Consider the following 288358-nt stretch of genomic DNA (forward strand, 5'->3'; position numbering starts at 1 on the left):
GACGAGGTTCATGAATATCCCCAACATAAGGTAATTTGCAAACATTGCAAAAATCCTGGAGTGACATGCTGATTGCAATCTCTGGCGATGGCTAGACTAATGCTGATGACAACAAACCTTCACCTGCAACGGCACCAAAAGAAATCTGCTAGCACCCCCCCGGTAATGAAACTAGAAGAATGTTGTTGATGGCCCACCAGCGCGTGGGTTCACAGCAGTTTTCGAGGGTAGAGTATTCGATCCAATTTGTTGGTTTACCAGACAGGAGGTGAGAGAATACTCTCGAGTATTAGCAGCTAAATTTGTCAGGCTCAACCACACCTGAAAGATTAGTATCTCCAAGCAAAGTAGTAATAGCAAAGTAGCGAGTAACGGCAGTGTAACGAGCAATAGCAGCGGCAAGGAACAGCAGTAGTGACAGCAGTAGCAAGTAGCAACAGTAGCAAGCGACAATAGTAGCAACAGTAGCAGCAGAGCAAGACAAGTAACAACAGTAGCAACAGTAGTAGCAGCAGCAGCAGAGCAAGACAAGTAACAGCAGTAGCAACAGTAGTAGCAGCAGTAGGAAAAACTCGTAGGCAATGGGTCGGTGATTTGTTTCGATGATATTCATCATGCAACAACTATAACACGGAGAGATATGTGGCTAGCTCCTGTTCGTCAATGTGATGTACGCATGCATTCCGTGTGTCGTCATACGTGCTTAGGGAAAAGAACTTGCATGACATCAATTGTCCATCCCTCCCGTGGCAGCGGGGTCCAAAAGGAAACTACGGGATATTAAGGTTCTCCTTTTAATAAAGAACCGGAACAACGCATTAGCAGTTGGTGAACACATGAACTCCTCAAACTATGGTCATCACCGGGAGTGGTTCCGGTTATTGTCACTCCGGGGTTGCCGGATCATAACACATAGTAGGTAACTACAACTTGCAAGATCAGATCTAAAACACAAATATATTCGTGACAACATAATAATTTCAGATCTGAAATCATGGCACTCGGGCCCTAGTGACAAGCATTAAGCATGGCAAAGTAGTAGCAACATCAATCTCAGAATATAGTGGATACTAGGGATCAATCCCCATCAAAACTAACTCGATTACATGATAGATCTCACCCTACTCATCACCGCCCAGCGAGCCTATGAATAGATTACTCACGAACGACGAAGAGCTTCATGGAATTAGAGAGGGAAGAAGGTTGATGATGACGATGGCGAAGATTTCCCCTCTCCGGAGCCCAAGACGGACTCCAGATCTGCCCTCCAGATGAAGAACGGGTGGTGGCGGCGCCTCCGTATCGAAAACGCGACGAAAACTTCTCTTTTTATTTTTTTGGGACGAAAGGGATCTTATAGACCTGAGATTGGGGGCGGCAGAGCCATGTGGGCCCCACAAGCCTGCCCACTGCCGCCAGGGGGTGGTGGCGGAGCCAGGGCTTGTGGCCCACTGGCCCACCCCCTGAGGTGGAACTTGGCGCAGATATTTTTCTTATTTTCCAAAACTGCTCCCCCTAAATTTTCAGGACGTTTGGAGAACTTTGATTTCTGCACAAAAATAACACCAAGGCAATTCTGCTGAAAACAGCGTCAGTCCTGGTTAGTTCCATTTAAATCATGCAAATTAGAGTCCAAAACAAGGGCAAAAGAGTTTGGAAAAGTAGATACGATTGAGACGTATCAACTCCCCCAAGCTTAAAACCTTGCTTGTCCTCAAGCAACTCAGATGACAAGCTCAGAGAGAAAGAAAAACTTTGACAAACTCTGTTTGATCTTGTTATTGCAACTATGTCTAACTCATAACCAGAATTTCAGCAAGATCACAAGTTAACTTCATAAGCAAATGACACAAAGGTCTCACGATAAAGTAATATCAATGGCATAATCAGCTAACGAGCAAATATTAATGAGTTTCAAATACCAACACTTCAATCAAAACAAGCATGAAGCAATATGAATATGTGGTATCTTGCTAGCTCTTTCCGAGACCGCAAAACATAAATGCAGAGCACTTTCAAAGATCAAGGGCTCACTAAACATTGTAATTCATAGCAACGAAGATCCGGTCATAGTCATACTCAATATCAATCAAAAGCAAAGCATAAAAATGACAGAGATGCTCTCTAATTGGTGCTTATATAAGAGGAGGATGACTCAACAGGAAAATAAATAGACAGACCCTTCGCAGAGGGAAGCATTGATTTGTAGAGGTGCCAGAGCTCAAGCTTTGAAAACAGAGATAATAATGTTGGGTGGCATGCTTTCATTGTCAACGCAATGACCAAGAGTTCTCAATATCTTCTATGCTACTCATGCTATAGGCGGCTCCCAAACAGAAAAGTAAAGTTTTAACTCCCCCACCACCAATCAATCACACTCCACGGCTAGCCGAATCCTCGGGTACCGTCCATACTAACATCAATCCGGGGGGAGTCTTGTTTTACAGTTATGCTTTCGATTTAAGCGTGGAACTGGGCATTCCAATTACCGGCCCGTTTCTCGTGAATGACTGTGAATAAACACATGTCGAGGATAACACTCCTAGCATGGAAGATACCAATAGCCCTCTGTCACCACATGAGCGGTTCGGACATGCAAAACAGATTATTTCTTGAAGATTTAGAGAATGGCACATGCAAATTTACTTGGAACGACAGGTAGATACCGCAAATAGGTAGGTATGGTGAATTCTCATGGAAAAACTTTTGGGTTTGTGGAAGTGGATGCACAAGCAGTATTCCGCTTAGTACAAGTGAAGGCTAGCAAAAGACTGGGAAGCGACCAACCAGAGAGCGACAACAGTCATTAAGATGCAATGAGTTTGACTAACATTGAATGCAAGCATGAACAGGATATAAATCACCATGAACACGAGTATCACAGAGGCTATGTTGATTTTGTTTCAACTACATGCATGAACATGCGCCAAGTCAAGCCACTTGAAATATTCAAAGGAGAATACCATCCTATCATACTACATCATAGTCATCTCAAAATCTATGTTGGCAGTCAAGACAAACCATTATAAGCTCTCAGCTAAATAAGCATGGCATCAGAAACTATGATCTCTAAGTTGTCATTGCAAACATGGTTCTCTCACAACAAAGCTAAATCTGGATCGACAAGCTAGTCATATTTACAAAAACAAAATAGATAGAGTTCATACCATCTTTTCAGTCTTAGTCACTTCATCATATATCATCATTGTTGCCTTTCATTTGCACGATCGAACGATGTGAACAATAATAAGCGCATTGGACTGAGCTGAATCTGCATGCAAACACAAAGGAGAAGGCAGAGTAATATGGCTCTTTGAAAGCTAAATAGGTAAGCATGTAAGAACCAATAAACATTGTAACCAATATATTCTACCTTGACACAAAGAAAAAGAAAACTATTTACACGGGAAAGCTCCCAACAAGCAAAATAAGAAAGAAAAATCTTTTCGGGTTTTATCAAAAGGACACAAAACAAGAAAACAAGAAAACGAAAATAAACTAGCATGGATAATACAGTGGCAAAGTGTAAACATCGGCTAACAAAGTGAAAGCATAACCATGAATGTAAATTCGGTGAGAACACGTAGTCCCCCAAGCTTAGGCTTTTGGCCTAGCTTGGTTTATTCCCAAGGTGGGAAATAACCAGCTCCGAGATACTCTGGAGCACACTATGGATGCCACTGCTGTGTGAGCTCCTTTGGCTGCCACTGATAAATTGGCGTCTGGTACTCGACTGGCGGCTCGGGCACGGGCGCGTGTGGTTGGGCCAAGCCCCAATATGCGTAGATGTCCGCGGGCATAATAGTGTACCTGCCTACATGAAGATCAAACAAAGAAGGAGCAGGCAAAGTAATAGTCTCTCGAGTACCCTCACTAAACACCAGGTTATAAATCCAGATATCTCTCAGGGAGAAGCATCTCTCCTTCCTCTCCCAGTCTAATCGGTATCTCAAAGTGTCTGGCAAGACGGGTAGCATAGATACCTCCGTAGAGAACACCTTTAGAATGGTTCATGTTCAACCGTTGGGCTACTATAGCGCCCAAGATATAAGTCTTATTGTTATAAAGGCCTCCGCGCAAAACCGCAAAGTCTGGAGAACTAAGTGATCTAGCCTCCCCACGGCCAATCAAACATTTTCCCACAAATAGTGAGAAGTACCGATGCACAGGAAAATGTATGCTAGCAATTCTAGCGCGAGACACTCCTCTCTCCTCTCCAACAGCAATAGAACCAATGAAATCCTCCAAGTCCCGTGGACGAGGGTCATGGATATCCCCAACATAAGGTAATTTGCATACATTGCAAAAATCCTGCAGCGTCATGCACCGGGGGACATCGTATATCATGAACTCAACCATGGGAGGATTCTTCCTCGGATAAAAGTTGAAGCTTTGAACGAAAATATTTGTAAGGAGGAGATATTGTGGGCACTTATCTTCAATGGACGCAGTAAGACCTGCGTTCTCCACCAAGTAATAAAAGTCTTCATAAAGTCCGGCGGCGCGCAAAAATTCATCACTTGGCCACTCGCACGCTCGAACTTCTGTGACTCGAGGGACTACGTACTTGGGGTGATTCTTCTCATCCTCCTTGGGGTTACGGCTTGAAGAGCCTCTCAAGAACCTCCTCATCTTTTCCTTTTTCTAGCTCTGAAAAATTCTGAAATTTTTAGAGACTTCGAAAGAAAAGTGAATGAAGATTAACCCAACTTGTAGCAACTACTCCTACTAGTGCCTAGAGACCGTATCACACGCTAAAACTACTTGGGACCAGCTAAAATCAACCTTTGAAGCTCAAGAACAGGGTCACCAAGGTAGCAAGAATACGCGAAGGATAAAGCACTAGAGCAAAAACTAATTGGACCAATGAAGGAGTCACTTACCAAGGAGTAATTTCCCCAAAATGGTTCGGAGAATGGTGCTTTGAGCAAGGCGATCGAAAATCACAGCCAAATGAGCAAGAACACGGGTTTGAGCTGCGAAACAATTTTTTCTGGAGGTGGAAGAAGAGGCTGATAGCTCGAATGAGTGGAGGGGGTGCCTGTGGGACCCACAAGCTTGCACCCCGCCACCAGTTGGTAGGTGGCGGTGGCAGGGCTTGTGGCCCACTGGTCTGGCCCCCAGGCCAGCTCTCAGGCCAATAAATTTTCAAAAATTCCAGAAAAAATCATACTAAATTTTCAGGACCATCGGAGAACTTTTATTTTCAAGGTATTTTTCTCCGGGACGCTAAAACAGAAAACAGGAAAAACTAAACTAATTCTATCATTTTTCTTCTAAGCAACAGAAAAGGAAAACTCAAAGCAGAGGTATGTGACTCTTTGATTCATTCGTTTCATGGTCATCGAAAGAAATCCGTCAATGGGATTGATCAAGTCCTTATGACAAAACCTTCTCGAATTGCAAGAGAGAACGGAGAATTTTCGAATAGCCACTAAGTCACCTCAATGGGGATATGTATCTCCCCAACAAGCAAATCATACTTCATCTTGATAAGAGGAATAGGGCATTCAAAGCTCCCAATGAGAATCGATGAAGTCTTTTCGATAGCATTGATGCAATGTACTGGATATCGTTTCTTTGGAAAGTGCACTGTGTCCTCATTACCGTTGACATGGAAAGTGACATTGCCTTTGTTGCAATCTATAACAGCCCCTGCAGTGTTTAAAAAGGGTCTTCCGAGGATGATAGCCATGGCATCGTCCTCGGGAATATCCAAGATAACAAAGTATGTTAAGATAGTGGTATTAGCAACCACAAGAGGCACATCCTCGCAAATGCCGATAGGGAAAGCAGTTGATTTGTCGGCCATTTGCAGAGAAATTTCAGTGGGTGTCAACTTATCCAATTCAAGTCTACGATAAAGAGAAAGCGGCATAACTCTAACACCGGCTCCAAGGTCACATAAGGCAGTTCTTACATAGTTTCCTTTAATGGAGCAAGGTATAGTGGGCACTCCGGAATCACCAAGTTTCTTAGGAGTTCCACCTTTAAAAGTGTAGTTGGCAAGCATGGTCGAGATCTCAAGATCTGGTATCTTCCGTTTATTAGTCACGATATCTTTCATGTACTTGGCATACGGAGACATCTTGAGCATATCAATTAACCGCATCTGCAGAAAGACGAGTCTTATCATCTCAACGAAGCTCTCAAAATCCTCATCATCCTTTTTCTTGGATGGCTTAGGAGGAAAGGGCATAGGTCTCTGAACCCATGGCTCTCTTTCTTTACAATGCTTCCTAGAAGTGAAGTCATTCTTATCGTATCTCTTAGGTTGTGGATTATCAGGATTAACCGTAGGTTCAATCTCCACATCCGCGTCATGGCTAGGTTGAGCATTATTATGGACATCATTGTCCATATTGTCACCAGGTTCATGTTCATCACCTGATTGTGTTTCTGCATCAGACGCAGAAATATCATTAGGTTCTTCAGGTGTGACAGTATTTGGTGAACTGGCATGCAGGTTTCTATCATCCTTCTTCTTCTCCTTAGGATGACTAGGTGTATCAGCATTGATCCCTTGAGAATCTTGATCAATTCTCTTAGGATGACCTTCAGGATACAAAGGTTCCTGAGTCATATTGCCTCCTCTAGTATTGACTCTGACATAGTTGTCATTTAATTCATTGAGCAGGTCATTCTGAGCTTTAAGTACTTGTTCTACCTGAGTAGTAATCATAGAGGCATGTTTACTCAGAAGCTTCAGATCATTGACATTTCTGTCTACACAAGCACTTAAATGGCTAAGCATACGAGTACTTTGTTCCAAATGTCTGCTAACATAATCATTGAAACTCTGTTGTTTGGCAACAAAGTTTTCAAATTCATCAAAGCATAGGCTAGCAGGTTTATCAAAAGGAATATCACTCTCATCAAACCTACGCAGATAATTCACTTCTACTACCTGTATCGGGTTATCGAGACCATGGATCTCTTCGATAGGTGGTAGATTTTTCACATCTTCAGATCTAATGCCTTTCTCTTGCATAGATTTCTTTGCTTCTTGCATATCTTCGGGACTGAGGAATAGAATACCTCTTTTCTTTGGAGTTGTCTTAGGAGGTGGTTCGGGAATAGTCCAAGCATTATCGTTGATCAAGAGGTTATTCAGTAGGGTCTGAGCTTGTTCTACAGTTCGTTCCCTAAAAACACAACCGGCACAACTATCTAGGTGGTCTCTAGAGGCATAGGTAAGTCCGTTATAGAGGATATCAAGTATCTCGTTCTTCTTAAGAGGGTGATCAGGCAAATCATTCTGTAGCTAGACGAGCCTCCCCCAAGCTTGTGGAAGACTCTCTTCTTGGAGTTGAGCAAAGTTGTATATTTCCTGCATTGCTTCTTATGGGCAGGGAAATATTTCTCACAGAAGTAATAGACCATCTCTTGGGGACTACGCACACATCCAGGAGCAAGAGAGGTGAACCAGGCTTTAGCGTCATCCTTTAGAGAGAAAGGAAATAGCTTAAGGATATAGTAGTGGCGGATCTTCTCCTCATTAGTGGAAAGGTTGGCTATTTCGGATAGTTTGGCAAGATGGGCTATGACCGTCTCAGACTCATAACCGTGAAAAGGATCAGATTCGACTAGAGAGATTATCTCAGGGTCGACAGAGAATTCATAATCCTTATCGGTGACAAAGATAGGCGAAGTGGCAAACTTTGGGTCATTTTTCATCCTAGCTTCCCGAGATTTTTCCTTCCACTTAAGAAGTAATTTCTCAGCGTCATAGGCATCCTTACACGCAAGAAAATCCTCAGCTATCTCTCCCTCCATAATGTAACCCTCAGGTATATCAGGCAATTCATATCTAGGAGAGCTAGATCTAGCAGGAGCAAAAAGCAGGTTCTATCTTAATAGTATCGACAGTTTCAGAAGCATCACGAGCATTGGCAGTAACTCTAGCAATATGAGCATCAAGGAACACTCCTAGTGGAACATTAGGCAAAGGAGTATCTCTAGCAGTATCAAGCATAACATCATCAGGCAAAATAGCATCTCTAGCATCATCAGGCAAAGCAGTATTAGGCATAGCATCTCTAGCAGTATCAAGCATAGCATCTCTAGCAGTATCAGGCATAGTATCAAGCATAGTATCATCAGGCATAGTATCAAGCATAGCATCTCTAGCAGTAGTATCACAAGCATCATCAAGCACAGGCGAAATATCAAGATTTCTAGCAGGAGGTGATGTTGCAAACTTACTCATAAATGAAGGTGAATCAAGTGCAGAGCTAGATGGAAATTCCTTACCTCCCCTCGTAGTTGAGGGCAATACTTTGGTCTTCAGATCCTTCAGATTCTTCATAGTGATCAGCAGATATAAATCCCAAGTCACTCAGACAATATAGCAATACCTCCCCGACAACGGCGCCAGAAAAATGCTGATTGCAATCTCTGGCGATGGCTAGACGAATGCTGATGACAAAAAACCTTCACCTGCAACGGCACCAAAAGAATGCTGCTAGCACTCCCCAGTAACGAAACTAGAAGAATGTTGTTGATGGCCCACCAGCGCGTGGGTTCGCAGCAGTTTTCAAGGGTAGAGTATTCGACCCAATTTGTTGGTTTACTAGACAGGAGGTGAGAGAATACTCTCGAGTATTAGCAGCTGAATTTGTCAGGTTCAACCACACCTAAAAGATTAGTATCTGCAAGCAAAGTAGTAACAGCAAAGTAGCGAGTAACGGCAGTGTAACGAGCAGTAGCAGCGGCAAGGAACAGCAGTAGTGACAGCAGTAGCAAGTAGCAACAGTAGCAAGCGATAATAGTAGCAACAGCAGCAGCAGAGCAAGACAAGTAACAGCAGTAGCAACAGTAGTAGCAGTAGCAGCAGAGCAAGACAAGTAACAGCAGTAGCAACAGTAGTAGCAGGAGTAGGACAAACTCTTAGGCAATGGGTCGGTGATTTGTTTGGATGATATTCATCATGCAACAGCTATAACACAGAGAGATATGTGGCTAGCTCCCGTTCGTCAATGTGATGTAGGCATGCATTCCGTGTGTCGTCATACGTGCTTAGGGAAAAGAACTTGCATGACATCTATTGTCCATCCCTCCCGTGGCAGCGGGGTCCAAAAGGAAACTACGAGATATTAAGGTTCTCCTTTTAATAAAGAACCGGACCAACACATTAGCACTTGGTGAACACATGAACTCCTCAAACTATGGTCATCATCGGAGTGGTTCCGGTTATTGTCACTCCGGGGTTGCCGGATCATAACACATAGTAGGTAGCTACAACTTGCAAGATCGGATCTAAAACACACATATATTGGTGACAACATAATAATTTCAGATCTGAAATCATGGCACTCGGGACCTAGTGACAAGCATTAAGCATGGCAAAGTAGTAGCAACATCAATCTCAGAACATAGTGGATACTAGGGATCAATCCCCATCAAAACTAACTCGATTACATGATAGATCTCATCCTACTCATCACCGCCCAGCGAGCCTACGAATAGATTACTCACGAATGACGAAGAGCTTCATGGAATTGGAGAGGGAAGAAGGTTGATGATGACGATGGCGACGATTTCCCCTCTCCGGAGCCCAAGACGGACTCCAGATCTGCCCTCCAGATGAATAACAGGTGGTAGTGGCGCCTCCGTATCGAAAACGCGACGAAAACTTCTCTTTTTATTTTTTCTCGGACGAAAGGGATCTTATAGACCTGAGATTGGGGGCGGGAGAGCCGTGTGGGCCCTACAAGCCTGCCCACCGCCACTAGGGGGTGGTGGCGGAGCCAGGGCTTGTGGCCCATTGGCCCACCCCCTGAGGTGGAACTTGGCGCATATATTTTTCTTATTTTCCAAAATTGCTCCCCGTAAATTTTCAAGACGTTTGGAGAACCTTGATTTCTGCACAAAAATAACACCAAGGCAATTCTGCTGAAAACAGCGTCAGACCAGGTTAGTTCCATTAAAATCATGCAAATTAGAGTCCAAAACAAGGGCAAAAGAGTTTGGAAAAGTAGATACGTTGGAGACGTATCACATGCGCTGGGGGATATCATAAAGTTTAAACTCAACCATAGGAGGATTCTTCCTCGGATAGAAGTTAAAGCTTTGTACGAACATATTAGTGAGGAGGAGGTATTGCGGACACTTATCTTCAACGAAGGCGGTAAGGCCTGCATTCTCCACCAAGTGATAAAAGTCCTCATAAATTCCAGCGGCGCATAAGAACACGTCGCTTGGCCACTCGCACGCTCGAACTTCCGTGACTCGAGGAACTAGATACTTGGGCTTCTTCTCACTCCCACCATCCTTGGGGTCACGGCTTGACGAGCCTCTTAAGAACCTCCTCATCTTTTCCCCTTTCTTATCTCTCGAAATTTCTGAAATTTTTAGTGATTCTAAGGAGAAGTGAATAAGGCTCAACAAAACTCGTAGCAACTACTCCCACAAGTGCCTAGAGGCCATATTACGCATCAAAACTACTTGGGACCAGCTAGAATTAGCATGCAAAGCTCAAGAACATGGTCACCAAGGCAACAAAAATACGCGAAGTATAAGGCACTAGAGCAAAACCTAATTGGACGAATGGAGGAGTCACTTACCAAGGATTAATTTCCCCAAAACAGTTCGGAGAACGGTGATTTGAGCAAAGAGATCGAAAATCCCAGCAAGAGGAGCAAGAACACTGGTTTGAGCTGCGAAACGATTTTTATGGAGGTAGGAGAAGCGGATGAGAGCAAGAATGAGTGGAGGGGTGCCTGTGGGCCCCACAAGCCTGGGTGGCGCGGCCAGGGGGTGCTCGCGCCCCTAGGGCTTGTGGCCCTCTCGTGTGGGCCACAGACAAGCTCTTTGTCTCAGAAGTTTTCAAAAAATACAGAAAAAAATCATACTTGATTTTCACAGCGTTCGGAGAACTTTTATTTTCGGGGTACTTTTCTACCAGACGCTAAAATAGAAAACAGGGAAAACTAAACTAAACCTATCATTTTTCTTCTAAGAAACCGAAGGTGAAAGCTTGGAACAGAGGTTTGTGACTCCTTGATTCATCCATCTCATGGTTATCGAAAGACATCCGTCAGTGAGGTTGATCAAGTCTCTTTGACAAACCTTTTCGAATCGCAAAAGAGAACGGAGAATTTTTGAATAGTCACTAGGTCACATCAATGGGGATGTGTATCTCCCCAACAAGCAAATCATACTTCATCTTGACACGAGGAATAGGGCATTCAAAGCTCCCAATAAGAATCGATGAAGTTTTTTCGATAGCACTGATGCAATGTACTCGATATTGTTTCTTCGGAAAGTGCACCTTATGCTCATTACCGTTGACATGGAAAGTGACGTTGCCTTTGTTGCCATCTATAACAGCCCCTGAAGTGTTTAAAAAGGGTCTTCCGAGGATGACAGCCATGGCATCGTCCTTAGGAATATCCAAGATAACAAAGTGTGTTAAGATAGTGATGTTAGCAACCACAACAGGCACATCCTCGCAAATGCCGATAGGGAAAGCAATTGATTTGTCGGCCATTTGCAGAGAGATTTTAGTGGGTGTCAACTTATCCAGTTCAAGTCTACGATAAAGATAGAGAGGCATAACACTAACACCGGCTCCAAGATCGCATAAAGCAGTTCTAACGTAGTTGCCTTTAATGGAGCAAGGTATAGTGGGCACACCGGGATCACCTAGTTTCTTAGGAGTTCCACCCTTGAAGGTATAATTAGCGAGCATGGTGGAAATCTCAACCTCAGGTATCCTCCTCTTATTAGTCACAATATCTTTCATGTACTTAGCATACAGAGACATTTTGAGCATATCTGTCAAACGCATTTGCAGAAAGACAAGTCTGATCATTTCAACGAAGCGCTCAAAATCCTCATCATCCTTTTTCTTGGATGGTTTGGGAGGAAAGGACATAGGTTTCTGAACCCATGGTTCCCTTTCTTTACCATGCTTCCTAGCAGTGAAGTCATTCTTATCGTATCTCTTAGTCTTAGGTTGTGGGTTATCAAGATCAACAGGTTCAATCTCCACATCCTTTTCAGTGCTAGGTTGAGCATCTTCATGAACATCACTATTGATATTATCATTAGGCTCATGTTCATCACCAGATTGTGTTTCAGCATTAGAGACACAGGCGTCGTTTGGACTCTCAGGGGTAGCATCATCAGGGTTGCTAGCGTGCAGGTTCCTATCATCTTTCTTCTTCTTTCTAGGATGACTAGGTGCATCAGTGCTAACTCCTTGAGATTCTTGTTCAATTCTCTTCGGATGACCCTGAGGATACAGAGGTTCCTGGGTCATTCTACCGCCTCTAGTGACGACTCTAACGGAATTGTCATTCAACTCATTGACCAAGTCATTTTGAGCTTTAAGTACTTGTTCTACCTGAGTAGTAACCATAGAGGCATTCTTACTTAGAAGCTTAAGATCATTGACGTTTCTCTCCACACAAGCACTTAAATGACTAAGCATACGAGCATTTTGTTCCAATTGTCTGCTAACATAATCATTGAAACTCTGTTGTTTGGCAATGAAGTTATCAAATTCATCAAAGCATAAGCTAGCAGGTTAATCAAAAGGAATATCACTCTCATCAAACCTACGTAGAGAATTTACTTCTACTACCTGTATCGGGTTATCGAGACCACATACCTCTTCGATAGGTGGTAGATTTTTGACATCTTCAGATTTAATGCCTTTCTCTCGCATAGATTTCTTGGTTTCTTGCATATCTTCAGGACTGAGGAATAGAATACCTCTTTTCTTCGGAGTTGGCTTAGGAGGTAGTTCGGGAATAGTCCAAGCATTCTCATTGCACAAGATGTTATTCAGTAGAATCTCAGCTTGTTCTACAATTCTTTCCCGAAAAACACAACCAGCACAACTATCTAGGTGGTCTTTGGAAGCATCGGTAAGTCCATTATAGAAGATATCAAGTATTTCATTCTTCTCAAGAGGGTGATCAGCCAAAGCATTCAGTAGCTGGATGAGCCTCCCCCAAGCTTGTGGGAGACTCTCTTCCTCAGCTTGAGCAAAGTTGTATATTTCCTGCAAGGCAGCTTGCTTCTTATGGGCAGGGAAATATTTTTCACAGAAGTAGTAGACCATATCCTCGGGGCTACGCACACAACTAGGAGCAAGAGAAGTGAACCACGTCTTAGCATCATACTTTAGCGAGAAAGGAAACAGCTTGAGCATATAGTAGTGGCAGATCTTTTCCTCACTAGTGAATAGGCTGGCTATATCGTGCAGTTTGTTAAGATGGGCTACAACCGTTTCAGACTCATAACCGTAAAAAGGACCAGATTCGACCAGAGTAATTAACTCAGGGTCGACATAGAATTCATAATCCTTATCGGTCACAAAGATAGGCGAAGTGGCAAACTTCGGGTCGTATTTCATCCTAGCATTCAGAGATTTTTCTTTCCACTTGCGCAGAAGTTTCTCAACATCATAGCTATCCTTACACGCAAGAAAATCCTCAGCTATCTCTCCCTCCATAACATAGCGCGTATCGGGCATAACAGGCAATTCAGGCATAGTAGCAGGTTCTACTTCAATAGTATCAGCAGTTTCAGAAGTATCATCACATCTAGCAGCAACTCTAGCAATATGTGCATCAAGGGCACCTAGTGGCAAAGTAGTATCAGGCATAGCATCATCAGGCATAGTATCAAGCATAGCATCATCAGGCATAGTATCAAGCATAGCATCATCACGCATAGTATCAAGCATAGCATCATCAGGCATAGTATCAAGCATAGCATCATCAGACATAGTATCAAGCATAGCATCATCATAAGCATCATGGGCAGCAGAAGTAGCATCATCAAGCACAGGCGACATATTAAGATTTCTAGCAGGAGGCGATGTCTCAAACTTACTCAGAACTGAAGGTGAATCAAGTGCAGAGCTAGATGGCACTTCCTTACCTCTCCTCGTAGTGGAAGGTAGGATTTTAGTTCTTGGATCTTCTGGATTCCTCATAGTGATCAGCAGAAGTAAATCCCAAGTGACTCAGAGAATATAGTTGTGCTTCCCCGGCAACGGCGCCAAAAAAAGCCTTGATAACCCACAAGCGTATGGGATCGCAGCAGTTTTTGAGGGTAGAGTATTCAACCCAAATTTGTTGGTTCACACAAGGGAAGGAAAGAATATTCTCAAGTATTAGCAGCTGAGTTTGTTAGATTCAACCACACCTGAAAGATTAGTGTCTGCAAGCAGAGTATCAGTAGCAAAGTAGTATGATAGCAACGGTGCCAGAAAAAGATTTGTTGACAGCTGACTATTCCTAACTGTTGTATCAATGGCGCCAGTAGATAGCACGTTGACGGGGGACTATTCTTCCCTGGCAATGGCTCCAGAAAAGTCTTGCAACAAGTAGCAGCAAAGTAACAGCAGTAGTGACAGCAGTAGCAGGTAACAGCAGTAGTGACAGCAGTAGTAGAGTAACAGCAGTAGCAATAGTAGCAGCAAAGTGGCCCAATCCCTTTTGTAGCAAGGGACAAGCCTAGACAAAGTAACGTTGCAAGGACCAGTAGTAAAAGACTCGTAGGCAGTGGATCGGTGATAGGTGAGTATGACGGATGTGATTCATCATGTAACAGCAATAACACGGAGAATTAAGTAACTAGCTCCCGTTCATCAATCTAATGTAGGCATGTATTCCGTATGTAGTCATACGTGCTTAGGGAAAAGAACTTGCATGACATCTATTGTCCATCCCTCCCGTGGCAGCGGGGTCCTAATGGAAACTACGGGATATTAAGGTTCTCCTTCTAATAAAGAACTGGACCAACGTATTAACACGCGGTGAATACATGAACTCCTCATACTATGGTCATCTCCGGGAGTGGTTCCGGCTATTGTCACTCCGGGGTTGCCGGGTCATAACACATAGTAGGTGACTACAACTTGCAAGATAGGATCTAAAACACACATATATTGGCGACAACATAATAGGTTCAGATCTGAAATCATGGCACTCGGGCCCTAGTGACAAGCATTAAGCCTAGCCAAGTAGTAGCAACATCAATCTAGAACATAGTGGATACTAGGGATCAATCCCCGTAAAAAACTAATTCGATTACATGATAGATCTCATCCAACTCATCACCGTCCAGCTAGCCTACGATGAGATTACTCACGAACGATGAAGAGCATCATGGAATTGTCGATGGAGAAAGGTTGATGATGACGATGGCGACGATTTCCCCTCTCCGGAGCCCGAAACGGACTCCAGATCTGCCCTCCAAATGAAGAAGGCGGCGCCTCCGTATCGCAAAACGCGATGAAACCTTCTCTCTAATTTTTTTTCCGGGCGAGACGGAAGATATAGAGCTGAGTTTGGGGGCGGTGGAGCCACGTGGGCCCCACAAGCCCTCACGGCGCAACCAGGGGGGTGGCCGCGGCCTGTGGGCTTGTGGTATTTTTCTTTTATTCCAGAAAAAATGTCCGTAAATTTTCAGGACATTTCAAGAACTTTTATTTCTGCACAAAAACAACACCATGGCAATTCTGCTGAAAACAGCGTTAGTCCGGGTTAGTTCCATTCAAATCATGCAAATTAGAGTCCAAAACAAGGGCAAAAGAGTTCGAAAAAGTAGATACGACGGAGACATATCATTTGTCGAGATCCCATGAATTGTGGATTTATGATCAGATTATCTATGAATCTTATTTGAGTTTCTTCTGATCTCTCTTATGCATGATTTCATATCCTTGTAATTATCTTCGAGTTGTGGGTTTTGTTTTGCCAACTAGATCTATGATTCTTGCAATGGGAGAAGTGCTTGGTTTTGGGTTCATACCGTGCGGTGACCTCACCCAGTGACAGAAGGGGTAGCGAGGCACGCATCGTGTTGTTGCCATCAAGGGTACAAAGATGGGGTTTTCATCATTGGTTTGAGATTATCCCTCTACATCATGTCTTATTGCTTAAGGTGTTACTCTGTTCGTCATGAACTCAATACACTTGATGCATGCTGGATAGCGGTCGATGTGTGGAGTAATAGTAGTAGATACAAAAAGTATCGGTCTACTTGTCTCGGATGTGATGCCTATATGTATGATCATTGCCTTAGATATCGTCATGACTTTGCACGGTTATATCAATTGTTCGACAGTAATTTGTTCACCCACCGTGATATTTGCAATTTTGAGAGAAGCCTCTAGTGAGCACTATGGCCCCGGGGTCTACTCCACACCATATTTTCAGCCTTACTCTTTCTCTATGTTGCACTTTGCGCCTTGAGATCTCACTTTGCAAACAATCTTGAAGGGATTGACAACCCCTTTATATTGTTGGGTGCAAGCTCTTTTGTGTTTGTGCAGGTACTCTGGACTTGACAAGATTCTCCTACTGGATTTATACCTTGGTTCTCAAACTAAGGGAAATACTTACTGCTCATGTGCTGCATCACCCTTTCCTCTTCAAGGGAAAAACCAACGCAAGCAAGTCTCCGTGAACGTGTCAAATTCTGGCGCTATTGTTTGAGAAGTAGCAAAAGGATTTCTGGCGCCGTTGCCGAGGAGGATGAAGTCAAGAACTCATCCAAGTAAGTGTCACAAACTCATCTCTTGCATTTACTTTGTTTGCCATTTGCCTCTCGTTTTCCTCTCCCGCACTTCACCAATTTGCCTTTTTTCATTTTCCTTTTTCGTTCGCCTTTTCGTTCGCCCTTTTTCTCGCTTGCTCTTTGTTCGCTTGTGTGCTTGCTTTCTTGTCGAAGTCACCATGACTGAAAACACCAAACTTTGTGACTTCTCGAATACTAATAATAATTATTTTCTTATTACTCCGACTGCTCCCGCCACTAGTGCGGAGTCATACGAAATCAATGTCGCTTTGCTGAATATTGTTATGAAAGAGCAATTCTCCGGCCTTCCTAGTGAAGATGTCGTATTCCATCTTAATGCCTTCATAGAGCTTTGCGATATGCAAAAGAAGAAAGATGTGGATAATGATGTGATTAAATTGAAGCTTTTTTCCTTTCTCGTTGCGAGATCGAGCAAAAACTTGGTTTTCGTCTTTGCCCAAAAATAATATCGATTCTTGGGTTAAGTGCAAAGATGCTTATATATCCAAGTATTTTCCGCCGACTAAGATTATCTCTCTCCGTAATGATATCATGAATTTTAAGCAACTTGATCATGAACACGTTGCACAATCTTGGGAGAGAATGAAATTGATGATTAGAAATTGTCCCGCTCATGGCTTGAGTCTTTGGATGATTATTCAAATCTTCTATGCTGGTCTGAATTTCGCTTCTAGAAATATCTTGGACTCCGCCTCCGGTGGAACGTTCATGGAAATCACGTTAGGAGAAGCCATGAAACTCCTAGACAATATCATGACGAACTACTCTCAGTGGCACACTGAAAGGTCACCTACTAGTAAGAAAGTACACGCTATAGAAGAAATTAACTCGTTGAGTGCTAAGATGGATGAGTTAATGAATTTGGTTGCTAGTAGAAGTGCTCCTTTAGATCCTAATGATATGCCCTTGTCTTCTTTGATTGAGAGTAGCAACGCTAGCTTGGACGTTAACTTTGTTGGTAGGAATAATTTTGGCAACAACAATGCTTTTAGAAGAAACTATGTTCCTAGGCCTTTTCCTAGTAACTCCTCTAATAACTTTGGCAACTCCTACAACAATACTCATGGAAATTACAATAGGTTACCCTCTGATCTAGAGAGTAATATCAAAGAGTTTATCAACTCGCAATTTTTTTCAATGCGTCGATAGAGGAAAAACTACTCAAAATTTATGATTTGGCTAAGAGCGTTGATAGAATGTCTAGTGATATTGATGCTTTGAAAGTTAGATGTGCTCCTCCCAAGATCAATATGGATGAAACTTTGAAAGCTATGTGTGTTTCCATGATTGAGAGCAAAGAAAGAACCGCCCAAATTTGTGTTAGACATGAATGGCTTAAAAGGGCATGTTCTCGTGATAAGAATCATGGAGATCTTAAAGTGCTTGGTGTGATTCGCATTGAATCTTTGTTTTCTTGTGTCAAACGCCCCAATGATTCGAAGTCCATCTACAAGGACTTTACCGATCATATCGTCGAAGCTATGATAAAATCTCTTGAAGAAAAACTTGAATTGGAAGTCTCTATCCCTAGAAAGCTTCATGATGAGTGGGAACCTACTATCAAAATCAAAATCAAAAACTATGAATGCAATGCTTTGTGTGATTTAAGTGCTAGTGTTTCCGCGATTCCAAAGTCTTTATGTGATGTTCTGGGTTTTAATGAGATTGAAGAGTGTTCTCTTAATTAGCATCTTGCGGATTCTACTATCAAGAAACCCATGGGAAGGATCGATGATGTTCTTCTGGTTGCAAATAGGAACTATGTACCTGTGGATTTCATTGTGCTTGACATTGATTGCAATCCTGCATGCCCTATTATTCTTGGTAGACCTTTCCTAAGGGCTATCGGTGCCATCATCGATATGAAGGAAGGGAAGATTAGATTTCAATTTCCTTTAAAGAAGGGCATGGAGCACTTTCCTAGAAAGAAAATAAGATTGCCTTATGAATCCATGATGAGGGCCACTTATGGTTTGAGCACCAAAGACGACGATGCATGATTCTATCTCCTTATGCCTAGCTAAGGGCGTTAAACAATAGCGCTTGTTGGGAGGCAACCCAATGAATTTATTTCTTTTTCTTTCTGTTTTGTTGCATCCACACTATCATAATTCTGTTATGATTGTGTATTTTGTGTTTCTTTTTGTGTTTGAGCCAAGCAAAACCTTTATGATTAGTCTTGGTAATGCTTGTTTGATCCTGCTGGAAAAAGACAGAAACTTTTCGCTCACGAGATGATTTTTCGTTTTTATTCAGAAAGAGATTTTGAGTTGATTCTTTTTGCTGCTGGTTGATATGCCTTTTTCCCAAGCAGTCGTAATTTTTAAATTGTTTGAGGTACGAGAAGTATACGAAGTATACAGATTGCTACAGACTGGTCTATTTTTGACAGATTCTGTTTTGATGAAACTATGGTTAGTATCGGGGGGTACTAGCCATGGAAAAGTGAGAATACAGTAGCCCAACACCAATATAAATAGAAATCAAGATTGCTACAGTACCTAAAGAGGTGGTAGTTTGTTTTCTTGTGCTAATGATATCACGAGTTTCTGTTTAAGTTTTGTGTTGTGAAGTTTTCAAGTTTTGGGTGATGTTCTCATGGACAAAGAGATAAGGAGTGGAAAGAGCTCAAGCTTGGGGATGCCCAAGGCATCCCAATCCAAACTCAAGGACACCAAAAAGCCTAAGCTTGGGGATGCCCCGGGAAGTCATCCCCTCTTTCGTCTTCAATCCATCGGTAACGTTACTTGGAGCTATATTTTTATTCACCACATGATATGTGTTTTGCTTGGAGCGTCTTGTATCTCAGGAGTATTTTCTTTTTTGATGTGTGATACGTCTCCAACGTATCTATAATTTTTTATGGTTTCATACTATTATCTTGTCAAACTTTGGATATTTTGCATGTCTTCTATATATTTTTTGGGACTAAATTATTAACTCAGTGACAAGTGCCAGTTCCTATTTTTTCCATGTTTTTAACCCCTTTCAGAGGAGATTTTGAAACGGAGTCCAAACGGAAGAAAATCCCCGAAAAGATTTTTTCTGGAACGGAAGAAGATCGGGAAGCTTGGGAGCCAAGGCAGGGGAGCCCCAGGGTCCCCACAAGCCCCCACCCCGCAGCCAGGGGGTAGGCCGCGCTACCCAGGCTTTTGGGCCCCCTGAGCGTCCCCTGACCTCGGAGTTGCGCCTATAAATTCCCTAAAAATCCCCAAAAAATTAGGAGATCATCGAAAGTACTTTTCCGCCGCCGCAAGCTTCTCTCTCCGCAAGATCCCATCTGGGGCACGTTCTGGTGCCCTGCCGGAGGTGGGATTCGGACACGGAGGGCTTCTTCATCAACACCATGACCTCTCCGATGATGCGTGAGTACTTCACCATAGACCTACGGGTCCATAGCTAGTAACTAGATGGCTTCTTCTCTCTCTTGGATCTTCAATACAAAGTTCTTCATGATCTTCATGGAGATCTATCCGATGTAATCTTCTTTTGCGGTGTGTTTGTCGAGATCTGATGAATTGTGGATTTATGATTAGATTATCTATGAATCTTATTTGAGTTTCTTCTCATCTATCTTATGCATGATTTCATATCCTTGTAATTCTCTTCGAGTTGTGGGTTTTGTCTGGCCAACTAGATCTATGATTCTTGCAATGGGAGAAGTGCTTGGTTTTGGGTTCATACCATGCGGTGACCTCACCCAGTGACAGAAGGGGTAGCGAGGCACGCATCATGTTGTTGCCATCAAGGGTAAAAATATGGGGTTTTCATCATTGGTTTGAGATTATCCCTCTACATCATGTCATCTTGCTTAAGGCGTTACTCTGTTCGTCATGAACTCAATACACTAGATGCATGCTGAATAGCGGTCGATGTGTGGAGTAATAGTAGTAGATGCAGAAAGTATCGGTCTACTTGTCTCGGACGTGATGCCTATATGTATGATCATTGCCTTAGATATCGTCATGACTTTCCGCGGTTCTATCAAATGCTCGACAGTAATTTGTTCACCCACCGTGATATTTGCTATTATGAGAGAAGCCTCTAGTGAACACTATGGCCCCCAGGGTCTACTCCACACCATATTTTCAGCCTTACACGTTTTACTTCGTTGCACTTTCCGCCTTCACATCTCACTTTGCATACAATCTTGAAGAGATTAAAAACCCCTTTGAAGCGTTGGGTGCAAGTTTGTTTGTGTTTGCGCAGGTACTCTGGACTTGACGAGGCCCTCCTTATGGATCGATACCTTGGTTCTCAAACTGAGGGAAATACTTACTGCTCCTGTGCTGCATCAGCCTTTCCTCTTCATGGAAAAAACCGACACAAACCAGAGAAGTAACAAGAAGAATTCCAAAGCGCGAGGGAAGGACTTTTGTTGCCGCAGCAGAAGAATTTCTGGTGCCGTTGCCGGGGAGGAAGATCAAGTAAAGAACCCATCCAAGTAAGTGTCGCAAACTCATCTCTTGCATTTACTTTTTTGCCTCTCGTTTTCCTCTCCCCCACTTCTGAAAAACAAAAAAAAATTACAAAAAAATCTTTGCCTTTTTTCGTTTGCCTTTTTCGTTCGCCCCTTTCTGTCGCTTGCTTTCTGTTGGCTTGTGTGCCATGTGCCTTCAATATGCTTGCATCTTCGCTTGCTGAAAATCTAGTGATATGGATCCTCATCCACTCGCTAATCTCTTTAAGAGATCCAATTATGTTGATCCAATTGCTAGTGAGTTGAGTGCACTTGACTATCTTTATGGAGTTTTGCTTGAGATGCATGAATCTGAGAATCATGAGGAAGAAATTTATGAAGTCATTCACAAGGGCTCCTTGGATGAAAAGGATGATTTCAATGGTTTCACTATAAATTCTATTAGTGACAATCATGCTAAGAATATGCAAAACCCTAAGCTTGGGGATGCTAGTTTTGCTATGTCCACTACTTGTTGCAATGATCATGAGTGGGGCGATGATTTTTCTTATGATATTGAAAATTTATTTAAGCCTCATAATGAATATGATATTTGCAATATTATTGAAAGTGGGTTTGGAGAAGTCATGACTTTAGTTGATGATAATCCTACTATTTTTGAAGAGCGTCAACTTTGCATGCATGTGGATCATGAAAAGAATATCCTATGTGATAGTTACATTGTTGAATTTGAATATGATCCCACATGTAATTATTATGAGAGAGGAAAATATGGTGGTAGAAACTTTCATATCACTAAATCACCTCTCGTTATGATGAGATTGCTATTGTCTCTTTCTTCTTCCTTGCATATGGTAACTGTTGGTTGTCTTGACAATCTGTTTTCCTATAAAATGACTATGCCTAGGAAGTATGTTAGACTTGATGTGATTTTCACATGCTTTATGATGCTCTCGTTGTGCTTCAATTCTTGTCTTTTGTGTGAGCATCATTGAATTATCAATGCCTAGCTAAGGGTGTTAAACAATATCGCTTGTTGGGAGGCAACCCAATGAATTTATCTTTTTCTTTCTGTTTTGTTGCGTCGAGACTATCATAATTCTGTTGTGATTGTGTTTTTGTGTTTCTTTTTGTGTTTGAGCCAAGCAAAAACCTTTATGACTAGTCTTGATAGTTGTTTGATCCTGCTGGAAAAAGACAGAAACTTTTCGCTCACGAGATGATTTTTCATTTTTATTCAGAAAGAGCTTTCGAGTTGATTATTTTTGCTTCTAGTTGATATGCCTTTTGCCGAGGCATTCGTAACTTTTCAGATTTTTTGAGGTACCAGAAGTATACGAAGTATACAGATTGCTAAAAACTGGTATGTTTTTGACAAATTCTGTTTTTGTTGTGTTGGTTGCTTGTTTTGATGAAACTATGGTTAGTATCGGGGGGTACTAGCCATGGAAAAGTGAGAATACAGTAGCCCAACACCAATATAGAAAGAATTCAAGTTTTCTACAGTACCAAAAGAAGTGGTAGTTTGCTTTCTTGTGCTAATGTTATCACGAGTTTCTGTTTAAGTTTTGTGTTATGAAGTTTTCAAGTTTTGGGTGATGTTCTCATGGACAAAGAGATAAGGACTGGAAAGATCTCAAGCTTGGGGATGCCCAAGGCATCCCAAATCAAATTCAAGGACACCAAAAAGCCTAAGCTTGGGGATGCCCCGGGAAGGCATCCCCTCTTTCGTCTTCAATCCATCGGTAACATTACTTGGAGCTATATTTTTATTCACCACATGATATGTGTTTTGCTTGGAGCGTCTTGTATATTAGGAGTCTTTTCTTTTTGTTGTGACACAATCATCCTTGCTGCACAGCTTTTTGAGAGAGAGAGAGAGAGAGATGCACTCATCGTGATTTTGCTAGAATGCTCATAGTGCTTCACTTATATCTTTTGAGCTAGATATTTTTGCTCTATGTGCCTCACGTATATCTTTTAGAGCACGACGGTGCGTGATTTGGTAGTTGGATTATGCTACGAAAGTAGTCCCAAAAGTGATAGATACCCAAAGAGGATGAAAAAACCTCCATATTCATGTGCATTGAAAAGAAAGAGAAGTTTTGATTCCTCTCAAATAGTTTTGAGACATGGATTTGGTAATATTAAGAGTTATGTTAGTAGGGTGTTGTGAATCTAGAAATACTTGTGTTGAAGTTAGTGATTCCCGTAGCATGCACGTATGGTGAACCTCTATGTTAGGAAGTCGGAGCATAATTTATCTATTGATTGTCATCCTATGTGTTGAGGTCGGGATCGCGCGATGGTTTACACCTGCCAACCCTTCCCCTTGGAGTATGCGTTTAGAACTTTGTTTCGGTTACTAATAAAAAAAATTGCAACAAGTATGTGAGTTCTTCATGACTAATGTGAGACCATGGTATACATGCACTTTCACCTTCCACCATTGCTAGCCTCTCTAGTGCCGCGCAATTCTCGCCGGTACACAAACCCACCAAATTCCTTCCTCAAAACAGCCACCATATCTACCTACTATGGCATTTTCATAGCTATTCCGAGGTATATTGCCATGCAACTCCCACCGTTTCGTCTCATGACTTGTGCCGTCACTCTCATATTGCCATTGCATGATCGTAAGATAGCTAGCGAGATGTTTCAACATCATACGCCATGCTAGATCGTTGCACATCCCGGTACACTGCCGGAGGCATTTCCTATGGAGTCGTCATCATTGTGATCTTTGATCTGTGAGTAAATAAAAGTGTGATGATCATCATTATTAGAGCATTGTACCATGTGAGGAAAAAAAAAGAGGCCAAAGAGCCCAAAAAAAAGAGGCCTAAGAGCCCAAATGAAAAAAGAGAGAAAAAGAGAGAAGGGACAATGCTACTATGTTTTTCCACACTTGTGCTTCATGATAGTACCATGTTCTTCATAATTGAAAGCTTCTTGCTTTGTCACTACCATATTCTAGTGCGAATCTTCATTATATAACTTGGCTTGTATATTCCGACGATGGGCTTCCTCAAAGTTTCCCTAGGTCTTCGTGAGCAAGCAAGTTGGATGCACACCCACTAGTTCTCCTTTTGAGCTTTCACATACTTATAGCTCTAGTGCATCTCTTGTATGGCAATCTCTACTCCTTCACGTTGATATATATTAATGGGCATCTCCATAGCCTATTGATACGCCGAGTCAATGTGACTATCTCCTCCCTTTTTGTCTCACAACCACCAGCACACTCTATTCCACCTATAGTGCTATATCCATAGCTCGCGCTCATGTATTGCGTGATAGTTATAAAAAAATTGAGAAAGTAAGAGTGAGAAAACAATTACTTGGCCAATACCGGGGTTGTGCATAATTTACATTACATGTGTGAGGATGATGGAGCATAGCCAGACTATATGATTTTGTAGGGATAACTTTCTTTGGCCTTGTTATTTTGAAAGTTCATGATTACTTTGCTAGTTTGCTTGAAGTATTACTGTTTTCATGTCAGTTGCAAACTATTGTTTTGAATCTTACAGATCCGAACATTCATGTCATGTGAAAGAAGTTGCAAAGGACAACTATGCTAGGTAGCATTCCACATCAAAAATTCATTCTTTATCACTTCCCTACTCGAGAACGAGCAGGAGTTAAGCTTGGGGATGCTTGATACGTCTCCAACGTATCTATAATTTTTGATGGTTTCATGCTATTATCTTGTCAAACTTTGGATGTTTTGCATGTCTTTTATATATTTTTAGGGACTAACTTACTAAACCAGTGCCAAGTGCCAGTTCCTATTTTTCCATGTTTTTGACCCCTTTCAAAGGAGATTTTGAAACGGAGTTCAAACGGAAGAAAATCCCCAAAAACATTTTTTCTGGAACGGAAGAAGATCGGGAAGATTGGGAGCCAAGGCAGGGGAGCCCCAGGGGCCCCACAAGCCCCCACCCCGCGGCCAGGGGGTAGACCGCGCCACCCAGGCTTATGGGCCCCCTGAGCGTCCCCTGACCTAGGGGTTGCGCCTATAAATTCCCTAAAAATCCCAAAAAAATCAGGAGATCATCGAAAGTATTTTTCCGCTGCCACAAGCTTCTGTCTCCGCAAGATCCCATCTGGGGCACGTTCTGGTGCCCTGCCGGAGGGGGGATTCGGACACGGAGGGCTTCTTCATCAACACCACGACCTCTCGGATGATCCGTGAGTAGTTCACCATAGACCTACGGGTCTATAGCTAGTAACTAGATGGCTTCTTCTCTCTCTTGGATCTTCAATACAAAGTTCTTCATGATCTTCATGGAGATCTATCCGATGTAATCTCCTTTTGCGGTGTGTTTGTCGAGATCTGATGAATTGTGGATTTATGATCAGATTATCTATGAATCTTATTTGAGTTTCTTCCGATCTCTCTTATGCGTGATTTCATATCCTTGTAATTCTCTTCGAGTTGTGGGTTTTGTCTGGCCAACTAGATCTATGGTTCTTGCAATGGGAGAAGTGCTTGGTTTTGGGTTCATACCGTACGGTGACCTCACCCAGTGACAGAAGGGGTAGCGAGGCACGCACCATGTTGCTGCCATCAAGGGTAAAAGGATGGGGTTTTCATCATTGGTTTGAGATTATCCCTCTACATCATGTCATCTTGCTTAAGGCGTTACTCAGTTCGTCATGAACTTAATACACTAGATGCATGCTGGATAGCGGTCGATGTGTGGAGTAATAGTAGTAGATGCAGAAAGTATCGGTCTACTTGTCTCGGGCGTGATGCCTATATGTGTGATCATTGCCTTAGATATCGTCATGACTTTGCGCGGTTCTATCAATTTCTCGACAGTAATTTGTTCACCCACCGTGATATTTGCTATTATGAGAGAAGCCTCTAGTGAACACTATGGCCCCCAGGGTCTACTCCACACCATATTTTCAGCCTTACACTTTTTACTTCGTTGCACTTTCCGCCTTCAGATCTCACTTTGCAAACAATCTTGAAGGGATTGACAACCCCTTTGAAGCGTTGGGTGCAAGCTTGTTTGTGTTTGCGCACGTACTCTGGACTTGACGAGGCCCTCCTTCTAGATCGATACCTTGGTTCTCAAACTGTGGGAAATACTTACTGCTCCTGTGCTGCATCACCCTTTCCTCTTCAAGGGAAAAACCGACACAAACCAGAGAAGTAACAAGAAGAACTCCTAAGCGCCAGGGAAGGACTTTTGTTGCTGCAGCATTGTGTCACAATCATCCTTGTTGCACACCTTTACAGAGAGACATGCACTCATCGTGATTTTGCTAGAATGATCATTGTGCTTCACTTATATCTTTTGAGCTAGATAATTTTGCTCTATGTGCTTCACTTAGATCTTTTAGAGGACGGCGGTGCGAGACTTGGTAGTTGGCTTATGCTTTGAAAGTAGTCCCAAAGGTGATAGGTACCCAAAGAGGATACAAAAACCTCCATCTTCATGTACATTGAGTAGAAAGAGAAGTTTTGATTCCTCTCAATTAGTTTTGAGACGTGGATTTGGTAATACTAAGAGTTATGTTAGTAGGGTGTTGTGAATCTAGAAATACTTGTGTTGAAGTTAGTGATTCCCGTAGCATGCATGTATGGTTAACCGCTATGTTAGGAAGTCGGAGCATAATTGATCTATTGATTGTCATCCTTTGTGTTGAGGTCGGGATCGCGCGATGGTTAACACCTACCAACCCTTTCCCTCGGAGTATGCGTTTTGCACTTTGTTTTGATTACTAATAAAAACTTTCGCAACAAGTATGTGAGTTCTTCAAGACTAATGTGAGTCCATGGTATAGATGCACTTGCACCTTCCACCATTGCTGGCCTCTCTAGTGTCGCGCAATTCTCGCCGGTGCACAAACCCACCAAATGCCTTCCTCAAAACAGCCACCATATCTACCTACTATGGCATTTTCATACCATTCCGAGATATATTGCCATGCAACTCCCACCGTTCCATCTCATGACTTGTGTCGTCACTGTCATATTGCCATTGCATGATCGTAAGATAGCTACCGAGATGTTTCAACGCCATATACCAAGTTGGATCTTTGCACATCCCGGTACACTGCCGGAGGCATTTCCTATAGAGTCATTTCTAAGCTTTGAGCTGTGAGTAAATAAAAGTGTGATTATCATCATTATTAGAGCATTGTCCCATGTGAGGAAAAAAAAGAGGCCAAAGAGCCCAAATAAAAAAAAGAAAAAAAGAGAAAAAAAAGAGGCCTAAGAGCCCAAATAAAAAAAGAGAGAAAAAGATAGAAGGGACAATGCTACTATCTTTTTCCACACTTGTGCTTCATAATAGCACCATGTTCTTCATGATTGAGAGCCTCTCGTTTCGTCACCATCATATGCTACTACCTCCGTCCCGGTGTATAAGTCATTCGCGTAGTTCTAGGTCGACAATTTAACTATCTAAATATGTATAATATGTGACAAAAAATATATATTTAGAAACTACATCAGTATAGAAATCTAGTGATGTATTTTTCATGACATATAACACATATTTAATTCCTTAAATCGATGACCTAGAACTACGCGAATGACTTATACACCGGGACGGAGGGAGTAGTGGGAATCTTCATTATATAACTTGGCTTGTATATTCCAATGATGGGCTTCCTCAAAATTGCCCTCGGTCTTCGTGAGGAAGCAAGTTGGATGGACACCCACTAGTTCTCCTTTTGAGCTTTCACATATTTATAGCTCTAGTGCATCCTTTGTATGGCAATCCCTACTCGTTCACATTGATATCTATTAATGGGCATCTCCATAGCCTTTTGATATGCCGAGTCAATGTGACCATCTCCTCCTTTTTGTCTCACAACCACCACCACACTCTATTCCACCTATAGTGCTATATCCATGGCTCACGCTCATGTATTGCGTCATAGTTATAAAAAGTTTGAGAAAGTAAGAGTGCGAAAACAATTACTTGGCCAATACCGGGGTTGTGCATGATTTACATTAGTTGTGTGAGGATGATGGAGAATAGCCAGACTATATGATTTTGTAGGGATAACTTTCTTTGGCCTTGTTATTTTGAAAGTTCAGGATTACCTTGCTAGTTTGCTTGAAGTATTATTGTTTTCATGTCAATAGCAAACTATTGTTTTGAATCTTACGGATCTGAACATTCATGTCACATGAAAGAAGTTGCAAAGGACAACTATGCTAGGTAGCATTCCACATCAAAAATTCATTCTTTATCACTTCCCTACTCGAGGACGAGCAGGAGTTAAGCTTGGGGACGCTTGATACGTCTCCAACGTATCTATAATTTTTTATGGTTTCATGCTATTATCTTGTCAAACTTTGGATGTTTTGTATGCCTTTTATATCTTTTTTGAGACTAACCTATTAACTCAGTGCCAAGTGCCAGTTCCTGTTTTTTCCATGTTTTTGACCCCTTTAGCAGGAAGATTTTAAAACGAGTCCAAATGGAACGAAACTGCCAAAAAGATTTTTTTTGAAACAGAAAAAGATTGGGAAGCATGAGAATCAGGGCGGGGGGCCAGCAGGGACCCCACAAGCCCCCTAGCCGCGGCCACGGGGCCCGCGCCTCCCAGGCTTGTGGGCTCCCTGGGCCACCTCTACCCTAGGTCTTTCACCTATAGATTCCCTAAAATCCCAGAAATAATCAGGAGATCATCGAAAGTACTTTTCCGCCGCCGCAATCTTCTGTCTTCGCAAGATCCCATCTGGGGCACGTTCTGGTGCCTTGCCGGAGGGGGGATTCAGATACGGAGGGCTTCTTCATCAACACCATGACCTCTTCGATGATGCGTGAGTAGTTCACCATAGACCTACGGGTCCATAGCTAGTAGCTAGATGCCTTCTTCTCTCTCTTGGATCTTCAATACAAAGTTCTCCATGATCTCCATGGAGATCTATCCGATGTAATCTTCTTTTGCGATGTGTTTGTCGAGATCTGATGAATTCTGGATTTATGATCAGATTATCTATGAATCTTATTTGAGTTTCTTCTGATCTCTCTTATGCATGATTTCATATCCTTGTAATTATCTTCGAGTTGTGGGTTTTGTTTTGCCAACTAGATCTATGATTCTTGCAATGGGAGAAGTGCTTGGTTTTGGGTTCATACCGTGCGGTGACCTCACCCAGTGACAGAAGGGGTAGCGAGGCACGCATCGTGTTGTTGCCATCAAGGGTACAAAGATGGGGTTTTCATCATTGGTTTGAGATTATCCCTCTACATCATGTCTTATTGCTTAAGGTGTTACTGTGTTCGCCATGAACTCAATACACTTGATGCATGCTGGATAGCGGTCGATGTGTGGAGTAATAGTAGTAGATACAAAAAGTATCGGTCTACTTGTCTCGGATGTGATGCCTATATGTATGATCATTGCCTTAGATATCGTCATGACTTTGCACGGTTATATCAATTGCTCGACAGTAATTTGTTCACCCACCGTGATATTTGCAATTTTGAGAGAAGCCTCTAGTGAGCACTATGGCCCCGGGGTCTACTCCACACCATATTTTAAGCCTTACTCTTTTTCTTCGTTGCACTTTCCGCCTTCAGATCTCACTTTGCAAACAATCTTGAAGGGATTGACAACCCCTTTATAGCGTTGGGTGCAAGATCTTTTGTGTTTGTGCAGGTACTCTGGACTTGACGAGATTTTCCTACTGGATTGATACCTTGGTTCTCAAAGTGAGGAAAATACTTACCGCTCCTGTGTTGCATCACCCTTTCCTCTTCAAGGGAAAAACCAACGAAAGCAAGTCTCCGTCAACATGTCAAATTCTGGCGCTGTTGTTTGAGAAGTAGTAATAACTTTCTTTGGCCTTGCTATTTCGAAAGTTCACGATTACTTTGCTAGTTTGCTTGAAGTATTATTGTTTTCATGTCAATACCAAACTATTGTTTTGAATCTTACGGATTTGAACATTCATGTCACATAAAGAAGTTACAAAGGACAACTATGCTAAGTAGCATTCCACATCAAAAATTCAGTCTTTATCACTTCCCTTCTCGAGGACGAGCAGGAGTTAAGCTTGGGGATGCTTGATACGTCTCCAACGTATCTGTAATTTTTTATGGTTCCATGCTATTCTGTTGTCAAAATTTGGATGTTTTGTATGCCTTTTATATCTTTTTGGGACTAACTTATTAACTCAGTGCCAAGTGCCAGTTCCTGTTTTTTCCGTGTTTTTTACCCTTTTCAGAGGAGGATTTTAAATGGTGTCCAAACGAAATAAAACTTCCGAAAAGATTTTTTCCTGAACAGAAGATACGCGCCAGACTTGAGAACCAAGGCAGGGGCCAGCAGGGGACCCCACAAGCCCCCTAGGCGCGGCCAGGGGGGCCCGTGCCTAGCAGGCTTGTGGTCCCCCTATGGCATGTCTGCCCTACCTCTTCCGCCTATAAATCCAGAAAAATTCCAAAACTGCGCGAGAGATCAACGAAAATACTTTTTCGACGCCGCAAGCTTCTGTCTCCACAAGATCCCATCTGGGGCACATTCTGGTGCCCTGCCGAGGGGGGATTCGGATACGAAGGGCTTCTTCATCAACACCATCACCTCTCCGATGATGCGTGAGTAGTTCACCATAAACCTTCGGGTCCATAGCTAGTAGCTAGATGACTTCTTCTCTCTCTTGGATCTTCAATACAAAGTTCTCCATGATCTTCATGGAGATCTATCCAATGTAATCTTATTTTGCGGTGTGTTTGTCGAGATCCGATGAATTGTGGATTTATGATCAGATTATCTATGAATCTTATTTGAGTTTCTTATGATCTCTCTGATGCATGATTCTTGCAATGGGAGAAGTGCTTGGTTTTGGGTTCATACCGTGTGGTGACCTCACCCAGTGACAGAAGGGGTAGCGAGGCACGCATCATGTTGTTGCCATCAAGGGTAAAAAGATGAGTTTTTCATCATTGGTTTGAGTTTATCCCTCTACATCATGTCATCTTGCTTAAGGCATTACTCTGTTCGTCATGAACTCAATACACTAGATGCATGCTAGATAGCGGTCGATGCGTGGAGTAATAGTAGTAGATGCAGAAAGTGTCGGTCTACTTGTCTCGGACGCGATGCCTATATGTATGATCATTGCCTTAGATATCGTCATGACTTTGCACGGTTCTATAAATTGCTCGATAGTAATTTGTTCACCCACCGTAATATTTGCTATTTTGAGAGAAGCCTCTAGTGAACACTATGGCCCCGGGGTCTACTTGACACCATATTTTCAGCCTTACTCTTTTACTTCGTTGCACTTTCCGCCTTCAAAACTCACTTTACAATCAATCTTGAAGGGATTGACAACCCCTTTATAGCGTTGGGTGCAAGCTCTTTTGTGTTTGCGCAGGTACTGTGGACTTGACGTGATTCTCCTACTGGATTGATACCTTGGTTCTCAAACTGAGGGAAATACTTATTGCTCCTGTGCTGCATCACCCTTTCCTCTTCAAGGGAAAACCCAACGCAAGCTCAAGAAGCAGCAATATGCCAAGATGAATCCAGTTCCTTCTTGATTCTCCCAGTCTCGACCTCGACATCAACACATAATTCTGGACAGGGAAAAGCAAATAATAAAAAAACCAGAGGTGAGCAAGATATCAAAGCAATGCAAGAATCATTCAGGTCGTTGGCTTACCTTTGAGCTTCTCACTCGTCTTATTGCCGAACTCCTCGATATACTGCTCCAACTTGAGCTTCTTGGAAGAGACATGCTTTAATTTGGATTCCCACTTGGCATAATGCTTCTTCATCTTGACACGCTCCTCCGTGGACTTCTTCACAGCAGCCTCTAGAGTTTTCTTCTCCTCCTATAGCTTCTCGAGTGACTTCAACTTTTCCGCGGCCACCTTGGTCTTCAAACTGGCCTTCTTCCAAGCCGATGCCAGCTCTGTGTCCTTCTTCTCAAGGGCCTCCTTCATGGTGTCTAAAGAAATAGAAGTCGGGAACCTCTTAGCAAGTTGAAGGTTTTCACTATGAACATCTGATAAAATGATCTTAGTCAGACACACAGAAAAAAAGAACTATGGCAGTCGTACAGAATGCGCTTACCTTTGAGTGAGTGTTTCTCCTACTTCAGACGCACATTCTGAACATTCTCATCCTCCAGAATGATGCGTAGGTCCTGAACCTCCTTTTCCATGGCATTGTAACATTCTCAGCCTCCAGACCGAGCTCGCAGACACTCTGCCAATAGGAAGCAGAGACGTGGTAACTTTATCAAACAAACTTCAAAGAAAGAAACTCCAAGACTCCTGTCAACTGAAACAGTCGATGGCAGTCTCAGGGACTACACCCACTTGGTGCGCTCAGCGCATCCTCACTGGAAGGGTAGGTGGTCGGATGCTTCCACAAGCTAAGCAACAAGTTCTATACCCCGACTATCACCGCATCCTCTTCGACAAGTACCACTCCGTCTACTTCCACAAGCTAAGCAAAATGTTCTATGCCCCGACGGTCTGTGTCGATGAAAGAACAATTGCTCCCTAAGTTGGTTTTGGTAATTAATAACAACATATGTATCATTGAACTAATAATTCTATCCAAGTATATTTCAGAAATTTCAAAGATGCGTTAGCTAGCTAAAGGATCGTGAGGAGAAGCCCCTTGATGCAAGGAAAGGAATAGCATTGGACAAGCTTCAAGCAAGAGGACTCTACATTTTATATTTGTGAGAAATCACTTTTGAGTCCATAGGAAAGCCAATACTATTAAAAGGGGGTGAGGTATTTATGATGAATTGGTTTCTCAAGTGCTTAGAGATAGCCACCAAAACTATTCAGTCATTCTCCCACAAATATCTCTGTCCAAAGCCTTCACTTCAAAATTAGTGCCACCAAGAATTCTACTTCGGCCCTACCAATTTTCCCAGTGACAAATCCTTTGCCAAACCCTAATCTCTTAGTAGAACCAACATTCATACCGATGCCACCGAAAGATAGTGACCAACTTTCTGATATCTCTATTTCAAGAATTGAAATTTTCGAGGTTGAAATTGGTGTCGCTGAGAATTGGAAACTGTCCTAGGTCATCGTATCGGTACCACTGAGATTTATATATCGGTCTCACAGAGAATTCAAAAGTTGCCACATTTAGTGCAACTCGATACCATCGAGATTCATTTCGGTGTCACCGAGTTGGGAAATAATGTTGTAACGATTGGATTTTGGGAGATACCTATATATACCCCTCCACCACCTCTCACTCATAGAGGAAGCACTCAAACACACACACACACAAACACACTTGCTAGATTCATTTTTCTGGGAGAGAGCCACCTACTCATGTGTTGACATCAAGAGATTCCAATCTATCCATTTGAAACTTGATCTCTAGCCTCCCCAAGTTGCTTTCCACCAAATCAACCTGTCCTACCGATGCCAAATCTGTGAGAGAGTGATTGAGTATTGAGGGGACTATCTTTTGAAGCACAAGAGCATGGAGTTCACCGTTCTACTGCATCTATTACCTTTTATAGGGTGGTGCCTCCTAGATTGGTTAGGTGTCGCTTGGGAGCCTCCTACTTCGTGTTGTGGAGTTGAACCAAGAAGTTTGTACGGGCAATGAGATCGCCTACTTCGTGAAGATCTACCCTGAGTGAGGCTAATCATGTGTGGACGTAAGCCATGGTGGAATAGACATGGCCGCTTCTTCGTGGACCACTTGTCGGTGGAGCCCTCCGTGGACTTTCGCAATCGTTACCCTCTGTGGGTTCAAGTCTCCACTAACGTGGACCTATGATAGCACCACCTATCGGAACCACGACAAAAATCGCGTGTCAACCTTTATGTTTGATCTTCTTTCCCTATCCTCTACATTACATTTGCATGTCTTTAGTTTCCGCTGCGATACTCCTAGATATGGATGTGTAGGGTGAACTTGACTAGTCAGAATTGCTAAAACTGGCCCACAACTAAAATTGGGAAAAGACTAAGTTTTTAATTGGGCAAGTAGTCTAATCACCCCCTAGACATACTTTGGATCCTATAATGGTATCGTAGCTTTGGTCTCCATTGCATTGGTTTCACAAACTAGGAGAGCATGATGTCTAATGAGGGAAATTACCATTGTATAGGTCCATATTTTGATGATACAAACTTTGCTAGTTGGAAGCAAGCATAAGATGGAAATGCATATTCTTGGTCATAACCCTGTCGTTTGGGCTGTTGTTCGTGTTGGTGTGCAAGGTGATTTCTTCGGCGATGGAAGGGAACCGGATCACGATGTGACATCGGTAGAATTGAAGATGTTGCAATAGAATGGTCAAGCTTGCGACAATTTTTTCAACTGCGTGTGTCCCGAAGAATTCAACAAAATCAGCCGCCTTGAGAATGCAAAGGAAATTTGGGATACTTTCGTTGATATGCACGAAGGTACAAAATATGTCACGGAATCTAAGTTGGATGTGCTACAAAGTCATCTTGAGAAGTTCAAGATGAAGGACGGTGAAGGAGTCGCTGAGTGTACTCTAGGATAGCTCTCATCACAAACGGGATTGTCGTCATAGGAAGCGAAGAGATGACCGAAAAATTCATCATCAAGAAGATACTTAGCACCTTGGATGGAAGATACGACACCCTATGCACATTGATCCAAATGATGCCAAACAACAAGGATCTCAAGCCAACAGAAGTCATTGGAAGGATTACCGCTCATGAAATGTCACTCAAGGACAAAGATGAGCTACACAACAAGTCAAGCGCCGCTTACAAAGCTTCAAGTGATACTCCTGCTACTTCAAATGACAACCTTGTTACTAATGAAGAGATAAGCCTCATGGTCTAGAAATTCAACAAGTTCTACAAGAGTAGAGGCAAAGATATAAGCTATAACTCAAGACATGAAGAGAAGCGTTTATCTAGTCATGACAGAAACTGCTACAATTGTGGAAAACCCGGACACTATTGCAATGAGTGCTCGGCTCCCCACAAACGAAGAGAAGAGTCACCTAGAAGACGAAGCTCAAGAGAAGAGTAACCTCATAGAGAGAGAAGGAGTAGAGAAGATCATTATGAATGAAGACACTCCCGGAGAAAAAAGGAATCAGAGAAGAAGGACAAGTACACCAAGGGCCACTCAAGAAGAAGACATCAAGCTCATGTTAGTGAATAGGCATCCGACTCCGAGTCTCACAACCAATCCGAGAGAAGCGACCACTCCAAGTCCGACTATAGTCAGGATAAGGTGTTGCCGGTCTTGTACTCGTTTCCTCCAACTCCTACATCATATTTGATTCACCAAATGAAGCGTTTGGAAACTGCTTCATGGAAAAAGTCCCCAAGATATCACAACATGAGTACCTTGACTTTGATAGTGATGAGGATGACTTGTTAGGAGAAGATGACTTGCTCTTTGGTAAAAGTAATGACAATGATAAAATGAACTTGATAATAATCATGCTAGTCAAGATAAGTCGAATGATGATGATAAGAAAGAGATTGAACGACTAACTAAAGAATTAAACACTCTGAATTAGCTCATGAAAATACGCTACAAGATCATAGAGAGCTTGCAAGAACTCATGAGAAGCTACGCTTAGAGAAGCTAAATTTAGAGCAAAAGCATGAGTTTCTAAAAGCAATCAATGATGATCTTCAAAAGAACAGTTCTTCTTATCTACCCAAATGATTACTCTTGTCTACTTTTGTTCCATAAGTTAAATACACGAACACTAGTAACAAAGGCAAGAAAGTCTCTTCATCTAGTAACAATAATTATAAAGTTAAATCAAATGAGTTTGTTGCTAGTATCTTTCATGATTCCACTAATGGTTCTCTTAGGCAAGTTACACTTGAGCAAGAAAAAAAATTATTGAAAGGAATTATAGAGAGAGGTGTCTTAAAGAGTCTTGCCTAAAGTAAGCAATTCGAGGAAATTGTATGCAAGCAAGGAGGACATCAGAAGAAGCAAGGTGTTGGCTACTTCAATGCCAACGGAGTTGAATGGGAAGAAGGTGAATATCCCATCCCGAAGTTTGTTCCCTAAAAGGAGAAGTATGATCCTACTATCCCCAAGGGAACAAGCTCTCAAGATGACCTTCTACCACAAGACCACAAGGGCAAGGGCAAGCTTCAAGAGGAGATTGACTCATTCGAGGAAGAACCCCAAGCCAAGGTCAAGTGGATTCCCAAGGACACTACTAGCTACACTTCATCTAGTGCTACCACAACTCCAAGGATCCCCCTCAAGATGATGTGGGTCCCCAAGAAGAAGAACTAGAGAATTTCTTGATGGGTGACACCGCCAATGAAACTCACTCTTATTCATTTTGGCAAGAACTATTTGCAATCAACTGTAACCTTATGCATTAGTTCAAGGAGTCACACATTCCCTCAAAGGTAAGCAAGGGACAAAGTAATTAATGTATCTTTGGACATTATCTCACATGCACTTCAATCCATGTCCATAGATATCCTTGTGCATGTTCCTTGTGCTTTGGGACTAAACCATGTAGGTGAGAAGAGTAAGATACAACAAGGATTGCTCCCAACTCAAGATGATATTCTTCAACAATGAGCATCTACCACTACTACACCTACATGAAGTCTTCTACGACAAAACCCAATGTTAGTTTATCCCTCTTAGGGGGATGTCACATCAAGGGGGATCTTTACTCTAAGACTTGAGTATAAGCATCTCTTAAGATGTGAACACACTGAAATCTTTATGTAAAAGTGGTAACCCCACTTGTGCTTAAGCGATGAGTATGACCTATGATCAAGTATTCTTACTTGGCTCCTATGTCAATATACTCATATATAGATGACCTCGTCATCGCCCAAAGTGCTTGGTAGATACTAGAGTGTTTGTGCATATTTCACCATGTTTATTTGACATCTTATTGCGTGAGCATGTTGGTATGCATATTCTTGCTCATTCGAGGATATCCAATTGTTTTTATTTTGCTTTCAATTTTATTTGGCCAACTCGATATACAAGAATGCTTAAGTACCTCTCTCTTGCTATCTATACTTACTTGTCTGAAATTATATTCATGCTACATCACAAAATTTGAGCAAGCAGTTTAGGGACACTCCATGTGAGGAGCACTCGGAGATCCATCTCGACAAGGGCTGACTTCCAAAACATCCCAAAGTGCATCTCGGTGTGACCAACCTCAAAGACTCAGTCCCATCGAAGCCTAGGGTTGATCTGGTTTTTCAATCTCGGTACCACTGATAGAACTTTTTCGGCCTCACCGAGTTTCATTGTCACCTGACAGTTATGGAACTCGCTGGCACCGAAAAATCCAACTCGGTGTCACTGACAGCCAGGGGGTATATATTCCTCGTGGACTCGACGTTTGAAATTACTACTTCAAACTCGCCTCCCCGCACCTCCTCGTTGTCGTGCCCTCGTCCCCAGGACATCGCCGTTATCTCCCGTGCGCCCTCGCCGCTGGAGTCCTCACCGTCCATGGGAATCATCGCCGCCGTCATTACCGTAGCAAGATCTTCACCAAGTTAGGGTAAGATCTCGGCCCTCTTTGCACTCCACAACTCCAAATCTTGCGCAATTAGGAACTGCCATCATCAATCCATGAATGAAATTCTCCTATGCAGAAGAAACTTCGAATAGATTTTAGAACGAAGAAGGTTTTAGGGTTAACAGTCTGCAAAACCGAATCTCGGTGTTAGGGCTACTGAGATCAGTCTCAGTGAAACCGAGTTACACTTTTTGGTGGAACCAAAAAGTGTTCCAATTTTCTGTTAAGGAGATTGCCACTCAAGGTGGCTCCGAAATTTTTGTCTCGGTGCAACCGATATCCCTTTTTGCAGAAAGTTAAACTTAAGATTTTCCGAGTTCAAACTTGCAAAAACTTTTGAATTTTTGTGATGCTCATCCACTCCAGCTCTTCTAATTATTTTCACAGGGTCAGCTTGTTTGCTTGGTTCTTTGTCAACATGTCTGGTTCAGAGGACAGTCAGAATGACATTAGAGAGCCCACTGCTGAGAAGGATTCATGCACTAGTCCATAGAGGACAACTTCTGACCCAGGTACTCCTAGTTCCCATGATTTTCCAAAGACGGCTACCCGGTCTAGGAAGAAGCTTAATTATGATGAGGTGGATGCAGATTTTATCCCAGAGGAGAGCACCCCTAGAAGCAAAAGTAGAGAGTTGGTGTCAAAAATATTGGGAGTAAAGAGTATGCCAAACCAGATTCAGTGAGAGTTCCAGAGGCTGCTCAGAGAAGGATGAAGCTTACACTTGAGAACCCATCTTCCAGGCAAGCTAAGAAGCCAGGGCAGAAAAGAGCCAGGAAGAGAGTGATGCACGTTATTGGAAGCCAGACATCCATGTATGAAGATCCAGCAGAAGCTGCTGAGGAAGAGGAAGAAGAGGTTGATCCTAATGCACCTCCACCTAAGAAGAAGAAGCTCATGGTAGATGCTATGCCTAGCAGGTCTACACCTCAACATTCAGTACCCAAGCCCAAGAAGCCAGTAGCTCCCAACAGGACTTCTAACGATATACCTATAGCAGAGAAGAACAAAGGCTCTACATCCAAAGAGGCTGGTGCAGAGGAGGAAGATTATGCATATGCGACGAGGAAACTGAGAGCTCACTTGCCACTGCATAATGATTCCCATCCTGTTGTTGAGGATATGAAGAAGAGGAGGGATCAAGGTGTGAGAAAGTGGAGGTTTGTTGATCCATATGCAGTCACGAGAATAACTGTTGTCGATCCTCGTTTCCACACTAAGGAGCAACAAGACTTTTATGAGACAGTGTTGTTGGACAAGAGTCCTACAGTCAGTGACATGAGATATGTTGACTCGGATTACATCAAGGCACATGAGGACTACTTCCCTCATGTGAGAGAGAACTTTAGGCTGATTGACATTGAAGCTTTTGTTGGCACAGAGATGACAGCTTGGAATGATGAGATGATTATGCAATTCTATTCAACCGCTCATTTCTATCTAGATGGAAGGATAGTGTGGATGACATAAGGTCACCGGTATGAGTCTACCGTAGATGAGTGGGCCACTATCATTGGTGTCCCTAAGACCCAAGACGGAGATTTGGATGTGTACTCAGAACCCAAGTTGAATTCATAACACTATGGCAAAGATGTAAAATCCAGTGCCCCATCAGTATATGAAGACACACAAATTTGACTCTGTCTATTTTCTGCAAGCAGGGATACCAACTACGAACACCATTATGAGATATACCCTGATGCCTAAATCAGGAGATGACAAGATGATCAGAGGGTATTCCATTAACATGTTGCACCATTTGGATACCCACACCACAATCAGAGTGATGAATCTCGTAGTAGAGACTGTCAGGAGAACTTCTGCAGATCAGAAGAGATCTTGTGGGTATGCACCATACATTCATATACTTTCAATGCCAAGATTGGCAAGCATGCATATCAACTTGATCAGCCACACCCGCCGCTTTAGCCAAAGTTCCAGGTCAACGAAGTTGTGATGGACCCCAGACATCCCAGCTCAGCTACAGTGCATCAGCATGCAGAGGTAGAGACAGCCAGGGATGTTCCAGCTCCACAGCTCCGGACTAGAGAGGAGCAGATGTTGTTTCTTGTCAGCACCATCCAAGGGATGGAGAAGAGTATTTCAGAGATCTTGTTGAACCAGAAGAGCCTTGAGAGGATCGTGGAGGCTAAATTCCATGACCTGGATGTCAAAGCGATAGAGTTGGCTACAACTATTGAGCAGCTCCAGCATGAGGTTGATGGAGTCAATATATCCCATTCCAGCAGTGACGATGAATAGTCGCCTCTTCCTACGACTACTCGGTTCATGAACCACTCTAGGTCTGCAGTTGTACCAGTGACGGAAGCAAGACCAACTTCATCAGCTTAAGCATCAAAGCCTTCAGCTCCAACTCCTGCACCTCCAGTGTCTATGCCTCCACCACTAGGGACATCCGCAGAAGCCTTCGTCGATGCTCTCTTGTCTACTCCATCGACCGCTACCGGAGGAAATCGAGCCCACAGCGACGCTTAGTTCGAGACTTTTGAACTTTTTGGTAACTTGTTGCCAAAGGGGAGGAGTGTAAAGATCATTTAGGGCTTCCAGAGAGAGATAGCTTTGCTTTTATTTTCTCTCGGTTGTTTTTTTCAAAACTTTTAGTCTTTTGGATGACTTAAACTTTCGTGTTTGATCATACACTTTGATTGTTAATGCTACTATGTTATACCTTTGAGCTATCTACATGATGATCATTCACTTATCTATTTGGTGTTATGTGCATTACTATTAATTCATATCATTTATGCGCACCACTAAGATGTATGTGACATGGAAGAGTGACCATGATCCTAATCGATTGTGCATTTGCATTCAGATGCAAATTTAAAAAATGCAAAAATTTAGGGGGAGCTCTTGCTTTTCACATACTTCTCAAACCGATGATGCTAATCATTGCTTATATATTTTGTCGAAGCTTTGATCTATATGTTGTCATCAATTACCAAAAAGGGGGAGATTGAAAGCACAATTGCTCCCTAAGGTGGTTTTGGTAGTTAATAACAACACATGTATCATTGAACTAATGATTCTATCCAAGTATATTTCAGAAAAGTTCAAAGATGCATTGGCTAAAGGATTGTGAGGAGAAGCCCGTTAATGCAAGGAAAGGAATAGCATTGCCAAGCTTCAAGAAAGAGGACTCCACATTTTATATTTGTGAGAAATCACTTTTGAGTCCATAGGAAAGTCAATACTATTAAAAGGGGGTGAGGTATTTATGATGAATTAGTTGCTCAAGTGCTTAGAGATAGCCACCAAAACTATTTATTTGGTTGTTCAATAACTCAAAAAATTTGTCTAGACAGATCAGTACCAAATCCAATTCTACATATGGGGTGTTTCCAGAAATGAGCCATGTTGCTTCCAGCCTCATTTAAAATGCCTAGATCATGTATTCTTTTATGCTCCACCTCTTGCCACGTAAACACCATTTAAACTTTTTGGATAAGTAAATAAGAGTGAACTAAATAATCCTAATGTGGAGTTTCGTCAATATGCAACCCGTTCATATTGATATTCACTTAATGTGTAGCATTGTTTGTTGTGCTTGCCATCTCGTGCATATTTAAACTTGGTCTTGCATCATACTTGGTTGCGCGTCATACCTGGTTGTGTGTTTATTGGTTGTTATTTTTCCTTGGGTAGCATCGAGTGTCGAGTACGAGTATGAGGATCCCATTGAGAACGTTCCTGAAGAGCAAGAGTTTTACACCTCAGAAGAAGTGCCACGCAAGATGATCGCTGACCTTGATATCGTTTCTAATTTTGTTATGCTTAACTGTCTCGTTTCCATCGTTAATTATCGCTGCCTACCACCTCAATATCAAGCCTCTCAAAATGCCATGAAAAGCCTCTAACCCTTCCACATCCTAGCAAACATTGATTGGCTAGGTTAGCGTTTGCTCAACCTTGTTATAGAGTTGCTACTTGCAGGTGCAGGTTGATCCATGTGTTGACATGGATATTTGGAATATCATCTTATTATTGCTATTTAATTTAATGCACCTATATACTTGATAAAATGCGGAAGGCTTGGCCTTTTGCTCAGTGTTTCTTTCTGCTTTTGTCGCCCTAGTTTCGGTTACCGTTGTTATGTTCCATGTTGACCGCTCCTAACACGCTTGGGGTGTAATGGGTACGCCCTTGACAAATCATTTTGGGTTTAAAACTCGTCTAGCAAGACCCAGCTTTGGTACTCCATTTGCTAAACAACTTAATAATAAAAATGCATAGGGAATAGCTACCCCATGGATAATTAATCAACCCTCGGGCTAATACTCCTCACGAGTGTTGGTCCAAACTAGAGCATCATACAGGTCCAACCCGATGCAAATTAGGAGATGTCTATTAGGCCACCGTATCCTTCGCTTATCCGATGTGTCCTGAGAGCGAGATACGCGACTCTTGTCGGGGTCGTCGCCACGTTGGGCGGTCTTGATGGATTTGTTTTACCCTTCTTGATATATCTTTTGCATCAGGATTTCGAGGATACTTTGGGCTATCTCAAGGTTGATGGTTTCCATCAGGAATATGGGGAGATCACGGGTTTTCCATGGTTGAGGTTTCCTACGCAGCTTGTGGTAGTTTGTGATGGACTAGTTGGTGCAACCTTGTAGGGTTAATATCTTTCAGAAAGTCGTGCCCACGGTTATATGGCAACTTGAAAATTTGTTTAACATCCACTTATAGAAAACTTGAAGTAAACTTAACTGAAATATGCCAACTGTGTGTGAATGATACTGTCTCTGCTAGTGAGTTTCTACTCTGACTGAGGACAAGGTGGGGTTATGACTAACGTAAGTAGGTGTTGAGGATCACTTCTTAATCATTACTAGATCACATATGTTCATACGTAGACCACTCAATTTTAATTATGTTCTCGTAAGCTAGCCACCATATAATGCTTAGTGCTGCTGCAACCTCACCACTTGACATTACCTCACCCATTAACTTAGTTAGTCCCGATATCTTGGTCACGAGATTGCTGAGTCCTTGTGGCTCATAGATTACTACAACACCACAGGTCCAGGTACCGCAGATCCAGAGGCTTACGATGCTTCGCAACTCCAGTGGGAGTTTGATGAGGAGACCAGGCGCATGTATGTGACGTACCCTGACGAGTAGAGGGCCTTGGTCGTCTCCTAGGATAGCGAGACAGACTCATTGCATTTTTATCATTTGATTTCGTCCGTAGCCAGACCCTGTCTTGTGGATGTTGAATAAATGTTGTGTGATTTGTAATTTAGCATGTGGCAAGTGTAAGCTAATCCATATACATATCTCTTCATAAGTGTATCTGCAATGATTTCTTTACTTGCGAAACGTCGAGATGAGTCTATATCCATATTAAGGCTTCGTCTCCAAATGCAGATAGTGTCGCATCTTGCACGTTACACTACTATTACCAGTAACTCATGTAGTTAAAGGTTGCCATTAGTAGAAATCGTCGTCATAATGACATTAACTCACCCTTGTAATGATGCTCAACGGCCCCAGGCGTACCCTATATAAGCCGCCCTCGAGCTCCAGGAAAAGAGTTCAACACCCTGTTGTATTCACACCCCTAGAGAAAACACTAGCCTCCGGGCATGAGACATAGGGTATTTCCTCCTTCGAGAGGGACTCGAACTCGTAGAATCCGAGTGTTACATTACACCTCTGCCACAGCTAGGCTCCGCCCCTCATTCGTACCCCTAGTACTATTGCCAGGATCGTTCCCTCGACAAATGGAAGTCCCTCAACCATCAACGGTACACCATCCAAGAGGTCGTGTCCAAGTTTGCGGGCACTTGAAGCAGCTCATCGCACGATGGCCTAGCAGTGCACAAATCACCGAGGAAGTAAGTTGATCACTAGCCGGGTATGCTTTAGTTTTGTTGTTCACTAGACAAATATGCATTGTCGACATTGTTTCACTTTGTAGACTACTCGTGCTTGTGTGGTGTACAAGAAGTTGGAGAAGAATTCCTTCACCATCATGCATTGTTGGGTCAAGTCGAATGGGCAACCGAAGTGGAACCTTTTTATTGCCAAGACCGCCCTTTAAGCCAATGAGGAAGACACACGTGACCTTACCGACCCAACCGAACAACCACCAAAGAAGGTTAGAAAAAATTGCGGGAGAAGAAGTGGGAGGAGGAGAGGGCGAAGCGAGACATGCGACGACCAAGATGACGGAGAAGTTCGAGGACATCTTGACGAAGAAGGAGGAGGCATGCGTTAGGCGCTCGGAGATCAAGGAGGAGGAGAAGGCACACAGAATCAAGCTGTTGATAGACGAGACGGATAAGAAGCTTGCGCTCAAAGAGAGGAGGACCATGATCGGAGAGAGAAAGGTCGCGCTCGAGAAAAAGAGGATGAAGATCGCCGCCAATGTGGAGGACGCCAAGTTGTTGATCTTGAATGACGACTCGTTGAATGTCGCGCAAGAGTCATCGTGCAATCCTACCGGTACCAGATGTTGCAGCGGCAAAAAAAAGAGTGGGCGGCGACCACACACTTTGAGGATGCGGTGGAGGCGGACGCAGAGGCGGACGAGGAGGTTGCCTGCTAGGTTTTGATCACACCTCCTTGATCACGGAGCAGCTGACTGGGATTTTGGTCCAACGTGGCAGAAATGCACGGACCGTCGGACTATTGTTTTTTTGGAGTCGGGCAAGGAAAAACTGAGCCTATTTACCTCATTTTGCTCTGATCGGGCATGCGACGGCGCACGACGTGTTATGTGAATTGGATCGAAGTATATTTAAATTTAAATTTGCTGACGGATATATATACATGTTAGCTTTGGATGTCGTCCTCCTACGTCCCGTGTCCGCGGATTGATCCCTGTGTGAAATGCGGAAGGAAATTTGCGATGACTTATGAAAAGTTAGCGGTACAACGCATGCAGCTCCCACGGCAAGGCTTACTGTTGCTAATTAACTCCGGCCCATACCAATCGTGGCAAGTGGGCAGCAACGCCGGCGACCCTACTGAGAAAAATCCGAGGTGCTGTTTACCAGTTTACGCGGCAACTCGTCCCGTGGAGGTCGGTCAGTCGGTCAGGTCAGGTCACCCATCACGCTGCGCACTGCCATTCCTCAGCCCGGGTCCCCAAAGCCCCGTCCGCCGGTTCCTCGTCCCCGCGATGCACCGTCTTTTCGCCCTGCGCCAACTGCTGTGGCGCGACGAGAGCGACACCGCACACGCCGCACCGGCCTACCACCCAGGCAGGATAAGCCCGGCCACGCGGTGAGGCCAACTCCACCGTGTGACCCCAAAACGTCCGTGTGTGTCCGTTTAAGATAAAACAAACAAAATAGACGATCCATCGCACGGAAGCATATCCATCTTTTGCCATGTCCGTGTCTGTTTGTACCCTATTTTCAGATCAAAGTTGGTCTGTGTTTGGGGCCAAAGCGGACAGAAAACGTCCGCCTTCGCGTCCTCTTCGTCCGCTTGTTTCCGCATCTGGTCCACTTGTCACCCTCTCTCTCCCCATTTTCCCTCCCGTGACAGACACATCTACAGTAGACAGCAGCGGGAGCGGCAGCGGCAGGACACGGGCGCCGAGGCGGCCGCGGTGCTCAAGCTCGCCGTCGGCCTCGCGCGCCGACGCGGGCGGGGGAATGGCGCGGGCGGTGCGCGGCGCGGGGCGGTGCGGGCAGGGGAACGGCGCGGGCCGTTCGCGACGCGGGCAGGGGAACGGCGCGGGCGGTGCGCGGCCCGGCGGCCAGGGGCACCGGTGCGGCGCGGCCTGCTGGATCTGACAAAATAGGATAAAAATGAAGTAGCAGCCTTGGATGGAAGACCTTTGTCCAGCCTCTGTCGGACGTGATAAAAATGAAGTAGCAGCGTTGGATGGAAGACCTTTGTCCAGCCTCTGTCCGACGTCCGCTGTCCGTTTTCTATCCTAAAACGGATAAAATTCGAACGAAACCGGACATCCGTTTAGGACGGCGGTGGAGTTGGCCTGACGCCGCGAGGCGCGAGGGAGGGGGCGTGGTTCCTTCCGCTTCCACGCACGCTCGCTCGCTCGCTCCGCAGGCGGCTCCGCGGCACCTCTCGCCATGGCAAGCAATATTGGGATGGCACTGCCATTCGGGCCGGGCGCCGGGCCCTCGCCTTATCGCGTCCCGGATTCCTCCGGGACCCGCCCGAAAGGACGGACCTCACCGTGCAGGCACAAAATCGCTGGCCACCCCCACCCAGATCACCACGGAATCTCCACCTGCGCCCCCTGCTTCTCCAGCGCTATGTCGAGAAAAGAAATACACAAGCCTTTTCGCGCGAACGATCGATTCGGGACGTCTACTACTCCTATACATGATTTAGGTTTTGGCGTTAGTTCTTGCGTAAGCACCAAAGGAAGGCTGCTGGTTGCTACGACGACTTTGATTAATTAATTATTAGTTGGCGGAACAAAAACATGAATTCAGAAGAATATGCGAGGCGATGACGCCGACGCCGACGACTACTAATTACCATTGTTAACGCTTGATTGATGCCCACCCAGCCAATGCAAGCGAGTTAGATATAGATAGATATTAGCACCGGTTGGGTTGGGGTTGTGGTTGGACTTGAGCAAGCAACAGCGCACCTACCATATCAAAAGCTAAGCATCACGCCGATCATCACGTTTGCTCCAGTGGCCCCCCCACACCCACACCCACACCCACACCCACTCTCACACACACACATGCCCACGGCTAAGCTAAGCATCCCAAATAATAAAACAGCTCGTGCAAGAACAAGGATGCTTATCTTCTTCTTCTTAATCGAAGAGTAGGCAGCTCGTGCAACTTGCTCTTACAAAGTGATAAAAAGATTTAAACACCGATTATACTAGCAGGTGGATAAACCCAATAAAGTAGGTGCAGTGGAGCAGTGCGACACGCCGCTGCCTGTGACTGTCTTGTCACGCCTGAAGACATGACAAGATGAACACGTACTGAGTACCGAGTCACCACCGGGCCCAGTTCGGTACGCGTACGCATGTCCTTCTTTTCCCTCTAGGCTCAGCAGCCTCAGCTCAGCTCAGCTCCTAGACGGCAAAGCCAGGTCAACTTCGTTATCTGCGATACATGATACTACTATACGCGGTGATAAGATGGGCCATGCACGACGTGGACAACCAACTGCCACGAGTTATACTCAGCCATAGGAGTAGAGCAAGCTCTATCCTTCTCCAGGGCTTATCCAAACGCCATCCTTTTCTTTTGGCGGTGGGATCACGTAACCAGACGTGATTATCCTTACGCATAGTACACGGATGATGACATGGATAATGAGTTCAGCGCTAGTGTTTAGCACATGAACAGCGCAAAGAAAAATGTTTACCACTGCAGCAGGGCCTGGTGCTACGGATGCACAGGTGGGAAGGACAAGAAGAGCAAGGAGACAAGCTCGTGCACAGTCTCGAACTCTCGGTGCTTCCCCCATGTCACCGCCAAGCAGGCCCACCCGCCAGTCCATTCATAATCCATCGCTAGTGCTAGTGCATCGCAGTGAAAAGACAAACTTTTCTTCTCAACGAAAAGAAAAGATGGAGATGAAAACTGAGTACTCGTACGCCTCGAGAAATATTTCGAGTGCTCATACGTGCTACAGGACAGACTCCTGCCATTTTCTTCCCAGTCTTTTGAGGCCGGTAAAATCGATGCGGTAAAAATACAGAAAAGAAATACTACGGGGTAGACTTTGCGTGTCCCTCTCTACCCCGCGTACCACCAACGTACTCTACGTGCAGGTCAAGGTGCAGTAGTTTCTTCCCTCTCTCTTTTTAGTGTATTTTCTACTGCTAGAACCGGGCGAGCGCGCGGCGGAGCACCTGGGCGAGGAGGCTGGGGGCGCTGAGGTGGGGGAGGTGGCCCTCCGTCGGCAGGGGCTCGATGGTGGTGCGGCCGCCGAGGTGGGCCTTGAGGTACGCGGCGACGGAGGCCGGCACGGAGACGTCGCGGGTGGTCTGCACGACGACGCACGGCGCCTGCACCATGCCCAGCACGCCGCGGAGGTCGGTCTTGAACACGCTCTGGCAGACGTGGAGCGAGATGTCCGGCCGCATGTTGAACAGCGTCCGGCTGAACTCCTGCACCGCCGCCGGCACGTCCGCGCCCACCGCCAGCGGCGCGTACCCCGTCGCCCACGCCGCGTAGTTGGCCGACATCGCGTCGAACACCTGCTGGATCTGCTCCAGCTCGAACCCGCCGTGGTAGTCGCTGTCGTTCAAGAACCTGCTCGATCGATCGATCGATGGATGGATTGCTCCGGTCAGTTGGTTTGCCGGCGAGGCGCCGCGTGCAAGGGAAGGAAGGACTGATAATAATTGACCTATCGATAAGCGGTGCGAATTACTCTACCACCGTACCGTACCCACCTAGGCGAGGCGCCGATGAGGACGAGCTTGGCGAAGAGGTCGGGGCGGCGGATGGAGGCGAGGATGCCGATCATGGCGGAGACGGAGTGGCCGACGAAGGCGCAGCGCGGGATGCGGAGCGCGTCGAGGATGGAGAGCAGGTCGTCCACGTAGGCGTCCAGGTTGTTGTAGCGGCGGAAGTCGAAGTGGTCCGGGTTGACGCTGCCGGCGCAGACGAGGTCGTAGAGCACCACGCGGTGGTCGCGGGTCAGGTACGGCAGCACGCGGCTCCACGCGGACTGGTCCGTGCCGAAGCCGTGCGACAGCACCACCACGCGCTCGCCGGTGCCCACCACCCGCACGTTCAGGATCTGCAGCAGCTTCGCCCCGCTCGGCGCGCCCCCGACCATCGTCTCGCCGGAGCCGGACGCCGGGGCCGGGCTGCTGCCGCCGCTACTGCTGCTGCTGCTGGGGCTGAGGGGGTGCGTGGACCGGAGCATGAGACGACTGACTTGGGAGGGATACGGGGCTGGGTCGCAGAGGCCGCGCCGCTCTTTATATACTACTGGGTACTGGCTGGGTAGCTAGCTGGCTAGCAAGCAGCGGAGGCCATGGCGCTCTTGGCTACCTCTCTCTGAGATCTCTCTCCCCTCCTCTGCTTTATTCCCCTCGCTTGCTCTGCCCCCTCTTGGTTTTCTGGTGTGGTGTGGTGTGGTGTGGGCGAGGAGAGAGTTTTGTTTTGTTTCCGTTTTGGAGGTGTGATGATGTGCCCAATTATCCAGGCCACACCGGATAAAAAGGAGCGGCACCTATAATTCTAGCCGCTAGGTTTTGTTTTTTTATTGATTTGGGTTTTTCCGTGCGTGACAAAACCAGTCATTGTTACAGATTTACTTTGACCCACTCTGTGGTGCTAAACATCACTGTCTTCTTTATTAGCTGTATATATAGAGAAATTCAGTCTGCAGGTGGGACTGTAGATGGATGCGCCACCTCAAACCCATTTCATCCATCACTTTTTGTTGGTAAGTAATGGACATCCCACTAAAAATTTAATGGGATAAGTAAGATTAAGTAGGATCTCATTTAAAAATCTCATACAAGCATGCAACAAAAAAAATTCACACAAGCTCGAGCCTCTAGAATCTCATCCCCGTATGCTACATGCAACAAAGGAATTAACACAACTTTTCTTCACTAAATATATGTAACCACACCATAGCACCATTTGCTTTGAAAATGAACATTCCAACGGCCAGAAAATTTTGATGAATTTTTGCTCTGAACATGGGTGACATACTGACATGAGACATTTCTTTCTTCCTGTTTTGAATCCTTTAGTCACATGAATGGTAGCGCTATTCCAAAGGAAGATCAAAGTATGATAAAACCTGCAACACAAAACCAAATCAAACTTCTAAAAACAAAAAAAAATCAACAACCAGAACTAAAAAGATCATAACTGCAAAATACATTAATAGGCGAATCATTTTTGTAGAATTTAAAGCATTGCCAGTTCATGAAAGAGCTTCTGGCTAAAGTTCAAACTTCAAAAGTTAATCTAGTACGTGACAATTTAAGGCAACATGGAAAAATGTTGCTTCACAAGAATTACCTAGGTGGTTCCAGCATCATGTTGATCACCACCATGGTACCCGACTGTTGGTTCCGCCTTTTGGCGATCTAAAATATTAGAGGCATTCAAAATGGAACATTCAAATGAGACATTATTAAATAAAGCATGGAAAACTAATTAAAAACATATTACCAACTGATCAAAGCCAATCCTCATGGCACATCAGCGTCTCAATGGTAGTCGGGCTCAAACTACTTCTATGGTCACTTATGATCCTTCTAGCATTGTTGAATGTAGCCTCTGCATGCACTGTAGATGCGGACATTGCCAATATGTCTCGCGCTATAGCCCCAAGCACTGGATACTTTGGGGGGTGGATTTTCCACCACTTAAAGATATCAAACTTCTGTCGGCGAGGAAACAAGTCTTCTTCAAGATATTGTTCTAGCTCATTTGAGTTGTGGGATCTTTTCAATCTCGAATGGTTATCCGAATCATCAAGGTCGTCCTCCTCATCCTCCTCTACAAGCTCATCACCTTCATTAGAAGTGTTTTCAAATTCAGATGCATATTCAGCAAATAGGATCTTCATCGCATTCTTTACCATGGTAAGATATTTATCGGCGCCATCATCAAAAGCTGCAGTCAATCGGAACTCAACATATTCATATTTGTACCTCGATCAAATATCACCGGAAAACAACTTGTTAAGAATGACTCCTCAAAGTATTTGATCCATTTCTTCTCCATCTCTTTCACCATGGCAACAATGGTAGGATTTTTACTTAAGACTTCTTTCCATTACCTGCTTCACATTCTAGACCTCATAGAAGTAGAGGTGAGAGGTGGGATATGTCCTACCCGAGATTTTCTTTGTGGATGTTAGAAAGAGCCCAAAAGATGACAAATAGCTTCGGCCATCACACACTCACTAGATGAAAGAGCGAACTCATAATCTTTGTCAGCATCTTTCAAGGCTTCAAACGCTGCTCTGAACGGCAATGTTGATTCAAGCATCACGTACGTTGAATTCCATCTTGTAGGCGCATCTTGAGAAGGATGGTTCTTACAAGCAAGTCCCACCTCTGCAATCATCTCATCAAATTTCTCCATTCTACCTTGCGAACTCTTGACATACTGCATCGATTCTCTTATTCTATCAACAACCGACGCCATTGCATCTAGCCCATCTTGCACCACAAGATTCAGTATATGTGCAACACATCTAACATGTAATAATTTTCCACTATGATGGAGAAGATACCTATCTACCAAATTCTTTATCAAGTGGTCAACCATTGAGGTATTAACTGGTGCATTTTCCAGGGTAAAGCTAAAGATTTTCTCTTCAATGTTCCAATGTCTCAAGCTCTTTTGAACCATGTCAAACTTGTTATGGAAATTGTGTGGGGTTTCCAAGAGGGAAAATCTGATTATTATGTTTTACAGAGTCCACTGAGTCATCAATATAGTGGGCAGTTATGCAAAATAACCCACTTTCTGATTTGACGTCCACATGTCACCCGTTAATGATACTCGGGAACTTAGATTGCTAAAGAATGCTTGGATTTATTTTTTTGTGTCTATTATATGAAGCAATGCAATCCTCTTTAATTGTTTTCCTGGATTCCACGTTGAACCATGGATTCAGCGTCTTAGCAAGGAACCTAAAGCCAAGGTACTCAAGAAAAGTAAAAGGTAATTCATGTAGTACAATCAACTTTACGAGTGCTCTACGTGCACGCCCTTGGTCAAACTTCCAATCAAGATTCAGTTGCACTATCAGTTCGAATCTTGGCAGCCATAGCATCCATTTTAGTTTTCTCCCGACATACCCCCAAATGTTTAAGGATATGACTTGTCCCTGTATTTTTCAAGGTAGGAAAGAGTTGGTTGCAATGAGTGCAACGACCTTGTGAGAGCATTCCATCAACATATATCGGTTCTACCTCGTTCCAAATTTTGGATTTTATTTTTCGTGGTCAGCGTGAACCAAAGTTTGCTATATTTGGCGACACAGCTAGTAGTGAAGGCCATGAAGGGGAGCTCGCTAGTGACTTAGCCTTTTCCCCTTCTTGCTAAGAATGATACTACCACATTGCTAAGGACTGGAGATCTTACCACCTTTTTGGATAGTGATGGCTGCTTATTCTTCTCAACGGCTAAAGATCGACGTGATGGCTGCTTATTTTCTTGCTCTTTTGTGGTTCCATATGGAGCTCACGAGCACCCATGCCGTCCTCAAGATCCGGGCCACTAGCCTTTTCAATTTTTATAGCACGCAAGCGCTCAGTAGTACCTTTGTGCTCCTCAAGATCTGAAAATTTTCAAATGTTATTAAAAGGTACATCAGAATAAGAAAGGAAGAACCTGCTTTACTACGAATTCAGTTATCAAATTATCACACTAGAACCTGTTGAACTAGTTTCGTTTAGCTCATGGAGTATCATTCTATCAACACACATACATAAATACATGTCCCTCGTTGATTAAGAAAGAAAGAACCTGTTGTACTATTGATTCAGACATTCATACTCCACATTGATAAATATTACTGCAATATTAACTTGTAATATGGTAGACTTCAAATATGTATTATTGACCATGCAAACTACAACTTTTTTTTTCACTAGAATTAGTATATCTCTAATAGAAACAGAGGGGAAAATAATAATTTCACTAGAATCAGTACATCTCTAAGCAATCACTGTGTCCTAAATTTTGGTTCTAGACTAGGTTAAGGTGAGTGGCGAGCTACATATTTGTTTATTTTGCATATTAGCTTCGTTTTTTATCAAATTTTTTGCAAACTTTGAGGATTTTATGTAATAAATCATTCATTTTTATAATATCAAATCAATAGCATTACAATCATCGTTTAATATGTTTGATTGCGAAAATTTAGATGGTCGATAAAGTTGGTCAATTCCTAAAGTTTGGAGTAAATAAAACATGGAAGGAGCATTAGTAAGGTTAGTACTTATACTTTTTTATTCTCTAATCATAATTCTGAAATAAAGGTATTTTTAGCACGGGTTATAACCTCAATTTAAGTACAGAGTTTTTTTTTCTTTAGTAGACCTAATTAATTTTGGTTTCATTACTTATCCCTAGTAACATTTCTAAAATTAGGTTTTACGCTATGACAATTGTGGAACACCCAAATTGCATTTGTAAAATTCTCAACTCTAATAAGATGAAGGTCGTACATTTTGTTTTATTTTCGAAATGACAGTTATCCTGCATTCATTAAGAAGAAAAGGTTGCTCAGTTAATCACGGAAAACCGAGCGAAAACCAAATTGTCCAATTAATTATGGGAAATCGGGTGAAAACTGTTACAATAGTTGAGCGGCACACATAAAAAATCCCACACACATCACTCCAAAGAGGGCCTCGGCGAGACAGCATGCATGTGTCATCGTCATCACTCCTCCCATAGAGGCGTCATGGCCATCCCTATACTATGAGCAAACGACTCTCACTCCATCATAGGCGATCGTCGACTCAACCCGCACTGTAGCGAACACGCGAAGCTGCATGAAGATCTATGTCAAAATCTCAACCCCCTGCCGCGAGACGATGCAACATTGACTCTGATGGAGAACTTTGTAGGACAAAACGAGGCACGGTTGGCGCCACAAGAGATCGCCGAATGGGCTACCTACAACCAGTCATCGTATACCACACGGGCCCGCCGCAACAGCTTCGAATCCATATCAACAAACAAACCGATGCAAAACCATGGACACGCCGAAGAAGAGCTGATTACCACAGCCATTGTCAGGTCTCCGACATCACTCCCACCATCATCTCTACCACTGAAGCCTGGACGCCACACTCGCCACCAACCGCCATCCACCGGTCTCGCTCGCTGACGCAAAGCTCCCAAGACGAAGCCCCCAAGAGGGAATACAATTCCAAGGCGCTGTCATCATCCGATCACAGATCAAGGTTTCCCCCAGAGAGGACTAAAATGCCAGATCTGCGTATGAGGGGTGGGAGAACAAAGCAACGATGCCTCCATGAAGGTCAACAATGGCCACAGCCCCCGCCATCGCTGGTCATGGCACAAGGCCAAGACATGGTTTTCACCCAGCTCCACACCACCTCAGCTGCACATCATCCCGCATTGGCATCGGAAAGCCCACCAAACATCACCACCATCGAAGCTTCCCATCGACAAAGAAGCACCAAGATCCGCCGCAGCCGACCGCACCTCGCGGAGACCATCGATGGCCGAAGACCACATCTACATGACACGTCGCCGGAGTGCACTTCTTCGTTGCCGTGGGCCTCCGATCGGTGCACCCGAGGGGCGTCCATGTGATGCCAGACAACGCAAAAACCCATCGGCCACTCCCCTCGCTGATGAAGCCGCCATCGAGCATCATACATGCCGCTCAAGCCCCACCATCATGGGCTCCACGAGATCCACACTACCCGGAGCCCATCTACACCCTCGTCGTGCCCTGCACGCGCTCACCGCGCCACCATGTGCGGAAATGCCTGGCTTCCCGTCGTGGCCACGACGTGTCGCCCCGTGGCCGAACAACAACTGCACCTCACTCCTTCCGTTCGCCAGACCCGCGTCGGCCTCGCCATCCCACGCGTTCGCACGTGCCTCACCATCTACGCCCACGCCGCTCATGGATCCGGCTAACTGACCAAACCCAGAAGCCCCGGCCACCACAGCCACGCCGGAGATGCACGAGGGCACCACGCGAGCAACGACCGACCCCCCATTCGCATCTCGTCGGGCGCACATGGAGACGAGTGCCAACAACATCGACGCCCCATGTCCCTTCACCCCACTGCCGAGCAGCACCCAAGCAACTCCTTGCCATGGCCACCTCCCCACGCTGCCCCGATGCCATCTCACACCAGCGCACAGAGCCCTAGGAGCATCGTCCGCCACCGAGCACGAAAAACCATCAGATCCGCTCCCGCCGTGCCGCCAAAAAGGCCCCACAGCCGCCGACACCACCCGGGCTTTGCCCGATAACGCGGTGAGGGGAAGGGAGGAGGAAGGGTGGCTCTAGGCGGTCGGATTTGGGGCACCCCTGTGCGGTCGTGGAGTCGCACGGGAGTGAGGCTTGGGGGGGGGGGGTACCACAACTCTGGTGAGGGTGGTGCATTTTTAGATGTCATGGTATCTTTTTTGTTGGTTAAGCAATATATAAATTATACTATAATCTATATGAGAGCATCCTTATGAAAGCCAAAAATAATGTACATGTTCTTGGGGTATATCGACATTGTCTTTCTCATGTATTCACCGCTGGTGAGCCATGAGCAATGCTCGATGTCTTATCTGGATCTCCGATACACAATCTAAGATAGGGTGACGTTGTTCATGCAACGAGTGAGCAATGGCCCGTGTGAGCTAAAATATGTCAGCGACTGAACTGAGCATCAGATCACCCTCCCAAAGAAAGGGACGAAGGGGGCTAGACAACCATTCAGGATCCAACTAGATAAAACTGGGAAGGTCGTACCTCACTAGCTTCACAACGAAGCCAAAGTTGGTTGTGCTTCAGAGGCCATCGTCCACTCTGCGAGACGACATCGTTCAAGACTACCTAGATGAAACGTAGGAAAGACACAAACCAAGATACGAGTGGCGAAACTATGTCCAATGTTGAGGGGGGCGCTGCCCCCCCCCCCCCGAGCTCCTGCATGTTTACTGAAGGAAAAAAATTAGAGCCTTAAATTAAGAAGATTGTTGTTATTTGGTCCCCCCAAAGGTCCATATTTTCTCTTTGCCCCCCCTTCAATTCTCAGCTAGCCCCTCCACTGCAAGATATGTCCCAAACGGAAGCTCTAGCTATCTGCCAACGCGACCAACATCCTCAGAACAAGGGCGAGACGGGAATATGTTATTCCACACCACTAATAACATCATCGTCTTGCCACCACCGACCGGATACATAAATCGAGTTTGGCCTAGAATTTGGGAAAACATATACAACCAATCCCAGCCCAAACAAACCACATACACACATAGTATATCGGAAGGCACCAACAAGCACAAGAAATCAGCGGTGCGGCACTTGGGGCATTTTTAAAGCGGACCCTTAAACTGTCCCCAACCGTTCAAAAATGTGCGGTGTGGATGTGTTTTGACATCCAATGCATGTGTATATGTGTGTGGGTCGGTCCGGACGTCCTTTTTCGCACATATTGGAAGCAAACTTTGGGTGTGGGGGTGCGGGAATCCGGACAACAGCCAAATAGGACTCTGACACCCCCGGTTCACCCAAACCCCACCCAAAACTCCTACCGGACCACGCACCTCCATTTTACCATCTTTTTCTACATATGTTTTCTCTCTCAATGTCGCCGCCACTCCACCATCCCGGCATCCCCTCCCCACCCTTCCCGGAACTCCATGACTTCGTCACCTTTATCATTGCACCTGGGCTCTACGCCGCTGGTCCACACCACTCACGAGTCCACCTCACAAGTACCATCCCCCATACGGTAGTAACCATGGCCGGCAAGTGGTCATTGAAATTTCCATGCTAAATTTTGTTGTCCATTCTTCTTTCAAACAATGGATTCGTATATGGAGTACAATAACGAGCACTATGTTGACTCGCTCGACAATTCGTCCGACGAGGAAGACTACTTCGATGAGACGATGATTATATAGGTTGTTCTAGCAGACGTGAAGCATGCTGAAGAGCATGCTCTCAATTTTAATAGATCGATCAAGGGCCATCGAGCGCTCATTCGCAATAGGACATGTGGCCATTTGACGCTGATGGACAAGTACTTTGCTCGTGATGCCCTATTCGCTGACAATTTCCGCCGGCACTTTCGGAAGCAAAAAAATGTGTTTGATCATCTCTACCATGGTGTCCGGTCATTTGACGAGTACTTCATTTTAAAGAAGGATGCCATGGGCGGGATTGGTTATCTAGTTACCGGAAGTGAACAGCCGCATTCTAGATGTTTGTATATGGCACCGTTGATTCATGGGACGAATACCTACGGATGTATGAGAGCACATGTGGGGATGCCATGGTCATATTCTCTAATACTCTGGTCTCGGTGTTTGGACCTCAGTACTTAGAGAACCAACTGTCACAGATGGCAATGTATGAAGCAAGGGGTGGCTATATTTACTCGGATCTCTTGACTGCGTGCATTAAAGATGGAAGAAGTGCCCAAAATCTCTACAAGGGCAATATGTGGCTCATGTTAAGAGCCCACCATCATTTTTGAAGCAGATGCATCACATGATCTTTGGATTTGACACCGTTTTTTAGTTTTTTTGGCCTGTTTGGGTCTCACAATGACATCAATGTGGTGTAACGATGGCTGGCTCAAGGGAAAGCTCTTCCTTGGCACTATATCGTCAATGGGAATGAATACAATATGAAGTACTATCTTGTCGACAATATCTATCCTCCATGGACTACCTTTGTCAAGACCATCTCTGATCTAGTTGGATGGAAAAAGTCTCACTTTTCCCAATGATAAGAAGCAACTAGAAAGGATGTTGAGATAGCATGTGGAATTTTGCAGGACCGTTTTACAATTGTTTATGGACTTGCTAAACAATGAGATCTGAAAACCTTATGGGAGGTGATGACATGTTGTGTGATCATGCACAACATGATCCCGAAAGATGAGGGTGAGAACGTTGTCGCACCTCTTCGATTTGAGAACATGGGTGAGCCTAGAGCGGAATTCGACCACATTTGATGAATTCGTTCAGATGCATCAACAAACCCGACAACGAGCAAGCAAAAGAAGATTCGACCAGACATCCATTGACGGTTAAAGGGGACAACTAGTACTATGTGCTAGTTAAAAATCATGTTTGAACTACTATAATTTGAATACTTTGTTGGACTCTAATTAAATTAGAACTACTGCTGCATTTGAACAGTTTTTAGCTAAACTAGAATTATACATGCGGCTATTTAGAATGTGCGGAAAGAAAAGATGAAGACGGATGTATGCGGCTAGCTATGGATAACCGACTTTCGCAGCTATATCCGCGGACTGACCCCTCTGTCCACAAACAGATGCGATGTCCTATTTAGAGGTTGGTGTTAAAGATGATCGTACACGTTCAAACAATTGGGTTGTGGACATGATATATACAGTCAAACTAGCTAAATGCAGTTTAGTTTGTGTGTGAATAGTTACCTCCCGACCAGGCGAACGACATAGTAAGTGTCTGGTCACAGAGTCATGAACTAGCCAGGTTCCCAAGTCGGCCACGAACGTTCGGATTGATTGGCATCCCTAAAACCCGAGCCCATATTTAGAGCGAGTATGGGGAGGCCCGGACGCGTCCTTGCGCGTTATTCACATCGTATTGGTTTGCGTGGCCCGCTCTGAACACACATATAATCCCATTACAAACGAATTCTAGACCGGCTCGCTCTTTACTCCCCTTCTCTCTATCTCCTCCTTTGTCCACCCCCCTTCCGATCTATGGCAAGTGACGGCATCAGCGTAGCGTCCAGTTGCGGATTTGGTGCCGACGTCCATTATGTTGGGTTTAGTCCCACATCGGTTGTGGGAGGAGACATAACATGACTTATAAGAGTGAGGGTGTCCCCTCCTAACAGACTAGTCTTTCGGGGGGAGAGGGCCCAAAGCCTGTCATAAGTCGGTGTTGTTCTCCGGTTGGGCCTGTTGACGCATGTGGATCGTAAACGCTGGTGTTAGCGGACCCGGGATTGCGTAACAAGTGGTATAAGAGCCCAGGTGCCCGGAATAAATCTCGGTGGACTCATGGGTGGTCGGTCATGGTAGGTGGGCTGGAACGCTGGTGTTAGCGGGCCCATGGATGACCGATGTGTGAGGGGGAGATTGTTGGGTTTAGTCCCACATCGGTTGTGGGAGGAGACATAACACGACTTATAAGGGTGAGGGTGCCCCCTCCTAACAGGCTAGTCTTTTGGGGGGAGAGGGCCCAAGGCCTGTCATAAGTCGATGTTGCTCTCCGGTTGGGCCTGTTGACGCATGTGGGTCGTAAACGCTGGTGTTAGCGGATCCGGGATTGCGCAACAAGTCTCCCCCTAACATCGGTTGTGGGAGGAGACATAACACAACTTATAAGGGTGAGGGTGTCCCCTCCTAACAAGGCTAGTCTTTTGGTGGGAGAGGGTCCAAGGCCTCTCATAAGTCAGTGTTATTCTCAGGTTGGGCCTAGTGGACGCATGTGGGTCGGAAACGCGGGTGTTAGCGGACCCGGGATTGCGTAACAAGTGGTATCAGAGCCCAGATGCCCGGAATAAATCTCGATGGACTCACGGATGGTCGGACATGGTAGGTGGGCTAGAACGCTGGTGTTAGCGGGCCCATGGGCGACCAATGTGTGAGGGGGAGATTGTTGGGTTTAGTCCCACATCCATTGTGAGAGTAGACATAATAGGACTTATAAGAGTGAGGGTGTCCCCTCCTAATAGGTTAGTCTTTTGGGGGGAGAGGACCCAAGGCCTGTCATAAGTCGGTGTTGCTCTCCGGTTGGGCCTGTTGACGCATGTGGGTCGGAAACGCTGGTGTTAGCGGACCCGAGATTGCGTAACAAGTGATATCAGAGCCCAGGTGCCCGAAATAGATCTCGGTAGACTCACAGGTGGTCGGTCATGGTTTGTGAGGTGGAGACGCTGGTATTACCGGACCCATGGTGACCGATGTGTGAGGGGGAGATTGTTGGGTTTAGTCCCACATCGGTTGTGGGAGAAGACATAACATGACTTATAAGGGTGAGGGTGTCCCCTCCTAACAAGCTAGTCTTTTGGGGGGAGAGGGCCCAAGGCTTGTCATAAGTCGGTGTTGCTCTCCGATTGGGCCTGTTGACGCATGTGGGTCGTAAACGCTGGTGTTAGCGGACCCGGAATTGCGTAACAAGTGGTATCAGAGCCCAGGTGTCCGGAATAAATCTCGGTGGACTCACGGGTGGTTGTTCATGGTAGGTGGGCTGGAACGCTGGTGTTAGCGGGCCCATGTGTGACCGATGTGTGAGGAGGAAATTGTTGGGTTTAGTCCCACATCGGTTGTGGGAGGAGACATAACACGACTTATAATGGTGAGGGTGTCCCCTCCTAATAGGCTAGTCTTTTGGGAGGAGAGGGCCCAAGGCCTGTCATAAGTGGTGTTGCTCTCCGGTTGGGCCTGTTGACGCATGTGGATCGTAAACGCTGATGTTAGCGGATCCGGAATTGCGTAACACATTAGGCCCCACTGCTTCATGACGTGGAACCGTATAAAGTGGAGGAGCTCGTAGTTGTTAGTTTTAGGTTGCCTATGTTGCATGAATTTAAAGACTGTTGTGGAAGCAGCAAAATATGGCGTGGCGAGAGATAGTTTGCGAGCACGGATGTTTGAAGGGTCGTGTTAGTTACTTGTGAGTCTTTTTGACGGAAAAAGAAAGTTACTCACGGTTGTAGATTCTTTTAGTGAAAAATATGTTGTCCCTTGTTGCAAACGGCCGTGCTCAAGTGAAATAATAACCTCTAGTTTGTGGTTTTGTGGTATTTGCTCTGAAGTAGAACTTACGACATATTTGTGCCTCCATTTATTTTTGTTTAAAGAGAAGCATAAAATTCGGTTCAATTTTATCTGAACCAGGAATTATTTTTGTTTAAAGAGAAGCATAAAATCCGGTTCAATTTTATCTGAACCAGGAAGATCAGTTGGTTCCTTCTACTCCAGCATCAAATCCGGTCCATTTGCTCTCTCTAGGAATCAGTGATACACAGATCAGGCGAGATAAGGGGCCATCATTCCCACCCACTCATGACACAAAGATCCGTAGTCCTCGAGATGCTTTCCCATCCCCCGATTTTAAATTTCCGCGCTTCTTCAGCTTGTACCACCGCTGGTACTTTATTTACCGCGATGCCTTCAGGCTCACGACTCGAAGCCATGTAGCGTAGTAGCATGGCACCTTGTGCGGACGCGGCATCAAAACGGCTTCCGCTGCGAATTACGGCTCGCAAGTGGCTGTCGCATCGCAACTCACAAGTCGCGAGCAGGAGATGGTGGAAAGAGCCGCGTCTTGCCAACGGAACACAGGGACGCCAGCGGCTTCTGGCCCCGCGTCGCGCGTGAGTCCCGTGGTCTCGCGCGTGCCGGATCGGTGGACGGAAGCTAAACTCGACCGGTCGCGGTTCCCTGGCCGGAAGTTCGAGGGGCCAATGGCTGGCGATCCCATCCCAGTCGGTGGATGATTCTTTCTTCAACCACCGGAGCCTTGGGGCGTGTTTGACCGCCGTTTCAGTGCAGTCTGGCTCAGCGAAGCCTCCGACGAGAAAATACACGCAAAACATTAATATCTGCATATTGTTTGATTATGCATATTTAGGCCTCTCGTATTAGGATAGCAATTTTGGCTTAGCGTTTGGTTGGCTGCATTGACTCGGCTCACGCAATTACGCGATGTTTGGTTGTGTACGCAGGATATGATTAAGAACTAACACTTATACTTGACACATACAGTTACACCGTGCCTCACGACTGTGGTGGACGGTGTCTGCGGCGCCGCGTCCAACAAGACGAACACGGCATCCCGGGCGAGCGTTACTGCTGATGTCGCAGCGAACAAGTTGTGAGCGTCGCCGCCACGAGGAAAATCCATGCGAGGATCGTTAAGGCAGATGACGAGGAGGAGAAACACAGTGTGTATCGGACCACGGCGACTACGGTGGACGGTGACTGCGGCGCCGCGTCCGACATGACGTGCACAAAGTCTCTGACAAGCGCTCCTACTAGCGCCGCGGCGAACTAGTTGTTAGCGTCTCCGTCGCAAAGAAAGTCTGTCCGAAGGAGCGCTGAGGCGGAGAACTCACGATGAGAAATGCAAAGCGTGTCAGACCATGGCGACTGGCGGTGAACGGTGGTCGTGGCGCCGCGTCCGACATGACGTGCACAAAGTCGTGCGCAAGTGTCACGCCCAAGATGCGACCCTATCCTCAATTTGGCACGAGGGCCTCGTCAGGGATAGAAGCGCATCTCGTCGTGTCGCAAGAATGGATATCGTTACAAGTACATGTACTGAAAAGAAGAGATATATAGAATTGGCTTACACTCGCCACAAACTACATCTGAGTCACATCAGTACATTACATGATCATCAAGAGTAAGAGGAGGGTCCGACTACGGACGAAAACAAACGACAAAAGAAGAACGACGTCCATCCTTGCTATCCCAGACTGCCGGCCTCGAACCCATCCTAGATCGATGAAGAAGTAGAAGAAGCAACTCCAAATGAACAATCAACACGATCGCGTCAAGTAACCTTTACATGTACCTGCAACTGGTGTTGTAGTAATCTGTGAGCCACAGGGGACTCAACAATCTCATTTCCAAAGGTATCAAGACTAGCAAAGGTTAATGGGTGAGGCATGGTTAAATGCTAAGGTTTCAGGATCGGCTAAGCATATATTTGGTGGCTAACTTACGAGTACCAGAAATAAGAGGGGGAAGATCTACGCATAACGGACGTGAACTACTGATGATCAAATGAATGATCCTGAACACCTACCTACGTCAGACATAACCCCACCGTGTCCTCGATTGGAGAAAGAACTCACGAAAGAGACAGTCACGGTTACGCACACAGTTGGCAAGTTTTAATTAAGTTAACTTCAAGTTATCTAGAACCAGTATTAAACAAAGTTTCCACGTTGCCACATAACCGCGGGCACGGCTTTCCGAAAGATTTAACCCTGCAGGGGTGCTCCAACTAGTCCATCACAAATTACCACAAGCCGCATAGAAATCCTCAATCACGAAGCTCGCGATCTCGTCGGATTCCCTAGTGGAAAACCTCAACTCTGAGATTAACCAAAGCATCACCGGAATCCCGATGCATAAGATATCTCGTCAAAGGTAAAACTAATCCAGCAAGGCCGCCCGACATGTCGACGATCCCGATAGGAGCCGCGTATCTCGTTCTCAGGACACGACGGATGGAACTAGCTACGAGTGCCAAACCTCGAGTTTCCCCGTGGTGGCCCCGCAAGCAGACCGTTTGGGACCAACACCATCAGCACTGGCCCCCCCTGTTTATGTAAAATTACTCCTCGGGTTCATGACGCCCTATGCATTTCAATATTAACAAAGTTATTATGTTGGGCAAATGTAGAACCAATGTTGGGCCTTGCCGGACCAGCTTTAATCTAAAACGAATTATCAAGGGGGTCCCCATAACAACCCCGATCGTGTTAGGAGCGCTCGTTTATGGAACATAACACTGGTAGCCGAAACTAAGGGGGCAAAGGTGGAACAAAACACCAGGCTAGAAAGGCCGAGCCTTCCACCTTTTACTAAGTATATACGTGCATTAAATTAAATAGCATTAAATATGGTGATATGACAAGGAACCCATGTTTTCACATGGAAGCATCTGCACCTGCAACTAGCAACGCTAACAACATGGTAAGCAAGCAGTAACATAGCCAATGAGTGGTTTGCTAGGTCGAACAGGTTGAAGGTTATCATGGCATTGTTGAGAGACTGATATTTAACAAGTGGTAGGTAACGAGACATAATCGATAGAAGCGGTAAACTAGCATGGCAATGATAGTAATGGTATCTGGGGAAATGGTCATCTTGCGTGAGATCCCGCTTGGAAGAAGAATGCCTCCGAAAAGCAGACGAACCGACGTAGTCGAACGGGTCCTCACAATCCGGCACGCTGCGGAACTCTATCGAGACGAAGCAAAACGGAAACACAAATCAACACACGAAATTCACCACACGATGCACAACACATATGATGCATGAGCTACTGAATACATGCAAGTCACGGCATGACAATTCACACAATCAAACACTACACATTAAGTGAAGTTCAATATGCAACGAGTTGCATATTGACGAAACTCCACGTTTATTATTTAGTTCTATCCCGATTACATACACGAAAATATTGTATGTGGTTAAACATGGCAAGAGGTGAAGCGTAAATAAACTACCTATCTAGGTATTTTAAATGAGGTCGGCAATGTCATATAGCACCTCTGAAATGACCTCATATGTTAATTTACAATTCTGTCCAGATCTGAACTAATGCATTTAATTAGTTGTTAAACAGCAAAACAAATAGGTTCTCCTGATTCTACGCGTCAAGGCAAGCATCCTACACATAAAGCACATCTCCAACGGAGCTACGGATCAAAAGTTACAAGCACCGCAAGATATGATGTCATGAATGCAAAATGTGTGCAAAGACGGCCACGAGCATTTCAAAACATACAAATAGCAAGAAAAAATGAAACTACACAAGATTCTAAACAAGTTTCATGTAGGACACGATCAAATCGGAGCTACGGTTCACAACTACGAGCAAAACAAGAAAACACTACAATCTGCCAAAATCAGCCACATAGCATTTTCTACGCCCCACAACTACGAGCTACACAACTCCGATAAACTCATGCAAGGCATGGGACAGAAGAGGGCAAGAAGCACTACTACGAACAACTAACAACAACTATCATGGCATCATGGATCACTAGGGGAAGAAGACACAAAATGGCATCCCACACACTATTTCAGACTTAGTGAAAATTTCACCTCATGAAAGTGCAGTTTCCAGCCTGAAGCAATATTGACAGCAGCAAAACCTATAGCTACAGGACTCCAAATGGCATGAAACTTAACAGCATGCCAGAGAAACACAAGGGGTACAACTAACTCCATTGGAGCAACCTCAAAAGAGCTACAGATCACAAGATGCAAGCAAGACAAGACAACAACAAAATATAACAGATTCCAGACTTAGAAATATTTCAGCTCCTCTAAAACAGCACTATTTCTAGCAACTTGAGAGCAAGAAAATCACACCTAAACATGCATTTCTATTGCAACCAAAAATCCCAGGGACTAAACAAAACATCCAAGATCAACTCTCTAGTTGACAACTCCGTCAAACAACGCACGGAATAAATCGTACGAATTAAACCAAAGGGCATCACGGCAAAATATCTCGCAAACTAACTTGCTCTAATGCTAAAACTAATTGCACAGAAAAATCCATGGGATTTTTCTACCCCGGAAACATATAAAATATGTGGGGTTTGCAACATAAAATAATACCACACATTAATGCGAGGTATTCACCTAGATACGGGAAAATAAATTACCGGCAAATCCCACACGCAAAAATACGAGTGACCGCTCGAAAAAGCATGGAAAAATGGTCCCTAAAACATGGGCATTTCTAAAAAGGCATACGGGCAATACGGTCTGGCGCGAAAAATAAATACGACGTCTATCCTATTGAAACAGCACGCAAAACTAGGCGTTTGGCACATTAAACTACGACAAATAATTATGCAGGTTGTAAATTCATAATCTACGTGGAATTCTACACATTTTACATATATTACTCGTTCCGATCCGACAGACGGATTTAAAACTACGGACGTTTTGATATATAGCTATTTTTCTGGAATTAATTGTAATTCCGAAATTAAATCCTATAATGGCTACTGGGCTGAAACTGGGGCACGAAACAACTAAAACGCGCCTGGGCGGAGATAGAGAACATGGCTCTCACCGGGGAAAAGCCTCTTGGGCCGGCGGTTAGAGCTGCTGGAGATGGGCCTCGGCCTGGTCGGAGAGAGGGGCGGCCGGCCTTGGGGGAGGCCGAGGTTGGGCCTCGGGCCACGGCTGCACGAGGTGCCGGCCCAGGCGGGACCGCAGGGAGGCTCTCCGCTCGGCCCAACGCGGCGCGGTCAACGAGGTCCCCGATCTGGATCCCCGATCCAGATCGCGAGGAGGGAGCGGCGCCACCGCGGGCGGATGGCCGGCGACGGCTCCACGGGGAGGCGGCAAGCACGGGGAAGGTGCTCGGGCGCTCGGGAATGGGGTTCCTCGGTCGGGCCTAGCCGGACCCGACCGGAACTGGGCGGCTCGCGGCGAACGGCGGCCCGAGACGGAGGAGGCGGCGAGCTCCTGGCAGCGGGCTTGTCCCGCACGCTCCCGGCGAGCCGCTGCAGGGGCCGGCGACGCCGACGGCGGCCGGAGGGAGGAGGAAGCCGACGGGGCAGCTACGGGGCTGGCCGGCGGCTGCTGGCGCAGGGAGAGCGCCATGGGGAGGCGCTACTCGGGCAGGGAGATCCATGGGGGCTCGGCTAGGGTTTGCCTCGGGCCCCGATGGGCTTTGGCGGGCCTGACCCGGGCTCGGGCGGGCCCGGCGGCTGGAGGTGGGAGACAGGGAAGAGAGAGTGGGGAAATTAGGGTTTGGGGCGCGGAAAACGAGGCAGGTTAGGGATGGCTGTCTAAATGCGATGGTGGGGTATAAATAGACAAACGGGGGGGGGGGGGCTCGGTTAACCGGAATCGCGTTCCGGATCCAATCGCGGGGTCGGATTCGGACGATTCCGAACGCGGGTATGGGTACGCGGACGTGTAGAGGGGTATGCGGAGACGAGAGGGAGAACGGGCGACGCAGCACGAATTTTAAAACACCGACAAACGTCCGACGGTAGCCCGAATACGGTGCCGCTACGGTCGACCGTTCGGGTACGAGACGGTCTCCGATCGCGACGGAATTCGACAGGCGGCCTATCTATAACTAATCACGAACGCGTGCCAAGTTTCACCTCGATCAGAGAAAGTTTTAAACGCACTTAAAAACAGGGTTTCGACGGTGCCGCGGGCGCGTGCGAGTGCGGTCGGGCTCAGAACGGTCAACGACGAGAACGGCAACTAACAACGGATGCAAGTTTTGAAAACGGGCGGCAACAGGGATGCCGATGCAATGCAGATGATGCGAATGATGACGCGACAAATAAAAATAGACACACGACGAAAACGGAAAGAGAGGGGAATCTTCTGGATCGTCGGCATCGGGCTGTCACAACTCTCCTACACTACAAGAGGATCTCGCTCCGAGATCCAAGAATGAAAGGGGGAGAGGATGAGAAAGAACAAGAGGTAAAAACTTAGTCGCTTCTTTGACAAACGAGTGAAACCAACGATCCTTGAAGGTTGCAAGAGATCAGGAATGATAAGAGAAGAAGCAAGAATTCACGGAAAAATTCGGCAGCACTTCGGTAGGAAAAAGGGACAATTTTTTTTCGAAAAAGGTAGGAGAATTAGACAATATTCACAACAAACAAGTAAATAGAACAAGGAAACACCATGATCTTGATAGAACAACATAATAGACCCAAAAGAGCAACATAACAAAGCCTCCGGAACAATAGAATAGGAACTAACTCAAGCGGAAGGAGAGAATGAAGAAAGGAATGACAACTATCATCACGATAGAATTGAAGAGCCTCCGGATAGAAGAATAGATGGAGTGGTTGGAAAACCAACAACGAAAAGAACAAGATAGTAGTGGGATTATGAAAATCATCTCAACAAATATGAGGTGACAATCAACCACTAAAAGAAACAAGGATTGATTGGGAGAAACAAGATATGAACAAATCCTACACCAAGAGGATACATCGAGAACTTGGATTAATGACAAGCACCATGATAGCAACAATCCATAGGAAAGCTTTAGGTGAAATCCAAACCAAGATAGCTCAATGAAGAAATCATGGGTTAGAAAATATCTCATGATCAAAGAATCGATGGATTTAATTATCTCATTCTTGAAAGGAAAACTCTTCGAGGCTCCTACACTAACAAGAATGCTATAATACCACCTCAAAGGATAAAGGAAGAACAATTGCACATAGAAATGCAAGAGAAAGGATACTTGAGGTTCTCCAACAAGAAACTTGAAGAACACTTGAGAATGAATTGAAACCTTGATGAACCACCAAGAAGGACCTCCGTATACGAATGAATGATGCAAAGATATCAAGGTAGAAAAGAATAAGATTATGACCTTGCCAAGATTTAGATGAAGCCTCACAAAGAGATTCTTGAGAAAACTTGGAACTCCGGAAAAGAAAAGATAAGAACGCTTGAGAAAAGAATTGATATCATGAGGCACTCCGGAAGAAGAATTGAAATCATTTGATCAAACAAGAATAAGAATTACGTTATGCTTATCCTTCATCAATTATAATTGATGACAAGTCACGGATTTAGCGTAGCACTTATTCTTGAAAGGATCTTGAAGAGGCAGAGAGATAAGCACCATTTGAAGCATAATTGCAGGAAGCACCGGTAAGAATTCCCAGTTGAATGTAAAACCAAGAATCAATGGAGAAACATGAGAATGAAGAGCTCATGAGCCACCTGAAAGAAAACTTGAAAAAGGCGCCTGAATAACCGAGACGAACGAAGAGACAACAATTGAGGATGAAAGCTGAAAGCTGAGAACGAAGAAGTCTTCTGAAATGATGGCCTTCGGAGGAACGAGAAATAAAAACAACTCAGAAATGCACCGGATAACACGAAAGGGATTACTCATGATAGAAACAATTGAGAGGAAAACACGAAGCTGAGATGATAATCTTCACCAGAATGGAGCAAGATTGAGAATGATGACGAGAAACAACCCATGAATAACTGAGACACTCCGAAATAAGAAAGAATGAAAGGTTGAGCCATATGAGAATTAATTCAAATAGGCCTTGAAGAAGGGATATGACTGATGAAATTCATACTTACGTCATAGTTGAAAAGAATTAAAGATCTCCGGAAAGAAATTAAAAGAGCCAGGAAAGATCCTGGGAAAGAACCTGTGGGTTATGGGCCCACTCAAAGAAACCACCATCGAAAGGATTGCTTAGAAGAGAGATATTGCACCGGTACAAAGAAATCTAGATGAGGTTAGCACCTCGAAATAATTAAAAGAATTGAGAACAAAAATTCTGAGATAACTCCAACGCTCCGGATAGAATAGAGAGAAACGACAACAAGAAGATAGACTGATAAAAATTTCCAACATAGGAAAGAATTACAAGGATGAAAAGGATATGATAACACGGACAACTGAATTAAATTCACCGGATAGGACACGGAAGAAAAGATAGCGGAAGCAACAATGAAATGAAAATTCTTGTATGAAAATTGAATCACTGAGAAAAAGGGCGGGAGGGCGGGGGAAAAACAAAGACAACTTGGGCTAGATGAGATGAACTCCGGAATAAAATGAGAGAATGATGTTGCAAAATTGGATAGGATTGAGTTCACTTGGAGAGAAACACACTGGTTGAAAAAGAATTGATACGATGACTCCGGTTGAAAAGAATTGATAAGACGATCTGATTGAGCAAAGAATTTGCATTCACATAAAAATATGAGAACACAGATTAGGAAAGATCTGAAATCACCACTTGACATCGAAGCAACATGAATTACCATAATCAACAAAACAAAGGGAGAGGCTTATGAAACAAGCCAGAACAAACTCATGAGAGAGATTTCGTCCGATATTTTCGTGGGCAGGATCGCACGGGCTCGATTTACAGAAGCCATCAAGTGCAAGGCAGTGCACCCGACATACGAAGCGTCCCCGAGTCTTAGCAAGCTACAAGGACTCTTTAAGACACAACGTGTACCGCTGTAAGTCGACCGTGAACAAACGAATCCACTAAATGTCGAACCCCAACCTAACATCATGCATTTGTTGGAAGATTGTCCTATAAGCAACTACTTGAATTCCCACCTATGAATTCCCGAAATATCTGGTCATCCAATTTGGTACACGGATTCAAGGAGTAACATCACACAACTCCTATACTAACCCGTCACTTGTATCACATCCGTCAACACACGACCAGAATCTCGGACCTTCATCTACAACAGACCCTCGTGATCACAACGATACAAAGTATGGCAGTACTCCCAAACAATCTGCACCAGTACTGGGGACATCGGGGTTATCTCGCCACTACTAGTATTGAAGCAATTACGAACATCCTTCATTCTGAGATACTAAGAAATCTGAATGATAACGATGTGCTCGAGAATCCCCTGGAGCTCAACTCCCCGGAAGAAGATCAAGTCAGACAGGAGGCACCAAGACAGAACTCCGTCACATCGGCATCATATAGATTCCAACAATATCCGCGTGATCCTAAAAAAATTGAGTGGGAAGAGGAGTAGAGTAAATATTACGTCAAGATTCCTCACAAGAGCATAGAAGAGGAGAAAAAGAATCCTACTCTCCGATACATAACTAGACTCAAATAGTTTTTCACTAGACTCGACTCGGCCAAGTTCGATCAATCAAGGGGGCTCCTAGGTCGGTCCTTGCTCTGATACCAACTTGTCACGCCCAAGATGCGACCCTATCCTCAATTTGGCACGAGGGCCTCGTCAGGGATATAAGCGCATCTCGTCGTGTCGCAAGAATGGATATTGTTACAAGTACATGTACTGAAAAGAAGAGATATGTAGAATTGGCTTACACTCGCCACAAGCTACATCAGAGTCACATCAGTACATTACATGATCATCAAGAGTAAGAGCAGGGTCCGACTACGGACGAAAACAAACGACAAAAGAAGAACGACGTCCATCCTTGCTATCCCAGGCTGCCGGCCTGGAACCCATCCTAGATCGATGAAGAAGTATAAGAAGAAGCAACTCCAAATGAACAATCAACGCGCTCGCGTCAAGTAACCTTTACCTGTACCTGCAACTGGTGTTGTAGTAATCTGTGAGCCACAGGGGACTCAGCAATCTCATTTCCAAAGGTATCAAGACTAGCAAAGCTTAATGTGTGAGGCATGGTTAAGTGGTGAGGTTTCAGCAGCGGCTAAGCATATATTTGGTGGCTAACTTACGAGTACCAGAAATAAGAGGGGGAAGATCTACGCATAACGGACATGAACTACTGATGATCAAATGAATGATCCTGAACACCTACCTACGTCAGACATAACCCCACCGTGTCCTCGATCAGAGAAAGAACTCACGAAAGAGACAGTCACGGTTACGCACACAGTTGGCAAGTTTTAATTAAGTTAACTTCAAGTTATCTAGAACCAGTGTTAAACAAAGTTTCCACGTTGCCACATAACCGCGGGCACGGCTTTCCGAAAGATTTAACCCTGCAGGGGTGCTCCAACTAGTCCTTCACAAATTACCACAAGCCGCATAGAAATCCTCAATCACGAAGCTCGCGATCTCGTCGGATTCCCTAGTGGAAAACCTCAACTCTGAGATTACCCAAAGCATCACCGGAATCCCGATGCACAATATATCTCGTCAAAGGTAAATCTAATCCAGCAAGGCCGCCCGACGTGTCGACGATCCCGATAGGAGTTGCGTATCTCGTTCTCAGGACACGACGGATGGAACTAGCTACAGGTGCCAAACCTCGAGTTTCCCCGTGGTGGCCCCGCAGGCAGACCGTTTGGGACCAACACCATCAGCACTGGCCCCCCTGTTTATGTAAAATTACTCCTCGGGTTCATGACGCCCTATGCATTTCAATATTAACAAAGTTATTATGTTGGGCAAATGTAGAACCAATGTTGGGCCTTGCCGGACCAGCTTTAATCTAAAACGAATTATCAAGGGGGTCCCCATAACAACCCCGATCGTGGTAGGAGCGCTCGTTTATGGAACATAACACCGGTAGCCGAAACTAAGGGGGCAAAGGTGGAACAAAACACCAGGCTAGAAAGGCCGAGCCTTCCACCTTTTACCAACTATATACGTGCATTAAATTAAATAGCATTAAATATGGTGATATGAAAAGGAACCCATTTTTTCACATGGAAGCATCTGCACCTGCAACTAGCAACGCTGACAACATGGTAAACAAGCAGTAACATAGCCAATCAGTGGTTTGCTAGGTCGAATAGGTTGAAGGTTATCATGGCATTGTTGAGAGGCTTATATATAACAAGTGGTAGGTAACGAGACATAATCGATAGAAGCGGTAAACTAGCATGGCAATGATAGTAATGGTATCTGGGGAAATGGTCATCTTGCCTGAGATCCCGCTTGGAAGAAGAATGCCTCCGGGAAGCAGACGAACCGACGTAGTCGAACGGGTCCTCACAATACGGCACGCTGCGGAACTCTATCGAGACGAAGCAAAACGGAAACACAAATCAACACATGAAATTCACCACACGATGCACAACGCATATGATGCATGAGCTACTAAATACATGCAAGTCACGGCATGACAATTCACACAATCAAACACTACACATTAAGTGAAGTTCAATATGCAACGAGTTGCATATTGACGAAACTCCACATTTATTATTTTGTTCTATCCCGATTACATACACGGCAATATTATATGTGGTTAAACATGGCAAGAGGTGAAGCGTAAATAAACTACCAATCTAGGTATTTTAAATGAGGTCGGAAATGTCATATAGCACCTCCGAAACGACCTCATATGTTAATTTACAATTCTGTCCAGATCTGAACTAATGCATTTAATTAGTTGTTAAACAGCAAAACAAATAGGTTCTCGTGATTCTACGCGTCAAGGCAAGCAACCTACACATAAAGCACATCTCCAACGGAGCTACGGATCAAAAGTTACAAGCACCGCAAGATATGATGTCATGAATGCAAAATGTGTGCAAAGACGGTCACGAGCATTTCAAAACATACAAATAGCAAGAGAAAATGAAACTACACAAGATTCTAAGCAAAGTTTCATGTAGGACATGATCAAATCGGAGCTACGGTTCAACAACTACGAGCAAAACAAGAAAACACTACAATCTGCCAAAATCAGCCACATAACATTTTCTACGCCCCACAACTACAATCTGCCAAAATCTGCCAAAACTGATTTTTCTACCCCGGAAACATATAAAATATGTGGGGTTTGCAACACAAAATAATGCCACACATTAATGCGAGGTAATCACCTAGATACGGGAAAATAAATTACCGGCAAATCCCACACGCAAAAATATGAGTGACCGCTCTAAAAAGCATGGAAAAATGGTCCCTAAAACATGAGCATTTCTAAAACGGCATACGGGCAATACTGTCTAGCGCGAAAAATAAATACGGCGTCTATCCTATTGAAACAGCACGCAAAACTAGGCGTTTGGCACATTAAACTACGACAAATAATTATGCAAGTTGTAAATTCGTAATCTACGCGGAATTCTACACATTTTACATATATTACTCGTTCCGATCCGACAGACGGATTTAAAACTACGGACGTTTTGATATATAGCTATTTTTCTGGAATTAATTGTAATTCCAAAATTAAATCCTATAATGGCTACTGGGCTGAAACTGGGGCACAAAACAACTAAAACGCGCCTGGGTGGAGATAGAGAACATGGCTCTCACCGGGGAAAAGCCTCTTGGGCCGGCGGTTAGAGCTGCTGGAGATGGGCCTCGGCCTGGTCGGAGAGAGGGGCAGCCGGCCTTGGGGGAGGCCGAGGTTGGGCCTCGGGCCTCGGCTGCACGAGGTGCCGGCCCAGGCGGGACCGCAGGGAGGCTCTGCGCTCGGCCCAACGCGGCGCGGTCAACGGGGTCCCCGATCTGGGTCCCCGATCGAGATCGTGAGGAGGGAGCGGCGCCACCGCGGGCGGATGACCGGCGACGGCTCCACGGGGAGGCGGCAAGCATGGGGAAGGTGCTCCGGCGCTCGGGAATGGGGTTCCTCGGTCGGGCCTAGCCGGACCCGACCGGAACTGGGCGGCTCGCGGCGAACGGCGGCCCGAGACGGAGGAGGCGGCGAGCTCCTGGCAGCGGGCTGGTCCCGCACGCTCCCAGCGAGCCGCTGCAGGGGCCGGCGACGCCGACGGCGGCCGGAGGGAGGAGGAAGCCGGCGGGGCAGCTACGGGGCTGGCCGCCGGCTGCTGGCGCAGGGAGAGCGCAATGGGGAGGCGCTGCTCGGGCAGGGAGATCCATGGGGGCTCGGGTAGGGTTTGCCTCGGGCCCCGATGGGCTTCGGCGGGCCTGACCCGGGCTCGGGCGGGCCCGGCGGCTAGAGGTGGGAGACAGGGGAGAGAGAGTGGGGAAATTAGGGTTTGGGGCGCGGAAAACGAGGCAGGTTAGGGATGGCTGTCTAAATGCGATGGTGGGGTATAAATAGACAAACGGGGGGGGGGGGGCTCGGTTAACCGGAATCGCGTTCCGGATCCAATCACGGGGTCGGATTCGGACGATTCCGAACGCGGGTATGGGTACGCGGCCGTGTAGAGGGGTATCCGGAGACGAGAGGGAGAACGGGCGTCGCGGCACGAATTTTAAAACATCGACAGACGTCCGACGGTAGCTCGAATACGGTCCCGCTACGGTCGATCGTTCGGGTACCAGACGGTCTCCGATCGCGACAGAATTCGACAGGCGGCCTATCTATAACTAATCGCGACCGCGTGCCAAGTTTCACCTCGATCAGAGAAAGTTTTAAACGCACTTTTAAAACAGGGTTTCGACGGTGCCGCGGGCGCGTGCGAGTGCGGTCGGGCTCAGAATGGTCAACGACGAGAACCGGCAACTAACAACGGATGCAAGTTTTGAAAACGGGCGGCAACAGGGATGCCGATGCAATGCAGATGATGCGAATGATGCGATGATGACGCGACAAATAAAAAATAGACACACGACGAAAACGGAAAGAGAGGGGAATCTTCTGGATCGTCGGCATCGGGCTGTCACAGCAAGCGACCCCCATCGGCGGCGCGGCAAACTAGTTGCCAGCCTCATTACCGTAGAGAAATTCCGCACGAAGATAATGGACACAAGAGGGGAAATACAGTTCTAGTGTCATGGTAATGTCAGTGCAGTAGAACGAGAGAGAAGAGGCCAAGATGACTGATGCCGGAAACGACTTCATTGTAGTAGGATGTGGGCAAGGAGGTTAAGAGGAATGACGTCGGCGTCGAAAGGGGCAAATAAGAGGGATCTGAGACAAAGGACAAAGAGAAGAAATACAATGTGTGCATCATGAAAGTGTCAATGCAGTAGGACGAGAGAGAGGAGGCCAAGACGGCAGCGCTGAAAACGACTCCAACGTAGTAGGATGCGGGTCATGAGGTCAAGAGGAACGACACCAGCGTCGAAAGGGACGAATAGGAGGGTTCTTGACACAAGACACATGAGAAGAAATACACTGTGTGCATCATGGCGGCGTTAGTGGAGTAGGATCACCGAAACAGAAACCTTGCAACTTGAATGTCGTGTGGAACTGTGCGGTGAAGCTGCCCGTCAAATGAAATTTCAAATGGTCGAACATGCGCGGCGAATTTGACATAATTTGTCCAAAATAGCTCCAAACATGAACGTAAAATTGAGCATTTACGATTGACAAAACTACGAACCGACAGCAAAAATGGAACCGTAACATCGACGTGCATCTTTTTTGTGTAGGGTTTATCTCGAATAGAAGCACCGTTGTCTAGATTAGAGGAAAGAAGGAAGAAAGGAGATTAGGGAGGGTCTTAGTGGAGGTAGAAGAAGAAGCGCGTACACAACTAGTATCCCTCAAGCGTCCTCTCGTACAAGGGGGCCACCCATGTGCGCTCATTGTAAATAGATGGGGTGTGGCTGTTCACAAACTACCAATTCAGACGTAGCTGTTGGGCGTGGTGATACGTCTTCAATGTATCTATAATTTTTGTTTGCTTCATGTCATTATATTATCATCCTAGGATGCTTTCTGGGCATTATTTTCTGATTTATGTTAGTTTTGAGCACTAACCTATTAACCGAGTACCAAGTGCCATTTGGTGTTTTCTACATGTTTTTGGCTTTTTAGGAATATTGTACTAAATGAAGTCCAAATACCACGAGACTTGTTGATGATTTTTTATGAACAAAATAAGGTCTGGAAAGCTTTGGAAGGAGACCGCAGGTCCCACGGGGAGGCGCCAAGCCAACAGAGCACGCCCAGGGGGATGGGCGCGCCGTAATGGCATGGGCATGCTTCTCTTGGCCTCTCGCCCTCCTCCATGTTCTATAAATTCTCATAATCCGCCAAAACCCTAAGGAGCCACCCGAAACATTATTTCCGTCGCTGCAAGTTCATGTTCCGCCATGTGCCATCTAGAGCCCTCTTCCCGTGTTCTGCTGGGGGGGGGGGGTCGATCACGGAGAGCCTCTACATCGACCTTGCTACTTCTATGATGATGTGTGAATAGTTCACCATAGATCAACACATCTGTAGGTATCTCTATCTCTATCTTCTTCCTTGCCATGATCACCGCGATTCCCGCGATGATCTATCTTATGTAATCACTATTGTACGGTGCGTGTGTTGGGATCTGATGAATTGTGGGTTTGTTTACTTTCAGATTATTCATGGATAATATTTTTAGTTTTCTCCGAATTCTTATATACATGATTGTGATAGCTTCGTAATTCTATCTGATCTATTAATTTGGTTTGACCAACTACACTGATCTATCTTCAATGGAAGAGGTACGTTGTAGTGGGTTCAATATTGCGATTCTCAATCCTAGTGACAAAAAGGGACATGCCACATATTATATTGCTGCTATTAAGGGTAAAAAAGATGGGGTTCATTCATATTAATTGGATTTATTTTGTGTACACCATGTGATCATCCTCCAAGCATTACTTTATTTTCACTTAATACTCTAGATGCATGCTGGTTAGCGGTCGATGGGTGAAGTAATAGTAGTGGATGCACACAAGAGTCAATCTACTTGTTTACACACGTGATGCCTATATGTAATGATCATTGTCATGAATAAATATTGCATAAATATGCACTTTTCTATCAATTTCCCATCAATAATTTGTTTACCCGCCGTACGTTTTCTATGAGAGAGAAGCCTCTATCAAAAACTATGGCCTCCAAGTCTATTCACAAATATATTTACAAAAACTCTAAATACATCGCTGCCTTTTATTATTTTTATTTACTTTCTATATTTAATATATTGCAACTATCTACCTATCACTACTTATCGCTTGCAACTAACGAGTTTAAGGGGATTGGCAACCCTCTTGCCCGCGTTGGATTCAAGTTTGCGCTTTTTTGTGTGTAGGCGCTGAAGACGAAAAAGTGCGTGGTCCTCCTATTGATTTGATAACCTTGTTTCTCACCAAGGAAAATACTTATCTATATTGTGCTACATCATCCCCTCCTCTTCGGGGAAAATTCCAACACAGATCACGAGTATGAGAAAGGATTTCTGGCGCTGTTGTGTGGGAGTATAACCAATTTCCTATCAAGTACCTACTCACAATTTTTCATTCACTTGTTCTACTTCTCATTTTCTGTTAGATTTTTCTTGCTATAAAAATCAAAGCTATTAAATTATCTATCTTTGCTACTTTACTTATTTGTTTGCTATACCTGCTAGTTTACTTGCTTCGCTTGTTGCTTTGCTTGCTTGGTTGCCATGTCTCAAGACAACACTAAGTTGTGTGACTTCTACAATATTAATAATAATTATTTTATTAGTACTTCTATATGACCCACCGCTAGTGTGGATTTTTATGATATTAATGCAACACTACTAAATCTCGTGATGAAAGAACACTTTTCCGGAAGTCCTAATGAGGATCTGGCTCCGCATCTCAATACTTTTGTTGAATTATGTGATATGCAAAATAAAAAGGATATGGATAATGATGTGGTCAAATTAAAATTATTTTCTTTTTCATTGCGAGATAAAGCTAAAGCTTGATTTTCATCTTTACCATGTAATAGTATTGGAACATGGGATAAATGTAAAGATGATTTTATTACCAAGTATTTTCCTCCTGCTAAGATCATCTCCCTTAGAAATCAAATTATGAATTTTAAGAAACATGATCAAGAACATGTTGCACAAGCTTGAGATATTATGAAATTAATAATTAAAAATTGTCCTGCTCATGGGTTGAACTAATGGATGATTATACAAAATTTATATGCCGGACTAAACTTTGTGTCTAGAAATCTTCTAGATTCAACTGCATGTTGTATCTTCATGGAGGTGACATTATGTCACGCCCAAGAAGCGACCCTATCCTCAATATGGCACAAAGGCCTCGTTAGGGATAGAAGCGCATCTCGTCGTGTCGCAAGAATGGATATCGTTACAAGTACATGTACTGAAAAGAAGAGACATATATATATATATATATATATATATATATATATATATATATAGAATTGGCTTACACTCGCCACAAGCTACATGAGAGTCACAGCAGTATAGTACATATTTATCAAGAGTAAGAGCAGGGACCGACTACGGACGAAAACAAACGACAAAAGAAGAACGACGTCCATCCTTGCTATCCCAGGCTGCCGGCCTGGAAGCCATCCTAGATCGACGAAGAAGAAGAAGAAGAAGCAACTCCAAATGAACAATCAACGCGCTCGCGTCAAGTAACCTTTACCTGTACATGCAACTGGTGTTGTAGTAATCCGTGAGCCACAGGGGACTCAGCAATCTCATTTCCAAAGGTATCAATACTAGCAACGCTTAATGGGTGAGGCATGGTTAAGTGGTGAGGTTTCAGCAGCGGCTAAGCATATATTTGGTGGCTAAACTTACGAGTACAAGAAAACAAAGAGGGGGAGGATCTACACATAGCGTACGTGAACTACAGTTGATCAAATGAATGATCATGAACACCTACCTACGTCAGACATAACTCCACCGTGTCCTCGATCTGAGAAGGAACTCACGAAAGTGACAGTCACGGTTACGCACACAGTTGGCAAGTTTTAATTAAGTTAACTTCAAGTTATCTAGAACCAGTGTTAAACAAAGCTTCCACGTTGCCACATAACCGCGGGCACAGCTTTCCGAAAAGATTTAACCCTGCAGGGGTGCTCCAACTAGTCCATCACAAATTACCACAAGCCGCATAAAAATCCTCAATCACGAAGCTCGTGATCTCGTCGGATTCCCTAGTGGAAAACCTCAACTCTCAGATTACCCACAGCATCACCGGAATCCCGATGCACAAGATATCTTGTCAAAGGTAAAACTAATCCAGCAAGGCCATCCGGTGTGTCGACGAACCCAATAGGAGCCGCGTATCTCGTTCTCAGGACACACCGTCTATGCAAAGTGGACGGGAACCAAACCTCGAGTTGCCCCGTGGTGGCACCGCCGACTGCTAGGTGGGTGGACCAACACTCATGAGGAGCACTGGCCCGGGAGTTGATTAAATTTCCTCGGGTTAATTACTCCCTATGGAGTTCATTAGTGATTAGGCAAATGTAGTACCAAAGTTGGGCCGTGCTAGACCAGATTTAATCTAAGACGAATTATCAAGGGGGTCCCCATAACAACTCCGATCATGTTAGGAGCGCTCGTTTATGGAACATAACACCGGTAGCCGAAAAACTAAGGGGGCAAAGGTGGAACAAAACACCAGGCTAGAAAGGCCAAGCCTTCCACCTTTTAGCAAGTATATATGTCCATTAAATTAAATAGCATTTAAATAGGGTGATAAGTCAAGGAACCCATGTTATCACATGGAAGCATCTGCACCTGCAACTAGCAACGCTAACAACATGGTTAAGCAAGCAGTAACATAGCCAATCGGTGGTTTGCTAGGTCGAACAGGTTGAAGGTAATCATGGCATTGTTGAGAGGCTGATATTTAACATGTGGTAGGCAACGCGACATAATCGATAGAAGCGATAAAACTAGCATGGCAATGATAGTAATGGTATCTGGGGAAATGGTCATCTTGCCTGAGATCCCGCTTGGAAGAAGAACAATTCAAAGAAGTCGGCGAACCAATGTAGTCGAACGGGTCCTCACATTCCGACACGCTTGCGGAACTCTATCGAGATGGAGCAAACCGGAAACATACATCAACACAGATGTTCACCACACGATGCACAACATGATGCACAACCTAATATGATGCATGATCAGTTCAATGATGCAAGGGATGGCATGGCAATTGACCTCACGCAGACACTACACATTAAATGAAGCTCGATATGCATCGGGTTGCATATCGACGAAACTCCACGTTTAATTATTAGTTCACTCCCGTTAATTTACACGGCAATATTAAATTGTTGTTAACATGGCAAGGGGTGAAGCGGGTGATTCTACCTGGCATCCTAGACGGTTAACTTGTAGAGCATAGAACGGAGCTACGGCACAAGAACATGCAACACAAGTTGTATATGTCATGAATGCGTCATGCATGCGAGTTCAAACATCACGGGCAAGAAGAGAAAGAAACAGGTGTCGCCACGACGAGCGAGAGGGAACCATGGCGGAAAAACGGAAACGAAGCCACGACAACGTTCCTATCCCGATAACTCGACGAGATATCATGCCAACGAATAGGGAGCGCGTGCGGGAACGCTAAATAAGGAATGGGGTGATCCCGGTTACCGGGTTCCCATGTGTCGAGGCACAACAAAAGAGGTACACGTGCAACGGGCAACATAAGGTGCAAACAAACAATACAACTCATCCAACACATGTATACGGTTCACGACACGTCACATCGGTATACCTTCGTCGCATGCGAATCGGAGGGGTTCGGTCGAAGCGGATGTCGTGGAGGTCGTGGAAGTAGTTGTACTCGGTCTCGTCGACGGTAGTCGTTCTCTTGTCGGTAGACGATCTTCGGCGTCAGGAGTCGAACACGGTTTCCGGGGGTCGTCGAGGACGTCGTGGTGCTCGGCGAATTAGTAGATGACTCACGGCAGGGATGGTGTACGCGGCGACGCAGGCGACAACACGAGCAAATGCGAGCGGAGGCCACGGCTACAAGCGGCAGCAACAAATAGCAAGCTACGACATCTAGCGCTAGCACCAACACTCGGCACAACAGCTAGCAACCTAGCCTAGCAGCAACAACTATATACAGCAACACGCAAGCAAGCAAATTAAGCTAGCATTAGGCACGACAAGCATGAGGCAGCAGCAAGAGAAACAACTAATTAGCAACAAGCAACACGGCGGCTAAGCGACAGCAAACAACATCAGCCACCAGCGGCAAGCGACAACACGACATCAACATTAGCTAACAGCAGGCGGCGGCAAGCAGCAAGCAACAACTACAACATTGGTGACAGCATGCAATGCAAGCAGCAGCAGGCAGCTAGCCGCGGCAAGCGAGCAGAGCAACAACAGCATGGCGGCTTTGCGGCAAGCAGCAGCAGGCAGCAGCGGCAACACAAGCTGCAAGCAGCGACAGCTGCTAACGCGAGCAGCAAGCAATAACTTCAGGCTAGCAAATACGGCAAGCAGCGGCTAAGGCACAACAAGAAACCTAGCACCAAGCAGCAAGCCGCAAGCAAGAGCAACATGCAAGAGCTACTGCACCGCAACAGCACAGGGCATCGGCAGCGACAGCTAGCGGCAACAACATCAAAGCTACAGCAACACACCAGCAACTAGCGGCATCACCAGCAAACCTTCGACAGCAACATCAAAATGCAGCATCAGGCATACACAGGAGCAGCTCGGCTACAGCGACGGTAGGAGGAGGAGGTCGGGGTCCTGGAGGCTTGGCCATTGCGAGCACGGCGCCGAGGAACAGCAGTAGGGCGCCGCCGGCAAGCAGCGAGGCGAGGCCGAGGGGCGGCGAGCTCGGGAAGCGACGGATGGCGCACGGGTATGTCGGCGAGGAGGCCAGGGTCCTGGACGCGCAGCGAGGCGGCGCGACAGCTTGCTCGGTAGGGAGGCGAGGCGTCGCGCGGGGCACGCGGGGAGGTGGCGAGGCGCACCGGCGAGGGGAGGCGCGGGCGACGGCCTAGGGTGAGGGAATCGGGGAAGATGGCGCTGCGCGAGAGGGGGAGAAGGGGATCGGGGCAGAGAGGGAGCCACGAGGAGGACGAGGGGGAGCGTCGCTAGGGCACGGGGCGAGCTGCGTGGGCCTTGCCGGCTGGGCCTGGGCAGGCTCCTCCTCTCTCCCCATTTATTTTTTTTCTTTTAATAAAAACAGAGAACAAACATAAAAGGAAAATATGTTTTAACAAAATAAAAAAAATGTCTTTTACTCCTTTAAAAATATACCCCAAACTTTTAAAATAGATTGGGCCTTTTTTAAACAAATAAAACTAAAACCCTTTTGAAGAATAAAATAAAACCTCTTTCTTACAAAAGAATAAAATCAAACCCCTTTTATTTAAAGAATAAAATAAAAGCTCTTTAAAGGAGAAAAGAAAATGAGAGGGTTTTAAAATAAAACAAAAGGAAAAATAAAATAAAAACCCAAGGGTTGCCCCCACATTTAATAAAAGGACCTTTTAAAAGAAGACACCTTTTTTTAAAGGGGTTAAAACGGAAACTTAGCAAAATCACAAAATGAAATAAGAGGAGAGAGAGGGGGAACTTCTATCGCTCTACGACTCGGAGAGCACTCGAAGCACAACACTCAAAACCCCACACGTGACAGACGATGGAAGATGCCATGCATGATGCGACGATGCAAACTAAATGACGATGCCACCAAATAAAACTAACCACACGACGGAAACGGAAATAAAGGGGAATCTTCTGGGGCGTCGGCATCGGGCTCTCACAACTCTCCTACACTACAAGAGGATCTCACCCCGAGATCCAAGAATGAAAAGGGGGGAGAGGATGAGAAAGAACAAGAGGTAAAAACTTAGTCGCTTCTTTGACAAACGAGTGAAACCAACAATCCTTGAAGGTTGCAAAGAGATGAGGACTGATATCAGAAGGAAGCAAGAATTCACGGAAAATTTCGGCAGCACTTCGGTAGGAAAATGGGACAAAAAAAATCGATAAGATGGGAGAAATAGACAATATTCACAACAAACAAGTAAATAGAGCAAGGGAACACCATGATCTTGATAGAACAACAAGATTGACCCAAAAGAGCAACAACACAATGCCTCCGGAACAATAGAATAGGAACTAGCTCATACGGAAGTAGAGAATGAAGAGAAGAATGACACCTATTATCTCGAATGAACTTGGCAAGCACCCTTGCGAGAAGAATTGACGGAGTTGTTGGAAAAACAACAACGAAAAGAACAAGATAGTAGTGGGCTTATGGACACCTTTTCAAACGAATGAAGTGACCACCAGCCACTAACAGAAACAAGGATTAATTGAGAGAAACAAGATATGAACAATTACTTACACCAAGAGGATACATTGAGAACTTGGATTAATGACAAGCACCATGATAGAAACATCCATAGGAAAAGGTTTAGGTGAAATCCAAACCAAGATAGCTCAATGAAGAAATCATGGGTTGAAATATCTCATGATCAAAGAATTGGTGCTTTAAATATCTCATTCGTGAAAGAAAAACTCTTCGAGGCTCCTACACTATGAAGAATGCTATAATACCACCTCAAAGGATAAAGGAAGAACAATTGCACATAGAAATGCAAGAGAAAGGATACTTGAGGTTCTCCAACAAGAATCTTGAAGAACACTTTGAGAAAAAATCACATCCTTGAAGAACCAACATGACGAGCCTCCGTAACAAAAGGATGAAGCAAAGATAAGAAGGTAGAAAAGAATAAGATTATGACCTTGCGAAGATTTAGATGGAGCCTCACAAGAGATACTTGATAGAACTTGGAACTCCGGAAAAGAAAGATAGGAACACTTGAGAAAAGAATTGATATCAAGAGCCACTCCGGAAGAAGAATTGAAATCCCTTGGAAGAAGGAAGAACAATAATAAGAATTATGTTATGCTTATCCTTCATCAAGTTAAATTGATGACAAGCAACAGATTTAGCATATGACTTATTCTTCTAGAAATGAATCTTGAAGAGGCAGAGACATAAGCACCACTTGAGGAAAAAATTGAAGGACACAAGTAAGAATTGAAATGAATGGGGCAACCATGAATGACTGGAGATACAAGAGAATGAACAGATCATGCGCCACCTAAGAGAAAACTAGAAAAAGGCATCGGAATAATTGAGATACGAACGAAGAGACAACAATTGAGGGTGAAAGCTGAAAGTTGAGAACGAAGAATCTTCTGAAATGATGGCCTTCGGAGGAACGAGAATGAAAACAACACAGAAATGCACCGGATCGCAAGAAAGGGAATACTCATGAATGACAACAGTTAAGATGATGGCACAAGGCTGAAATGATGAATATGCAAGAGAATGACAAGGATTTGAGAGAAACACTGCTTCGAATCTGCAACTGAGAAAGAAGACAAGGAACAACACCAAGAATAGCTGAGACACTCCGGAATAAAGAAGAATGAAAGGTTGAGCCAAATATGAGAATTAACTCAAATATAACTTGGAGAAACAATATGACTGATGAAATTCATACTTACATCATAGTTGAAAAGAAGTAAAGACCTCTGGACAAATAGAAGAGACATATACGATCCTGGGAAAAACCTGTGGGTTATGGGCCCACTCAAAGAATCCACCGTTGAAAAGATTTCTTAGAAGAGAGATATTGCACGGGTATGAAGAGAACTAGATGAGGTTAGCACCTCAAAATAATTAAAAGAATTGAAAACGAGAAACCACTGAAATATCTTTAACACTCGGATAGAAAGAGAGAGGAATTAATAAACAAGAAAGGCTGAAAGAATTTCCAACGTCGGAAAGAATTTAATGGTTGAAAAGGATATGATGACCACGGACAACTGAATTAAATTCACCGGTAAGGATGACAAGATTGAACAGAGATGAACACGAAGCTCGTGAGAATCTTCACAATGAATCACCGGGTAAGAGAGAAAAGAACAGACAACGAAAACACATAGAAAATAAAACTCTTGGATAAAAATAGAATCACTGAAGAAAAAGGGCGGGAGGGTGGGAAAAAACAAAGACGACTTGGGACACATAAGACAAACTTCGGAATAAGATGAGAGAATAATCTTGCAAAAATTGGAGAGGATTGAATCCGCTTGGAGAGAAGCACACCGGTTGGAAAAGAATTAACATGACGACTCCGGTTGACAAGAATTAACAAGAGAATTGATTGAGCAACTAATTTGCATTCACATAAAAATTATGAGAACACCTCTTGGAAATATTTGAAATCACCACTTGACATCGAAGCAACTTGAATTACCATATTAAAACAAAACAAAGGGTGAGGCTTATGAAACAAGCCATAACAAACTCATGAGAAAGATTTCGTTCGATATTTTTCGTGGACAGGAATCCACTAAATGTCGAACCCCAATCTAACATCATGCATTTTTTGGAAGATTGTCCTATAAACAACTACTTGAATTCCCACCTATGAATTCCCGAAATATCTGGTCATGCAATCTGGTACACGGATACAAGGAGTAATATCACACAACTCCTATACTAACCCGTCACCTGTATCACATCCGTCAACACACAACCAGAATCTCGGACCTTCATCTACAACAGACCCTCGTGATCACAACGATACAAAGTATGGCAGTACTCCCGAACAATCTGCACCAGTACTGGGGACATCGGGGTTATCTCGCCACTACTAGTATTGAAGCAATTACGAACATCCTTCTTCTGAGATACTAAGAAATCTGAATGATAACGATGTGCTCAAGAATGCCCTGGAGCTCAACTCCCCTGAAACTCAAAGCAGATAGGAGGCACCAAGACAGAACTCCGTCACATCGGCATCATATAGATCTCAAAAATATCCGCCTGATCCTAAAAAAAATTGAGTGAGAAGAGGAGTAGAATTAAATTATTACGTCAAGATTCCTCACCGGAGCATAGACGAGGAGAGAAAAGAATCCTACTCTCCGATATTTAACTAGACTCAAAGCAGTTTTTCACTAGACTCGACTCGGCCATGTTCGATCAATCAAGGGGGCTCCTAGGTCGAACCTGGCTCTGATACCAACTTGTCACGCCCAAGATGCGACCCTATCCTCAATATGGCACGAACGCCTCGTTAGGGATAGAAGCGCATCTCGTTGTGTCGCAAGAATGGATATCGTTACAAGTACATGTACTGAAAAGAAGAGCATATATATATATAGAATTGGCTTAAACTCGCCACAAACTACATGAGAGTCACAACAGTATAGTACATATTTATCAAGAGTAAGAGCAGGGTCCGACTACGGACGAAAACAAACGACAAAATAAGAACGACGTCCATCCTTGCTATCCCAGGCTGCCGGCCTGGAAGCCATCCTAGATCAATGAAGAAGAAGAAGAAGAAGCAACTCCAAATGAACAATCAACGCGCTCGCGTCAAGTAACCTTTACCTGTACCTGCAACTGGTGTTGTAGTAATCTGTGAGCCACAGGGGACTCAGCAATCTCATTTCCAAAGGTATCAAGACTAGCAACGCTTAATGGGTGAGGCATGGTTAAGTGGTGAGGTTGCAGCAGCGGCTAAGCATATATTTGGTGGCTAAACTTACGAGTACAAGAAAACAAAGAGGGGGAGGATCTACGCATAGCGTACGTGAACTACAGTTGATCAAATGAATGATCCTGAACACCTACCTACGTCAGACATAACTCCACCGTGTCCTCGATCGGAGAAGGAACTCACGAAAGTGACAGTCACGGTTACGCACACAGTTGGCAAGTTTTAATTAAGTTAACTTCAAGTTATCTAGAACCAGTGTTAAACAAAGCTTCCACGTTGCCACATAACCGCGGGCACAACTTTCCGAAAAGATTTAACCCTGTAGGGGTTCTCCAACTAGTCCATCACAAATTACCACAAGCCGCATAGAAATCCTCAATCACGAAGCTCGCGATCTCGTTGGATTTCCTAGTGGAAAACCTCAACTCTCAGATTACCCAAAGCATCACCGGAATCCCGATGGACAAGATATCTCGTCAAAGGTAAAACTAATCCAGCAAGGCCACCCGGTGTGTCGACGAACCCAATAGGAGCCGCGTATCTCATTCTCAGGACACACCGTCTATGCAAAGTGGATGGGAACCAAACCTCGAGTTGCCCCGTGGTGGCACCGCCGACTGCTAGGTGGGTGGACCAACACTCATGAGGAGCACTGGCCCGGGAGTTGATTAAATTTTCTCGGGTTAATTACTCCCTGTGCAGTTCATTAGTGATTAGGCAAATGTAGTACCAAAGTTGGGCCCTGCCAGACCAGCTTTAATCTCAGACGAATTATCAAGGGGGTCCCCATAACAACCCCGATCGTGTTAGGAGTGCTCGTTTATGGAACATAACACCGGTAGCCGAAAAACTAAGGGGGCAAAGGTGGAACAAAACACGAGGCTAGAAAGGCCGAGCCTTCCACCTTTTACCAAGTATATAGGTCCATTAAATTAAATAGCATTTAAATAGGGTGATAAGTCAAGGAACCCATGTTATCACATGGAAGCATCTGCACCTGCAACTAGCAACGCTAACAACATGGTTAAGCAAGCAGTAACATAGCCAATCGGTGGTTTGCTAGGTCGAACAGGTTGAAGGTAATCATGGCATTGTTGAGAGGCTGATATTTAACATGTGGTAGGCAACGCGACATAACCGATAGAAGCGATAAAACTAGCATGGCAATGATAGTAATGGTATCTGGGGAAATGGTCATCTTGCCTGAGATCCCGCTTGGAAGAAGAACAACTCGAAGAAGTCGGCGAACCAATGTAGTCGAACGGGTCCTCACATTCCGACACGCTTGCGGAACTCTATCGAGGCGGAGCAAACCGGAAACATACATCAACACAGATGTTCACCACACGATGCACAACATGATGCACAACCTAATATGATGCATGATCAGTTCAATGATGCAAGGGATGGCATGGCAATTCACCTCACGCAGACACTACACATTAAATGAAGCTTGATATGCAACGGGTTGCATATCGACGAAACTCCATGTTTAATTATTAGTTCACTCCCGTTAATTTACACGGCAATATTTAATTGTTGTTAACATGGCAAGGGGTGAAGCGGGTGATTCTACCTGGCATCCTAGACGGTTAACTCGCGGAGCATAGAATGGAGCTACGGCACAAGAACATGCAACACAAGTTGTATATGCCATGAATGCGTCATGCATGCGAGTTCAAACATCACGGGCAAGAAGAGAAAGAAACAGGTGTCGCCACGGCGAGCAAGAGGGAACCATGGCGGGAAACGGAAACGAAGCCACGGCAACGTTCCTATCCCGATAACTCGACGAGATATCATGCCAACGAATAGGGAGCGCGTGCGGGAACGCTAAATAAGGAATGGGGTGATCCCGGTTACCGGGTTCCCATGTGTCGAGGCACAACAAAAGAGGTACACGTGCAACGGGCAACATAAGGTGCAAACAAACAATACATCTCATACAACACATGTATACGGTTCACGACACGTCACATCGGTATACCTTCGACGCATTCGAATCGGAGGGGTTCGGTCGAAGCGGACGTCGTGGAGGTCGTGGAAGTAGTTGTACTCGGTCTCGTCGACGGTAGTCGTTCTCTTGTCGGTAGACGATCTTCGGCGTCGGGAGTCGAACACGGTTTCCGGGGGTCGTCGAGGACGTCGTGGTGCTCGGCGAATTAGTCGATGACTCACAGCAGGGATGGTGTACGCGGCGACGCACGCGACAACACGAGCAAATGCGAGCGGAGGCCACGGCTACAAGCGGCAGCAACAAATAGTAAGCTACGGCATCTAGCGCTAGCAGCAACACTCGGCACAACAGCTAGCCACCTAGCCTAGGAGCAGCAACTAAATACAGCAACACGCAAGCAAGCAAAGCAAGCTAGCATTAGGCATGGAAAGCATGAGGCAGCAGCAAGAGAAACAGCTAATTAGCAGCAAGCAACACGGCGGCTAAGCGACAACAAACAACATCAGCCACCAGCGGCAAGCGGCAACACGACAGCAACATCAGCTAACAGCAGGCGGGGTAAGCAAGAAGCAACAGCTACAACATCGGTGACAGCATGCAATGCAAGCAGCAGCAGGCAGCTAGCCGCGGCAAGCGAGCAGAGCAACAACAGCATAGTGGCTTCGCGACAAGCAGCAGCAGGCAGCAGCGGCAACACAAGCTGCAAGCGGCGACAGCAGCTAATGCGAGCAGCAAGCAACAGCTTCAGGCTAGCAAATACGGCAAGAAGCAGCTAAGGCACAACAAGAAACCTAGCACTAAGAAGCAAGCCACAAGCAAGAGCAACATGCAAGAGCTACTGCACCGCAACAGCACAGGGCATCGACAGCGACAGCTAGCGGCAAGAACATCAAAGCTACAACAACACACTAGCAACTAGCGGCATCACCAGCGAACCTTCGACAGCAACATCAAAATGCAGCATCAGGCATACACAGGAGCAGCTCGGCTACAACGACGGTTGGAGGAGGAGGTCGGGGTCCTGGAGGCTCGGCCATGGCCAGCACGGCGCCGGGGAACAACAGTAGGGCGCCACCGGCAAGCAGTGAGGCGAGGCCGAGGGGCGGCGAGCTCGGGGAGCGACGGACGGCGCACGGGGATGTCGGTGAGGAGGCCAGGGTCCTGGACGCGCAGCGAGGCGGCGCGACAGCTTGCTCGGTAGGGAGGCGAGGCGGCGCGCGAGGCACGCGGGGAGGCGGCGAGGCGCACCGGCGAGGGGAGGCGCGGGCGACGGCCTAGGGCGAGGGGATCGGGGAAGATGGCGCTGCGCGAGAGGGGGAGAAGGGGATCGGGGCAGAGAGGGAGCCACGAGGAGGACGAGGGGGAGCGTCGGTAGGGCACGGGGCGAGCTGTCTGGGCCTTGCCGGCTGGGCCTGGGCAGGCTCCTCCTCTCTCCCCATTTGTTTTTTTTCTTTTAATAAAAACAGAGAACAAACATAAAAGCAAAATATGTTTTAACAAAATAAAAAAATGCCTTTTACTCCTTTAAAAATATACCCCAAACTTTTAAAATAGATTGGGCCTTTTTTAAACAAATAAAAATAAAACACTTTTGAAGAATAAAATAAAACCTCTTTCTTACAAAAGAATAAAATCAAACCCCTTTTATTTAAAGAATAAAATAAAAGCTCTTTAAAGGAGAAAAGAAAATGAGAGGGTTTTAAAATAAAACAAAAGGAAAAATAAATAAAAACCCAAGGGTTGCCCCCACATTTAATAAAAGGACCTTTTAAAAGAAGACACCTTTTTTTAAAGGGGTTAAAACGGAAACTTAGCAAAATGACAAAATGAAATAAGAGGAGAGAGAGGGGGAACTTCTATCGCTCTACGACTCGGAGAGCACTCGAAGCACAACACTCAAAACCCCACACGTGACAGACGATGCAAGATGCCATGCATGATGCGACGATGCAAACTAAATGACGATGCCACCAAATCAAACTAACCACACGACGGAAACGGAAATAAAGGGGAATCTTCTGGGGCGTCGACATCGGGCTCTCACAACTCTCCTACACTACAAGAGGATCTCGCCCCGAGATCCAAGAATGAAAAGGGGGGAGAGGATGAGAAAGAACAAGAGGTAAAAACTTAGTCGCTTCTTTGACAAACGAGTGAAACCAACAATCCTTGAAGGTTGCAAAGAGATGAGGACTGATATCAGAAGGAAGCAAGAATTCACGGAAAATTTCGGCAGCACTTCGGTAGGAAAATGGGACAAAAAAATCGATAAGATGGGAGAAATAGACAATATTCACAACAAACAAGTAAATAGAGCAAGGGAACACCATGATCTTGATAGAACAACAAAATTGACCCAAAAGAGCAACAACACAATTCCTCCGGAACAATAGAATAGGAACTCGCTCATACGGAAGAAGAGAATGAAGAAAAGAATGACACGTATTATCTCGAATGAACTTGGCAAGCACCCTTGCGAGAAGAATTGACGGAGTTGTTGGAAAAACAACAACGAAAAGAACAAGATAGTAGTGGGCTTATGGACACCTTTTCAAACGAATGATGTGACCACCAGCCACTAACAGAAACAAGGATTGATTGAGAGAAACAAGATATGAACAATTACTTACACCAAGAGGATACATTGAGAACTTGGATTAATGACAAGCACCATGATAGAAACATCCATAGGAAAAGGTTTAGGTGAAATCCAAACCAAGATAGCTCAATGAAGAAATCATGGGTTGAAATATCTCATGATCAAAGAATTGGTGCTTTAAATATCTCATTCGTGAAAGAAAAACTCTTCGAGGCTCCTACACTATGAAGAATGCTATAATACCACCTCAAAGGATAAAGGAAGAACAATTGCACATAGAAATGCAAGAGAAAGGATACTTGAGGTTCTCCAACAAGAATCTTGAAGAACACTTTGAGAAAAAATCACATCCTTGAAGAACCAACATGACGAGCCTCTGTAACAAAAGGATGAAGCAAAGATAAGAAGGTAGAAAAGAATAAGATTATGACCTTGCGAAGATTTAGATGGAGCCTCACAAGAGATACTTGATAGAACTTGGAACTCCGGAAAAGAAAGATAGGAACACTTGAGAAAAGAATTGATATCAAGAGCCACTCCAGAAGAAGAATTGAAATCCCTTGGAAGAAGGAAGAACAATAATAAGAATTATGTTATGCTTATCCTTCATCAAGTTAAATTGATGACAAGCAACGGATTTAGCATATGACTTATTCTTCTAGAAATGAATCTTGAAGAGGCAGAGAGATAAGCACCACTTGAGGAAACAATTGAAGGACACACCGGTAAGAATTGAAATGTATGGGGCAACCATGAATGACTGGAGATACAAGAGAATGAAGAGATCATGAGCCACCTAAGAGAAAACTAGAACAAGGCACCAGAATAATTGAGAGACGAACGAAGAGACAACAATTGAGAATAATTGAGGGTGAAAGCTGAAAGTTGAGAACGAAGAATCTTTTGAAATGATGGCCTTCGGAGGAACGAGAATGAAAACAACACAGAAATGCACCGGATCGCAAGAAAGGGAATACTCATGAATGACAACAGTTAAGATGATGGCACAAGGCTGAAATGATGAATCTGCAAGAGAATGACAAGGATTTGAGAGAAACACTCCTTCGAATCTGTAAGCTGAGAATGAAGACGAGGAACAACACCAAGAATAGCTGAGACACTCAAGAATAAAGAAGAATGAAAGGTTGAGCCAAATATGAGAATTAACTCAAATATAACTTGGAGAAAGAATATGACTGATGAAATTCACACTTACGTCATAGTTGAAAAGAATTAAAGACCTCTGGACAAATAGAAGAGACATATACGATCCTGGGAAAAACCTGTGGGTTATGGGCCCACTCAAAGAAACCACCGTTGAAAAGATTGCTTAGAAGAGAGATATTGCACGGGTATGAAGAGAACTAGATGAGGTTAGCACCTCGAAATAATTAAAAGAATTAAAAACGAGAAACCACTGAAATATCTTTAACACTCCGGATAGAAAGAGAGGAATTAATAAACAAGAAAGGCTGAAAGAATTTCCAACATCGGAAAGAATTTAATGGTTGAAAAGGATATGATGACCACGGACAACTGAATTAAATTCACTGGTAAGGATGACAAGATTGAATAAAGATGAACACGAAGCTCCTGAGAATCTTCACAATGAATCACCGGGTAAGAGAGAAAAGAACAGACAGCGGAAGCACAAAGAAAAGAAAACTCTTGGATAAAAATTGAATCACTGAAGAAAAAGGGCGGGAGGGTGGGAAAAAACAAAGACGACTTGGGACACATGAGACAAACTTCGGAATAAGATGAGAGAATAATCTTGCAAAAATTGGAGAGGATTGAATCCACTTGGAGAGAAGCACACCGGTTGGAAAAGAATTAACATGACGACTCCGGTTGACAAGAATTAACAAGAGAATTGATTGAGCAAAGAATTTGCATTCACATAAAAATTATGAGAACACCTCTTGGAAAGATCTCAAATCACCACTTGACATCGAAGCAACTTGAATTACCATATTAAAACAAAACAAAGGGTGAGGCTTATGAAACAAGCCATAACAAACTCATGAGAAAGATTTCGTTCGATATTTTGCGTGGACAGGAATCCACTAAATGTCGAACCCCAATCTAACATCATGCATTTGTTGGAAGATTGTCCTATAAACAACTACTTGAATTCCCACCTATGAATTCCCGAAATATCTGGTCATGCAATCTGGTACACGGATACAAGGAGTAATATCACACAACTCCTATACTAACCCGTCACCTGTATCTCATCCGTCAACACACAACCAGAATCTCGGACCTTCATCTACAACAGACCCTCGTGATCACAACGATACAAAGTATGGCAGTACTCCCGAACAATCTGCACCAGTACTGGGGACATCGGGGTTATCTCGCCACTACTAGTATTGAAGCAATTACGAACATCCTTTGTTCTGAGATACTAAGAAATCTGAATGATAACGATGTGCTCAAGAATCCCCTGGAGCTCAACTCCCCTGAAACTCAAAGCAGATAGGAGGCACCAAGACAGAACTCCGTCACATCGGCATCATATAGATCTCAAAAATATCCGCGTGATCCTAAAACAAATTGAGTGAGAAGAGGAGTAGAATTAAATTATTACGTCAAGATTCCTCACCGGAGCATCGACGAGGAGAAAAAAGAATCCTACTCTCCGATATTTAACTAGACTCAAAGCAGTTTTTCACTAGACTCGACTCGGCCATGTTCGATCAATCAAGGGGGCTCCTAGGTCGAACCTGGCTCTGATACCAACTTGTCACGCCCAAGATGCGACCCTATCCTCAATATGGCACGAAGGCCTCGTCAGGGATAGAAGCGCATCTCGTCATGTTGCAAGAATTGATATCGTTACAAGTACATGTACTGAAAAGAAGAGCATATATATATAGAATTGGCTCACACTCGCCACAAACTACATCAGAGTCACAACAGTATAGTACATATTTATCAAGAGTAAGAGCAGGGTCCGACTACGGACGAAAACAAACGACAAAAGAAGAACGACGTCCATCCTTGCTATCCCAGGCTGCCGGCCTGGAAGCCATCCTAGATCGATGAAGAAGAAGAAGAAGCAACTCCAAATGAACAATCAACGCGCTCGCGTCAAGTAACCTTTACCTGTACCTGCAACTGGTGTTGTAGTAATCTGTGAGCCACATGGGACTCAGCAATCTCATTTCCAAAGGTATCAAGACTAGCAACGCTTAATGGGTGAGGCATGGTTAAGTGGTGAGGTTGCAGCAGCGGCTAAGCATATATTTGGTGGCTAAACTTACGAGTACAAGAAAACAAAGAGGGGGAGGATCTACGCATAGCGTACATGGACTACAGTTGATCAAATGAATGATCGTGAACACCTACCTACGTCAGACATAACTCCACCGTGTCCTCGATCGGAGAAGGAACTCACGAAAGTGTCAGTCACGGTTACGCACACAGTTGGCAAGTTTTAATTAAGTTAACTTCAAGTTATCTAGAACTAGTGTTAAACAAAGCTTCCACGTTGCCACATAACCGCGGGCATAGCTTTCCGAAAAGATTTAACCCTGCAGGGGTGCTCCAACTAGTCCATCACAAATTACCACAAGCCGCATAGAAATCCACAATCACGAAGCTCGCGATCTCGTCGGATTCCCTAGTGGAAAACCTCAACTCTCAGATTACCCAAAGCATCACCGGAATCCCGATGCACAAGATATCTCGTCAAAGGTAAAACTAATCCAGCAAGGCCACCCGGTGTGTCGACGAACCCAATAGGAGCCGCGTATCTCGTTCTCAGGACACACCGTGTATGCAAAGTGGACGGGAACCAAACCTCGAGTTGCCCCGTGGTGGCACCGCCGACTGCTAGGTGGGTGGACCAACACTCATGAGGAGCACTGGCCCGGGAGTTGATTAAATTTCCTCGGGTTAATTAGTCCCTATGCAGTTCATTAGTGATTAGGCAAATATTGTACCAAAGTTGGGCCCTGCCAGACCAGCGTTAATCTAAGACGAATTATCAAGGGGGTCCCCATAACAACCCCGATCGTGTTAGGAGCGCTCGTTTATGGAACATAACACCGGTAGCCGAAAAACTAAGGGGGCAAAGGTGGAACAAAACACGAGGCTAGAAAGGCCGAGCCTTCCACCTTTTACCAAGTATATAGGTCCATTAAATTAAATAGCATTTAAATAGGGTGATAAGTCAAGGAACCCATGTTATCACATGGAAGCATCTGCACCTGCAACTAGCAACGCTAACAACATGGTTAAGCAAGCAGTAACATAGCCAATCGGTGGTTTGCTAGGTCGAACAGGTTGAAGGTAATCATGGCATTGTTGAGAGGCTGATATTTAACATGTGGTAGGCAACGCGACATAATCGATAGAAGCGATAAAACTAGCATGGCAATGATAGTAATGGTATCTGGGGAAATGGTCATCTTGCGTGAGATCCCGCTTGGAAGAAGAACAACTCGAAGAAGTCGGCGAACCAATGTAGTCGAACGGGTCCTCACATTCCGACACGCTTGCGGAACACTATCGAGGCGGAGCAAACCGGAAACATACATCAACACAGATGTTCACCACACGATGCACAACATGATGCACAACCTAATATGATGCATGATCAGTTCAATGATGCAAGGGATGGCATGGCAATTCACCTCACGCAGACACTACACATTAAATGAAGCTTGATATGCAACGGGTTGCATATCGACGAAACTCCATGTTTAATTATTAGTTCACTCCCGTTAATTTACACGGCAATATTAAATTGTTGTTAACATGGCAAGGGGTGAAGCGGGTGATTCTACCTGGCATCCTAGACGGTTAACTCGCGGAGCATAGAATGGAGCTACGGCACAAGAACATGCAACACAAGTTGTATATGCCATGAATGCGTCATGCATGCGAGTTCAAACATCACGGGCAAGAAGAGAAAGAAACAGGTGTCGCCACGGCGAGCAAGAGGGAACCATGGCGGGAAAACGGAAACGAAGCCACGGCAACGTTCCTATCCCGATAACTCGACGAGATATCATGCCAACGAATAGGGAGCACGTGCGGGAACGCTAAATAAGGAATGGGGTGATCCCGGTTACCGGGTTCCCATGTGTCGAGGCACAACAAAAGAGGTACACGTGCAACGGGCAACATAAGGTGCAAACAAACAATACATCTCATACAACACATGTATACGGTTCACGACACGTCACATCGGTATACCTTCGACGCATGCGAATCGGAGGGGTTCGGTCGAAGCGGACGTCATGGAGGTCGTGGAAGTAGTTGTACTCGGTCTCGTCGACGGTAGTCGTTCTCTTGTCGGTAGACGATCTTCGGCGTCGGGAGTCGAACACGGTTTCCGGGGGTCGTCGAGGACGTCGTGGTACTCGGCGAATTAGTCGATCACTCACGGCAGGGATGGTGTACGCGGCGATGCACGCGACAACACGAGCAAATGCGAGCGGAGGCCACGGCTACAAGCGGCAGCAACAAATAGCAAGCTACGACATCTAGCGCTAGCAGCAACACTCGACACAACAGCTAGCAACCTAGCCTAGCAGTAGCAACTAAATACAGCAACACACAAGCAAGCAAAGCAAGCTAGCATTAGGCACGGAAAGCATGAGGCAGCAGCAAGAGAAACAACTAATTAGCAGCAAGCAACACGACGGCTAAGCGAGAGCAAACAACATCAGCCACCAGCGGCAAGCGGCAACACGACAGCAACATCAGCTAACAGCAGGCGGCGGCAAGCAGCAAGCAGCAGCTACAACATCGGTGATAGCATGCAATGGAAGCAGCAGCAGGCAGCTAGCCGCGGCAAGCGAGCAGAGCAACAACAGCATAGCGGCTTCGCGACAAGCAGCAGCAGGCAGCAGCGGCAACACAAGCTGCAAGCGGCGACAGTAGCTAACGCGAGCAGCAAGCAACAGCTTCAGGCTAGCAAATACGGCAAACAGCGGCTAAGGCACAGCAAGTAACCTAGCACTAAGCAGCAAGCCGCAAGCAAGAGCAACATGCAAGAGCTACTGCACCGCAACAGCACAGGGCATCGGCAGCGACAGCTAGCGGCAACAACATCAAAGCTACATCAACACAACAGCAACTAGCGGCATCACCAGCAAACCTTCGACAGCAACATCAAAATGCAGCATCAGGCATACACACGAGCAGCTCGGCTACAACGACAGTAGGAGGAGGAGGTCGGGGTCCTGGAGGCTTGGCCATGGCCAGCACGACGCCGGGGAACAGTAGTAGGGCGCCGCCGGCAAGCAGCGAGGCGAGGCCGAGGGGCGGCGAGCTCGGGGAGCGACGGACGGCGCACGGGGATGTCGGCGAGGAGGCCAGGGTCCTGGACACGTAGCGAGGCGGCGCGACAGCTTGCTCGGTAGGGAGGCGAGGCGGCGCGCGGGGCACGCGGGGAGGCGGCGAGGCGCACCGGCGAGGGGAGGCGCGGGCGACGGCCTAGGGCGAGGGGATTGGGGAAGATGGCGTTGCGCGAGAGGGGGAGAAGGGGATCGGGGCAGAGAGGGAGCCACGAGGAGGACGAGGGGGAGCGTCGCTAGGGCACGGAGCGAGCTGCCCGGGCCTTGCCGGCTGGGCCTGGGCAGGCTCCTCCTCTCTCCCCATATGTTTTTTTTCTTTTAATAAAAACAGAGAACAAACATAAAAGGAAAATATGTTTTAACAAAATAAAAAAATGCCTTTTACTCCTTTAAAAATATACCCCAAACTTTTAAAATAGATTGGGCCTTTTTTAAACAAATAAAAATAAAACCCTTTTGAAGAATAAAATAAAACCTCTTTCTTACAAAAGAATAAAATCAAACCCCTTTTATTTAAAGAATAAAATAAAAGCTCTTTAAAGGAGAAAAGAAAATGAGAGGGTTTTAAAATAAAACAAAAGGAAAAATAAAATAAAAACCCAAGGGTTGCCCCCACATTTAATAAAAGGACCTTTTAAAAGAAGACACCTTTTTTTAAAGGGGTTAAAACGGAAACTTAGCAAAATCACAAAATGAAATAAGAGGAGAGAGAGGGGGAACTTCTATCGCTCTACGACTCGGAGAGCACTCGAAGCACAACACTCAAAACCCCACACGTGACAGACGATGAAAGATGCCATGCATGATGCGACGATGCAAACTAAATGACGATGCCACCAAATAAAACTAACCACACGACGGAAACGGAAATAAAGGGGAATCTTCTCGGGCGTCGGCACCGGGCTCTCACACATTAGGAGAGGCTACCAAACTTCTGGACACCATCATAACAAACTTTTCTCAATTGCATACCGAAAGAGCTCCAAGTGGTAAGAAGGTAATTTCTGTGGAGAAAATCGCTACTTTGAGTGAGAAAATAGATGCTCTTATGAATATGGTTGCTAGTAAACATGATCATGTTGATCCCAATGATATGCCTTTTCCTACCTTGATGTGAAATTTATCTCCCGAAATAATTTCAACAATAATGCTTATAGAGGAAATTTAAATGCTAGACTATATCCGAGTAATTCCTCTAATAATTATGGTAATCCTTATGGCAATTCTTCTATAAATAATACTCCGTCCGTCCCAAAATTCTTGTCTTAGATTTGTTTAGATGTGAATGTACCGAGTCAAGTTTTAGTATTTAGATACATCCATTTCTAGACAAAGCTAAGACAAGAATTTTGGGACATTGGGGGTAGTAGGTTATATCTTATATTGAGAACACCATTAAATAATTCATTAGTTCTCAAAAGACTTTTAATATTATGGTAGAAGTAAAGTTACATAAAGTTGATGATATGACTAGGACCATGGATAGAATTGCTCTTGATGTGGAAACTCTTAAAAATATAAATTTGCCACCAAAGCATGATATCAATGATTCCATTAAATCCATCCAATATCTATTAATGAGATTAAGGAGAGGACCGCTAGGTTGATAGCTAAGCGGGAATTCTTAGAAAAGGCTCTTCCACCCGATTTTTATCGTAATCATGATGAAGATCTTAAAATGATTGGTACTTCTCCTATTGAATATTTGTTAACTAATATGAAAATAAATAATAAAGGGAGTTGATACGAGTCAACTTCACCTATAATGCATCTTGTTTGTCCGGAGAGTGATGATTCTAGTGATAAAAATGAAAAAAGTGGGTTTGGAGAGGTAGAAACTATAACTAGCGATATGCCCACTATATTGGATTACAAGGACTTTAATTTTGAGAGTTGCTATTTTACATAATTTATTTACTTGTTGCAATCCATTATTATCTCACCTAATGTCGAACAAAATAAAGCTTTCATAAACATATAGTACAAGCAATGCTTAAAGCTTATGATGAGAAACTTGAGCTAGAAGTTTCTATACCTAGGAAAATGCATGATGAATGAGAACCTACTATTAAAATTAAGCTTAAATATTATGAATGCAATGCTTTGTGTGACCTTGGTGATAGTGTTTCCACTATACCTAAATCTCTTTGTGATGTGCTTGGTCTCACCGCTATATATGAGTGTTCCCTTAACTTGGATCTTATAGATTCTACCATTAGAAACCTTTGGTAGAATAAATGATGTGCTTATTATTGCTAATATAAATTATATGCCTGTAGATTTCATTTTTGTTGATATTGAATGCAATCTGTCTTGTCCAATAATACTTGGAAGACCTTTCTAATGAACTAGCTAGAGGTGCAATTATTGATATGAAAGAAGGAAACATAAGATTCCAATTCCCATTAAAGAAAGGGATGGAACACTTCCCTATAAATAGAATTAAACACCTTATTAGTCTATCATGAGGGCCAATTATGGATTGAATGTTAGGATGATATCACTTGAAACTATGCATTATGCCTACCTAGGGGCGTAAAATGATAACGCTTGTTGGGAGGTAACCCAATAGTTATCTTATTTTTCGTGTTCTACTTTATTTTTGTATGAATCAACATGATTACTGATAGTGCAATAATTATGTTTTTATGTTTAAATTACTGTTTGTGCCAAGTAAAGCTTTGGGATGATTTGAATGATAAGTAGAATTGATAGGATGCAAAAATAGAAACTTTTATGTCGAGTGCAAAATTTATCTGATTTTACTAGAACATCCTTTTGATGTGAAGTTTTTACACAGTATTGGTATACAGATTCTTCAGTCTGTCCTAATGTTTCAAAATTTCAAAGGTAAAATAGTATGGTTTAAGTGTTGATCACTACAGACTATTCTTTTTTAGATAGATTCGTTTTTTTGCTTGCATAGTTTGCTTGTTTTGATGATGCTATGGATTATATTGGGGTGTATAAGTCATGGAAAAGTTAGAATAGAGTACCTTATGTGATAACAAAATATGAATCAATTTATAACAGTACACAATGCTTATGGTTCGCCTATCATACTAACGGATCTCACCAGTTTTATGTTGAGTTTTGTGTGCTAAAGTTTTCAAGTTTTGAGTGTTATCACGATGGATGATGGAATAAGGAGCAGAAAGAGCCTAAGCTTGGGGATGCCCAAGGCATCCCAAGTCAATTTCTAGGAAGACTCAATCGTCCCAACTTGGGGATGCCTCGAAAGGCATCCCCTCTTCCGTCTCCATCCACTGGTATGTCACTTGGAGCTAACCTTTTATTCATCACATGATATGAGTTTTGCTTGGAGCTTCGTGTATTATAGTTTGTTTTTTCACTATTAGGCCACTTTCTCACTGAGGAAAGGATGATGGAAGTAATGATTTCCCCATAGGTCGGGATGAGACTCCGGACGAAAAGAAAGAAAAAAAAGAAAGAAAAAAATAGAAAAAAGAGAAAAAGGAAAAAAGAAATAAAAAATAGAAAAGAGAAAAAAGGGAGAAAAAGAAAAAGGAAATAAAAATAAATGAGATAAAAAGAGATAAGGGACTATGCCACTACCTCTTTTTCCGCACTTGTGCTTCAAATTAGCACCATGTTTTTCATATAGAGAGTCTCATGTTTTGTCACTTTCATATGCTAGTTGGATTTTTTCCATTATAGAACTTGGCTTGTATATTTCGATGACAGATTTCCTCAAATGCACGAGGTCTGCATGAGCAAGCAAGTTGGATGCACACCCACTTAGCTTCAGTTGAGCTTTCATACACTTATAACTCTAGTGCGTCCATTGCATGTCAATCCCTACTCCTCGCATTGATATCGATTGATGGGCATGTCATACGTCCCAAACTTATCTATAATTTCTGCTTGTTCCATGATTCTTTGGGTGACATTGTTATATGTTTTGCTACACTTTTATATATTTTTACACATATTTGGACTAACCTACTAACTCAGTGCACCCAGTGCCAGTTTCTATCTGTTGATGTTTTTTTGTAGGGGCTTTTACCCAATTTTCCAAAGCCCATATATTCCTGAGAAAAAATATAAAAAATCAGCGTACCGGAAGCTTCTAGATCACCGAAGATGGGCCAAAGGGGGGGGCAGGGGCCGTCTAGGCGACCTCCTGGCGCGGCCTACCCCGTGGCCGTGCCCACATGCCGCCTGGGTGGGTCCCACGCCCTCCGGTGCCCTCCTTTCGCCTATATTTACCCCTTGACGAGGAAAACCCTATACGGGATCCAGAATCACAAATTTCTCCATCATTCCGCCGCCGCAGCGCTTCCGAGGTCGGGAGTGTCAGGAGACCTCTTCCCGGCACACTGTCAGAGGGAGGATTGACCTCCGGGAGCTTCTCTAGCGCCATGGACGCTTCCCGGACGTGCCGTGACTAGTCCTCCTTGGACCATGGGTCCATGACCAGTAGCTATGTGACGTCTTCTCTCCAATCTTGTGCTTCCATGATTAGTCCTTGTGAGCTGCCCTACATGATCAAGGCATCTATGTAATTCTCTTGCTATTGCTGTGCTCGGTTTGTTGGGATCCGATGGATTATGAGATTATATTCAGATTGTTATGAGTTATATATTTGATTATCCTTTTAGATTATGTTCCTTAGTGATTCATCCATGTTCTGCGTTGCTATTTATTGCTTTGGCCGTCTAGTAGATTGTAACTCCAAGAGGGAGCGTTATGCATGATTGTGGGTTCATGCCCCTCGATGTCTAGCTTGAGTGACAGAAACATGAGACTAGGGGATGTGATGTTCGCACCACGGAGAAAACAACGGTGCTTGTGACCACGGTTGCAAGGATTGTTTACCTTACGCATAGTTCGTTAATGCAGTTGTCCGTTGCTTTGAGTTTACACTTTGGGTGTGATACGTCTCAAACGTATCTATAATTTTGATGGTTTCACGCTGTTATCTTGTCAACTTTGGATGTTTTGTATACCTTCTATATATTTTTTGGGACTAACTTATTAATTCAGTGCCAAGTGCCAGTTCCTGTTATTTCTGTGTTTTTGACTCTTTTCAGATCTGATTTTGGAACGGAGTCCAAACGGAATAAAATCCCCAAAATATTTTTTTTCCAGAACAGAAGAAGATCGGGGGACGTGATGGCCAAGGCAGGGGGCCCACAGGGAGCCCACAAGCCCTGTTGCCGCGGCCAGGGGGGCCGCAGCAACCAGGCTTGTGGCCTCCCTAGCGCTCCCCTGCCCTAGCTCTTTGGCCTATAAATTCCCTAAAAATCCAGAAAAAATCAGGGCATCCACGAAAACACTTTTCCGCCGCCGCAAGCTTCCGTTTCCGCGAGATCTCATTTGGAGACCCTTCCCGGTGCCCTGTCGGACGGGACTTTGGAGTTGGAGGGCTTCTACATCAACATCATCGCCTCTCCAATGACTCGTGAGTAGTCCACTTCAGACCTACGGGTCCGTAGTTAGTAGCTAGATGGCTTCTTCTCTCTCTTGGATCTTCGATACAATGTTCTCCATGATCTTCATGGAGATCTATCCGATGTAATCCTCTTTGGCGGTGTGTTTGTCGAGATCTGATGAATTGTGGATTTGTGATCAGATTATCTATGAATTATATTTGAGTCTTTGCTGATTTCTTATATGCATGATTTGATATCCTTGTAAGTCTCTCCGAGTCTTGGGTTTTGTTTGGCCAACTAGATCTATGATTCTTGCAATGGGAGAAGTGCTTGGTTTTGGGTTCATACCGTGTGGTGACCTTTCCCAGAGACAGAAGGGCAGCAAGGCACGCATCGTGTTGTTGCTATCAAGGGTAACAAGATGGGCTTTTATCGTAGATATGAGATTGTCCATCTACATCATGTCATCTTGCTTAAGGCGTTGCTATGTTCTTTTGAACTTAATACACTAGATGCATGCTGGATAGCGGTCGACGTGTGGAGTAATAGTAGTAGATGCAGAAAGTATCGGTCTACTTGTTTTGGATGTGATGCCTATAGATATAATCATTGCCTTAGATAATGTCACGACTTTGCGTGGTCCTATCAATTGCTCGACAGTAATTCCTTCACCCACCGTCTACTTGCTTTAATGAGAGAAGCCACTAGTGAACACTACGGCCCCCGGGTCTATTCACAACTATCGCTTCCACTTTCACTTTTACTTTGCCTTGTTTACTCTTTGGTTTCAGTTCTCACTTTGCAAACAATCTATAAGGGATTGAGAACCCCTTCATAGCATTGGGTGCAAGTTCGTTGTGTTTGTGCAGGTACTTGTGACTTGAACGCTCCTCCTACTGGATCGATACCTTGGTTCTCAAACTGAGGGAAATACTTACCGCCGATGTGCTACATCACCCTTTGCTCTTCAAGGGAACACCAACACAAGGCTCCAAGGCCGCGGGCAAATCCTTTGCATATTTGCCAAGGAAGTCCCTAAAGGCGTAGCCGTAGCAGCAGGATTCCTGGCGCCGTTGCCACGGAAGGTCTGTTGTCACAGTAGAAGTACGATTTGTGGCGCCGTTGCCGGGGAGGAGATCTATCCAAGTAGGTGTCACAAACTCATCTCTTGCATTTACCTTTTTTGCCAGTTGCCTCTCATTTTCCTCTCCCCCACTTCACATTTGCCGTTTTCATTTGCCTTTCTCCCTTGCCGTTTTCATTTGCCTTTTTGCCTTTCTCCTTTGCCGTTTTCCTTTGCCAGTATTCTTGCTTCCTTGTCTTCTTGTTGGTTTGTTGAAGTCATCATGGCTGAAAACACCAAACTTTGCGACTTCTCGAGTGTTGGGGAACGTCGCATGGGAAACAAAAAATTTCCTACGCGCACGAAGACCTATCATGGTGATGTGCATCTACGAGAGGGGTTGTGTGATCTACGTACCCTTGTAGACCGTACAGCAGAAGCGTTAGTGAACGCGGTTTATGTAGTTGAACGTCCTCACGTCCCTCGATCCGCCCCACGAACCGTCCCGCGATCAGTCCCATGATCTAGTGCCGAACGGACGGCACCTCCGCGTTCAGCACACGTACAACTCGACGATGATCTCAGTCTTCTTGATCCAGAAAGAGAGACGGAGAGGTAGAAGAGTTCTCCGGCAGCGTGACGGTGCTCCGGAGGTTGGTGATGATCTTGTCTCAGCAGGGCTCCGCCCGAGCTCCGCAGAAACGCGATCTAGAGGAAAAACCGTGGAGGTATGCGGTCGGGCTGCCGTGGAAAAGTCGTCTCAAATCAGCCCTAAAACCTCCGTATATATAGGTGGGAGAGGGGGGGCCTTGTCTTGGGGCTCAAGGAGCCCCAAGGGGGTCGGCCGAGCCAAGGGGGGAAGGTCTCCCCCCCCAAACCGAGTCCAAGTTGGTTTGGTGGGTGGAGTCCTTCTTTCCTTTCCCACCTCCTCCTTTTTTTCTTTTCTCTTTGATTTTCTTCCTATGGCACATAGGGCCTTCTTGGGCTGTCCCACGATCCCACTAAGGGCTGGTGTGCCACCCCCAAGGCCTATGGGCTTCCCCGGGGTGGGTTGCCCCCCCGGTGAACTCCCGGAACCCATTCGTCATTCCCGGTACATTCCCGGTAACTCCGAAAACCTTCCGGTAATCAAATGAGGTCATCCTATATATCAATCTTCGTTTCCGGACCATTCCGGAAACCCTCGTGACCTCCGTGATCTCATACGGGAGTCCGAACAACATTCGGTAACCAACCATATAACTCAAATACGCATAAAACAACGTCGAACCTTAAGTGTGCAGACCCTGCGGGTTCGAGAACTATGTAGACATGACCCGAGAGGCTCCTCGGTCAATATCCAATAGCGGGACATGGATGCCCATATTGGATCCTACATATTCTACGAAGATCTTATCGTTTGAACCTCAGTGCCAAGGATTCATATAATCCCGTATGTCATTCCCTTTGTCCTTCGGTATGTTACTTGCCCGAGATTCGATCATCAGTATCCGCATACCTATTTCAATCTCGTTTACCGACAAGTCTCTTTACTCGTTCCGTAATACAAGATCCCACAACTTACACTAAGTCACATTGCTTGCAAGGCATGTGTGTGATGTTGTATTACCGAGTGGGCCCCTTGATACCTCTCCGTCACACGGAGTGACAAATCCCAGTCTTGATCCATACTAACTCAACGAACACCTTCGGAGATACCTGTAGAGCATCTTTATAGTCACCCAGTTACGTTGCGACATTTGATACACAGAAAGTACTCCTCCGTTGTTAGTGAGTTATATGATCTCATGGTCATAGGAACAAATACTTGACATGCAGAAAACAGTAGCAACAAAATGACACGATCAACATGCTACGTCTATTAGTTTGGGTCTAGTCCATCACGTGATTCTCCTAATGACGTGATCCAGTTATCAAGCAACAACACCTTTTTCATAATCAGAAGACACTGACTCTCTTTGATCAACTGGCTAGCCAACTAGAGGCTTGCTAGGGAGAGTGTTTTGTCTATGTATCCACACATGTAAATGAGTCTTCATTCAATACAATTATAGCATGGATAATAAACGATTATCTTGATACAGGAATTATAATAATAACTATATTTATTATTGCCTCTAGGGCATAATTCCAACAGTCTCCCACTTGCACTAGAGTCAATAATCTAGCCCTCACATCATCCTGTGAATTACATTGTAATAAATCTAACACCCATACAGTTCTCGTGTTGATCATGCTTTGGCCGTGGAAGAGGTTTAGTCAGCGTCTGCTACATTCAGATCCGTGTGCACTTTGCATATATTTACGTCCTCCCCTTCGACGTAGTCGCGGATGAGGTTGAAGCGTCGTTTGATGTGTCTGGACTTCTTGTGAAACCGTGGTTCCTTTGCTAAGGCAATGGCACCCGTGTTGTCACAGAACAAGGTTATTGGATTCAGTGCGCTTGGCACCACTCCAAGATCCGCCATGAACTGCTTCATCCAGACACTCTCCTTAGCCGCCTCCGAGGCAGCCATGTACTCTGCTTCACATGTAGAATCTGCTACGATGCTTTGCTTGGAACTGCACCAGCTTACCGCACCCCATTAAGAATAAATACGTATCCGGTTTGCGACTTAGAGTCGTCCGGATCTGTGTCAAAGCTTGCATCGACGTAACCTTTTACGGCGAGCTCTTCGTCACCTCCATACACGAGAAACATCTCCTTAGTCCTTTTCAGGTACTTCAGGATATTCTTGACCGCTGTCCAGTGATCCACTCCTGGATTACTCTGGAACCTACCTGCCATACTTATGGCCAGGCTAACGTCCGGTCTAGTGCACAGTATTGCATACATGATAGAACCTATGGCTGAAGCATAGGGGACGGAGCGCATATGCTCTCTATCCTCATCATTTGCTGGGCACTGAGTCTTACTCAATCTCGTACCTTGTAAAACTGGCAAGAACCCCTTCTTGGACTGTTCCATTTTGAACCTCTTCAAAACTTTATCAAGGTATGTGCTTTGTGAAAGTCCTATCAGGCGTTTTGATCTATCCCTATAGATCTTAATGCCTAGAATGTAAGCAGCTTCTCCTAGGTCCTTCATAGAGAAACTTTTATTCAAGTAATCCTTTATGCTCTCCAAAAACTCTACGTTGTTTCCAATCAACAATATGTCATCCACATATAATATTAGAAACGCCACAGAGCTCCCACTCACTTTCTTGTAAATACTTTGATCACCTCATCAAAGCGTTTGTTCCAACTCCGAGATGCTTGCACCAGTCCATAAATGGATCGCTGGAGCTTGCACACCTTGTCAGCTTTTTTAGGATCGACAAAACCTTCGGGTTGCGTCATATACAATTCTTCCTTAAGGAAACCGTTAAGGAACGCTGTTTTGACATCCATCTGCCAGATTTCATAATCAAAAAATGCAGATATTGCTAACATGATTCCGACGGACTTAAGCATCGCCACGGGTGAGAATGTCTCATCGTAGTCAACTCCTGGAACTTGTGAAAAACCCTTTGCCACAAGTCGAGCTTTATAAACGGTCACATTGCCGTCAGCGTCTGTCTTCCTCTTAAAGATCCATTTGTTCTGAATAGCCTTGCGGCCCTCAGGCAGTACCTCCAAAGTCCACACTTTGTTCTCATACATGGATCCTATCTCGGACTTCATGGCTTCTAGCCATTTGTTGGAATCTGGGCCCACCATTGCTTCTTCATAATTTGCAGGTTCATTGTTGTCCAACAACATGATTGATAAGACGGGATTACCGTACCACTCTGGAGCAGCACGTGGTCTCGTCGACCTGCGTGGTTCGAAAGAAACTTGAACCGGAGTTTCATGATCATTATCATTAACTTCCTCCTCAACCGGCGTCGCAACGACAGAGGTTTCCCCTTGCCCTGCGCGACCATCCAGAGGGATGAGAGGTTCGACAACCGCATCAAGTTCTATCTTCCTCCCACTCAATTCTTTCAAGAGAAACTCCTTCTCGAGAAAAGCTCCGTTTTTAGCAACAAACACTTTGCCCTCGGATTTGAGATAGAAGGTGTACCCAACTGTCTCTTTTGGGTAACCTATGAACACGCACTTTTCCACTTTGGGTTCCAGCTTTTCAGGCTGAAGCTTTTTGACATAAGCATCACATCCCCAAACTTTAAGAAACGACAACTTTGGTCTTTTGCCATACCACAGTTCGTATGGTGTCGTCTCAACGGATTTTGATGGTGCCCTATTTAAAGTGAATGCAACTGTTTCTAATGCATAACCCCAAAACGATAATGGTAAATCGGTAAGAGACATCATAGATCGCACCATCTCTAATAAAGTACGATTACGACGTTCGGACACACCATTACGCTGTGGTGTTCCAGGCGGTGTCAACTGTGAAGCAATTCCACATTGTCTTAAGTGAGCACCAAACTCGAAACTCAGATATTCACCCCCACGATCAGACCGTAGGAACTTGATCTTCTTGTTACGATGATTTTCAACTGCACTCTAAAATTGCTTGAACTTTTCAAATGTTTCAGACTTGTGCTTCATTAGTTAGACATAACCATATCTACTCAAATCGTCAGTGAAGGTGAGAAAATAACGATATCCGCCGCGTGCCTCTACGCTCATCGGACCACACACATCGGTATGTATGATTTCCAACAAGTCACTTGCACGATCCATTGTTCTGGAGAACGGAGTTTTAGTCATCTTGCCCATGAGGCATGGTTCGCACGTGTCAAGTGAATCAAAGTCAAGTGACTCCGAAAGTCCATCAGCATGGAGTTTCTTCATGCGCTTTACACCAATATGACCTAAGCGGCAGTGCCACAAAAATATGGCGCTATCATTGTTAACTCTAACTTTTTTGGTCTCAATGTTATGTATGTGTGTATCGCTATCAAGATTCAATATGAACAATCCGCTCACATTGGGTGCATAACCATAAAAGATGTTACTCATATAAATAGAACAACCATTATTCTCTGACTTAAAAGAGTAACCGTCTCGCAATAAACAAGACCTAGATATAATGTTCATGCTCAACGCAGGCACTAAATAACAATGATTCAAGTTCATAACTAATCCTCATGGTAACTGAAGTGAAACTATGCCGACAGCGATTGCATCAACCTTGGAACCATTTCCTACGCGCATCGTCACTTCATCTTTCGCGAGCCTTCGTCTATTCCGCAGTTCCTGTTTCGAGTTGCAAATATGAGCAACAGAACCGGTATCGAATACCCAGGCACTACTACGAGAGCAGGTTAAGTACACATCAATAACATGTATATCGAATATACCTGATTTGTCTTTGGACGCCTTCTTATCTGCCAGATACTTGGGGCAATTGCGCTTCCAGTGACCCATACCCTTGCAATAGTAACACTCTGTTTCAGGCTTAGGTCCAGCTTTGGGTTTCTTCGTCGGATTGGCAAACGGCTTGCCTCTCTTCTTTGAATTTCCATTCTTGCCTTTGCCTTTCTCTTGAAACTAGTGGTCTTATTCACCATCAACACTTGATGCTATTTACGGAGTTCAGACTCTGTGACTTTCAGCATCGCAAACAACTCGCCGGGTGACTTGTTCATCCCTTGCATGTTGTAGTTCAACACAAAGCCTTTATAGCTTGGAGGCAGTGATTGACGGATTCTGTCAGTGATAGCCTCTTGCGGGAGTTCAATCCCCAGCTCAGCTAGACGGTTTGAGTACCCAGACATTTTGAGCACATGTTCACGGAGAGACGAGTTCTCCTCCATCTTGCAAGCATAGAATTTATCGGAGGTCTCATACCTCTCGATCCGGGCGTTCTTCTGAAAGATAAACTTCAACTCCTGGAACATCTCAAATGCTCCATGAAGCTCAAAGCAACGTTGAAGTCCCGGTTCTAAGCCATACAAGACTGCACATTAAACTACTGAGTAGTCCTCCTAACGTGCTAACCAAGCGTTCTTAACATCCCGATCAGCCGTAGCGGGTGGTTCATCTCCTAGCGCAGCATTAAGGACATAATCCTTCTTCCCAGCTTGTAAGATTAGCTTAAGATTACGAGCCCAGTCTACAAAGTTGCTTCCATCATCTTTCAACTTAGCTTTCTCTAGGAACGTATTAAAATTCAGGGTGACAGTCGCGTGAGCCATGATCTACAACACAAATATATTCAAAGTGGACTTGGACTATGTTCAAGATAATTAGAGTTTAACTTAATCAAATTATTCGCTGAACTCCCACTCAAAAAGTACATCTCTCTAGTCATTTGAGTGGTTCAGGATCAACTTACACTAGCTCAAGTCCGATCATCACGTGAGTTGAGTATAGTTTCAGTGGTAAGCATCCCTATGCTAATCATATCATCTATATGATTTATGATCGACCTTTCGGTCTCATGTGTTCCGAGGCCATGTCTGCACATGCTAGGCTCGTCAAGCTTAACCCGAGTGTTCCGCGTGCGCAACTGTTTTGCACCAGTTGTATGTGAACGTTGAGTCTATCACACCCGATCATCACGTGGTGTCTCGAAACGACGAACTGTAGCAACGGTGCACAGTCGGGGAGAACACAATTTCGTCTTGAAATTTCAGTGAGAGATCACCTCATAATGCTACCGTCATTCTAAGCAAAATAAGGTGCATAAAAGGATTAACATCACATGCAATTCATAAGTGACATGATATGGCCATCATCACGTGCTCCTTGATCTCCATCACCAAAGCACCGGCACGATCTTCTTGTCACCGGCGCCGCACCATGATCTCCATCAATGTGTCGCCATCGGGGTTGTTGTGCTACTCATGCTATTACTACTAAAGCTACATCCTAGCAAAATAGTAAACGCATCTGCAAGCACAAACGTTAGTATAAAGACAAACCTATGGCTCCTGCCGGTTGCCGTACCATCGACGTGCAAGTCGATATTATCTATTACAACATGATCATCTCATACATCCAATATATCACATCACATCATTGGCCATATCACATCACAAGCATACCCTGCAAAAACAAGTTAGACGTCCTCTAATTTTGTTGTTGCATGTTTTACGTGGTGACCATGGGTATCTATAAGGATCGCATCTTACTTACGCAAACACCACAATGGAGATATATGAGTTGCTATTTAACCTCATCCAAGGACCTCCACGGTCAAATCCGATTCAACTAAAGTTGGAGAAACTGACACTTGCGAGTCATCTTTGAGCAACGGGGTTACTCGTAGCGATGAAACCAGTCTCTCGTAAGCGTACGAGTAATGTCGGTCCAAGCCGCTTCAATCCAACAATACCGCGGAATCAAGAAAAGACTAAGGAGGGCAGCAAAACGCACATCACCGCCCACAAAAACTTTTGTGTTCTACTCGAGAAGACATCTACCCATGAACCTAGCTCATGATGCCACTGTTGGGGAACGTCGCATGGGAAACAAAAACTTTCCTACGCGCACGAAGACCTATCATGGTGATGTCCATCTACGAGAGGGGATGTGTGATCTACGTACCCTTGTAGACCGTACAGCAGAAGCGTTAGTGAATGCGGTTGATGTAGTGGAACGTCCTCACGTCCCTCGATCCGCCCCGCGAACCGTCCCGCGATCAGTCCCACGATCTAGTGCCGAACAGACGGCACCTCCGCGTTCAGCACACGTACAGCTCGACGATGATCTCGGCCTTCTTGATCCAGCAAGATAGATGGAGAGGTAGAAGAGTTCTCCGGCAGCATGACGGCGCTCCGGAGGTTGGTGATGATCTTGTCTCAGCAGGGCTCTGCCCGAGCTCCGCAGAAACGCGATCTAGAGGAAAAACCGTGGAGGTATGGGGTCGGGCTGCCGTGGAAAAGTCGTCTCAAATCAGCCCTAAAACCTCCGTATATATAGGTGGGAGAGGGGGGCCTTGCCTTGGGGCTCAAGGAGCCCCAAGGGGGTCGGCCGAGCCAAGGGGGGAAGGTCTCCCCCCAAACCGAGTCCAACTTGGTTTGGTGGGTGGAGTCCTTCTTTCCTTTCCCACCTCCTCCTTTTTTTTTCTTTTCTCTTTGATTTTCTTCCTATGGCGCATAGGGCCTTCTTGGGCTGTCCCACCAGCCCACTAAGGGCTGGTGTGCCACCCCCAAGGGCTATGGGCTTCCCCTGGGCGGGTTGCCCCCCCGGTGAACTCCCGTAACCCATTCGTCATTCCCGGTACATTCCCGGTAACTCCGAAAACCTTCCGGTAATCAAATGAGGTCATCCTATATATCAATCTTCATTTCCGGACCATTCCGGAAACCCTCGTGACGTCCGTGATCTCATCCGGGACTCCGAACAACATTCGGTAACCAACCATATAACTCAAATACGCATAAAACAACGTCGAACCTTAAGTGTGCAGACCCTGCGGGTTCGAGAACTATGTAGACATGACCCGAGAGGCTCCTCGGTCAATATCCAATAGCGGGACCTGGATACCCATATTGGATCCTACATATTCTACGAAGATCTTATCGTTTGAACCTCAGTGCCAAGGATTCATATAATCCCGTATGTCATTCCCTTTGTCCTTCGGTATGTTACTTTCCCGAGATTCGATCGTCAGTATCCGCATACCTATTTCAATCTCGTTTACCGGCAAGTCTCTTTACTAGTTCCGTAATATAAGATCCCGCAACTTACACTAAGTCACATTGCTTGCAAGGCTTGTGTGTGATGTTGTATTACAGAGTGGGCCCCGAGATACCTCTCCGTCACACGGAGTGACAAATCCCAGTCTTGATCCATACTAACTCAACGAAAACCTTTGGAGACACCTGTAGAGCATCTTTATAGTCACCCAGTTATGTTGCGACGTTTGATAGACACAAAGTATTCCTCCGGTGTTAGTGAGTTATATGATCTCATGGTCATAGGAACAAATACTTGACATGCAGAAAACAGTAGCAACAAAATGACACGATCAACATGCTACGTCTATTAGTTTGGGTCTAGTCCATCACGTGATTCTCCTAATGACGTGATCCAGTTATCAAGAAACAACACCTTGTTCATAATCAGAAGATACTGACTATCTTTGATCAACTGGCTAGCCAACTAGAGGCTTTCTAGGGAGAGTGTTTTGTCTATGTATCCACACATGTAAATGAGTCTTCATTCAATACAATTATAGCATGGATAATAAATGATTATCTTGATACAGGAATTATAATAATAACTATATTTATTATTGCCTCTAGGGCATAATTCCAACATCGAGTACCAATAATAATGATTTTATTAGTACTCCGATTGCTCCCGCCAGTAGTGCGGAATCGTATGAAATCAACGCTGCCTTGCTGAATCTAGTTATGAAAGAGCAATTCTCTGGCCTTCCTAGTGAAGATGCCGCATCCCATCTCAATACCTTCATTGAACTTTGTGATATGCAAAAGAAAAGAGATTTGGATAATGACGTTATTAAGTTGAAGCGTTTTCCTTTCTCGTTGCGAGATCGCACAAAAACTTGGTTTTCCTCTTTGCCTAAAAATAGTATCGATTCTTGGGATAAGTGCAAAGAGGCTTACATATCCAAGTATTTTCCGCCGGCTAAGATTATCTCTCTACGTAACGATATCTTGAATTTCAAGCAACTTGATCATGAACACGTTGCAAAATCTTGGGAGAGGATGAAGTTAATGATTAGAAATTGTCCCGCTCATGGCTTGAGTTCGTGGATGATTATACAAATCTTTTACGCTGGTTTGAATTTCTCTTCTCGCAATATCTTGGACTCTGCCTCAGGTGGAACATTCATGGAAATCACGTTAGGAGACGCTACAAAACTCCTAGACAATATCATGACCAACCACCCTCAGTGGCACACTGAAAGGTCACCTGCTAGCAAAAAGGTACACGCTATAGAAGAAATTAACTCGCTTAGTGCTAAGATGGACGAGTTGATGAATTTTGTTGCTAGTAGAAATGCTCCTTTAGATCCTAATGACATGCCACTATCTTCCTTGATTGAGAGTAGCAATGCTAGTTTGGACGTTAAATTTGTTGGTAGGAACAATTTTGGCAACAACAATGCTTTTAGAGGAAACTATGTTCCTAGGCCTTTTCCTAGTAACTCCTCTAACAATTATGGCTATTCCTACAACAACACTTATGGAAACCATAACAAATTACCCTCTGATTTAGAGAGTAATATCAAAGAGTTCATCAACTCTCAAAAGATTTTCAATGCGTCCATAGAAGAAAAACTACTCAAAATAGACGATTTGGCTAAGAGCGTTGATAGGATGTCTTGTGATATTGATGCTTCGAAAGTTAGATGTGCTCCTCCCAAGGTCAACTTGGATGAAACTTTAAAAGCTATGCGTGTCTCCTTGAATGAGAGCAAAAAAAGAACCGCCCAAATTCGCGCTAGGCATGAATGGTTTAAAAGGGTGCGTTCTAGTGATGAAAATCACGAAGATCTTAAAGTGCTTGGTGTGACTCCTCTTGAATCTTTGTTTTCGCGTGTCAAACCTATTGATGAAGGGGCTGGATATGAATCCACTTTGGTTGAAAAACGCCCCAATGATTCGGAGTCCACCTATCTTGATGATAAAGGTGTGGAGAGTGGAGTAGAAGAAATCAAAATTTTGGGTAGTAATGAAACTCCCACTTTGGATTTCAAGGAATTCAATTATGATTGTTGCTCCTTGTTTCAATTCATTTCTTTGATGCAATCCATTTCAAACTCTCCACATGCTTATAGCCAAAGCAAAGCCTTTACCGCACATATCGTAGATGCTATGATGAAACCTCTTGAAGAGAAGCTCGAATTAGAAGTCTCTATACCTAGAAAACTTCATGATGAGTGGGAACCTACTATCAAAATCAAAATCAAAAACTATGAATGCAATGCTTTGTGTGATTTGGGTGCTAGTGTTTCCGCGATTCCAAAGTATTTATGTGATATTCTTGGTTTTCATGAGATTAAAGAGTGTTCTCTTAATTTGTATCTTGCGGATTCTATTCACAAGAAACCCATGGGAAGGATCGATGATGTTCTTATTGTTGCAAATAAGAACTATGTACCCGTGGATTTCATTGTACTTGACATAGATTGCAATCCTTCATGTCCCATTATTCTTGGTAGACCTTTCGTAAGGACTATTGGTGCTATCATCGATATGAAGGAAGGGAATATTAGATTTCAATTCCCCTAAAGATGGGCATGTAGCATTTTCCTAGAAAGAAAATAATATTGCCTTATGAATCTATGATGAGGGCTACTTATGGTTTGAGCACCAAAGATGACTATACGTGATTCCATCACCTTTAGCCTAGCTAAGGGCGTTAAACAATAGCGCTTGTTGGGAGGCAACCCAACGAATCTATCCTTTTTATTTCTGTTTTGTATTTTCCAAACTTTCATAATTCTGTTATGATTGTGTTTTTTGTGTTTCCTTTTGCGTTTGTGCCAAGCAAAACCGTTATGATTAATCTTGGGGATGATCATTTGGTCATGCTGGAAAAGACAGAAACTTTCTGCTCACGAAAAGAATTTTCATTTTTTTTATGTGAGAGATTTTGAGTTGATTCTTTTTTATGCTGATTGCTACGCAAATTCTTCAGACTGTCGTAAGTTTTGAAAAGTTTTGAAGTACAGAAGTATACGAAGTATACAGATTGCTACAGACTGGTCTGCTGTTAACAGATTCTGTTTTTGTTGAGTTGGTTGCTTATTTTGATGAAACTATGGATAGTATCAGGGGGTATTAGCCATGGAAGATTGAAAATACAGTAACCCAACATTAACATAAGTAGAATTTAAGTTTTCTACAGTACCTAGGGAAGTGGTGGTTTGCTTTCTTATACTAATGTTATCACGAGTTTTTGTTTAAGTTTCGTGTTGTGAAGTTTTCAAGTTTTGGGTGAAGTTCTTATGGACAAAGAGATAAAGAGTGGCTAGAGATCAAGCTTTGGGATACCCAAGGCACCCCAAGATATTCAAGGATGCCGTAAAAGCCTAAGCTTGGGGATGCCCCGGGAAGGCATCCCCTCTTTCGTCTTCAATCCATCGGTAACGTTACTTGGGGCTATATTTTTATTCACCACATGATATGTGTTTTGCTTGGAGCGTCTTGTATCATAGGAGTCTTTTATTTTTGTTGTGTCGCAATCTTCCTTGCTGCACACGTAGAGAGAGAGACATGCACTCACCGTGATTTTGTCGAGCTTCACTTATATCTTTTGGTTAGACAATTCAGCTCACATGTGCTTCACTTATATCTTTTGAGCTAGTTGCTTTTGCTCTGTGTGCTTCACTTATATCTTTTAGAGCACAGCGGTGCGTGGCTTGGTAGTTGATCTATGCTATGATAGTAGTCTCAAAAGGGGTAGTTATCCAAAGGGATATGAGAACTTCCACCTTCATGTGCATTGAATAGTTAGAGAAGTTTGATTCATCTCAATTAGTTTTGAGTTGTGGTTGTGGTAATATTGAAGTTATATTAGTAAGGTGTTGTGGATCTAGAAATACTTGTGTTGAAGTTAGCGATTCCCGTAGAATGCATGTATGGTGAACCGCTATGTGATGAAGTCTGAGCATGATTAGTCTATTGATTGTCATTCTTTGTATGGCGGTCGGGATCACGCGATGGTTTATACCTACCAACCCTTCCCCTAGGAGTATGCGTTGAATGCTTTGTTTTGATTACTACTAAATTTTTTGCAACAAGTATGTGAGTTCTTCATGACTAATGTTGAGTCCATGGTTTAGATGCACTTTCACCTCCCACCATCACTATCTTCTTTAGTGCCATGCAACTTTCGCCGATGCACAAAACCCACCATTAGCCTCCCTCAAAACAGCCACCATACCTACCTACTATGGCTTTTTTCAAAGCCATTCCAAGATATATTGCCATGAAACTACCACTATGATATGTGCCACCACTTCTACATTGCTATTGCATGATCATAAGATAGCTAGCATGATGTTTCCATTGATGTCTATGCCATGCTAGATCATTGTCACGGTACACTACCGAAGGCATTCCATATAGAGTCACAATTGCTCTAAGTTTTGAGTTGTAAGTGTGATGAACATCATTAATGGAGCACTGTCCCATGTGAGGAAATAAAAGAGGCCAAATATGCCCACCAAAATAAAAAATATATATAAAAAAAGAGGCCAAAGAGCCCACCAAAAAATGAGAGAAAAAGAGAGAAGGGACAATGCTACTACCTTTCCACACTTGTGCTTGTAAGCACCATGATCTTCATGATTGAGAGCCTCTCGTTTTGTCACCACCATATAGCTAGTGGGAAATTTTCATTATATAACTTGGCTTGTATATTCCAATGATATGCTTCCTCAAAATTGCCTTAGGTCTTCGTGAGCAAGCAAGTTGGATGCACACCCACTAGTTTTCTTTAAGAGCTTTCACATACTCTTAGCTCTAGGGCATCATTTGTATGGCAATCCCTACTCATTCACGTTGATATCTATTGATGAGCATCTCCATAGCTCGTTGATATGCCTAGTCAATGTGACCATCTTCTCCTTGTTTGTCTTGCAACCTCCACCACACTCCACACCACTTATAGTGCTAAAACCATGGCTCGTGCTCATGTATTGCGTGAGAGTCGAAAAAGTTTGAGAAAGTAAAGGTGTGAAAACAATTACTTGGCCAATACCGGTGTTGTGCATGATTTAAATTCGTTGTGCAAGGATGATAGAGCATAGCCGGACTATATGATTTTGTAGGGATAACTTTCTTTTGGCCTAGTTATTTTGAAAGTTCATGATTACCTTGCTAGTTTGCTTGAAGTATTATTTCCTCCACATCAATAGAAAACTATTGTTTTGAATCTAATGGATCTGAACATTCACGTTACATAAGAGGAGTTACAAAGGACATCTATGCTAGGTAGCATGAAAGCATCAAAAATTCATTCTTTATCACTTCCCTACTCGAGGACGAGCAGGAGTTAAGCTTGGGGATGCTTGATATGTCTCAAACGTATCTATAATTTTTGATGGTTTCACACTGTTATCTTGTCAACTTTGGATGTTTTGTATACCTTTTATATCTTTTTTGGGACTAACTTATTAATTTAGTGCCAAGTGCCAGTTCCTGTTTTTTCTGTGTTTTTGACTCTTTTCAGATCTGATTTTGGAACGGAGTCTAAACGGAATAAAATCCTCGAAATAATTTTTTCCAGAACAGAAGAAGATCGGGGGACGTGAGGGCCAAGGCAGGGGCCCCACAGGGAGCCCACAAGCCCTGTTGCCGCGGCTAGGGGGGCGCGACAACCAGGCTTGTGGCCTCCCTAGCGCTCCCCTACCCTAGCTCTTTGGTCTATAAATTCCCTTAAAATCCAGAAAAAATCAGGGCATCCACGAAAACACTTTTCCGCCGCCGCAAGCTTCCGTTTCCGCGAGATCTCATTTGGAGACCCTTCCTGGTGCCCTGCCGGAGGGGACTTTGGAGTTGGAGGGCTTCTACATCAACATCATCGCCTCTCCAATGACTCGTGAGTAGTCCACTTCATACCTACGGGTCCGTAGTTAGTAGCTAGATGGCTTCTTCTCTCTCTTGGATCTTCAATACAAAGTTCTCCATGATTTTCATGGAGGATGTAATCCTCTTTGGCGGTGTGTTTGTCGAGATCCGATGAATTGTGGATTTGTGATCAGATTATCTATGAATTATATTTGAGTCTTTGTTGATTTCGTATATGCATGATTTGATATCCTTGTAAGTCTCTCCGAGTCTTGGGTTTTGTTTGGCCAACTAGATCTATGATTCTTGCATGGGAGAAGTGCTTGGTTTTGGGTTCATACCGTGTGGTGACTTTTCCCAGTGACAGAAGGGGCAGCAAGGCACGCATCGTGTTGTTGCCATCAAGGGTAACAAGATGGGCTTTTATCGTAGATATGAGATTGTCCATCTACATCATGTCATCTTGCTTAAGGCGTTACTCAGTTCTTTTGAACTTAATACACTAGATGCATGCTGGATAGCGGTCGACGTGTGGAGTAATAGTAGTAGATGCAGAAAGTATCGGTCTACTTGTTTTGGACGTGATGCCTATAGATATAATCATTGCCTTAGATAATGTCACGACTTTGTGTGGTTCTATCAATTGCTCGACAGTAATTCGTTCACCTACCGTCTACTTGCTTTCATGAGAGAAGCCACTAGTGAACACTACGACCCTCGGGTATATTCACAACTATCATTTCCACTTTCACTTTTACTTTTCCTTGTTTACTCTTTGCTTTCAGTTCTCACTTTGCAATCTATAAGGGATTGACAACCCCTTCATAGTGTTGGGTGCAAGCTCGTTGTGTTTGTGGAGGTACTTGTGACTTGACGAGATCTTCCATTGGTTCCATACCTTGGTTCTCAAAACTGAGGGAAATACTTACCGCCGCTGTGCTACATCACCCTTTCCTCTTCAAGGGAACACCAAGGCAAGGCTCCAAGTCCGCGGGAAAATCCTTTGCATATTTGCCAAGGAAGTCCCTAAAGGCGTAGCCGTAGCAGCAGGATTCCTGGCGCCGTTGCCAGGGAAGGTCTGTTGTCATAGTAGCAGGGTGGCGCTCGTAACTTAATACCGACAAGATGTTCTGCAAAGATATCTCAATGTGGATGATTAGTATGTAGATGCTGATGAATAAACGGTCCACTTGTCTTGGCGAACTGCCCATTACTATTGATCGTCTAACTATCAAGTAGCATAATTAGCATTGTGGTGCGTTCATCATTCTGTCAATTGCCTAGCTGTAATTTTTTTACCCAAGCATAGTTGTTTATCATCTTTTGGGAGAGAGACATCACTAGTGAACGTCATGTGACTCCAGTTCATATCACCATCATTGTTTACACCTCCATCATTTACCGTTTTCATTTACTTTCCCGTTGCAATCACTATTATTACTTGTTGCAATCACTACAAGGCCGGAGAGATTGACAACCTCTGTGTACTCGTTGGGAGCAAAGTTATTTGTGTGTGTGCAGGTCCACGTCTACTGCTAGCCAGGACAGTGGACACCTACTTGTTGAGCCTAGGAGTCCTCGTGGTTCGATAAACCTTACAATCTTCGTGTAAGGGAAAACTTGCTACTGAATACATCTCAACCTTCCACTTGGGGTAACCAACGAGGAGGGAGAAGTATATACATCATCTCGTCATCAAGCAAAGTTTTCTAGCGCCGTTGCCCAGGACTCCAGTCTTCAAGGTAGGGGAGTTGCACGCTATCTTTTACTTTTGCTTTTTAGTCTTGTTAGTTTGCTTTTTAGTTTTTGCTTTAGAGCCTTTTACCAAAAACCACAAAAAAATTAGTTGCTTTGTTCTTGCTTGTTGCCGCTGCTATGGGTTCCACTGAGAACACCAAGTTGTGTGACTTCACTAGTCACAACAACAATGACTTTATCTTCACTCCTATTGCTGCTCCCGCCACTCGGGCTACCTCCTATGAGATTAGACCTGCTTTACCGAACCTTGTTATGAAAGACCAATTCTCCGGTGCTGGAGATGATGCTGCTTTGCACTTGAACAATTTTGTTGAGCTTTGTTATATGCAAAAATATAAAGAAGTAGATGGCGATATTGTTAAACTTAAGCTTTTTTCCTTTCTCTTTAAGAGGAGGAGCTAAAGTGTGGCTTCAATCTTTGCCTAGGAATAGCATAGATTCTTGGGATAAGTGCAAAGATGCTTTTATTGAGAAGTACTGCCCTCCTGCTAAGATTATCCAGTTAAGAAGTAACATTATGAATTTTAGGCAACTGGATAATGAACAGGTTGCCCAAGCTTTGGAACGTATGAAATCCCTTGTTAAGAATTTCCCTACACATGGTTTGACTACGTCGATGGTTATCCAAACTTTCTATGCAGGATTGAGCTTTACCTTGCAGAATCTGTTAGACTCGGCCGCGGGAGGACCTTTATGTCAACTACACTTGGTGCTGCCACAAAGCTATTGGATGAGATGATGATGAATTATTCTCAATGACACACCGAGAGAGCTCCAACAGGTAGGAAGGTAAACTCAGTTGAGGAGATCTCCTCCCTTAATGATAAAGTTGACATGATCATGAATTTACTCACTAAGCAAGCTCCTATTGATCCTCATGATGTTCCTTTAAATTCTTTGGTTGCTCAAGAAAGAGAGCAAGTTGATGTTAGTTTTATTTCTAGGAAGAACTTTTGAATTATTGAGCATGCTTAAAGATTTTATCACTTCTCAAAACTCCTTCAACAAGAATGTAGAAGAGAAACTAGAAAAATTAGATAGTCTCTCTTTGAAGGTAGACAACATAGCTCATGATGTAGAGATGCTTAAAATTAGAACTTCCCCACTAGAGGAAAGGAACACCACACCCATGAATGCTATCCAAGTCCAAATTAATGAGAACATAAGAATGCTAGCCAAACTTAAGGATAGATGGGCTATAGAAAAAGAATAGGAAGATAGGATTAAGAGCCTTCCTACACACACTACCATTGCTACTATACAAGTTGTTGAGGATCTCAAAACTTTTAGCACCCATCACACCCCTAGTCCCAATGGACCTATTAATGGTGATGCTAATACCTCAACTATAGGACAAGAAGGTCCTTCGAATTTTGAGACTACCAAAAGAATGAGCTTAGATGACATTACTACCACTTTAATTAATGGTAGTAATCTTGATTTTGACAATTGTTGTCTTTCCGAAGTTATCATTTTTTTGCAAAGAATGGCTAAAGACCCCCACACTTGTACACTTAATATTGCCTTCACCGAGCATATTACTAATACTCTTATCAAAGCTAGGGAGGAGAAGCTCAAGCTAGAGACTTATATTAAATTTTATAATATCTCTTGCTTTGCTTTATGTGATGTTGGAGCTAGTGCCTCCGTTATGCCTAAAAGAATGTATGATATGCTTGATTGGAAACCTTATGATCCATGTTCTATTGGTGTTCGTCTTGTTAATTCTTCTATAAAGAAACCTTTAGGTAGAATTGATGATGTGCTTATTGTTGTCAATGATAATTATGTGTCCGTTGATTTTCTTATTATGGACATTGAGTGTTATCCCTCAGGTCCTATTATTTTGGTACGTCCTTTTCTCCGCACCGTTGGTGCTATCATTGACATGAAAGAAGGGATCATTAGATTCCAATTTCCACTTAAAAAGGGAATGGAACACTTCCCTAGAAAGAAGATTAACTTATCTTATGAGTCCGTTACTCGGGCAAGTTATTCTTTTGGAGTTGATAATACTTGACCTTCTTGCATTATGCCTAGCTCAAAGGCATAAAAGAAAGCGCTTGTTGGGACGCAACCCAATTTGTTTTTTACTTTCTGTTTCAGTGGCCTTGATGCTTGCTACTAATGTAGCAACATCAATGTATCTTTATTTTTAAGCTTTGTGCCAAGTTATAGCCTCCGATTGCAAGAAAGTTCAAAAATTGTGACATGCTGTCCAGAAACAGACGCTATCTGCCTCACGACAAAATTCGCCACAAATCACCAAATCATCTTTTTGATCTGAATTGTTTTGACAACATGATCTATATAATTGCCTTTCTCGCATCTCTTCTCAGTTTTTTGATTTGAGTTGCAGAAGTGCCCCGAATAAATTAATTACTACCTACTGTTTTGTTTTTTAAAAATTCTGCCTTGTTTTGCGTTTTCATTGTTTTGCAAATCCCAAGCTTACTTTTTATTTGCAAAAACCTTTTGGCAATCATGATAAACAATATCTATTTATGAAAATCTTTATTTCCAATAGGTAATTGATACGTCCATTTTGCATCATGCTTTTATGTTGATATTTATCACTTTTTGGGTTGTTATTACACTTCACGGTACAATACTTATGCCTTTTCTCTCTTATTTTATAAGGTTTACATGAAGAGGGAGAATGCCGACAGCTGGAATTCTCGTCTAAAAAAGGAGCAAGTTTGAGATATCTATTCTGCGCAACTCCAAAAGCCGTGAAAAACAATGAGGAATTATTTTGGATTTTATAAAAAATACTAGACGGAAGAAGTACCAGAGGGGAGCCACGAAGAGGCCACAAGCCTGCTAGGTGCGGCCTACCCCCCTGGCCGCGCCTAGGTGGCTTGTGGGCCCCCTGTTGCCCCTATGGCTCCCATCTTTTGCTATAAGGAGGGTTTCGTTCCAGAAAAAATTGAGAGGAGGCTTTCGGGAGGAATCGCCGCCGCCACGAGGCGGAACTTGACCAGAACCAATCTAGAGCTCCGGCAGGGTCGTCCTGCCGGGGAAACTTCCCTCCCGGAGGGGGAAATCATCGCCATCGTCATCACCAACACCCCTCTCATCGGAGGGGACTCATCACCATCAACATCTTCATCAGCACCATCTCATCTCCAAACCCTAGTTCATCTCTTGTAACCAATCTTCCTCTCGCGACTCCGATTGGTACTTGTAAGGTTGCTAGTAGTGTTAATTACTCTTTGTAGTTGATCCTAGTTGGATTACTCGGTGGAAGATTATATGTTCAGATCCTCAATGCTATTCAATACCTCTCTGGTCATGAACATAATTATGCTTTGTGAGTAGTCACTTTTGTTCCTGAGGACTTGGGATAAGTCTTAGTATAATTAGTCATGTGAATTTGGTATTCGTTCGATATTTTGATGCATTGTATGTTGTCTCTCCTCTAGTGGTGTTATGTGAACGTCGACTACAAAACACTTCACCATTATTTGGGCCTAGAGGAACGCATTGGGAAGTAATACGTAGATGATGGGTTGCTAGAGTGACAGAAGCTTAAACCCTAGTTTAGGCGTTGCTTCGTAAGGGGCTGATTTGGATCCACTAGTTTAATGCTATGGTTAGACTTAGTCGTAATTCTTCTTTCATAGTTGCGGATGCTTGCGAGAGGGTTTAATCATAAGTGGGATGTTTGTCCAAGTAAGGTCAGCACCCAAGCACCGGTCCACCCACATATCAAACTATCAAAGTAGCGAACGCGAGTCATATGAACATGATGAAAACTAGCTTGACAGAAATTCCCATGTGTCCTCGGGAGCGCTTTACCTCCTATAAGAGTTTGTCCAGGCTTGTCCCTTGCTACAAAAGGTATTGGGCCATCTTGCTGCACCTTTGTTACTTGCTAATTGCTACGAATCATCTTATCACACAACTATCTGTTATCGATAATTTCAGTGCTTGCAGAGAATACCTTGCTGAAAACCACTTGTCAGTTCCTTCTGCTCCTCGTTGGGTTCGACACTCTTACTTATAGAAAGGACTACGATAGATCCCCTACACTTGTGGGTCATCAAGACTCCTTTCTGGCGCCGTTGCCGGGGAGTGAAGCGCCTTTGGTAAGTGGAATTTGGTAAGGAAACATTTATATAGTGTGCTGAAATTTATTGTCACTTGTCACTATGGAAACTAATCCTTTGAGGAGCTTGTTCGGGGTATCTTCACCTCGAATGGAAGCACAAGGAGTTGATCCTCAACCTTCCGCACCTACTGAAAATATTTGTTATGAAATTCCTTCGGGTATGCTAGAGAAATTGTTGCTAATCCTTTTACAAGAGATGGAACATCACATCCCGACTTGCATCTAATCTATGTATTTGAAGTTTGTGGTTTATTTAAGCTTGCAGGTTTGCCCGAGGATGAGGTCAAGAAGAAGGTCTTTCCCTTATCTTTGGGGGATAAAGCATTGGCATGGCATAGGCTATGTGATGATACTGGATCATGGAACTACAACCGATTGAAATTGGAATTTCATCAAAAGTTTTATCATATGCATTTGGTACATTGTGATCGGAATTATATCTATAATTTTTGGCCTGTGATAGAGAAAGTATCGCTCAAGCTTGGGGCGGCCTAAATCAATGTTTATTCATGCCCCAACCATGAGCTCTCGAGAGAAATTATTATTCAGAACTTTTATGGTCGGCTTTCTCATGATAATCGCACTATGCTTGACACTTCTTGTACCGGTTCTTTTATGAAGAGAGATATTGACTTCAAATGGAATTTATTGGAAAGAATTAAGCACAACTCTGAAGATTGGGAGTTTGATGAAGGTAAGGAGTCATGTATGAATCTTAAGTTCGCTTGCGTAAAACCCTTTGTTGAAACAAATACTTTTTGTGATTTTAGCGCTAAATATGGACTTGACTCTGAGATAGTAGCTTCTTTGTGTGAATCATTTGCTGCTCATATTGATCTCCCTAAAGATAAGTGGTTTAAATATCATCCTCCCTTAGAAGTCAATGTAGTTAAACCCAATCCAGTTGAAGAGAAAGTCATCGCTTATAATGGTCCTATTGTTCCTAGTGCTTACATTGAGAAACCACCTTTCCTTGTTAGAATAAAGGATCATTCTAAAGGTTCAACTGTGATACGTAGGGGCTACATTAGAACACCTACACCCCCTGAGCAAATTAGAGTTGAACCTAGCATTGCTATTATCAAAGATCTCCTGTCCGACAATGTTGATGGCCATGATATTCACTTATGTGAAGATGCTGCTAGAATTGCTAAACATCATGCTAGAGACAAACATAGGCCTGTTGTTGGCACGCGTGTTATTTCTGTTAAGATAGGAGATCATTGTTATCATGGTTTATGTGACGTGGAAGCTAGTGTTAGTGCAATACCTAAATCTTTATATGATGAAATTAAAGACGAGATTGCACCTGTCGAGATGAACCTATTGATGTCACTATTCAGCTTGCCAATAGAGATACTATCTGCCCTTTGGGAATTGTTAGAGATGTTGAAGTCTTGCGTGGGAAAACTAAGTATCCTGCTGATTTTCTCGTTCTTGCTACCACACAAGATAGCTTTTGTCCCATCATTTTTGGCAGACCTTTCCTCAATACTATTAATGCTCATATTGACTGTGAGAAGCATACTGTCACTGTTGGCTTTGGAGGTGTGTCACATGAGTTCAGTTTCTCCAAGTTTGGTAGACAACCTCATGAAAAAGAGTTGTTTAGTAAGGATAAAATTATTGCTCTAGCTTCTATTGCTGTGCCTCCTACTGATCCTTTAGAGCAATATTTGCTTGAGCATGAAAATGATATGCATATGGATGAAAGGAATGAGATAGATAGAGTTATCTTTTGACAACATCCTATCCTTAAGAATAATTTGCCTGTTGAACTGCTTGGAGATCCACCCCCACCAAAGGGTGATCCTGTGTTCGAGCTTAAATAGTTACCTGATACTCTTAAGTATGCTTATCTTGATGAAAAAGCGATATATCCTGTTATTATTAGTTCTAGCCTTTCAGAGCATGAAGAAAATAAATTATTGAAAACTCTGAGGAAGCAGCATGCTGCTATTGGATATACTCTTGATGATCTTAAGGGCATTAGTACCACTCTATGCCAGCACAAAATGTAAACCGATCCTGATTCCAAACCAGTTGCTGATCATCAACGGGGATTAAATCCTAAGATGAAAGAGGTAGTATGAAAAGAAATACTAAAGCTCGTGGAAGCATGTATAATCTATCCTGTTGCTCATAGTGATTGGGTAAGTCCGGTGCATTGCGTCCCCAAGAAAGGAGGTATTACCGTTGTCCCTAATGATAAAGATGAATTGATCCCATAGAGGATTATTACTGGCTATAGGATGGTGATTGATTTTAGGAAATTGAATAAGGCCACTAGGAAAGATCATTACCCTTTGCCTTTTATTGACCTAATCCTAGAAAGATTGTCTAAACACACACACTTTTGCTTTCTAGATGGTTATTCTCATTTCTCCCAAATACCTGTCGCACAATCTGATCAGGAGAAAACCACTTTTACCTGCCCTTTCGGTACCTTTGCTTATAGACATATGCCTTTTGGCTTATGTAATGCACCTGCTACCTTTCAAAGATGTATGATGGCTATATTCTCCGACTTTTGTGAAAAGATTGTTGAGGTTTTCATGGATGACTTCTCCGTTTACGGGTCTTCTTTTCATGATTGCCTCAGCAACCTTAATCGAGTTTTGCAGAGATGTAAAGGTACCAACCTTGTCTTGAATTGGGAGAAGTGCCACTTTATGGTTAATGAAGGCATCGTCTTAGGACATAAAATTTCTGAAAGAGGTATTGAAGTCGATAAGGCTAAGGTTGATGCGATCGAGAAAATGCCATGCCCTACAGATATCAAAGGTATAAGAAGTTTCCTTGGTCATGCTAGTTTCTATAGAAGGTTCATTAAGGAATTTTCTAAGATTTATAGGCCTCTTACCAATCTCTTGCAAAAGGATATTCCTTTTGTTTTTGACGATGATTGTGAGGAAGCCTTTAAATACTTAAGAAGGCCTTGATAACTGCACCTATTGTTCAACCACCTGATTGGAACTTACCTTTTGAAATTATGTGTGATGCTAGTGATTATGTTGTTGGTGCTGTTCTAGGACAAAGAGTTGATAAGAAGCTGAATGTTATTCACTATGCTAGTAAAATTCTAGATAGTGCCCAAAGAAACTTTGCTACTACTGAAAAGGAATTTTTAGCAGTCGTGTTTGCATGTCAAAAGTTCATATCTTACATTGTTGATTCCAAGGTTACTATTCACACTGATCATGCTGCTATTAAGTACCTCATGGAAAAGAAAGATACTCAACCTAGACTTATCAGATGGGTTCTCTTTCTACAAGAATTTGATTTGCATGTTGTTGATAGGAAGGGTGCTGAGAACCCCGTAGCAGATAACTTGTCTAGGTTGGAGAATGTTCTTGATGACCCACAACCTATTGATGATAGCTTTCCCGGTGAGCAACTGAATGTCATCAATGCTTCACATAGTACACCGTGGTATGCTGATTATGCAAATTATATTGTTGCCAAATATATACCAACTAGTTTCACATACCAGCAAAAGAAGAAATTCTTCTTTGATTTGAGACATTACTTTTGGGATGATCCTCACATTTATAAAGAAGGAGTAGATGGTGTTATTAGACGTTGTGTACCTGAGCATGAACAGGGACATATCCTACAGAAGTGTCACTCCGAGGCATATGGAGGACACCATGCAGGAGATAGAACTGCACACAAGGTATTGCAATCAGGTTTCTATTGGCCTACTCTCTTCAAGGATGCCCGTAAGTTTGTCTTGTCTTGTGATGAATGTCAAATAATAGGTAATATCAGTAAAGTCAGGAAATGCCTATGAATTATTCACTTGTCACTGAACCATTTGATGTTTGAGATTTTGATTATATGGGACCTTTTCCAAAGTCCAACGGGTATACTGATATCCTAGTTGCTGTTGATTACGTTACTAAGTGGGTAGAAGCTATCCCAACTAGTAGTGCTGATCACAACACCTCTATTAGGATGCTTAAAGAAGTTATTTTCCCTAGATTTGGAGTGCCCAGATATCTAATGACTGATGGTGGTTCACATTTCATTCGTGGTGCTTTATGTAAAATGCTTGCTAAGTATGATGTCAACCATAGACTTGCATCTCCCTATCATCCTGAGTCCAGTGGTCAAGTAGAGCTAAGTAATAGAGAGATTAAACTAATTCTGCAAAAGACTGTTAATAGGTCTATAAACAATTGGTCTAAGAAGCTTGATGATGCACTGTGGGCTTATAGAACTGGTTATAAGAATCCCATGGGCATGTCTCCGTACAAAATGGTTTACGGTAAAGCATGTCATTTACCTCTTGAGCTAGAGCAAAAGGCTTATTGGGCAATCAAAGAGCTCAACTTTGATTTCAAACTTACTGGTTAGAAGAGGTTAGTTGATATTAGCTCACTTGATGAATGGAGAGCTCAGGCATATGAAAATGCCAAGTTGTTTAAAGAAAATGTTAAGAGGTGGCATGATAAAAGGATACAAAAACGTGAGTTCAATGTAGGTGATTATGTCTTGCTATACAATTCTCGTTTAAGATTTTTTGCAGGCAAGCTTCTCTCTAAATGGGAAGGTCCTTACATTGTTGAGGAAGTATATCGCTCCGGTGCCATCAAGATCAACAACACGGAAGATAATTTTCCGAGAGTGGTAAATGGGCAAAGAATCAAGCATTATATCTCAGGTACTCCCATAAATGTTGAAAGCAATATTATAAATACCATAACTCCAGAGGAGTACATAAGGGATATTTATCAGCCCGTTTCGGACTCCAAAAACGAAGAGGTATGTGATTCGGTAAGTAAACCGACTCCAAAACTTTTCCTGTAGCAATTTTTCTCCGTTTTGAAAATTTTAGAAAAATAGAAAATTTTAAAGTAGTCCGGAAAGCGCACGAGGAGGCGACAAGCCTGCTAGGTGCGACCTACCCCCCTGGCCGCGCCTGGGTGGCTTGTGGGCACCTTTTGTGCCTCCCGGACTCAGTTTTCTTGCGGAGTACTCCTTTTGGTCGGAAAAAAATCATTATATATTCTCCCGAAAGGTCTGACCCTCGTATCACGCAAATATCCTCTGTTTTCGTTTCTAGCTACTGTGCAGACAGATCTAGATCGCTATGGCATCCCCAAAAGTTTCGAAGGACAAGTTCTTCGAGAAGGTCATCAATCCCTACCTCGCAGGAGTGCTGCAACACCCTCAATCTTTCGAGATGCATGAGGGGGTGCTGCACATCCGTGATGTTGAGGGGCCCAAGAAGACCGGAAGCGTGGAGGCTAGGCTGAAGCAATGGAGAAGCAAGTCTTCAAGTGCCAAGGGATGGTGGAACGCGGACTCAACGCCAACCACATGATGATCACGAAGTTCACCAACAAGCACAAGATCGATGCCAATGACATTGGGAAGCACCTCTCTAGGCTCTATGACAGAATTGATCACCTCCAAGCCTAGATCTACGACCTACAGAACCAAAACTGTGAGTATGAGTATAGATTTAAATCAATACGGTTGGCTGCAGATTTGAGGATTCCGGAGACTCGATCATCTTTCCATGATGGAACACCTATGCCTTGGAAGACGGAGAATCAACCCCAGATTGCAACAACTCCACCACCATCACCTTCGAAGGAAGACAACTAAGCACGGGTATGGGCAATCCCCTTGTCTTGTGCCAAGCTTGGGGGAGTTGCCCCGGTATCGTATCACCATCACATCTTTTGCCTTTACCTTTTTCTTAGTTCGATCCTTTTTGGTTTTATCTTTCTCTAGTAGAATAAAGTTCTTAATGTTCTAGGCTTGAGTTTTGCTCTGTGTTACCCCCAATGTATTCGAGCTCGTGAGTCATATAATAAAGAGTGTTTTAGTTAAGGGCCTTGCTTCATGCCATGATCTAAAGAAAAGAATAATAAGAGAACAAAAGCATGACAGATCATGTAATGATCTTATGGGAAGTGATGGCTTCACATATAAAAAGAATGTTGATTGAAACTTGTTGTGGGTGGACAAACGTAGACCTTGGTCATTGCTGTAATTAATAGGAAGTAATAGAGAAGGAGAGGTTCACATATAAATATATCATCTTTGACACCATCTATGATTGTGAACACTCATTAAACTATTACATGCTTAGAAGTAGATGTTGGACAAGGAAGACAAGATAATGAATTGCCTTTGCTTGGTTTCGAACAATGTTATATGACTAGAGATCCCTTAGCATGTGACGATTGCTTCCACCTCATATCAGCCAATACTTCCGCACTAAGTAGAGATACTACTTGTGCATCCATAAACCTTCAACCCAGTTTTGCCATGAGAGTCAACCATACCTACCTATGGATTGAAGAAGATCCCTCAAGTAAGTTGTCATTGGTGCAAGCAATAAAAATTGCTCCCTAAATATGTATGATCTATTAGTGTGTGGAAAATAAGCTTTGTACGAACCTGTGACGAGGAAGACATAAAAGCGACGGACTGCATAATAAAGTTCTTTATCACAGGAGGCAATATAAAGTGACGTTCCTTCACACCAAGAGGCCACACATCCAAACCTCAAAAGCGCATGACAACCTCTACTTCCCTCTGCGAAGGGCCTATCTTGTACCTTTACTTTTTGTCCTTAAAAGTGTCATGGTGATCGACACCAATTCCTTATCTCGCCTTTATCTTGGCTAACGTGATATGCTAGGGAAAGATCTATATTCATATGTAAACTTGGAAGTAAGTATTCATGAATTATTATTGTTGACATTACCCTAGAGGTAAGTAGTTGGGAGGCGAAACTATAAGCCCCTACCTTTCTCTGTGTCCAACTGAAACTTTGATCTCATGAGTACCACGTGAGTTTTAGCAATTGTAGAAGACGAAAGGATGATTGAGTATGTGGATTTTCTTTACAAGCTCTTATTTGACTCTTTCCGACGTTATGATAAATTGCAATTGCTTCAATGACTAAAGGCTATTGGTTGTTAATTCTCAATAAGGAATTACTTTAGCATAAGAGATTATATGATGATATTGATGTTCTAATTATGATCATGATGCCTGCATGTCCGTATCTTGTTTTGTCGTCACCTCTATCTCTAAACATGTGGGCATATTTATTGATCTCGGTCTCCGCTTGAGGACAAGCGAGGTCTAAGCTTGGGGGAGTTGATACGTCCATTTTGCATCATGCTTTTATGTTGATATTTATCGCTTTTTGGGCTGTTATTACACTTCATGGTACAATACTTATGCCTTTTCTCTCTTATCTTATAAGGTTTACATGAAGAGGGAGAATGCCGGCAGCTGGAATTCTGGTTGGAAAAAGGAGCAAGTTTGAGATACCTATTCTGCGCAACTCCAAAAGCCGTGAAAATCAACGAGGAATTAATTCGGATTTTATAAAAAATACTGGACGGAAGAAGTACCAGAGGGGAGCCACCAGGAGGCCACAAGCCTGCCAGTCGCGACCTACCCCCCTGGCGGCCGTCTAGGTGGCTTGTGGGCCCCCTGTTGCCCCTCTGGCTCCCATATTTTGTTATAAGGAGGGTTCCGTTCTAGAAAAAATTAAGAGGAGGCTTTCGGGAGGAATCGCCGCCACCATGAGGCAAAACTTGAGCAGAACCAATCTAGAGCTCCGGCAGGGTTGTCCTGCCGGGGAAACTTCCCTCCCGGAGGGGGAAATCGTCGCCATCGTCATCACCAACACTCCTCTCATCGGAAGGGACTCATCACCATCAACATCTTCATCAGCATCATCTCATCTCCAAACCCTAGTTCATCTCTTGTAACCAATCTCCGTCTCGCGACTCTGGTTGGTACTTGTAAGGTTGCTAGTAGTGTTAATTACTCTTTGTAGTTGATGCTAGTTGGATTACTCGGTGGAAGATTATATGTTCAGATACTCAATGCTATTCAATACCTCTCTAGTCATGAACATAATTATGCTTTGTGAGTAGTCACTTTTGTTCCCGAGGACATGGGATAAGTCTTGCTATAAGTAGTCATGTGAATTTGGTATTCGTTCGATATTTTGATGTGTTGTATGTTGTGTCTCCTCTAGTGGTTTTATGTGAACGTCGACAACATAACACTTCACCATTATTTGGGCCTAGAGGAAGGCATTCTGAAGTAATAAGTAGATGATGGTTTGCTAGAGTGGCAGAAGCTTAAACCGTAGTTTATGCGTTGCTTCGTAAGGGGCTGATTTGGATCCACTAGTTTAATGCTATGGTTAGACTTAGTATTAATTCTTATTTCGTAGTTGCGGATACTTGCGAGAGGTGTTAATCATAAGTGGGATGTTTGTCCAAGTAAGGGCAGGACCCAAGCACCGGTCCACCCACATATCAAACTATCAAAGTAGCGAACGTGAATCATATGAACATGATGAAAACTAGCTTGACAGAAATTCCCATGTGTCCTCGGGAGCGCTTTACCTCCTATAAGAGTTTGTCCAGGCTTGTACCTTGCTACAAAAGGGATTGGGCCATGTTGCTGCACCTTTGTTACTTGGTACTTGCTACGAATCATCTTATCACACAACTATCTGTTACCGATAATTTCAGTGCTTGCAGAGAATACCTTGCTGAAAATCACTTGTTAGTTCCTTCTGCTCCTCGTTGGGTTCGACACTCTTTCTTATCGAAAGGACTACGATATATACCCTACACTTGTGGGTCATCAGTAATAAATTATTTTATCAATGGTACTAACCACTCTAATCAGCTTATGATGAGTTTCGTATGAAGGGATTTTTCAAGTATGCGATGGGAGATGATGAAAGAAGATTGAGGAGTGCCAAGCGCTCAAGTTTGAGGATGCCCCCATGAATCCCAAGAAATATTCAAGGAGAATCAAGAGTCTATGCTTGGGGATGCCCCCATGCATCCCTTTCTCTATCAAGAATCATCAGTTCGTCCATCTCCATGCTATATTTTTATCACTTCATATGTTATGTGCTATGCTTGGAGCGTCCCGCTATTTATTTTTTATATTGTTTTAGTTTTTCTTGCTGTTCATAACACGTCGGAACCTAGCCTACCTTGTTTGAGAGAGAAACACACGCCATTCCACTCTAGAACACAACATAGGTTTTCATGCTTATCTTTTATGTGTGTCCTTTATCTTTACATAGCTACTGTCATGCTTAGCTCTTAGTTTTCATGCTTATCTTTTTAGGAGCTTTTATTTAGGTTGCTTTTGGAACTCTCTTGATTTATCATGCTTATCTTGTTTAGAGAGTTGGCTCGTTGCACTCAGTTGTGTGTTTTGCATGAGTAGGTAATTGACGTTGCTATTTAAGTATAGTAGTAACTTGCAATAGTTTTGAGGTATTGATTTCAGTAGTTTTTGGATTATTGGTAGCAAGAGCTTAAGCTTATTAGTGATAGGTGTCGTATTTTCGAAAATCCGTGTGTTTTTCAAAAACTAAAAATTAGTTGAGAACTCTAGCTACTAAATTGATCGCTAACCTGTGGAGGGGTTGGAATATATAGAGTACCCTCACGTTACCATGAGTCGAGGACGCGCAAGGATAACCAAACCCCCAAACACTCCTCCTCGGGGTACTTGTCTCTTTGTGAATTTCCTAACTAGATAGAGAGTTACTGATAATAAGTGTATGAGTTCTTCGGACTAATGTGAGTATTCAATTGTTGGCACTTCCACCATCCATATTTTGCTAGCCTCTTCGGTACCGTGCATTGCTCTTTCTCATCTTGAGAGTTAGTGCAAACTTCGCCGGTGCATCCAAACCCATGACATGATATGCTCTGTCATACATAAGCCTCATTATATATTTCCTCAAAACAGCCACCATACCTACCTATTAAGGCATTTCCATAGTCTTTCTGAGATACATTGCCATGCAACATCCACCATCTCATGACTTTTTCTTCATGTCATACATGCTTTTGCTTGATCCTAGAGCCGCATGATAGTTGGGCCTTGATGACCCACAAGTGTAGGGGATCAATCATAGTCCTTTAGATAAGTAAGAGTGTCGAACCCAACGAGGATCAGACGGCTCTGATAAACGGATTTCAGCAAGGTAATAACTGCAAGCACTGAAAGTAGCGGTAACAAGTGATTGTGTAGCGAGGTGAAACGTAGCGAGCAAAAAGTAACAAGTAACAAGTAGTAGCAACGGTGCAGAAAGTGGCCCAATCCCTTTTGTAGCAAGGGACAAGCCTGAACAGAGTCTTATAGGAGGAAAAACGCTCCCGAGGACACACGGGAATTTTTGTCATGCTAGTTTCATCATGTTCATATGATTCACGTTCGTTACTTTGATAGTTTGATATGTGGGTGGACCAGCGCTTGGGTATTGTCCTTACTTGGAAAAGCATCCCACTTATGATTAACCTCTGTCGCAAGCATCCGCAACCACAAAAGAAGAATTAAGACAAAGTCTAACCATAGCCTTAAACTAGTGGATCCAAATCAGCCCCTCACGAAGCAACACATAGACTGGGGTTTAAGCTTCTGTCACTCCAGCAATCCATCATCTACTTACTACTTCCCAATGCCTTCCTCTAGGCCCAAATATGGTGAAGTGTTATGTAGTCGACGTTCACATAACACCACTAGAGGAAAAACAACATACAACATATCAAAATACCGAACGAATATCAAATTCACAAGACTACTATTAACATGACTTATCCCGTGTCCTCAGGAACAAAAGTAACTACTCACAAGACATAATCATAATCATGATCAGAGGTGTAATGAATATCATCAAGGATCTGAACATAAACTCTTCCACCAAGTAATCCAACTAGCATCGACTACAAAGAGTAATCAACACTACTAGCAACCTTACAAGTACCAATCGGAGTCACGAGACGAAGATTGGTTACAAGAGATGAACTAGGGATTGGAGAGGAGATGGTGCTCATGAAGATGTTGATGAAGATGCCTCCCCTCCGACGAGAGGAGTGTTGGTGATGACGATGGCGACGATTCCCCCCTTCGGGAGGGAAGTTTCCCCAGCAGGATCGTCCTGCCGGAGCTCTAGATTGGATCTGCTCAAGTTCTGCCTCGTGGCGGCGGCGAAAGCACGAAAAAGCTCCCGATTGATTTTTTTTTCCAGACCAAGACGCTTCATATAGCAAAAGAGGGGGGCTAGTGGGCCGCCAGGCAGCCCACAAGCTTGCCCTGCGCCACCAGGGGTGGTGATGGCAGAATGGGGGCTTGTGGAGCCCTCGTGGCCCCCCTCCGGTAGTTCTTTTGCCCAATATTTTTTATATATTCCAGAAAAAATCCACTTAACTTTTCAGGGCATTTGGAGATGTGCAGAATAGTGGACTAGGATTTGCTCCTTTTCCAGTCCAGAATTCCAGCTGCCTGAATTCTCCCTCTTCAAATAATCCTTGCAAAATAAGATAGAAAAGGCATAAATATGGTACCACAAGTAATATAACAGCCCCAAAAGCAATAAATATCAACATGAAAGCCTGATGCAAAATGGACGTATCAGGCCTTGCACAAATTATTGCTATATGACTTGCTAGTATCATTGCATATCCTGCTACACTAGCAGAGGCATACATTTGTATACATCATGATAGTTTTTCATTTGTATTTATGTCGAGTAATTCTTATAAAGTGTGATGATATTATTTTTATTCATGTAAAACATAGAGTGTTTCCCTTAAGTGAGGGAAAGATCCCAAAGAGGACGAAACAAAAGATCCCAAAGAGGAAAAATGAGAGATAAAAAGAAAGAGCGAAAGAGGCCACAAAAAAATAAAAAAATAAATAAAAAGAGAGAAGGGGGCAACACTACTATTCCATTTGAAAGATCCACACTTGTACTCCATTGCTATATTTGTACTACATAGAGATTATAATTCATGCATAGCTATGTGGGGACCCTTACACTACAAAACTTGGTTTGCATATTCCAATGATGAGCCTCCTCAAATGAGCTCTAGGTCTTCATGAGAAAACAAGTTGGATGCACCCCCACTAGTTCCATTGGAGAGCTTACCTTAGCTCATATGTGCATCCATTACATGGAAATCCCTACTCCTCACATCATATCTATAATTTGGCCTTCTCTTGCCTATGACTGTCCTCATTGATGTGAGCCTGTCACACCCTTTTTGTCTTCCTTCCCCATCATTATTCTATTTGCCATCCTAAGTGCCAACATATCTTGCTTACGCTCATCCATTGCATGAGTGCTCAAAGTTGAAAGGGAGAGGATCATTTTGACTTGTGCCTGAATAGTGGTCTGGGGATGAGTCAAAATAAGATTCTGAAGGAGACCAAGTGTGAAATTTTACTAGATTGAGTTCTCAATTAAAAATATATATTTTATTCTCTAAACCCATCTCCCACTTCTTGCATGCAAACACCTTGCAAAGCATGAAGCAAAAACCTTAACGAGAAGTAACCAACAATAGTCCATAGTCATTGAAGCAATTGCGATTAATCACAACATCAGAAAGAGTCAAATAAGAGCCTATAAGGCAAACCCACATACTCAATCATCTCTTTCGCTTTCCACAATTGTTACAACTCACGTGGTACTCATGGTTTCAAAGTTTCAGCTGGACATGGAGGAAGATAGGGGCTTACAGTTTTGCCTCCCAACGGTTTACCTCAAGGGTAAAGTCAACAACAATAAAGCATGAGTACTCAACTCCAAGTTGATATATGAATATAGATCTTTCCTAAACATGTGACGGTAGCCAAGACAAAGGCAAAAAGGGAATTGGTGAAGATCACCATGACTCTTACAAGGGAAAAAAGTAAAGGTACAAGATAGGCACTTCGCAGAGGGAAGCAGAGGTTGTCATGCGCTTTTGAGGTTTGAATGCGTGTCCTCTTAGTACGAAGGAACGTCACTTTATATTGCCTCCTGTGATAAAGAACTTTATTATGCAGTCTGTCGCTTTTATGTCTTCCTCATCACAGGTTCGTACAAAGCTTATTTTCCACACACTAATAGATCATACATATTAGAGAGCAATTTTTATTGCTTGCACCGATGACAACTTACTTGAAGGATCTTATTCAATCCATAGGTAGGTATGATGGACTCTCATGGCAAAACTGGGTTGGAGGTTTATGGATGCACAAGTAGTATTTCTACTTGCCGCGGGAGTTTTGGCTAATATGAGGTGGAAGCAATTGTCACATGCTAAGGGATCTCTAATCATATAACATTGTTTGGAACCAAGCAAACACAATTCATTATGTTGTCTTCCTTGTCCAACATCTACTCCTAGGCATGTAATAGTTTGGTGAGTGCTCACAATTGCAAAAAGTGTCTAATATGATATATTCATATGTGAACCTCTCTTTCCTTATTACTTCTTATTAATCGCAACAATGACTAATGTCTATGTTGATTTATTCTCAACAAGTTTCAATCATCATACGTGTCATAAGTGAAGTTATCACTTTTCATAAGATCATCTCATGATCTTTCATGCTATCGTTCTTTTCATACTTTTGATCATGGCACAAAGCAAAGCCCTTGACTAAGACACTCTTAATTATATAGCTCGTAAGCTCGAATACATCGGGGGAGAGACAAAAGCAAAAGACTCAAACTAAAAACTAAAGACTTATTCCTCTAAAAGTAGAAATAAAAACTGAAAAGGAAAGAACTGAAACAAAGGTAAAAGCAAAATATATAAAGGTGATACGATACGAGGGCAACTCCCCCAAGCTTGGCAGAAGTCAAGGGGATTTCCCATACCAATGCTTAGTTGTCTTCCTTCGGTGGTGATGGTGGTGTTGTTGTCGGAGTAGTCTTGAGCTTGTCTAATTTCCACTTGAGCAAAAAGTTTTGCTCCCTTAGATCTTCATTTTCCTCCTCAAGTTTCAAAACTCTATGGCAAAGCTCCTGCTTACTCTCCTGCAAGAAACGAGAAGGGATAAACAAGGTCTTAGGCTTCTTCCTATGGTCAGGGAGGCTTGACTTCTTGAACTCCACATGGGTGTTTGCAGGTTGAGGTAGAGGAGCCTCCTCTTCATCGGAACTCATTTGCTCCTTCCCTTTGGGTTCATAGTCTCTTCCTCATCAGTGGTCCAGCCATATGGTTCCAAAACGGAAGAAATTTCCTATTGGAAAAGTATCGGAGTCCAATTTCTTGCCGAAACAGATACATCTTTGTTTTCAAGGTCTGAAACAGGCTGATAAACATCCCTTATGTACTCCTCTCGAGTTATGACATTGATGATATTGGTCTCAACATTTATGGGAGTACCAGAGATGTAATGCTTGATTCTTTGCCCATTTACCACTCTAGGAAAATTTCCTTCCGTGTTATTGATTTTGATGGCACCGGAACGATATACTTCCTCGACAACATAGGGACCTTCCCATATAGAGAGAAGCTTCCTGCAAAGAATCTCAAACGAGAATTGTATAGCAAGACATACTCACCTACATTGAACTCTTGTTTCTATATTCGTTTGTCGTGCCATCTCTTAACCTTTTCCTTGAACAACTTGGCATTCTCATATGCCTGGGGTCTCCATTCATCTAACGAGCTGATATCAAATAACCGCTTCTCACTGGAAAGTTTGAAATCAAAGTTGAGCTCTTTGATTGCCTAATAAGCTTTGTGTTCCAGCTCAAGAGGTAAATGACAGGCCTTACCATAAACCATTTTATACGGTGACATGCCCATGGGATTCTTATAAGCAGTCCGATAAGCCCATAGTGCATCGTCAAGTTTGCTAGACCAATTCTTTCAAAATCTATTGACGATCTTTTGTAAGATCAACTTGATCTCCCTATTACTCAACTCCACTTGACCACTAGATTGAGGATGATAAGGAGATGCAACTCTATGGTTGACATAATACTTAGCTAGCATCTTGCGGAAAACACCATTAATGAAGTGTGAACCGCCATCAGTCATCAAGTATCTAGGGACTCCAGATCTTGGAAATATGACTTCTTTAAGCATCTTAATAGAGGTGTGGTGATCAACATTTTTAGTGGGGATAGCTTCTACCCACTTAGTAACGTAATCCACAACAACTAAGATGTGAGTGCACCCATTGGAACTCGGGAAGTGTCCCATGTAATCAAAGCTCCAGACATCAAATGGTTCAATGACAAGTGAATAGTTCATAGGCATCTCTTGACGCTTACTGATGTTCCCTATTCTTTGGCATTCGTCACAAGACAAGACAAACTTACGGGCATCCTTGAAGAGAGTGGGCCAATAGAAACCTGATTGCAATACCTTATGGGCAGTTCTATCTCCAGCATGGTGTCTTCCACAGGCTTCGGAATGACACTTCTGCAGGATCTTTCCCTCTTCATGTTCAGGCACACAACATCTAATAACACCATCTACTCCTTCCTTATAAAGGTGAGGATCATCCCAAAAGTAGTGTCTCAAATCAAAGAAGAATTTCTTCTTTTGCTGATAAGTGAAACTGGGTGGTATGTATTTGGTTACGATATAGTTTGCATAATCGGCATACCACGGTGCACTATGTGAAGTGCGGATGACATTTAATTGCTCATCAGGAAAGCTGTCATCAATAGGTAGTGGGTCATCAAGGATATTCTCTAGCCTAGAAAAGTTATCTGCTACAAGGTTATCAGCACCCTTTCGGTCAACAACGTGCAAATCAAATTCCTGTAGCAGGAGAACCCATCTGATCAGCCTAGGCTTAGCGTCCTTCTTCTCCATGAGTTACTTAATAGCAGCATGATCAGAGTGAATAGTGACTTTGGAGTCAACTATGTAAGATCTAAACTTTTCACATGCAAACACGACTGCTAAAAATTCCTTCTCCGTAGTGGCATAGTTTCTTTGGGCACTGTCTAGAGTTTTACTAGCGTAGTGAATGACATTCAACTTCTTGTCAACTCTTTGTCCTAGAACAGCACCAAGAGCATAATCACTAGCGTCACACATGATTTCAAAGGGCAAGTTCCAGTCAGGTGGTTGAACAATAGGTGCGGTTATCAAAGCCTTCTTAAGTATTTCGAAGGCTTCCTCACAATCCTCATCAAAAACAAAAGGAACATCCTTCTGCATGAGGTTGGTAAGAGGCCTAGAAATCTTACAGAAGTCTTTAATGAACCTTCTATAGAAACCAGCATGACCTAGGAAACTTCGTATACCTCTGATATCTGTGGGGCAAGGCATTTTCTCAATAGCATCAACCTTAGCCTTATGAACTCCAATGCCTCTTTCAGAGATTTTATGTCCTAAGACGATACCTTTATTAACCATAAAGTGGCACTTCTCCCAATTCAAGACGAGGTTGGTTTCTTCGCATCTTTGTAAGACTCGATCAAGGTTGCTGAGGCAATCATCAAAGGAAGACCCATAAACGCAGAAGTCATCCATGAAAACCTTGACGATCTTTTCGCAAAAGTCAGAGAATATAGCCATCATACATCTTTGGAAGGTGGCAGGTACATTACATAAGCCAAAAGGCATACGTCTATTGGCAAAGGTACCGAAAGGGCAGGTGAAAGTGGTTTTCTCTTGATCAGATTGTGCAACAGGTATTTGCGAGAAACCTGAATAACCGTCTAGAAAGCAGAAGTGTGTGTGCTTTGATAGCCTTTCCAGCATTTGGTCAATGAACGTCGAAGGATAATGATCTTTCCTGGTTGCCTTGTTCAGTTTCCGGAAGTCTATCACCATTCCATAGCCGGTAATAATCCTTTGTGGGATTAGTTCATCCTTATCATTAGGAACGACGGTGATACCTCCCTTCTTAGGTACGCAATGTATTGGACTTACCCAATCACTATGAGCAACAGGATAAATGATTCCTGCTTCCAGAAGCTTTAATATTTCTTTTCTAACGACCTCTTTCATCTTAGGATTTAATCTCCTTTGATGATCATCAACTGGTTTAAAGTCAGGATCGGTTTTATTCTTGTGCTGACATAGAGTAGGACTAATACCCTTAAGATCATCAAGAGTATATCCAATAGCAGCGCGGTGCTTCCTCAGAGTTTTTAGTAACTTCTTCTCTTCGCGCTCTGAGAGGAAAGCACTAATAATGACAAGATATATCTCCTTATCATCAAGATAGGCATACTTAAGAGTATCAGGCAACTGTTTAAGCTCGAAAACAGGATCACCCTTTGGTGGGGGAGGATCCCCAAGCAGTTCAACATGCAGATTATTCTTGAGAATAGGATATTGTTCTAAGACAAGTTTATCTATCTCATCTCTCTCCTACATATGCATATCATTTTCATGCTCAAGCAGATATTGTTCTAAAGGATCTGTAGGAGGTACGGAAATAGAGGCAAGAGCAATAATTTCATCTCTACCAGACGACTCTCTTTCATGGGTTTGTCTTCCAAACTTGGAGAAGTTAAATTCATGAGACACACCCTCGAAACTTAATATGACAGTCTGCTTAATGCAATCAATGTGAGCATTGACAGTGTTGAGAAGGGGTCTACCAAATATGATGGGACAAAAGCTATCTTGTGTAGTACCAAGGACGAGGAAATCAGTAGGATACTTTGTCTTACCACACAGGACTTCTACGTCTCCCACTATTCCCAGAGGGCAGATAGTGTCTCGATTAGCTAGCGTAATAGTGACATCAATGGGTTCTAACTCAGCAGGTGCAATCTCATCTTTGTTTTCATCATATAGAGAACGGGGTATTGCACTAACACTAGCTCCCATATCACATGAACCATGGTAACAGTGGTCTCCTATCTTAACAGAAACAACGGGCAGGCCAACTACAGGTCTGTGTTGTCTTTCGCGTGAGGTTTAGCAATTCTAGCGGAGTCCTCACAGAATTTGATAACATGCCCATCTATGTCTTCGGCTAAGAGATCTTTGATAATAGCAACACTAGGTTCAACTCTAATCTCCTCAGGGGGTGCAAGTGGTCTAATGTAACCCCTACGTATCACAGTTGGAGCTTTAGAATAATCCTTTATCCTAGCAGGGTATGGTGGTTTCTCACTGTAAGCACAAGGAACAACAGGATCACTAAAAGCAATGACTTTCTCCTCAACTAGATTGGTTTTGGCTATGTTGCTTTCTACAGGAGGATGATATTTAAACCACTTCTCTTTGGGAAGATCAACATGAGCAGCAAAAGATTCACATAGAGAAGCTACTATCTCAGAGTCAAGTCCATACTTAGCACTAAAATCTCTAGAAGTGTTTGTCTCAACAAAAGATTTGACGCAATCAAACTGGAAATTCATACCTGACTCCTTACCTTCCTCCAGCTCCCAATCTTCAGAGTTGCGTTTGATTCTCTCCAATAAATTCCACTTTTGATCAATATCCTTCTTCATAAAAGAACCGGCACAAGAAGTGTCAAGCATGGTAGGATATTCATGAGAAAGCCGAGCATAAAAGTTTTGAGTGATGATTTCTCTCGAGAGCTCATGATTGGGGCATGAATATAGCATTGATTTAAGCCTCCCCCAAGCTTGAGCTATGCTTTCCCTGTCACGAGGCCAAAAGTTATAAATGAAGTGCCGATCACGATGTACTAAATGCATAGGATAGAACTTTTGATGAAATTCCAATTTCAACCGATTGTAGCCCCATGTTCCAGTATCATCACATAGCCTATACCATGTCAATGCCTTATCCTTCAAAGATAAAGGAAAGAATTTCTTCTTTACCTCATCCTTGGGCAAACCTGCAAGCTTAAATAAACCACAAACTTCATCTACATAGATTAGATGCAAGTCTGGATGTGAAGATCCATCTCATGTGAAAGGATTAGCCAGCAGTTTCTCAAGCATACCGAAGGAATTTCATAAAAGATATTTTCAGTAGGTACCTCAGGTTGAGGAGAAACTCCTCGAGCTTCCAGTCATGGTGAAGATACCCCGAACAAACTCCTCAAAGAAACAGTTTCCATAGTGACAAGTGACAATAAACTTCAGCACAGTATAAAAATGGTCCCTTACCAATTTCCACTTACCAAAGGTTCTTCACTCCCCGGCAACGGCGCCATAAAAGAGTCTTGATGACCCACAAGTATAAGGGATCAATCGTAGTCCTTTAGATAAGTAAGAGTGTCGAACCCAACGAGGAGCAGAAGGCTCTGATAAACGGATTTCAGCAAGTTAATAACTGCAAGCAGTGAAAGTAGCAGCAGCAAGTGATTGTGTAGCGAGGTGAAACGTAGCGAGCAAAAAGTAACAAGTAACAAGTAGTAGCAACGGTGCAGCAAGTGGCCCAATCCCTTTTGTAGCAAGGGACAAGCCTGAACAAAGTCATATAGGAGGGAAAACGCTCCCGAGGACACACGGGAATTTCTGTCATGCTAGTTTCATCATGTTCATATGATTCGCGTTCGTTACTTTGATAGTTTGATATGTGGGTGGACCGGCGCTTGGGTACTGCCCTTACTTGGACAAGCATCCCACTTATGATTAACCTCTCTCACAAGCATCCGCAACCACAAAAGAAGAATTAAGACAAAGTCTAACCATAGCATTAAACTAGTGGATCCAAATCAGCCCCTCACGAAGCAACGCATAGACTGGGTTTAAGCTTCTGTCACTCCAGCAACCCATCATCTACTTACTACTTCCCAATGCCTTCCTCTAGGCCAAAATATGGTGAAGTGTTATGTAGTCGACGTTCACATAACACCACTAGAGGAAAAACAACATACATCATATCAAAATACCGAACGAATATCAAATTCACATGACTATTATTAACATGACTTATCCCATGTCCTCAGGAACAAAAGTAACTACTCACAAGACATAATCATAATCATGATCAGAGGTGTAATGAATAGCATCAAGATTCTGAACATAAACTCTTCCACCAAGTAATCCAACTAGCATCAACTGCCAAGAGTAATCAACACTACTGGCAACCTTACAAGTACCAATCGGAGTCGTGAGACGAAGATTGGTTACAAGAGATGAACTAAGGATTGGAGAGGAGATGGTGCTGATGAAGATGTTGATGAAGATGCCTCCCCTCCGACGAGAGGAGTGTTGGTCATGATGATGGCGACGATTCCCGCCTTCGGGAGGGAAGTTTCCCCGGCAGGATCGTCCTGCCGGAGCTCTAGATTGGATCTGCTCAAGTTCCGCCTCGTGGCGGCGGCGAAACCACAAAAAAGCTCCCTATTGATTTTTTCCAGACCAGGACGCTTCATATAGCAAAATAGGGGGGCTAGTGGGCCGCCAGGCATCCCACAAGTTTGCCCTGCGCCTCCAGGGGGGGTGGTGGCGGAGTGGGGGCTTGTGGAGCCCTGGTGGCCCCCCTTCGGTAGTTCTTTCGCCCAGTATTTTTTATATATTCTAGAAAAAATCCACGTAACTTTTCAGGGTATTTGGAGATGTGCAGAATAGTGGACTAGGATTTTCTCCTTTTCCAGTCCAGAATTCCAGCTGTCTGAATTCTCCCTCTTCAAATAATCCTTGCAAAATAAGAGAGAAAAGGCATAAATATGGTACCACAAGTAATATAACATCCCAAAAAGCAATAAATATCAACATGAAAGCATGATGCAAAATGGATGTATCAGGACTTGCACAAATTATTGCTATATGACGCGCTAGTATCATTCCATATCCTGCTACACTGGCAGAGGCATACATTTGTATATATCATGATAGTTTTTCATTTGTATTTATGTCGAGTAATTCTTATAAAGTGTGATGATCTTATTTTTATTCATGTAAAACATAGAGTGTTTCCCTTAAGTGAGGGAAAGATCCCAAAGAGGACAAAACAAAAGATCCCAAAGAGGACAAATGAGAGATAAAAAGAAAGAGCCAAAGAGGCCACAAAATAATAAAAAATAAATAAAAAGAGAGAAGGGGGCAACACTACTATTCCATTTGAAAGATCCACACTTGTACTCCATTGCTATATTTGTACTACATAGAGATTATAATTCATGCATAACTATGTGGGGACCCTTACACTATAAAACTTGGTTTGCATATTCCAATGATGAGCCTCCTCAAATGAGCTCTAGGTCTTCATGAGAAAACAAGTTGGATGCACTCCCACTAGTTCCATTGGAGAGCTTACCTTAGCTCATATGTGCATCCGTTACATGGAAATCCCTACTCCTCACATCATATCTTTAATTTGGCCTTCTGTTGCCTATGATTGTCCTCATTGATGTGAGCCTTTCACGCCCTTTTTGTCTTCCTTCCCCATTATTATTATATTTTCCATCCTAAGTGCCAACATATCTTGCTTACGCTCATCCATTGCATGAGTGCTCAAAGTTGAAAGCGAGAGGATCATTTTGACTTGTGCCTGACTAGTGGTCTGGGGATGAGTCAAAATAAGATTCTGAAGGAGACCAAGTGTGAAATTTTACTAGATTTAGTTCTCAATTAAAAATATATATTTTATTCTCTAAACCCATCTCCCACTTCTTGCACGCAAACACCTTTTGGAGACATTCGAGTAACGGACATCGAGAGCTCTTGCACCTTTATGTTCTTACTTTGCTAATTTCAATACTAGATATAGACTCTTGCTTGTTATTGTCTTGACTTGAATTACATATCTTACTTACTTTAATTTGAAGTTCTTATATGTGTGTTAACATGTCACCACAGAAATTATTTGTGTTATCATTTATCTACTCGAGGATGACCAGAAATTAAGCTTGGGGATGTTGATACGTCCCAAACGTATCTATAATTTTTGCTTGTTCCATGATCTTTTGGGTGACATTGTTATATGTTTTGGTACACTTTTATATCTTTTTACACATATTTGGACTAACCTACTAACTCAGTGTACCCAGTGCCAGTTTATGTCTGCTCATGTTTTTTTTGCATGGGCTTTTGCCCAATTTTCCGAAGCCCCAAAAATCCCGAGAAAAATATATAAAAAATCAGCATACCGGAAGCTTCCAGATCACCAAATATGGGGCAGAGGGGGGCCAGGGGCCGTCCAAGCGACATCCTGGCGCGGCCTACCCCCTGACCGCGCCCACATGCCGCCTGGTTTGGTCCCACACCTTCCGATGCCCTCCTTTCGCCTATATTTACCCCTTGATGAGGAAAACCCTATACGGGATCCGGAATCATGAATTTCTCCATCGTTCCGCCGTCGCAGCGCTTTCGAGATCGGGAGTGTCAGGAGACCTCTTCCCGACACCCTGTCGGAGGGAGGATTGACCTACGGGAGCTTCTCCACCGCCATGGATGCTTCCCGGACATGTCATGAGTAGTCCTCCTTGGACCATGGGTCCATGACCAGTAGCTATGTGATGTCTTCTCTCCAATCTCTTGCTTCCATGATTAGTCCTTGTGAGCTGCCCTACATGATCAAGGCATCTATGTAATTCTCTTGCTATTGCTATGCTCGGTTTGTTGGGATCCGATGGATTATGAGATTATGTTCAGATTTTTATGAGTTATATATCTGACTATCCTTTTATATTATGTTCCTTGGTGATTCATGCATGTTCTCCGTTGCTATTTATTGCTTTGGCTGAGTAGTAGATTGTAACTCGAAGAGGGAGCATTATGCATGATTGTGGGTTCATGCCCCTCGATGTCTAGCTTGAGTGACAGAAACATGAGACTAGGGGATGTGTTGTTCCCACCATGGAGAAAACAACGGTGCTTGTGACCACGGTTGCAAGGATTCTTTAGCTTACGCATAGTTCGTTAATGCAGTTGTCCGTTGCTTTGAGTTTACACTTTGGGTGGGGCTAGCAACTTAATACTGGTGAGATGTTTTGGATAGATATCTCAAGGTGGATGATTAGTAAGTTGATGCTGATGAATAAACGGTCTAGTTGTCTTGGCGTAACGCCCATTACTATTGAACCTCTAACTATCAAGTAGCATAATTAGCATTGCGGCGCGTTCATAATTCTGTCAATTACCCAGCTGTAATTTGTTTACCCAAGCATAGTTGTTTATCCTCTTTTGGGAGAGAGACAGCACTAGTGAACATCATGTGACTCCGGTCCATATCACCATCATTGTTTACACCTCCATCATTTACCGTTTTCATTTACTTTCCCGTTGCAATCCCTATTACTATTGCCGCTTGTGTTTTGATCCTTTGCAATCTACAAGGCTAGAGAGATTGACAACCTCTCTCTACTCGTTGGTAGCAAAGTTATTTGTGTGTGTGCATGTCCATGTCTACTGCTAGCCAGGACAACGGACACCTACTTGTTGAGCCTAGGAGTCCTCCTCGTTCGATAAACCTTACAGTCTTCTTGTAAGGGAAAACTTGCTGCTGACTACATCTCAACCTTCCACTTGGGGTATCAACGAGGAGGAAGAAGTATATACATCATCTCGTCATCAGCATGTCCATAGCCCCTTGATCCGCCTAGTTGATGTGATACTTTCTTCTCCACTTTTACCCCTTTGAAACCTACCACCATATTCTGTTCCACCTATATGATATGTCCATGGTTCACGCTCATGTATCGAGTGAGGATTAACAAGTTGAAGCGCGTTAAAAAGTATGATCCAATTGCCTCGCTTAACATCGTGGTACTTGACATTTATATTTATGTGGTGAAGACAGAGCCATTCCATGCTAATATGATAAAATGAATAGGGGGTAAAGATTCTTTAAGTATCATATATTTTGAAAATTGATGATTATGTTACTTATGTTCATGGATATTACTATGATCATGTTTGTTCATTCATCATTTCTCATTGATCATACCTGCAAAAGATTACATGTTGGGTAGCATGTCACATAAAAAATTATATTTCTATCATTTACCTACTTAGGGACAGGTTTTCTGGGGTCCTCGGGCGACCGGTTAGTAAATGACGAGTGGGCCCATTGGGCAGAGTTGTAGAAGACCGGGCCTTATGATGACTTCTACTATGGAAGGAATATCTAGAAGATTGGAGTGTACTTCAAGCTTAGAAAGACTAGGTTGTTGGAAATATGCCCTAGAGGCAATAATAAATTAGTTATTGTTATATTTCATTGTTCGTGATAATCATTTATTGTCCATGCTATAATTGTATTGAATGAAAACATAGATACATGTGTGGATACATAGACAAAATAATGTCCCTAGCAAGCCTCCAGTTGGCTAGCCAGTTGTTCAATGATAGTCAAGGTTTTCTGACTATATGCAAGTGTTGTCACTTGATAACTGGATCACATCATTAGGAGAATCATGTGATGGACTAGACCCGAACTATGAACATATTATATTGACCGTGTCGTTTTATTGCTATTGTTTTCTACGTGTAAAGTATTTGTTCCTATGACCATGAGATCATATAACTCACTTGCACCGGAGGAATACCTTGTGTGCATCAAACGTCGCAACGTAACTGGGTGACTATAAAGGTGCTCTACAGGTATCTCCGAAGGTGTCCGTTGAGTTAGTATGGATCAAGACTGGGATTTGTCACTCCGTGTGACAGAGAGGTATCTCGGGGCCCACTCGGTAATACAACATCACACACAAGCCTTGCAAGCAATGTGACTATGTATAAGTCATGGGATCTTGTATTACAGAACGGGTAAAGAGACTTGCCGGTAATGAGATTAAAATAGGTATGCGGATACCGACGATCAAATCTCGGGTAAGTAACATACCGAAGGACAAAGGGAATGACGTACGGGATTATATGAATCCTTGACACTGAGGTTCAACCCATAAGATATTCGGAGAATATGTAGGATCCAATATGGGCATCCAGGTCCCGCTATTGGATATTGAACGAGGAATACCTCGGGGCATGTCTACATAGTTCTCGAACCCGCAGGGTCTGCACACTTAAGGTTCGATGATGTTTTAGTATACTTGAGTTATATGTGTGGTTATCGAATGTTGTTCGAAGTCCCGGATGAGATAACGGACGTCACGAGGGTTTCCGGAATGGTACGGAAACGAAGATTGATATATATGATGGTTTCATTTGGTTACCGGAAGGTTTCGGGCAATTTCGGCAGTGTACGGGGAGTGACGAATGGGTTCCGGGAGTTCACCGGGAGGGGCCCACCCTCCCGGGAGTGAGCCCAAGGCCATAGGGTGGCGCCAGAAGTCCCTAGTGGGCTGGTGGAGTCAGCCCAAGGGGCCCATGGCACCACTTAAAGAAATTCCAAAAGAAAAGAACAAGAAAAAGGGAAATTGGGAGGTGGGAAGGAAGAGGAGGACTCCTTCCCAAAACGAATTGGAGGAGGAGTCATCCTCCTCCATGGCCGGCGCACCCCTTGAGGGCTTGGCCCTCAGGCAAGCCTCCTCCCCCTCCCTCCTATATATAATGGTGTTTTAGGGCTGATTTGAGACAACTTTTGCCACGGGCAAGTCAACCCTAGACCACATAGTTTTACCTCTAGATCAGATTTCTGCGGAGCTCGGGCAGAGCCCTGCAGGAGTAGATCGTCACCACCACCGACGCGTCGTCCCGCTGCCGGAGAACTCATCTATTTCTCCGTCTTGCTTGCTGGATCAGGAAGGCCGAGATCATCGTCGAGCTGTACGTGTGGTGAACGCGGAGGTACCGTCCGTTCGGCGCTAGATCGGAACGGATCGTGGGACGGATCGCGGGACGGTTCGTGGGACGGTTCGTGGGGCGGTTCGAGGGACGTGAAGACGTTCCACTACATCAACCACGTTTCTTAACGCTTCCTGCTGTTCAATCTACAAGGGTATGTAGATCCAAACCTCCTCTCGTAGATGGACATCACCATGATAGGTCTTCGTGTGCGTAGGATTTTTTTTGTTTCCCATGCAACGTTCGCCAACAGTGGCATCGTGAGCTAGGTTCATGCGTAGATGTTATCTCGAGTAGAACACAAAAGGTTTTGTGGACGGTGATGTTCGATTTGCTGCCCTCCTTAGTCTTTTCTCGATTCGACGGTATTGTTGGATGAAGCGGCCCGGACCGACATTACTCGTATGCTTACGAGAGACTGGTTTCATCGACTGACATGCAACCTTGTTGCATAAGGATGACCGGCGGGTGTCGGTTTCTTCAACTTTAGTTGAATTGGTTTTGACCGAGGCGGTCCTTGGAGAGGTTAAATAGCAATTTGCACATCTCCGTTGTGGTTTTTGAGTAAGTAAGATACGATTATACTAGATACCCATAGCAGCCAGTAAAACATGCAACAACAAATTAGAGGACGTCTAACTTGTTTTTGCAGGTTATGCTTGTGATATGATATGGCCAATGACGTGATGTGATATATTGGATGTACGAGATGATCATGTTGTAATAGTTAATATCGTGGATGCTACGGCAAATGACAGGAGCCATATGGTTGTCTTTAAACTAACGTTTTTGTTTGCAGATGCGTTTACTATATTGCTAGGTCGTAGCTTTAGTAGTAATAGCATAGGTAGCACGACAACCTCGATGGCGACACGTTGATGGAGATCATGATGATGGAGATCATAGTGTGGCGCCGATGACAAGAAGATCATGCTGGTGCTTAAGTGATGGAGATCAAGAAGCACAAGATGATGGCCATATCATGTCACTTATGAATTGCATGTGATGTTAATCCTTTTATGCACCTTATTTTGCTTAGAACGACGGTAGCATTATGAGGTGATCTCTCAATAAAATTTCAAGATGAAATTATGTTCTCCCCGACTATGCACTAATGCCTACTACGCAACCTTCTTCTTGTAGACGATGTTGGGCCTCCAAGTGCAGAGGTTTGTAGGACAGTAGCAATTTTCCCTCAAGTGGGTGACCTAAGGTTTATCAATCCGCGGGAGGCGTAGGATGAAGATGGTCTCTCTCAAGCAACCCTGCAACCAAATAACAAAGAGTCTCTTGTGTCCCCAACACACCCAATACAATGGTAAGTTGTATAGGTGCACTAGTTCGGCGAAGAGATGGTGAAACAAGTGCAATATGGATGGTAGATATAGGTTTTTGTAATCTGAAATTACAAAAACAGCAAGGTAACTAGTAACAAAAGTGAACACGAACGGTATTGCAATGCGTGGAAACAAGGCCTAGGGTTCATACTTTCACTAGTGAAGTTCTCTCAACAATGATAACATAATTGGATCATATAACTAGCCCTCAACATGCAACAAAGAGTCACTCCAAAGTCACTAATAGCGGAGAACAAATGAAGAGATTATTGTTGGGTACGAAACCACCATAAAGTTATTCTTTCTCATCGATCCATCATAGAGTTCATACTAGAATAACACCTTAAGATACATATCAAACAAGACCCTAATGTCACCTAGATACTCCATTGTCACCTCAAGTATCCGTGGGCATGATTATACGATAAGCATCACACAATCTCAGAATCATCTATTCAACCAACACATAGAACTTCAAAGAGTGCCCCAAAGTTTCTACCGGAGAGTCAAAACGTGTGCCAACCCCTATGCATAGGTTCCCAATGTCACGAACCCGCAAGTTGATCACCAAAACATACATCAAGTACTCACATGAATCCACGTGTGCCAACCCATATGCATAGGTTCCCAATTGTCACAAACCCGCAAGTTGATCACAACAGATAGGCACGTGCAAGACATACATCAAGTGTTCTCAAAGACTCAATCGGATAAGATAACTTCAAAGGGGAAACTCAATTCATTACAAGAAGGGAGAGGGGGAGGAACATCATAATATCCAACTATAGTAGCAAAGCCCACGGTACATCGAGATCAAGACATCTCAAGAACACGAGAGAGAGAAAGAGAACAAACACATAGCTACTGGTACATACCCTCAGCCCCGAGGGAGAACTACTCCCTCCTCGTCATGGAGATCGCCGGGATGATGAAGGTGGCCAGTGGAGATGGATTCCCCCTCCGACAGGGTGCCAGAACGGGCTGCAGATTGGTTTTTGGTGGCTACACAGGTTTGCGGCGGCAGAACTCCCGATCTAGGTTTCTTTTTGGGGGTTTCCGAATTTATAGGAATTTATGATGGTGGAATTGTATCAGTTGAGCCCACGAGGAGGTCACAAGCTGCACGGTGCGACCAGGGGGTAGGCCGTGCCCCATGGGCTTGTGACTCCCTCGTGGCTCTTCTGGCCTTCTTCGAAAGCTTCGGGGGCCTCTTTTGGTCCAAAAAAAATCATCGTAAAGTTTCATTCCATTTGGACTCCATCTGAAAAAGGGTCAAAAACACGGAAAAACATAAACTGGCACTTGGCACTGAGTTAATAGGTTAGTCCCAAAAAAGATATAAAATAGCATATTCATGCATATAAAACATCCAAAGTTGAAAAGATAATAGCATGAAACCATCAAAAATTATAGATACGTTGGAGAAGTATCAAGCATCCCCAAGCTTAACTCTTGCTCGTCCTCGAGTAGGGAAGTGATAAAGAATGAATTTTTGATGTGGAATGCTAGCTAGCATAGTTGTCCTTTGCAACTTCTTTCACGTGACATGAATGTTCAGATCCATAATATTCAAACCAATAGTTTACTATTGACATGAAAACAGTAATACTTCAAGCAAACTAGCAAATTAATCATGAACTTTCAAAATAACAAGGCCAAAGAAATTCATCCCTACAAAATCATATAGTCTCGCTATGCTCCATCATCCTCACACAACTAATGTAAATCATGCACAACCCCGGTATTGGCCAAGTAATTTCTTTCACACTCTTACTTTCTCAAAAAATTTATAACTATCACGCAATACATGAGCGCGAGCCATGGATAGAACACTATAGGTGGAATAGAGTGTGGTGGTGGTTGTGAGACAAAAAGGAGGAGATGGTCACATTGACTCGGCGTATCAATAGGCTATGGAGATGCCCATTAATAGATGTCAATGTGAATGAGTAGGGATTTCCATACAAGAGATGCACTAGAGCTATAAGTATGTGAAAGCTCAAAAGGAAAACTAGTGGGTGTATATCCAACTTGCTTGCTGACGAAGACGGCAATTTTGAGGAAACCCATCATTGGAATATACAAGCCAAGTTATATAATGAAGACTCCCACTAGCTTATGGTAGTGACATAACGAGAGGCTCTCAATCATGAAGAACATGGTGCTATCATGAAGCACAAGTGTGGAAAAAGATAGTAGCATTGTCCCTTCTCTCTTTTTCAGTTTTTTTCATTTGGGCTCTTAGGCCTCTTTTTATTTTATTTTCTTTTCTTTCTTATTTTATTTTTGGGATATTTGGCCTCTTTTTTTATTTCCTCACATGGGACAATGCTCTAATAATGATGATCATCACACTTTTATTTACTCACAGCTCAAAGATCACAATGATGATGACTCCATAGGAAATGCCTCCGGCAGTGTACCGGGATGTGCAACGATCTAGCATGGCGTATGACGTTGAAACATCTCGCTAGATATCTTACAATCATGCAATGGCAATATGAGAGTGACGGGACAAGTCATGAGACGGAACGCTGGGAGTTGCATGGGAATATATCTCGGAATGGCTATAAAAATGCCATAGTAGTTAGATATGGTGGATGTTTTGAGGATGGAATTTTGTGGGTTTGTGCACCGGCGAGAATTGCACGGCACTAGAGATGCTAGCAATGGTGGAACGTGAAAGTGCATCTATACCATGGGCTCACATTAGTCATAAAGAACTCACATGCTTATTGCGAAAGTTTTTATTAGAAATTGACACAAAGTGCTAAACGCATACTCCTAGGGGAAGGGTTGGTAGGTGTTAACCATCGCGCGATCCCGACCACCACACAAAGGATGAGAATCAATAAATCAATTATGCTCCGATTTCCTAACACAGCGGTTCACCATACGTGAATGCTACGGGAATCACTAACTTTAACACAAGTATTTCTAGATTCACAACACCCTACTAGCATAACTCTAATATTACCATATCCATATCTCAAAACCAATTGAGAGGAATCAAACTTCTCTTACTACTCAATGCACACGAAGATGGAGGTTTTTGCATCCTCTTTGGGTACCTATCACTTTTGGGACTACTTTCATAGCATAAGCCAACTACCAAATCATGCACAGCCGTGCTCTAAAGATATAAGTGAAGCACAAGAGCAAAAGTATCAAGCTCAAAAGATATAAGTGAAGCACAAGAGCAAAAGTATCTAGCTCAAAAGATATAAGTGAAGCACAATGAGCATTCTAGCAAAATAAAGATGAGTGTATGTCTCTCTCTCTCAAAAAGGTGTGCATCAAGGATTGTTGTGACCAAACAAAAACAAAAGACTCCTAAGATACAAGACGCTCCAAGCAAAACACATATCATGTGGTGAATAAAAATATAGCTCCAAGTAATGTTACCGATGGATTGAAGACGAAAGAGGGGATGCCTTCCCGTGGCATCCCCAAGCTTAGGCTTTTTGGTATCCTTGAATATGTCTTGAGATTCCTTGGGCATCCCCAAGCTTAGGGTCTTGCCAATCCTTATTCCATCGTCCATGAGAACATCGCCCAAAACTTGAAAACTTCACAACACAAAACTTAAACAGAAACTCGTGATAACATTAGCACAAGAAAACAAACTACCACTTCTCTTGGTACCGTAGCAAACTTGAATTCTACCTATATTGATGTTGGGCTACTGTATTATCAAATTTCCATGGCTAGTACACCCTGATACTAACCATAGTTTCATCAAAACAAGCAACCAACTCAACAAAAAACAGAATCTGTCAAAAACAGACCAGTCTGTAGCAATCTGTCTACTTCGTATACTTCTGGTACCTAAAAAAATCTGAAAAATTATGGCGGATTGGGCAAAAAGCATATAAATCAGCAGAAAAAAGAATAAACTCAAAATCTCTTTCTGAATAAACATGAAAAATCATCTCGTGAGCAGAAAGTTTCTGTCTTTTTCCAGCATGATCAAACAACTATCACCCAAGCTATCATAAAGGCTTTGCTTGGCACAAACGCTAATTAAAACACGAAAAACACAATCATAACAGAATTATGATGGTGAGGAAAAATAAAAACCGAAATCAAAAAGCAAAAATAAATTCATTGGGTTGCCTCCCAACAAGCGCTATTGTTTAATGATTGACTTCAATGATGCTCACATAAAAGGTAAGGATTGAAACACAACGAGAGCATCATGGAGCATATGGCTAGCACAATTAAGTCTAACCCACTTCCTATGCATAGGGATTTTGTGATCAAACAATTTATTGTAGCAAGAATCAACTAGCATAGGAAGGCAAAACAAGCATAGCTTCAAAAATTTCAACACATGGAGAGGAAGCTTGATACTATTGCAATAAGTAGAAGCATATGATCCTCCCTCATTGTAATTTTCAGTAGCATCATGAATGAATTCAACAATATAACCAGCACCTAAGGCTTTCTTTTCATGATCTACAAGCATAGGAGTTTTACTACTCTCCACATAAGGAAATCTATTCTCAAGAATACTAGTGGGAGTATCGTAAAAGACTTGAGCACTACAAATTGTGTCCACAATGAAAAAGCAAGGTTTAGAAAAGGGGTTTTCGAAAGTATGACAAGTTTTATCATCCCTCTTCTTCAAAGCATAAGTATCCTCACAATAATCATCATAGATAGGGGGCATGCTTTCATCAAAATGATTTCGATCATTCAAAGTGGAAGAACTAAAAAGATCATCTTCATCAAATATATCATCCCCAAGCTTGTGGCTTTGCATATCATTAGCATCATGGGTATTCAAAGAATTTGTGCTAACAACATTGCAATCATGCTCATCATTCTCATATTCTATGCCAAGCATTCTATGTAATTCTTCTTTCAGCACTTGAGCACAATTTTCCTTCCCATCATGCTCACGAAAGACATTGAAAAGATGGAGCATATGAGGCATCCTCAATTCCAATTTTTTGGTAGTTTTCTAGCGAAAGAACAAGAAACAAAAAGTATCGATTGCAAGATCTAAAGATATACCTTCAAGCGCTAACCTCCCCGGCAACGGTGCCAGAAAAATGCTTCGTTGACGGGATGTTAGTGCCGCTTACCTAGCCTCCCCGGCAACGACGCCAGAAGAATGCTTGATGTCTACTACGCAACCATCTTCTTGTAGATGTTGTTGGGCCTCCAAGTGCAGAGGTTTGTAGGACAGTAGCAATTTTCCCTCAAGTGGGTAACCTAAGGTTTATCAATCCGCGGGAGGCGTAGGATAAAGATGGTCTCTCTCAAGCAACCCTGCAACCAAATAACAAAGAGTCTCTTGTGTCCCCAACACACCCAATACAGTGGTAAGTTGTATAGGTGCACTAGTTCGGCAAAGAGATGGTGAAACAAATGCAATATGGATGGTAGATATAGGTTTTTGTACTCTGAAATTACAAAAACAGCAAGGTAACTAGTACCAAAAGTGAGCATGAACGGTATTGCAATGTGTGGAAACAAAGCCTAGGGTTCATACTTTCACTAGTGAAGTTCTCTCAACAATGATAACATAACTGGATCATATATCTAGCCCTCAACATGCAACCAAGAGTCACTCCAAAGTCACTAATAGCGGAGAACAAACGAAGAGATTATTGTCGGGTACGAAACCACCACAAAGTTATTCTTTCTCATCGATCCATCATAGAGTTCATACTAGAATAACACCTTAAGATACATATCAACCAAGGCCCTAATGTCACCTAGATACTCCATTGTCACCTCAAGTATCCGTGGGCATGATTATACGATATGCATCACACAATCTCAGAATCATCTATTCAACCAACACATAGAACTTCAAAGAGTTCCCCAAAGTTTCTACCGGAGAGTCAAAACGTGTGCCAACCCCTATGCATAGGTTCCCAATGTCACGAACCCGCAAGTTGATTACCAAAACATACATCGAGTACTCACATGAATCCACGTGTGCCAACCCATATGCATAGGTTCCCAATTGTCACAATCCCGCAAGTTGATCACATCTGATAGACACGTGCAAGACATACATCAAGTGTTCTCAAAGACTCAGTCCGATAAGTTAACTTCAAAGGGGAAACTCAATTCATTACAAGAAGGGAGAGGGGGAAGAACATCATAAGATCCAACTATAGTAGCAAAGCCCATGGTACATCGAGATCAAGACATCTCAAGAACACGAGAGAGAGACATCAAACACATAGCTACTGGTACATACCCTCAGCCCCGAGGGAGAACTACTCCCTCCTCGTCATGGAGATCGCCGGGATGATGAAGATGGCCACCTAAGATGGATTCCCCCTCCGACTGGGTGCCGGAACAGGCTCCAGATTGGTTTTTGGTGGCTACAGAGGCTTGCGGCAGCGGAACTCCCAATCTAGGTTTCTTTTTGGGGGTTTCTGAATTTATAGGAATTTATGGCGGTGGAATTGCATCAGTTGGGCCCACGAGGGGATCACAAGCCTGCACGATGCGACCAGGGGGGTAGGTCGCGCCCCATGGTCTTGTGACTCCCTCGCGGCTCTTCTGGCCTTCTTCCAAAGCTTCGGGGGTCTCTTTTGGTCCAAAAAAATCATCGTAAAGTTTCATTCCATTTGGACTCCGTCTGAAAAAGGGTCAAAACACGGAAAAAACAGAAACTGGCACTTGGCACTGAGTTAATAGGTTAGTCCGAAAAAAGATATAAAATAGCATATTCATGCATATAAAACATCCAAAGTTGACAAGATAATAGCATGAAACCATCAAAAATTATAGACACGTTGGAGACGTATCATGCACCATTGCAACAGTTCGTCGTTTCGAGACACCACGTGATGATCTGGTGTGATAGACTCAACGTTCACATACAACGGGTGCAAAACAGTTGCACACGCAGAACACTCGTGTTAAACTTGACAAGCCTAGCATGTGCACACATGGCCTCGGAACACATGAGACCGAAAGGTCGAGCATGAATCATAAAGTTGATATGATTAGCACAGGGATGCTTACCACTGAAACTATTCTCAACTCACGTGATGATCGGACTTGAGTTAGTGAATTTGGATCATGTACCAATCAAATGACTAGAGATATGTACTTTTTGAGTGGGAGTTCTTAAGTAATATGATCAATTGAACTAATTATCATGAACATAGTCTAATGGTCTTTTGCGAATTATGATGTAGCTTGCGCTATAGCTCTACTGTTTTTATATGTTCCTAGAGAAAATTTAGTTGAAAGTTGATAGTAGCAACTTTGCGGACTTAGTCCATAAAACTGAGGATTGTCCTCATTGCTGCGCAGAAGGCCTATGTCCTTAATGCACCACTCGGTGTGCTGCACCTCGAGCTTCGTCTGTGGATGTTGCGAACATCTGACATACACGTTTTTGATGACTACGTGATAGTTGAGTGCGTAATACTTAATCGCTTAGAAGCAAGGCGCCAAAGACGTTTTGAAACGTTGCGTAACATAAGAGATGTTCTAAGAGATGAAAGTGAGATTTCATGCTCGTGCCCTTGTTGAGAGGTAAGAGACCTCCGACAAGATTATTTGTCTACAAAGTAAAGGAGAAAAGCTCAATCGTTGAGCGTGTGCTCACATTGTCTGAGTGCAATGATGTCTACTACGCAACCTTCTCGTTGTAGACGTTGTTGGGCCTCCAAGTGTAGAGGTTTATAGGACAGAAGCAATTTTCCCTCAAGTGGGTGACCTAAGGTTTATCAATCCGCGGGAGGCGTAGGATGAAGATGGTCTCTCTCAAGCAACCCTGCAACCAAATAACAAAGAGTCTCTTGTGTCCCCAACACACCCAATACAACGGTAAGTTGTATTGGTGCACTAGTTTGGCGAAGAGATGGTGAAATAAGTGCAATATGGATGGTAGATATAGGTTTTTGTAATCTGAAATTACAAAAACAGCAAGGTAACTAGTAATAAAAGTGAGCACGAACGGTATTGCAATGCGTGGAAACAAGGCCTAGGGTTCATACTTTCACTAGTGTAAGTTCTCTCAACAATGATAACATAATTGGATCATATAACTAGCCCTCAACATGGAACAAAGAGTCACTCCAAAGTCACTAATAGCGGAGAACAAACGAAGAGATTATTGTCGGGTACGAAACCACCATAAAGTTATTCTTTCTGATCGATCTATTCAAGAGTTCGTACTAGATTAACACCTTAAGGTACATATCAACCAAGACCCTAATGTCACCTAGATACTCCATTGTCACCTCAAGTATCCGTGGGCATGATTATACGATATGCATCACACAGTCTTTAGAATCATCTATTCAACCAACACATAGAACTTCAAAGAGTGCCCCAAAGTTTCTATCGGAGAGTCAAAACATGTGCCAACCCCTATGCACAGCTTCCCAATGGCATGAACCCGCAAGTTGATCACCAAAACATACATCAAGTACTCACATGAATCCACGTGTGCCAACCCATATGCATAGGTTCCCAATTGTCACAAACCCGCAAGTTGATCACAACAGATAGACACGTGCAAGACATACATCAAGTGTTCTCAAAGACTCAATCCGATAAGATAACTTCAAAAGGGGAAACTCAATTCATTACAAGAAGGGAGAGGGGGAAGAACATCATAAGATCCAACTATAGTAGCAAAGCCCACGGTACATCGAGATCAAGACATCTCAAGAAAACGAGAGAGAGAGATCAAACACATAGCTACTAGTACATACCCTCAGCCCCGAGGAAGAACTACTCCCTCCTCGTCACGGAGATCGCCGGGATGATGAAGATGGCCGCCGCGAATGGATTCCCCCTCCGGCAGGGTGCCAGAATGGGCTCCCGATTGGTTTTTGGTGGCTACAGAGGCTTGCGGCGGCGGAACTCCTGCTCTAGGTTTCTTTTTGGGGGTTTCTGAATTTATAGGAATTTATGGCGGTGGAATTGCGTCAGTTGGGCCCACGAGGGGTCACAAGCCTGCACGGTGCGACCAGGGGGTAGGCCGCGCCCCATGGGCTTGTGACTCCCCCGTGGCTCTTCTCGCCTTCTTCCAAAGCTTCGGGGGTCTATTTTTGTCCAAAAACAATCATCGTAAAGTTTCATTCCATTTGGACTCCGTCTGAAAAAGGGTCAAAACACGGAAAAAACAGAAACTGGCACTTGGCACTGAGTTAAAAGGTTAGTCCCAAAAAAGATATAAAATAGCATATTCATGCATATAAAACATCCAAAGTTTACAAGATAATAGCATGGAACCATAAAAAATTATAGATACGTTGGAGACGTATCAAACATCCCCAAGCTTAACTCCTGCTCGTCCTCGAGTAGGGAAGTTATAAAGAATGAATTTTTGATGTTGCGTGCTACCTAGCATAGTTGTCCTTTGTAATTTCTCTCACGTGACATGAATGTTCAGATCCATAAGATTCAAAGCAATAGTTTGCTATTGACATGAAAACAATAATACTTCAAGCAAACTAGCAAGGTAATCATATACTTTTGAAATAACAAGGCCAAAGAAAGTTATCCCTACAAAATCGTATAGTCCAGCTATGCTCCATCATCCCCACACAACTAATTTGAATCATGCACAACCCCGGTATTGGCCAAGTAATTGTTTTTGCACTCTTACTTTCTCAAACTTTTTATAACTATCACGCAATACATGAGCGCGAGCCATGGATATAGCACTATAGGTGGAATAGAGTGTGGTGGTGGTTGTGAGACAAAAAGGAGGAGATGGTCACATTGACTCGGCGTATCAAAAGGCTATGGAGATGCCCATTGATAGATATCAATGTGAATGAGTAGGGATTGCCATACAAGAGATGCACTAGAGCTATAAGTATGTGAAAGCTCCAAAGGAAAACTAGTGCGTGTGCATCCAACTTGCTTGCTCACGAAGACCTAGGGCAATTTTGAGAAAGCCCATCATTGGAATATACAAGCCAAGTTATATAATGAAGATTCCCACTAGCATATGGTAGTGACAAAGCAAGAAGCTCTCAATCATGAAGAACGTGGTGCTATCATGAAGCACAAGTGTGGAAAAAGATAGTAGCATTGTCCCTTCTCTCTTTTTCTCTTTTTTTTCATTTGGGCTCTTAGGCCTCTTTTTTATTTTATTTTTTTTCTCTTTTTTTGTTTTTGGGCTCTTTGGCCTTTTTTTTTATTTCCTCACATGGGACAATGCTCTAATAATGATGATCATCACACTTTTATACTCACACCTCAAAGATCACAATGATGATGACTCCATAGGAAATGCCTCCGGCAGTGTACCGGGATGTGCAACGATCTAGCATGGCGTATGACGTTGAAACATCTCGCTAGATATCTTACAATCATGCAATGTCAATATGAGTGTGACGGGACAAGTCATGAGACGGAACGCTGGGAGTTGCATGGCAATATGTCTCGGAATGGCTATAAAAATGCCATAGTAGGTAGATATGGTGGCTGTTTTGAGGAAGGAATTTTGTGGGTTTGTGCACCGGCGAGAATTGCACGACACTAGAGATGCTAGCAATGGTGGAAGGTGAAAGTGCATCTATACCATGGGCTCACATTAGTCATGAAGAACTCACATGCTTATTGCGAAAGTTTTTATTAGAAATTGACACAAAGTGCTAAACGCATACTCCTAGGGGAAGGGTTGGAAGTTGTAAACCATCGCGCGATCCCGACCTCAACACAAAGGATGACAATCAATAGATCAATTATGCTCCGACTTCCTAACATAGCAGTTCACCATATGTGCATGCTACGGGAATCACTAACTTCAACACAAGTATTTCTAGATTCACAACACCCTACTAACATAACTCTTAACATTACCGAATCCACGTCTCAAAACTAATTGAGAGGAATCCAAACTTCCCTTTCTATTCAATGCACATGAAGATGGAGGTTTTTGTATCCTCTTTGGGTACCTATCACATTTGGGACTACTTTCATAGCATAAGGCAACTACCAAATCACGTACCGCCGTGCTCTAAAGATATAAGTGAAGCACAAGAGCAAAAGTATCTAGCTCAAAAGATATAAGTGAAGCACAATGAGCATTCTAGCAAAATCACGATGAGTGCATGAATCTCTCTCTCAAAAATGTGTGCAACATGGATTATTGTGACCAAACAAAAAGAAAAAACTCCTAAGATACAAGACGCTCCAAGCAAAACACATATTATGTGGTGAATAAAAATATAGCTCCAAGTAATGTTACCGATGGATTGAAGACGAAAGAGGGAATGCCTTTCCGGGGCATCCCCAAGATTAGGCTTTTTGGTGTCCTTGAATTTTTCTTGGGATGCCTTGGGCATACCCAAGCTTGAGCTCTTTCCACTCCTTATCTCTTTGTCCATGAGAACATCACCCAAAACTTGAAAACTTCACAACACAAAACTTTAAACAGAAACTCGTGATAACATTAGCACAAGAAAACAAACTACCACTTCTCTTGGTACTGTAGCAAACTTGAATTCTATCGATAGTGATGATGGGCTACTGTATTCTCACTTTTCCATGGCTAGTACCCCCGATACTAACCATAGTTTCATCAAAACAAGCAACCAAGTCAACAAAAACAGAATCTGTCAAAAACAGACCAGTCTGTAGAAATCTGTATACTTCGTATACTTCTGGTACCTCAAAAATCTGAAAAATTACGAAGGCCTGGGAAAAAAGCATATCAATCAGAAGCAAAAAGAATCAACTCAAAATCTCTTTCTTAATAAAAATAAAAAATAGTATCGTGAGCAGAAAGTTTCTGTCTTTTTCCAGCATGATCATACAACTATCACCCAAGCTATCATAAAGGCTTTACTTGGCACAAACGCTAATTAAACACGAAAAACACAATCATAACAGAATTATGATGGTGTGGAAAAAGCAAAAAAGAAATAAAAAAGCAAAAATAAATTCATTGGGTTGCCTCCCAACCAGCGCTATTGTTTAACGCCCTTAGCTAGACATTGATTTCAATGATGCTCACATAAAAGGTAAGGATTGAAATACAACGAGAGCATCATGGAGCATATGGCTAGCACATTTAAGTCTAACCCACTTCCTATGCATAGGAATTTTGTGAACAAACAACTTGTTGGAGCAAGAATCAACTAGCATAGGAAGGCAAAACAAGCATAGCCTCAAAAATTTCAACACATGGAGAGGAAGCTTGATAGTATTGCAATAAGTAGAAGCATATGATCCTCTCTCATAGTAATTTTCAGTAGCATCATGAATGAATTCAACAATATAACCAGCACCTAAGGCTTTCTTTTCATGATCTACAAGCATAGGAATTTTACTACTCTCCACATAAGGAAATCTATTCTCAAGAATACTAGTGGGAGTATCGTAAAAGACTTGACCACTACAAATTGTGTCCACAATGAAAAAGCAAGGTTTAGCAAAGGGGTTTTCGAAAGTATGACAAGTTTTATCATCCCTTTTCTTCAAAGCATAAGTATCCTCACAATAATCATCATAGATAGGGGGCATGCTTTCATCAAAATGATTTGGATCATTCAAAGTGGAAGAACTAAAAAGATCATCTTAATCAAATATAGCATCCCCAAGCTTGTTGCTTTGCATATCATTAGCATCATGGGTATTCAAAGAATTTGTGCTAACAACATTGCAATCATGCTCATCATTCACATATTCTATGCCAAGCATTCTATGTAATTCTTCTTTCAGCACTTGAGCACAATTTTCCTTCCCATCATGCTGACGAAAGACATTGAAAAGATGGAGCATATGAGGCATCCTCAATTCCATTTTTTTTAGTTTTCTAGCAAAAGAACAAGGAACAAAATTATTCGATTGCAAGATCTAAAGATATACCTTCAAGCGCTAACCTCCCCGGCAACTGCGCCAGAAAAATGCTTCGTTGACAGGAGGTGAGTGCCGCTTACCTAGCCTCCTCGACAACGGCGCCAGAAAAATGCTTGATGTCTACTATGCAACCTTCTCCTTGTAGATGTTGTTGGGCCTCCAAGTGCAGAGGTTTGTAGGACAGTAGCAATTTTCCCTCAAGTGGGTGACCTAAGCTTTATCAATCCGCAGGAGGCGTAGGATGAAGGTGGTTTCTCTCAAGCAACCCTGCAACCAAATAACAAAGAGTCTCTTGTGTCCCCAACACACCCAATACAACGGTAAGTTGTATAGGTGCACTAGTTCGGCAAAGAGATTGTGAAACAAGTGCAATATGGATGGTAGATATAGGTTTCTTTCTGGGGGTTTCTGACTTTATAGGAATTTATGGCGGTGGAATTGCATCAGTTGGGCCCACGAGGGGGTCACAAGCGTGCACGGTGTGACCAGGGGGGTAGGCTGCGCCCCATGGGCTTGTGACTCCCTCGTGGCTCTTCTGGCCTTCTTCCAAAGCTTCGGGGGTCTCTTTTGGTCCAAACAAATAATCATAAAGTTTCATTCCATTTGGACTCCGTCTGAAAAAGGCTGAAAAACACGGAGAAAACATAAACTGGCACTTGACACTGAGTTAATAGGTTAGTCCCAAAAAAGATATAAAATAGCATATTCATGCATATAAAACATCCAAAGTTGGCAAGATAATAGCATGGAACCATAAAAAATTAGAGATACGTTGGAGACGTATCATGCAAAAATCGGTTGAATCAAGTGGGAGTTAATCTTCCACATGAGATAGTGATGGTTCTCCAAAATCACTGTCACCAAGCTGTTAGAACTTCGTGATGAACTAGGACATATCAAGGATAGATATGATGATCCTTGATCGATTCGCAATGTTTGACACTGTGAAAGTAGAAATCAAGAAGGAGCATCAATTGTTGATGGTTAGTAAAACCACTAGTTTCAAGAAGGGCATGGTCTAGAAGGGATACTTCATGAAACGGAAAACCAGTTGCTGCTTCTATTATGAGGGGAATGGTCACTGAGGCGGAGCTACCCTTGATACTTGGTAGATAAGAAGGCTGGCAAAGTCGACAGAAGTATATTTGATATACATGATATTGATGTGTACTTTACTGGTACTCCTAGTAGCACAAGGGTATTGGATACCGGTTCGATTGCTAAGTGATTAGTAACTCGAAATGATAGGTACGGAATAAACAGAGACTAGCTAAAGGCAAGGCGACGATAAGTGCTGGAAGTGTTTCCAAGGTTGATGTGATCAAACATCGCACGCTCCCTCTACCATCGGGATTGGTGTTAAACCTAAATAATTGTTATTTGGTGCTTGCGTTGAGCATGAACATGATTGGATCATGTTTATTGCAATACGATTTTTCATCTAAAAGGAATAATAGTTATTCTGTTTGCTTGAATAAATACCCTCAATGGTTTATTGAATCTCGATCCTAGTGTTACACATGTTCATAATATTGGTGCCAAAAGATACAAAGTAATAATGATAGTACCACTTAGTTGTGGCACTCCCACTTGAGTCATGTTAGTGTAAAATGCATGAAGAAGCTCCATGCTGATGGATCTTTGTACTCACTCATTTTTTGAACGTTTGAGACTTGCAAACCATACCTGTTGGTATAAATGCATGAAGAAGCTCCATAGATATGAATCATTTGGACTCACTTGATTTTGAATCACTTGAGACATGCTAAACATACCACATGGAACAAGAGAGTGACTTGTTGGAAGTAATACATTTTGATGTGTGCAGTCCAATGAGTGCTGAGGCACGCAGTGGATATCGTTGTGTTCTTACTTCACTGACGATTTGAGTAGATACAGGAGTATTTACTTGATGAATCACAAGTCTGAAATGTTGAAAAGTTCAAAGCTATTTCAGAGTGAAGATCGTCGTGACAAGAGGATAAACTGTCTACGATATGATCATAGAGATGAATAACTGAGTTGCGAGTTTTTGGTACACATTTTAGACAATGTGGAAATTGTTTCACAATTCACGCCACCTAGAACACCATAGTGTGATGATGTGTCTAAACGTCATAGCCACGCCCTATTTGGTATGGTACATACTATGATGTCTATTATCGAATTGCCACTACCATTTTTGGATTATGCATTAGAGACAACCGCATTCACTTTAAATAGGGCACCGCGTATTTCTGTTGTTTTGCATAGTATATACTATGGTTTGGAGAAACCTAAGCTGTCGTTTCTTAAAAGTTTGGGGCTGCGACGCTTATGTGGAAAAGTTTCAGTCTGATAAGCTCGAACCCAAAGCGTGTAAATGCATCTTCATAGGATATCCAAAATAGTTGGATACATCTCCTATCTCAGATCCGAAAGCAAAGTGTTTGTTTCTAGAAACGGGTCCTTTCTTGAGGAAAGGTTTCTCTCGAAAGAATTGAGTGGGAGGGTGGTGGAACTTGATGAAGTTAGTGAACCGTCACTTAAACCAGTGTGTAGCAGGGCGCGGGGAGATGTTCTTGTGGATCCTACACCAATTGAAGTGGAAGCTGATGATGGTGATCATTAGAGATTCAGATCAAGTTACTACAAACCTCGTAGGTCGACAAGGTCGCGTACTACTACAGAGTGGTACGGTAACCCTGTCTTGGAGGTCATGTTGTTGAGTGGGCCCGAATTCCGACAAATGGCTGGAGGCTGATACTTCTCCATCGTATCTACTTTTCCAAACTATTTTGCTCGTGTTTTGGACTCTAATTTGCATGATTTGAATGGAACTAACCCGGACTAACGTTGTTTTCAGCAGAATTTCCAAGGTGTTGTTTTTGTGCAGAAATTACCTGGAACGTCCTGAAAATTAACAGAGAATATTTCTGGAAAATATGAAAAATACCTGTGCAAAGATCCACCGGAGGGGACGGGCCAGTGGGCCACAAGCCCTATCGCCGCGGCCCCCCTGACCGCGGCAACCAAGCTTGTGGGGCCCACGTGGCTCTGTCACCCCCAAACTCACCTCTATTTATTCCTTTTCGTCCTGAAAAAAACCAGAAGAGAAGATTTCATCGCGTTTGCGATACGGAGGCACCGCCACATCCCGTTCTTCATCTGGAGGGCAGATATGGAGTCTATTTTGGGCTTCGGATCAAGGAGATCGTCGCCATCGTCATCATTGACCTTCTTCCCTCTCCAATTCCATGAAGCTCTTCATCGTTCGTGAGTAATCTATTCGTAGGCTCGCTGGGCGGTGATGAGTAGGATGAGATCTATCATGTAATCGAGTTAGTTTTGACGGGGATTGATCCCTAGTATCCACTATGTTCTTAGATTGATGTTGCTACTACTTTGCCATGCTTAATGCTTGTCACTAGGGCCCGAGTGCCATGATTTCAGATCTGAAATTATTATGTTGTCACCAATATATGTGTGTTTTAGATCCGATCTTGCAAGTTGTAGTTACCTACTATGTGTTATGACCCGGCAACCCCGGAGTGACAATAAACGGAACCACTCCCGGTGATGACCATAGTTTGAGGAGTCCATGTGTTCACCAAGTGCTAATGCGTTGGCCCCGTTCTTTATTAAAAGGAGAACCTTAATATCCCATAGTATCCTTTTGGACCCTGCTGCCACGTGAGGGATGGACAATAGATGTCATTCAAGTTCTTTTCCCTAAGCACGTATGACGACACACGAAATGCATGCCTACATCACATTCACGAACGGGAGCTAGCCACATATCTCTCCGTGTTATAACTGTTGCATGATGAATGTCATCCAACGAATCGCTGACCCATTGCCTATGAGTTTTTCCCACTGCTGCTGTTACTACTGTTGCTGCTACTGTTACTTGTTGCTGCTGTTACTTGTTTTGCTCTGCTGTTGTTACTATTGTTGCTACTACTGTTACTTGCTGCCACTGTTACTTGGTTTGTCCTGCTGCTGCTACCACAACTGTTACTTGCTGCTGTTGTTACTTGTTATTGCTGCTACTTGCTACTGTTGCTACTTGCTACTGCTGTCACTACTGCCGTTCCTTGCCACTGTTGTTACTCGTTACACTGCTGCTACCTGCTACAATACTTTTCTGGCGCCATTGATACAACCGTTAGGAATAGTCTGCCTTGTCAACAGATCGTTTATGGCACCGTTGCTATCATACTACTTTGTTGTTGATTTTTTTCTTGCAGATACTAATCTTTCAGGTGTGGTTGAATCTGACACATTCAGCTGCTAATACTTGAGAATATTCTCTCACTTCCCGTCGCGCGAACCAACAAATTTGAGTTGAATACTCTACCCTCGAAAACTGCCGTGATCCCACGCGCTGGTGGGCCATTGCAAGACAATTGCTAACAGTTGAGCAACTAGGACAAGCTCTTTTCTGGATCCGTTACGTGGAGGCATCAAGTCAGGAATAGTTGCACGTCAGCAGAGGCCATGAAATCCGAGAGAGGATCCATGTATGAAAACAAAGTGTAGACTTCGGGAGAACTACTTGATGGTCGTAGGACTATTAAGATGGATATTTAAAAGACACACGATGATGGTGACTATTCACCATTAAGAAAAGCTTGACTTATCGCAAAGATGTTTCCGACAAGCTCAAAGAGTTGACTATGATAAGACTTTCTCACTCGTAGCGATGCTAAAAGTATGTTTGAATTATGTTAGCACTTGCTGCGTTATTTATGAAATATTGCACATAGGATGTCAAAACATTGTTTCCTCGACGGTTTCGTTGAGGAAAGGTTGTATGTGATACAACCAGAAAGCTTTGTCGATCCTAAGGATACTAACAAGTATGCAAGCTCCAATGATCCTTTTATGGATCGGTGCAAGCATCTCGGAGTTGGAATATACACTTTGATAAGATGATTAAAGCTTTTGGGTTTTGTAACGCCCCGGACACACCCGCCGGCGGTCGTTACTCCTGGCGAGATCTAGACTGGCCCCACATATCAATACTAGTGTTTTCTTCGCACTTTGTCTTCCCGGTCGGTCACCCATCCTAGAACTACTCCAAGCCGAGCACGCTTAACATGGGAGTTGTGTTCGAACGGGCTCCCGTAAAAGTAGGAATTCCTTATTGATATGAGTAGTCTATCATCACTACTGGAATCAGAGATTTTGCCGTCTGCCTAGTCTTTGTCGTCTGCTAGCTGTCGACAAAGACACTCTTTGCCATCAGCTTCAGCAAAACTGACGGCAAAGAACTGGCTGATGGGAAAGAATGTCTTTGCCAGCAGTCAACTCTTTGCGGTCTGCCGCAGACGGCAAAGAAGGGGCCAGCAGACGGCAAAGAAGCTCATCTGGCCGGGGGAACCTTAGGTCAAACTACTCCCTTCTTTGCCGTCTGCTGGCTGACGGCAAAGATGCCAGAGGCAGACGACAAAGAGTATAGACCCCTTTGCCGTGTGCCAGCAGACGACAAAGGTCTTGAATCTAGTAACGGCTGTCCCGCCCCCACCGCGGCCCTCTCTCTCTCTCTCTCAAACGGCCCCTCCCTCTCTCTCTCCTCCCCCGACGCCCAACGCCACCACCACGGTCGCCTGACCACCCCCGGCGCCGCCCCGGTGCCCCTGGTGCCGCCCTGAAGCCCCACAACCCCCCCGGCGCCCCCTGGTGCCGCCCCTCAAGCCCCACCGCCGGCGCCAAGTGGTGCCCCTGGTGTGCCCCCGCTGCCCCACCCCCGGCGCCCCTGGTGCCGCCCCCGCAACCCCACCACCAGCGCCGCCGGCCCAGCCACTGCCCCGCAGGCCTCGGCGCCGCCCCCGCAGCCCCACTGCCGGTAAGCCCATCCACCCCCGCCCCCGCAGCCCCACTGCCTCCGTCCTTGGTGTGCTTTGCCAGACAAATTTCCCGGGGTTTGTCACGTTGCCTGGTGAGGGTCAGGTTCCTACACTAGGATTTACCTGGGAGCACTACCAGGCTGCGCAGGCCCCGCCGGAGGAGATTATAGATGGTGTCTTGTGCCACACGAGGGCCGAGATGGTGATCAAGAGCTTTTGGGTAAATTATCCTTTTACAGAATCTAAAATTAACAATATACCTAATTATTGTACTAATCGGTGTTTTCACGTTTGATTGCAGACGTTCTATAGGTGTGAGGATGGATATGAGGAGGAGGCGGCCAGGGTTCTCGAGGTCGAGTGTAGGCGGTTACTACAGAACTTGCGCCACAAGGCTCGGCCGCAGGCTATTCGAGATTACTATGCCACGCGTGGTATTAAGAAGGAGAAGAAGGATTGCCGTGGAAAGTTTCTGAAGAAGGAGCAATACATGAAGGTAATTACCTATTCTTAAGTCCTTCTACGTAGTTTTCTTGATTTCATTCATAGGCGTAGCGCTGAAAATTCTTTCTAATAACTTACAGGTGCCCCCGAGATGGTGTGCGGATAAGATGGATTGTTGGGAGGCGTTGGTTGATGAGTGGTGCACAGGCAGCTGGCGAGCCGTCCACGAGAATGCGAAGGATCGGCGTAGCCAAATGGTTGGTGTGCCACACCATCAAGGCAGCGCCAACTTACTTCAGTTTGGACGAAACTGGGTATGTGATTTGCTTCAGGATTCATGCAATTCATTCTTGATGCTAATATTTTGTTCCTCTCTTTTAGGCGCATCACAATAAGACTGAGATGCAACACTTGTATGACCTTTAAGGCAAGGCCCATACTGCCTCGTACAAGAAGGCGAAGGCATTCTCTGAGTCTGACCTGGTTGATCCCAGTAACTTCACCAACATATCATCCCACCAAAAGCTCGTGGCATACAGGGACGCGGGGAAGGCAACGAAAGGGGATGACTTTAACCCTAGCCAGGAACCTTTGGATCCAGAGCTGGTGATGATATCTGGTGGCGGGAGGCCCCATGGCTCGATAGCCATTGGAGATGGGATAATACGTTGTCCACTCACTCTTCCGGAGATCAAGGCGCGCTAGTCGAGCAGATGTCCTGAGATAACGCCTCGTCCACGGCCAGTCGAACTTGCCATCGAGGTTAGTTGTACGGACTAAGAACACTTTCATCCCTTTCATTATGTGTGTCACCATAGATCATTACTGTGGTAACGAGGAATGGTGTTTCAGGCTGCTCTTCAGAAAGAGAGAGCGGCAAACCAGGCTGCTCTTGAGAAAGAGAGATTGGCAAGCCAGGTGGCTCTTCAAGCTGCTCTTGATGAGAGGGACCAGACCACGACACGATTGCTTGAGGAGGACAGGGCCCGGAATGAGGCGGGTCAACGGGCCCTGTACGAGCTTTTTGTGGTATGTTTTTTTTTCACATTAGCAAAATCATGTGTCTAATGTCTGTTTCAATACTAACTAATATGACCCACTCTTCAGGGTCTGTGCGAGATGAGCGGTCAAGTCCCTCCGCCGATGCCCGTCTTCTCTTCGATTGGCACTGTGAGTTTCATTATAAACTAGTATTAATAATTGAGTCTCATCATGCTAACTGAGACATTGCAAAATATCTTTTCTGCAGAATAACTCCCGAGCGGCATCGCACGACCCTTCTCCAGGTTAACCGTCTCCAAACGAAGCCGGCGCGAGCAACCGTGGTGTTTCTCCTCCTTGATGACCACTACGGTAAGTTTCTCCTCCAAACTTAGCTTGTTTTCCTGTAAAATGAGATAATTAGCCCATTTAGCTCCAAGAAGACATAATTAGGTAATTTAGCTCCAACAAGAGGTGAAGAAATAGGAAAAATTAAAAGAAAGAAGAAGAAGAAGAAGAAGAAGAGAAGAAGGAGAAGGAGGAGAAGGAGGAGGAGGAGGAGGAGGAGGAGGAGGAGGAGAAGGAGGAGAAGGCCAAGGACCTTCTAGTCCTTCTCCTCCTCCTCCTTCTCCTCCTTCTCCTCCTTGATTTCTTCTTATTCTCCTCCTCCTCCTCTTTCTTCTCCTCTTTCATATTATCCTTGCTTTAATTTCCCCAACAATGACATAATTAGTCCATTTAGCTCCAAAATACCATAATAATCTCAAAATGGCATAAGAACCTTGGTTAGCTCATTAATTTTATATACTTAGCTTGTTTTCCTCTAAAATGGGATAATTAGCCCATTTAGCTCAAAAAAGACATAATTAGGTAATTTAGCTCCAACAAGAGGAGAAGAGGAGAAGAAATAGGCAAAATGAAAAGAAAGAAGAAGAAGAAGAGAAGAAGAAGAAGAGAAGAAGGAGAAGGAGGAGGAGGAGGAGGAGGAGGAGGAGGAGAAGGCCAAGGACCTTCTATCCTTCTCCTCCTCCTCCTTCTCCTCCTCCTCCTCCTTCTTCTTGATTTCTTCTTCTTCTCCTCCTCCTCCTCTTTCTTCTCCTCTTTCATATTATCCTTGCTTTAATTAACCCAACAATGACATAATTAGCCCATTTAGCTTGAAAATACCATAATAAGCTCAAAATGGCACAAGAACCTTGGTTAGCTCATGAATATTATATACTTAGCTTGTTTTCCTCTAAAATGACATAATTGGAACATTTAGCTCAAAAAAGACATAATTAGTTAATTTAGCTCCAACAAGAGGAGAAGAGGAGAAGAAATAGGCAAAATGAAAAGATAGAAGAAGAAGAAGAGAAGAAGAAGAAGAGAAGAAGGAGAAGGAGGAGGAGGAGGAGGAGGAGGAGGAGAAGGCCAAGGACCTTCTAGTCCTTCTCCTCCTCCTCATTCTCCTCCTCCTCATCCTTCTCCTTGATTTCTTCTTGTTCTCCTCCTCCTCCTCTTTCTTCTCCTCTTTCATATTATCCTTGCTTTAATTAACCCAACAATGACATAATTTGCCCATTTAGCTCCAAAATACCATAATATGCTCAAAATGGCATAAGAACCTTGGTTAGCTCATGAATATTATATACTTAGCTTGTTTTCCTCTAAAATGACATAATTAGCCCATTTAGCTCAAAAAGAAGGAGAAGGAAGAAGAAGAAGAAGAAGAAGAGAAGAAGAACAGAAGGAGAAGGAGAAGAAGAAGAAGGAGGAGGAGAAGAAGAGAAGAAGAAGGAGAAGGAGGAGAAGAAGGAGAAGGAGCCCTCCTTCTTCTCCTTCTTCTTCTCTCCTTCTTCTCCTCCTTCTTCTCCTTTTTCTTCTCTTCTTTTTTATTCTTCTCCTCCTCCTTCTCCTTCTCCTTCCCCTTCCCCTCCTCCTCCTCCTCCTCCTCCTCCTTCTTGTTTTTATTCTCCTTGTTCTCTTCTTGCTTCTTCTCTTTCTTCTTCAATTTAGCTTATTTGTCATATATATGTTGTTGTTCTTCTTCTTCTGACTTTCTTATTCCCATTTTGCAGATTGGATTTACTACATGCATGGAAGCTGGCGTTGGAGTGCTTTAGTTTCCGTTTTTATTTGAGTTGATGAACAATGTGGAACTATATGTATATGTATATATGGATGAACAATATATGTGCAACTATATGTATGTATATATGGATGAAACTTTGTATGTGTTGGTTATTTTGATATATGGGATGTACGTTGATGGACAAATGGCATTGATGAGCTTTATATGTATATCATATATGTGTTGTGACCTATTTATCATATATGTGCTATGAATTATATGTATATGTGCTGTGAAATAGAAAAAACAAACAAAAATGTGACAATATAGGCTCTTTTCCGTCTGCCAGCTAACGGCAAAGGCCTTTGCCGTCAGCTGACCGACAGAAAAGGTGCCACGTGGCGTCCAGCTGTGCAACCTAGGCAGTAGCAGCTGGCCATATAGTCTCTTTGCCGTCAGCCTCCAGGTGGCAGATGGCAAAGAAGAGGGAAGAGAGGAGGAGGCAGACGGCAAAGAGTGGAGAGAGGGGGGAGGGGAGGACCCGGCAGACGGCAAAGATGGACGTGGAGGCAGACGACAAAGATGGAGGGGGAGGGAAGGGGAGGAGAAGGCAGACGGCAAAGATGGACCGGGAGGCAGACGGCAAAGATTGACGAGGAGCCAGACAACAAAGGCTCCGTTGACCCTTAACGGAGGCAACGCATGTCGGCTGCCGTCTCAAGAGCTTTGCCGACAGCTCCTAAGGAAAGCTGACGGCAAAGAGCTTTGCCATCCGCCTTGCGCGGGCAGACGGCAAAGAAGGTCCTATGTCGTCGTAGGCTGACGCTGAAATTTTGCCGGCCGTGACAATCTTTGCCGTTTGTGGTATTGTCTTTGCCGTCAGGGATATTGTCTTTGCCGTCTGTGATGGCAGACGGCAAATAAGGTGATTCCTGTAGTGCATCCCTAATAAGCCAGGCTATCACAGGTTTGTACAAGGTTTATGAGAAACTTGTATTTCTAAAGAAGTGAGTGGGAGCACTATAGAATTTCTGATAAGTATATGTGGTTGACATATTGTTAATCGGAAGTAATGTAGAATATATGTGAAGCATAAAAGGTTGTTTTAAAGGAGTTTTTCAAAGGAAGACCTGGATAGAGCTACTTGAACATTCAGCATCAAGATCTATGGAGATAGATCAAAATGCTAAACGGAACATTCAAATGAAATGCATGCCTTGACAAGTTTTTGAAGGAGTTCAAAATAGATCAGCAAAGAAGGAGTTCTTGGCTGTGTTGTAAGGTGTGAATTTGAGTAAGACTCAAAAGCCCGACCATGGTAGAAGAAAGAGAAAGGACGAAGGTCGTCCCCTATGCCTTAGCCGTAGATTCTAAAGTATGCGAAGCTGTGTGCCGCACCTAAAGTGTGCCTTGCAATGAGTCTGTCAAGGGGTACAAAGAGTGATCCAGGATTGAATCACTAAAACAGCGGTCGGAGTTATCCTTAGTAACTAGTGGACTAAGGAATTTTTTCTCGACTATGGAGGTGATTAAAGAGTTCGTCGTAAAGGGTGTCGACGATGCAAGCTTTGACACTAATCCGAATAACTCCGAGTAGTAAAACATATTCATACAGTAGAGTAGATATTTGGAGTATTTCCAAATAGCACGTAGTAGCAACATCTATAAGATGACATAAAGATTTGTAAATTACACACAGATCTGAAAGTTCCAGAACCGTTGACTAAAACCTCTCTCACGAGCAAGATGTGATCAGACCCTAGAACTATATCGGTGTTGGATTCTTTAAAATCACATGGTGATGTGAACTAGATTATTGACTCTAATGCAAGTGGGAGACTATTGGAAATATGCCCTAGAGGCAATAATAAATTAGTTATTGTTATATTTCTTAGTTCGTGATAATCGTTTATTGTCCATGCAATAATTGTATTGAATGAAAACATAGATACATGTGTGGATACATAGACAAAACAATGTCCCTAGCAAGCCTCTAGTTGGCTAGCCAGTTATTCAATGATAGTCAAGGTTTTCTCACTATATGCAAGTGTTGTCACTTGATAACTGGATCACATCATTAAGAGAATCATGTGATGGACTAGACCCAAACTATGAACGTAGCATATTGATCGTGTCGTTTTATTGCTATTGTTTTGTGTGTGTCAAGTATTTGTTCCTATGACCATGAGATCATAAAACTCACTGGCACCGGAGGAATACCTTGTGTGCATCAAACGTCGCAACGTAACTGGGTGACTATAAAGGTGCTCTAGAGGTATCTCCGAAGGTGTCCGTTGAGTTAGTATGGATCAAGACTGGGATTTGTCACTCTGTGTGACGGATAAGTATCTCGGGGCCCACTCGGTAATACAACATCACACACAAGCCTTGCAAGAAATGTGACTAAGTATAAGTCACGAGATCTTGTATTACAGAACAAGTAAAGAGACTTGCCGGTAACGAGATTAAAATAGGTATGCGGATACCGACGATGAAATCTCGGGCAAGTAACATACCAAAGGACAAAGGGAATGACATACGTGATTATATGAATCCTTGACACTGAGGTTCAACCGATAAGATCTTCGGAGAATATGTAGGATCCAATATGGGCATCCAGGTCCCGCTATTGGATATTTACCGAGGAGTACATTGGGGCATGTCTACATAGTTCTCGAACCCGCAGGGTTTGCACACTTAAGGTTCGATGTTGTTTTAGTATAATTGAGTTATATGTGTGGTTACCGAATGTTGTTCGGAGTCCTAGATGAGATCACGGACGTCACGAGGGTTTCCGGAATGGTACGGAAATGAAGATTGATTTATAGGATCGATTCATTTGGTTACCGGAAAGTTTCGGGCAATTCCGACAGTGTACCGTGAGTGACGAATGGGTTTCCTGAGTTCACCGGGAGGGGCCTACTCACCCGGGAGTGAGCCCAAGGCCATAGGGTGATGCCACAAGTCCCTAGTGAGCTAGTGGAGTCAGCCCAAGGGGCCCATGGCACGACTTAAAGAAATTCCAAAAGAAAAGAACAAGAAAATGGGAAATTGGGAGGTGGGAAGGAAGAGGAAGACTCCTCCTTCCCAAACCGAATTGGAGGAGGAGTCCCCCTCCTCCCTGGTCGGCGCACCCCTTGAGGGCTTGGCCCTCAAGGCAAGCCTCCTCCCCCTCCCTCCTATATATAGTGGTGTTTTTGGGCTGATTTGAGACAACTTTTGCAACGTGCAACTCAAGCCTAGACCACATAGTTTTACCTCTAGATCGAATTTCTGCGGAGCTCGGGCGGAGCCCTGCAGGAGTAGATCGTCACCACCACCGGCACACCGTCACGCTGCCGGAGAACTCATCTACTTCTCAGTCTTGCTTGCCGGATCAAGAAGGCCGAGATCATTGTCGAGCTGTACGTGTGCTGAACGCGGATGTGCCATCCGTTCGCGCTAGATCGGAACGGATCGTGGGACGATTCGTGTGGCGGTTTGAGGGACGTGAAGACGTTCCACTATATCAACCACGTTTCTGAAAGCTTCCTATTGTGCGATCTACAAGGGTACGTAGATCCAAACCTCCTCTCGTAGATGGCATCACCCTGATAGGTCTTCGTGTGCATAGGAAATATTTTGTTTCCCATGCAACGTTCCCCAACATAGGGTCCGTGGTGTCTATATAAACCAGGGACCCCTATCCGTGCAGAGGAAGCTGAATGATATAGGGTTTAGCATATATGATCTCGAGGTAGATCGACTCTCTAATCATCTTCATCAATACAATGAAGAAGGATGTAGGGTATTACCTCCATCGGAGGGCCCAAACGTGGGTAAACCACTGTCTTCCCCTTCTTCTTACAACCCATCAATCAAAGATCCACTGTTCGGGACCCCCTACCCGAGATGTGCCGATTTTGACACCGACATTGGTGCTTTCATTGAGAGTTCCGCTGTTGGATCGCCAAGAAGATCGATGACTCGATTAATTGTCAGTGATAGAATTAGCAATAGAGACATCTTTGTGCCCAGACATGTTCTCTCGTTCGGCAGCTTTACACTGGCAGTCTTGGCCAGATTGGAAGTTTCATCTTCGATTAGCAAACGAGGTCAGGGAGTTTCAGAGTCCCAACCCATCCGTGGACCGATCTGGTCCTCGCAAGAACCCCGGTTTCGGCCGATGAGATAAAAAACGTCGAAGCTTTAACTCTCTTCTAAAGAGTCGGCCCCTAGATCAGACCTGACCCTAACGCCTGGATCACAGCAAACGACTTTGGCCGCAAATGTTAGTCCCAAAAAATATATAAAAGGCATGCAAAACATACAAAGTTTGACAAGATAATAGCATGAAACCATCAAAAATTATAGATACGTTGGAGACGTATCAAGCATGCCAAGCTTAACTCCTGCTCGTCCTCGAGTAGGGAAGTGATAAGAATGAAATTTTGATGTGGAATGCTACCACTACAAGGAATATGCTAGAACACAACGCTATTTTTTCGTCTCTACACCGTCACGGTTTTTCATTTACGACGACCGCACGACGAAAAACCAAGCGTAAAAAACGGAGCGTCAGAAATGAACAGCAACGACATTTGGTCAAAATCGTCGTAACTTTACGACGATTGCTGGATTGTCGTAACCTTTACGACGATCCTAAATCATCGCTGACAAACAAACCCAGTCCTACGTGGCAAAATTACGACGAAATCAAAACGTCATGGCTGAAATCAGCCCAACCCATTTCAATTGATCACATGGGCTCCTTTTTTTTTGGGCTTTTTTAATTGGGCTTCTTTTGGGCCTTGGCCTATTTTCAGCCACTTTAGTTTTTTTTTGAATTTTTTTTATCATTCTAATTTGGGCCCTGGCCTTTTCATGCCCAAATACATTTGATCCAGTTTCAGTTTTGGCCTTTTTTCATTTTTGAATTCAGTAACTTTTTGTTCCAGAACTTGGTTTCATTTCTATTTGTTGGGCCTTTTCAACCCCCAATTATTTGTCCAATATAAAATCCAACACTATTTAATATTCAAATCAACAAAACTCCAAGTCGAATTAAAATCGTCCATCATATAACATCACATAATACACCTCCCAAGTTTACATAACACAATAAGACATCTCCTACATACATTTCCTTACACAGAAATATAGCAAAAACAAACAGAATTCCACTTGAGAAATAGAACAATGGCACATCTGCTATTGACACTACAATGGACTTCATTTCACTCTCAACTTCCATCTTCGGTACATCTGCTACCGTCACTACAATGGACTACTGTCACTATAGCAAAAACATCTGCTACTGTCACTACAATGGACTTCATTCCACTAGCAAAAACAAACAGAAAGGTACAGGTAGATTCGTTATTCCAGATAACAACTGTTCCCTCTTTGTAGTTTCCTCGACTTCCATCTCTGGCAAGAGCTTTGACGACAGCATCACAAGCAGTACTGCAAAACTCATACAGGTCAAACAGGAAAAATGATGTGATACTAGTAGCAAATGAAGAACAACTGTATGCATCGAAAAAAGTAATACGAGACAACTAAATTGCAACGCATCAGACCAACTTAGAGAAATCAAAAATATCATTTTGGTAGTTCATTTGGTACTGATTCCTGTCACACTTATCTATCCGTGAAACATACTCATGAAAGAAGATGCAACTATTCCTGTCATACTGATTCCTGTCATAACCTCATTAACATTAGTTGGCAAGATTAATGGAGCAAGCCATTTAATCATTGTCTACTCATGAAAGAAGATGCAACAATTAATCATAACAAATACTCACGTATTCCCCATCGAGTGCCGTTGGTCACTTTTATCTTTATGTACAAACGAGCAAGGGTGATTACTCATTACGTGCAACATACTATACGTTTTATGTAATGCATATATAATGAAATATAATATGACTCGCAAAATCATGAGAAAACATGCAACTGAGAAAGACTTTAAGAAATTATATTGTACAGCAGGGTTATAAATCATTGTGTGTACAATCAGTGGGAGCATGAATATCTTGTAATGAAAAATTTAAACTAAACACAAATAGACCGCTTGGGTCTCTTTTTCTAAGCTCGTTGCAATAGAGTATCAATTGAGGAAAATGTCTACAACAGAAAGTACTACATCATGCAATAACCAAACACCTGACATAACCTGCATGTAAGCAAACGTGGGGCCTAAAAATGCTATGCAAAGTGCATGATTCATGTGCAAACCCAAAAAAAGACCGAGGCCTAGATTTTCTTCTCAAAATAAATATGTAAAGTGTGCATGGCATCAAAGAGAGAAAAAGCAGAGAGAGAATCCAGTGGCTAACCACTTATGCCGGAGTGGAAGAACTGCTTCTGACCAAACTCCTGCCGAACAACGTTGGCTCCACGTTGTGTCACCAAAGGCACATCACGAAATAAGAGCAGCCTGACCAGGGTGGTTCCATGCTGCTTCTAGGGAAGGAGGATGCACAAGTCCAGGATAACACACTTGTGGACACCAACCTGAAGGAAACTTAGTCAGTTCAATTAACGTACTATTATTTTTTCACTAATACTAAGCAATCTGGGAAGCTAGCTCTTATTCTAAAATCATGTCGTTATCTTCTTCCCCATCGGAATTGGTAATATCTATTTCGAATTTATTCACAAAATCCTAAGAAAGCAACCACAATATAAATAAAAAAAATTAAGGGAACACATCATACAAGGAAACGCAAGCTTCCATCAATCATCAACAAGGAAGCATCATATCTTGAAGTTATGTGCTCAGCTTTATTTGGAAAAACCAAAGAACATGAAAACAACTAATAACAATAGTCAATTTCAAGTTTTTAGTTTTCCTATCAACTCGAAATGAGTAGCACGAGATTACATTGCGCCAAGGCAAAATATAAACCACAAGTTATTATTGTTCACGACTAGCTATTGATGTAAACAAGATTAACAAGTGGAGTTATCAAACAGGAAACAAGAAAATAATTTTAATGTTAATGAAACGGTACGAACACATTATATGGCACCAAGCCAGCAAGCCACACAAACATACCAATGGAACTGTAGCATGTCGAGGAACGCCAGCAGCTTGGGGCGCGAGTAGTTCACCGACTGTTTATACACTTGATAAAAGCAGGCTGAGGCGGTCAATTAGTTTACCGAGCAGATCTTATTAGAAAGACCATGCAAATTTACTAAAAAAAAGATCATGCAAAAAAAGGAGATCTGATGAGAGATAAGAGAGCACATTGCGTACCAAACATCAAAGTACCCGCATACTTTTACCCGCATGTCGAGTGTGGATAATAGCAAAAGTTTGGTCGCTACTGCCACACGGAGGCATGAGCACAGGATAACGGATCGAATATACTTTTACCCGCATGGACCAGTGAATATAGTCTTTTCAGGATGTGGTGACGGTTGCCGGCTTGCTACATTGAATTGTTGTTAAGGAAGGGAACATGTAGCTGCTGGTTGAAATCACATTTAGATGGATGTAGCATGGAAGTTTAGGCGATGTGAAAATAACAGAGGAAACACGCGAGGAGGAAGATGAGAATCTCTCCCGGACACGTTCGTCAATTGGCGAGGTAGATGTTATTTTTCTTGGCAGCGCGTGGAAGAGTTTTTGTTTCTGCCCAATCTTATGTGGGACGGGGCAGTGCATGCAAGAGTTTTTGTTTCTGCACAATCTTATGTGGGACGGGGCAGTGCATGCAAGAGTTTTTTTTCTGTCAAAGCTTATGTGGGACAGATGGCATGGACTCTTCAGCTATTTTATCCTATGGAGATGCTAGCTAGGAACTTATGCGGATAGGGATTAGCACCAGTAGCCTTCAGTGTGTCAAGGGTCTTGAGTCTGTTCTCACAATATTCCTGCAACAAGAAACAAATTGATTAGAACTTCCCTAACAGGGAAAGAACGTAATTCAGCTAATAAAAACACATCAGCAAGAACACGGAGGCAATATGACATACAGTAGGATCCATGTCCTCATCATCGGCCGCAGCCACCTGCTAGGGCGCTCCTCCGGCGGAAGCCGCAACAGCCGCCGCCAACAACAATTAACAGATACAGAGAGATATTAGTGCTTCAATAACAAGATACACGAAAGGGAGATCTTTCTCACAGCCCAGCTGCAGATATTCATCAGAAAAGTGGTACAACAGAAGAAAGGGTTAGCATCGCACCTTGCTCTTCTTCTCCTCCTCCTTGAGCCGGCGCTGCTCCTCCTGCTTCTTCCTAGAGGCGCGCGCGGGGGGAGGGGAGGGTTAGGTAGGAAGCGTGCGCCCTTACCGCAAACTTTGATGGGGGCCTCGAGCTCGAGGACATTGGGCTGGTTGAGGAAGACGTCTTGAGGGGAGGTGCAGAGGCGGCGGATCTCCACGTCGGAGAGCTGCGCGGGACGGATCTCCGCTCGAGGAGTAGGCGTGGGCGTGGGCAGTGTCGACGGCGGACCTGGCGGCGGCGGCCACGTCGGCCCCGAAGGCCTCGCCCCGGCACGAGAAGTCGGCGGCCGCGGCCGCCGCGGAGGACGCAGTGGAGGCCACCATGGAGGAGATGGACCTCCCGCTTTTTGGCTGCTGCGGCGGCGGCGGGAGCGGGCGGCGCGTCGGTCATGGCGCCGCTGCGGCGGGGTTGCGGCTGCGGCGACGCGGTGCGGCGTCGGTTGCCCCGATCCAATCTGGATCGGGAGGGAGAGGGGAGAGTGAATCGGGGATGGGGGACTGGGTAGGGTTTCGGGGCAGTGGAGATATACCCGGCCATGATGGAGTGGGCTGGCCGGTTGGCTGGTTGGGCCGGTTAGCCTATTGGGCCTAGGCCCAGTTGGGCTGGGGGTTTATTATATTTCATTTTTAATATATTTCATTTATGTTTTATTAAAAAGGATATGTTTTAATTAATTTCAGCATATTTCGTGACTTCCTTCATTAAATAACATGCAATATTATGCATATCCACAAAAAATCTTGGGAATTATTTCAACAAGTTGAAAATTTTACAAAACAAAAGATCATTTAAGAATTGCTTTTTGGTTCAGGTTTTAAAGGTGGGGTCCACACCAACTAGGGGGTGATGTTGTTATCATTAACAACAAAAGTTTTGGATTTTTGCCAAGTGTGCAACATTTTTCTCTTGTTGTTTGAGGATTTATTTTATCATATTTATTTCATATCCTTTTTAATGATGGAATTTCAAATGAGATATGATTTCCAAATGTGATCAAGCACTGCTTATATGTGACCAAGCTACCAAGATAAATTATAAACTTGTAATATGGCAATTATTTTTAAAAAGCGTCCAAAATAAGAGAAGCGGGTCAAATTTGAACTGCAACTGCATTATAGTTTGCTCTTTCTTTTTCCCAAAAATTATTTCTAGGTACACAAATATCTATTTAATTAGAGAAACACCAAAATATTTCCAAGATTCAACCACTAGGTAGGAACGGTCAAAATATGTGACAACGTTACGAGGAAAAATAATAAACTTGTAATACGACAATTATTTTTAAAAAGTGTTCCTATAAATGGGCTATCATGTGTGAAGATTCATGGCTTTCAAGCCAAATGATCAATCTTATGGCCACATTCATGACATAGTTTGTTGAAATGATATAATATTATGCACAAGGGTGCATATTGGAATGACAAACAATGTTGATTAAGGAAGTTTCATTTTCCTTGTATGTAAAAATCAATTTTCATTTTTCAAGTGCCTAAAATGATTTTTTTTGTGAAGGACCTACCATATATTTGTTTCAAAATTGGACCAAATCATTTTTCTAAAATGTAGTTGCTTCACAAAATGAAAATAATACCAGAAATAAAGATTGGATGACGAGCTCACATGGATTGTTAGATGGGGCTAAAACTTTGTGGAGAACTATGTTTTGGGCACATAGAAGATGTGGAAAAAATTCAGCTCATCAGGATATTCCTATCTAGTATTTCCTTCACAAAGCTGTTAGCTGAACACAAACTTTGGAAATTTGTTGAGAAAGATTTACTAGGCAAATCGTGACGAAAGTTTTCATGAGGCAATGATTTGGATAGGAAAGAGTGCCCAAAAAATATGAGGGTAATCAAAGAAATAGAAATAGCACTTCCTTCACAAAGTGTTATTCTGAACAGAATAGGAAAATAAATATTGCTGAATTATTTTTGAACTATGGAAGGAAGGGTTTTCACATATCTGAGGAATATATGATCCAAAGTATTTATGAGAATTTTTCGAGAATTTTTGGAATGACAGAATAGTAGGTTGCTTCACAAACTAGGAGTGGGATAAAATGGACCCACAAGTGACATGTGAACATAGTTAGAACATGTTACGACATTTTTATAATCGTCGTAAAAGTTATGACGATCTCATCTTATGCAGTTACGACGTTTTTGACTCACATCGTCGTAATTTATATGTAGATTTGATCCCCTCAAACGGCTTACGACAATCTCGGATGAAATCGTCATAAATTTATGACGAATTCATCAACGACATCTTAAAGAACGTCATGTATGAGCATATTTCTTGTAGTGTACCTAGCATAGTTGTCTATTCATGAAAACAATAATACTTCTTTCACGTGACATGAATGTTCAGATCCGTAAAATTCGAAAAAATAGTTTGCTATTGACATGAAAACAATAATACTTCAAGCAAACTAGCAATGTAATCATGAACTTTGAAAATAACAAGGCCAATGGAAGTTATCCCTACAAAATCATATAGTCTGGCTATGCTCCATCATCCTCACACAACTAATGTAAATCATGCACAACCCCGGTATTGGTCAAGTAATTGTATTCGCACTCTTACTTTCTCAAACTTTCTATAACTATCACGCAATACATGAGCGTGAGCCATGGATATAGCACTATAGGTGGAATAGAGTGTGATGGTGGTTGTGAGACAAAAAGGAGGAGAAGGTCACATTGATTCGGCGTATCAAAAGGCTATGGAGATGCCCATTAATAGATATCAATGTGAATGAGTAGGTATTGCCATACAAGAGATGCACTAGAGCTATAAGTATGTGAAAGCTTAAAAGGAGAACTAGTGGTTGTGCATCCAAGTTGCTTGCTCACGAAGACCTAGGGCAATTTTGAGGAAGCCCATCATTGGAATATACAAGCCAAGTTATATAATGAAGATTCCCACTAGCATATTGTAGTGACAAAGCTACAAGCTCTCAATCATGAAGAACATGGTGCTATTATGAAGCACAAGTGTGGAAAAAGATAGTAGCCTTGTCCCTTCTCTCTTTTTCTCTCTTCTCTTTTTTTCATTTGGGCTCTTAGGCCTCTCTTTTTTTTTCTCTTTTTTTGTTTTTGGGCTCTTTGGCATCTTTTTTTTACTCACATGGGACAATGCTCTAATAATGATGATCATCACACTTTTATTTACTCACAGCTCAAAACTCACAATGATGACTCCATAGGAAATGCCTCCGGCAGTGTACCGGGATGTGCAATGATCTAGCATGGCGTATGACGTTGAAACATCTCTCTAGCTATCTTACGATCATGCAAAGGCAATATGAGAGTGACAACACAAGTTATGAGACAGAATGGTGGGAGTTGCATGGCAATATATCTCGGAATGGCTATGAAAATGCCATAGTAGGTAGGTATGGTGGCTGTTTTGAGGAACGAATATGGTGGGTTTGTGCACCGGTGAGAATTGCACGGCACTAGAGAGGCTAGCAATGGTGGAAGGTCAAAGTGCATCTATACCATGGACTCACATTTGTCATGAAGAACTCACATACTTGTTGCGACAGTTTTTATTAGTAATCAAAATAAAGTGCTAAACGCATACTCCGAGGGGAAGGGTTGGTAGGTGTTAGCCATCGCGAGATCCCGACCTCAACACAAAGGATGACAATCAATAGATCAATTATGCTCCGACTTCCTAACATAGCGGTTCACCATACGTGCATGCAACGGGAATCACTAACTTCAACACAAGTATTTCTAGATTCACAACACCCTACTAATATAGCTCAAAATATGACCAAATACACGTCTCAAAACTAATTGAGAGGAATCAAAACTTCTCTTTCTACTCAATTCACATGAAGATGGAGGTTTTTGCATCCTCTTTGAGTACCTATCACATTTGGGACTACTTTCATAACATAAGCCAACTACCAAATCACGCACCGCCGTGCTCTAAAAGATATAAGTGAAGCACTAGAGAAACAGTATCTAGCTCAAAAGATATAAGTGAAGCACTATGAGCATTCTAGCAAACTCACGATGAGTGCATGTCTCTATCTCTCAAAAAGGTGTGCAACAAGGATGACTGTGACACAACAAACGGAAAAGACTCCTAAGATACAAGACGCTCCAAGCAAAACACATATCAAGTGGTGAATAAAAATATAGCTCCAAGTAATGTTACCGATGGATTGAAGACGTAAGAGGGGATATGCCTTCCCGGGGCATCCCTGTAACGCCCAATTTGCGACCCTATCCTCAATTTGGCACGAAGGCCTCGTCAGGGATAGAAGCGCATCTCGTCGTGTCGCAAGAATAGATATCATTACAAGTACATGTACTGAAAAGAAGAGGTATATATAGAGTTGGCTTACACTCGCCACAAGCTACATCAGAGTCACATCAGTACATTACATAATCATCAAGAGTAAGAGCAGGTTCCGACTACGGACGAAAACAAACGAGAAAAGAAGAACGACGTCCATCCTTGCTATCCCAGGCTGCCGGCCTGGAACCCATCCTAGATCGATGATGAAGAAGAAGAAGAATCAACTCCAAATGTACAATCAACGCGCTCGCGTCAAATAATATTTACCTGTACCTGCAACTGGTGTTGTAGTAATCTGTGAGCCACATGGGACTCAGCAATCTCATTTCCAAAGGTATCAAGACTAGCAAAGCTTAATGGGTGAGGTAAGGTTAAGTGAGGTTGCAGCAGCGAATAAGCATATATTTGGTGGCTAAACTTACGAGTACATGAAATAAGAGGGGGAAGATCTACGCATAACGGACGTGAACTACTGATGATCAAATGAATGATCCTGAACACCTACCTACGTCAGACATAACCCCACTGTGTCCTCGATCGAAGAAGGAACTCACGAAAGAGACAGTCACGGTTACGCACACAGTTGACATATTTTAATTAAGTTAACTTCAAGTTATCTAGAACCAGTGTTAAACAAAGTTTCCACGTTGCCACATAACCGCGGGCACGGCTTTCCGAAAAGATTTAACCCTGCAGGGGTGCTCCAACTAGTCCATCATAAATTACTGTTGGAAATATGCCCTAGAGGCAATAATAAATTAGTTATTATTATATTTCTTTGTTCATGATAATCGTTTATTATCCATGCTATAATTGTATTGATTGGAAACACAGTGCATGTGTGGATACATGGACAAAACACTGTCCCTAGTAAGCCTCTAGTTGACTAGCTCGTTGATCAAAGATGGTCAAGGTTTCCTCACCATAGGCAAGTGTTGTCACTTGATAACGGGATCACATCATTAGGAGAATCATGTGATGGACTAGACCCAAACTAATAGACGTAGCATGTTGATCGTGTCATTTTGTTGCTACTGTTTTCTGCGTGTCAAGTATTTGTTCGTATAACCATGAGATCATATAACTCACTGACACCAAAGGAATGCTTTGTGTGTATCAAACGTCGCAACGTAACTGGGTGACTATAAAGATGCTCCACAGGTATCTCCGAAGGTGTTCGTTGAGTTAGTATGGATCGAGACTGGGATTTGTCACTCCATGTGACGGAGAGGTATCTCGGGGCCCACTCGGTAATACAACATCACACACAAGCCTTGCAAGCAATGTGACTTAGTGTAAGTTGCGGGATCTTGTATTACGGAACGAGTGAAGAGACTTGGCGGTAAACGAGATTGAAATAGGTATGCGGATATTGACGATCGAATCTCGGGCAAGTAACATACCGAAGAACAAAGGGAATGACATACGGGATTATATGAATCCTTGGCACTGAGGTTCAAACGATAAGATCTTCGTAGAATATGTGGGATCCAATTGGGCATCCAGGTCCCGCTATTGGATATTGACCGAGGAGTCACTCGGGTCATGTCTACATAGTTCTCGAACCCGCAGGGTCTGCACACTTAAGGTTCGACGTTGTTTTATGCGTATTTGAGTTATATGGTTGGTTACCGAATGTTGTTCGGACTCCCAAATGAGATCACGGAAGTCACGAGGGTTTCCGGAATGGTCCGGAAACGAAGATTGATATATAGGATGACCTCATTTGATAAATGGAAGGTTTTCGAAGTTACCGGGAATGTACAGGGAATGACGAATGGGTTCCGGGTGTTCACCGGGGGGGGGGGGGGCAACCCACCCCGGGGAAGCCCATACGCCTTGGGGGTGGCGCACCAGCCCTTAGTGGGCTGGTGGGACAGCCCAAGAAGGCCCTATGCGCCATAGGAAGAAAATCAAAGAGAAAAGGAAAAAAAAGGGAAGGTGGGAAAAAGGGGAAGGACTCCTCCTTCCAAACCTAGTTGGATTCGGTTTGGAAGGGGAGGACTCCCCCCCTTGGCTTGGACCCCCAAGGCAAGGCTCCCCCTCTTCCCCCTATATATACGGAGGTTTTAGGGCTGATTTGAGACAACTTTGATACGGCAGCCCGACCACATACCTCCACGGTTTTACCTCTAGATCGCGTTTCTGCGGAGCCCGGGCGGAGCCCTGCTGAGATTAGATCACCACCAACCGCCGGAGCGCCGTCACGCTGCCGGAGAACTCATCTACCTCTCCGTCTCTCTTGCTGGATCAAGAAGGCCAAGATCATCGTCGAGCTGTACGTGTGTTGAACGCGGAGGTGCCGTCCGTTCGGCACTAGATCGTGGGACTGACCGCGGGACGGTTCGCGGGGCGGATCGAGGGACGTGAGGACATTCCACTACATCAACCGCTTTCACTAACGCTTCTGATGTGCGATCTACAAGGGTACGTAGATCGAATATCCGCTCTCGTAGATGGACATCACCATGATAGGTCTTCGTGCGCGTAGGAAATTTTTTGTTTCCCATGCGACGTTCCCCAACAGTGGTATCAGAGCTAGGTTCATGCGTAGATGTCTTCTCGAGTAGACCACAAAAGTTTTTGTGGGCGGTGATGTGCGTTTTGCTGCCCTCCTTAGTCTTTTCTTGATTCTGCGGTATTGTTGGATTGAAGCGGCTTGGACCGACATTACTCGTACGCTTACGAGAGACTGGTTTCATCGCTACGAGTAACCCCGTTGCTCAAAGATGACTGGCAAGTGTCAGTTGCTCCAACTTTAGTTGAATTGGAATTGACCGGGGAGGTCCTTGTATAAGGTTAAATAGCAATTCATAGATCTCCGTTGTGGTGTTTGCGTAAGTAAGATGCGATCCTACTAGATACCCATGGTCACCACGTAAAACATGCAACAACAATTAGAGGACGTCTAACTTGTTTTTGCAGCGTATGCTTGTGATGTGATATGGCCAACGATGTGATGTGATATATTGGATGTATGAGATGATCATGTTGTAATAGTGAATATCGACTTGCACGTCGATGGTACGGCAACCGGAGGAGCCATACGGTTGTCTTTAAACTAACATTTGTGCTTGCAGATGTGTTTACTATGTTGCTAGGACGTAGCTTTAGTAGTAATAGCATGAGTACCCCGAAAACCCCGATGGCGACACGTTGTTGGAGATCATGATGATGGAGATCATGGTGTGACGCCGGTGACAAGAAGATCGTGCCGGTGCTTTGGTGATCGAGATCAAGGAGCACGTGATGATGGCCATATCATGTCACTTATGAATTGCATGTGATGTTAATCCTTTTATGCACCTTATCTTGCTTAGAACGACGGTAGCATTATGAGGTGATCTCTCACTAAAATTTCAAGACGAAATTGTGTTCTCCCTGACTGTGCACCGTTGCGATAGTTCTTCGTTTCGAGACACCACGTGATGATCGGGTGTGATAGACTCAACATTCACATACAACGGGTGCAAAACAGTTGCACACGCAGAACACTCGGGTTAAGCTTGACGAGCCTAGCATGTGCAGACATGGCCTCGTAACACATGAGACCGAAAGGTCGAGCATGAATCGTATAGTTGATATGATTAGCATAGAGATGCTTACCACTAAAACTATTCTCCACTCACGTGATGATCGGACTTGAGATAGTGGATTTGGATCATGTACCACTCAAATGACTAGAGAGATGTACTTTTTGAGTGGGAGTTCTTAAGTAATATGATTAATTGAACTAATTGTCATGAACATAGTCTAATGGTCTTTGCGAATTACGATGTAGCTTGCTCTATAGCTCTATTGTTTTTATATGTTCCTAGAGAAAATTTAGTTGAAAGTTGATAGTAGCAAACGTTGCAGAGGATTGTCCTCATTGCTGCGCAGAAGGCTTATGTCCTTAATGCACCACTCGGTGTGCTGCACCTCGAGCGTCGTCTGTGGATGCTGTGAACATCCGACATACACGTTTCTCATGACTACACGTTAGTTCAGTGCAATATACTTAATGGCTTAGAAGCAAGGCGCCGAAGACGTTTTGAAACGTCACGGAACATAAGTGATGTTCTAAAGAGATGAAATTGTGATTTCATGCTTGTGCCCTTGTTAAGAGGTACGAGACCTCCAACAAGATTCTTTGTCCGCAAAGTAAAGGAGAAAAGCTCAATCGTTGAGCCTGTGCTCAGATTGTCTGAGTACGACAATCGCTTGAATCAAGTGGGAGTTAATCTTCTAGATGAGATAGTGATAGTTCTCCAAAGTCACTGCCACCAAGCTGTGAGAGCTTCATGATGAAATATAACATATCAAGGATAGATACAATGATCCTTGAGCGATTCGCGATGTTTGACACTGCGAAAGTAGAAATCAAGAAGGAGCATCAATAGTTTATGGTTTGTAAAACCACTAAGTTTCAAGAAAGGCAAGGGCTAGAAGGGATACTTCGTGAAACGGCAAAACAGTTGCTGCACTAATGAAGAGACCCAAGATTAAAACCAAACCCGAGATTAAGTGCTTCTGTAATGAGGGGAACAGTCACTGAGGCAGAGCAACTCTAGATACTTGGTAGATAAGAAGGCTGGCAAAAGTCGAACGAAGTATATTTGATATACATGATGTTGATGTGTACTTTACTAGTACTCCTAGTAGCATGAGGGTATTGGATACCGGTTCGGTTGCTAAGTAATTAGTAACACGAAATGATAGCTACGGCATAAATGGAGACTAGCTAAAGGCGAGGTGACGATACGTGTTGGAAGTGTTTCCAAGATTGATACGATCAAAACGTCGCACGCTCCCTCTACCATCGGGATTGGTGTTAAACCGAAATAATTGTTATTTGGTGCTTGCGTTAAGCATGAACATGATTGGATCGTGTTTTCTGCAATACGATTATTCATTTAAAGAGAATAATGGTTACTCTAATTTCTTGAATAATCACCTTCAATGGTTTATTGAATCTCGATTGTAGTGTTACACATGTTCATGATATTGGTGCCAAAAGATACGAGGTAATGATGATAGTACCACTTACTGGTGACACTGCCGCTTGAGTCATGTTGGTATAAATTGCATGAAGAGGCTCCATGCTGATGGGTCTTTATACTCACTTGATTTTGAATCACTACTGACATGCAAATCATACCACATGAGCAAGGCCTTGTCTTCATTGAGATGAAACAAGATAGTAACTTGTTGGAAGTGATACATTTTGATGTATGCAGTCCAATGGGTGCTGAGGCACGCAGTGGATATCATTATGTTCTTACTTCAATGAAGATTTGAGTAGATACTAGAGTATTTACTTGATGTATCACAAGTCAGAAATATTGAAAAGTTCAATTATGTTTCGGAGTGAAGTTCGTCGTAACAAGAGGATAAACTGTCTACGAAATGATCATAGAAATGAATATCTGAGTTACGTGTTTTGGTACGCAGTTAAGACAATGTGGAAATTGTTTCGCAGTTCATGCCACCTGGAACATCATAGTGTGATGATGTGTCTGAACGTCATAGCCACGCACTATTTGGTATGGTGCATGCTATGATGTCTCTTATCGAATTACCACTATTGTTTATGGGTTATGCATTAGAGACAACCACATTCACTTTAAATAGGGCACCGCGTATTTCCGTTGAGATGACACAGTATAGACTGAGGTTTAGAGAAATCTAAACTGTCGTTTCTTGAAAGTTTGGGGCTTCGACACTTGTGTGAAAAAGTTTCAGTCGAATAAGCTCAAACCCAAAGCGGATAAATGCATCTTCATAGGATATCCAAAACAGTTGGGTACATCCCCTATCTCAGATCCGAAAGCAAAGTGTTTGTTTCTAGAAACGGATCCTTTCTTGAGGAAAGGTTTCTCTCGAAAGAATTGAGTGGGAGGGTGGTAAAACTTGATGAGGTTACTGAACCATCACTTCAACCAGTGTGTAGCAGGGCGCAGGAAATTGTTCCTGTGGCGACTACACATATTGAAGTGAAAGCTGATGATGGTGACCATCGAGCACCGGATCAAGTTACTACAAGCCTCGTAGGTTGACAAGGTCGCGTACTACTGCAGAGTGGTACGGTAACCTTGTCTTGGAGGTCATGTTGTTGAGCAACAGTGAACCTACGAGTTATGGAGAAAGCAATGGTGGGCCCGGATTCCGACAAATGGCTGGAGGCCATGAAATCCGAGAGAGGATCCACGTATGAAAACAAAGTGTAGACTTTGGAAGAACTACTTGATGGTCATAGGACTATTGAGTAACGATGGATCTTTAAAAGGAAGACAGACGATGATGGTGATAAGTCACTATTAAGAAAAGCTCGACTTGTCGCAAAGATGTTTCCGACAAGATCAAACCGTTGACTATGATGAGACTTTCTCACTCGTAGCGATGCTAAAAGTCTGTTAGAATTATGTTAGTAGTTGTTGCATTATTTTTTAAATATTGCACATAGGATGTCAAAACATTGTTTCCTCGACGGTTTCCTTGAGCCAACATTGTATGTGATGCAACCAGAAGGTTTGGTCGATCCTAAGGATACTAACAAGTATGCAAGCTCCAGCGATCCGTCATGGACCGGTGCAAGCATCTCGGAGTTGGAATATACACTTTGATGAGATGATCAAAGATTTTGGGTTTATACAAGGTTTATGAGAAACTTGTATTTCCAAAGAAGTGAGTGGGAGCACTATAGAATTTCTGATAAGTATATGTGGTTGACATATTGTGGATCAGAAGTAATGTAGAATTTCTGTAAAGCATACAAGGTTGTTTGAAAGGAGTTTTCAAAGGAATACCTGGATTGCGCTACTTGAAAGTTGAGCATCAAAGATCTATGGAGATAGATCAAAAGCGCTTAATGGAAGTTTCAACAAGATGCATGCCTTGACAAGTTTTTGAAGGAGTTCAAAATAGATCAGCAAAGAAGGAGTTCTTGGTTGCGTTGTAAGGTGTGAATTTGAGTAAGACTCAAAACCCGACCACGGCAGAATAAAGAGAATAGACGAAGGTCGTCTTCTATGCCTTAGCCGTAGACTCTAAAGTATGCCATGCTGAGTACCGCACTTGACGTGTGCATTGCAGCAAGTCTGTTAAGAGGTACACAGAGTGATCCAGGATTGAATGACTGATCAGCGGTCAAAGTTATCCTTGGTAACTAAATAGACTAAGGAATTTTTCTCGATTATGGAGGTGGTTAAAGAGTTCGTCGTAAAGGGTTACGTCGATGCAAGCTTTGACACTAATCCGAATAACTATGAGTAGTGAAACGGATTCGTATAGTAGAGTAGATATTTGGAGCATTTTCGAATAGCACGTAGTAGCAGCATCTATAAGATGTTATAAAGATTTGTAAAGATCGCACGGATCTGAAAGTTCCAGAACCGTTGACTAAAACCTCTCTCACGAGCAAGACATGATCACACCCCATAACTATATGGGTGTTGGATTCGTTGGAATCACATGGTGATGTGAACTAGATTATTGACTCTAGTGCAAGTGGGAGACTGTTGGAAATATGCCCTAGAGGCAATAATAAATTAGTTATTATTATATTTTTTTTGTTCATGATAATCGTTTATTATCCATGCTATAATTGTATTGATTGCAAACACAGTGCATGTGTGGATACATAGACAAAACACTGTCCCTAGCAAGCCTCTAGTTGACTAGCTCGTTGATCAAAGATGGTCAAGGTTTCCTCACCATAGGCAAGTGTTGTCACTTGATAACGGGATCACATCATTAGGAGAATCATGTGATGGACTAGACCCAAACTAATAGACGTAGCATGTTGATCGTGTCATTTTGTTGCTACTGTTTTCTGCGTGTCAAGTATTTGTTCCTATGACCATGAGATCATATAACTCACTCACACCGGAGGAATGGTTTGTGTATATAAAACGTCGCAACGTAACTGGGTGACTATAAAGATGCTCTACAGGTATCTCCGAAGGTGTTCGTTGAGTTAGTATGGATCGAGACTGGGATTTGTCACTCCGTGTGACAGAGAGGTATCTCGGGGCCCACTCGGTAATACAACATCACACACAAGCCTTGCAAGCAATGTGACTTAGTGTAAGTTGTGGGATCTTGTATTACGGAACGAGTAAGGAGACTTGCCGGTAAACGAGATTGAAATAGGTATGCGGATATTGACGATCGAATCTCGGGCAAGTAACATTCCGAAGGACAAAGGGAATGACATACGGGATTATATGAATCCTTGGCACTGAGGTTCAAACGATAAGATCTTCGTAGAATATGTGGGATCCAATATGGGCATCCAGGTCCCGCTATTGCATATTGACCGAGGAGTCACTCTGGTCATGTCTACATAGTTCTCGAACCCGCAGGGTCTGCACACTTAAGGTTCGACGTTGTTTTATGCGTATTTGAGTTATATGGTTGGTTATCGAATGTTGTTCGGAGTCCCGGATGAGATCACGGACGTCACGAGGGTTTCCGAAATGGTCCGGAAACGAAGATTGATATATAGGATGACCTCATTTGATTACCGGAAGGTTTTCGGAGTTACCGGGAATGTACAGGGAATGACGAATGGGTTCCGGGTGATCACTAGGGGGGGGGCAACCCACCCCGGGGAAGCCCATAGGCCTTGGGGGTGGCGCACCAGCCCTTAGTGGGCTGGTGGGACAGCCCAAGAAGGCCCTATGCGCCATAGGAAGAAAATCAAAGAGAAAAGGAAAAAAAGGGGAGGTGGGAAAAAGGGGAAGGACTCCTCCTTCCAAACCTAGTTGGATTCGGTTTGGAAGGGGAGGACTCCCCCCTTGGCTCGGCCGACCCCCTTGGGGGTCCTTGGACCCCAAGGCAAGGCTCCCCCTCTTCCCCCTATATATACAGAGGTTTTAGGGCTGATTTGAGACAACTTTGTCACGGCAGCCCGACCACATACCTCCACGGTTTTACCTCTAGATCGCGTTTCTCCGGAGCTCGGGCGGAGCCCTGCTTAGATTAGATCACCACCAACCTCCGGAGCGCCGTCACGCTGCCGGAGAACTCATCTACCTCTCCGTCTCTCTTGCTGGATCAAGAAGGCCGAGATCATCGTTGAGCTGTACGTGTGCTGAACGCGGAGGTGCCGTCCATTCGGCACTAGATCGTGGGACTGATCGCGGGACGGTTCGCGGGGCGGATCGAGGGACGTGAGGACGTTCCACTACCTAAACCACATTCACTAACGCTTCTGATGTGCGATCTACAAGGGTACGTAGCTCGAATATCCCCTCTCGTAGATGGACATCACCATGATAGGTCTTCATGCGCATAGGAAAATTTTTGTTTCCCATGCGACGTTCCCCAACAATTACCACAAGCCGCATAGAAATCCTCAATCACGACACTCGCGATCTCGTCGGATTCCATAGTGGAAAACCTCAAATCTGAGATTACCCAAAGCATCACCGGAATCCCGATGCACAAGATATCTCGTCAAAGGTAAAACTAATCCAGCAAGGCCGCCCGACGTGTCGACGATCCCGATAGGAGTCGCGTACCTCGTTCTCAGGACACGATGGATGAGCGATGGTTACCACGCCAAACATCGAGTTGCCCCGCGTAGCATTAATAAGATGCTCTGTTTTTGGACCAACACTCATGAGGAGCACTGGCCCGGGGGTTGATTAAATTATCCTCGGGGTCCGAAAAGTCCCTATGCAATTTTATTAGGTGATTAGGAAAATGTAGTACCAATGTTGGGCCTTGCCAGACCAGCTTTAATCTAAAACGAATTATCAAGGGGGTCCCCATAACAACCCCGATCGTGTTAGGAGCGCTCAATTATGGAACAAAACACCGGTAGCCGAAACTAAGGGGCCAAAGGTGGAACAAAACACCAGGCTAGAAAGGCCGAGCCTTCCACCTTTTACCAAGTATATAGGTGCATTAAATTAAATAGCATTTAATATGGTGATATAACAAGGAACCCATGTTAACACATGAAAGCAACTGCACCTGCAACTAGCAAAGCTAACAACATGGTTAAGCCAGCAGTAACATAGCCAATCAGTGGTTTGCTAGGTTGAACAGGTTGAAGGTTTCCATGGCATTGTTGAGAGGCTGATATTTATCATGTGGTAGGCAACGAGACACAATTGATAGAAGCGATAAAACTAGCATGGCAATAATAGTAATGATATCTGGGGAAATGGTCATCTTGCCTGAGATCCCGCTTGGAAGAAGAATGCCTCCGTGAACCAGACGAACCGACGTAGTCAAACGGGTCCTCACTTTCCGACATGCTTGCGGAACTCTATCGATACGAAGGAAACCGGAAACAAGAATCAACACACGATATTCACCACACGATGCACAACACATATGATGCATGAGCAGCTCAATATATGCAAGTCACGGCATGACAATTCACACAATCAAACACTACACATTAAGTGAAGTTCAATATGCAACGAATTGCATATTGACGAAACTCCACATACGAATTATTTAGTTCTATCTTGATTAGGTACACGAAAATATTAAATGTTGTTAAACATGGCAACAGGTGAAGCGTAATTAAACTACCTATCTAGGCATTTTAAATGAGATCGGAAACGTCATATAGCATCTCCGAAATGACCCCACGCGTTAAATTCTAATTCTGTCCAGATTTGTCCTAATCGCATTTTATGTTTGTTAAACGGAGAAACAAAGTGGAACACGTGATTCTACTCGTCGTTCTGGTCCATTTACATATATGGCACATCTCCAACGGAGCTTCGGTTAATTAACTACGTCCTAAACTAGTTTTAACATGTCGGCACACAAACCGATGCAAACAACACGCTAACAACCTTGAACATGCATGAGAGTTGGAAATTGTTAATCTACACAAAATTCTAGTCAATTTATATCTTTAAATCACTCCGATCCAATGCACGGTTGAAACATTATGGATGTTTTAAAAGAGTGTCATCTACTCTAAATATGCAGACACATATGCTGCAACAAAAGAGCAGAAACACACTAATATATTGGGCTCGGTGCAGCAAAAAGAAATGTGTGTAGCCAGGGATTCGAACCCTGGTCTAGTGAGTAACTTAGGGTGGCGCTGCCTACTAAGGTAGAAGCACTAAAGTGGCCATGGAGCGGCTGCAGACACAATGAAGCCAGTTTGCAAGGAAAAAAAATGTAAAATACCACAACAAAAATGGGGATGCCTGAGATTCAGATCCAGGACCTCACGGTGGCACAACAGGGCGCTGACCAGCTCGGCTATAGCCGACTCGAGATAAAAAGGGATTCCTTCCCTAGATGAACATCAGCACACGCTGAATCTGAAACTAGACATAACTGAAGCTGTAACGGGCTAAGCCTGAACCTCTCTGAATATGGTCGGCCATGGCTGTGCTCGCGGTAGCGCTAGAGGTCGGGGATGAGGCTCTGGTGTCCAGAACCGGCTGGGGACGGCGGGAACCGACTGGATCTGGGCCGTTGGACCTGTTCCTTGGCACAGATCTCTCGGAGATGCGAGATCGGGCGACATGGCTGGCTCCTGGACAGAGAGAAAAAAAACGAGTTCAGAGAGAGGTAAGAAACGAGGGGAGGAGAAGAAAGGAGAGAGGAAAGGGGAAGCAGAGAGGTCCCGCAGCACGAGAATGGCGAGGCACGTTGGGTCCGTGCGGCAGGGACCGATTCCCGGCGTCACACGGCCGCCTTGGAGCTTCGGCGATGACCTACAGGCTCTAGCAAGGCACACCCTACCCGTGGAAGGGCAGTTCCTGCACATCGCACACAGAGAGAGAGTTGCTTGAGAGAGAGAGAGAGCGAGAAGGGGAAAGAGGAGGACGGAGAAGAGGGGCGAGGCAGCTCTGGCCTGTCCGGCTTTGGTGGCTCTCCGGCCAGCCGGACACGGGGCTGCGGGCACAACGACGGGGCCATGGATGCGAGGCTGCGGCGACGCGGGGCTCCGGCTCGGCGGTCGCCAGACGCACGCTGCTGTGCGTGTTGGACACATCCGCTTGGTGCAGGGGATCGGCTGGGGCACTAATTGGTTGGCTGGAGAAGAGAGGTGGGTTGGATCGGGGTCGATCCTGAGGAATGTGGCTGGCGGCGCTAGGGTAGGATCCCTATAAACTAGGTTTGGTCTATTTGGTATAAGATGGTTTATATATATGGTAGGTAGGTTAGATTAGGATTATTTGGATCCTCTGATTTAAATCGAACGGTCGGGAAAAAAGGTTAGGAGAGTCCAATGGATAAATCGATGATGACTTGGGGGTATAACGGGGTTGATCCGGACCCAACGGTCACGACCGTACTTTCGGGTCCGAGGGGAGTTTCGAGATAGGTTGCACACAGGTCAGTGCACTGTGCAGAGGGGCTAGGCGGAGATGAGAGGGAAAACGGGAAGCCCGGCATCTATTTTAAAACACCGACACACGTCCGACGGTAGACCAAATATGGTACCGCTACGGTCGACCGTTCGGGTACCAGACGAACTCCGATTGCGACGAAATTCGACAGGCGGCCTAGCTATAACTAATTAAGACCGCACGCCAAGTTTCGACTCAATCAGAGAATATTTTATACACACTTTTGAAAACAGGTTTGACGATGCCGCGGGCGCGTGCACGTGTGGTCGGGCTCAGAACGGACAACGACGAGAACCGGCAACTAACAACAGATGCAAGTTTTGAAAACTGGCGGCAACGGAGTGTCGATGCAATGCTGATGATGCGCATGATGCGATGATGATGCGAAAAATATACTAACACGACGAAAACGGAATAAAGGGGGAATCTTCTAGAACGTCGGCATTGGGCTGTCACAACTCTCCTACACTACAAGAGGATCTCGCCCCGAGATCCAAGAATGAAAGGGGCAGAAGATGAGAAGTACAAGAGGTAAAAATTTAGTCGCTTCTTTGACAAACGAGTGAAACCAACGATCCTTGTAGGTTGCAAGGCGATGAGGACTGATATAGGAAAGAAGCAAGAATTCATGGAAAATTTCGGCAGCACATCGGTAGGAAAATGGGACAAAAAATTCGAAAACGTAGGAGAATTAGACTATATTCACAACAAACAACTAAATAGAACAAGGGAACACCATGAACTTGGCAGAACAACATAATAGACCCAAATGAGCAACATCACAATGCCTCCGGAACAATAGAATAGGAACTAGCTCAAGCGGAAGAAGAGAATGAAGAAAAGAATGAAAACTACTATCTCAAATGAACTTGGCAAGCATCCTTGCAAGAAGAATTGGACGGAGTTGATGGAAAAAACAACAACGAAAATAACAAGATAGTAGTGGCTTATGGAAACCTTTCAAACTAATGAAGTGACAACCAGCCACTAACAGAAACAAGGATTGATTGGGAGCAACAAGATATGGACAATTTCTTACACCAAGAGGATACATTGAGAACTTGGATTAATGACAAGCACCATGATAGCAACAATCCATAGGAAAATCTTTAGGTGAAATCCAAACCAAGATAACTCAATGAAGAAATCGTGGGTTGAAACTATCTCATGATCATAGAATTGGTGGGTTTAATTTTCTCATTCTTGAAAGGAAAACTCTTCGAGGCTCCTACACTAACAAGAATGCTATAATACCACCTCGAAGGATAAAGGAAGAACAAATGCACTTGGAACTGCAAGAGAAGAAAACTTGAGGTTCTCCAACAAGAATCTTGAAGAAGACTTGAGAATAAATTGAAACCTTGATGAACCACCATGAAGGACCTCCGTATACAAATGAACGATGCAAAGATATGAAGGTAGAAAAGAATAAGATTATGACCTTGCCAAGATTTAGATGAAGCCTCACAAAGAGATACTAATAGGCTTGGAACTTCGGAAAAGAAAGATAAGCACTTGGGAAAAGAATTGATATCATGAGCCACTCCGAAAGAAGAATTCAAAATACTACGACAAGAATAAGAATTATGTTATGCTTGTCCTTCATCAAATTAAATTGATGACAAGCAACGGATTTAGCATACAACTTATTATTCTTGAAAGAAACTTGAAGAGAGAGATAGGTAAGCACCACTTGAGGCATGATTGAAGGACGCACCGGTAAGAATTCACAATTGAATGGGAACACCACGAATTAATGGAGAAACATGAGAATGAAGAGCTCATGAGCCACCTGAGAGAAAACTTGAACAAGGCACCGGATAATCGAGAGACGAACGAAGAGACAACAATGGAGAAGAATTGAGGATGAAAGCTGAAAGCTGAGAACGAAGATTCTTCTAAAATGATGGCCTTCGGAGGAACAAGAAATAAAAACAACTCAGAAATGCACCGGATAGCAAGAAATAGATTACTCCTGATTGGAACAAATAAGATGACGACACCAAGTTGAAATGATGAATCTCCTAGCTAATGAACCAAGATTTGAGAGAAACACTCCTTCGAATTTGCAAGCTGAGAATGATGTCGAGAAACAGCACCAAGGAAAATGAGACCTCCGGAAATAAAGAAGAATGCAAGGTTGAGCCAAAGAATGGATTAATTCAAATTGAACTTGAAGAAGAAATATGACTGATGAAATTCATAATTACGTCATAGCTGGAATAATTAGAGATCTCCGGGAAAAGATTAAAAGAGTCAGGAAATATCGTGGGAACACCTATGGGTTATGGGCCCACTCAAAGAAACCACCGTCAGAAAATATTGCTTAGAAGAGAGATATTGCACCGGTACAAAGGAAGACTAGATGAGGTTAGCATCTCGAAATAAATGAAAGAATTGAAAATAAGAATTTCTGAGATAACTTCAACGCTCCGGATAGAATAGAGATAACTGAATAAGCAAGATGGGTTGATACAAATCCCCAACATAGGAAAGAATTACAAGAATGAATATGATATGATGAACACGGACAACTGAATTGAATTCACCGGAAAAGATAACAAGACTCAATAAAGATGAACACGAAGCTCCTGAGAATCTTCACAAGCATCACCGGGTACGAAAGGAAGAAGAGATAGCGGAAGCACAATGAAATGAATGCGCTTGGATGAAATCCAATCACCGAAGAGAAAGGGCGGGAGGGCGGGGAAAAACAAAGACGACTTGGGACAGATGAGATGAACTCCGGATGAAATGAGAGAACGATCTTGCGAAATTAGAGAGAATAGACTACACTTGAAGAGAGCACACCGGTTGGAAAAGAATTAACAAGATGACTCCGGTTGAAAAAGGATTGATAAGACCACTAATAGAGCAAAAGAATTTGCATTCCCCTAAAATACGAGAACACCTCTTGGAAGGATATGAATTCACCACTTGACATCGAAGCAACTCGAATTACCATATTCAACAAAACAAAGGGAGAGGCTTGCAATTAGCCAGAACAAACTCATGAGAAAGATTTCGTCCGATATTTTCGTGGACAGGAATTCACTAGATGTCGAACCCCAACCTAACATCATGCATTTGTTGGAAGATTGGCCTATAAGAAACTACTTGAATTCCCACCTATGAATTCCCGAAATATCTGGTCATGCAATCTGGTACACGGATACAAGGAGTAATATCACACAACTCCTATACTAACCCGTCACCTGTATCACATCCGTCAACACACAACCAGAATCTCGGACCTTCATCTACTACAGACCCTCGTGATCACAACGACACAAAGCATGGCAGTACTCCCAAACAATCTGCACTAGTACTGGGGACATCGGGATTATCTCGCCACTACTAGTATTGAAGCAATTACGAACATCCTTCGTTGTGAGATACTAAGAAATCTGAATGATAACGATGTGCTCAAGAATCCCTTGGAACTCAACTCCCCTGAAACTTAAAGCAGATAGGAGGCACCAAGACAGAACTCCGTCACATCGGCATCGTATAGATCTCAAAAATATCCGCGTGATCCTAAATTTTTTCTGAGTGAGAAGAGGAGTAGAATTGAATTATTACGTCAAGATTCCTCACCAAAGCATAGAAGAGGATAAAAAAGAATCCTACTCTCCAATATATAACTAGACTCAAAGTAGTTTTTCACTAGACTCGACTCGGCCAAGTTCGATCAATCAAGGGGGCTCCTAGGTCGGTACTGCTCTGATACCAACTTGTCACGCCCAAGATGCGACCCTATCCTCAATTTGGCACGAAGGCCTCGTCAGGGATAGAAGAGCATCTCGTCGTGTCGCAAGAATGGATATCGTTACAAGTACATGTACTGAAAAGAAGAGGTATATATAGAGTTGGCTTACACTCGCCACAAGCTACATCAGAGTCACATCAGTACATTACATAATCATCAAGAGTAAGAGCATGGTCCGACTACGGACAAAAACAAACGAGAAAAGAAGAACGACGTCCATCCTTGCTATCCCAGGCTGCGAGCCTGGAACCCATCCTAGATCGATCAAGAAGAAGAAGAAGAATCAACTCCAAATGTACAATCAACGCGCTCGCGTCAAATAATCTTTACCTGTACCTGCAACTGGTGTTGTAGTAATCTGTGAGCCACAGGGGACTCAGCAATCTCATTTCCAAAGGTATCAAGACTAGCAAAGCTTAATAGGTGAGGTAAGGTTAAGTGGTGAGGTTGCAGCAGTGACTAAGCATATATTTGGTGGCTAAACTTACGAGTACATGAAATAAGAGGGGGAAGATCTACGCATAACAGACGTGAACTACTGATGATCAAATGAATGATCCTGAACACCTACCTACGTCAGACATAACCCCACCGTGTCCTCTATCGGAAAAGGAACTCACGAAAGAGACAGTCACGGTTACGCACACAGTTGACATATTTTAATTAAGTTAACTTCAAGTTATCTAGAACCAGTGTTAAACAAAGATTCCACATTGCCACATAACCGCGGGCACGGCTTTCCGAAAAGATTTAACACTGCATGGGTGCTCCAACTAGTCCATCACAAATTACCACAAGCCGCATAGAAATCCTCAATCACGACACTCGCGATCTCGTCGGATTCCATAGTGGAAAACCTCAACTCTGAGATTACCCAAAGCATCACCGGAATCCCGATGCACAAGATATCTCGTCAAAGGTAAAACTAATCCAGCAAGGCCGCCCGACGTGTCGACGATCCCGATAGGAGTCGCGTATCTCGTTCTCAGGACACGGCGGATGAGCGATGGTTACCACGCCAAACGCCGAGTTGCCCCGCGTAGCGTTGATAAGCTGCTCTGTTTTTGGACCAACACTCATGAGGAGCACTGGCCCGGGGGTTGATTAAATTATCCTCGGGGTCCGGAAAGTCCCTACGCAATTTTATTAGGTGATTAGGCAAATGTAGTACCAATGTTGGGCCTTGCCAGACCAGCTTTAATCTAAAACGAATTATCAAGGGGGTCCCCATAACAACCCCGATCGTGTTAGGAGCGCTCAATTATGGAACCTAACACTGGTAGCCGAAACTAAGGGGGCAAAGGTGGAACAAAACACCAGGCTAGAAAGGCCGAGCCTTCCACCTTTTACCAAGTATATAGGTGCATTAAATTAAATAGCATTTGATATGGTGATATAACAAGGAACCCATGTGAACACATGGAAGCAACTGCACCTGCAACTAGCAAAGCTAACAACATGGTTAAGCCAGCAGTAACATAGCCAATTAGTGGTTTCCTAGGTTGAACAGGTTGAAGGTTTCCATGGCATGGTTGAGAGGTTGATATTTAACATGTTGTAGGCAACGATACACAATTGATAGAAGCGATAAAACTAGAATGGCAATAATAGTAATGATATCTTGGGAAATGGTCATCTTGCCTGAGATCCCGCTTGAAAGAAGAATGCCTCCGTGAAGCCGACGAACCGACATAGTCGAACGGGTCCTCACTTTCCGACATGCTTGCGGAACTCTATCGAGACGAAGGAAATCGGAAACAAGAATCAACACACGATATTCACCACACGATGCACAACACATATGATGCATGAGCAGCTGAATATATGCAAGTCACAGCATGACAATTCACACAATCAAACACTACACATTAAGTGAAGTTCAATATGCAACAAATTGCATATTGACGAAACTCCACATACGGATCATTTAGTTCTATCTCGATTAGGTACACGACAATATTAAATGTTGTTAAACATGGCAAGAGGTGGAGCGTAATTAAACTACCTATCTAGGCATTTTAATTGAGATCGGAAACGTCATATAGCATCTCCGAAATGACCCTACGCGTGAAATTCTAGTTCTGTTCAGATTTGTCCTAATCACACCTTATGTTTGTTAAACAGAGAAACAAAGTGGAACCCGTGATTCTACTCGTCGTTCTGGTCCATTTACATATATGGCACATCTCCAACGGAGCTTCGATTAATTAACTACGTCCTAAACCAGTTTTAACACGTCGGCACACAAACCGATGCAAACAACACGCTAACAACCTTGAACATGCATGAGAGTTGGAAATTGTCAATCTACACAAAATTCTAGTCAATTTACATCTTTAAATCACTCCGATCCGATGCTTGGTTGAAACGTTATGGACGTTTTAAAACAGTGTCAGCTACTCTAAATATGCAGACACATATGCTGCAACAAAAGAGCAGAAACACACTAATATATTGGGCTCGGTGCAGCAAAAAGCAATGTGTGTAGCCAGGGATTTGAACCCTGGTTAGTGAGTAACTTAGGATGGCACTGCCCACTAAGCTAGAAGCACTAGCGTGGCCATGGAGCGGCTGCAGACAAAATGAAGCCACTTTGCAAGGAAAAAAAATGTAAAATACCACAACTGGGCGCTGACCAGCTGGGCTATGGCCGACTCATGGTAAAAAGGGATTCCTTCGCTAGATGAACATCAGCACACGCTGAATCTGAACCTAGACATAACTGAAGTTGTATCGGGCTAAGCCTGAACCTCTCTGAATATGGTCGGCCATGGATGTGCTCGCTGCAGCGCTAGAGATCGGGGATGAGGCTCTGGTGTCCAGAACCGGCTGGGGACAGCGGGAACCGACTGGATCTGGGCCGCTGGACCTGTTGCTTGGCAGAGATCTCCCGGAGACGCGAGATCGGGCGACATGGCTGGCTCCCGGACAGAGAGAAAAAAACGAGTTCAGAGAGAGGTAAGAAACGAGGGGAGGAGAAGAAAGGAGAGAGGACAGGGGAAGCAGAGAGGTCCCGCAGCACGAGAACGGCGGGGCACGTCGGGTCCATGCGGCAGGGACCGGTTCCCGACGTCACACGGCCGCCTTGGAGCTTCGGCGATGACCTGCAGGCTCTAGCAAGGCACGCCCTACCCATGGAAGGGCAGTTCCTGCACATCGCACACACAGAGAGAGTTGCTTGAGAGAGAGAGAGAGAGTAGGGGGAAGAGGAGGACGGAGAAGAGGGGTGAGGCAGCTCTTTCTTGTCCAGCTTCGGTGGCTCTCCGGCCAGCCGGACGCGGGGCTGCGGGCACAACGACGGGGCCATGGCTGCGAGGCTGCGACGACGCGGGGCTCTGGCTCGGCGGTCGCCGGACGCATGCTTCTGCGCGCATTGGACACATCCGGTTGGTGCAGGGGATCGACTGGGGCACTAATTGGTTGGCTGGAGAAGAGAGGTGGGTTGGATCGGGGTCGATCCTGAGGAATATGGCTGGCGGCGCTAGGGTAGGATCCCCATAAACTAGGTTTGGTCTATTTGGTATAAGATGGTTTATATATATGGTTTGTAGGTTAGATTAGGATTACTTGGATCCTCTGATTTAAATCGAACGGTCGGGAAAAAAGGTTAGGAGAGTCCAATGGATAAACCTATGATGACTTGGGGGTATAACGGGGTTGATCCGGACCCAACAGTCATGACCATACTTTCGGGTCCGAGGGGAGTTTCGAGATAGGTAGCACGCAGGTCAGTGCACTGTGCACAGGGGCTAGGCAGAGATGAGAGGGAAAACGGGCAGCCCGGCATCTATTTTAAAACACCGACACACGTCCGACGGTAGACTGAATACGGTACCGCTACGGTCGACCGTTCGGGTACAAGACGAACTCCGATCGCGACGAAATTCGACAGGCGGCCTAGCTATAACTAATTAAGACCGCACGCCAAGTTTCGACTTAATCAGAGAATATTTTACACACACTTTTGAAAACAGGTTTGATGATGCCGCGGGCGCGTGCACGTGTGGTCGGGCTCAGAACGGACAACGGCGAGAACCGGCAACTAACAACGGATGCAGGTTTTGAAAACTTGCGGCAACGGAGTGTTGATGCAATGCTGATGATGCGCATGATGCGATGATGATGCGAAAAATAAATATACTCACGCGACGAAAACGGAATAAAGGGGGAATCTTCTGGAACGTCGGCATCGGGCTGTCACAATCCCCAAGCTTAGGCTTTTTGGTATCCTTGAATTTGGCTTGGGATGCCTTGGGCATCCCCAAGCTTGAGCTATTTCCACTCCTTATCTCATCGTCCATGAGAACATCACCCAAAACATGAAAACTTCACAACACAAAACTTAAACAAAATTCGTGATAACATTAGCACAAGAAAACAAACTACCACTTCTTTTGGTACTGTAGCAAACTTGAATTCCATCTATATTGGTGTTGGGATACTGTATTCTCAATTATCCATGGCTAGTACCCCCCGATACTAGCCATAGTTTCATCAAAACAAGCAACCAACTCAACAAAAACATAATCTGTCAAAAACAGACCAGTCTGCAGCAATCTGTATACTTCGTATACTTATGGTACCTCAAAAAATCTAAAACATTGCGACGGCCTGGGCAAAAGGTGTATCAACCAGCAGAAAGAAGAATCAACTCAAAATCTCTTTCTGAATAAAAATTAAAAATCATCTCGTGAGCGAAAAGTTTCTGTCTTTTTCCAGCAGGATCAAACAACCATCACCAAGACTAGTCATAAAGGTTTTGCTTGGCTCAAAGACAAAAAGAAACACAAAGAACACAATCACAGCAGAATTATGATGGTGTGGACGCAACAAAATAATAAGAAAAAGATAAATTCATTGGGTTGCCTCCCAACAAGCGCTATTGTTTAACACCCTTAGCTAGGCATTGATAAATCAATGATGCGCACACAAAAGACAAGAATTGAAGAACAACGAGAGCATCATAACGCATGTGAAAATCACATCTAAGTCTAACATACTTCCTATGCATAGGCATTTTATAGGAAAACAGATTGTCAAGACAACCAATAGTTGCCATATGCAAGGAAGAAGAAAGAGACAATAGCAATCTCAACATAACGAGAGGTAATTTGGTAAGATGAAAGTTTCTACCAAAATATTTTCCTCTCTCATAGAAATTACATGTGGGATCATAATCAAATTCAACAATATAGCTATCCCAAAGGATATTCTTTTCATGATCCACATGCATGCAAAGTTGTCTCTCATCAAAAATAGTGGGATTACCATCAACGAAAGTCATGACTTCTCCGAACCCACTTTCAATCTTGTTGAAAACATCATATTCATCATGAGGCTTAAACAAATTTTCAAGATCATAAGAAAAATCATCGTCCCACTCATGATCATTGAAACAAGTAGTGGACATAGCAAAACCACCATCCCCAAGCTTAGGGTTTTGCGTATTTTTAGCATGATTGTCACTAATAGAATTTAAAGTGAAACCATTGCAATCATTCTTTTCATCCAAGGAGCCCTCGTGAATCACTTCATAAATTTCTTCCTCACAATTTTCAGATTCACGCATCTCAAGCAAAACTCCATAAAGATAGTCAAGTGCACTCAACTCACTAGCAATTGGATCAACATAATTGGATCTCTTAAAGAGATTAGCAAGTGGATGAGGATCCATATCACTAGATTTTCAGCAAGCGAAGATGCAAGCATATTGAAGGCACATGACACACAAGCGAATAGAAAGCAAGCGAGAGAAAAGGCAAACAAAAAAAAGGCAAACGAAAAAGGGAAATTGTGAAGTGGGGGAGAGGAAAATGAGAGGCAACTGGCAAACAAAGTAAATGCAAGAGATGAGTTTGCGACACTTACTTGGATGAGTTCTTGACTTGATCCTCCCCGGCAACGGCGCCAGAAATTCTTCTGCTACGGTAACAAAAGTCCTTCCTTGGCGCTAGGAATTCTTCTTCCTACTTCTCTTGTTTGCGTCGGTTTTTCCCTTGAAGAGGAAAGGGTGATGCAGCACAGGAGCAGTAAGTATTTCCCTCAGTTTGAGAACCAAGGTATCGATCAAGAAGGAGGGTCTCGTCAAGTCCAGAGTACCTGCGCAAACACAAACAAGGTTGCACCCAACGCTTCAAAGGGGTTGTCAATCCCTTCAAGATTGTTTGCAAAGTGAGATCTAAAGGCGGAAAGTGCAACAAAGTAAAAAGTGTAAGGCTGAAAATATGGTGGGGAGTAGACCCGGGGGGCCATAGTGTTCACTAGAGGCTTCTCTCAAAATAGCAAATATCACGATGGGTGAACAAATTACTGTCGAGCAATTGATAGAACCGCGCAAAGTCATGACGATATCTAAGGCAATGATCATACATATAGGCATCACGTCCGAGACAAGTAGACCGATACTTTCTGCATCTACTACTATTACTCCACACATCGACCGCTATCCAGCATGCATCTAGTGTATTGAGTTCATGACGAACAGAGTAACGCTTTAAGAAAGATGAAATGATGTAGAGGGATAATATCAAACCAATGATGAAAACTCCATCTTTTTACCCGTGATGGCAACAACACGATGCGTGCCTCGCTACACCTTCTGTCACTGGGTGAGGTCACCGCACGGTATGAACCCAAAACCAAGCACTTCTCCCATTGCAAGAATCATAGATCTAGTTGGCCAAACAAAACCCACAACTCGAAGAGAATTACAAGGATATGAAATCATGCATAAGAGAAATCAAAAGAAACTCAAATAAGATTCATAGATAATCTGATCATAAATCCACAATTCATCTGATCTCGACAAACACACCGCAAAAGAAGATTGCATCGGATAGATCTCCATGAAGATCATGGAGAACTTTGTATTGAAGATCCAAGAGAGAGAAAAAGCCATCTAGTTACTAGCTATGGACCCGTAGGTCTATGGTGAACTACTCACGCATCATCGGAGAGGTCATGGTGTTGATGAAGAAGCCCTCCGTGTCTGAATCCCCCCTTCGGCAGGGCACCAGAACATGCCCCAGATGGGATCTTGCGGAGACAGAAGCTTGCGGCGGCGGAAAAGTAAATTCGATGATTTCCTGATTTTTTGGGATTTTTAGGGAATATATAGGCGCAACCCCTAGGGTAGAGGGCGCCCAGGGGGGCCACAAGCCCGTGGGCTGCGGCCTCCCCCGTGGCGGCAGGGTGGGGGCTTGTGGGGGCCCCTGAGCCCCCCCTGCCTTGGCTCTCAAGCTTCCCGATCTTCTTCCGTTACGGAAAAAATATTTTCGGGGATTTTCTTCCGTTTGGACTCTGTTTCAAAATCTCCTCTGAAAGGGGTCAAAAACATGGAAAAAACAGGAACTGGCACTTGGCACTGAGTTAATAAATTAGTCCCAAAAAATATATAAAAGGCATGCAAAAGATCCAAAGTTTGACAAGATAATAGCATCAAACCATCAAAAATTATAGATACGTTGGAGACGTATCAGGTCCCGAAGCCTGCATCCCCCAATCGGACAGATTACGACCAACCTGATTGTCCGCCCTGCGGACGCGGCAGGGTGGCAACGGACGTCGAATACTATCCCGGGCCTCCCCACGGAAAGGTGAAGGAAAAAGTGCACCCTCGTGGCAGAAACAACGTGCGATACAACCTGGATAACAAGACAAGACGCAACAGGTCCATTTACAGGTCCAGAAGGTACTCCCCCACTAGATGGGATAGAGAGCCACCTCGGGTCCCCTACTACAACACAGACCGGGATTCATACCGGACTATCCCAAAGCCGACCTTCGGCACAAGATAGTCTGGACTAGAGGCGCCGCACACCCACTATGCTGCATAGACGAAGTAATGCGACATCAAGTTCCGGAGGGATTCAAACCCGTCAACATAGAACAATACGACGGAGCTACAGATCCTACCGTGTGGATAAAAGACTTCCTTCTCCACATTCACATGGCGAGAGGATATGATCTCCATGCCATCAAATACTTGCCCCTCAAGTTGAAAGGGATAGCAGGGCATTGGCTAAACAACATGCCCGAGGACTCGATCGGAAGCTAGGAAGAGCTCGAAGAAGCCTTCCTGTCCAATTTCCAGACAATGATCATGTATATAGGCATCACATCCAAGACAAGTAGACCGACTGTTGCTTACATCTACTACTATTACTCCACACATCGACCGCTATCCAACATGCATCTAGTGTACTAAGTTCATGGAGAAACGAAGTAATGCTTTAAGAATGATGACATGATGTAGACAAGATCTATTCATGTAGGAATAGACCCTGTCGTTTTATCCTTAAAAGCAACGATAACTGTGTGTCATGTCTCTTTCTGTCACTAAGATTGAGCACCGCAAAATTGAAACCATCACATAACACCTCTTCCCATTGCAAGATAAAAAGATCAATTTGGTCAAACAAAACCCAAATATAGGAGAAGAATTACGAGGCTATAATAATCAAGCATGGATATAATTTCATAGATCTGATCATAAACTCACAGTTCATCGGATCCCAACAAACGCACCCCAAAAGAAAGAGTTACATCAAATAGATCTTCAAGATACCATTGTATTGAGAAGCAAAACGAGAGAGAAATCCATATAGCTACTGCACACGGACCCGTAGGTCTGATTATGAACTACTCACGCACCATCGAAGGATCACCAATGAGGGTGATGAACCTGTAAGTGCATCTAGTGCCCCTTAGTGATTTTGGTGGTTTGAAGACTTATAGGTTAAGTATCTGATGTGTTTGTGAGTGTACATAGGATCTATAAGTCATTGAGGAGTTTGAGATATTTGAAGCATATCGACCCCTAAAAATATATGTCTTCAGTTGAAGAAATTGGTATGAAGCTGAAGAAATGAATCGCGAGGAATCTGCGATGAAATTGATATTCCTCATGAAGATTCTGATATTGAGAAGTCCGGTGGTTCCTGAAGAAAATCATTCTGAAGAATTTGAAGCATGAAGATTTATACTTCGTGTTTTACTTTCTTCGCATTTGAGTAATAGGAACACCGTACTGTTAAAGGGGGTCAAAGTTACACTATGGAATGGATTTCCTCATGATGCTCAACCCAAGCCTAATCCTACCAAAAGCCTCAAGTGAGGAATATGAGTGACATGAGGACTCTCACAGTTGAGGGTTCCGACCGTTTCGATAACCATGCCAAGTCATTGGTCTTATCCACTTCGACGGTCATATTATTTAAGGGCATTAGTGTCAAATCATGTCGGGATGCTCCCAGGCTATAAATAGCCACCCCCCACAACCACTAGCTGGTTGGATGCTCCGTTAGAAACTGACACATGTCATAAGAGCAACCCAAATTCCTCAGAGCTTTCGAGAGTAATTCATCAGTGAGGAAATACACCACCCACCGAAACCACAAACCAAACCTAGTGATTGAGCATCACTGAAGAAGTTGTTCCTATGTGGGACTGAAGCCTTTTACCTTTAAGGACTGTGCATCCTCCAGACGGTTAGGCGTCATGGTCTAGAGCAATCCAGCAGTCAATTGTGGATCGCCGGGTGACCAAGTTTGTGAGGGTTTGGAAGTCTGCCCTGAAGACTTACCACGAGTGTTGGGCGAGGACTGTGTGTCCTTAGCTCAAGGAGAATACGGTAGGGACTGTGTCCCGGGACTGGGTGTCCTTTGGTTTCAATACCAAGCCGCTCCAAACCAGATGTACAACTGTCACAACAGTTGGAACTGGGTCATCAACAACAGTCTTCACTGAGAAACGAGTTCTAATTCCTCAACTCTTTACTTTTCATGTATTGTCTGTTGATGACTTTCACTGTGACTGTTTGAAGAATTTGCTGAAGACTTTCTCTGAATTTCCTCAACCCCAAATTCTTCACGATAGTTAATCATCATCCGTATTCCGCGTGCCTGCTTAGTGTGCAATCTGTTTTCACATTCTTCACTCTGAAATACTGCTGTTGTGTACCTTTGCACGTATGATCCTTTACTGTTTCCGCTGTAAGTTAGTCATCAGTGAGGAATTTCCTCAAAAGGAATTTCCTCAGTGATGAAATTCTAAAAATCTCCTATTCACCCCCCTCTAGTCGATATAACGCACTTTCAATTGGTATCAGAGCAAGGTACTCCCTTGTTCTGTGTGATTTTGGTTTAACCACCTGGAGTTTTAGTTATGTCGACTGCAGGCATGTTTAAGGTGACTACAGCATGTCCTACCTACGAAGGAAAGAACTTTCGCTTCTGGAAGAACAAAATGCAAATGCATTTACATGCTATTGATAATGATCTCTGGTATATTGTGGAAAATGGAGTCGCCATCATCTGTGTCAGTGTCACTGCGGCTGATGTGAAGAAATTGAAGCAACTCGATTCTCAAGCGAAGAACATCATCTGTGGTCATCTGAGCCCTGGCCAGTTTGGAAGAGTAAGTGCCTTGGGCTCTGCAACACTGATCTGGGAGAGACTGTGCAAGGTAAATGAAGGAGTATCAACCCAACGTGACTCTCGTGTTGATATTCTTCGCAATCTCTTCAATCGCTTCAAGAGACATGACAATGAAAGCTGCCAAGACACCTTTGATCGCCTCACTGACATATCAAATGAACTGCAAGCACTCGGAGCTCGAGACATCACTGATCAGGAAGTTGTGAAGAAACTGCTGAGATCTTTGGATTCTTCATTCGATACTTTATTCTGATGATTCAAGAAAGACCAGATTACAAGATGCTTGATCCAGCTGATATGCTAGAAAGGCTAAATACTCATGAATTCCAGCTAGAAGAAAAGAGAGATATATATGGACCAAGCTATTCCAGACCACGTGCACTGAAGGCTAGAGCAATTTCCTCATCTGAAGACGAAGACACAGACGACATCATTTGTGATCCTGGAGAATTTGGACAGGAGCTTGCAATGCTTGTGAGGAAATTTAAGAGATTTACACGACGAGGCCAATTCGGTAAATCTTCAAGAAGAGACATGAGGGAATCAGAATCTACATCTGAGGACTACAAGAAACGAACCTGTCACAAGTGCAAGAAATCAGGTCATTACATTGCTGATTGTCCCCGTTGGGGAAAGGAATCAAAGAATAAGAAATACAAGGATGACAGTTCTGATGACTCGACGAAGAAGAAATCTTGAAAATCCTCATCTTCAAAGCCCTCATTGCACAAGAAGACCAGTTTCAGAAAGGCTCGGCACTTATTGGCAAGGAAAGGGACTCCGATGCAGAATCAGAGGAATGTGATGAAGAAGAGGGTTCTGATGAAGACTCAGAATCAGGACAGGCTAGTCTTGCACTAGCGACCACTTTCGTCAGCAAGTCAATCTTCAATCTTAAGAAAATGATTGCACCATCCATACTGATGACTATGCTGATGACATCGCTCCAACCTATTACTTCATGGCAAAAGGTTCAAAGGTATCAAATAATGCCTCCTCCTCTGATTCAAGTGACTGTGAACCTAATGATTATAAGAAACCCAGTTACAGTAAACTTGCTATTATTGCCACTAAACAACAAACTGCTCTGGAAAAGCTTCAGAAACTGCTAGACAAAAGTGATGATCTGTTGAATCATGAAATGAACCTTACCCAAATCCTCACGGATGACATGAAAAGTCTTCAGTCTAGATTTGATAATCTTCAGGATCGTTATGATACACTCCTCACTGATCATGAAAAGCTTTCCTATGAATTTATTCAAAGGAAGCTTGATCTTGAGAAGCTGAGGATGTCTCATGATGATCTTCGTATGGAAAATGATTCATTACTAGCTCAACAAATCAGCGCTAGTCAAGTTGAATTTATTCCTCTATGTCTTAAATGCATTGAACGCGAAACTGCTGATTCTTCACCAGAATCTTCAAATGCTACCATTGCTACAAATTCTTCAACTGCACCTGTTGTGTCTATTTCCTCACTTGAGGAAAACACAAATGTCACTGATGAAAATGCAGGGTTGAAGGAATTGTACGTGATAGGCATGTACAAAAGCCTCAAAGGACATCAAATCCTTTTGTGATGTGCTCAAAAAGCAGATCTTGAACAGGAACCCGAGGAAAGAAGGAATTGCCTTTGAGAGGAAACTAAATACTGATGGATCTTATTGGAAACCTGAGCAGTACCCCAAAACCTCATGGGTTGCTGCCACCGGGCCTCCTTTTGATCCATCTAATCTAACTGGCTTTTCATGTGAACTATCCTATTCCTCTAATGAGTCATTTGATTCCAACTATAAACTGTTCAAAAATCAATCTGGTGAAGTATTTGGTCGATATGTTGGAACTAACTGCAGGAATGGCCCTCCCCTGAGGAAAATCTGGGTTCCCGAAAGCTGTCTTGAAAATCTTCAGGTGAATGTCCTCATGACACCACCACTGAAGAATCTGAACCCCAGATCAAATTCCTTAGGAGGACCAAAGTCTTCAAGAGGATCAAAATCCTCAACTGGTCAAAACTATGCTCGTGCCCGTGCTTATGCGTCTAACATGCACGGAAACTATAAGGAATATGAATATGAGCGTTACTCCTCAAATCATTATGTTCATAAATCCTCAAACCAGTTCTCTGCATATTCATATGAGTACTTTAATCCCCCTACTGTTAAGAGAAGTGCATTAGCTTCAATGCCACCTTTCTCATATGGTGCTCGCAGGATGATAAACGCTTTGCCACCCCTTCAGATGTGTGTGGTGAAGAAATCAAACTAATCACTTCTGCAGGTCAGGTCTCCAGATGAAAATCATCATCTGAAGAATTTGCTGGAGACCTGAAGAAATGCTTGATAGGACGCAAGCTAATGATTGATGAAATAGAAGTATTTCACACGTCCTTACATATCTGTAATGATGAAATTACTGATCTGATGAAATTAGTATCATATTCTTCAAATCTGAAGCATATGAGACCGTAAGCTGTACTAATTCATCTGCAGGATGACAAACCCAAAAATACTGAGTGGGTTCTCGATAGTGGCTGCACACATCACATGACTGGTGATAAAAGCTTACTGATGAATATGCCACTAACTCCATCACCTCTGAAGCAAATCACATATGCTGATAAAGGTAAAAGCAAGGTATTGGGACTTGGCAAAGTGGCTATTTCCAAGGATAGGCATATGGACAAAGTGATGCTTGTTGAATCCCTTGGTTTTAACCTTATGTCAGTCTCAATGCTTTGTGATCTTGATATGATTGTTATCTTTGGTAGATATAGATGTGTAGTCATCATGGAATCTAACAGATCCAAAGTCTTCGAAGGTGTAAGAAGAGGGGATTTGTACATTGTTGATTTCTCTACAGGTCCTCAACCAGCCACTTGCTTACTAGCAAAAACCTCAGAAGGATGGCTGTGGTGTTGGAATTATGCCCTAGAGGCAATAATAAATGTAGTTATTATTATAATTCCTGTATCAAGATAATAGTTTATTATCCATGCTATAATTGTATTGAATGAAGTCTCATTTACATGTGTGGATACATAGACAAAACACCGTCCCTAGCATGCCTCTAGTTGGCTAGCCAGTTGATCAATGATAGTCAGTGTCTTCTGATTATGAACAAGGTGTTGTTGCTTGATAACTGGATCACGTCATTGGGAGAATCACGTGATGGACTAGACCCAAACTAATAGACGTACCATGTTGATCGTGTCATTTTGTTGCTACTGTTTTCTGCGTGTCAAGTATTTATTCCTATGACCATGAGATCATATAACTCACTGAAACCGGAGGAATGCTTTGTGTGTATCAAACGTCGCAACGTAACTGGATGACTATAAAGATGCTCTACAGGTATCTCCGAAGGTGTTAGTTGAGTTAGTATGGATCAAGACTGGGATTTGTCACTCCGTGTGACGGAGAGGTATCTCGGGGCCCACTCGGTAATACAACATCACACACAAGCCTTGCAAGCAATGTAACTTAGTGTAAGTTGCGGGATCTTGTATTACGGAACGAGTAAAGAGACTTGCCGGTAAAACGAGATTGAAATAGGTATGCGGATACCGACGATCGAATCTCGGGCAAGTAACATACCGAAGGACAAAAGGAATGACATACGGGATTATACGAATCCTTGGCACTGAGGTTCAAACGATAAGATATTCGTAGAGTATGTAGGATCCAATATGGGCATCCAGGTCCCGCTATTGGATATTGACCGAGGAGTCTCTCGGGTCATGTCTACATAGTTCTCGAACCCGCAGGGTCTGCACACTTAAGGTTCGACGTTGTTTTATGCGTATTTGAGTTATATGGTTGGTTACCGAATGTTGTTCGGAGTCCCGGATGAGATCACGGACGTCACGAGGGTTTCCGTAATGGTCCGGAAACGAAGTTTGATATATAGGATGACCTCATTTGATTACCGGAAGGTTTTCGGAGTTACCGGGAATGTACCGGGAATGACGAATGGGTTCCGGGAGTTCACCGGGGGGGGGGGGGGGGCAACCCACCCCGGGGAAGCCCATAGGCATTTGGGGAGCCACACCAGCCCTTAGTGGGCTGGTGGGACAGCCACAAGTGCCCAATGCGCCAAGAGAAGAAAATCAAGAGGAAAGGAAAAAAAAGGAAGGAGGTGGGAAGGAAAGGGGACTCCTCCCACCAAACCAAGTCCAACTCGGTTTGGGGGGGGGGAGTCCTCCCCCCTTTGGCTCGGCCGACTCCTTGGGGGTCCTTGGACCCCAAGGCAAGGCCCCCCTCCCTCCCACCTATATATACGGAGGTTTTAGGGCAGATTTGAGACGACTTTCACAGGGCTGCCCGACCACATACCTCCACGGTTTTTCCTCTAGATCGCGTTTCTGCAGAGCTCGGGCGGAGCCCTGCTGAGACAAAGTCATCACCAACCTCCGGAGCGCCGTCACGCTGCCAGAGAACTCTTCTACCTCTCCGTCTCTCTTGCTGGATCAAGAAGGCCGAGATCATCGTCGAGCTGTACGTGTGCTGAACGCGGAGGTGCCGTCCGTTCGGTACTAGATCGTGGGACTGATCGCGGGATTGTTCGCGGGGCGGATCGAGGGACGTGAGGACGTTCCACTACATCAACCGCGTTCTCTAACGCTGCTGCTGTACGATCTACAAGGGTACGTAGATCACTCATCCCCTCTCGTAGATGGACATCACCATGATAGGTCTTCGTGCGCGTAGGAAATTTTTTGTTTCCCATGCGACGTTCCCCAACAGTGGCATCATGAGCTAGGTTCATGCGTAGATGTCTTCTCGAGTAGAACACAAAAGTTTTTGTGGGCGGTGATGTGCGTTTTGCTGCCCTCCTTAGTCTTTTCTTGATTCCGCGGTATCGTTGGATTGGAGCGGCTTGGACCGACATTACTCGTACGCTTACGAGAGACTGGTTTCATCGTTACGAGTAACCCCCATTGCTCAAAGATGACTGGCAAGTGACGGTTTCTCCAACTTTAGTTGAATCGGATTTGACCGAGGAGGTCCTTGGATGAGGTTAAATAGCAACTCATATATCTCCGTTGTGGTGTTTGCGTAAGTAAGATGCGATCCTACAAGATACCTTTGGTCACCACGTAAAACATGCAACAACAAAATTAGAGGACGTCTAACTTGTTTTTGCAGGGTATGATTGTGATGTGATATGGCCAATGATGTGATGTGATATATTGGATGTATGAGATGATCATTATGTAATAGAAATATCGACTTGCACGTCGATGGTACGGCAACCGGCAGGAGCCATAGGGTTGTCTTTATACTAACGTTTGTGCTTGCAGATGCGTTTACTATTTTGCTAGGATGTAGCTTTAGTAGTAATAGCATAAGTAGCACGACAACCCCGATGGCGACACGTCGATGGATGATCATGGTGTGGCGCCGGTGACAAGAAGATCGTGTCGGTGCTTTGGTGATGGAGATCAAGAAGCACGTGATGATGGCCATATCATGTCACTTATGAATTGCATGTGATGTTAATCCTTTTATGCACCTTATTTTGCTTAGAACGACGGTAGCATTATGAGGTGATCTCTCACTAAAATTTCAAGACGAAATTGTGTTCTCCCCGACTGTGCACCGTTGCTACAGTTCGTCGTTTCGAGACACCACGTGATGATCGGGTGTGATAGACTCAACGTTCACATACAACGGGTGCAAAACAGTTGCGCACGCGGAACACTCGGGTTAAGCTTGACGAGCCTAGCATGTGCAGACATGGCCTCGGAACACATGAGACCGAAAGGTCGATCATGAATCATATAGTAGATATGATTAGCATAGGGATGCTTACCACTGAAACTATACTCAACTCACGTGATGATCGGACTTGGGATAGTGTAAGTGGATCATGAACCACTCAAATGACTAGAGAGATGTACTTTTTGAGTGGGAGTTTAGCACATAATTTGATTAAGTTGAACTCTAATTATCATAAACATAGTCTAAGTCCACTTTGAATATATTTGTGTTGTAGATCATGGCTCACGCGACAGTCATCCTGAATTTTAATACGTTCCTAGAGAAAGCTAAGTTGAAATATGATGGAAGCAACTTTGTAGACTGGGCTCGTAATCTTAAGCTAATCTTACAAGCTGGGTAGAAGGATTATGTCCTTAATGCTGCGCTAGGAGATGAACCACCCGCTACGGCTGATCAGGATGTTAAGAACGCTTGGTTAGCACGTAAGGAGGACTACTCAATAGTTCAATGTGCAGTCTTGTATGGCTTAGAACCGGGACTTCGACGTCGCTTTGAGCGTCATGGAGCATTTGAGATGTTCCAGGAGTTGGAGTTTATCTTTCAGAAGAACGCCCGGATCGAGAGGTATGAGGCCTCCGATAAATTCTATGCTTGCAAGATGGAGGAAAACTCATTTGTCAGTGAACATGTGCTCAAAATGTCTGGGTACTCAAACCGTCTAGCTGAGCTGGGGATTGAACTCCCGCAAGAAGCTATCACTGACAGAATCCCTCAATCACTGCCGCCAAGCTATAAAGGCTTTGTGTTGAACTACAACATGCAAGGGATGAACAAGTCTCCCGCGAGTTGTTTGCGATGCTGAAAGTCGCAGAGTCTGAACTCCGTAAAGAGCATCAAGTGTTGATGGTGAGCAAGACCACTAGTTTCAAGAGAAACGGCAAAGGCAAGAAGGACAATTCAAAGAAGAGCGGCAAGCCTGTTGCCAATCCGCCGAAGAAACCCAAGGCTGGACCTAAGCCTGAAACAGAGTGCTTCTATTGCAAGGGTATGGGTCACTGGAAGCGCAATTGCCCCAAGTATCTGGCAGATAAGAAGGCGGGCAAAGAAAAATCAGGTATATTTGATATACATGTTATTGATGTGTACTTAACCAGCTCTCGTAGTAGTGCCTGGGTATTTGATACCGGTTCTGTTGCTCACATTTGCAACTCGAAACAGGAACTGCGGAATAGACGAAGGCTGGCGAAAGACGAAGTGACGATGCGCGTAGGAAACGGTTCCAAGGTTGATGCAATCCCCGTCGGCACAGTGTCACTTCAGCTACCATCGGGATTAGTGATGAACTTAAATCATTGTTATTTAGTGCCTGCATTGAGCATGAACATTATATCTGGATCTTGTTTATTGCGAGACGGTTACTCTTTTAAGTCTGAGAATAATGGTTGTTCAATTTCTATGAGTAACATCTTTTATGGTCATGCACCGAATGTGAGAGGATTGTTCATATTGAATCTTGATAGCGATACGCATATACATAACACTGAGACCAAAAGAGTTAGAGTAAACAATGATAGCACCATATTTTTGTGACACTGCCGCTTGGGTCATATTGGTGTAAAGCGCATGAAGAAACTCCATGCTGATGGACTTTTGGAGTCACTTGAGTTTGATTCACTTGACACGTGCGAACCATGCCTCATGGGCAAGATGACTAAGACTCCGTTCTCCGGAACAATGGAGCGTGCAAGTGACTTGTTGGAAATCATACATACCGATGTGTGTGGTCCAATGAGCGTAGAGGCACGCGACGGATATCGTTATTTTCTCACCTTCACTGACGATTTAAGTAGATATGGTTATGTCTACTTGATGAAGCACAAGTCTGAAACATTTGAAAAGTTCAAGCAATTTCAGAGTGAAGTGGAAAATCATCGTAACAAGAAGATCAAGTTCCTACGGTCTGGTCGTGGGGGTGAATATCTGAGTTTCGAGTTTGGTGCTCACTTAAGACAATGTGGAATAGTTTCGCAGTTAACACCGCCAGGAACACCACAGCGTAATGGTGTGTCCGAACGTCGTAATCGTACTTTGTTAGAGATGGTGCGATCTATGATGTCTCTTACTGATTTGCCGTTATCATTTTGGGGTTATGCATTAGAAACAGCTGCATTCACTTTAAATAGGGCACCATCAAAATCCGTTGAGACGACACCATACGAACTGTGGTATGGCAAAAGGCCAAAGTTGTCGTTTCTTAAAGTTTGGGGATGTGATGCTTATGTCAAAAAGCTTCAGCCTGAAAAGCTGGAACCCAAAGCGGAAAAGTGCATCTTCATAGGTTACCCAAAAGAGACAGTTGGGTACACCTTCTATCTCAAATCCGAGGGCAAAGTGTTTGTTGCTAAAAACGGAGCTTTTCTCGAGAAGGAGTTTCTCTCGAGAGAATTGAGTGGGAGGAAGATAGAACTTGACGAGGTTGTCGAACCTCTCATCCCTCTAGAGGGTGGCGCAGGGCAAGGGGAAACCTCTGTCATTGCGCCATCGGTTGAGGAGGAAGTTAATGATGATGATCATGAAACTCCAGTTCAAGTTTCTGTTGAACCACGCAGGTCGACGAGATCACGCGCTGCTCTAGAGTGGTACGGTAATCCCGTCTTATCAATCATGTTGTTGGACAACAATGAACCTGCAAATTATGAAGAAGCAATGGTGGGCCCAGATTCCAACAAATGGCTAGAAGCCATGAAATCCGAGATAGGATCCATGTATGAGAACAAAGTGTGGACTTTGGAGATACTACCTGAGGGCCGCAAGGCTATTCAAAACAAATGGATCTTTAAGAAGAAGACGGACGCTGACGGTAATGTGACCGTTTATAAAGCTCGACTTGTGGCAAAGGGTTTTTCACAAGTTCCAGGAATTGACTACGATGAGACTTTCTCTCCCATGGCAATGCTTAAGTCCGTCAGAATCATGTTAGCAATAGCTGCATTTTTCGATTATGAAATCTGGCAGATGGATGTCAAAACGGCGTTCCTTAACGGTTTCCTTAAGGAAGAGTTGTATATGATGCAACCCGAAGGTTTTGTCGATCCTAAAAATGCTGACAAAGTGTGCAAGCTCCAGCGATCCATTTATGGACTGGTGCAAGCATCTCGGAGTTGGAACAAACGCTTTGATGAGGTGATCAAAGCATTTGGGTTTATACAAGTGGTTGGAGAATCTTGTATTTACAAGAAAGTGAGTGGGAGCTCTGTGGCGTTTCTAATATTATATGTGGATGACATATTACTGATTGGAAACAACGTAGAGCTTTTGGGAGAGCATAAAAGGTTACTTGAATAAAAGTTTCTCTATGAAGGACCTAGGAGAAGCTGCTTACATTCTAGGCATTAAGATCTATAGGGATAGATCAAAACGCCTGATAGGACTTTCACAAAGCACATACCTTGATAAAGTTTTGAAGAGGTTCAAAATGGAACAGTCCAAGAAAGGGTTCTTGCCAGTTTTACAAGGTACCAGATTGAGTAAGACTCGGTGCCCAGCAACTGATGAAGATAGAGAGCATATGCGCTCCATCCCCTATGCTTCAGCCATAGGTTCTATCATGTATGCGATGCTGTGCACTAGACCGGATGTGAGCCTGGCCATAAGTATGGCAGGTAGGTTCCAGAGTAATCCAGGAGTGGATCACTGGACAGCGGTCAAGAATATCCTGAAGTACCTGAAAAGGACTAAGGAGATGTTTCTCGTGTATGGAGGTGACGAAGAGCTCGCCGTAAAAGGTTACGTCGATGCAAGCTTTGACACAGATCCTTACGACTCCAAGTCGCAAACCGGATACGTATTTATTCTTAATGGGGGTGCAGTAAGCTGGTGCAGTTCCAAGCAAAGCGTCGTAGCAGATTCTACATGTGAAGCGGAGTACATGGCTGCCTCGGAGGCGGCTAAGGAGGGTGTCTGGATGAAGCAATTCATGACGGATCTTGGAGTGGTGCCAAGTGCACTGGATCCAATAACCTTGTTCTGTGACAACACGGGTGCCATTGCCTTAGCAAAGGAACCACGGTTTCACAAGAAGACCAGACACATCAAATGACGCTTCAACCTCATCCGCGACTACGTCGAGGAGGAGGACGTAAATATATGCAAAGTGCACACGGATCTGAATGTAGCAGACCCGCTGACTAAACCTCTTCCACGGCCAAAACATGATCGACACCAGAACTGTATAGGTGTTAGATTTATTACAATGTAATTCACATGGTGATGTGAGGGCTAGATTATTGACTCTAGTGCAAGTGGGAGACTGTTGGGATTATGCCCTAGAGGCAATAATAAATGTAATTATTATTATAATTCCTGTATCAAGATAATAGTTTATTATCCATGCTATAATTGTATTGAATGAAGACTCATTTACATGTGTGGATACATAGACAAAACACCGTCCCTAGCATGCCTCTAGTTGGCTAGCCAGTTGATCAATGATAGTCAGTGTCTTCTGATTATGAACAAGGTGTTGTTGCTTGATAACTGGATCACGTCATTGGGATAATCACGTGATGTACTAGACCCAAACTAATAGACGTAGCATGTTGATCGTGTCATTTTGTTGCTACTGTTTTCTGCGTGTCAAGTATTTATTCCTATGACCATGAGATCATATAACTCACTGACACCGGAGGAATGCTTTTTGTGTATCAAACGTCGCAACGTAACTGGGTGACTATAAAGATGCTCTACAGGTATCTCCGAAGGTGTTAGTTGAGTTAATATGGATCAAGACTGGCATTTGTCACTCCGTGTGACGGAGAGGTATCTCGGGGCCCACTCGGTAATACAACATCACACACAAGCCTTGCAAGCAATGTAACTTAGTGTAAGTTGCGGGATCTTGTATTACGGAACGAGTAAAGAGACTTGCCGGTAAAACGAGATTGAAATAGGTATGCGGATACCGACGATCGAATCTCGGGCAAGTAACATACCGAAGGACAAAAGGAATGACATACGGGATTATACGAATCCTTGGCACTGAGGTTCAAACGATAAGATCTTCGTAGAGTATGTAGGATCCAATATGGGCTTCCAGGTCCCGCTATTGGATATTGACCGAGGAGTCTCTCGGGTCATGTCTACATAGTTCTCGAACCCACAGGGTCTGCACACTTAAGGTTCGACGTTGTTTTATGCGTATTTGAGTTATATGGTTGGTTACCGAATGTTGTTCGGAGTCCCGGATGAGATCACGGACGTCACGAGGGTTTCCGGAATGGTCCGGAAACGAAGTTTGATATATAGGATGACCTCATTTGATTACCGGAAGGTTTTCGGAGTTACCGGGAATGTACCGGGAATGACGAATGGGTTCCGGGAGTTCACCGGGGGGGCAACCCACCCCGGGGAAGCCCATAGGCATTTGGGGAGCCACACCAGCCCTTAGTGGGCTGGTGGGACAGCCCACAAGTGCCCAATGCGCCAAGAGAAGAAAATCAAGAGGAAAGGAAAAAAAAGGAAGGAGGTGGGAAGGAAAGGGGACTCCTCCCACCAAACCAAGTCCAACTCGGTTTGGGGGGGAGTCCTCCCCCCTTTGGCTCGGCCGACTCCTTGGGGGTCCTTGGACCCCAAGGCAAGGCCCCCCTCCCTCCCACCTATATATACGGAGGTTTTAGGGCAGATTTGAGATGACTTTCTCATGGCTGCCCGACCACATACCTCCACGGTTTTTCCTCTAGATCGCGTTTCTGCAGAGCTCGGGCGGAGACCTACTGAGACAAAGTCATCACCAACCTCCGGAGCGCCGTCACGCTACCGGAGAACTCTTCTACCTCTCCGTCTCTCTTGCTGGATCAAGAAGGCCGAGATCATCGTCGAGCTGTACGTGTGCTGAACGCGGAGGTGTCGTCCGTTCGGTACTAGATCGTGGGACTGATCGCGGGATTGTTCGCGGGGCGGATCGAGGGACGTGAGGACGTTCCACTACATCAACCGCGTTCTCTAACGCTTCTGCTGTACGATCTACAAGGGTACGTAGATCACTCATCCCCTCTCGTAGATGGACATCACCATGATAGGTCTTCGTGCGCGTAGGAATTTTTTTGTTTCCCATGCGACGTTCCCCAACATGTGGCACCGAAGACTAGGTCATGCAGGCATGAGGAATTTGCACACGCTCGCTAAGAAGAAGCATGTCATCGGCATCGAATTAGTCAAATTCCTCAAGGATCATCACTGCGGTGCTTGTGAATCTGGGAAAATGACCAGATCCAAGCATCCCTCCAAAACCATCATGACCACTACATGTCCATTCGAATTGCTTCATATGGATTTATTTGGACCTACTCACTATGCCACACTAACCAATGCAACATCTCTATATGGCTTTGTCATAGTTGATGATTATTCCAGATACAGTTGGGTGCAGATTATAGTGTATAAAACTGAAGTGCAGGAAATCTTCAAACGATTTTCTTCAAGGGCCTCGACAAACTTTGGCATCAAGATCAAACATATCTGGAGTGATAATGGAACCGAGTTCAAAAACACTGGTCTTGATGATTATCTTGATGAACTTGGTATTACTCATGAATTGTCTGCTCCTTATACTCATCAGCAGAATGGTGTTGTCGAAAGGAAGAACAGGACTCTGGTTGAAATGGCGAGAACTATGCTTGAAGAATATCAGACTCCTCGTCGCTCCTGGCCTGAAGCAATCAATACTGCATGCCATATCATCAACAGGGTATATCTTCACAAATTCCTCAAGAAAACCTCATATGAACTCCTCATTGACAAGAAACCCAATGTAAGTTATTTCAAAGTCTTCGGTGCAAAATGCTGGATTAGAGATCCTCACCATAGCTCAAAATTTGCACCTAAGTCACATGAAGGTTTTATGCTTGGTTATGGAAAGGACTCGCACACCTACAGAGTCTTCTACAACTATCACAACAAAGTTGTTGAGACTGTAGATGTGCGGTTCGATGAAACTAATGGCTCGCAAAGAGAGCAATTGCCTTCTGATCCAGATAAGCTGTCTCCTAAGGAAGCGATAAAGCTTAAGCCTACTGAAGATATTGTCCCCACTGAGGAAATTGGTGAAGAAACGATCCCCATCGCTGATAAAAACCAAGAAGATGCTCCTGAGGAAATTGCAACAGCACCACTTCCTCAGCCCAGACAAAATCCTCAACCAGCTCATCCGAGGATTGGAAACGAAGTAGAACTTGAAAAAATCCTCAACGACATCAACGCGCCAGGTCCTCTCACTCGCTCAAAAGCTTCACACTTAGTTAACTTTTGTGGGCATTTCTCCTTTGTATCCATCACAGAACCCTCAAAAGTTGCTGAGGCTTTTCTGGAACCGGAGTGGATCCAAGCTATGCAAGACAAACTTCTTCAATTCAAGCTGAATGACGTATGGGAGCTCTTCAAACGACCAGATCCTCGCAAGCACAACATCATCGGCACCAAGTGGATTTTCCGAAACACGCAAGATGAGGACGGTCAAGTGGTGAGGAACAAGGCACGACTTGTAGCCCAAGGCTACACCCAGGTTGAAGGAATAGATTTCGATGAAACTTTTGCACCTGTTTCTAGACTTGAAGCTATTCGAATATTACTTGCTTATGCTAATCATCATAACATCACCTTATATCAAATGGATGTGAAAAGTGCATTCCTCAATGGTAAGCTTGAGGAAGAAGTATATATTGCTCAGCCCCCAGGTTTTGAGGATCCAAAGAATCCACACAAAGTCTTCAGACTCAAAAAGGCTCTGTATGGTCTCAAGCAAGCCCCTCGGGCATGGTATGATACATTGAAGGAATTCCTCATGAAGAAAGGCTTCAAACCTGGTTCACTCGATCCAACTCTTTTCACAAAATCCTATGATAATGAACTGTTTGTATGTCAAATATATGTTGATGATATCATATTTGGCTGTATTGACAAAAGATAGAGTGATGAATTTGCCTACATGATGAGTGAAGAATATCCGATGTCCATGATGGGGGAGCTGAAATTCTTCTTAGGTCTTCAAATTCGTCAACAAAGCAATGTAATCTTCATATCACAGGAGAAATACCTCAAGGATGTTCTGAGGAAATTCGACATGCACGAATGCAAAGGTGCCACGACTCCAATGCCTACCAACGGCCACCTCGGCACTGATGAAAATGGTAAAGATTTCGATCAGCGGGTATACCGTTCTATGATTGGCTCCTTATTGTATATATGTGCATCTAGGCCAGACATAATGCTTAGTGTTTGCATGTGTGCACGTTTTCAAGAAAAACCGAAGGAATCACACCATAAGGCTGTGAAACATATTCTCCGATACTTAGCTCACACACCAACACTAGGATTATGGTATCCCAAGGGCTCCAATCTTCATCTGGTAGGGTATTCTGATTCAGACTATGTTGGTGACCGTGTGGATAGCAAGTCAACTTCTGGAACATGCCATTTCCTCGGAAGATCACTAGTTTGCTGGTCCTCAAAGAAGCAGAACTGCGTATCACTTTCCACTGCTGAAGCTGAGTACATTGCTGCTGGTTCTTGCTGTGCTCAATTGTTGTGGATGAAGCAAACCCTCAAGGACTACGGCATCAACATGAAGAATGTGCCTCTCTACTGTGACAATGAGAGTGCTATCAAGATTGCATACAACCCAGTACAGCACTCGAAGACCAAGCACATCCAGATTCGTCATCATTTTCTTCGGGACCACGTCCTCAAGGGCAATATCCTCATCGACCATGTGAAGACTGATGATCAACTGGCAGATATCTTCACTAAGCCCTTGGATGATAAAAGGTTTTGCAAGTTGCTGTGTGAGCTAAATATCTTAGAATCTTCAAATGTTTTGTAAAAACATGCACACATCCTAACACTTATGCAAAGTTGATGACTTAGATGTGCAACACATGATGAAATGATTTTCTTCAACTGATGAAGAAAGTCACTCTGAATGTGAAGAAATTAACGAAGAAATTGATTCTCGGGGCCCTACGACAATTGTACGCGGCGTCTGTAATCAACATTCTTATATGGTGGGTAACGCCACCGCCCAATGTGAAATTCCTCAAGTTGATTTTCTTCAAATGATCAATTTCCTCACAATGCATTTTTCTCCAAAACAGTTGTTCTTCATTGTGATGATCTATTACAAAATCTTCAAAAACACTTGATGACTTTCATTTGCCTAGGTAGACTGTGATTTCTAGTCCTCAACAGCATTCACTTATTGCTATTTCTTCAAGTTGATGTTTCTGCTAAGTGAATGTGATCGGACCCTACTTTCCCTCTATGCTATACTTATCCAGTCTATTCAATTCTTCATATGCGTTCTACTTGAAACTTAGTTCAAAATCCTCACTGCATCCTTGTCAGCTGATGATTTTGTTACGAAAATCCTCAAATCTTCAAAAATTGTTTTCTTTAAAGGCACAGTAACTGAACCCCACTTCCCACGATCGGATAACCACGATCTCCACTATCTCCACCGCATCGTACGGGAGCTACACGTGTCCTGCGGAGACGTAGAGGCAGGGGCTATCTGGTCCGAAACTTTCGCGCCAAACAGTAACTTTTGGGCTATAAATATGTCCTTATCCCCCTCGGTATCCTCTTCTTCGCCTCATCGCTCTCCTGCCACAGCACACTCCACCGAAACCTAGCGCCACCGCTGGTAGTCTTGTCGCCGGTAAGGAAGAGCTTCACTGCCTCGACCTTTTCGTCGCCAGAATCACGCCGGAGTTGGGCCATCTTCATCCGCCGCCGCCGTAGACGTCCTCTGCTGCCAAGTTAGTGTGCATTGGACACTCGAACGAAGAGCCTCTCCAACACTACTTTCTGTGTTCTTCGTACGCACCTTCCAGGGTAAATATATCCCATTTTTATAGCAGATTAGATCTGAAATTTTACATCTTCTATGTGAAATCTGTTTTTCCTCAAGATACGATGCGCACATGATTCCTCAAACACTACCTATCACCACAATCATTGATGAACTAGATAAGCATCTAAGATTTTCACGAGATTCCTCAATTGTGTGAATTTTTGGATCTGTACAACTCTGGAACCCAAGAACAGTATGCTTAGGCAAATACCTCAACCACTGGTTATATTCCTCAAACTGTCAAACTTTTCATTTTCTTCAAATCTGAGGACGCATATGGCCTCTCCAAATTCCGCGCAACCATACTCTGTTCACACGTACACACATGTCAGCTGATGAATCTCTCGGTTCTCATCACATTAACTCATTTGCAGTGTTTCTGGAAGAAACTCTTCAAGGCTCATCAGAATCATCAAGAGTTCAAAATCATCAGCAAAATCCTCAATTGAAGATAATGGAGGAAGACAGAAAACAGAAGGGAGGAAAGAAGCTTGAGCTAAATATAGCTATTGATATCCCTGAGGACATTTACTTGGACTATTGCACGATTGATGAACATGAGAAAATGGCCAAGAGAAAGATACGGCTGCACAAGATTGAACGCCGATGGGCGAAGAAATGGAAGGAGTACAGGTTTGTGACTCCCAAATATGCAAAGAAATTCGCTTTGAAGCCTCCTGGCAGAAGGGCCCCACTTGAGGATCATCAAGTAGCACATCCATCAAGCCTCAAAACCATTGATGACTACCCAGATGAAATGGAAAAGCATCTGGCCAAGCTCAAGAGGCAAGCAGAAGCTGCGGTGAAGAAATTCAATGAATCCTCAGTTGCTGCCTCCGGTGCTGCTCATTCCTCGGCTGCAGAAACCTCAGGCTCAGAGATTCCTCAAATGCAGTCCGCGCCATCAAAGCCAAACGCTCAAAAGCCTCAAGAGAAGTCTGCTCAGACTTCTGTCACAAAACCCTCAGCACCAAAACCCTCATTACCAAAACCTTCAACACCAAAACCATCAGCGCCAAAACCCTCTGCACCAATCTCCTCAGTATCAAAATCCTCAGCTCAAGCTCCAAAGCCTCAAGAGAAACTAGTACCGAAGCATGTCGTGAAGCCTACGACCGCCAGCTCCAGCTCCTCACTCCCAGCTGCAACTAGCTCGGAGACAAAGTCTTCAACACCACGTGTGAAGACTTTGACAACTGCTGAACGTGCACCTCTGCCCAGCCCCAGCAAAATCATCGCAGTCCCATATGCATCAGAGGGAAGTGATGAATATGATGATGAAACCCTGCAAGCCATCATCAGAAACAAGCAAGAAAGGGTAGCACAAGCATCAGGCAGTGCTATTCCTCTGGCCATGGACCCAAGGTCCTCCTCGACTACATCAATATATGGTATGAGGACCCAAACACTCCCATTGATGATTTGAAACTTCCTCCTGGCATCAGCCACATGGTGGCCACCTTCATAAATGAAGCCAAGTGGAAAGAACAGCAGGCCAGGCAGGCAAAGATTGCAAAGGCCAAAAATGAGAAATTCCTCAGGCAGAATCTCCTCAAGCTGACTCCTGATGCACTGGTGTCAACCCAGGCAGAGCTGCAAGTATTGACTGACAAGAATGACAAGCTGTCAGATCGCAAAAGCATCAAGAGCAATTTCATCAAGCTAGCCACTAGTGTCGTTGATGACTACAACAAGAGAACCGCACCACCAGCACCAACTCCTCAGCCCTTGGTTGAGCAGCCAGCAGATGCATCTCCTGATGAGGAGGAAACTCCTCAAGCTGAGGAAGAACACCAAGAGCGCCGTGTTGATGAACCGGCCATTGAAGAAATCATCACGGAAACTGCAACTGGTGAAATTGCAACTATTGATGAGACTGCTCCTGATCCAGCTGCTTCATCAAAGCAGGCTGATGACTCTGTTCCAGCTGGTTCCTCACTACGAGCTGAAGAATATGCAGAAAGAACACCTTCACCAAAAGCTTCAAAGGCGAAGAAGATAACTCCGTCTACATCAGACGTAAAGAAAATAAGGGCTGCTGAAAAGGAAGCAAAGAAGAGAAAAGCCTCCTCAGCAGTGGAAGAGACACAGGCAAAGCGCCATAAAGAAACTGAAGAAAATGCCCCTCTCGACCCGGTGCCTCTAAATGTCGCACCTTCATATGAAATGGTCGTCATTAATGACCCAGCTACAAGGGCAGATGAGGAAATGAAGGATGTTGCCTCTGAGGAACACACTGATGAGGAAATCCAGATTGATGACAGTCCTCAACCTCTTATTCCTCAGACAGAGACTGCTCAAGCATCAGCTACACCAGCTGATGAAACTGCTTCTACCACAAAGCCAACTGAAGAAAAACAATCTGAGGAAAATGTACATTCTGAGCAGACTCCTCAAGATGAGGAACAGGCTGACCCAACTCCTCAAAATGAAAAGGAAGCAGAAATTCCTCAGCCTGAAGTTCAGCCAGAGCAAGCATCATCTCCCCAGCAAGAAGTACCAGCTGATGAAATTCCTCAACTTGAGGAAAATGCTGAAGAAAATGTACCCGCCCAAGACAATGAATTCATTGTGCTCAACCGAGAGACTGCCATTGTTGTCTCCTCCCCCATTCCTCAGCAAAATCTTAAGCCAGTTCAGCGCCAACCATTCTCCAAGCGTCCAAAGTTTCAGAAAGAAGATTTCTTTGAAGAACGCATGTACTTCATCGGGGAGAACCCTTATGACAAGCCTCAAATGAGGCATCTGAAGTTTTGGACAAGGACTCAGATGAACTACTATGCCTCTGTGCTCTGTGGATGCAACAAGATATTCCAACACCGGCACATTCCTCATGTTGAGCTTGAAGCAATACCTTGCATGGAACCAATCCTTAGTGTACTCCACGATGCAGGTTTGCTCCCCATGTGCTCAGACATATCAGACTGGAATAGCGAGCTCATTCTTCAGTTCTATGCCACTCTACACATATCTGGCAACACTGATGACATCAACACTTGGGTGTTTAACTGGATGTCCCAAAATACTCACTACAAAGCTCCTGCTTCTGAACTCCTGAGAGAACTGCCCGTACCAATTCCCTCAGATGGGGCAGTGAAGCTTTATGGTGAGCGTGAGCTGCCAAATGGAATGATGGAAGTCCTCGTGAAGCCTTTGGCTTCAGGAAAACCCTCAAGAACCACATTCCTCGTCCATGAGCTTAAGTACACACCCCGTCTGTCTACAGAATCCTCTGTGGTGTGCTCGCTCCAATCAAAGGCCATGACGATGAAGAAGATGTTGTAGGCCTCATGAAGAATATCCTCTTCAACATCATTCACGGTATTCCTATTAATATCCATGATTTATTCTTGAGGACTTTGGACGACAATGTCATGTGCCCCTATGATCACAAGATTTATGCCTCGTGGATCATGAGATTCATCAGGACAAGGACAGGCATCAACTTTCATGCTGATTGTCAAAACCATGTTGGGTATATGCCTCCTATCCGGGTCAACAAGAAGACTTTTGAGCCCATTGAAGGAAAAAGAAAATCTGTGATTGAAGAAGGCAGTAGGCCCCTTGATGGCCAGTTCAGAGAGCCAGAAGCATATTCTTCATGGGATGATACTGAGACTCGTCCAACAAGCCCTGTTCCTCCTCGCGTGCTGAACACCAGAGAGCTCCTCCTCATTCTTCACCAGAAGGTGGATCGCAATCACAAATGGGTCAAACGCCAGTTTGGTGCCATTGTGAAAACCCTCACTGAGACTCAGAACTCTGTGAAGATTAATCATCACTATCTGCATGAGGTTTTCGATCGCACCTGGGCTACACTTGCACATCTGAAGACTCAGACTGAGCTTGAAGAAATGGACTTTGAGCGGTACTTTGACTGGTCGTCGCCTCCCAAGAGGAAGTTCAGGCCCATTCCAGTGCCAGACCTTGAAGACAGCTCCTTTTCTTCATTCCGCACCGCAGAATCTGATGACGAACAACTTGACACTGCAACCAGTCCCACGATGAAGACTACTCCCAAGAAGCATCACGGCTCTTCCTCGACCACCAAGAAATGAAGTCTTCACGGGCGTTAGTCCTCAATTTGTCCCTTTTTTGTCACTTGATGACAAAGGGGGAGAAACTCGAGAGTTAGTCTTCAAGCGGGATATTTTTGGGGCTTATAAACTATATTTAAGTTACAAACTCTTGGCTCTTCTGATGTTTTTATATAATGAGTTGTAACTTAAGCCCGATGGTACTCTGACGCTTTTGAACCTTTTTCTTCGCATGCTTATTCCTCAAGTTTTAATGCACGCATGCTGAAATTCGTCAGATACCATTTGCCATCATGCATCTTCATTTTCTTCATATGATATGTTATATGTATGCATGATTTACAAGGCTCAGGGGGAGATCTCCATGATATAAATCATCAATGTGCATTTGCTGTGCAAAGCAAAATCCTCAAGATATGCACATCTTCAGGGGGAGTCTCTCTGAATCTAGTTTTCAAATTCCTCAAATGAGTATTTACACTTCATATTTTTAATCCCTATTGAAGACTTAACCTAATTGTCATCAACCACCAAAAAGGGGGAGATTGTAAGTGCATCTAGTGCCCCTTAGTGATTTTGGTGGTTTGAAGACTTATAGGTTAAGTATCTAATGTGTTTGTGAGTGTACAGAGGATCTATAAGTCATTGAGGAGTTTGAGATATTTGAAGAATATCGACGCCTAAAAATATATGTCTTCAGTTGAAGAAATTGGTGTGAAGCTGAAGAAATGAATCGCGAGGAATCTGCGATGAAATTGATATTCCTCATGAAGATTCTGATATTGAGAAGTCCGGTGGTTCCTGAAGAAAATCATTCTCAAGAATTTGAAGCATGAAGATTTATACTTTCTGTTTACTTTCTTCGAATTTGAGTAATAGGAACACCGTACTGTTAAAGGGGGTCAAAGTTACACTATGGAATGGATTTCCTCATGATGCTCAACCCAAGCCTAATCCTACCAAAAGCCTCAAGTGAGGAATATGAGTGACATGAGGACTCTCACAGTTGAGGGTTCCGACCATTTCGATAACCACGCCAAGTCATTGGTCTTATCCACTCCAACGGTCATATTATTTAAGGGCATTAGTGTCAAATCATGTCGGGATGCTCCCAGGCTATAAATAGCCACCCCCCATAACCACTAGCTGGTTGGCTGCTCCGTTAGAAACTGACACATGTCATAAGAGCAACCCAAATTCCTCAGAGCTTTCGAGAGTAATTCATCAGTGAGGAAATACACCACCCACCGAAACCACAAACCAAACCTAGTGATTGAGCATCACTGAAGAAGTTGTTCCTGTGTGGGACTGAAGCCTTTTACCTTTGAGGACTGTGCATCCTCCAGACGGTTAGGCGTCATGGTCTAGAGCAATCCAGCAGTCAATTGTGGATCGTCGGGTGACCAAATTTGTGAGGGTTTGGAAGTCTGCCTTGAAGACTTACCACGAGTGTTGGACGAGGACTGTGTGTCCTTAGATCAAGGAGAATACGGTAGGGACTGTGTGTCCCGGGACTGGGTGTCCTTTGGTTTCAATACCAAGCCGCTCCAAACCAGATGTACAACTGTCACAGCAGTTGGAACTGGGTCATCAACAATAGTCTTCACTGAGAAACGGGTTCTAATTCCTCAACTCTTTACTTTTCATGTATTGTCTATTGATGACTTTCACTGTGACTGTTTGAAGAATTTGCTGAAGACTTTCTCTGAATTTCCTCAACCTCAAATTCTTCACGATAGTTAATCATCATCTGTATTCCGCGTGCCTGCTTACTGTGCAATCTGTTTTCACATTCTTCACTCTGAAATACTGCTGTTGTGTACGTTTGCACGTCTGATCCTTTACTGTTTCCGCTGTAAGTTAGTCATCAATGAGGAATTTCCTCAAAAGGAATTTCCTCAGTGATGAAATTCTAAAAATCTCCTATTCACCCCCCCTCTAGTCGATATAACGCACTTTCAAAACCCCTCCGTGATCGTGTTCCCCTCCGACCGGGTGCCAGAACGGGCTTTAGATTGGATCTCGTGGCTTCTGGAACTTGCGGCGGCTGAAGCGGTTTTTCGTCCATTCCTCTAGGGTTTGTAGAATATTTTGGTATTTATAGAGCTAAGAGGTGGTGGAGGAGGTGCCCGAGGCCCCCACTACCCACCAGGGCGCGTTAGGGAGGCAGGGTTGCGTGGGCCTCCCATGGTTGGCTTCCTTGGTCCTTAAATTTCCTTCTGGTCCAAAAAGACCTCCAAAAAGTTTCGTGGCATTTGGACTTCATGTGATATTGATTTTCTCCGAAGGATAAAACAAGCAAAAAGTAGCAACTCGCACTGGGCACTATGCCATTAGGTTAGTCCCAAAAATGATATAAAGTTGCTATAGAATGATTGAAAAACATCCAAGAATGATAATATAACAGCATGGAACAATCTAAAATTACACATACGTTGGAGACGTATGAGCAAACACCGCTCGGGAACCATGGTCGAGATGTTTGCGGGTGATTTGAGGGTCTGCTTTGGAGATGCCCAGATCCAGAGACTGGTTTGATTCCCCACAATTCCTCTCATTGGTTTATGTTTTAGTTTCTGAATCTTAGTGAAAATATGATTCATCTCTACCAAGTTTCAACATGTCAAACTTGGTGAAGGTCCAAAAACTGTTCGAACATATTTAGAACTGGTCTTATCTCAAGGTCCTCGTCACAAGAATTCTGAATATGCAATAGAAACATAAATTAGACTTTTGGTTCAAAATATATAATAGGTTCAAATTTGGAAGTCGGAAGAAAAAGAATAAGCCATGGAGTGTGAGCCCCCCCCCCCCCACATGCATGCCACAAATCATCGCCCGTCAATCCTCTTCTAATTAATGAACAAGTAAATATGAAAAGGTAGAGCTTCTACTCATTTTATTGAAAAACCCATGGACACCCGTTCTTCCTGCCGATTTTAGTCTATGGTTAGCTCAACCACAACCTTGTTGGTGTTGTCTCCCGCGAGGCCAGCCCCTCTCTCTTTTTATTGCTCTACCCACTTTTCTTTCTCTTTCATCTTCACCCCCTCTTCTTCTCCCATGCACTCGTCTCATCACAATAATGTCTCCCAGAAAAAGGTAGATCACATGATAAATATAATTCACCAATGCACCCTATTCTTAACCTAGTCATCAATTCTCCTCCTCTTCACTGTATCGAGCCCCCTCTTCTCTCTAGTTCGATAGTTAGTCGGCAAAGGAGCGGGGAGCCATTCCTTTCATTTTTCTTAGCTCTAGTAGGTTCTTGTTTCCCTTACATTTTGTTTCCTCGAGAACATAAACAAGGTGGCGACGACAATATCACATTGGAATAAGGTACCTCAAGCCTCTCTCAACCTCAACAACATCCAATCCGACATTGATAAAGGACCTGTGAAGGTAGGTGTCGCCAGATTTACTGGCTCTCTCAAGATCTTCGCAGTTCATATGTCAATCAAGGGAAGCAACTGGTTGGATCTTGGTGCAATGACTTTGACCTCCTCTCTCTCGAGTTATTTACCGAAAAAGGGTTTCCCCCCGCTTTGTATTACAAGCAACCAACTCCGAAACATCCAACGATAGGTGCTGGGGCGGAAACACCACAGGCTCACCCAAAAGAAACAACAGAGAAAGCGTAACAGAAACAAATGCCGACAACGGCGGATCAACGAAAATGGAGAAGCCTCGCGACCGCTACACCCACCGATGAACACCCACCAAGCTCCTAGACTTCGAGACGCCGATACCAATTTACACCTTCAAGAAGGGACGCGACGATGACGACGCTGCTAATAAGGGTTTCCCCCGGTATGCGGCGAGGGGAAAGGAAGGGTAGCCCCGACGCCCTCCAGGGAGGTCTGGCGGAACCCGCAGACGCCACTGCAACGGTGTCGACCAGGCCGACAGGGATTTCTCCTGGTCCCAGCCTCCACCTCAGGCGCATCGAAACACGCCACCAAACCGACCATGACCCCGCGCCAACACGAACTTGAAGCTTCGCATGCCGTCTCACCACAGCAAAGCGTGGACGGGCCTACATGACAAAGAAGAGGAGCCGGGACTAAGGGCAACACCACCGCCGGCACGCGGGAGGTCCCAACCTCCACCGTCAACTACAGTAACCGACAAGATGCAATAGCAGGAGCAAACCAGGCCCGTGCCCACAGGCCCGGCCGGAACTGCATATGCTCGTAAAGTCCCACCTTCGCGCTGCAGAAAGCACGCCGTCTGCGACGCGGCTCCCAGTCCATGCCACTCCTCCTCACCTCCGCATAGAAATCATCATAGCCGCGGCAACACGACCAGTCCGCCCCGCCGCCAAGTGGTAGCACCACCACCACGCTCACCGCCGGCCACCTTCACCAAGGCGTTGGACCGCCATCTGCCTAGTTGCACCACCGCCGCATGCCCGCGACGAAGGGGACCAATTGAAGTCGCTGAGAGCCCGAAGCCGAACCCCAGCCACCACCCACGCCGACCGCGGCCAGCGCCGCCTAGGCAGTTCCGTCGTCAAGACGCCACAGGAACCCGCCTACGCACGCCCCATGATGGCCGCAGTCGCGCCACCGGCGGATCTGCAGCAGAGGCCACAAGGGCAGTCACCACGACCCACAGGCCGCCACCCGGCGCCTCACCGCCGGCCGCACAGGGGGGCCGGGGCCGCGCGTGCAGGGCCAGATCCGGGCCGGATCTACGCCCACGCCGCCGCAAGGGAGCCCCCACTCGGCGCCACAACGGGCCACCGTGCAGCCGCCGTGCCGCGAGCCGACGCCCCACCACCACGGCGCAACACCTGCCACCACACCGCCGCCAGGAGCCGCCGCCGCCGCATCGTCGGGCCCAGCGTCCGCCTGACGCCTGTGCCCTAGTCTGGTTGCCCCGCGCCAACCACCACCAAGGGGAGAGGGGAGAAGGCGCCCCGCCACCAGCCACCGCGAGGGGCTTTGCCCATGCGGCTCCGGCCGGCGGCGGCGGCGGGGGAAGACAAGGAAGGGCGCGGGAGGGCGGATCTGGCTCCGCCACCCAGGTCGCCCATGAGGGAGCGACGCGGGGGCAAGGGAAATTAGATCCTTGAGTTATTATGGAACATATATTGATTTCTCCAACCCTCTCGACTCGTGGTAAATGATTGTAAGCCCCCGTTGCGTGGGTGATGCCCCAACCGATATCCTTTCATCAGTTACAAGTCCTCGTTCCTAGGGTCGAGTAGCTATTAAGCCGGATATGACGATAATGTTGATCGGTGTCCCTTTTACTTAGTGTTGGTTCAGTGTATTTTGCAAGTTTGAGCCAACGGCGTATAATTGAAGGAACAAGACAGACATTAACATTTTTTTGATGTAATTCTTTTTTTTTGCTATTTTTGTGTGTGTTTGAGTGCCTTTTCATTGTATTGTCTGCTGCATTTTTAGATAATATTCAAATCAGCTAAAAAAAAGATAATATTCAGTTATAAGATACCGTTTCGGTGTTGTTTCCAGAAAAACAGCCCTTGAGAGGTCGTGTGTTAGTTAAGTAGACTGTTCATTTATGAAGTCTCGATGATTTCACTTTTTTGTATTCCAAACATGAGCTGAGAATAACAATAGCGCCGGCGAGACAAATCGGATCCCGGTCAAAATCAGGTCGAGCGTGAGCTACAGGACACCGAACCACGGATATTTCGTGTGATCGAAACGGTGCTAATCCATATATGCGAAGCTATCAAGCGCGTCTCCAACTTCCAACATGTAGCGCATGATCCAGTGTACGCTGCCAAAAGCAATCGCCGCACTGAACGTTCGACGCTAACAGATGACAGGAGCTTCTTCTGGATGATGTGTCCCGGTCGGAGCCCACGTGAAACCCAGGGGGCGCGTCGCCGTCGATCAACCGGAGCTTGTCGCTAGAAATCGAGGTGGTAGTCGCTAGCAAGCTCCGCTCCAGCAGGTTGTGATCTCTCTCGACCGCCGGCCGTGGCACGTCGATGACGATGTGGCCGGCTACGGCTTGCTGTCTCGCTGACGCTCCCTTTCCGAGCTGAGCTACGTTCCAAAACCCCAACGAGAAGACGCTCCCTTCCACACAACAGCACCAACAGAGCCTACCAAAATAAAATGCATAGTGCAGATATTGGCCGGATTGCGTACCAGTGAAAAGGAAATCAATAAAATTCTACAAATTCTGCATCCTCTTTCCATCGCAGAAAAGAAAACAATGCACATTTTTTTTGGATGAAATATTCATGTCTTCTTTCTGTTATCACAAGTTTTGTTTGTTCTGAAGCTTCAGGATGAGTAAGTGAATTTCAATTTCTGAGACTCTTGTACTAACAAATAAATAAATCAAAACCCAAATACATCGGCGAATCAACACGTACACATAACTTGGAAGAATACAAATGCACCCGTCATTCTCACGACCAATCAGGATCTTACTCGTTACGGGCGATTGGACGGAGAACATATACACCTGCAAGCTTTTGGAGGATTTACACACCTCCAACCACACGGCGTGCCAACCGAATAAGTCGACGCGAAAGAAAGAAAAGAAAGATCCCATGGAGATATAGAGATCCCTCCCGGCGCCAACATGCGCAATGCATGTTCGCTGCTCCACATACACCATATACTCAAGGGCCCACAATCTTTTTATCTACATTTCTACTGAAAGCTACACATAGATTGATCCCTTGGGAATATTGCAAGTGGATGAAATATATCATTTTCCGAAGAAAGGAGGAAACAGAAAAGATGAATTTAAAAAACAAATAAGCCGATAACAATGCATATATGCATGAGGACATATGCATAACTAAAGGCATCTTCAAAGCGGAACCTCAAACCATCCAGACTGCACGGTCCGGACGTGTTGTGTCATCCAAAACGGACATGTATCGGTCCATTGAGCGTTCCAGACGTAATTTTTTCGGCCAATGCGAGATAAACTGGACGGGGTGGGGGGAGCGGGGCTATATGGGTGTCTGGACAACGGCCACATAGGACTCCAACATCCGCGGCCCACCGAAAACCCCTTCCGGCACCGTGCCTTCATCCTCTCATTTCCTCTCCTACAATTTCTCTCTCTTGCTTTCGTTGCCGCTCCACCACACCGACCACCACGCCACATCCCTGTCAAAACTCAACAAATTCGTCACCTCCAACGGTACTCCCGGGCTCTATGTTGTGCCTCCTCCGCCATTGTTCTACACCTCTTCTCCGACCGCCGCACATGTATCATCTCCTTCTATGATGCTCACTATGCTCGACAGCTGTTCGAACAACTGCCCGAGCTAATTTTTGTGTCCCTTATTTTTTGAAACAATGGATTCGGATATGGAGTACATATACGAGCACTATGTTGAGTCGTACGATGGTTCGTCCGACGAGGAGGACTACATAGATGAGACATGGATGATGAAGGTGGTGCTTGCAGCCGCGGAGCATGCGGAGGAGCATGTTCTCAAGTTCAAGGTATCGATGAAGGCTCATTGTGTGCTCAACTGCAAACGGGCGCACGGCCATTTAATGCTAATGGACGACTACTTTTTCCCCAACGTCCTCTTTGTTGACAACTTTCGACGACACTTTCAGATGCGCAAAAATGTCTTCGATCGTCTCGACCAAGAAATCTAGTCCCTTTATGACTGCGTCATTTGAAGAAGGATGCCATGGGAATTGTTAGTTTCTATGGTTACCAGAAGTGCGCGGTCGCACTACCGATGCTTGCATATGGCCACACTATGTCGGATTGGATTTTGGATTTGAGATCACTTGATGTAGGTATTGCATGTGGATAGTTGTGGTGACAATGGGGTGTTCTATTAATTTACTTGATATATGTTTTGGTATGCAACTTGCGGATTCCCGAGGTGACATTGGGTCTATGTATACGAGTTGATACACATTCTTGAGAAACTTTCTCCGATAGAAATATTGAGGTACTTGATCCTTGTGATATGCATTGGGTTTTCCTTGAGGAACGGATTATCGCAGCACAATGTGGATAAGTATTTCCCTCAGTTACGAAACCAAGGTTTGTCGAACCAATAGGAATATCAACCACAACCCTCTTCAACGGCTGCACACAAAAGAACAAACAACTTGCACCCAATGAGAGCAAGAGGGTTCTGAATCCCCTTGAACTTGTTATTTGCAAGCGAGTGAGGTGTGTAGATAATTATAGATAATTGTAAATTACAAAATAAAATAAAAGCAAGCAAATATGAGCAAGGTATTATGGTTTTGCAAATATGTTGTGAATAGACCGTGGGGCCATAGTTTTTCCTAATGGCATCTCTCATGAAAAATAGCATACGATGGGTAAACAAATTACTGTCTGGAATTGATTGAAAAGCAGATAGTTATGCAATATTCATGGCAATGATCATGTGTATATAGGCATAATGTCGATAAACAAATAGGTCGATTCTTGCCTGCACCTATTACTATTACTCCACTCATCGACCGAATAGGCGAATTCCTGCCTGCACCTATTACTATTACTCCACTCATCGACTGCTATCCAGCATGCATCTTGAATATTAAGTCAAATAGAGTAATGCATGGAGAACAATGGCATGATGTATACAAAGTAAACTCAAGCAAGATGAATAAACCCCATCGTTTTATCCTTAGTAGTAGGAACATAAAGTCGCATCTTGTCCCCTTCTGTCACTAGGATATAGAAATTCGCCAGGTTGAACCTACTACAACGCACCTCTCTCACTGAAGAAATATCAATCTAGTTGGCCGAACTATTTCAATAGATCGGAGAGAGTTACGAAGCTATCATAATCATGCACATAAGAATCATATTAGTATTCACAGAAGACTCAAATATTATCATGAATAATCTGAACATGAACCCACAATTCATCGGATCCCAACAAATGCGCCGCACAAAAGGAATTACATCATGTGGATCAAAGCGAAGATGTGATGATCATTGTATTGGATTTCAAGAGAGAGAGAAAGAGATTGCCATCTAGGTACTAGCTATGGACCCGTAGGTGTGTGGTGAACTACTCACACATCATCATGAGGGCAGCAAGGTTGATGAAGAAGCCCTCCGTGATCGATCCCCCCTCCGACAGAGTGTCCGAACGGAGCCCGAGATGGCCTCCTGTCAGAATAGGGACTTGTGGCGGTGTAAAAAGTGTTTCGGGGCTGCTTGGAATTTTTAGGTTATCTGAGAATTTATAAGCCACAGAACGAAGTCGGGAGGGCTCGAGGGGCCCACAAGCCAACAGGGCTCCCCCAACCAGATCACGCTGGGTTGGCTTGCGGGTCCCTTTCGGCCCCAAGCCTTCTTCTGGTGCTTGGTAGTCTTCTTTTGGTCCAGAAAAAATCTTCAAAAAGTTTCAGGTTAATTGGACTTGTTTGGCATGATAAACCTAAAAATTGAAAAACATGCAGAAAACAACAAGTGGCACTCGGTACTGGGTTAATAGGTTAGTGCTCAAAAATAATATAAATTGGTAAATAAATATCCAAAAATTATTCTAGAATGATAATATATCAGCATGGAACAATAAGAAATTATAGACACGTTGGAGACGTATCGGTACTCTTTGAAGTACTTTGTGTTGGTTTGAATATGATGAATCGGAAATTGTTTGGTGCATGTACAATAGTTAACCCATGGATACATGAGGTGACATTGGAGTATCTAGGTGACGTTAGGGTTGATTGATGTGTATCATATGTGTTATTCTATGATGAACTCTAGGGTTGTTTGTGACACTTATAGGAATAGCTCAATAGATTGATCGGAAATAATAGCTTTGGGGTGGTTCCTACCTACATCAATTTCATCTTATGTTTACCGCTATATATGAATTTTGGAGTGATTATTTGTTGCACGTTGAGGGATGATCATATGATTCTATTATGTTAACATTGTTGACATATTTCACTAGTAAAAGTATGAACCATAGGCCTTAATTCCAAGCATTTATATAACGTTCTGCTCGTTGTTTACTACTAGTTACCTTGCTGTTTTATCTATTCAGGTTCTAAAAATCTATTTCTACTATCCATAATACACTTGTGTCACCATCTCGTCACCGAACTAGTGCACCTAGACAATTTGCCATTACATTGGATGTGTTGGGGAGATTTCTGGTATTTTATTGCAGGGTTGGTTTAGAGAGACCATCTTCATCCTACACCTCCCACAGATTGATAAACTTTAGGTCATCCACTTGATGGAAAATTGCTATTATCCTAAAAAACTCTACGCTTGGAGGCCCAATAGAGTATACAAGAATAAAGTTATGTAGTAGACATCAATGTTATATAAGAAATTAAAACAACACCTCGTTACCATTCCCATACTCACCGCACGAGGAGTAGGCGAGCCGATGTTCCTATACATCTCACCCTTTAATCAAGTCGTCAACACAATCCTCGTAGTCAAACGTGACACTTAATGTCACAAATTGCAGGTGCAAAGGCAAGTATATTATGTTTTCGAGGTGAAAAACAAGATATCCTCACGACTAGAAGATCGGCTACGCAGTCTTTGTGGCACCTCGAAGCTACGACACTACTTTCAGGAGTGTTCTACAACCCTGGCATCCGAAGTTCCTCTAGGCGACATTATCAACAACAAAGATACAACTGGGGGCATCACCAAATGGTTAATCGAACTCCTCCCTTTTGAAATCACGTTTTGTCGCTATTAAGTCTCAAGTGCTGGTCGATTTCATGGACGAGTTCACACAAGTCAAGCTGCCTAGAGTGTATAGTACATACTTACATTGGACCATGTACTTTGACGGCTCTAAAATGATTGCTCGGTTAGGAGGTGGGGTAGTTCTGACTTGTCCCTTTGTGACAATGTACGGTATGCATTACAATTCATGTATACCAATTCAAATAATGCAGCCGAATATGAGGCTCTGCTACACAGACTACAGATAGCCGTTTCTATTGGATTCCAGCGTATGGAAGTCTGAGGTGACTCCAATCTATATAACAAGTAAGTGGTGAATTCGATGCAACTAACCCAAAAATGACAGCATACAAAAACATCGTCTTGGCTATATTAGCCTGCTTTGAATATATGGGCCTACATCATATCCCATGAGATATCAATCAATCCGCCAACTCTCTCGCAAGGAATGGCGCAAAGTGCGATTCTTTTCCATAGAACATATTTTTTGGAACGACTTTTCAAGCTGTTTGTGGTCTCACAAGATTGGAGCATCGTGATGGATCCCAAAACTCTGCAAAGGTCAACTCTCTGGCAGCCAAGGAAGACAAAGTAACAATCAAGCCATGGACCAATCCCATCCTTGGATACTTGCTCTGGAAGGATCTAGTGACGACCAAACCGAAGCACGAAGGATAATTTGCCGATTAAAGGCCATTCGGGTGCATGAAGATAAGCTATATAAAAGAAGCATCACATGTGTCATCCAAAGGTGTATAGACGAAGAGGAACGACGCGAACTCCTTGCAGAAATCCACTCCGGCATGAGCGGCCATCATGTTGCAGCTTGGGCTCTCGTCAGTAAAGTTTTCCGATGTGGATTTCATTAGCGTACCACCAAAGAGGATGAAAAAACTTTCTTCAACGGTGCCCCGGTTGCCACATTTTTGTCAACCAAAGGCACATGCCCCCCATGGCTCTTCGGGCTATCCCGATCACTTGACCTTTTGTGGAATATGATCTTGACATGGTTGGCCCTCTTAAAGGGGGCTCGCACAAGAATAAATACTTACTCATCACGATAGAAAAATTCACAAAGTGGATCGAAGCAAAGCCGATCACACTAGCCGAGGGAGTGTAGGTTCTAGAATTTATCTTTAGCGTAGTGCACCGTAATGATGTACCCCGGAGTATAATTATGAACAATGGCACAAATTTCACTACGAAAGAGGTCAAGGCTTGGTGAGAAAAGATGTGCATTGAACTTGATTACGCCTCCGTTTACCACCCCCAGACCAATGGATAGATCGAACGTGCCAACGGACTTGTTTTAAGTGGTATCAAGCCACACTTGGTCCCTATTGGGGAACGTTGCATGGGAAACAAAAAAAATTCCTACGCACATACAAGATCTATCCATGGTGATGAGCATCTACAAGAGGGGAGATCGGACCCACATACCCTTGTAGATATCTAAGCGGGAAGCGTTAAGAAAAGCGGTTGATGTAGTCGAACGTCTTTGCAATCCAAACCGCAAGTCATCCCACGATCCAATCACGATTTACTCCCGAATGGACGGCACCTCCGCGTTCAGCACACGTACAGCTCGATGACGATCTCCACCTTGTTGATCCATCAAGTGAGGGTGGAGAGGTAGATGAGTTCTCGGGCAGCACAACGGTGTGGTGGCGGTGGTGGTGAACAAATTCGACTGGGCTTCGCCGAGCTCTAGCGAACTAATCTAGAGGAGGAAGACAATCTAGAGAGGACAGGGCAGCACGTGGCTTTTCAGGTGGTGGCTGCCCCCAAAATCTCCACTATATAGGAGGAAGGGGTGGAGGGGGCACCCTAGGGTTTCCCCTAGGGCTTTTCCGCCAGCCAAGGAGGTGGGCGTGGGGGGAGTCCTACTCCAACAAGGACTCCTCCACCCTCCATCTTTTTCCTCTTGGGCGCATGGGCCCCTTATGGGGTCGGCTACCCAACCCACGAGGGGCTGGTGCGCCACCTCTAGGGCCCATGTGACCCATCGGGGTGGGTTGGCCCGTCTCGATGGACCCCTGAAACCCATTCATTACTCCTCGTACACTATCGGAAATGCCCGAAATCTTTCCGGAACCCAAATACAACTTTCCTATATATGAACCTTTACCTCTCGACCATTCCGGAGCTCCTCGTGGCGTACGAGATCTCATCCGAGACTCCAAACAACCTTCGGTCACCAACACACATAACTCAATAATACCAAAATGTCATTGAACCTTAAGTGTGCAGACCCTGCAGGTTCGAGAACTATGCACACATGACCGAGACACTCTCCGGTGAATAACCAATAGCAGGATCTAGATGCCCATATTGTTTGCAACATATTCTACGAAGATATTTATCGGTTGAACCTCTATGTCAACATTTCAGTGAATCCCGTTTATTGTTCCCTTTGTCCTTCGATATGTTACTTACCCGAGATTCGATTGTCAGTATCTGCATACATAGTTCAATCTTGTTACCGACAAGTCTCTTTACTCGTTCTGTAATACAAGATCCCACGACTAACTCCTTAGTCACATTTCTTGCGATCTTCTTGTGATGTTGTATTGCCGAGTGGGCCCTAGAGATACCTTTGTGTCATACGGAGTGAAAAATACCAGTCTTGATCCAAGCCAACCCAATAGACAGAGATACGTGTAGAGCACCTTTATAGTCACACAGTTACGTTGTGATATTTGAGACATACAAGGCATTCCTCTAGTGTCCTGGAGTTGCATGATCTCATGGTCATAGGAACAAATACTTGACATGCAGAAAACAATAGTAATAAACTGGCACGATCATATGCTACGTTCCTAGTTTGGGTCTTGTCCATCACATCATTCTCCTAATGATGTGATCCCATTATCAAATTACAACTCATGTCTATGGCCAGTAAACCTTGACGATCTTTGATCAACGAGCTAGTCATTTAGAGGCTCACTACGGACAATGTGTTGTCTATTTATCCACACATGTATTTGACCTCCCAATCAATACAATTCAAGCATGGATAAAACGACTATCATGAACAAGGAAATATAATAATAATCACTTTAGTATTTCCTCTAGGGAATATTTACAATAGTCTCCCACTTGCACTAGAGTTAATAATCTAGCTCACATCACTATGTGATTTACATTATAATGAATTTAACACCCATCAATTCTGGTGTTGATCATGTTTCGCTCGTGGAAGAGGCTTAGTCAACGGGTTTGCAACATTCAGATCCGTGTGCACTTTGCAGATACGCATGTCCTTCTACTTGATGTACTCATGGATGGAATTGAAGTGACGCTTTATGTCTCTGGTCCTCTTGTGAAACCTTGGTTCCTTGGCTAGAGCAATGGAACCATTGTTATTACAAAATAAAGTCATTGGATCCCGTGCACTGGGCACAACTCCAAGATCTATCATGAACTCCTTCATCGAGACACCTTCTTTAGCCACCTCCGAGGCAGCTATGTACTCGGCTTCGCACTTAGAATCATCTACCACGCTTTGCTTGGAAGTGCACTAGCTTACCACACCCCCATTTAGAATACATATGTATCTGTTTTGAGACTTAGAGTCATTCGTATCAGTGTCAAATCTTGCATCGATGTAACCCTTTACGACAAGCTCTTGATCACCTCCATACATGAGAAACATTTCTTTAGTCCTTTTCAGGTACTTCAGAATATTCTTGACCGCTGTCCACTGTTCCATTCCTGGATCACTTTGAAACTTTCCCGGCATACTTATTGCATGGCTCACATCAGGTCTTGTACACAGCATTGCATACATGATAGAGCCTATGGCTGAAGCATAGGGGACGACACTCATATTTTCTCTATTTTCTGCAGTCACTCAGCATTGACTCTTACTCAACTTCACACCCTGTAATATAGGCAAGAACCCTTTCTTGGACTGATCTGTTTTGAACTTCATCAAAACTTTGTCAAGGTATGTGCTATGTGAAAGTCCTATTAAGCGTCTTTATATATATCTATAGATCTTGATGCCTAATATGTAAGCAGCTTCTCCTAGGTCCTTCATTGAAAAACTCTTATTCAAGTAATCCTTTACGCTACCCAAAAATTCTACATTGTTTCGAATCAGCCATATGTCATCCACATATAATATTAGAAATGCAATAGAGCTCCCACTCACTTTCTTGTAAATAGAAGCTTCTCCATAAAGTTGAATAAATCCAAACGCCTTGATTACCTCATCAAAGTGTTGATTCCAACTCCGAGATGCTTGCACGAGTCCATAAATAGATAGTCGGAGTTTGCATACTTTGTCAGCATTCTCGGGATCAACAAAACCTTTCGATTGCATCATATACAACTCTTCCTTAAGGAAACCGTTAAGGAACGCTGTCTTAACATCCATCTACCAAATTTCATAATCGAAAAATGTAGCTATTGCTAACATGATTCTGACGGACTTAAGCATCGCTACGGGTGAGAAAGTCTCATCGTAGTCAACTCCTTGAACTTGCGAAAAACCCTTTGCCACAAGTCGATCTTTATAGACAGTGATATTACCGTTGGCGTCCATCTTCTTCTTAAAGATCCATTTATTCTAAATGGACTTTCTCCCTTCAGGTAATACTTCCAAAGTCCACACTTTGTTTTCATACATGGATCCTATCTCGTATTTCATGGTCTCTATCCATTTGTTGGAATACAGGCCCACCATCGCTTCTCCATAGCTCGTAGGTTCATTGTTCTCCAACAACATGACTGTTAATACAGGGTTACCGTACCACTGAGGAGCAGTACGTGCCCTTGTCAACCTACAAGGTTCGACATCAACTTGATTGAACCCTTCATGATCATCATCATTGGCTTCCTCTTCAACTGGTGTAGGCTCCACAGAAACACCTTTCTGCGCTGCGCTACTCTCTGGTTGAAGCAAAGGCTCAATAACCTGATCAAATTATATCTTCCTCCCACTCAATTCTTTTGAGTGAAACTCTTTCTCAAGAAATGTTCCGTTTTAGCGACAAACACTTTGCCTTCGGATCTGAGATAGAAGGTATACCCAACTGTCTCTTTTGGGTATCCTATGAAGACGCATATCTCCGCTTTGGGTTCCAGCTTTTCACGCTGAAGCTTTTTGACATAAGCATCACATGCCCAAACTTTAAGAAACGACGACTTTGGTTTCTTGCCAAACCACAGTTCATATGTCATCGTCTCAATGGATTTATATGGTGCCCTATTTAAAGTGAATGCAGTTGTCTCTAACGCATAACCCCAAAACGATAGTGGCAAATCGGCAAGAGACATCATAGAACGTGCCATATCTAATAAGGTTCTATTACGACGTTCAGACACACCATTACGCTATGGTGTTCCAGGCGGTGTCAAATGTAAAAAAATTACACATTGTCTTAGGTGAGTGCCAAACTCATAGCTCATATATTCTCCTCCCCGATCAGATCGTTGGAATTTGATCTTCTTGTTACGATGATTTCCACATCATTCTAAAATTTCTTGAACTATTCAAACAATTCAGACTTGTGTTTAATTAAGTAAATATAACTAAATCTACTTAAATCATGGGTGAAGGTGAGAAAATAATGATATCCACTGCACACCACAATGCTCATCGGACCGAACACATCTGTATGTATGATTTCCAATAAGTCACTCGCTCGCTCCATTGTTCCGGAGAACGGAGTTTTGGTCATTGATGTCTACTACGCAACCTTCTCCTTGTAGACGTTGTTGGCCCTCCAAGTGCAGAGGTTTGTAGGACAGTAGAAATTTTCCCTCAAGCGGGTGACCTAAGGTTTATCAATCTGTAGGAGGCGTAGGATGAAGATGGTCTCTCTCAAGCAACCCTGCAACCAAATAACAAAGAGTCTCTTGTGTCCCCAACACACCCAATACAATGGTAAATTGTATAGCTGCACTAGTTCGGCGAAGAGATGGTCATACAAGTGCAATATGGATGGTAGATATAGGTTTTTGTAATCTAAAATTACAAAAACAGCAAGGTAGCTAGTACAAAAGTGAGCACGAACGGTATTCCAATGCGTGGAAACAAGGCCTAGGGTTCATACTTTCACTAGTGAAGTTCTCTCAACAATGATAACATAATTGGATCATATAACTAGCCCTCAACATGCAACAAAGAGTCACTCCAAAGTCACTAACAGCGGAGAACAGACGAAGAGATTATTGTCGGGTACGAAACCACCACAAAGTTATTCTTTCTGATTGATCTATTCAAGAGTTCGTACTAGAATAACACCTTAAGATACATATCAACCAAGACCCTAATGTCACCTAGATACTCCATTGTCACCTCAAGTATCCGCGGGTATGATTATACGATATGCATCACACAATCTCAGAATCATCTATTCAACCAACACATAGAACTTCAAAGAGTGCCCCAAAGTTTCTACCAGAGAGTCAAAACGTGTGCCAACCCCTGTGCATAGGTTCCCAATGTCACGAACCCGCAGGTTGATCACCAAAACATACATCAAGTACTCACATGAATCCAATGTGTGCCAACCCATATGCATAGGTTCCCAATGTCACAAACCCACAAGTTGATCACAGCAGATAGACGCGTGCAAGACATACATCAAGTGTTCTCAAAGACTCAATCCGATAGGATAACTTCAAAAGGGGAAACTCAATTCATTACAAGAAGGGAGAGGGGGAAGAACATCATAAGATCCAACTATAGTAGCAAAGCCCATGGTACCTCGAGATCAAGACATCTCAAGAACACGAGAGAGAGAGATCAAACACATAGCTACTGGTACATACCCTCAGCCCCGAGGGAGAACTACTCCCTCCTCGTCATGGAGATCGCCGGGATGATGAAGATGGCCACCGGAGATGGATTCCCCCTCCGGCAAGGTGCCAGAACGGGCTCCAGATTGGTTTTTGGTGGCTATAGAGGCTTGCGGCGGCGGAACTCCCGATCTAGGTTTCTTTTTGGGGGTTTCTGAATTTATAGGAATTTATGGAGGTGGAATTACGTCGGTTGGGCCCACGAGGAGGTCACAAGCCTGGTCACCACCACCGGGGGTGGGGGTGGTAGCGGCGCTTGTGACTCCCTCGTGGCTCTTCTAGCCTTCTTCCAAAGCTTCGGGGGTCTCTTTTGGTCCAAAAAAAACATCGTAAACTTTCATTCCATTTGGAATCCGTCTAAAAATGGGCCAAAAACACGGAAAAAACATAAACTGGCACTTGGCACTGAGTTAATAGGTTAGTCCCAAAAAAGATATAAAATAGCATATTCATGCATATAAAACATCCATAGTTGACAAGATAATAGCATGGAATCATCAAAAATTATAGGTACGTTGGTGACGTATCAGTCATCTTGCCCATGAGGCATGGTTTATATGTGTCAAGTGATTCATAATCAAGGGACTCCCAAAGTCCATCAGCATGCAGTTTCTTCATGCCTTTTACAAAAATATGACCTAAGTGGTAGTGCCACAAGAAAGTGGTACTATCATTAGCAACTCTACATCTTTTGGCGTCAATTCTATGGACATGTGTTTCATCACTATGGAGATTCAATAAGAACAAACCCCTTATATTGGGTGCATGACCATAAAAGATATTATACATATAAAAAGAACAACAATTATTCTCTGATTTAAATGAGTAACCGTCTTGCAATAAACAAGATCCAGATATAACGTTCATGCTCAACGCCGGCACTAAATAACGATTATTCAGGTTCATCACTATTCCCAATGGTAATTGAAGTGAGAGCGTGCCAAAGGAGATCGCATCAACCTAGGAACCATTTCCCACATGCATCGTCACTTCATCCTTTGCCAACCTCTGTCTATTCCATAGTTCCTGCTTGAGTTGCAAATGTGAGCAACCGAACCGGTATCAACTACCCAGGACCTACAACGAGAGTTGGTGAGGTACACATCAATAACATGCATATCATGTATACCTTGTTTGGTGTTGGCCGCCTTCTTGTTGGCCAGATAGTTGGGACATTTCCACTTCCAATGACCAATCCCCTTGCAATGAAAGCACTTAGTTTCTAGCTCGGGTCCAGCCTTGGGTTTCTTCACGGGAAGGGCAACTACTTTGCCACTCTTTTTAGAATTACCCTTCTCATCCTTGCCATTTTTCTTCAAACTAGCCGTTCTTTTGGCCATCAACACTTGATGCTCCTTCTGAATTTCTGACTCAACGACTTTCATCATCACAAACAGCTCAGCGACTGATTTATTCACCCTTGCATGTTATAGTTCAACACAAAGCCTTTATAGCTAGGTGACAGTGATTGAAGAACTCTGTCAGCGATTACCCCTCATGGAATACCCAGACATTATGAGTATGTGTTCACTAACACACCCGTTCTTCTCCATCTTGCAAACATAGAACTTATTGGAGGTATACCTCTCGATCCGGGCATTCTTTTCAAAAATGAACTTCAACTCCTCGAACATCTCATATGCTCCATGACGTTCAAAACGTCTTTGAAGTCCTGTTTTAAGCCATACCAAATTGAACATTGAACTACTCAGTAGTCATTCAGACGCGACTGCCAGACGTTCATAACGTCTTCAGTCACCAGGAGGGGGGCGCATCACCAAGCGGTGCATTGCTACTTCTTGAGCTTGCGTTGGTTTTTCCCTTGAAGAGGAAAGGGTGATGCAACAAAGTAGAGATAAGTATTTCCCTCAGTTTGAGAACCAAGGTATCAATCTAGTAGGAGTATCAAGATGAGGCACCAAGGCACCTGTGCAAAAACAAACAAACTTGCACCCAACGCGATAAAGGGGTTGTCAATCCCTTTACGATTACTTGCAAGGTGAGATCTGATAGTGATAATAGGTAAATATAAATAAATAAATAAAAGTGCAGCAAGGTATTTTTGTATGTAGATCTGAATATATAATGTGTAAAATAGACCCGGGGCCCATAGTGTTCACTAGAGGCTTCTCTCATGATAGCAAGTATTACGGTGGGTGAACAAATTATTGTCGAGTAATTGATAGAATCGCGAAAAGTCATAACGATATCTAAGGCAATGATCATACATATAGGCATCGCGTCCTAGACAAGTAAACCGATACTTTCTGCATCTACTACTATTACTCCACACATCTACCGCTATCCAGCATGCATCTAGTGTATTAAGTTCATAACAAACAGAGTAACGGCTTAAGCAAGATGGCATGATGTAGAAGGATAAATTCATGCAAATATGATATAAACCCCAACTTTTTACCCTTGATGGCAACAACACGATGCGTGCCTCACTACCCCTTCTGTCACTAGGTGAGTACACCGCATGGTATGAACCCAAAACCAAGCACTTATCCCATTGCAAGAATTATAGATCAAGTTGGCCAAACGAAACCCATAACTCGAAGAGAATTACAAGGATACGAAATCATGCATATAATAAATCAGAGGAGACTCAAATAATATTCATAGATAATCTGATCAGAAATCCAGAATTCATCGGATCTTGAAAAAAACACAGCAAAAGAAAGTTACATCGGATAGATCTCCATGAAGATCATGGAGAACTTTGTATGGAAGATCCAAGAGAGAGAAGAAGCCATCTAGCTACTAGCTATGGACCCAAAGGTCTGTGGTGAACTACTTACGCATCATCGGAGAGGCAATGGTGTTGATGAAGAAGCCCTCCGTATCCGAATCCCCCTCCGGCAGGGCACCAGAACGGTCGCCAGATGGGATCTTGCGGAAACAAAAACTTGCGGCGGCGGAAAAGTATTTTCGTGGCTCTCTCTATTGGTTTGGGTATTTTAGGGAATTTTTAAGCGAAAGAGGTAGGGCAAAGGAGGCACGGGGGGCCCACGAGGCTGCTAGGCGCCCCCCGGGGCGCACCTAGGGGGATCGTGGCCTTCTCCGTGGCCCTCTGCCTTGGTTCTCAAGTCTTCTGGATCCCTTCTGTTATGGAAAAAATCATACCGAAAGTTTTATTCCATTTGGACTGCGTTTAATATTCTTATCTGAAAAAGGTCAAAAACACGGAAAAAACAGAAACTGGCACTGGGCACTGAGTTAATAGGTTAGTCCCAAAAATGATATAAAATAGCATATAAATGCAGAAAACATCCCAAGTTGATAATATAATATCATGGAACAATAAAAAATTATAGATACGTTGGAGACGTATCAAGCATTTCCAAGCTTAACTCTTGCTCGTCCTCGAGTAGGGAAGTGATAAATACCGAATTTTAGATGTGGAATGCTACCTAACATATTTGTTCTTTGTAACTTCTTTATTGTGGAATGAATGTGAGATCCATAAGATTCAAAACAATAGTTTAATATTGACATGAAAACAATTATACTCCAAGCATACTAGCAAAGTAATCATGAATTTTTTGAAATAACAAGGCCAAAGAAAGTTATCCCTACAAAATCATATAGTCTGGCTATGCTCCATCATCCCCACACAAAGAATTTAAATCATGCACAACCCCGGTATTGGCCAAGTAATTGTTTTCGCACTCTTACTTTCTCAAACTTTTTCAATTCTCACGCAATACATGAGTGTGAGCCATGGATATAGCACTATAGGTGGAATAGAGTGTGGTGGAGGTTGTGAGTCAAAAAGGAGGAGATGGTCACATCGACTCAGTGTATCAACGGGCTATGGAGATGCCCATCAATAGATATCAATGTGAATGTGTAGGGATTGCCATGCAATGGATGCACTAGAGCTATAAGTGTATGAAAGCTCAAAAAGAAAAACTAATGGGTGTGCACCCAACTTGCTTGCTCACGAAGACCTAGGGCAATTTTGAGGAAGCCCATCATTGGAATATACAAGCCAATTTTGAAGCACAAGTGTGGAAAAAGATAGTAGCATTGTCCCTTCTCTCTTTTTCTCTAATATTTTTTGTTTGGGCTCTTTGGCCTCTCTTTTTTCATTTCATTTTTTTCCTTGTTTTTTTTGGTGGGCATCTTTGCCTCTTTTTTTTATTTCCTCACATGGGAAAATTCTCTAATAATGATGATCATCGCACTTTTATTTACTTACAACTCGATACTTAGAACAATAATGACTGTATCTGAAATGCCTCCGGTAGTGTACCGGGATGTGCAATGATCTAGCTTAGCGTATGACGTTGAAACATCTCGCTAGATATCTTACGATCATGCAATGGCAATATGAAAGTAATGGCACATGTCATGTGACAGAACGGCGGAAGTTGCATGCCAATATATCTCGGAATGGCTATGAAAATGCCATAATTGGTAGGTATGGTGGCTGTTTTGAGGAAGGTATATGGTGGTTTTGTGCACCGGCAAAAGTTGCGCGACACTAGAGAGGCTAGCAATGGTGGAAGGGTGAGATTGCATCTATACCATGGACTCACATTAGTCATGAAGAACTCATATACTTATTGTGAAAGTCTTATTAGTAATCGAAACAAAGTGCTAAATGCATACTCCTAGGGGAAGGGTTGGTAGGAGTTAACCATCGCGCGATCCCGACCGCCACACAAAGGATGACAATCAATAAATCAATTATGCTCCGACTTCATAACATAGCAGTTCACTATACGTGCATGCTACGGGAATCACTGACATCAACACAAGTATTTCTAGATTCACAACACCCTACTAACATAACTCTAATATTACCATATCCATATCTCAAAACTAATTGTGAGGAACCAAACTTCTCTTCCTAATCAATGCACTTGAATATGAAAGTTTTTATTATATCCTCTTCGGATGCCTATCATATTTAGGGCTAATTTCATAACACACGCCAATTACCAAGTTACTTAGAGAGAGCGCTCTCAAAATGATATAAGTGAAGATCAAGAGTTTTTATTTCTACAAAATATGACACCGCTGTGCTCTACAAAGATTTACGTGAAGAACTAGAGAAAAATTATGTAGCTCAAAATATATAAGTGAAGCTCATGGGAGCAAAATTATCTAGCTCAAAAGATATAAGTGAAGCACATGGGAGCAAAATTATCTAGCTCAAAAAATATAAGTGAAGCACATGCGAGCTAAGTTGCCTAACTCAAAAGATATAAGTGAAGCTCATTGAGTATTCTAACAAATTCACGATGAGTGCATGTCCCTCTCAAAAGGTTTGCAGCAAGGATGATTGTGATAAAACAAAAAGCAAAGATTCCTACAATACATGACGCTCCAAGCAAAACACATATCATGTGGTAAATAAAAATATAGCTCCAAGTAACGTTATCGATGGATTGAAGACGAAAGAGGGGATGCCTTCCCGGGGCATCCCCAAGCTTAGGATTTTTGGTGTCCTTGAATTTGGCTTGGGATGACTTGGTCATCCCCAAGCTTAGGCTCTTTCGAATCTTTATTCCATTGTCCATAAGAACATCACCCAAAACTTGAAAACTTCACAACACAAAACTTTAAACAAAAACTCGTGATATCATTAGCATAAGAAAACAAACCACCAACTTTTTAGGTACTGTAGTAAACTTAATTCCATTTAGATTGATGTTATATTACTTTATTCTCACTTCTCCATGGCTCTTACCCCCCGATACTAACCATAGTTTCATCAAAATAAGCAATCAACACAAGAAAAACAGAATCTGTCAAAAATAGAACAGTCTGTAGCAATATGTATATTTCGTATACCTCTGCTATCCCAAAAATTCTGAAAAACTTATGAAAATTAGGGAAATTTGCATATCAATCATCAGAAAAAATAATCAACTCAAAATATCTTTCTGGATAGGAATTAAAAATAATTTCGTGAGCACGAAGTTTTTGTCGTTTTTCAGCATGATTAAACAACTATCACCAAAACTAATCATAAAGATTCTACTTGGTACAAACACTAATTAAAACATAAAAAACAGAATCATAACAGAATCATGACGGTGTGGACTAAAAAATACAGAAAGTAAAAAGCAAAAGTAAATTTATTCATTTGGTTGCCTCCCAACAAGCGCTATCGTTTAACGCCCTTAGCTAGGCGTAAGGCAATAGAATCAAGTATTGTCATCTTTAGTGCTCAAACCATAAGTAGCTTTCATTATGGATTCATAAGGCAATTTTATTTTCTTTCTAGGAAAGTGTTCCATGCCCTTATTTAATGGAAATTGAAATTTAATATTCCCTTTCTTCATATCAATAACAACACCAATAGTCCTAAGGAAAGGTTTACCAAGAATAATGGGACATGTCAGATTGCAATCCATATCAAGCACAATCAAATCTACGGGCACATAGTTCCTATTTGCAATAATAAGAACATCATTGATCCTTCCATAGGTTTCTTAATATTAGAATCCGCAAGATGCAAATTAAGAGAGCACTCATCAATCTCATTGAAACCTAGAACATCACATAAAGATTTTGGAATTATGGAAGCACTAGCACCCAAATCACACAAAGCATGGCATTAATAATTTTTAATCTTAATTTTTATAGTAGGTTCCCACTCATCATGAAGTTTTCTAGGAATTGATATTTCCAACTCAAGTTTCTCTTCAATAGATTTCATCATAGCATCAACGATATGTTTTGTAAAAGCCTTATTTTGGCTATAAGCATGTGGAGAGTTTAGCATGGATTGCATCAAGGAAATACATTCAATCAAAGAGCAACTATCATAATTAAATTCCTTGAAATCCAAAGTAGTAACTTCGTCACTATTCAAAGTTTTGATATCCTCTACTCCACTTTTAGTATTTTTAGCATCAATATAAATAGACTTCGAATCATTGGGGCATTTCTCAACCAAAGTGGATTCACATCCAGCCCCATCATCATTAGGATTGACATTAGGAAACAAGGATTCAATTGGAGTCACACCAAGCACTTTAAGATCTTCGTGATTCTCATCACGAGAACACGCCTTTTTAAGCCATTCATGTCTAGCATGAATTTGGGTGGTTCTTTCTTTACCCTCATTCATGGAAACACGCATAGCTTTCAAAGTTTCATCCATATTAATCTTGAGAGGAACACATCTTAATTTCAAAGCATCAATATCAAGAAGCATTCTATCAACAGTCCTAGCCAAGTCATCAATTTTAAGCAGTTTTTCTTCTATCGAAGCATTGAAAATGTTTTGCGAATTAATAAACTCTTTAATATTACTCTCAAGATCAGAGGGTATTTTATTATAATTTCCATGGGCATTGTTGTAGGAATTGCCAAAATTGTTAGAGGGATTGCTAGGAAAAGGCCTAGGATTAAAGTTACCTCTATAACCATTGTTGTTACCAAAATTATTCCTACCAACAAAATTAACATCCAAATTTTCATTCCTATTCTCAATCAAGGAAGATAAAGGCATATCATTTGGATCCACAGGAGCACTTTTACTAGCAAACAACTTAATTAACTCATCCATCTTAGCACTCAAAGAGTTAATTTCTTCTATAGCATGCACTTTTTTACTAGTAGGTGACCTTTTAGTGTGCCATTGAGAATAATTTGTCTTGATATTATCTAGGAGTTTTGTAGCTTCTCCTAGTGTGATTTCCATAAAATTTCCACCAGAGGCGGAATCCAAGATATTTCTAGGAGCAAAATTCAAACCAGCATAGAAAATTTGTATAATCATCCAAAGACTTAGGCCATGAGCGGGACAATTTCTAATCATCAATTTCATTCTCTCCCAAGATTGTGCAACATGTTCATGATCTAGTTGCTTAAAATTCATGATATCATTACGGAGAGAGATAATCTTAGCAGGTGGAAAATACTTGGAAATAAAGGCATCTTTACACTTGTTCCATGAATCAATACTATTTTTGGGTAAAGATGAAAAGCAAGTTTTTGCTCGATCTCGTAATGAGAACGGAAATAGCTTCAATTTAATCATATCATTATCCACATCTTTCTTATTTTGCATATCACATAACTCAATAAAGGTATTAAGATGGGATGCGGCATCTTCACTAGGAAGGCCGGAAAATTGCTCTTTCATAACAAGATTCAACAAGGTAGCATTAATTTCATATGAATCCACACTAGTGGCGGGAGCAATTGGAGTACTAGTAAAATTATTGTTATTAGTATTAGAGAAGTTACACAATTTAGTGTTTTCAGACATGGTGACTTAGCAAGAAGACAAGCACACAAGCAAACAGAAAGCAAGCAAAAGAAAGGGCGAACGAAAAAGGCAACTAAAGAAAGGCAAATATTTTTGTAAATTTTGTTTTAGAAGTGGGGAAGAGGAAAACGAGAGGCAAATGGCAAATAATGTAAATGCAAGAGATGAGTCTGCGATAGGTACTTGGTAGATATGCTTCACTTGAATACTCCCCGGCAACGGCCCCAGAAATTTTTCGTGCTACTTCTTGAGCTTGCGTTGGTTTTTACCTTGAAGAGGGAAGGGTGATGCAGCAAAGTAGAGATAAGTATTTCCCTCAGTTTGAGAACCAAGGTATCAATCCAGTAGGAGTATCAAGATGAGGCACCAAGGCACCTGCGCAAAAAACAAACAAACTTGCACCCAACGTGATAAAGGGGTTGTCAATACCTTTACGATTACTTGCAAGGTGAGATCTGATAGTGATCATAGGTAAATATAAATAAATAAATAAAAGTGCAGCAAGGTATTTTTGTACTTTTGTATGTAGATCTGAATATATAATGTGTAAAATAGACCCGGGGGCCATAGTGTTCACCAGAGGCTTCTCTCATGATAGCAAGTATTATAGTGGGTGAACGAATTACTCTCGAGCAATTGATAGAATTGCGCAAAGTCATGACGATATCTAAGGCAATGATCATACATATAGGCATCAAGTGCGAGACAAGTAGACCGATACTTTCTGCATCTACTACTATTACTCCACACATCGACCGCTATCCAGCATGCATCTAGTGTATTAAGTTCATAACAAACAGAGTAACGCCTTAAGCAAGATGACATGATGTAGAGGGATAAATTCATGCAATATGATATAAACCCCGTCTTTTTACGCTTGATGGCAACAACACGATGCGTGCCTCACTACCCCTTCTGTCACTAGGTGAGGACACCGCACGGTATGAACCCAAAACCAAGCACTTTTCCCATTGCAAGAATTATAGATCAAGTTGGCCAAACGAAACCCATAACTCGAAGAGAATTACAAGGATACGAAATCATGCATATAATTTATCAGAGGATACTCAAATAATACTCATAGATAATCTGATCATAAATCCACAATTCATCGGATCTCGACAAACACACCGTAGAAGAAAGTTACATCAGATAGATCTCCATGAAGATCATGGCGAACTTTGTATTGAAGATCCAAGAGAGAGAAGAAGCCATCTAGCTACTAGCTATGGACCCGAAGGTCTGTGGTGAACTACTCACGCATCATCGGAAAGGCAATAGTGTTGATGAAGAAGCCCTCCGTGTCCGCATTCCCCTCCGGCAGGGCACCAGAACGGTCCCCAGATGGGATCTCGCGTAAACAGAAGCTTGCGGCGGCGGAAAAGTGTTTGTGTGGCTCTCTCTGGTGGTTTGGGGATTTTAGGGAATTTATAGGCGAAAGAGGTAGGGCAAAGGAGGCACGGGGGGCCCACGAGCCTGCTAGGCGCGCCCCCCTGGGGCGCGCCTAGGGGGCTCGTGGCCTCCTCCGTGGCCCTCTGCCTTGGTTCTCAAGTCTCCTGGATCCCTTCTGTTATGGAAAAAATCATCCTGAAGGTTTTATTCCGTTTGGACTCCGTTTCATATTCTTATCTGAAAAAGGTCAAAAACACGGAAAAAATAGAAACTAGCACTGGGCACTGAGTTAATAGGTTAGTCCCGAAAATGATATATAATAGCATATAAATGCATAAAACATCCCAAGTTGATAATATAATAGCATGGAACAATCAAAAATTATAGATACGTTGGAGACGTATCACGCATCAAGGACATAAGCTTTTTGGGAAACTGCGAGGACAATCCTCAGATTACGTGCCGAGTCTACAAAGTTACTTTCATCATCTTTCAGCTTGGCTTTCTCTAGGAACGCATTAAAATTCAGGGGTGCTACTGCGTGAGCCATTGATCTACAACAAAAATTTAAATAGATTACTTAGACTATTGTTCAAGATAATGAGTTTAGTTAATAATATTACTAAAAAACTCCCACACAAATTGACATCCCTCTAGTCATTCTAGTGATACATGATCCAAATGGACCAACCAAAGTATGATCATCACGTGAGATGAGCTGGTTTCAATGGTGAACAACTACATGTTGATCATATCTACTATACGACTCATGTTCGACCTTTCGGTCTCTTGTGTTCCGAGGCCATGTCTATACATGCTAGGCTCATCAAGTTGAACCCGAGTGTTCCACATGTGCAAAAATGTCTTGCACCCGTTGTATGAGAACATAGAGTCTATCACACCTGATCATCATGTGGTGTCTCCAAACAACGAACTTTCGCAATGGTGCACACTCGGGGAAATCACAATTTTATCTTGAAATTTTAGTGAGGGGTCACCTTATAATGCTACAGTCGTCCTATGAAAACAAGGTTCATAAAAAGGATTAACATCACATGCAAATCATAAGTGACATGATATGGCCATGATATTGTGCTTTTGATCTCTATCTCCAAAGCACCGACATAATCTCCATCATCACTGGCACAACACCATGATCTCCATCATCATGTTGCAATCAAGGTTGTCGCGCCAACCATGCTTGTACCACTATTGCTACCGTTTAGCGATAAAGTAAAGCATTACATAACACTTAATGATTGACACACAAGTCATAGAATAATTAAAGACAAACATATGGCTCCTGTCAGTTGTCGTAGCATCGACATGCAAGTCGATATTAACTATTACAACATGATCATCTCATACTTCAAATATATATCATCATGTCTTTGTCCATATCATATCACAACATACCATGCAAAAACAAGTTAACGGTGCTCTAATTTGTTGCTGCGTGTTTTACGTGGTTGCTATGGGTATCTAGCAAGAAAGCTTCTTACCTACGCAAAACCACAACGGTCATATGCAAGTTGCTATTTAACCTTCTAAAAGGACCGCCTTTGTCGAATCCGATTCAACTAAAGTGGGAGAGACAGACACCCGCCAGCCATCTTTATGCAACAAGTTGCATGTTTGTCGATGGAACCGGTCTCTCGTACGTGGACGGGTAAGGTTGGTTCGGGCCGCTTCATCCCACAATACCATTGAATCAAGGAAATACTAAGGAGGGAAGCAATTTGAATATCAACGCCCGCAAACTTCTTTGTGTTCTACTCATGATGTCATCTACGCATAGACCTAGCTCATGATGCCCCTGTTGGGGAACGTTGCATGGGAAACAAAAAAATTCCTACGCACATACAAGATCTATCCATGGTGATGAGCATCTATGAGAGGGGAAATCGGATCCACATACCCTTGTAGATCGCTAAGCGGGAAGTGATACGTCCATTTTGCATCATGCTTTTATGTTGATATTTATCGCTTTATGGGCTGTTATTACACTTCACGGTACAATACTTATGCCTTTTCTCTCTTGTTTTATAAGGTTTACATGAAGAGGGAGAATGCCAGCAGCTGGAATTCTGGTCTGAAAAAGGAGAAAGTTTGAGATACCTATTCTGCGCAACTCCAAAACCCGTGAAAATCAACGAGGAATTATTTTGGATTTTATAAAAAATACTGGGCGGAAGAAGTACCACAGGGGAGCCACCAGGAGGCCACAAGCCTGCGAGGCGCGACCTACCCCCTGGCCACGCCTAGGTGGCTTGTGGGCCCCCTGTTTCCCCTCTGGCTCCCATCTTTTGCTATAAGGAGGGTTTCGTTCCAGAAAAAATCAGGAGGAGGCTTTTGGGAGGAGACGCCGCCACCACGAGGCGTCACTTGAGCAGAACCAATCTAGAGCTCCGGCAGGGCCGTCCTGCCGAGGAAACTTCCCTCCCGGAGGGGGAAATTGTCGACATCGTCATCACCAACACTCCTCTAATCGAAGGGGACTCATCACCATCAACATCTTCATCAGCACCATCTCATCTCCAAACCCTAGTTCATCTCTTAATTACTCTTTGTAGTTGATGCTAGTTGGATTACTCGGTGGAAGATCATATGTTCAGATCTCTAATGCTATTCAATACCTCTCTGGTCATGAACATAATTATGCTTTGTGAGTAGTCACTTTTGTTCCCGAGGACATGGGATAAGTCTTGCTATAAGTAGTCATGTGAATTTGGTATTCGTTCGATACTTTGATGCGTTGTAAGTCGTCTTTCCTCTAGTGGTGTTATGTGAACGTCGAATACATAACACTTCACCATTATTTGGGCCTGGAGGAGGGCATTGGGAAGTAATAAGTAGATGATGGGTTGCTAGAGTCATAGAAGCTTAAACCCTAGTTTATGCGTTGCTTCGTAAGGGGTTGATTTGGATCCACTAGTTTAATGCTATGGTTAGACTTTGTCTTAGTTCTTCTTTCGTAGTTGCGGATGCTTGCGAGAGGGGTTAATCATAAGTGGTATGTTTGTCCAAGTAAGGGAAGCACCCAAGCACCGGTCCACCCACATATCAAACTATCAAAGTAGCGAACGCAAATCATATGAACATGATGAAAACTAGCTTGACAGAAATTCGCATGTGTCCTCGAGAGCGCTTTACCTCATATAAGAGTTTGTCCAGGCTTGTCCCTTGCTACAAAAGGGATTGGGAAACTTTTATGCACCTTTGTTACTATTGTTACTTGCTACAAATCATCTTATCACACAACTATCTGTTACCGATAATTTCAGTGCCTGCAGAGAATACGTTGCTGGAAACCACTTGTCAGTTCCTTCTGCTCCTCGTTGGGTTCGACACTCTTACTTATAGAAAGGACTACGATAGATCCCCTATACTTGAGGGTCATCAAGACTCTTTTCTGGCGCCGTTTCCGGGGAGTGAAGCGCCTTTGGTAAGTGGAATTTGGTAAGGAAACATTTATATAGTGTGCTGAAATTTATTGTCACTTGTCACTATGGAAACTAATCCTTTGAGGAGCTTGTTCGGGGTATCTTCACCTCGAACGGAAGCACAAGGAGTTTCTCCTCAACCTGCTGCACCTACTGAAAATATTTGTTATGAAATTCCTTCGGGTATGCTAGAGAAACTGTTGGCTAATCCTTTTACAGGAGATGGAACATCACATCCTGACTTGCATCTAATCTATGTAGATGAAGTTTGTGGTTTATTTAAGCTTTAAGGTTTGACCGAGGATAAGGTCAAGAAGAAGGTCTTTCCCTTATCTTTGAGGCATAAAGCATTGACATGGTATAGGCTATGTGATGACACTGGATCATGGAACTACAACCGATTGAAATTGGAATTTCATCAAAAGTTTTATCCTATGCATTTGGTACATCGTGATTGGAATTATATCTCAAGCTTGGGGGATAGAGAAAGTATCGCTCAAGCTTGGGGGAGGCTTAAGTCAATGTTATATTCATGCCCCAACCATGAGCTCTCGAGAGAAATTATTATTCAGAACTTTATGCTCGACTTTCTCATGATAATCGCACCATGCTTGACACTTCTTGTACCGGTTCTTTTATGAAGGGAGATACTGACTTCAAATGGAATATATAGGAAAGAATTAAACGCAACTCTGAAGATTGGGAGTTTGATGAAGGTAAGGAGTCAGGTATGAATCTTAAGTTCGATTGCGTTAAATCCTTTGTTGAAACAAATATCTTTTGTGATTTTAGGGCTAAACATGGACTTGACTCTGAGATAGTAGCTTCAGTATGTGAATCATTTTATGCTCCTATTAATCTCCCTAAAGAGAAGTGGTTTAAATAGCATCCTCCCTTAGATGTCAATGTAGTTAAACCCAATCCAGTTGAAGAGAAAGTCATTGCTTATAATGATCCTATTGTTCCTAGTGCTTACATTGAGAAACCACCTTTCCCTGTTAGAATAAAGGATCATGCTAAATCTTCAACTGTGATACGTAAGGGCTACATTAGAACACCTACACCCCCTGAGCAAATTAGAGTTGAACCTAGCATTGCTATTATCAAAGATCTCCTGTCCGACAATGTTGATGGCCATGATATTCACTTCTGTGAAGATGCTGCTAGAATTGCTAAACCTCATGCTAGAGACAAACATAGGCATGTTGTAGGCACGCCTGTTGTTTCTGTTAAGATAGGAGATCATTGTTATCATGGTTTATGTGACGTGGGTGCTAGTGTTAGTGCAATACCTCAATCTTTATATGATGAAATTAAAGACGAGATTGCACCTGTCGAGATGGAACCTATTGATGTCACTATTCGGCTTGCCAATAGAGATACTATCTGCCCTTTGGGAATTGTTAGAGATGTTGAAGTCTTGTGTGGTAAAACTAAGTATCCTGCTGATTTTCTCGTTCTTGCTACCACACAAGATAGCTTTTGTTCCATCATATTTGGCAGACCTTTCCTCAATACTGTCAATGCTCATATTTACTGTGAGAAGCAAACTGTCATTGTTGGCTTTGAAGGTGTATCACATGAGTTCAATTTCTCCAAGTTTGGTAGAAAACCTCATGAAAAAGAATTGTCTATTAAGGATGAAATTATTGCCCTAGCTTCTATTGTTGTGCCTCCTACTGATCCTTTAGTGCAATACTTGCTTGAGCATGAAAATGATATGCATATGGATGAAAGGAACGAGATAGATAGAGTTATCTTTGAACAACATCCTATCCTTAAGAATAACTTGCCTCTTGAGCTGCTTGGAGATCCTCCCCCACCAAAGGGCGATCCTGTGTTTGAGCTTAAACAGTTACCTGATACTCTTAAGTATGCTTATCTCGATAAAAAGAGATATATCCTGTTATTATTAGTGCTAGCCTTTCAGAGCATGAAGAAAAGAAATTATTGAAAACTCTGTGGAAGCACAGTGCTGCTATTGGATATACTCTTGATGATCTTAAGTTCATTAGTCCCACTCTATGCGAGCACAAAATTAAAACCGATCCTGATTCCAAACCAGTTGTTGATCATCAACGGAGATTAAATCCTAAGATGAAAGAGGTAGTAAGAAAATAAATACTAAAGCTCCTAGAAGCAGGCATTATCTATCCTGTTGCTCATAGTGATTGGGTAAGTCCGGTGCATTGCGTCCCTAAGAAGGGAGGTATTACCATTGTCCCTAATGATAAAGATGAATTGATCCCACAGAGCATAATTACTGGCTATATGATGGTAAAGCCACCAGGAAAGATCATTACCCCTTGCCTTTTATTGATCAAATACTAGAAAGATTGTCTAAACACACACACTTCTGCTTTCTAGATGATTATTTTGGTTTCTCCCAAATACCTGTTGCACAATCTGATCAGGAGAAAACCACTTTTACCTGCCCTTTCGGTACCTTTGCTTATAGACGTATGCCTTTTGGCTTATGTAATGCACATGCTACCTTTCAAAGATGTATGATGGCTATATTCTCTGCCTTTTGTGAAAAGATTGTTGAGGTTTTCATGAATGATTTCTCCGTTTACGGGTCTTCTTTTGATGATTGCCTCAGCAACCTTGATCGAGTTTTGCAGAGATGTAAAGATGCCAACCTTGTCTTGAATTGGGAGAAGTGCCACTTTATGGTTAATGAGGGCATCTTCTTAGCACATAAAATTTCAGAAAGAGGTATTGAAGTCGATAAGGCTAATGTTGATGCGATCGAGAAAATGTCATGCCCTACATACATGAAAGCTATAAGAAGTTTCCTTGGTCATGCTGGTTTCTATAGAAGGTTCACTAAGAACTTCTCTAAGATTTCTAGGCCTCTTACCAATCTCTTGCAAAATGATATTCCTTTTGTTTTTGACGATGATTGTGAGGAAGCCTTTGAAATACTTAATAAGGCCTTGATAACTGCGCCTATTGTTCAACCACCTGATTGGAACTTACCTTTTGAAATTATGTGTGATGCTAGTGATTATGCTGTTGGTGCTGTTCTAGGACAAAGAGTTGATAAGAAGTTGAATGTTATTCATTACACTAGTAAAACTCTAGACAGTGCCCAAAGAAACTATGCTACTAGTGAAAAGGAATTTTTAGCAATCGTGTTTGCATGTGAAAAGTTTAGATCTTACATTGTTGATTCCAAGGTTACTATTCACACTGATCATGCTACTATTAAGTATCTCATGGAAAAGAAAGATGCTAAACCTAGACTTATCAGATGGGTTCTCTTGCTACAAGAATTTGATTTGCATGTTGTTGATAGGAAGGGTGCCGAGAACCCCATAGCAGATAACTTGTCTAGGTTCGAGAATGTTCTTGATGACCCACAACCTATTGATGATAGCTTTCCTGATGAGCAATTGAATGTCATCAATGCTTCACGTAGTACACCGTGGTATGCTGATTATGCAAACTATATTGTTTCCAAATATATACCACCTAGTTTCACATACCAACAAAAGAAGAAATTCTTCTTTGATTTGAGACATTACTTTTGGGACGATACTCACCTTTATAAGGAAGGAGTATATGGTGTTATTACACGTTGTGTACCTGAGCATGAACAGGGACATATCCTACATAAGTGTCACTCTGAGGCTTACGGAGGACACCATGCGGGAGATAGAACTGCACATAAGGTATTGCAATCCGGTTTCTATTGGCCTACTCTTTTCAAGGATGCCCGTAAGTTTGTCTTGTCTTGTGATGAATGTCAAACAATAGGTAATATCAGTAAATGTCAGGAAATGCCTATGAATTATTCACTTGTCATTAAACCATTTGATGTTTGGGGTTTTGATTATATGGGACCTTTTCCAAAGTCCAACAGGTATACTCATATCCTAGTTGTTTTTGATTTCGTTACTAAGTGGGTAGAAGCTATACCAACTAGTAGTGCTGATCATAACACCTCTATTAGGATGCTTAAAGAAGTTATTTTCCCTAGATTTGGAGTCCCTAGATATCTAATGACTGATGATGGTTCACATTTTATTCATGGTGCTTTCCGTAAAACGCTTGCTAAGTATTTTGTCAACCATAGAATTGCATCTCCCTATCATCCTCAGTCCAGTGGTCAAGTAGAGCTAAGTAATAGAGATATTAAACTAATTCTGCAAAAGACTTTAATAGTTCTAGAAAGAATTGGTCTAAGAAGCTTGATGATGCACTGTGGGCTTATAGAACTGCTTATAAGAATCCCATGGGCATGTCTCCGTACAAAATGATTTACGGTAAAGCATGTCATCTACCTCTTGAGCTAGAGCATAAGGCTTATTGGGCAATCAAAGATCTCAACTTTGATTTCAAACTTGCTGGTGAGAAGAGGTTATTTGATATTAGCTCACTTGATGAATGGAGAACTCAGGCATATGAAAATGCCAAGTTGTTCAAAGAAAAAGTTAAGAGGTGGCATGATAAAAGGATACAAAAACGTGAGTTCAATGTAGGTGATTATGTCTTGCTATACAATTCTCGTTTAAGATTTTTTGCAGGCAAGCATCTCTCTAAATGGGAAGGTCCTTACATTGTTGAGGAAGTATACCGTTCCGGTGCCATCAAGAGCAACAACACGGAAGGTAATTTTCCAAGAGTGGTAAATGGGCAAAGAATCAAGCATTATATCTCAGGTACTCCCATAAATGTTGAAAGCAATATTATTAATACCATAACTCCAGAGGAGTACATAAGGGATATTTATCACCCTGTTTCAGACTCCAAAAACAAAGAGGTATGTGATTCGGTAACTAAACCGACTCCAAAACTTTTCCAGTAGCAATATTTCTCAGTTTTGGAATTTTTAGAAAACTATAAAATTTAAAGTAGTCCGGAAAGCGCACGAGGAGGCGACAAGCCTGCCAGGTGCGGCCTACCCCCTGGCTGCGGCTGGGTGGCTTGTGGGCACCTCGTGTGCCTCCCGGACTCCGTTTTCTTGCGGAGTACTCCTTTTGGTCGGGAAAAACTCATTATATATTCTCCCGAAAGGTCTGACCCTCGTATCACGCAAAACCCTCTGTTTTCGTTTCGATCCTATTTCTGCCGCACATTTAGGGCAAGAATGTCGTCTCATGAATCTGTCGGGGAGAATGATCTCCCTCAAGTCTATGAAGAAGTAAATGTTGATCTGAAAAGAATGGAGGTCAGGGAGGCCAAGGAAGGGCTGCTGGAAGAAACTAAGGGCAAAACTAAGGAGGAGAATCCGGCGTCGGACGAAGGGCAATCTGCGCTCAACAAGGAAGAACCTGAGGAAGAGAATGATCTCCCTCCCTTTTTCTTAGTTCAATCCTTTTGGTTTTATCTTTCTCTAGTAGAATAAAGTTCTTAGTATGATCTAGGCTTGAGTTTTTCTTTGTGTCACCCCCAATGTATTCGAGTTCGTGAGTCATATAATAAAGAGTGTTTTAGTTAATGGCCTTGCTTCATGCCATGCTCCAAAGAAAAGAATAATAAATGAACAAAAGCATGAAAGATCATGTAATGATCTTATGGGAAGTGATGACTTCACATATAAAAAGAATGTTGATTGAAACTTATTGTGGGTGAACAAACGTAGACCTTGGTCATTGTTGCAATTAATAGGAAATAATAAAGAAGGAGAGGTTCACTTATAAATATATCATCTTCGACACCATCTATGATTGTGAACACTCATTAAACTATTACATGCTTAGAAGTTGATGTTGGACAAGGAAGACAACATAATGAATTATGTTTGCTTGGTTCCAAAGAATGTTATATGACTAAAGATCCCTTAGCATGTGACGCTTGCTTCCAACTCATATCAGCCAAAACTTCCGCACTAAGTAGAGATACTACTTGTGCGTCCATAAACCTTCAACCCAGTTTTGCCATGAGAGTACACCATACCTACCTATGGATTGAAGAAGATCCCTCAAGTAAGTTGTCATCGGTGAAAGAAATAAAAAATTGCTCCCAAAATATGTATGATCTATTTGTGTATGGAAAATAAGCTTTGTACGAACCTGTGATGAGGAAGACATAAAAGCGACAGACTGCATAATAAAGTTCTTCATCATAGGAGGCAATATAAAGTGACGTTCCTCCACACTAAGAGATCACACATCCAAACCTCAAAAACGCATGACAACCTCTGCTTCCCTCTGCGAAGGGCCTATCTTGTACCTTTACTTTCTATCCTTAAAAGATTCATGGTGATCGACACCAATTCCTTATTTCGCCATTATCTTGGCTAAGGTCATGTGCTAGGGAAAGATCTATATTCATATGTCAACTTGGAAATAAGTACTCATGAATTATTATTGTTGACATTACCCTTGAGGTAAATAGTTGGGAGGCGAAACTATAAGCCCCTATCTTTCTCTGTGTCCAACTGAAACTTTGATCTCATGAGTACCACGTGAGTTTTAGCAATTGTAGAAGACGAAATAATGATTGCGTATGTGGATTTGCTTTACAAGCTCTTATTTGACTCTTTCCGATTTTATGATAAATTGCAATTGCTTCAATGACTAAAGGCTATTGGTTGTTAATTATCAATAAGTTTATTGACCCATACTTTACTTTATGAAGGAATTGTCACTTTAGCATAAGATTTTATATGACGCTATTGATGTTCTAATTATGATCATGATGCATGCATGTCCGTATGTTGTTTTATCGACACCTCTATCTATAAACATGTGGGCATATTTATTGATCTTGGCTTCCGCTTGAGGACAAGCGAGGTCTAAGCTTGGGGGAGTTGATACGTCCGTTTTGCATCATGCTTTTATGTTGATATTTATCCCTTTATGGGCTTTATTACACTTCACGGTACAATACTTATGCCTTTTCTCTCTTATTTTATAAGGTTTACATGAAGAGGGAGAATGCCGGCAGCTGGAATTCTGGTATGAAAAAGGAGCAAGTTTGAGATACCTATTCTGCGCAACTCCAAAAGTCGTGAATATCAACGAGGAATTATTTTGGATTTTATAAAAAATACTGGGCGGAAGAAGTACCAGAGGGGAGCCACCAGGAGGCCACAAGCCTGCCAGGCGCGGCCTACCCCCCGGCCGTGCCTAGGTGGCTTGTGGGCCCTCTGTTTCCCCTGTGGCTCCCATCTTTTGCTATAAGGAAGGTTTCATTCTAGAAAAAAATCACGGAGAGGCTTTTGGGAGGAATCGCCGCCGCCACGAGGTGGAACTTGAGCAGAACCAATCTAGAGCTCCGGCAGGGCCGTCCTGACGGGGAAACTTCCCTCCTAGAGGGGGAAATCATCGCCATCGTCATCACCAACACTCCTCTCATCGGAGGGGACTCATCATCATCAACATCTTCATCAGCACCATGTCATCTCCAAACCCTAGTTCATCTCTTGTAACCAATCTCCGTCTCGCGACTCCGATTGGTACTTGTAAGGTTGCTAGTAGTGTTAATTACTCTTTGTAGTTGATGCTAGTTGGATTACTCGGTGGAAGATCATATGTTCAAATCTCTAATGCTATTCAATACCTCTATGGTCATGAACATAATTATGCTTTGTGAGTAGTCACTTTTGTTCCCGAGGACATGGGATAAGTCTTGCTATAAGTAGTCATGTGAATTTTCTATTTGTTCGATATTTTGATGCGTTGTATGTTGTCTTTCTTCTAGTGGTGTTATGTGAACGTCGACTACATAACACTTCACCATTATTTGGTCCTAGAGGAAGGCATTGGGAAGTAATAAGTAGATGATGGGCTGCTAGAGTGACAGAAGTTTAAACCCTAGTTTATGTGTTGCTTCGTAAGGGGCTGATTTGGATCCACTAGTTTAATGTTATGGTTAGACTTTGTTATAATTCTTCTTTCGTAGTTGCGTATGCTTGCGAGAGGGGTTAATCATAAGTGGGATGTTTGTAATGCCCCAAGTGTCTAGCTTACCATATTTGGAACCTTCCCATGTGGGTCCACCTTGTCATTGATATGAGAGAGTCCAATGCTTATGATTTCAAGTGATGTCCTTGTTTATTCTTACTTTGCATGCATGCATGTCATATCATTCAATGACCTTGTGTTCTTGCTTTGTGATCCTTATGGTGTTGTGTTGATATGATTGGTGATGTGATGTGGTAGTTGTTGTAATTGAAGTGGTGCATTTGCTAATAGGTCACCTTGTGGTTTGCATAGCCTTCAAAACTCTCTCCCTCCTATTTATCTCAAGCCCAAATATCTTTGCTCCTTCCTTGTTTTAAATATGGCCATGTGTTAGATTTGATTTGTGGTGGATTGGAGATGTGGTTTGCTGTTTTTGAATAAGTGTTTTAATGGTGCAAACAATTACAAAACAGACCATATAATTCTGTTTTGTAAATATTTAGAAGCTCCATATAATTCTTTTCCATTTTATTCAAATAGGTCATATTTTTCCATGACCAGGGGTATTTTTGTTTTGTTTTTATCCCGAGTAGTTTAGTCTGTGTTTTCTTTGTTTCTCTGGTCTTTTCTGTAAAAAGAAAAGCCCCAGGGTTTTATTCCTGTCTATAATGCGCCACCTTGTGGGCTTCCTCCCACAAGCCGGCCCAACTCCCTCCTCTCTCTCGCGCAGTAGCCCAGGGCGCGTCCCTCTTCTTCCTCTTTCCAACAGGGCACCTTGGCCCACTGTCAGCGTCCCATTCCTTTTCCCCTCTCGCTTTCCACCAGGGCTCCCTCGCGCACATGGCTGCGACACGTCCCTCTCCTCCTCCTTCCCCTATTACACCCCCATTGGCGTCCATGCCGAACCTAGGGTTCCTCCTCCTCCGCCGCCACTTCTTCCCCATCTCTCTTCTCTCTGACGACGACCTCAGGTAAGGGGATCGGAGCCTCCGCCATGGTCGATCCTTGAAGAAGCTTGTCACCGTTGTTGTTGTGGCTCTGCTTCCTCTCCAAGGCTTCGTCGATCTCGCGAGATCTCCAGGGAACCCATTCCCGGTGCAAGGACAGCAAGATCGGCCCTTCTTCCCCTGCTTCGTCAATGACCCCTTCCGCTCAGACAACCATCCCCGACGCGGCTTCCTCCTCTTCTTCCCGTGCTTCCTCTCCGGCAGGCTCGGTGTCCTCGTCCAGTGGGTGAGCCCAAGCCTTCGTCCCCCTTCCCTGTTTGCAGATCGTGTGTAGGTTCGTAGAAACGCCACCGTGTTGCTCCCTGTCGCCGGAGCCGCCGCGCGTCGTGGTTCCGTCGCTGTAGACCTTTGTGTGGTGCGTTAGAGATAGAAATGGAACCATGGGTGCATGTGCATCCTTCCATCAACGTGTCGTAGTCTGATTTCGCTTGTGTCGCCGGTGATGTGGCTCCCCTGTTCCGGCCACCGTGGGTCAGCAGTGGATCCTGAAGGGGTTGCTCAAAAGAGCAGAGCCACCTTCTCTATTAAGATCCAAGTGCGCAGCGTAGTGGTAGAGTGGTGTTGTTGCGAGTAACACGTCGTGGGTTCGAATCCCCTCGGCTTCCCTTTTGTTTTGTGGAATTTTCGCACAGTAGCTGCAGAGTGAACCTTACCATGTTTGCACCCTCTCTCCTGTCGAGCCAGTGGCATGAAGCAGAGTGGTGTGGCTATGTGGTGCGTGTGTGGTTGGATCCAGTAGGTCTGGGGTTCGATCCCAGTACCTCCCCTTTTTCATTTTCTTTTATTTTATTTTCTTTGTTGTTATTATTTTGTGGCCTAGTCATTATGTGAGTTTGTAGGTGTTTCTTCTCCTTTTGTTAGATCTACTTCCTGCATAGTTTACAAGTGTATGTATTGTGTGTGTGAGAAGACTCACATACATGTGTATGTGTGAGTAAGTGCTATATGGTTGTGAGTTCCTAAGTGTGTGTCTTTGTGTGTGTAGGTGCTTTGGAGTTAGATATGTGAGTGTGTAGTTGTGTGGGTGTGTGTGGGTTCACCCCTACCTACTAAGGCAAGTGTGCACCATCACATGTCCATATGTGAGTGTGTGCATACTCTCTTGGATGGTGTGGGTGTTTTTCCCATGAGCATGTTAGATGTGATGCATGTGAGTGTGTGGTGGTGTGCCACGGCACATGGGCATGAGGTCTACCCCTCATGTGCCACATTGATGTTCTGTGAGAGTGCATATGCTTGTGTAGATATAGTTCTAGTGAATAGCACATGTGATGATGCACTATTCACTATATGTGATTCTATGTAGATTTCTTTTTCTAGTTTGTGCTCTTTTGTTCCATGCATGTGCATATGTTTTATATAAGTTTTTGGGGTAGAATCATCCCAGGAATCTATTGGTGAAGTCAGTTTTTCCATTGGAACATTTCCTGGAGATGAAATTTTTTAGATTTGTTCTATGTTTGGAGCTTGGTTCCATGTGATATGGTGTCCCCAAGAGTTTGGTTCTTGGCTGTGGTAGTAGAGGGTGACCCCCTCTACCACATATTGGTTTTGTTTCATGCTTAGGAACCCATATGTGCAAGTTGTGCCCAATCAAAGTAGGCATGTGGCTGAAATTCCAGATTATTGAAAATCTGTGATTTTCACTAAGTCTGAGAATCTGTTTATATTTTCTTATCCTGTTGATGAGCTTGTGCAGGTCCATGTGTTGTGATTCAGCCTTAGCTTTCAACTAGGAAGTTGTATCTTTTATGTTTTTCTAGCTCTCTTTCAATTTTCATTCCATTTGGAGTCCTGTAGATATTATTTTGGCTGCTGTCAAAATGCTTCAGAGCATAAATAACTAGTGAGAATCTGGAATTTTCACTAAGTCCCTGAAATCTGATAATTTTGGCCAAGTTAGCAGCTGTGTAACTTTCTGTGTGAAACTCCTTTGCATTATATTTTTCCTTGTTCTTGTAGTACTCTTGGATAGCTACTGCCACATATCTTATTTGGCATGTTTGGGTGGTTCTAGGTGCTTTGCATGTAGCTCTCAAAGTGCTATGATGCTGTTTATGGCAGATTGTATAGTTTTGGTGTTTTGATGTTTGTGAGTGCATAGATGATGGTGTGGTGTTCTTATTTGCACCACCCCATCCATGTTGGTTTGTTTTATGTCTTGGCAACCAGGAAACACCAGAGTTATGCCATTGGAGTGTGTTGTGATGTATTTGACACGTAGCACTTCATTTCTTGTTTCGTTGTTTCCCGTTGATCCGTAGCTCCGTTTGTAATGTTCTTTATATGCTTTTGCATCGTTTTCATGTGACGCATCTGATAATGTCATTATCATGCATGTCAAGATAGCTTAGGGTGCAGTTCTGTCCAGGAACATGTATTTACTTCTCATGCTTGTGCTAGTGAGTAGAATAGAGATGCATGCTCATATCCATCTCATGCATCATGTGGTTGTTGCATCTTGAGGTGCTGTTGTTCATTGGATGTTATCTTTATGTTGGGTAGCATCGAGATCGGAGAACGAGTACGTGGATTCGGAAGAGTACGTGCAGGACGAACAAGAGCAGTTCCAAGCTGAGGATATCACACACAAGATAATATGACCTTGATTCCATCTCTAGTCTTGGTATGCTAGATTACGTTTCTTCCATCATATGCTCGCTACCTACCACTGAAATAATAGCCTCATGAATTGCCATGAAACCCAAACACTTATCCCTTCCTAGCAAATCTTGAATGGCTAAGTTGGCTTTGCTCGGCTACTAATGTTAGTATTGCTAGTTGCAGGTGCCTTGTCTCATGTGATAACATGAGTTTGATATCATTATGCTAAATCTGTTATTTAATTAATGCACCTATATGCTTGGTAAATAATGGAAGGCCTAGCCTTTTGCCGGGTGTTTTGTTCCGTTATTGCCGCCATAGTTACCGGCTACCGGTGTTTGATTCCATAATGATCGCTCCTAAAATGTTCGGGGTTGTTATGGGGACCCCCTCGATAAATCGCGTAGTGTTAAGACTTGTCCGACAGGACCCAACCTTGGTGTTAATTTGCTAATCACTTAATAATAATCTGCATAGGGAATGGCCTCCTCGAGGAATTTAATCAACAACCCGGGCCAGTGCTCCTCATTAGTGTTGGTCCAAAATGGACAAACTGCGGGGGCCACCATAGGGAAACTTGAGGTTTGGCTCCTGTAGGCTTTTCCATCCATCGTGTCCTGAGACTGAGATACGTGGCTCTTATCGGGGTCGTCGACACGATGGGAGGTCCTGCTAGAGTTGTCTTACCTTAGCGATATATCTTGCATATAGGAATCCCGGTGAAGCTTTGGTTCTCCCCAGAGTTGAGGTTTTCCTCTAAGGAATCCGACGAGATCACAGGATTCGTGATAGAGGATTACTTTGCGGCCCGTGTACGTTTGTGATGGACTAGTTGGAGCACCCGTGCAGGGTTTAATCTTTCGGAAAGCCGTGCCCGCGGTTATGTGGCAACTTGGAATATTTGTTAACATCGATAATAGATAACTTAAACATAACTCTAATAAAATTGCCAACTGTGTGAGTAACCATGACTGTCCCCTTCGAAGATCTCTCTTCGATTGGGAACGGGTGGGGTTATGATTGACGTAAGTAGGTGTTCAGGATCACTTAGTGATCATCTATTCATCGATCGCTAGTATAGACCACCGCCATACATGTTCTACGTAAGTTAGCCACCACATAAAGCTTAGGATGCTGCAACCTAAATACTCCACCTTTCCAACCTAATAACTTGACTAGTTCTGGCACCGAGGTCATAGATTGTTGAGTCCCCGTGGCTCACAGATTCCTTCAAAACACCAACAGGTTCAGGTACCCCCAAGACAGGTGATCCCGACGGCACGCAGGTGGCGTGGCAGTACGATGAGGAGAACGACCGCCTGTACGTGAACTATCCAGAAGACTGAGGCGTGGTCGTGATCATGGGCAAGCATGCAGGGTAGCATAGTCATTTCTCATGTTTTGTAGTCCGTAGTGGAACTACCTTGTTTGGATGCGTGATGTAACTCTGATATATTTATGAGATGACAGTTTAACCCCCTTATTGTCATTCCTCTATTATTATGTATGTGCTATGTTACCATGTTTGCGAAACGCTTAGATGCGCTTCTTTCCAATTCAGGGCCTCGTTCCCCAAATCGGAAAGGACCGCATCTTAGTCGTTACAATGTTTGTCCAAGTAAAAGCAGCACCCAAGCACCGGTCCACCCACATATCAAACTAGCAAAGTAGCGAACGCGAATCATATGAACATGATGAAAACTAGCTTGACAGAAATTCCCATGTGTCCTCGGGAGCGCTTTACCTCATATAAGAGTTTGTCTAGGCTTGTCCCTTGCTACAAAAGGGATTGGGCCACTTTGATGCACCTTTATTACTATTGTTACTTGCTACTTGCTATGAATCATCTTATCACACAACTATCTGTTACCGGTAATTTCAGTGCTTGTAGAGAATACCTTGCTGAAAACCACTTGTCAGTACCTCCTACTCCTCGTTGGGTTCGACACTCTTACTTATCGAAAGGACTACGATAGATCCCCTACAGACCCCTTGAGGGGCCATACCACTGCGTGAACACTTCGATCATTGACCCTTAGGAAGAGGAGTTAGGGTGCTCGGGGTTCCTCGAGTTGAAGTTATCTTTCAAGAAGGGATGGGACAAAGCGATAAGGATAGAAGTGTCCCCGGCAGGCCCGTGATGATAGACACTATAGAGTCATCAAGGCTCTCTTGATAGAATGCACCTCCCTCGTATATAGTGCATATCTCCTTGTTTTCATGAAAGACACGGTCGTCGTCTCGATGGTACGTCCCCGGTACAGACGCGGGACAATTCAACATCTCGACCCAGAGCATTCATCTATGGTCAAACATAGTGACTGTTTAGAGGGAATAGAACGTATTGTTTGGATGGATGAGGAAGTTTGAGGAGACTTACTATGTCACTCAGATTGTAGTAACACTATGGGAATCACGCATTTTGCCGTCATGCAATAAGAGACGGCAAATGCCCATATACAAACGACAAACTTTTGCCGTCAGCCAGCAAATGGCAAAGCTTGACGGCATACTATGAATGGGTAAAGAGTACTTTGCCATCAGTTTTTTATCGAGCAGACGGCAAAGTCTTCGTCCTCGGCCAAACTCATGTTTTGCCATGTGTCGATTACATAACAGATGACAAATGATATATCTTTCCCATGAGGTAGAACCTTTCTTTGCCTTCAACATCGAAAAACATAGACGGGAAATAATATTTTTTTGTTAATACATCTAACTCAATAGTCCAAATGCAGAGGAAATTTTTTATTAATGAATATGAACCAACACTTCAAATGGAGAGGCGACAAGGAATTTTCGGACAATTACGACCACCAAAATATCCATCAAAATGATGCAAAATTACTGTATTTACACAAAATCCATGGGAGAAAATTTTCTTTATTTAAACAGAATTGCTCTATTCATTACAGAAAATTGCAGAACTTGAGCCGCTACTCTCTCCCTTCTCTTCCCTATCTCCATGGACAGGAACAAACACACGTGACCATGGACACCAGAGGAGCGCAAGTTCTTCACCGCCTCACCGGTGCTCGCCACCTCGTTTGGACACTAGATCCGGTCGCAGACCATGGATCCATTAGACTCTGCCCTTCTATGCATTGTCGAGGGATGGGGCAGAGGTTGGGGAGGGCGAAGGGGTTCGTGAGGGAGGGTGACATTGTGCAGCGTCGAGGGATGGGGACGGTGTAGGGGAACGTTGCATGGGAAACAAAAAAATTCCTACGCACATGAAGACCTATCATGGTGATGTCCATCTACGAGAGGAGATTAGATCTACGTACCCTTGTAGATTGCTAAGCGAGAAGCATTAAGAAACACGGTTGATGTAGTGGTACAGCTTCGTGATTCAAATCACCGTCGTCCCACGATCCGTTCCGATCTAGCGCCGAACGGACGGCACCTCAGCGTTCAGCACACGTACAGCTCGATGACGATCTCGGCCTTCTAGATCCAGCAAGAGAGATGGAGAAGTAGATGAGTTCTCCGGCAGCGTGGTGACGCTTCGGTGGTGGTGATGATCTACTCCTGCAGGGCTCCGCCCGAGCTCCGTAGAAATCCGATCTAGAGGTAAAACTACCTTGTATAGGTTTGAGTTGCACATGGCAAAGTTGTGTCTCAAAATCCCTAAAACCACCAGTATATATAGGAGGAGGGGAGGGGCTAGCCTTGGGGCTCAAGGGAGCTCCAAGGGCGCCGACTGAAGTGGAGAGCAGGACTCCAACTCCAATTCGGTTTGGGGAAGGAGGGGTCCTCCACTCCCTTCCCACCTCCCTCTTTCCTTTTTTTATTTCCTTTGTATTTTTCCTTTGTGGCGCCATGGCCCTATTGGTCTGGCCTAACCAGCCCACTAAGAGCTGGTGCGCCACCCTAGGGTCACTGGGCTCACTCCCGGGTGGGTGGGCCCCTCCCGATGAATACCCAGAACACATTCGTCACTCCTAGTACACTGCCTGTAATGCACGAAACTTTCCGGTGACCAAATGAAACCATCCTATATATCAATATTCATTTCTGGACCATTCCGGAAACCCTCGTGACATCCGTGATCTCATCTGGGACTCCGAACAACATTAGGTAACCACACATATAACTCAACTATACTAAAACATCATCGAACCTTAAGTGTGCAGATGCTGCGGGTTCGAGAACTATGTAGACATAACCAGAGACACTCCTCGGTCAATATCCAATAGCGGTACCTGGATGCCCATATTGGATCCTACATATTCTCCGAAGATCTTATCGGCTGAACCTCTGAGCCAAGGATTCATATAATCCCGTATGTCATTCCCTTTGTCCTTTGGTATGTTACTTGCCCGAGATTCGATCATCGGTATCCGCATACCTATTTCAATATCGTTACCTGCAAGTCTCTTTACTCGTTCCGTAATACAAGATCCCGTGACTTACACTTAGTCACATTGCTTGCAAGGCTTGTGTGTGATGCTGTATTACCGAGTGGGCCCCGAGATACCTCTCCGTCACACGGAGTGACAAATCCCAGTCTTGATCCATACTAACTCAACGGACACCATCGGAGATACCTGTAGAGCACCTTTATAGTCACCCAGTTACGTTATGACATTTGATACACACAAGATATTCCTCCGGTGTCAGTGAGTTATATGACCTCATGGTCATAGGAATAAATACTTGACATGCAGAAAACAATAGCAATAAAATAACACGATCACATGCTACGTTCATATTTTGGGTCTAGTCCATCACATGATTTTCCTAATGATGTGATCCAGTCATCAAGTGACAACACTTGCATATGGTCAGAAAACCTTGACCATCCTTGATCAACTGGCTAGCCAACTAGATGCTTGCTAGGAATATTGTTTTGTCTATGTATCCACACATGCATCTATGTTTTCATTCAATACAATTATAGCATGGATAATAAACGATTATCTTGAAACAGGAAATATAATAATAACTATTTTATCATTGCCTCTAGGGCATATTTCCAATAGTCTCCCACTTGCACTAGAGTCAATAATCTAGTCCTCACATCGCCATGCGATTTACATTGTAATAAATCTAACACCCATACAGTCCTGGTGTTGATCATGTTTTTCCCGTGGAAGAGGTTTAGTTAGTGGATATGCTACATTCAGATCCGTGTGCACTTTGCAAATATTTACGTCCTCTCCTTCGACATAGTCGCGGATGAGGTTGAAGCGTCGTTTGATGTGCCTGGTCTTCTTGTGAAACATTGGTTCCTTTGCTAAAGCAATGGCACCAATGCTGTCACACAACAGAGTTATTGGATTTAGTGCGCTCGGCACAACTCCAAGATCCGTCATGAACTGCTTCATCCAGACACCCTCCTTAGCTGCCTCCGAGGCAGCCATGTACTCCGCTTCACATGTAGAATCTGCTATGACGCTTTGCTTGGAACTGCACCAGCTTACCAACCCCCCATTCAGAATAAATATGTATCCGGTTTGAGACTTAGAGTCATCCGGATTAGTGTCAGAGCTAGCGTCCATGTAACCCTCTACGACGAGCTCTTCGTCACCTCCATAAACGAGAAACATTTCCTTAGTCTTTTTCAGGTACTTCAGAATATTCTTGACTGCCGTCCAGTGATCCACTCCTGTATTACTTTGAAACCTGCCTGCCATACTTATGGCCAAGCTGACGTCCGGTCTAATGCACAACATTGCATACATGATAGAACCTATGGTTGAAGCATAGGGGACGGAACTCATCTGTTCTCTATCTTCCGCAGTTGCTGGGCACTGAGTCTTACTCAATTTTATACCTTGTAACACTGGCAAGAACCCCTTCTTGGACTGTTCCATTTTGAACTTCTTCAAAACTTTATCAAGGTATGTGCTTTGTGAAAGTCCTATCAGGCGTCTCGATCAATCCCTATAGATCTTAATACCTAGAATGTAAGCAGCTTCTCCTAGGTCCTTCATAGAGAAACTTTTATTCAAGTAATCCTTTACGCCCTCCAAAAACTCCACGTTGTTTCCAATCAGAAATATGTCATCCACATATAATATTAGAAACGCCACAGAGCTCCCACTCACTTTCTTGTAAATACAAGATTCTCCAACCACTTGTATAAACCCAAATGCTTAGATCACCTCATCAAGGAGCTAATTCCAACTCCGAGATGCTTGCACCAGTCCATAAATGGATCACTGGAGCTTGCATACTTTGTTAGCATTCTTTGGATCAACAAAACCTTAAGCATCATTTACAACAGCCAGATTTCATAATCGAAAAATGCAGCTATTTCTAACATGATTCGGACGGACTTAAGCATCGCTACTGGTGAGAACGTCTCAGCGTAGTCAACTCCTTGAACTTGTGAAAAACCCTTTGCCACAAGTCGAGCTTTATAAACGGTCACATTACCGTCTGCGTCTGTCTTCTTCTTAAAGATCCATTTGTTCTGAATAGCCTTGCGGCCTTCAGGTAATACTTCCAAAGTCCACACTTTTTTTTCGTACATAGATCCTATCTCGGACTTCATGGCCTCCAGCCATTTGTTGGAATCCGGGCCCACCATTTCTTCTTCATAATTCACAGGTTCAATGTTGTCTAACAACATGATGGATAAGACAAGATTACACTAACACTCAGGAGCAGTACATGATCTTGACGACCTGCGAGGTCCAATAGGAACTTGATACGAAGTTTCATGATCATCATCATTAACTTCCTCCTCAACCGGCGTCGCTTCGACAGAGGTTTCCCCCTTCCCTGCGCCACCATCTAGAGGGATTAGAGGTTCGAGAACCTCATCAAGTTCTATCTTCCTCCCACTCAATTCTTTCGAGAGAAACTCCTTCTCAAGAAAAGCTCCATTCTTAGCAACAAACACTTTGCCCTCGGATTTGAGATAGAAGGTGTACCGAACTGTCTCCTTTGGGTAACCTATGAAGACACACCTTTCCGCTTTGGATTCCAGCTTTTCAGGCTGAAGCTTTTTCACATAAGCATCACATCCCCAAACTTTAAGAAATGACAACTTCGGTCTTTTGCCATACCACAACTCGTATGGTGTCGTCCCAATGGATTTTGATGGTGCGTTATTAAAAGTGAATGCAGCTGTCTCTAATACATAACCCCAAAACGATAACGGCAAATCGGTAAGAGACATAATAGATCGAAACCATTTCTAACAAAGTATGATTACGACGTTCGAACACACCATTACGCTGTGGTGTTCCAGGCGGTGTCAACTATGAAACAATTCCACATTGTCTTAAGTGAGCACCAAACTCGAAACTCAGATACTCACCCCCACGATGAGAACGTAGGAACTTGATCTTCTTGTTATGATGATTTTCAACTTCACTCTGAAACTGTTTGAACTTCTCAAACGTTTCAGACTTGTGCTTCATTAAGTAGATATATACATACCTACTCAAATCGTTAGTGAAGGTGAGAAAATAACGATATCAGCCACGCGCCTCCACACTCATTGGACCGCACACATCAGTATGTGTGATCTCCAACAAGTCACCTGCACGCTCCATTGTTCCGGAGAACGGAGTCTTAGTCATCTTGCCCATGAGGCATGGTTCGCAGTGTCAAGTGATTCAAAATCAAGTGACTCCAAAAGCCCATCGGAATGGAGTTTCTTCATGCGCCTTACACCAATATGACCTAAGCGGCAGTTCCACAAAAACATGGCGCTATCATTGTTAACTCTACATCTTTTGGTCTCAATGTTATGTATATGTGTATCATCACTATCAAGATTCAATATGAACAATCCTCTCACATTGGGTGCATGACCATAAAAGATATTACTCATAGAAATAGAACAACCATTATTCTCTGACTTAAACGAGTAACCGTCTCGCAATAAACAAGATCCAGATATAATGTTCATGCTTAACGTAGGCACTAAATAACAATTATTTAAGTTCATAACTAATCTTGATGGTAATTGAAGTAAGACTGTGCCGACGGCGATTGCATCAACCTTGGAACCATTTCCCATGCGCATCATCACTTCATCCTTCGCCAGCCTTCGTTTATTCCGCAGTTCCTGCTTCGAGTTGCAAATATGAGCAACAGAACCGGTATCAAATACCCACACACTACTTCGAGAGTTGGTTAAGTACACATCAATAACATGTATATCAAATATACCTGATTTTTCCTTGGCCGCCTTCTTATCAGCCAAATACTTGGGGCAGTTGCGCTTCCAGTGACCCATTCCCTTGCAATAATAACACTCTGTTTTAGGCTTAGGTCCAGCCTTGGGTTTCTTCGTCGGATTGGCAACAGGCTTGCCGCTCTTCTTGGAGTTACCCTTCTCCTGAAACCAGTGGTCTTATTGACCATCAACACTTGATGCTCTTTCCAGAGTTGTAACTTTGCGACTTTCAGCATCGTGAATAACTCGCCGGGTGACTTGTTCATCCCTTGCATGTTATAGTTCAACACAAAGCTCTTATAGCTAGGTGGCAGTGATTGAAGAATTCTGTCAGTGCTAGCCTCTTGCGGGAGTTCAATCCCCAGCTCAGCTAGACGGTTTGAGTACACAGACATTTTGAGCACATGTTCACTGACAGACGAATTCTCCTCCATTTTGCAAGCATATAATTTATCGGAGGTCTCATACCTCTCGATCCGGGCATTCTTGTGAAAGATAAACTTCAACTCCTGGAACATCTCATATGCTCCATGACGCTCAAAGCGACGTTGAAGTCCCGGTTCTAAGCCAAAGAAGACTGCACATTGAACTACTCAGTAGTCCTCCTTACGTGTTAACCAGGCATTCAAAACATCTTGGCTAGACGTAGCGGGTGGTTCATATCCTAGCGCAGCATTAAGGACATAATCCTTCTTCTCAGCTTGCATGAGCAGCTTTAGATTACGAGCCTAGTCTACAAAGTTGCTTCCATCATCTTTCAACTCAGCTTTCTCTAGGAACGTATTGAAATTCAGGGTTGCCACTGCGTGAGCCATTGATCTACAACATAAAATATTGCAAAGTGGACTTAGACTATGTTTAAGATAATTAGAGTTTAACTAATCAAATTACTGATAAACTCCCACTCAAAAAGTACATCTCTCTAGTCATTTGAGTGGTACATGATCCAAATCCAATAACTCAAGTTCGATCATCACGTGACTTGAGAATAGTTCCAGTGGTAAGCATCTCTATGCTAATCATATCAACTATACGATTCATGCTAGACATTTCGGTCTCATGTGTTCCGACGCCATGTCTGCACATGCTAGGCTCATCAAGTTTAACCCGACTGTTCCGCGTGTGCAACTGTTTTGCACCCGTTGTATGTGAACGTTGAGTCTATCACACCCGATCATCATGTGGTGTCTCGAAACGATGAACTATCACAACGGTGCATGGTCGGGGAGAACACAATTTCATCTTGAAATTTAGCACCTTATAATGCAACCGTCGTTCTAAGCAAAAAAAGGTGCATAAAAGGATTTACATCACATGCAGTTCATAAGTGACATGATATGGCCATCATCTTGTGCTTCTTGATCTCCATCACCAAAGCACCGGCATGATCTTCTTGTCACTGGCACCACACCATGATCTCCATCATCGTGCCGCCATCGAGGTTGTCGTGCTATCTATGCTATTACTACTAAAGCTACGAACTAGCAATATAGTAAACGCATCTGCAAACACAAACGTTAGTTTAAAGACAACCCTATGGCTCCTGCCGGTTGCCGTAGCATCGACGCGCAAGTCGATATTAACTATTACAACATGATCATCTCATATATCCAATATATCACATCACGTCATTGGCCATATCATATCACAAGCATACCCTGCAAAAACAAGTTAGACGTCCTCTAATTTTTGTTGCATGTTTTACGTGGCTGCTATGGGTATCTAGTATGATTGCATCTTACTTACGTAAAAACCACAACGGAGCGTGCAAATTGCTATTTAACCTCTCTCCAAGGACAGCCTCAGTCAAAACCAACTCAACTAAAGTTGAAGAAACCGAAACCCGCCAAACATCTTTATGCAACGAGTTGCATGTCAGTCGATGAAACCAGTCACTCGTAAGCGTACGAGTAATGTCGGTCCGGGCCGCTTCAATCCAACAATACTGCCAAATCGAGAAAAGACTAAGGAGGGAAGAAAATTGAACATCAACGCCCACAAAACCTTTTGTGTTCTACTCGAGATAACATCTACGCATGAACCTAGCTCATGATGCCACTATAGGGGAACGTTGCATGGGAAACAAAAAATTTCCTACGCACACGAAGACCTATCATTGTGATGTCCATCTACGAGAGGAGATTAGATCTACGTACCCTTGTAGATCGCTAAACGGGAAGCGTTAGGAAATTCGGTTGATGTAGTGGTACAGCTTCGTGATTCAAATCACCGTCGTCCCACGATCCGTCCCACGATCCGTTCCGATCTAGCGCCGAACGGACGACACTGCTGCGGCAACAAAAGTCCTTCCCTGGCGCTTAGGAATTCTTCTTGTTACTTCTCTGATCTGCGTTGGTTTTTCCCTTGAAGAGGAAAGGGTGATGCAGCACAGGAGCAGTAAGTATTTCCCTCAGTTTGAGAACCAATGTATCAATCCGGAAGGAGGGCCTCGTCAAGTCCAAAGTATGTGCGCAAACACAAACAAGCTTGCACCCAACGCTTCAAAGGGGTTGTCAATCCCTTCAAGATTGTTTGCAAAGTGAGATCTGAAGGCGGAAAGTGCAACGAAGTAAAAAGTGTAAGGCTGAAAATATGGTGTGGAGTAGACCCTGGGGGGCCATAGTGTTCACTAGAGGCTTCTCTCATCATAGCAAATATCACGGTGGGTGAACAAATTACTGTCGAGCAATTGATAGAACCGCGCAAAGTCATGACGATATCTAAGGCAATGATCTAGCATATAGGCATCACGTCCGAGACAAGTAGACCGATACTTTCTGCATCTACTACTATTACTCCAAACATCGACCGCTATCCAGCATGCATCTAGTGTATTGAGTTCATGAAGAACAGAGTAACGCTTTAAGCAAGATGACATGATGTAGAGGGATAATCTCAAACCAATGATGAAAACCCCATCTTTTTACCCTTGATGGCAACAACACGATACGTGCCTCGCTACCCCTTCTGTCACTGGGTGAGGTCACCGCACGGTATGAACCCAAAACCAACCACTTATCCCGTTGCAAGAATCATAGATCTAGTTGGCCAAACAAAACCCACAACTCGAAGAGAATTACAAGGATATGAAATCATGCATAAGAGAGATCAGAAGAAACTCAAATAAGATTCATAGATATTCTTATCATAAATCCACAATTCATCGGATCTCGACAAACACACCGCAAAAGAAGATTACATCGGATAGATCTCCATGAAGATCATGGAGAACTTTGTATTGAAGATCCAAGAGAGATAAGAAGCCATCTAGTTACTAGCTATGGACCCGTAGGTCTATGGTGAACTACTCACGCATCATCGGAGAGGTCATGGTGTTGATGAAGAAGCCCCCCATTTCCGAATCTCCCCTCCGGCAGGGCACCAGGACGTGCCCCAGATGGGATCTTGCGGAGACAGAAACTTGCGGCGGCGGAAAAGTAATTGCGATCGTCTCTTGATTTTTTTGGGAATATATGGGAATTTATAGGCGCAAGATCTAGGTCAGGGGACCTCCAGGGGGCCCACAAGCCTGGACGGCGCGGCCCCCTGGCCACGGGGTGGGTGCTTGTGGGGCCCGTGGGGCTCTTCTCGCTTGGCTCCCAAGTCCTTCGATCTTCTTCCGTTCTAGAAAAAATCTTTTCGGAGATTTTCTTCCGTTTGGACTCCGTTTCAAAATCTCCTCTGAAAGGGGTCAAAAACATGGAAAAAATAGGAACTCGCACTTGGCACTCAGTTAATAAGTTAGTCCCAGAAAATAAATCAAAGGCATGCACAACATCCAAAGTTTGACAAGATAATAGCATGAAACCATCAAAAATTATAGATACGTTGGAGACGTATCAGGCACCTCCGCGTTCAGCACACGTACAACTCGATGACGATGATGGGGTCATAGTCCTAGGGTAGGGTCATAGGCCTGTCCTACAGGTCCTACCCAAAGACTACCCCACGCAAGGGACAGGACCTTAAGTATGCCCGACTGTATTAAGGTGCCCCATCATCCAGTCGGTAACGGGCCCAGAATCATCCAGTCGGAGACTAAGACTCGGAGGACACCGGACCTACCGACTGGATACACTCGGTGCGTCGTAACCTCCCTGGAGGGAAACTGTCGTACGTTTCCGGGTGCATTAACTAGCATTTATAGCATACGTTACCTGTAACGCATGCATTCAATCGCCACTACTCCACCCTTGAATCAGAACCGTTGTGTAGGGCAGCGCACTCTATATAAGCCGCCCTCCCCCACTGGTAAAAGGGTTAGAAAAACATTGTACTCCATATTACACTCGGTAACAAGCTCCAACAGCACTGAGACGTAGGGCTATTACCTCCACCGTAGAGGGGCCTGAACTCATACAACCTCGCCGTAGCTAGGACTCTGCCCATCTCATTCGTACCCTACACATCTACTGTCAGGCTTATACCCACGACAGTTGGTGCCCACCTTGGGGCAGGCGTCTAAGCGACTTCCGGCGAGTTTGCGACTACTTCCTTTCGTCATGTCGTCCGGTGGAGTTTCGAGCATGGGTCACTAGATCCTCTTCGGTGCTCTCTCCTTCGTCGTCGACGATTCGGCGTGGCTTCGGGAGGCACCCCTTGACGTCAAGGCGCTTCCCCGTCGCGGGGCCACGCACATCCGTGCCTGCGCTCGCGGCGTTCTTCTTCTCCAACAATCGGCTCCATTTCCAGATTACACCCTCGTCACTCGCCGCAGTAATCGGTTCCGCAGTCTGCGTCTCCAACATTGGGTGCAGCATGCCCGAGCGCGCCAGATCGCGTCCTCTCAGGTGGCAGTTCTGGAGTCTGTTGTAGTCGCCCCACTCTCCCAGTGCTCGGACTCGGTTCCGACTGAGCTTCCTACCGAGTACGTGGGTCGTGGGCCTGCAGCAGAAGTATACATGGCCAACTCCCATGAAGATCCTCGTCAAGCTGATCGAGGTGAAGTTGGCGAAGCATCCGGTGCGTGTCGTCCGCCTCGTCGTTCTGCCAGCCGACACACTCGGTGGAGCAACGTGGAGGTGTTCCGTACACCTCTCCTCAACCTGGCCGCGGCTGCCCAGATTGCCGATTCCCTCCAGCCGACTGATTCAGAGGCAGGAAGGGGAATCGAACAAATCCGAGCCCTGTTGCGCACGACGCAGCAGCAGAATTCGGCAGTCTCCCAGTCACACAATCAGATCCGCAATAGTTCCGTCCATGCAAACACGCATAGATCGGTTCACAGCCCTGGATCTCATCAGTATCGCCGTTGCTCACGCACCCCTCCACGGGGTGGGCCCTACGGGTCCCGGCATCATGATGATCGGCATTCAGTCGGCGACACTTACGACCCAAGTCCCGACGCAAGGGGCCGAATCGCCCAGCGAAGAGTTCACAGGGGTCGAGCCCACCGCGATGGCCGCGATATGGACCGTCCGAGTGGAAGCAGGGCCATCGTATCTGGCCCCGAGTGTTTTAGTCGAGCCATCCGCTCGGCTGATATCCCGCCCAACTTCCGATTGGCTGCGGGAATCGGTAAATTCTCAGGAGAGTCCAAGCCCGAAACATGGTTAGACGACTACCGAGTGGCTGTCCAGATCGGAGGAGGAGACGACCATGTCGCTATGAAGCACCTCCCTCTGATGCTCGACGGCTCGGCCCGAGCTTGGCTGAACCAGTTGGCCCCCTCAAGCATTTACAGTTGGGCAGATCTAGCCCGAGTGTTCATCAGAACCTTCGAAGGAACGTGCAAGCGCCCTGCAGGTCTTGTGGAGCTTCAGCATTGTGTCCAGAAGCCGAATGAGCCCTTGCGCGACTTCATCCAGGGATGGACGACTCTTTACCACACGGTGGAGAACGTCACCGAGCATCAAGCAGTCTGCGCCTTCAAGGCAGGCGTGCGGTACAGGGAGCTGTACTTGAAGTTTGGTCGAACCGGCGACATCTCCATGAGCAAGATGATGGAGATAGCAACCCGCTATGCAAATGGCGAAGAAGAGGACCGCATCCGGAGTGGTAAACACAAGACAGTCGGCGATGCTGACGGAGGTAACACTCGGAAGAAGAAACCGAAGGTTCCGCCCACACCGCAAGCAGAAGCTGCAGCTGTAACCAGCGCCAAATTCAAGGGCAAAGGGAAAGCGCAGTTCACCCCCAAGAAAAAGCCTTTCAACAATCCCATCCTGGACCAGCCTTGTCCAATCCATACGAAGATGGATGAGGAAGGTAACCCCATATACGCAAAGCACACCACTCGGCAGTGCCGTCTCCTGATCCAGGGTTTCAGCGAAGGGCAGCCGAGTGAGACGAATCCTGAACAGGATGAGGAGGACAAGGAGGATCCGTTCCCCCAAGTCCATGCAACCCTCATGATCTTCGCTGACGTCGAAAGCAAGAGTCGACTGAAGCTAGTAAACAGAGAAGTCAACATGGCCGTTCCGACTGCCCCAAAGTTTCTCAAATGGTCTCAGACTGCGATTACCTTCGATCAGTCGGATCATCCAACACATGTCCCCACCCCAGGAAGGCAGGCTCTGGTCGTCGACCCGGTGGTGGAAGGAGTCCGACTACGCAAAGTCCTAATGGACGGCGGCAGCGGGTTGAATATTATGTACGCCGACACTCTCAAGGGAATGGGCATTCCGATGTCCAGACTCAGCGAGAGCAATATGCAGTTCCACGGAGTCGTCCCAGGGCGGAAGGCCAAATCACTCGGCCACATCGCATTGGAGGTCATCTTCGGCTTCGACAAGAACTTCCGCAAGGAGAAGCTCATGTTTGAGGTGGTGGACTTCCATAGCGCTTACCATGCAATTCTGGGCCGCCCGGCATATGTGAGTTTCATGGCACGACCGTGTTATGTGTACTTGAAGTTGAAAATGCCCGGTCCAAAAGGCGTTATCACCATCACCGGCAACCGCCAGCGAGCCGAGGAGTGTCTGCAAGAGGGGTCAAGGATCGCCGACCAGCAGATGGCTGTACACGAGCTCGAAGAGTACAAGAAGATAGTCGACCCCGCCGACTTAATGCGCTCAAAGAAGCCAGCTTCTGGGTCCGTGTTCCAGTCGGCGGGAGAAACTAAGAAGGTCAGCATCCACCCGATGGACGAGTCTGCCGCCCCGACGAACATCTCCACCACCCTGGATCCCAAATAGGAAGCCGAGCTCACCCAATTCCTCCATGAGAACTGGGACATCTTCGCATGGAAGCCATCTGACATGCCGGGTGTACCTAGGGAGTTGGCTGAGCACCGACTGCATGTGGATCCCACTGCTCGGCCCGTCCGAGAGCGCCTGCGCCGGTCCGCCGCGCACAAAAGGAAGGCAATCGGAGAAGAGGTGGCTAAGCTGCTAGCTGCTAGATTCATTCGCGAGGTTCACCACTCCGAGTGACTCGCCAATGTAGTCATGGTGCCCAAGAAGGACAAGTCACTCCGAATGTGCATTGACTTCAAGCATCTCAATAAGGTCTGCCCGAAAGACCATTTTCCGCTCCCCCGCATAGATCAAATTGTCGACTCG

At 43.8% G+C, this 288358-nt stretch overlaps 1 protein-coding gene across 1 annotated transcript; it reads right to left on the bottom strand.

Moving 5' to 3' along the window:
- Positions 1-47032: 47032 nt before the first annotated feature.
- On the bottom strand, positions 47033-48598 carry LOC123449395 (strigolactone esterase D14). The gene is made up of 2 exons (XM_045126606.1): positions 47857-48598; positions 47033-47713 (listed from the first exon to the last, which is right to left on the bottom strand). Exons 1-2 carry the CDS (start codon positions 48333-48335, stop codon positions 47281-47283), a joined length of 912 nt encoding a protein of 303 aa, XP_044982541.1. The 5' UTR covers positions 48336-48598; the 3' UTR covers positions 47033-47280.
- Between the last annotated feature and the right edge of the window lie 239760 nt (positions 48599-288358).

Source organism: Hordeum vulgare, chromosome 4H, assembly GCF_904849725.1.
Source record: "Hordeum vulgare subsp. vulgare chromosome 4H, MorexV3_pseudomolecules_assembly, whole genome shotgun sequence".
NCBI lineage: Eukaryota > Viridiplantae > Streptophyta > Magnoliopsida > Poales > Poaceae > Hordeum > Hordeum vulgare.

Excerpts from the sequence above, each read along its gene's own strand:
- LOC123449395 (XM_045126606.1), bottom strand. The coding sequence starts at position 48,335 with ATGCTCCGGTCCACGCACCCCCTCAGCCCCAGCAGCAGCAGCAGTAGC. Across the intron at positions 47,714-47,856 it reads CTCATCGGCGCCTCGCCTAG|GTTCTTGAACGACAGCGACT; the intron begins GTGGGTACGGTA and ends TCGATCGAGCAG.